Source organism: Ranitomeya imitator, chromosome 7 (assembly GCF_032444005.1).
Source record: "Ranitomeya imitator isolate aRanImi1 chromosome 7, aRanImi1.pri, whole genome shotgun sequence".
Classification (NCBI taxonomy): domain Eukaryota; kingdom Metazoa; phylum Chordata; class Amphibia; order Anura; family Dendrobatidae; genus Ranitomeya; species Ranitomeya imitator.
In genome coordinates this window covers 7,468,099-7,756,456 of record NC_091288.1, presented here as the reverse complement: position 1 = coordinate 7,756,456, position 288,358 = coordinate 7,468,099, and the positions used below count along the sequence as shown (strand labels likewise).

At 50.9% G+C, this 288,358-nt stretch overlaps 2 protein-coding genes and 1 non-coding gene across 8 annotated transcripts; 1 reads left to right on the top strand and 2 right to left on the bottom strand.

Annotated features, from left to right (window-relative positions):
- Nucleotides 1-29,308: 29,308 nt before the first annotated feature.
- TFCP2L1 (transcription factor CP2 like 1) lies at nt 29,309-60,418 on the bottom strand. 2 transcript variants are annotated; one of them, XM_069732639.1, is made up of 16 exons: nt 60,086-60,418; nt 48,825-49,021; nt 43,814-43,890; nt 43,630-43,735; nt 43,374-43,480; nt 40,684-40,836; nt 39,463-39,573; nt 38,488-38,579; nt 38,208-38,256; nt 36,753-36,806; nt 36,578-36,671; nt 35,374-35,464; nt 35,190-35,287; nt 33,481-33,623; nt 31,642-31,693; nt 29,309-31,558 (listed from the first exon to the last, which is right to left on the bottom strand). In XM_069732639.1, exons 1-16 carry the CDS (start codon nt 60,145-60,147, stop codon nt 31,521-31,523), a joined length of 1,524 nt encoding a protein of 507 aa, XP_069588740.1. In that variant the 5' UTR covers nt 60,148-60,418; the 3' UTR covers nt 29,309-31,520. The 2 variants fall into 2 exon arrangements, with proteins under 2 accessions (XP_069588740.1, XP_069588741.1); XM_069732640.1 differs by having other exon boundaries at nt 48,825-48,982; nt 60,086-60,405.
- Nucleotides 60,419-85,747: 25,329 nt separating this feature from the next.
- CLASP1 (cytoplasmic linker associated protein 1) lies at nt 85,748-283,049 on the bottom strand. 5 transcript variants are annotated; one of them, XM_069732633.1, is made up of 39 exons: nt 282,894-283,049; nt 270,812-271,285; nt 243,999-244,077; nt 243,172-243,275; nt 242,805-242,896; nt 242,654-242,729; nt 238,453-238,550; nt 227,597-227,664; nt 180,993-181,148; nt 178,136-178,209; nt 177,406-177,498; nt 177,066-177,211; nt 175,642-175,777; nt 175,467-175,537; nt 174,736-174,795; nt 172,133-172,210; nt 168,409-168,576; nt 167,190-167,239; nt 166,939-167,109; nt 163,804-163,911; nt 162,977-163,138; nt 153,739-153,846; nt 152,517-152,579; nt 150,414-150,517; nt 149,936-149,959; nt 147,290-147,534; nt 147,095-147,158; nt 135,520-135,683; nt 134,796-134,874; nt 134,576-134,719; nt 116,713-116,856; nt 113,126-113,232; nt 111,687-111,837; nt 111,247-111,493; nt 110,979-111,169; nt 110,569-110,697; nt 92,004-92,210; nt 91,740-91,856; nt 85,748-88,481 (listed from the first exon to the last, which is right to left on the bottom strand). In XM_069732633.1, exons 2-39 carry the CDS (start codon nt 271,004-271,006, stop codon nt 88,395-88,397), a joined length of 4,560 nt encoding a protein of 1,519 aa, XP_069588734.1. In that variant the 5' UTR covers nt 271,007-271,285; nt 282,894-283,049; the 3' UTR covers nt 85,748-88,394. The 5 variants fall into 5 exon arrangements, with proteins under 5 accessions (XP_069588734.1, XP_069588735.1, XP_069588736.1 ...); XM_069732634.1 differs by lacking the exon at nt 149,936-149,959; XM_069732635.1 differs by lacking the exon at nt 152,517-152,579.
- LOC138646264 (U4atac minor spliceosomal RNA) lies at nt 244,444-244,569 on the top strand. Its single transcript, XR_011314837.1, has one exon. It is a non-coding gene; the product is annotated as a U4atac minor spliceosomal RNA (small nuclear RNA).
- Nucleotides 283,050-288,358: the final 5,309 nt, after the last annotated feature.

The following is a 288,358-nucleotide window of genomic DNA, read 5'->3' as shown; positions in this document are numbered from 1 at the left end:
TGAATATAAGAGCCGTGTGCTCCAGAGGATAAGAGTCGTGTGCTCCAGAGGATAAGAGCCGTGTGCTCCAGAGGATAAGAGCCGTGTGCTCCAGAGGATAAGAGCCGTGTGCTCCAGAGGATAAGAGCCGTGTGCTCCAGAGGATAAGAGCCGTGTGCTCCTGAATATAAGAGCCGTGTGCTCCAGAGGATAAGAGTCACGTGCTACAGAGGATAAGAGCCGTGTGCTCCTGAGGATAAGAGCCGTGTGCTCCTGAGGATAAGAGCCGTGTGCTCCTGATGATAAGAGCCGTGTGCTCCTGAGGATAAGAGCCGTGTGCTCCAGAGGATAAGAGCCGTGTGCTCCAGAGGATAAGAGCCGTGTGCTCCAGAGGATAAGAGCCGTGTGCTCCAGAGAATAAGAGCCGTGTGCTCCAGAGGATAAGAGCCGTGTGCTCCAGAGGATAAGAGCCGTGTGCTCCAGAGGATAAGAGCCGTGTGCTCCAGAGGATAAGAGCCGTGTGCTCCTGAGGATGAGTCGTGTGCTCCAGAGGATAAGAGCCGTGTGCTCCAGAGGATAAGAGCCGTGTGCTCCTGAGGATGAGTCATGTGCTCCAGAGGATAAGAGCCGTGTGCTCCTGAATATAAGAGCCATGTGCTCCAGAGGATAAGAGTCATGTGCTCCAGAGGATAAGAGCCGTGTGCTCCAGAGGATAAGAGCCGTGTGCTCCAGAGGATAAGAGTCGTGTGCTCCAGAGGATAAGAGCCGTGTGCTCCTGAATATAAAAGCCATGTGCTCCAGAGGATAAGAGTCATGTGCTACAGAGGATAAGAGCCGTGTGCTCCTGAGGATAAGAGCCGTGTGCTCCTGAGGATAAGAGCTGTGTGCTCCTGAGGATAAGAGCCGTGTGCTCCTGAGGATAAGAGCCATGTCCTCCAGAGGATAAGAGCCGTGTGCTCCAGAGGATAAGAGCCGTGTGCTCCAGAGGATAAGAGTCGTGTGCTCCAGAGGATAAGAGCCGTGTGCTCCTGAATATAAAAGCCATGTGCTCCAGAGGATAAGAGTCATGTGCTACAGAGGATAAGAGCCGTGTGCTCCTGAGGATAAGAGCCGTGTGCTCCTGAGGATAAGAGCTGTGTGCTCCTGAGGATAAGAGCTGTGTGCTCCTGAATATAAGAGCCTTGTGCTCCAGAGGATAAGAGCCGTGTACTCCAGAGGATAAGAGCCGTGTGCTCCAGAGGATAAGAGCCGTGTGCTCCAGAGGATAAGAGCCGTGTGCTTCAGAGGATAAGAGCCATGTGCTCCTGAATACAAGAGCCGTGTGCTCCAGAGGATAAGAGCCGTGTGCTCCTGAGCATAAGAGCCGTGTGCTCCAGAAGATAAGAGCCGTGTGCTCCAGAGGATAAGAGCTGTGTGCTCCTGAGGATAAGAATCGTGTGCTCCTGAGGATAAGAGCCGTGTGCTCCAGAGGATAAGAGCCGTGTGCTCCAGAGGATAAGAGCTGTGTGCTCCAGAGGATAAGAGCCGTGTGCTTCAGAGGATAAGAGCCATGTGCTTCAGAGGATAAGAGCCATGTGCTCCTGAATACAAGAGCCGTGTGCTCCAGAGGATAAGAGCCGTGTGCTCCTGAGCATAAGTGCCGTGTGCTCCAGAGGATAAGAGCCGTGTGCTCCAGAGGATAAGAGCCGTGTGCTCCTGAGGATAAGAGCCGTGTGCTCCAGAGGATAAGAGCCATGTGCTCCTGAGGATAAGAGCCGTGTGCTCCTGAGGATAAGAGCTGTGTGCTCCAGAGGATAAGAGCCGTGTGTTCCAGAGGATAAGAGCCGTGTGCTCCAGAGAATAAGAGCCGTGTGCTCCAGAGGATAAGAGCCGTGTGCTCCAGAGGATAAGAGCCGTGTGCTCCAGAGGATAAGAGCCGTGTGCTCCAGAGGATAAGAGCCGTGTGCTCCTGAATATAAAAGCCGTGTGCTCCAGAGGATAAGAGTCCTGTGCTACAGAGGATAAGAGCCGTGTGCTCCTGAGGATAAGAGCCGTGTGCTCCTGAGGATAAGAGCTGTGTGCTCCTGAGGATAAGAGCCGTGTGCTCCTGAGGATAAGAGCCGTGTGCTCCTGAATATAAGAGCCTTGTGCTCCAGAGGATAAGAGCCGTGTGCTCCAGAGGATAAGAGCCGTGTGCTCCAGAGGATAAGAGCCATGTGCTCCAGAGGATAAGAGCCGTGTCCTCCAGAGGATAAGAGCTGTGTGCTCCTGAATATAAGAGCCTTGTGCTCCAGAGGATAAGAGCCGTGTGCTCCAGAGGATAAGAGCCGTGTGCTCCAGAGGATAAGAGCCATGTGCTCCAGAGGATAAGAGCCGTGTGCTCCTGAATATAAGAGTCGTGTGCTCCAGAGGATAAGAGCCGTGTGCTCCAGAGGATAAGAGCCGTGTGCTCCAGAGGATAAGAGCCGTGTGCTTCAGAGGATAAGAGCCATGTGCTCCTGAATACAAGAGCCGTGTGCTCCAGAGGATAAGAGCCGTGTGCTCCTGAGCATAAGAGCCGTGTGCTCCAGAGGATAAGAGCCGTGTGCTCCAGAGGATAAGAGCTGTGTGCTCCTGAGGATAAGAATCGTGTGCTCCTGAGGATAAGAGCCATGTGCTCCAGAGGATAAGAGCCGTGTGCTCCAGAGGATAAGAGCCGTGTGCTCCAGAGGATAAGAATCGTGTGCTCCAGAGGATAAGAGCCGTGTGCTTCAGAGGATAAGAGCCATGTGCTCCTGAATACAAGAGCCGTGTGCTCCAGAGGATAAGAGCCGTGTGCTCCTGAGCATAAGAGCCGTGTGCTCCAGAGGATAAGAGCCGTGTGCTCCAGAGGATAAGAGCCGTGTGCTCCAGAGGATAAGAGCCGTGTGCTCCTGAGGATAAGAGCCGTGTGCTCCAGAGGATAAGAGCCGTGTGCTCCTGAGGATAAGAGCCGTGTGCTCCTGAGGATAAGAGCCTTGTGCTCCAGAGGATAAGAGCCGTGTGCTCCAGAGGATAAGAGCCGTGTGCTCCAGAGAATAAGAGCCGTGTGCTCCAGAGGATAAGAGCCGTGTGCTCCAGAGGATAAGAGCCGTGTGCTCCAGAGGATAAGAGCCGTGTGCTCCAGAGGATAAGAGCCATGTGCTCCAGAGGATAAGAGCCGTGTGCTCCTGAGGATGAGTCGTGTGCTCCAGAGGATAAGAGCCGTGTGCTGCTGAATATAAGAGCCGTGTGCTCCAGAGGATAAGAGTCATGTGCTCCAGAGGATAAGAGCCGTGTGCTCCAGAGGATAAGAGCCTTGTGCTCCAGAGGATAAGAGCCGTGTGCTCCAGAGGATAAGAGCCGTGTGCTCCTGAATATAAGAGCCGTGTGCTCCAGAGGATAAGAGTCTTGTGCTACAGAGGATAAGAGCCGTGTGCTCCTGAGGATAAGAGCCGTGTGCTCCTGAGGATAAGAGCTGTGTGCTCCTGAGGATAAGAGCCATGTGCTCCTGAGGATAAGAGCCGTGTGCTACAGAGGATAAGAGCCGTGTGCTCCTGAGGATAAGAGCCGTGTGCTCCTGAATATAAGAGCCGTGTGCTCCTGAATATAAGAGCCGTGTGCTCCTGAGGATAAGAGCCGTGTGCTCCAGAGGATAAGAGTCGTGTGCTCCAGAGGATAAGAGCCGTGTGCTCCTGAGGATAAGAGCCGTGTGCTCCTGAGGATAAGAGCCGTGTGCTCCTGAGGATAAGAGCGATGTGCTCCAGAGGATAAGAGCGGTGTGCTCCAGAGGATAAGAGCTGTGTGCTCCTGAGGATAAGAGCCGTGTGCTCCAGAGGATAAGAGCCGTGTGCTCCTGAGGATAAGAGCCGTGTGCTCCAGAGGATAAGAGCTGTGTGCTCCTGAATATAAGAGCCGTGTGCTCCAGAGGATAAGAGCCGTGTGCTCCAGAGGAAAAGAGCCGTGTGCCCCTGAATATAAGAGCCGTGTGCTCCTGAGGATAAGAGCCGTGTGCTCCAGAGGATAAGAGCCGTGTGCTCCAGAGGATAAGAGCCGTGTGCTCCAGAGGATAAGAGCCGTGTGCCCCTGAATATAAGAGCCGTGTGCTCCTGAGGATAAGAGCCGTGTGCTCCAGAGGATAAGAGCCGTGTGCTCCAGAGGATAAGAGCCGTGTGCCCCTGAATAGAAGAGCCGTGTGCTCCTGAGGATAAGAGCCGTGTGCTCCTGAGGATAAGAGCCGTGTGCTCCAGAGGATAAGAGCCGTGTGCTCCTGAGGATAAGAGCCGTGTGCTCCAGAGGATAAGAGCCGTGTGCTCCTGAATATAAGAGCCATGTGCTCCAGAGGATAAGAGCTGTGTGCTCCAGAGGAAAAGAGCCGTGTGCCCCTGAATATAAGAGCCGTGTGCTCCTGAGGATAAGAGCCGTGTGCTCCAGAGGATAAGAGCCGTGTGCTCCAGAGGATAAGAGCCGTGTGCTCCAGAGGATAAGAGCCGTGTGCTCCAGAGGAAAAGAGCCGTGTGCCCCTGAATATAAGAGCCGTGTGCTCCTGAGGATAAGAGCCGTGTGCTCCAGAGGATGAGAGCCGTGTGCTCCAGAGGATAAGAGCCGTGTGCTCCTGAATATAAGAGCCGTGTGCTCCAGAGGATAAGAGCCGTGTGCTCCAGAGGATAAGAGCCGTGTGCTCCTGAATATAAGAGCCGTGTGCCCCTGAATATAAGAGCCGTGTGCTCCTGAGGATAAGAGCCGTGTGCTCCAGAGGATAAGAGCCGTGTGCTCCAGAGGATAAGAGCCGTGTGCTCCTGAATATAAGAGCCGTGTGCCCCTGAATATAAGAGCCGTGTGCTCCTGAGGATAAGAGCCGTGTGCTCCAGAGGATAAGAGCCGTGTGCTCCAGAGGATAAGAGCCGTGTGCTCCAGAGGATAAGAGCCGTGTGCTCCAGAGGATAAGAGTGGTCTGCTGCATTTCTGAGGTGGAGTCACGACAATTGGTGCGGATTTCACGTTATTATTTTCTTGTGCTGTTTAAGAAGGAAAACCCATCTACAGTTGAAACCAGAAGTTTCCTTGCACTATACATAAAGACACATCTTCATATTTTTCTCAACAATAAACCTTTCCCGTTTTAGGACAATTAAGATTACTATATTTGCCAGATGCCAGAATAATGAGAGAGAGAGAATATTTAAGGCATTTGTATTACTTACTGCAAAGTCAAAAGTTTTCCCATACATTTCATTATTATTTGGTACCATTGCCCTTACACTGAGTGACTTGGGTCAGACATTTGGAATATCCTTCCACGATCTTCTCACAATAGTTGGTCAGAATTTGGGCCAATTCCTCTTGACAAAACTGGTGTAACTGCTCCAGGTCTGTAGATCCCTTGCTCGCTCCGGCCTTTTCAGCTTTGCCCATAAATTTTCCATAGGATTGAGGTCAGGGCTTTGTAATGGCCTCTCCAAAACATTGACTTTATCCTTAAGCCACTTTGTTACCATTTTTGCAGTATGCTTCAGGTCATTGTCCATGTGGAAGACCCATTTCCACCCAAGCTTTAACTCCCTGGCTGATGTCTTGAGATGTTGCTTCAGTATTTCCACATAATCTTCCTTTCTCATGATACCATTTATTTTGTGAAGTGCCCCAGTCCTTTCTACAGCAAAACAAACCCACAACATGCTGCTGCTACTCCCATGTTTCACATTTGGGATGGTGTTCTTAGGCTTCCAAATTTCTCTCTTTTTCCTCCAAATGTGTCGATTGTCATTATGCCCAAAAAGCACAATTTTAGTTTCATCAGACCACAGGACTTCTCCAAAAATTAAGGTCTTTGTTGATGTGTGCATTAGCACACATTAATCGGTCTTTTTTATGTTTCTTTTGGAGTAATGGCTTCTTCCTGGCAGAGTGGCCTTTCAGTCCATGTTGATACAGTACTCATTTCATTGTGGATATAGACACAATCTTACGAGCTTCTGCCATCAACTTTACAAGGTCTTTTGCTTTTGTCCTTGGGTTGATATGCACATGTCGAACCAAAGCACGTTAATCTCTGGGACACAGAACCCATCTCCTTCCTGAGCGGTATGATGGCTGGACATTCCCGTCTTGTTTGTACTTGCATATAATTGTTTGCACAGATGAAGAGGCATCTTCTGGTATCTTGAAATTGTACCCAAGGATGAGCCAGACTTGTGCAAGTCCACCATTCTCTTCCTGATATCTTGGCTGATTTCTTGAGACTTTCCCATGATGCTACACAAAGAAGCAGTGTGTTACAGGTGTGCATTAAAACACATCCACAGGTGTGTCTCTAATTGACTCAGATGTTGCCAAAAAAATCAGAAGCTTCCAAACACAGGACCTCATCATATGGGCAGTCCAGAATTGTTTATATGCATAGTGATCGTATTGTATGGAAACTTTTGACTTTGCAGTAAGTAATAAAAACGCTTTAAAACATCCTCTTTCTCTCATTATTCTGGCGCTTGGCTAATATTAATTATTATGATAATCCTAATTGTCCTAAAACGGGAAAGGTTCATTCTGATTTCATGTCAGATATTGAGAGAAACCTGCAGATGTGTCTTTATATACAGTGGATGGAAACTTCTGGTTTCAACTGTAGAACCACAATATGACTTCAGATAGAGTGGAGATGGTCCATGGACGTAAATCCGGAATTCATCAAAGACTGATATTCGCATCCTGAGTTGTGACTAATTAAACCAAAGGTCAGAACAATGAAGATGTAATTAGCGTCTTCAAGGTTTCTCGCCAGACACGGAAGAACATCTGTTACTTTTTAACTCCGGCTTATGACTTCTGAAGTGGAAGGTTTGATACAAAAGTTATTCCCAACACCTATAACCGGCAGCACGTGGAGTCGGCATTACTAGGTGTTGATTTGGTGTAACAGATAAGATAACAAATGGTAAATTGTTCTAAAGCTGAGATTCGCTGTTGACTTGGACCTGACTTGCAGTAATTATAGAGATCGGAGAGTAGAGGTGGACGATTTAATTCTGCTAATCGGTGGAGACTGATACGACCGCCTCAATAAAGATGTAAGGCTCATAAACCTGGATGCTTCATAGCAATGAGGAAAACTTGGTTACATGATGTTCCAGACTTAGATTGGAGCTGTCACGAGAGCATCCACATTTGACCAACTCCACGGCTGATCTTCTGACCTGCAGATGTGTATCTCTAACTTCACCACTATCTCATCACATTTTGGACCTAAACTTCCTATAACAACTTGATTCCTAGAGCCTGAGCGGAAAGATGGGGAGATGAGCTGTGCGTTGGGTTAAGGCCGCGTTCACACGTTCAGTATTGGGCCACTATTTCACATCAGTATTTGTAGCCAAAACCAGGAGAGGAGACGTCTATAGAGACAGGTCACCACTTCTGTATTTATCAGCCACTCCTGGTATTTGCTGCCCATTACATAAAAACTGACAGCATGTGGACCAATGTTATTCAATAAAACTGCTCAGATGACGGATTTATGTTTCCACAGACTAAATGTGACAAATTGCAGCCCGCTCTAATGTCCCCCATATCCGAGATGAGACTCACTCACTGAAGTCTGTGGGTGAGCAAAAAATAACCCAAAATTAGATCCCATGCGAACCATGTAGCACTGGATTTTTACATGCACTGCAATTCTCTAACACCAATGTTGTACATTGTATTCACAGCTGATGTATACACCATGTTCCAAATTATTATGCAAATTATATTTTTCTCGGATTTTCCTAAATGGTCGATGCAAATGACAGTCAGTCTAATAAAAGTCATCACCCGTTAGATTATACATCGAACGTTTCTGCTTTTTAGACCATGGAAGAAAGTTGTCAGTCAGAAGATCCAAGCGCTGACTGTGTATAATATGGAGGACAAACACGGACCAATGTGTTCGTTCACATGAAGGTTTTTCCACATGGATTGCGTGAAAAAATAAGGATATGATGACGGGGCCCCTACACATGACGGCGGTATGTGGCAGGTGTCCTGGCGTCACTGCCAGCTCAGTGGGGGGAGGGGCGATGGTGCTATTTGATAATTTCAATGTACACCCCTGTAACATAGTAACATAGTAACATAGTTAGTAAGGCCGAAAAAAGACATTTGTCCATCCAGTTCAGCCTATATGTCCATCATAATAAATCCCCAGATCTACGTCCTTCTACAGAACCTAATAATTGTATGATACAATATTGTTCTGCTCCAGGAAGACATCCAGGCCTCTCTTGAACCCCTCGACTGAGTTCGCCATCACCACCTCCTCAGGCAAGCAATTCCAGATTCTCACTGCCCTAACAGTAAAGAATCCTCTTCTATGTTGGTGGAAAAACCTTCTCTCCTCCAGACGCAAAGAATGCCCCCTTGTGCCCGTCACCTTCCTTGGTATAAACAGATCCTCAGCGAGATATTTGTATTGTCCCCTTATACAGTGGGGCAAAAAAGTATTTAGTCAGTCAGCAATAGTGCAAGTTCCACCACTTAAAAAGATGAGAGGCGTCTGTAATTTACATCATAGGTAGACCTCAACCATGGGAGACAAACTGAGAAAAAAAAATCCAGAAAATCACATTGTCTGTTTTTTTAACATTTTATTTGCATATTATGGTGGAAAATAAGTATTTGGTCAGAAACAAAATTTCATCTCAATACTTTGTAATATATCCTTTGTTGGCAATGACAGAGGTCAAACGTTTTCTGTTAGTCTTCACAAGGTTGCCACACACTGTTGTTGGTATTTTGGCCCATTCCTCCATGCAGATCTCCTCTAGAGCAGTGATGTTTTTGGCTTTTCGCTTGGCAATACGGACTTTCAACTCCCTCCAAAGGTTTTCTATAGGGTTGAGATCTGGAGACTGGCTAGGCCACTCCAGGACCTTGAAATGCTTCTTACGAAGCCACTCCTTCGTTGCCCTGGCGGTGTGCTTTGGATCATTGTCATGTTGAAAGACCCAGCCACGTTTCATCTTCAATGCCCTTGCTGATGGAAGGAGGTTTGCACTCAAAATCTCACGATACATGGCCCCATTCATTCTTTCATGTACCCGGATCAGTCGTCCTGGCCCCTTTGCAGAGAAACAGCCCCAAAGCATGATGTTTCCACCACCATGCTTTACAGTAGGTATGGTGTTTGATGGATGCAACTCAGTATTCTTTTTCCTCCAAACACGACAAGTTGTGTTTCTACCAAACAGTTCCAGTTTGGTTTCATCAGACCATAGGACATTCTCCCAAAACTCCTCTGGATCATCCAAATGCTTTCTAGCAAACTTCAGACGGGCCCGGACATGTACTGGCATAAGCAGTGGGACACGTCTGGCACTGCAGGATCTGAGTCCATGGTGGCATAGTGTGTTACTTATGGTAGGCTTTGTTACATTGGTCCCAGCTCTCTGCAGTTCATTCACTAGGTCCCCCCGCGTGGTTCTGGGATTTTTGCTCACCGTTCTTGTGTTCATTCTGACCCCACGGGGTGGGATTTTGCGTGGAGCCCCAGATCGAGGGAGATTATCAGTGGTCTTGTATGTCTTCCATTTTCTAATTATTGCTCCCACTGTTGATTTCTTCACTCCAAGCTGGTTGGCTATTGCAGATTCAGTCTTCCCAGCCTGGCGCAGGGCTACAATTTTGTTTCTGGTGTCCTTTGACAGCTCTTTGGTCTTCACCATAGTGGAGTTTGGAGTCAGACTGTTTGAGGGTGTGCACAGGTGTCTTTTTATACTGATAACAAGTTTAAACAGGTGCCATTACTACAGGTAATGAGTGGAGGAAAGAGGAGACTCTTAAAGAAGAAGTTACAGGTCTGTGAGCGCCAGAAATCTTGATTGTTTGTTTCTGACCAAATACTTATTTTCCACCATAATATGCAAAAAAAATGGTAAAAAAACAGACAATGTGATTTTCTGGATTTTTTTTTCTCAGTTTGTCTCCCATAGTTGAGGTCTACCTATGATGTAAATTACAGACGCCTCTCATCTTTTTAAGTGGTGGAACTTGCACTATTGCTGACTGACTAAATACTTTTTTGCCCCACTGTATACTTATACATGGTTATTAGATCGCCCCTCAGTCGTCTTTTTTCTAGACTAAATAATCCTAATTTCGCTAATCTATCTGGGTATTGTAGTTCTCCCATCCCCTTTATTAATTTTGTTGCCCTCCTTTGTACTCTCTCTAGTTCCATTATATCCTTCCTGAGCACCGGTGCCCAAAACTGGACACAGTACTCCATGTGCGGTCTAACTAGGGATTTGTACAGAGGCAGTATAATGCTCTCATCATGTGTATCCAGACCTCTTTTAATGCACCCCATGATCCTGTTTGCCTTGGCAGCTGCTGCCTGGCACTGGCTGCTCCAGGTAAGTTTAGGATCCCCAAGTCCTTCTCCCTGTCAGATTTACCCAGTGGTTTCCCGTTCAGTGTGTGATGGTGACATTGATTCCTTCTTCCCATGTGTATAACCTTACATTTATCATTGTTAAACCTCATCTGCCACCTTTCAGCCCAAGTTTCCAACTTATCCAGATCCATCTGTAGCAGAATACTATCTTCTCTTTTATTAACTGCTTTACATAGTTTTGTATCATCTGCAAATATCGATATTTTACTGTGTAAACCTTCTACCAGATCATTAATGAATATGTTGAAGAGAACAGGTCCCAATACTGACCCCTGCGGTACCCCACTGGTCACAGCGACCCAGTTAGAGACTATACCATTTATAACCACCCTCTGCTTTCTATCACTAAGCCAGTTACTAACCCATTTACACACATTTTCCCCCAGACCAAGCATTCTCATTTTGTGTACCAACCTCTTGTGCGGCACGGTATCAAACGCTTTGGAAAAATCGAGATATACCACGTCCAATGACTCACCGTGGTCCAGCCTATAGCTTACCTCTTCATAAAAACTGATTAGATTGGTTTGACAGGAGCGATTTCTCATAAACCCATGCTGATATGGAGTTAAACAGTTATTCTCATTGAGATAATCCAGAATAACATCCCTCAGAAACCCTTCAAATATTTTACCAACAATAGAGGTTAGACTTACTGGCCTATAATTTCCAGGTTCACTTTTAGAGCCCTTTTTGAATATTGGCACCACATTTGCTATGCGCCAGTCCTGCGGAACAGACCCTGTCGCTATAGAGTCACTAAAAATAAGAAATAATGGTTTATCTATTACATTACTTAGTTCTCTTAGTACTCGTGGGTGTATGCCATCCGGACCCGGAGATTTATCTATTTTAATCTTATTTAGCCGGTTTCGCACCTCTTCTTGGGTTAGATTGGTGACCCTTAATATAGGGTTTTCATTGTTTCTTGGGATTTCACCTAGCATTTCATTTTCCACCGTGAATACCGTGGAGAAGAAGGTGTTTAATATGTTAGCTTTTTCCTCGTCATCTACAACCATTCTTCTGTATTCTGTAGTATCGGTAGACACCCATTACTAGACCCTCGTTACTACTCAGCAGGCAAATACTCCATGAATGGTTCCCATGGCCCTGGTGTCCTGGAGGGGCCTGTACCAGTGGTCCTATAGATCGGACTCTTGTGTTTCCCTACGGGAGAACCGACACATTCTACACAAGATGAACACGTTATAATCATTAGATGGAAACTTTTGATCGTGACCTTCTATTTCATCCCAGAACTTTGGCTACAGGATAGAAAAGGTCATTGGAAGCGCTCGGCTCTGCTGGAGACACGTTTCCTTCTAAAGATAGAAATCCCACATGTGCGTAAGTTGGTGAGCGCTGCTCTGGGGGGACGTGTGTGGCTCTGGGGGGACGTGTGCTGCTCTGGGGGGACGTGTGCTGCTCTGGGGGGACGTGTGCGGCTCTGGGGGGACGTGTGCTGCTCTGGGGGGACGTGTGCGGCACTGGGGGGACGTCTGCGGCTCTGGGGGGGACGTCTAAGGCTCTTGAGGGACATGTGCGGCACTGGAACCCCAGTCATTACCAAGAGCTGGACTTATTATTAATGGCTCCTCGATGTCACATATATTGACCACACAGGATACATTCACACAGACTTTCCGCAGATCTGCAGCAAAACTACATGAAAATCTGCGTCAGATCCACAGGCAAATTTCTAAGGACTTTGATGTCATTGTGCCATGGATTGCAAAAGGTAAAAATCACAGTGAAAATCCGCAGCACCTACTGTCCCTCTGCAGACTCGGCAGCACACCTCAATTTCCACTGATCACTATTTACACGTAGTTTGTGAATAAGATTTGACAAATTCCTATCCCCTTCAGGCTCTGTGCACACGTTGCAGATTTGGCTGCGGATTCGCACCAGTTTTCCATGCATCGTACAGTACCATGTAAACCTATGGAAAACAAAATCCGCAGTGCACATGGTGCGGAAAATACAGTGCGGAAACGCAGCGGTTTATTTTCTGCAGCATGTCAATTCTTTGTGCGGATTCCGCAGTGGTTTATGGAGCGCCCCCCAGGGGCTGTGGGGTACTCGGTACCGGGCCCTTCTGTTCTCAGTGGGGATGTCACAGTGGCTGACCCGGTCCGTGGCCCTCGGGACGTCCGTTGAAAAATTTGGGGAAAGGTCTTTAAAGGGATAATGTTCGTGACGCCACCTGTGGTATTTGGTCAGGGTGACCGACGCTGCTTAGGGGTCCGCTGGGGTGATGTTATGGCAGCTGGATGGTATACCTTCCCACAGGTGAAGTGTGTCCCAGTAGTGTAGATGGTGATGGTGAGAGGTGCAGTGAAGAACGAGGACACAAGGTTGCAGTCTCTTTCCCTTTACTGAAGACTTCAACATCCACAGTCCAGGACACCAGATCACAGGGTAGGCAGAGTCCAGCCGGTCTGAAGGCAAATCCAGAGTCCTCTTATCCAGGTGGAATTCAATAGCCTTCCTCTAGCGCCTGAGCGTTGTAGTCCCCCCCTTCTGAGCAACTCGGTAAGGTCCTCACAACTATTGTAGGTGTTAAATCTCTTCCTCTCTGTCCCCCTGACGGATGGACAAACCCGTATGAATTGTGGCCTGAGGCTTTTTATAGGGACCCTAGAGACGCCCCGGCCCCCACAAGTTGCCACCCTGCCTCCTGGGTATATGGTCGGGCAGCCAACATGGGATCAACTCTCCTGTCAGTCTCTGAAGTAATGGCATAGAGATCCTTACTCCCTCGGTGTTCTGGCTACCAATTCTGCGCTTCAGAAGGAGGCAGCCTGCTTCTAGCTGGTCTCCCTCTGATATTCCTCTCCTTTTGCTATGACTTCGTTTCTCACTCATTGCAACACAATTGCTTTTGTGTCCTTTCTTGGGATGCTGCCGCATGAGATGCAGGCGCAGCTCCGTGTACCCTCGCCTTCCGCAGGCCGCAGTCTGGAGCTGGCTCGAACCCACTCCAACCAGCCTCTGCCAAACTCGGTCGGGACTCACTGACTATCTCCTACTCCCTCCAGTCAGCTTCTGTCTCACTTCCTAACCAACCCACCAGTTTTACCTAAGTGTGAGGAGTGCCCTAATAGATAGAACCCTTAGCTCCCCCTGGTGGACTGGAGTGTGAAGTGTGCTTTGTGGTTGTGATACCTGGACAGAAGATCTCCTTCATTGCCTTCAGACGTAACATCACTGCCCCTTGTGGAAGAATAACATTACTGCAATGACCAGGACTCTGGGGCGCTGCAATTTACACCTGTTCCTGTACAGGAATCCGCAGGTGTAAAACCGCAGGTGAAATCTGCACAAAATCTGCACAAAATCCGCAGGGAATCCGCAACATGTGCACATACCCTTATAATGAGGTGCAGATTTGCAGAATGTACATGTAGAGCCCTCAGCCTTTCTTGTGGTGCGTTTTCGGGTCGGTACTGCTGCACATGGTGCCCTCGGGGCCACTACCTACAGGTGAGAGCTGTGGAGCCAGAAGGGACCGCTGGGGCCGATGAATTGGGATTTATTAGTAGAGGTAACCGGGGCACTCATCATAGCTGCCAGCTGGGGAGGATGTTGGGGGCCATAAACCTGCAGCAGCACAATGTTTTCATGCCGTCGCTATGGATAACACAGGTGCAATGTGCGGCACCTCCTCAGGTACAGACGCCGCTGATGAAACTTTATTCCAAGAACATTTTAATTGTCAGGAGTGGCACCGAGAACACGGAGCAAGACACGAGAAATGCCCAACCACCCACCACACGGGAACACGGCTGATGCCAAGTCTGCGATCTGCGCCCAGAAAGGCCACAAACTATTAACTGTCCCCAACAGCTTTCCACACAGTCACCATCATGTGCCCAGGTCTCATCATCAGACGTCATAGACCCCCGAGACTGAAGCAGTTCCCAGGAAAGTGGGCTGCTGAGCCGTGTATCTAATCCTCTCCTGTGTGATACTGTCTGCTGAGCTGTGTATCTAATCCTATCCTGTGTGATACCCTCTGCTGAGCTGTGTATCTAATCCTCTCCTGTGTGATACTGTCTGCTGAGCCGTGTATCTAATCCTCTCCTGTGTGATACCCTCTGCTGAGCCGTGTATCTAATCCTATCCTGTGTGATACTGACTGCTGAGCTGTGTATCTAATCCTCTCCTGTGTGAAACTGACTGCTGAGCCATGTATCTAATCCTCTCCTGTGTGATACTGTCTGCTGAGCCGTGTATCTAATCCTCTCCTGTGTGATACCCTCTGCTGAGCCGTGTATCTAATCCTATCCTGTGTGATACTGACTGCTGAGCTGTGTATCTAATCCTCTCCTGTGTGATACTGTCTGCTGAGCCATGTATCTAATCCTCTCCTGTGTGATACTGTCTGCTGAGCCATGTATCTAATCCTCTCCTGTGTGATACCTTCTGCTGAGCCATGTATCTAATCCTCTCCTGTGTGATACCTTCTGCTGAGCCGTGTATCTAATCCTCTCCTGTGTGATACTGTCTGCTGAGCTGTGTATCTAATCCTCTCCTGTGTGATACTATCTGCTGAGCTGTGTATCTAATCCTCTCCTGTGTGATACTGTCGACTGAGCTGTGTATCTAATCCTATCCTGTGTGATACTGTCTGCTGAGCTGTGTATCTAATCCCATCCTGTGTGATACTGTCTGCTGAGCCGTGTATCTAATCCTCTTCTGTGTGATACCTTCTGCTGAGCCGTGTATCTAATCCTCTCCTGTGTGATACTGTCTGCTGAGCTGTGTATCTAATCCTATCCTGTGTGATACCCTCTGCTGAGCTGTGTATCTAATCCTCTCCTGTATGATACTGTCTGCTGAGCCGTGTATCTAATCCTCTCCTGTGTGATACCCTCTGCTGAGCCGTGTATCTAATCCTATCCTGTGTGATACTGACTGCTGAGCTGTGTATCTAATCCTCTCCTGTGTGAAACTGACTGCTGAGCCATGTATCTAATCCTCTCCTGTGTGATACCTTCTGCTGAGCCGTGTATCTAATCCTCTCCTGTGTGATACTGTCTGCTGAGCTGTGTATCTAATCCTCTCCTGTGTGATACTGTCTGCTGAGCTGTGTATCTAATCCTCTCCTGTGTGATACTGTCGACTGAGCTGTGTATCTAATCCTATCCTGTGTGATACTGTCTGCTAAGCCGTGTATCTAATCCTATCCTGTGTGATACTGTCTGCTGAGCCGTGTATCTAATCCTCTTCTGTGTGATACTGTCTGCTGAGCCGTGTATCTAATCCTATCCTGTGTGATACTGTCTGCTAAGCCGTGTATCTAATCCTATCCTGTGTGATACTGTCTGCTGAGCCGTGTATCTAATCCTCTCCTGTGTGATACTGTCTGCTGAGCCATGTATCTAATCATCTCCTGTGTGATACTGTCTGCTGAGCTGTGTATCTAATCCCATCCTGTGTGATACTGTCTGCTGAGCGTGTATCTAATCCTCTCCTGTGTGATACCCTCTGCTGAGCTGTGTATCTAATCCTATCCTGTGTGATACTGTCTGCTGAGCTGTGTTTCTCATCCTCACTGTGTGATACTGTCTGCTGAGCTGTGTATCTAATCCTATACTGTGTGATACTGACTGCTGAGCTGTGTATCTAATCCTATACTGTGTGATATCCTCTGCTGAGCCGTGTATCTAATCCTATCCTGTGTGATACTGTCTGCTGAGCCGTGTATCTAATCCTCTCCTGTGTGATACTGTCTGCTGAGCCGTGTATCTAATCCTATCCTGTGTGATACTGTCTGCTGAGCCGTGTATCTCATCCTCACTGTGTGATACTGTCTGCTGAGCTGTGTATCTAATCCTATACTGTGTGATATCCTCTGCTGAGCCGTGTATCTCATCCTCACTGTGTGATACTGTCTGCTGAGCCGTGTATCTAATCCTATCCTGTGTGATACTGTCTGCTGAGCCGTGTATCTAATCCTCTCCTGTGTGATACTGTCTGCTGAGCCGTGTATCTAATCCTATCCTGTGTGATACTGTCTGCTGAGCCGTGTATCTAATCCTCTCCTGTGTGATACCCTCTGCTGAGCTGTGTATCTAATCCTATCCTGTGTGATACTGTCTGCTGAGCTGTGTATCTAATCCCATCCTGTGTGATACTGTCTGCTGAGCCGTGTTTCTAATCCTCTCCTGTGTGATACCCTCTGATGAGCTGTGTATCTAATCCTGTGTGATACCCTGTGCTGAGCTGTGTATCTAATCCTGCGTGATACCCTCTGCTGAGCCGTGTATCTAATCCTGTGTGATACCCTCTGCTGAGCCATGTATCTAATCCTGTGTGATACTGTCTGCTGAGCCGTGTATCTAATCCTCTCCTGTGTGATACCCTCTGATGAGCCATGTATCTAATCCTGTGTGATACTGTCTGCTGAGCCGTGTATCTAATCCTCTCCTGTGTGATACCCTCTGATGAGCTGTGTATCTAATCCTGTGTGATACCCTCTGCTGAGCTGTGTATCTAATCCTGCGTGATACCCTCTGCTGAGCCGTGTATCTAATCCTCACTGTGTGATACTCTCTCTGGGACCTGCGTGCTGCGGAGATGATGTATCTCAGCCAAGAGATGATTGTGTAACACTGAAATACTGTTCAGCCAAATATGTGGAAATCGGAACAATTGGGACCTTTCACTCTTTGTAATGTGATCTGATGGAGGCGCAGCCTCTACGTGTTGATGTCAGGTCACACATGTGTTGCAGATTTTAGCAGAATCATCAGCAGTCGGACATTGTGCAAAAATGACCAGATTTACTTGAAAGATATTTAGAATTTAGAGTCCTCAGTGGTTGATACCTTTGTTACCTTTGTTATCTACTGGCTAACAAGGTACCAAGATATATTTCTTCCCAGATTTACTTGGGACTTCTGGAAACTGTCATCATCATCGCAGCATGGATGATGTGGTGAGACGGAGCGAACACACAGCACAGGGCTGGTAACTCCACGGCTCTGTTCACACCTTGTGTTTTTTTGCTGGGCTTTTTCTCTGCAGCAAAACCTGCTCTTTTGGCAGCTAAGAAGCTACTTACAATTTTTTTATGCAATTTTGTTTCAGATCACGTGTCATTTGCCTATAGTATATGTTTAATAAAATGAATTGTATTCACCAAAAACACAGCAAAAAATGGAGAGCTCTGCTTTTTCCAGCAAATGTGTGCATGAGATTTCTGAAATCGCATAGTTTTTGCTGATATTGTAAAAAACAGCTTTTAATTTGCATAAACAAGCAGCAAAAACACAACATGTGAACATAGTCTAACAATGAACACAGCGCCACCTGCTGCCTGCTCATCACAGCCCCTACAGTGTGAGCCTGCAGCTGTTGCATACTCGGTTCCTGAACACTAGAAATGTTGGTCTGGTACAAGTAAGAAAAGAAGATCCAATAGTCTGCAGAGGCCCAGTGGAGGCTAGTCTATGAGGGTCAGGCATCGCCTTCCCAGTCCCCAGGCCTGACACCGTGGTCCAGCGACACAGGGGGGGCACACCAGGACTTCTATCCCTGCAGCAGGATGCAGCCCTGACATTATACAGAGACCAGAGCCCACAACTAGATGGAACCGGCCTGTGTTTAGATTAGCTTAAATTCCTGAAATAAGTCTAGCAGCTGGACTCAGCCACCGAAGACTGGTTTACTAAGAAAATCTCAATATTACACTTCCAAGTACAGTATATAAAAGGCAGCAGACTCATGTTACATCATAGAATAAGGAGGGGGGAACTCACTGCAGAGTAAAGAAAGCAATAAATAAGAACCAAAAATAATGGAACACTTAAAGTACAGTAGTAATAATATATTACATAAAATCATATATTATTATACATTATATGACAATGCAAAATAGCAAAACTAACAGTAATTATAATAAAAAATACTATTATACATAGATGATATAACAATAATACATTTATTTCACATAATAAAAAAAATAGTTCAAGAATGTCTGCAAAATAAATAGTAAAATAATAAGAGTACATTATACATAAATAATACAATGCATAATGATAATACAAAATAACGACCAAAACATCATCATCCAGAATCAGGAAAAGAAAACAACCAGCATGTGGGACTAAACTCCCGGCATTGTAATGATATATATAAAAATAACCGACATTTGGGACTGCTTCCAGCATGAGCAAATTACAGCAAAACTAAGGCGTGCCCCATCATATCGTCCAGAACACTGGTGTAAGGTGAGCGAGGAATTTCCCCAGAGACTCGTCCTATTTTGTAATCTACCTCTTCGCTTTGGTTTCAAAAACTGCACGAAAAACCTAAACATGAAAACCTACACTCAGGGCGAGAGCGCACGATGGCCCCGCTGGGGAGACGTGCTGGAGTCGTTACTCAGGAGCACGGGGGGATCAGTGGCGTCCTCCCCAGTGTGCGCCCACCACAAGTCCTCCGCGCGTTTCAGAACGTGTATTCTACCCCTGACGAAGGAAGAATACACGTTCCGAAACGCGCGTCGGGTAGCGCGAACACTGGCAGAACCACCTCAGGTATATAGCGATTACAATTGTGGCACCATTTATTTAAAATTCTTTGATCATGGGTACTTTGTTAGGCTAATTATCATTTGCACAGGTGCACCTTATCTCTACTATTATCATCAGTCACTATTATCGTCAGTCACTACCACAATTACTCCAGTTGGAGTCTTTTCCACCTACATAATTCTCCTTGTTAGTTTATTCATAAACCCTTGGTATTGATACAGATTTATTTTAGTTGGAGTGGCGGTATCTAATTATATATATTTTTTATTCTGGCTCCCCCTCCCTATTTTTTTCGTTTTGCACTTTGTCACTTTAGTTGGCACATTTGCACATTGGATTGTGTGACATATATTTAATAATTTTGCTTTTTATTATTATTTTTTTTACTTTTGCTCACTCCAATATTGTTTTTATAGTCTGTGGGACATTATAGCGAGATTGATACTAGCCAGTAATTTGATTAAATTATTCAAAACTCCTTTTTGCACCTGTCACTTTATTCAGTATTATTGCACAGGAATTTAGTTGTATAAACAACGTTTTTGTTCAGAGATCAATATACAGAGTGCTATTGATGCAAGCCATAAATCTGATTGAGTACTCTTCTTCTACCTCTCCCTGTTGCACCAGCCACTTTATTTAGCAATTTTTATAATTCAGGTGTGTGTATAATTTTTAACACCACCCCCCCCCCCCCCCTGTAGATTCTTAGTACTATATATAATACTTTGTCCAATTTTTCCTTTTTATTTTTTCTCCTTTTATATTTTTGGTGCAGCTATATAAAATATTTATGTAATCTTTTAAGACATATATTATATCCTGTTGGTTGGTTCTATTGCTAAAAAGATACACATATAGCCCCTTTTTTATATATAATCTGTCAGTGTTCGTATCTTATTATTTATTAATTAACAAATTTTTTGTTTGTATTTTTTTTTATATTTATTATACAAAGTTTGATTGATATGTAATCATTGGCACCCTGTCAATAAAGCCATAATTTTCCATATCCCTTGCCTTGGTATAAATTTTGTATACTTTGTTTCATGGTACATTACGTTGGTTGTTAGTTATATATACACACATACATACACATATACGGGAATTCTAGAATATGTATGTCCACGTAGTATATTGCCCAGCCACGTATGTAACAGGTTAAAAAATAAAAAATAAACATATACTCACCTTCCGAGGGCCCCTTGTAGTCCTGGCGCCTGTGTGCGGTGCAGGCGGCAGCTTCTGGTTCCAGGGTTGGTATGAGCGCAGGACCTGTGATGACGTCGTGGTCACATGACCGTGACATCATGGCAGGTCCTTCTCGCATAGCATCCTTAGCACCGGAACCTGCCGCTTGCACTGCCGAGGACAGCGGGCGACGTCGGAGGGTGAGAATAACCTTTTTTTTAAATTATTATTATTTTTAACATTAGATCGTTTTACTATTGATGCTGCATACGTAGCATCAATAGTAAAAAGTTGGTCACACAGGGTTAATAGCTGCGGTAACGGAGTGCGTTACACTGCTGTCCGGTAATGCTGCCATTAACCCTCCATTAACTGCGGGGAGTATGGAGTGGGCACTGACTGCGGGGAGGAAAGAGCGGCCATGTTGCCGCCGGACTGTGGCCGTTGCTGATTGGTCGTGGTAATGGTCGTGGGCGTTTTGCCACGACCAATCAGTTACTTGGATTCCATGACAGACAGAGGCCGCGACCAATGAATATCCAGGACAGACAAAAAGACGGAAGTGACCCTTAGACAATTATATAGTAGATATATACACACACACGCACAATTGTGTATATATATATATATATATATATATACACAGTACATACACAGTACATACACATAGTGGCTAGAATGTTCCAACCATGGTCGCTATGCTCTATAGCAGTGTTCCCCAAGTCCGGTCCTCAAGAGCCACCAACAGGTCATGTTTTCAGGATTTCCTTAGTATTGCACAGGTGATGATTGCATCACCTTCACAGGCAATAATTCCATCACCTGTGCAATACTAAGGAAATCCTGAAAACATGACCTGTTGGTGGCTCTTGAGGACCGGAGTTGGGGAACACTGCTCTATAGTATAGGGTGACTCATAGCAACCAAGCTCAGCTTTCATTTTAGCAAAGCAGCCAATGAGAGCTCAGCTTTAGTTCTACTACTGCAGAGCAGCCAATCACAGCTTTGCTTTCATGTTACCTCAGCAGTGTGAGAGGTGACTGGGGCCGCCGTCTTTACCCTGATTTCTCTGTGGAGACCAGTCGTGTTGTGTGTGCGTCCTACATGGCGGAAGGTGAAAATGGAGGACGATGTACACAAGGGATCAGTCACAGATGCGGAGCATGGATGTGACAGAGGATGACCGATGCAGAGCGTGAATGTGACAGAAGACGGCCGGTGAGGAACGTGGATGTGACAGAGGACGGCCGGTGCAGAGCATTGAAGTGATGGAGGACGGCCGATGCGGAGCGTGGATGTGACAGAGGACGGCCCGTGCAGAGCATTGAAGTGATGGAGGACGGCCCGTGCAGAGCGTGGATGTGACAGAGGACGGCCCGTGCAGAGCATTGAAGTGATGGAGGACGGCCGATGCGGAGCGTGGATGTGACAGAGGACGGCCCGTGCAGAGCATTGAAGTGATGGAGGACGGCCGATGCGGAGCGTGGATGTGACAGAGGACGGCCGGTGTGGAGCGTGGATGTGACGGAGGACGGCCCGTGTGGAGCGTGGATGTGACGGAGGACGGCCGGTGTGGAGCGTGGATGTGACAGAGGACGGCCGGTGTGGAGCATTGAAGTGATGGAGGACGGCCGATGCGGAGCGTGGATGTGACAGAGGACGGCCGGTGTGGAGCGTGGATGTGACGGAGGACGGCCCGTGTGGAGCGTGGATGTGACGGAGGACGGCCGGTGTGGAGCGTGGATGTGACAGAGGACGGCCGGTGTGGAGCGTGGATGTGACGGAGGACGGCCGGTGTGGAGCGTGGATGTGACAGAGGACGGCCGGCGTGGAGCGTGGATGTGACGGAAGACGGCCGGTGTGGAGTGCGGATGTGACGGAGGACGGCCGGTGTGGAGCGTGGATGTGACGGAGGACGGCCCGTGCAGAGCGTGGATGTGACAGAGGACGGCCGGTGTGGAGCGTGGATGTGACGGAGGACGGCTGGTGTGGAGCGTGGATGTGACAGAGGACTGCTGGCGTGGAGCGTGGATGTGACGGAGGACGGCCCGTGCAGAGCATGGATGTGACGGAGGACGGCCCGTGCAGAGCGTGGATGTGACGGAGGACGGCCGGTGTGGAGCGTGGATGTGATGGAGGACGGCCCGTGCAGAGCGTGGATGTGACGGAGGACGGCCCGTGCAGAGCGTGGATGTGACAGAGGACGGCCGGTGTGGAGCGTGGATGTGATGGAGGACGGCCCGTGCAGAGCGTGGATGTGACAGAGGACGGCCGGTGTGGAGCGTGAATGTGATGGAGGACGGCCCGTGCAGAGCGTGGATGTGACGGAGGACGGCCCGTGCAGAGCGTGGATGTGAGAGGACGGCCGGTGTGGAGCGTGGATGTGATGGAGGACGGCCCGTGCAGAGCGTGGATGTGACAGAGGACGGCCGGTGTGGAGCGTGGATGTGATGGAGGACGGCCCGTGCAGAGCGTGGATGTGACAGAGGACGGCCGGTGTGGAGCGTGGATGTGATGGAGGACGGCCCGTGCAGAGCGTGGATGTGACAGAGGACGGCCGGTGTGGAGCGTGGATGTGATGGAGGACGGCCCGTGCAGAGCGTGGATGTGACGGAGGACGGCCGGTGTGGAGCGTGGATGTGATGGAGGACGGCCCGTGCAGAGCGTGGATGTGACGGAGGACGGCCCGTGCAGAGCGTGGATGTGACGGAGGACGGCCGGTGTGGAGCGTGGATGTGATGGAGGACGGCCGTTGTGGAGCGTGGATGTGATGGAGGACGGCCGGTGTGGAGCGTGGATGTGATGGAGGACGGCCGGTGTGGAGCGTGGATGTGATGGAGGACGGCCGGTGTGGAGCGTGGATGTGACGGAGGACGGCCGGTGTGGAGCGTGGATGTGATGGAGGACGGCCGGTGTGGAGCGTGGATGTGATGGAGGACGGCCCGTGCAGAGCGTGGATGTGACAGAGGACGGCCGGTGTGGAGTGTGGATGTGATGGAGGACGGCCGGTGTGGAGCGTGGATGTGACGGAGGACGGCCGGTGTGGAGCGTGGATGTGACGGAGGACGGCCCGTGCAGAGCGTGGATGTGACAGAGGACGGCCGGTGTGGAGCGTGGATGTGACGGAGGACGGCCCGTGCAGAGCGTGGATGTGACGGAGGACGGCCCGTGCAGAGCGTGGATGTGACGGAGGACGGCCGGTGTGGAGCGTGGATGTGATGGAGGACGGCCCGTGCAGAGCGTGGATGTGACGGAGGACGGCCGGTGTGGAGCGTGGATGTGACGGAGGACGGCCCGTGCAGAGCGTGGATGTGACAGAGGACGGCCGGTGTGGAGCGTGGATGTGACGGAGGACGGCCCGTGCAGAGCGTGGATGTGACGGAGGACGGCCTTTGTGGAGCGTGGATGTGACGGAGGACGGCCCGTGCAGAGCGTGGATGTGACGGAGGACGGCCTTTGTGGACCACATGCGGACCGTGGCCAGGACGGAGAACAGCTGGTGTGGACGTCCCACGTCTTATACCAGGTCAGTATACCATTATTTTTCAGGTTTATAGTCAGTGAATGGCACCAGGCCGCTTTTTCCCTTCAGATTGTAACATCCAAAGGTTGTACTATTAGTTATGGTGGGAGTGTGTGTAGAACATGCTGGGAGTTGTAGTACCCCAGTGGTAGTGGGCTCCACAGTGCAATCATGTATTGGGGTAAGTGTGAGCAGCGCCGTACATGTGATAATGACAAGGTTACCTGCACCGTCCTAAAAACCAAGCACACGGGTTTTCCAGGAACGTCCTCCTTTGGGGGAGTTTTTTCCTGGAGCTTTTTTGCAGCCTTCTGCAGAGCCGGCCCATCATACTTTGTGCAATAGAAGTAACCGGAACTATTTTTTTCCCACATCAGAAAATTTTCAAACCTAAAGTGAAAAAGAAAAGCTCAAAAATAGTCAACATCTGACCAGCAAATCGGTTTTACAATAGAAATTAATAGGAACAGTCTTTCAAGCATTTTTTAAGCAATTTTTCAGCAGCTCTTTTAAAGCAAAACAACTCCAACCCCCCCTAAAACCTCAGCGCCCACGGACCCTGATAATAGCAGCCGTGAGAACCTTTAGTAATCGCTTTCTGGGATTTTTGGTTCTGCCATGTGTTAAACATTAAAGATGGATGGAAACTGGAATGGATCACGCTGACCAGAGGGAAAGGGATGACCCGGAGGCAGGCGGTACACGGCTGTTAATATATAACCTTCCGATTAATGCACAACTCCAGGAAAAAGATATTATCATTAGCTCTTAATAATGGTCCATGAAAGTGGAACATGAGAGGCAGGGACCCCTGAGGGGACAACAGGAGGGGGATATAGACATTCCATGCTGGGCCTCATACCCACCAAAGGTCATTGCCCCCAAATATCAGGGCGCTCCTGAAATACTCTGCGGCTTGGTGTCTCTATTCCTTCCACTACTGACACTCCCAAGGTCAAAACACAACATCTGAAACCCTCTGTGCTGCTGCAGACTATTCCTGCCACTATGTAAACTGGAAAGTCCCCCACATCAGCAGGCTTCTCTGCGGAGATATATACAGACATATCGTGATGTCTAGTGAACGAGCAAATCCACTGGATCCATTATTAGATACACCGTATGCAATAATGGATCCAGCAGATCCCCGTCATCTGATAATGTAACCAGCAGATCCATTGCATCTGATAATGGATCCAGCAGATCCCCGTTATCTGATAATGGATCCAGCAGATCCCCGTTATCTCATAATGGATCCAGCAGATTCATTGCATCTGATAATGGAACCAGCTGTTCCATTGCATCTGATAATGGATCCAGCAGATCCCCATCATCTGATAATGGATCCAGCAGATCCCCATAATCTGATAATGGATCCAGCAGATCCACATCATCTGATAATGGATCCAGCAGATCCCGTCATCTGATAATGGATCCAGCAGTTCCCCGTCATCTGATAATGGATCCAGCAGATCCCCGTCATCTGATAATGGATCCAGCAGATCCCCATCATCTGATAATGGATCCAGCAGATTCACATAATCTGATAATGGATCCAGCAGATCCCCGTCATCTGATAATGGATCCAGGAGATCCCCGTCATCTGATAATGGATCCAGCAGATCCCCGTCATCTGATAATGGATTCAGCAGATCCCCATAATCTGATAATGGATCCAGCAGATCCCCGTCATCTGATAATGGATCCAGCAGATCCCCGTCATCTGATAATGGATCCAGCAGATCCCCGTAATCTGATAATGGATCCAGCAGATCCCCATCATCTGATAATGGATCCAGCAGATTCACATAATCTGATAATGGATCCAGCAGATCCCCGTCATCTGATAATGGATCCAGCAGATCCCCGTCATCTGATAATGGATCCAGCAGATCCCCAGTCATCTGATAATGGATCCAGCAGATCCCCATCATCTGATAATGGATTCAGCAGATCCCCATAATCTGATAATGGATCCAGCAGATCCCCGTCATCTGATAATGGATCCAGCAGATCCCCGTCATCTGATAATGGATCCAGCAGATCCCCGTCATCTGATAATGGATCCAGCAGATCCCCGTCATCTGATAATTGATCCAGCAGATCCCCATCATCTGATAATGGATCCAGCAGATCCACATCATCTGATAATGGATCCAGCAGATCCACATCATCTGATAATGGATCCAGCAGATTCACATCATCTGATAATGGATCCAGCAGATTCACGTAATCTGATAATGGATCCAGCAGATCCCCATCATCTGATAATGGATTCAGCAGATCCCCATCATCTGATAATGGATCCAGCAGATCCCCGTCATCTGATAATGGATCCAGCAGATCCCCGTCATCTGATAATGGATCCAGCAGATCCCCGTCATCTGATAATGGATCCAGCAGATCCCCGTCATCTGATAATGGATCCAGCAGATCCCCATCATCTGATAATGGATCCAGCAGATTCACATCATCTGATAATGGATCCAGCAGATCCCCGTCATCTGATAATGGATTCAGCAGATCCCCGTCATCTGATAATGGATCCAGCAGATTCACATCATCTGATAATGGATCCAGCAGATCCCCGCCATCTGATAATGGATCCAGCAGATCCCCGCCATCTGATAATGGATCCAGCAGATCCCCGCCATCTGATAATGGATCCAGCAGATCCCCGCCATCTGATAATGGATCCAGCAGATCCCCGCCATCTGATAATGGATCCAGCAGATCCCCACCATCTCTTTCCTGCAGGCAGCGTTGCACCCAGCACCTGGTCAGCAGAACAGCACACTCTTCCAAGGACTGGAAAGAACCAACCCACTGATGTCAGCACCTCCGCCCCAGCAGCTATTCTTAGCCCTGTTACTCCTAGCACTGGGACGCTCTGTCCTGGGTTTTATAAAGTCATTTCCTGGACCATTAACCATCCCATCTGCACAGCAATAATCCAACATTCACTGCTCATTAACATTGGCTTCAGGACTCTGCTCATTAAAAGGTTAAAATGCTACCTGAATGTTCTACCGCAACTAATTGATTTTAGGTTGGATCTCGCCCCAATCAGCCAAATTGGGTGAAAGTGGGTTCAGTGCAGTTCACTCGGGGGGAAGAGGCAGCATTTAGAATATTACAGTCAAACTCCACGGTGATATCAGAACTAAGAACAAGGGTAATCTCGTTACAATGTGACACTTGCATCCTACCATTAATGGGCGGCTATCAGGACATATTGATGACCCGTATGTAGGACAGGTCTGCAATAAAACATCAGTGTCGGGGATCTGGGGTCCGGTGCTCAGCACTATTTATGCCACAAACCCTCCTGGTGGTAATGCTTTCTGTTCTTTGTAAGATGCACCCTGTCCGTGTATACGAGGCCATGACCTTCATTGTGCACAGTGCCCCCAGACCCCAAGATATGGCATATTACAGTCTGTGGGACATCACTCCCGCCAGAACTTCCCGCACGGCTTCTAATGGATAAACATTTATGCTTCAATAGAAAGTTTTCAGGGGCATCTTTAGAAGACTACGGCTTACAAGGAACCACATTGTATGCCTCCAACAACCACCAAAATGTTGCGATCAAGCGCCATCCTTTTTGCCATCATTTGCTAGGGCAGCAGTGTGCGAGTAGCTGACGCTAATAAGCGCGGCTGGTGGCTCCATCTGGACTCTTCTGTGGAGGTATTGGAGGATAGAATTCAGAAGTGTGGGGCTATAATGATCAATAATGCACCCACTATAAGAGCACATGGAGCAGCCGTCTAGTCCTACTAAGGTGCAAGAAGGAGAAATTCAGGAAATGGTTTGTGCCCACTGCTGGGGATATATAACAATGGCCTGTGGCTGGAGCACTGATGGCAATGATCAGAGACTGAACTACCTACATTCACCCAAATGTGTGTGATGTAATGTGGTCAGTCGTGTGCAGGATCTGTGTCTGGTAATTACTGGATGTAATACTATTTCTAACGCTGCTGTAATACCATCATTTCCCTCGGGATCAATACAGTGTATCGTTATATGTGAAGGTAGTAAACCAGACTTAATGCAATCCACATTGTGACAGGAATTCAGTTCTCAGTTTGGTAATTGTTGGAACAGATACCTGCAAATCAGAGGTGGGGGTGATGGCGTGCGCTGATCACACTATGCCTGGAGAGGCTGATGGCTATGTGCACACGTATTCTGGTCTACTGAGGATTTTTCCGCAGCAGATTTCATAAATCTGTAGTGGAAAACCGCTGCAGATTTACCGTGGTTTTTCTGCGGATTTCACTGCGGTTTTACAACTGCGGTTTTCCATAGGGGCAGTTGTAAAACTGCTGCGGAATTTGCAGAAGAAAGTGACATGCTGCGGAATGTAAACCGCTGCGTTTCCGCACGTTTTTTTCCGCAGCATGTGCGCGTTTTGTTTCCAATAGGTTTACATTGTACTGTAAACTCATGGGAAACGCTGTGGATCCGCAGCAAAATCCGCATCGTATGCACAAACCTTAAAAAGGGCTGTTCTCTGTTCAGATACGTTAGCCGGTATCTAGCCAACAAATCTCCCGCAGGTTTTCCTTTGATACAACACTGGGGTCACAAGAACCACCAGCTCTTATCATGGGCTAATGGTCATTGTTCCTCCGAGGTAGAAGAATACTATATTGTACAAAAGAAGCAGTGTATTATTAGAGGGGAACCTGAGGCATTTATTTAGACATCGGTCCTCCGGGGCGGTCCGCTCTTGGCTGTGCGTCTCCAGTGTAAGTGGTGGCTCTATGTCCGTGGCTTGTAGCAGCTGATATTGGAGCCACCCAGTTATAAGATTATTCATTTTTGTAGGTAATTAGTGGTTTTCTTCTATCTAGCAGTATATTGGATATTACTACTCTTTCAATCACTTACATGCTGGAACTAGAATATGCCGCTTACACTTGTTGGTGATGGCACTGGTTCAGCTTCTGAAACCATAGCTTAACGTACAGCGGGTTGTGCCAAGAAAGCATGTCAATCTTACACAGCCCAGAAGCTACGTTCAGACTCACGGTCATCATTCATGATCAGCCACAGCACTATCTGACAATTACCGGTATTTAAAAAGAAAAAAAGTCTAATTTGCAGCCCTGCTTTAAAGTGCGATAATCTTTGTGAAGTAAAATGCAACAAAACCAGCACGAGTCTGGACTAAAACGTAAAAGGGGTAGTATACAGCACCATTAAAAAAAATAAAAATAAAGATAGTAGATGTGGCCATAACAGCAAAGGCATCTAAAAGAACAAACTAGGTACTAAATGTTTGCATTCAATGAAAGCCCGAGAGCCAATTTATAAATGTAAAATCTGGTAATAACCACAGCAACAAAGGAGAGCTACTCGTATAGAAACCCAGTTTTATGGGTCGTCTTCAAAGTCCCTGCTCCTTGCTCTGAAAGTTGTATATGAAGTTTTACCACCGGCCACGGACTCAGGATGGTGCTTGTCACTTCAGATTTTACAGGAAAATTAATTTACAACCGTCATGAAGAGGCACTGAGCACTTATTCTTTTGTGGGGCATTTAGACTTGACAATGAAGCCACCAACCATGGAAATATGGGCACTGCAGCCTTCAGCAGCCATTGAAGATTTGAGCAGTCATTTCTGCGTAATTAACATTCAAAGTCTCTTGTTTTGTACAAAGAGGTTTATTTGCATTTAATACAGATTCCAGTTTTAGAATGTTCTCGTACAATATCAGTAGCCAGTGCAAAATATGCTTCACCCAATACATGTACAAAAGAAACACGGGGAAAAAAAACAACATAGGATTACGAATGGCAGTAAGGGTTCAGTCATCTGTCCATCCAGCAGGTCGATCACTCCAATCGGTTTGCATAGAAACTTCTGATTTAATGCACAGGAAACGTCTACGCAGATAATAAAAGGCACAGTAATACAAAGCATATGTCGGTAGGAAATACAGATAGAAAACAAAAATCAATCACAACAACATTCAATCACCTTCACCTCTAGAATTTACCACAGAAAAAGCAGATTGGAAAAAAAAAAAAAAAGGGGCCGCCGACCATCAGGAGATAAACCAAACTACCCCCATTCCTTATGCAAATGCTCAGACCAGCTGAGGTCCTCCCCACACCCCAAAAGGAGAAATTGGAGACAAAAAACGTAGGACCCCGACACTTATTTAGAAGTTACATTCCTGGGATTAGATTTTGCCCGTTCTTTCATACAATTCTCTTTTGCAGCAGATTTGTTGATTTTTTTTTTCTCCTCTTTGGATACAAAGCACCATATTTAAATCATCGATCAGTCGTCCTCCCAGCTCTTGTCTGATCTAATGATTAAAGGAACGGACTCACTGGTACCATGACGTTAAATGCTACATTGTTAGCTCACAATATTCGAGCAGCAGGAATGATATGTTCCTCCCATTGAAGGCATCGCTATCTTGTAAGCCCGGACATCTCCAGGTGCTGCTGGATCAGCATCTTGCTCCAAGGCACAGAATAGGAACTTCCTGGGACACATCCAATATCAGGGGACCACTACCACATCATACAAAACTCTCGGAAGAGGATTCATACAGGGAGAATAAAAAAAAAAAAAAAAACTAAAAGAAAGTGTTGTGGAAGTTTCCATTCTAGGCACAATATGTTCTGTACTGATGAGCATATTCCATAATATTACCAGTACTTATGATGCCCGGTGAGGCCACATCACCAGCACCTTGCTTGCTCCAGTAGCTAGCCGGTGGCTAACGATCTGGAGCCAGTCCTGATGGTTACAGACATCCTGTTGTATAGCCATTCTGTGAAGTGCTGGTAGAAGCGAACCTTACCACCAAAACCCTCACGTATCTAAGTATAGTGACTCTAATATTATACCTCTTACATACCGGCATCATCAGGGTGTTTATAGGACGCAGCATCTGGGGGTCTTTGCACCTGGCCCCGCATAAATTGGTCTATCGCACGTCACCAGCTTTAGTAAGCAGCAAATGGGAAAGTGTGTAGGGGGTGAAGAGAGCGGCTCATTTTGCAAGACAAAGTTCCACAGCCACAATTCCGCAGAAATATATTTTACTGGGTGGTGGCAGGAACACTTCTCCAGTCAATTTAATCAAGAACAGAGCAGTGAGAGGCAGGAGACTCAAGTTTAAGAAATGCCAGTGTCCTACATCATATTATATAGTGTAAATCAATGGCCACAGTGAGCTACAAGGACCCCGAGCTGTGTAGTGCCCAGTACCACGAGGAATAACTGCGATAGGTTCCACACTGTGCAAAGTGGCTACAGAAATGCAAATAATTGCACAACATCATGGGGGAGCAATGAAATAATTCCCATGTCCTGTATAGATAGCATTGGCATGAACATTACATTCATTTGTGGTCTTTACAATCACGTGTTCATAGTAGATATATATATTATTGGCGTCATCCTGGCTGCACCGCACATACAGCACCACCGGCACACTGATACCAGTGGACACAACCTGGATGGTCCCATAAATTCTATAACGTAAAGTTCCTTCTGTCAGCAGGGGGTCCTGAGTGTTTATCATGGCAGAGCCAGATCCACAGACATGGCTCCAGTGTTCGGAAAGCTTCAGGTATGTCCATCACAGGTCAGAGGACGATGCAAGAAGAGCGGTTCACATATTTACATCTGTACAATTCACAGTGCAGCCACGAGGGGTCCACAAGACACCCCCCAGGGACTGGACCTAGAAAACTAAACATTTCTCTATACAAATTCTGCATTGCTGTGCTATGTTGCTACACACCAACTAGGACACTGGGAGTTTGTGCACTGGCCATTTAATGCTCCCATCAGATGGCAAAGGCTCCGTCTTCATTCTGACAGTTTGTGGGGTTTCACTTTAAGATGAAGTCATAACCAGCACTATTCTCTGCTGCAAAACAGAAAGCACAGCCGTTAATAGAGGCGACTAGGGAGGACCCACAAGGACCATCACCCAAGGCTCAGAGGACCTACCTTTCAGAGTGCTGAGGATGAAGCAGGATTCATCCGGGAAGTTCTGCACCATCTGAGGAGGAGAAGTAGGAGAACAATTACAATTCCCATTTTCAAAAAGGCGAGACCAACAAAACCCTGGAGCTACAAATAATCTAGAATGAAACTTCACACCCACGAAGAGGGACCAGGTCTTATGTACAAAGTTCTTCCATGTATTATAGAAACCTATAAGGAAACTTTCCAAATAATTTGCATATCATATCAGAGCGCCCCAATGAGAATCCCTTAGGATGGGCTGATCTCAGCAGTCCCTGCACGTTCAGCGTAGGCCATGGTGGTTGATGGCAGAAGTGGAGCAAGAGTGTGGATGTGCAACATTAATGCCACCATGTAAACTGCTCACAACACAATCTCAGACTGTAAACCTCTTGGAACACTTGGACATAAATTGTACATTTGTGCGGGAGTCTTCATGGGTGGAGCAGGCTCACGAGCGATGTTATCTGCTGACACCTGTCTAACAGCAACCACCAGAGCTGGCTTCGAATACTGCTGTCAATCATTAACAAGAGTCCTTTACAAGAAACAAATCGATAATGCGCACTAGCTCGCATCGTGACCCCCACCCTCTACAATCAAGGGGTGCGATGATTTACTATGGCATCCAGGGGTCCATCATTACACTACATACTGCAAGGCAGCGTATAACAAGCAATCAAAGGATCACAACTCAAGTGCTTTAAAAAGGTACTAAAACATTAAGGAAAAAATAAAAAGTACTTAATATAAAAATATATATATATATATATATATATATATATATATATATATATATATATATATATATATATTCAACCACAGCCATTTTTCTACTTTTTATCTCTTTAAAACATATTTGGTATTGCCACATCTGTAAAATTCAATTAAAATATATAAGGAATCGAATATCGTACCGATTAGAATGATGAAACGGTTGAGAGATTCAATCTCATGTGATCTCCTTGGATTCATTTATGGAAACTCCTGAATATCCAAGAACCTCGTTTCCGGGGTCGTTCATTTTCCCTTCCTCTTCATGTCCCAATACCTATACTTATCCTTTCCCCTCCTGTCTATTGTCAGTCTTGTAGGTCTCACCTCCTTTTCAGATTGGTCGATATATAAGAACTTTGATTATCATAATTTACTGCATACTATTAAGTATTCAGTTTCATATGTTTTTCATTGTAATCTGATTCTATATACCAGTAAGTCTTTATTTTTCTGTCTCTTTCTTTCAAGTCTACATCTTGTAAAACAAGAAAGTCTTACAAAAATATAGAAATATTTATCCCTGCAGTAAAATATGTAATCAGGAGAAATAAAAAAAAAGCAATAAATAGTGATCAAAACGTGGAAAGAAAGGAAAAAAACCATACAGGTGTGGCATTGCCTTAATCATTGTGGCTACACAGAGAAAAAATAAAATTAAAACATAAATAAGTAGTCAAAGCGCCTGGAAGAAGAGGGGGACAAAAAAGAAAACACAAACTACAAATTGCCTTTTTCCTTAAGGCGTTAAAGTCAAATGAACTTTGTATTTTGAGTTCCTAATGGACGTGTACATCATATCATATCTCCGACAACCGCGCCTCGAGCCCTGCAGCGCTACTCTCACGGTCACCCACTGCGTCCATTATGGTGTCATTCGTCATATGAACTTGATGCTTCTGACCGTGGGGAACATTCCTGATCTACTGTCACAAGTCACAAGTAGAAGTCTCATTAGATTTTTAAAGCTGAATTCACCTTTAGCCACCATTTTCTAATTTATATAAGCTGGATGAAAGAAATCCAATGAAGATCTCAAGTGCTCACCTCTGTGCTTACAATCACATGGATTCCAGTTGGTCCCTGTTTATAAAGCTGATTGATTTGCTGTGGGGAGATTGCATACAAGTTTGCAATCTTCTCCAATAATTCCACGGCTGTCGCTTCGTCTAAGAACAATGCATGGTACACTGCAGAGAGAGCGCAAGGTTAGCGGGGATTGTTCGCACACACAAGCACGGAAACCGGCATATGTGCTTAAAAAAAAAAATTGTGACTTCAGAAAAAAACAAAAATTAAACACTTTATTGTAAATAACCAATTGTGTAGACAGGAGCCTGAAACTGCAGATACAAGACTTTTTGGGGGAATTATGCGCGTGCTACATGGTGAAACAGGTTTAACAGGAAATACAGACCCTGAAGCAACACCCCTAGAAACAGGAGACAAAATGTCTGATTAACTCGTTCTACATTCCCCCAGGTGACACAGATCAGTCACTAGGTGCAAGGTCAGATGTAGTTTCAACATGAGCAGCACAGGGCCGGACACTATTCAGACCGCGGGAAAAGCCAGATCAATCCCATATAGCTATTAGCAGGTCGTGCATCTGGAATCATTGCACCTCAGGTTTTTATTGGTTGTGAACATAAGACGCACCTAGGTATTAGAGGAGGAGAGTGGAAAACAAAATTTGAAGCAAAAAATATGGGGGGGGGGGGGGAAGAGTGGTGCTGACAGTTATATAGGGGAAATGTCCCCCAATCTTGTACTAATGTCCCACACTCTGATATATATAATCCCCGTCCTGGTATACATGGTCCCCTCTTCCCCATCCTGGTATACATGGTCCCCTCTTCCCCATCCTGGTATACATGGTCCCCTCTTCCCCATCCTGGTATACATGGTCCCCTCTTCCCCATCCTGGTATACATGGGCCCCTCATCCCCATCCTGGTATACATGGGCCCCTCATCCCCATCCTGGTATACATGGGCCCCTCATCCCCATCCTGGTATACATGGGCCCCTCATCCCCATCCTAGTATACATGGTCCCCTCTTCCTACTTACCTTCCCTCCCTCACAGCATCCTGTGCTGATGCCAGCTGCTGATTTTAGAGTGCGACAGCGCATTTCGTCACTGCCAGACACACACACACACACACACAGAGGTCAGCTGTCAGAATATTCACTGCTCCCCATGCCAATAATTTCTCCCACTTCTATGCACTGAAGCTGGCGCCAAGAAGTGGGAGGGACTATGGGAGTGGAGAGCAGTGAATATTCATCTTCTTTAGGTAGCTGGCACACGGTTAGCCGCAACCGCTGGCTTCCTGAAGTGGCTGGGCGATCACGTGTGCCCGCTATTAAAGAGAATGAATATTCACTGCTCTCCACTCCCATAGTCCCTCCCACTTCTTGGCGCCAGCTTCAGTGCATAGAGGTGGGAGGAACTATATGGGCATGGGGAGCAGTGAATTTTCATTTTCTTTAATAGCTGCAGTTGCCGGCTCCTGCTTCCCTTCTTCTGTCGCTGCTGCCCCCCACCCACAGCCGAACTAAGGTACATCCAGACAGACACCATCCTCCACTTTCCTCAAATTTTGGAGAAAAACAGTCTTCTAGTTTGGAAAATACGGTAAGTTTAGGGAAAAAAAAAACCTGAAACCAAAAGCATGGGGGAAAAAAAAATGCTAAGATGTTATTTTTTTCAAAAAGCCTCTTCAATAAGAAGTGAACATGAAGCAGCCACCTACCACACAGAGAGTCGCTGGAGTCTCGTTTGTGCTGCAGGACAGTTCTGTTCTGCTCAGATTCATGGCAGACATATAAGGTTAGCCTGGGCCTCACATGCCTGCAGAAACACACATGATATTCATCACCTGCAGCTATAAATCTTGCTGATCACTGAATTCCAGGCTGCAGGAGACTTGTACCAACCTTCCCTTCACAGCATTAAAAAGCCGGATGCCATCAGCCGCACCACAGACTTGCATGAAATCTTCTTTGGTCATCTTTAATAAATCAGCACCTGGAGATTATAGGTAAAATGCCAGATATGTAACCGGATCATGTAATCCACTAATAGATGGAAATCTAATCCCTGGGAGATCTTTACTAGAATGTATGGAAGGTGCGGTCCTGACTCCTCTCCAGCAGTCTGGTTCTACCTGTCTACCCAAATGTTGAGGAACCTGAACCACCAACACAAGCGAGTTCTTGGAGGCTCCTCTAGATGCCAGCAATGTTCTGCCAGGAACACTCCTAGGCCTAACAGCTAATAACAATCACTTCTGAAGAAATTAAAATATTTTCAGCAACTGGAATATCATGCGGCAGACACTCATCACGTAGATGCCATGTGATTGGCGGGGTTGGGCTGCTCCTCACATCTTTTATTTACACGCAACATCCATCATCACTGACCCAAAGAAACAGCATGAATTAGGGTATGTGCACACGTCCGGATTTTTTGCGTTTTTTGCGGAATTTCGCAATAAAAACGCTATAAATCCGGTAAAAACTTTCGCCAAAAAAAAACGCATTCAGCAAAAAGAATGGACATGCTCATTTTTTGCGGATTCCATATCAAAAAGGACATTCCTGAAAAAACCCCCCCCCCCCAAAAAAAAAACGCAAAAAATCCGCGCAAAAAACGCGCAAATTCCGCAAGAAATCAGCGCGAAAAAAGATGCGGATTTCTGGCAGAATTCTCAGGATTTTGTCAGGGAAAAAACCTGACGTGTGCACATACCCTTAGGCTTAAAGGCAGAATCTGAATGTATTACCTTTAAACAATCTTAAGCATAAGGAGTCATAAAAAGGATCCATAGTTGGCAATACAGCTGCTAAAAGCCCAAGTTCACCTCTTGCCACCAATGTACAAACCGTATATTGTACAATAACCATGAATCCAGGGCTGTAGTCACAAGTCAGATGGTTGTCGGAAACCGTCAGCAAGCTGGCAGACAGGCCTCCCTGCACCTATACATGAACTGACTCTTCGCTTAGTTTTTTCTTTTTTTTTTTTGGGGGGGGGGGGAATTGCTGAAAAGCAGGAGAAACACCCCAGGGAACTTCAAAAAGTGGATACCCCATATACAAAAAAAAAACAAAAAAACATCTCAGCGGAGACTGCACCTACCAGAGAAACTGGACAGCAGCCTGCAGTACTGAGGGAATCTGTTGCGCTGAAGCCACTGCTGCACGTCTTGGATGTTTGCCGAAGGCACAAGATGCTGTTAGGAGGAGTATGAGCAATAAGTGAGGTTTCCGCAGAAATATAAACGCCACAGAAACAAACAGAGCTTGAAAATTACCTTTGCTTTTTCTTCTGGATTCCAGGTCTCATTATGAAATCCAGGAATTGGTTTCTACAGATAAGAAACATTGTTAAAAAGGTAAAAATGTAACAAAAGCACCTGACTAAGCAGTCAGACCAGAACAACTAGTCTATAAAACAGGCAGCACTATATTACAGAGGATGTCCACAGTATACGGACCACCATATCCCCTCTGCACACTACAGACCGTTAACTACCCTCATCCATTGGATAAATGTGGTGTACATCAGACGTACATCTATGAAAAGGTACTCAAGAATCCACTTACAGGACCCGACATCGGAGGAATAATGGCTATAATTATTCCTGCTGTTCCCAAGTATTTAATTTTATTAAAGGGATTTTCCCCACGAACAAAGTAACATTTTAATCAAAACTATGAACAACAACAATTTCCATAACTGGATTCCTTTAAAAAATAAAATAATGTTCCTGTTCCGAGATAATCTTATAAATGTGCCCCAGCTGTGTAATAGCTGTGTCTGTCCGTGCAGGAGCCTGGTCGGATCATACTGCAGCTCCTGGCCAGGGGAGGACACAGACAGGGCAGAATCGGGTCACAGCTACGTATTTCTCTGAGGCAAAACACTGCTGAAAACCAGGTAGTGAAAGGTTTCGCCTCACATTATCAGCTGTGATTCCGCGCGGTAATGGCTGTTTACTCTCTTACTTCCTCCTCTGCCCAGGAGATGAGGGACGGTCAGACACAGCCATTACACATCATCACCTACCCTGCACCTCACATGAGGAGGTTACCTTTATAATGGACGCTGGAGCAATTGTTAGATTTTTGTAGCATTTTTTTGGTGCTCACATTTCACTTTCTAATTGCTGCTCTGTCCTTGCACAATATTTACATTTAGATTAACCCTGCTTGTATACATTCCCACTCCGCTCCTGCAGTTTGTGGTGCAGCTCTTACTTTTCCTTTACTTAACTTTCATTTTTGTACTCTGGGCTATACATTTATATTACCACCCCATATATTTTCTTGCCTTGATAGCGATATTCTGGCACTTTTTAATGTGCATTTATGTTAATAAATTTAATTTTATGATTGAATATACTCTTTGAACCCTTCTTGCTTTAATTATGCTGAGTGGAGCCTTTTGTGTTCGTACAACCATTACACAGCAGGGGCACAAATTTATTATATATATATATATATATATATATATATATATATATATATATATATATATATATATTTCTCAATTGTCGAGCTAATTTATATTTCAAGTCATTGTTACATTATATTTCAAGTAATATATTGCAGTAATATTGCACTTTTAATATCACACGAAAACTGCGGTCAATATTAAATTGAGCCTATGCTCTACCAAGAAGTATCCAAATCAGCAACAAGCCGGGATCCAGGGTGATATACGGGTTTTTCCTACATTAGAGGTTACACATTTTTTACGTACTTACATCATTACGCAGTGTAGGAGTTTCCACCTGAGGTGTTGGAGAACAGTTGCTAAAAAAGGCAAAAAAGCACAAGTAAAACACAAGTAAGCAGATAAATGCTGCTGTCCACAGGAGCAGTGCTGAAAATCTGCTGAGTCAGCTGGAGACCAACACCTGCAGACAAGCTCATGCGGAAGCAAAACATCGGGCGACACTTCCTACTGACTGCAGTGAAAGCAGCGAATAACCACAACAGATATTATACTGATCCACACACACTAAAAGCAACAAAAGAACATACCCGTCTCCGATGGTGAAGCTGTTCGGGGAGCTGTTGTATCCGGGAGAAGAGGAGCTGTTGGACTGATAAGGCAGATCCGGCCAAGGCGAACACTAAGAATAATAATAATAATAATAATAATAATAATAATTTTTATATAGTTCTAACATTCTGCAGCGCTTTACAGTTTGCACACATTATCATCGCTGTCCCCGATGGGGATCACAATCTAAATTCCCTATCAGTATGTCTTTGGAATGTGGGAGGAAACCGGAGTGCCCGGAGGAAACCCACACAAACACGGGAAGAATATACAAACTCCCTGCAGAGAACGAATGTTCAGAGAACGAAGTTACTGAACATTACAAACTCTTCTCCCAAGAGGCTGCTGCAATATTTGGTGTAATATTTCGGCAACTTTACAAAAGGACTGTTAAGATCACAAAGTCCTCTGCCAACAGCGAATGGAAAATATACAAAAGTCTTGACCCAGTCCTGCCGACACAGCGACAATCTGAGACGCAACCACGCGTCTCACCAGACTGATCTTCTAGAAGAATAAATTGCTTCGAGTTCACAGTTTAATGTGAGTGAAATCAGTTTCATCAGGCAGAGCACATCCTACATCAGATAATTTGGCCATATACCATAATACTGGTCTAACCGGACAGAAGTTGGTCAATTTCAGCTATCCACCTGGAATCCCGAACAGAACATAGTGCTGCTGTGCTTAGTTCACTTGGAACTGGACACAAACATTGTTACAAGATTCATATCTGAGAAATGGGACACCTTTTTAATTCAGCCTATGAATGATAAAATGTTTCTATTCTGATTACTTTTTCCTCTAGTCAAATCTAAAGACAAACAATTCTCCCAAATCTAGTTCTTATCACCAGGAATTTGCAAATTAGCGACTGCAGCTTTGGATGCGAACAGAGTAGAACACAAGATGTAATTTGATGGCAAAGCTTTGTGTGTTGTGTGACTTCTCACCTCAGTCAAAATGGTGGTATCAAAGGACGACTGGTACTTCTCCCTCTCCAGCGCGGTCCGTTTTTCGATTTTCTCTCGATCAGTTTTCTGTTTCCGGTCTGCTCCTTTGGGCTATTAAAAAACAATAGCATTTACTTAACAATCGTTTAGGTTTCATTGCATATCACAACACCGGATGATTACGGTAAGGGTACCGTCACACAGTGGCATTTTGATCGCTACGATGGCACGATCCGTGACGTTCCAGCGATATATCCATGACGTTCCAGCGATATCGCAGTGTCTGACACGCTCCTGCGATCAGGGACCCCGCTGAGAATCGTACGTCGTAGCAGATTGTTTGAAACTTTCTTTCGTCATCTAGTGTCCCGCTGGGGCGGCATGATCGCATGGTGTAACAAAGGTGTGCACGATATTGTATACGATGTGCGCATAGTAACCAATGGCTTCTACATCACACATACGTCATGAAATTATCGCTCCAGCGTCGTACATTGCAAAGTGTGACAGCAGTCTACGACGCTGGAGCGATATTGTTACAATGCTGGAGCGTCACGGATCGTGCCGTCGTAGCGATCAAAATGCCACTGTGTGACGGTACCCTAACACTTTCTGCCAAATATTTTTTACATACAATAATAAGGATCATAACCGCATACATTGCTTAATATCTGTGTGTGTGTGTATATATATATATATATATATATATATATATATATATATATATATATATATATATATATATATATATATATATATATATATATATTCATTCTATTAGGCATGACACACACCTATCTTTTTAGGAGTTAAAGGGTAGCACAGACCGTCTTTCCTTTGAGCATCAAATCTATGATTAAATAATTGCCATCAGCATCCATGGACACAATGCACAGGAAAGTGAACATAATGTTACATTGCCTATTGTGGGCAGGTAATTGTGTCTTTGAAGACCAGGGTGAACGTCGCACTTTATAGGATGGAAATCACCAGAAGGTTGTCCACAGAACACTGAACAAGCAGAGGTTTCAATTTAGAAGCCGGCAGAATTGTGGCCGCAGTTTTGGATGTCAATTTAAAAGAACGCAACCATCAAAGCTACTGAACAGTTTCTATTTAATGCCATTCTAAAGGGGAATTAAATTTATATTTGCAGAGTATCTGCCAGGCGAATGATAAAGACATGATTTATCACTTCAGACAGTGCATTCTAGCAATTACCTTGAAGACCTTGATCTGGCAGCTGGCAGAGTGTAAATGTTCAGTGTGCTCTCCATTCTCGTTCTGTTTAAACGTGTCAATCTGGATCCTAAATGGAACGCCCTTCTCTCCTCCATGTTTTCTAGGTGTGAACTCTGTGCTAATGCAATGCACCTTAATACAAAAGAGCAAATCTGTAATCCAAGGATCTAACTGAATCATTCACTTAGCTTTATAAATCTATAGTATAGGGTAAAAAACAAAAACACAGGCCTTTGAATTCCCCACACAAGTCACTGTGTACATTACATTACTTATCCTGTACTGATCCTGAGTTACATCCTGTATTATACCCCAGAGCTGCACTCACCATTCTGCTGGTGTAGTCACTGTGTACATACATTACTGATCCTGAGTTACATCCTGTATTATACTCCAGAGCTGCACTCACTGTGTACATACATTACTGATCCGGAGTTACCTCCTGTATTATACTCCAGAGCTGCACTCACTATTCTGCTGGTGCAGTCACTGTGTACATACATTACATTACTGATCCTGAGTTACCTCCTATATTATACTCCAGAGCTGCACTCACTATTCTGCTGGTGCAGTCACTGTATACATACATTACATTACTGATCCGGAGTTACATCCTGTATTATACTCCAGAGCTGCACTCACTATTCTGCTGGTGCAGTCACTGTGTACATACATTACTGATCCGGAGTTACATCCTGTATTATACTCCAGAGCTGCACTCACTATTCTACTGGTGCAGTCACTGTGTACATACATTACATTACTGATCCTGAGTTACCTCCTATATTATACTCCAGAGCTGCACTCACTATTCTGCTGGTGCAATCACTGTGTACATACATTACATTACTGATCCCGAGTTACCTCCTGTATTATACCCCAGAGCTGTACTCACTATTCTGCTGGTGCAGTCACTGTGTACATACATTAGTGATCCTGAGTTACCTCCTGTATTATACCCCAGAGCTGTACTCCCTATTTTGCTGGTGTAGTCACTGTGTACATACATTACATTACTGATCCCAAGTTACATCCTGTATTATACTCCAGAGCTGCACTCACTATTCTGCTGGTGCAGTCACTGTGTACATACATTACTGATCCTGAGTTACATCCTGTATTATACTCCAGAGCTGCGCTCACTATTCTGCTGGTGGTCTCACTGTGTACATACATTACTGATCCGGAGTTACATCCTGTATTATACCCCAGAGCTGCACTCACTATTCTGCTGGTGCAGTCACTGTGTACATACATTACTGATCCGGAGTTACATCCTGTATTATACTCCAGAGCTGCACTCACTATTCTGCTGGTGCAGTCACTGTGTACATACATTACTGATCCTGAGTTACCTCCTGTATTATACCCCAGAGCTGTACTCCCTATTCTGCTGGTGTAGTCACTGTGTACATACATTACATTACTGATCCCAAGTTACATCCTGTATTATACTCCAGAGCTGCACTCACTATTCTGCTGGTGCAGTCACTGTGTACATACATTACATTACTGATCCTGAGTTACATCCTGTATTATACCCCAGAGCTGCACTCACTATTCTGCTGGGGCAGTCACTGTGCACATACATTACATTACTGATCCTGAGTTACATCCTGTATTATACTCCAGAGCTGCACTCACTATTCTGCTGGTGCAGTCACTGTGTACCTACATTACTGATCCTGAGTTACATCCTGTATTATACCCCAGAGCTGCACTCACTATTCTGCTGGTGCAGTCACTGTGTACCTACATTACTGATCCTGAGTTACCTCCTGTATTATACCCCAGAGCTGCACTCACTATTCTGCTGGGGCAGTCACTGTGCACATACATTACATTACTGATCCTGAGTTACATCCTGTATTATACTCCAGAGCTGCACTCACTATTCTGCTGGTGCAGTCACTGTGTACCTACATTACTGATCCTGAGTTACATCCTGTATTATACCCCAGAGCTGCACTCACTATTCTGCTGGTGCAGTCACTGTGTACCTACATTACTGATCCTGAGTTACCTCCTGTATTATACCCCAGAGCTGCACTCACTATTCTGCTGGGGCAGTCACTGTGCACATACATTACATTACTGATCCTGAGTTACATCCTGTATTATACTCCAGAGCTGCACTCACTATTCTGCTGGGGCAGTCACTGTGCACATACATTACATTACTGATCCTGAGTTACATCCTGTATTACACTCCAGAGCTGCGCTCACTATTCTGCTGGTGGAGTCACTGTGTACCTACATTACTGATCCTGAGTTACATCCTGTATTATACCCCAGAGCTGCACTCACTATTCTGCTGGTGCAGTCACTGTGTACCTACATTACTGATCCTGAGTTACCTCCTGTATTATACCCCAGAGCTGCACTCACTATTCTGCTGGGGCAGTCACTGTGCACATACATTACATTACTGATCCTGAGTTACATCCTGTATTATACTCCAGAGCTGCGCTCACTATTCTGCTGGTGGAGTCACTGTGTACATACATTACATTACTGATCCTGAGTTACATCCTGTATTATACTCCAGAGCTGCACTCACTATTCTGCTGATGGAGAGATACTTTATATAGATTCTTTATACAAACAAAGAGCAGAGGTCCATGTACAATTTTACACAATTCTAGGACCTAAATAGCAAGTCTGTCTACCTGAATGAATGCAGAGGCTGGCTTGCTGGGATCCCACAAGAATTCCACAGTATTCAGCTGTGTTGGGCTCACTCTGGGATCCAATATACCAATAGACATTGGGATATCTGTGCAGGGAACAGAATAATAATTATGTAAATATAGTAAAGCGTTTCATGCAGAGTAGGAAGAGTGGTCTGGAGCAAGACTGACTGGCAATCAGGGAAACTGCCCAGAATGGACACTGTATGGGGAGATAATCCAGAATTGTACTGACCTAGATTAAGAATGCGATCGCCAGGTCTGCTCCATTTCCAGCCCTCGAGCTGCTGATGCTCCGTATATTGCAGCCGCCGATCATGGAAAACTACTCGTATAATGCTCTAAATACGAGAAATAGGAATCGGTCATCTGGGTACGGGACGCACAGAACCACAGAACAATCACCCCCACCCTTCTACCTTGATATTTTTACTACTCGGCTCTTGGTATTCTCCCAATTTTCTATTGTCCAGGAGGCGAATTTCGTAAGACTGTCCTGGAACAAATGAGACAAAACCTGGTTCAGCCTTCATCAGAAATGCAGTTACTGATTTACAAGACAGGTTTGCTAGGTCACATTCCCTGAAATGTCACAGCTGCTTCTACAATGTATCAAGAGAATATAAAATATGGATATTAATGACATGCTGTCTCGATACGCAAGATTCACAGGATTCAACCGATGTAGCACGCAACCACAGAAGCATACAGAAAACAGATCAGCAGTCCATGGACCTCAAGAGCTGGCAGCAAAAATCAGATGGCAAATGCCGAGATTCTGCCCACCAGTTCATGGACAATACAAGTGTGCGCCATTCATCAGGTCAGACATGAAACCAGGAGACCGCCACAAACTCATATCCATGATGGGCACTAAATGAATGGATAAGTGTCTTACATAGGGCTGCATGGGCCACAGAAGGTTGAAAAATATTTTTGCAGACTGATGCTCTATACACGGCTCATACTGAGTGGTAACAAATCACATCCAACCAAAAAGAAAAAAGAAAAAAAAAAAAGTTTTCCATTTCGAAAAGGATAAAGCCATAAAATAAACACAGGGCGCTAGTCAGATCTACACATAGCGGGAGCTGCCTGGGCAAGGACACGTGTGATCCTTCATCACTCAGTAGTAAATCGCCTACGGATCAGAGTGTTCCAGGTAACAGGCTATTCCGCCCATCAGCGACAAAGCAGTTGGCTATAAAAACGCTCAATGCCTAGTAATTAAACTAGTACTGTGCAATTACTGTGTTTCCAGATCAGCAGGCACGTCTTTTGCCAAATGTTGCAATCAAGACAAGATGGCAATAGCGTAGTACTAGTACCTGCTTGGTAACACCTCGCGAGCCAGTAAGGTGGCACAGGACAGACAGGAGATTCTCAGAAGTACCGGGCAATCTGAGAATTTCCACCTAAATTTAGACAGCGACCCCAGATGGGGACTGGTACCGGAGGCTTCGTATCTGCCATCCAGAGAGGGAACAGTCCGCTCCGGGCACAGTCTACAGCCGAGTCCTGTCTAACAATCTGACTGCTGGGAATATATTGCAACAATCCGTTCCCAGGTAGCAAATACATAGAAACTGTAGCTTTATCTATATGGATACAGAAAGTTCTATAGGGCTGGACTGTAATTACATGACAGAGCCAGGAATTACACAGCAAAACCAATCACATCAGGATTTAGTCACATGTCAATCACTCTAATCAGGCGGCACTAGAAAGCCCACCTCCCCGGACTGGAGACTCCCTTATGGCCAGCGATCCAACTAACACTCATCTCACACGCATGTCACACGCATGCTACACCCATGATTCTCCAATCAGCTCAACATGCAACACATTAAAGAAAAAAAATAAAGCGTTACTGAAGTCTACTCATGATCTATTCTCATAGGGCGGGGGTATCATAGCTCTGGATCCCTACGAGCTGGTACATGAGAATGGACCCTCCTCCGGTAAATGTCTCAATGCAAATAGAGGGAGAAAAGCAAAATAGATACCTGTGAGAAGGGAGTAATTTTAGCATCACCTCCACATGTTGTACATCAGGGCTTTCTCTACCCACCCACCTACACAAAGGTAGCAGGGTGCAGGTTTCTGAGTATCACTCAAGCAGGCCAATTCTTTCAAGTATAAGCTTTTCTCCACAGGGAAACAGGTGAAAGAAAACAGGTCAGAACTGGGAAAACAAAAGACTCCCTCAGATATGCGAACACAACTGGACACAAATCATAAAGAGCGGACGATGGAGGACGGTCCTGCAGAGAGACGGGGTGAGGTCATACACATTATACGGATCCCCAGGAATGACTGCATTCTATCAATTTCAAGTCTCTGGAAGTCTAATCCCCAGGAAAGGCCACATGTCCGTTTCTTCAGAGCCCACTGAAGGCCAAACATTCAGGGCACTAGTCTCCTCTGACACGCCAGGAGCCGCAGGTAGAGGAGGGTCAACTCATTTTAGATTCTGCCATTTCTGGGCTTTTTGGTTAGGTTGTTTTGGAGCCAGCCATATCCTGACATGAATATTATTGTATCTGGTCAAATACAAAAATTGAAAATCTGTTACTTAGAACCCTGAAGAAACTCTGGTTTAGATAAATATACTTTGAGGGGAACAATGGTGGGTAAAAGCTTCTCATCCTCCATAGCAGCTGACCGCCTGTGGCTCTCCACCACTTCTGGAGCTACAAGTCATAACATTTACAGCTCCGCAAGCCAAGGGAAAGTCAAAGGCTTCATGATCCCACTGAGACAGTCATTGCTGGGGAATCTGATTACTTGTGACCGACAGGCGCGGTACAACCAGGAATGCCGGAATGGGAGATTACAACTTGGCCTTGAGATGGAATCTCCTGCATGAAAAACTCACGCAGGAAGCAACAAGGATTCTCTTCACCTCATCACCAAGTAGCACACATCCCTTCCATCTTACACTGCAGGTAGTGGACCAAGGAGACGGCCCTGGACTCCTTGACCCGATCATAAAGATACAGACTGCATGGGCAAGCTGCGGGCACCGGAATCTGCAATGCGGAACTAACTGAAACTGTCATATTACAAGTTATGGCTACTAGATTTCTGAGGATGGCACGCTGGTCTAGGGAGTTACAACAATTGGCATATATTGAGTCAGGCAGGATTTTTCCCCCTAATATGGGAAATTAGCATCTTTTCAGTCTCTAGCAATACACTAGGATTATAGGTTGATATGATGGACATGCCTTTTCTTCAGCCATGTGAACCATGTACGCCAAGTGTACACAGTCATAATGGCTTCATTCAGCCAGAACTACAACAGCCCATTGGTGACGTGGATGACGTGGATGCAGAGGCTTCCACTGGATACTGGAGAGCAAGATGGCCGCGAGTTTCCGAGCAGCTTGATCATGAGGCCAGAGGTAGAATTCTAAGCAGCCATAGATGACAAGAGTTCTCAATACGTCAAAGGAAAACCCCATTCAGCGACAAAACTTGGACCCATATTATTGAATGCAGTGCGCATGCAAGGTTTTTTTTTTTTTTTTCACTGATAACCAATCCATATAAAAAAAAAAAAATAAATCGCAGCATGCTGCAATGTGTCTCTGACATCTGAAGGCTGCAAGAAAATAAATAATCGGATGCCTTATGGAGTCACACTATAGCATACGATTTTTACAGATGCATTACAATTCTGTAAAATAGGAAACTGTACATGGTTTTGTAACTGATTAATAGTTGCTGAGTAAAAAATGGATTGCATGTGGACAACAAGAAAAAATTCATACTACTTTTCTGGATGAAAATCATACAATTTTTTTTTTTTAATACTCTGGTGTGATACTAGCTTTATACAGAGTCCTGAAGACTGTAAACTATATATTCCGCAAGTATTTCTCAGGCGCCATCCCTACATGATGTAGCATGTGGACCTGTAGAGAGCTCTATGCCGGATAATGTGACAATTAGGATCTGCACAAAAGTAGAAACTCTTCATCTTGAGATAGAACTTAGGAAAGAGGCAGCGTCCGACAGGGAGGCCCTCATTGTGCGATGACCACAGTTCTGCCGCAATGCTCACTGTTTAGCTTCAGCCTAGAACTGTGCCACCGACGGAGTCCACATTGTGGGACATTTAGTGCAGGAGGTTTAGGATGAAGTTTGCCACGAGCTTCAGTCCTTACAAGTTATCTTACGTTGATATTGGCTAAAGGTTAAGACATGACACGTGAACAATGAAGATGTAATCTGTCAGTGGCAGCTTCCAGCGCTGAAAGATCCCACAGAACTTCATTGACTTGTGGCTTAGGACCAGCTCTGCTGCGGCAGCTTCACGAGTCTGACGATGGAGCATCAGACGAGCAGCTGGAGGGGCGACAGGTCAACACTCATACAAAGTGAAGACACGACTCCATGAAAGTGGTTTATAAAGCAGAGCAATGAGGGACAGTGAAGCACTGGCACACAATGCAGAAAGCAGCACCCAGACATCACATTAGGAGAAGGTCTTGGCACATTATAACACAAGAATGGATAATATTACAGCCCTGATGTTCTGCTGAGCAGATTAAATATTGCATCTTACAAGAACTGGAAAAAAAGAGGCTTGTGAATCTGGTCATCAACGCTATGTACCTAGCAAATGACGTGAATGTGTGTGCAAATCAGGCTGGACACGTGGTTCAATATATCAAATAAGTCAGATCATTAAATGGGGCCAATATCTGGGTAATATCCGTTTATATCTCCTTATATTGGATGCACTCAATGACACAATGATAATCCCATTTCGGGAAATGTTGCACTATGTCTGCATGATTGTAGGTGTAGAAATATCTATAGGTGGCACTACATGGAAGTATGGTAATTGTAAAACATTAGAGAACTATCAAGGTTAAAATGGCTCAAGCCGACTAAAAGTTTAATCAAGACAGAATTCCAAAAATTCACTTTTTAATTGCGACACTTTTTTTTTTTGCAAGAGCCACCTAAACGAGATGCATTTGTAACATAAGAACTACAGGAAGATGAGGAGAGATGAACCCAGTATACAAACCACAGACATTGCCTTACATTTGTGGCATGAGCGTACGACAAAAAAACTACAGTCTAGAGGAAAGGACTAGGACATTTCAATTCTCAACACAACAAATGAGCGCATGATGTGATGAGATGACACCGTGGGCTGGTGGACCCCCATAAAATAAACACTACTGTGATAAGGGGGACGCTGAGAGATTAATTCAGGATGGTCGGCTTCTGTCCCATCCACCCTAAAGGGTGTGAGCATTCATTTCCTTCAATAATTTGTTCATAAAAAAAGCTTAAATCCTGCAGGGGTGTAATGAAAAATATTAATTTCAAACAATCAAGAGAATTCATGATATGTGGTGAACACTCCTACTGCATGCCCGTACGGCAGGGGACGCTGCGGGCACTTACCTTGGTTGAGATAGGTCAAAGTCTCTTCGTGCAGCTTAACAGCTGGGGAAGTGGCTGCACATAAGACATACTGGAAGGGGGGCGGCTTTGCATCTATGCCAGGGGAGAGGTGAGAATGATGTTCCTCTTGCTTAAAAATTGGTATAGCCAAGACGTCACTGGAATGAAGAGCAGCATCAAATCTCTGTTCTCTTACACTAAACACAAATACAAGGGGAGAATTTCACATTAAGTACAAAGTGATTAAAGCAGAAAAAAGAAGCACAATGTTGCAAAGAAATAGCAGCCCAAAACATTAAGATGGGGAAAAAAAAAGCTTCTTCTCAGACCTAAAACTCATTACATGCAGATTTAAGTGTGTCACCGCTCAGCCCAAATTCCCAAAATGCCATTTTGCTGCTCTGGAGCCAGGACCTTACTCAGCAAGAAGCCTGGCAGCAAGCGCCTTAATCCACTTAATTATGCAGATCCAAGGCTACAAGTAACATTGGCCGCATTAATCCCCCTGCTGGAACCAACTTTATAAAATCCCAGCTTTACTTTTCTGATTCTCCCCGTTAACTCGCCAAGGCCTGCGACATTAACAGAAAGTTGACTTTCCGCATAGCTTGTATAATCCAGAACATTGTGAAGATTGATGTTGGCTGCCCATGTATAAATGAAACATTTCACAAAATGTGACTCGCTCGTCAGGAACGATCTGGTTTAAACTAGAGCTGAAAATGAATATATATTACGCAGAATACAGGCAGGCATGCACTCCCTGACTCTGGGCGTGATCACAGACATCAGCGCTGATCCTCACACAAGTCTGGAACACGCAACATAACGTTAGGAGGCGAAGAAGAGCAGAAAATGGAAAGGTTGCATTAAACATAGGTACTGACTATAGTACCTGTCCCATAGAGGGAATGCTACAAGATCAGCTTCAAACAAACTAGAACAAGGGTCCTAAAATACAGCAAGCCCCCACAACTGAGGCCATAACCCTCCACAACCAGTGGGGTCAAGAGCAGCCGCCATTCTTTATACGCCCCAGCCACACGGACCTGTCCAGTGACGCGCCCAGACTACGGTCACATTTACACCATTTGTCTAATGTCATCGCACGTGCAAAGCGCTACAATTCTTGAAGGTTTCACACAATTCTCTCATGAGCTACAAGCTATAGTCACACGTTGCTTTATTTATGCAAATGTCAAGCTGTGTGTCATAGTACCAGCAAAGGCTATGAGATTTAAAAAAAAAAAAAAATCTCACTCACACCTTTTTCCTGACAGATTTGAAAAACTGCTGCGTTTTTGCAGACTGCAGCATGTCACTTTACAACATTTTTTTTTTTTTCACCAACAGAAAGCAATGAGTAAATGCAAAACCGCAGCAAAAACCACAGGTATCAGCTTTTGGTGCAAAAAGTCGCATCATGAAGTCGCATCATGATTGTTCTTTTTTTTTTTTTTTTTTGGGGGGGGGTGGGGGGGTGGGGGGGGGGCACTAAACGTTATCAGCATGCACAAGAGAATTAAAAAGGCAGCAAGACCGGCTTTTTGTAAGCAGCTTCTTTGTGTAGATTTTGCCTGCAGAAAAAAGTTGCAAAAACGCTAATGTGTGAACATAGCCTTATGTGGATTTTAAAGGTGATCCCCGTGGAAAATCACCCCGAAATAAAACAAAGCTCGCACATTGTGCTAAAACAACAAGAAAAATTACACAATACTTCACATGGTTTGCATTAGTAATTTGTGTTGCCCTCCACACGTTATCAATGAGGTGTCCGTGTGATTCTACACAGACTACAATGGATAGCCACATACAGTGGAGCTGTATTCAACAGCAATACATATTTAATGTCATCATTTTACTAAACATTCCAGGAATATTCTTTCCTGGAAATATCCTTAGGTCCATAGATGCACAGGATGGATGATAGCTTGTCACCCAGGACTGCTGAGACCCCAGCGAATATAAGAACAGTTCTTTGATGGCCCAGTGTGCCCATTATTGCTCCATTCATTATTATTATTATTTACTTATATAGCACCATTGGTTCCATGGTGCTGTACATGAGAAGGGGTTACATACAAGTTACAGATATCACTTACAGTAAACTAACAATGACGGACTGATACAGAGGGGCGAGGACCCTGCCCTTGCGGGCTTACATTCTACAGGATTATGGGGAAGGAGACAGTAGGTTGAGGGTTGTAGGAGCTCCGGTAGTGGTGAGGCGGTAGCTCCGGTAGTGGTGAGGCGGTAGCTCCGGTAGTGGTGAGGCGGTAGCTCCGGTGGTGGTGAGGCGGTAGCTCCGGTGGTGGTGAGGCGGTAGTTCCGGTGGTGGTGAGGCGGTAGCTCCGGTGGTGGTGAGGCGGTAGCTCCGGTGGTGGTGAGGCGGTAGCTCCGGTGGTGGTGAGGCGGTAGCTCCGGTGGTGGTGAGGCGGTAGCTCCGGTAGTGGTGAGGCGGTAGCTCCGGTAGTGGTGAGGCGGTAGCTCCGGTAGTGGTGAGGCGGTAGTGGTGAGGCGGTAGCTGCGGTAGTGGTGAGGCGGTAGCTGCGGTAGTGGTGAGGCGGTAGCTGCGGTAGTGGTGAGGCGGTAGCTGCGGTAGTGGTGAGGCGGTAGCTGCGGTAGTGGTGAGGCGGTAGCTCCGGTAGTGGTGAGGCGGTAGCTCCGGTAGTGGTGAGGCGGTAGCTCCGGTAGTGGTGAGGCGGTAGCTCCGGTAGTGGTGAGGCGGTAGCTCCGGTAGTGGTGAGGCGGTAGCTCCGGTAGTGGTGAGGCGGTAGCTCCGGTAGTGGTGAGGCGGTAGCTCCGGTAGTGGTGAGGCGGTAGCTCCGGTAGTGGTGAGGCGGTAGCTCCGGTAGTGGTGAGGCGGTAGCTCCGGTGTTGGTGAGGCGGTAGCTTCGATAGTGATGAGGCAGCAGCGGGGTCAGTGCAGGCTGTAGCTTTCCTGAAGAGATGAGTTTTCAGGTTCCGTCTGAAGGATCCGACTGTGGTTGATAGTCGGACATGTTGGGGCAGAGAATTCCAGAGGATTCATGGATATGCATTTGAAAACAAAAGCTACTTAAGTTTTTGGGATCTAAACTTGCAGCTTCTCCGCTTAGCCGATGACCCCCAGAGTTCTCTGTTTGCAGGGCTGTTGAGGTGACCGCCATCTACAACACACGAGTGCTACATGCAGTCCCGGAGCCCAGTGTTTGCCAATAGGGGCCCTATACCCAGAGAGTCAACAGGCAAATAATGCTGACTTATTTTTAACCATTACATCTGTGGCACAATTGTGTGAAAATGGAAAGCGCCTTTAAACCCCCCCCCCCCCAAAAAAAAAAAAAAAAAGTGCGTACGTGGGATTTTGCTACCCACATGACATGATATTAATGTGACCTAAGATTCTGGGGTCCCTGCACCCACAGATGTGGAATAGTCATCCCCCCCACCCGGATATTATCACATGACAGCAGCCGGCTTTCAACGAGCTCATCAACACAATGTTCTATTAATTCCCGTCATGTCAGGAACATTAGTAAGAGCCATTACACGGTGACAGGGTGACGAGCACAGGGCGGTTATCACACAGATCTTCCTCTGTTGGAGCCAGATTTCATCTGTGGGACACGAGGTGACAGGAGGTCACCATGCAGTTCAGCTCATGCTAGATCAGGACAGACATTGGCAGCACACAGAACCCTGGCAACAAGGCTCCTCAGCCTCAATGGAGGATGAAGGACAGAAATAGATCTGGCAATAGGCATGGAAAAGTCAAGCTTCAGCTGCATTGGCCCATTACCCTGCCAATAACCAGGAGAAATCAGCGGCGACCAGCACTAGTTTCAGGACATGACTACAGAGCGTAGTACAAGGATTATACGTGATAAAGACTTTTACCCTGAAAACTAGCAGAGATCAGGAGCATAGGACACGGTGAAGAGGTTGTGGAACCCAGGCCTTGACACAAAGCAGTAGTGTTCTACACGGCTCACGTTGGCGATTGATTTTGTATAGGGGACCTCACATTACACTTCTGAGACTCTATCTGGACCCCACTACCCATCAGGTCTGTTCAGACTGCATATACACTACTCACAAATATAAAGGGAACACTAAAATCCCACATCCTAGATATCACTGAATGAAAGATTCCTGTTCCAAACCTTTATTCATTATATAGTAGAATGTGTTGAGAACAATCATAAAAATGATCAATGCAAATCTCAATATCCCACGGAGGTCTGCATTTGGAATGATGCTCAAAATCAAAGTGGAAAATCGAATTACAGGCGGATCCAACTTCAGTGAAAATGCATCAAGACAAGGAAATGATGCTCAGTAGTGTGTGTGGCCTCCACGTGCCTGTATGACCTCCCTACAATGCCTGTGCATGCTCCTGATGAGGCGGCGGATGGTCTCCTGAGGGATCTCCTCCCAGACCTGGACGAATGCATCCGCCAACTCCTGGACAGTCTGTGGTGCAACGTTGGTTGGAAGGAATGAGACATGATGTCCCAGATGTGCTCGATTGGATTCAGGTCTGGGGAACGGGCGGCCAGTCCATAACATCAATGTCCTCATCACGCAGGAACTACACACTCCAGCCACATGAGGTCTGCCATTGTCCTGCATCAGAAAGAACCCAGGGACCAAAGCATCTGCATATGGTCTCACAAGGGGTCTGAGGATCTCATCCAAGTAACTAATGGCAGTCAGGCTACCTCTGGCGAGCACATGGAGGGCTGTGCTGACAGACACAGATAGCCTTATTGCCACAGCTCGCATTAATGTGCCATCCTGGATGAGCTGCACTACCTGAGCAACTTCTGCCTCATGCTACTGTACCTCTAGGGGTGAGAGCAATTACAAAAAGTGACCAAAACAGACAAAAAGGATGAGAACAGAGAAATGGTCTGTGGTCACCTCCTGCAGAACCAGTCCTTTATGAGGGTTTTCTTGCTAATTTCTACCTGTTGTCTGTTCCATTTGCACAATAGCAGTAGAAACTGATTCACAGTCTGATGCTTTATAGCTGGACAGGTTGATTTACAGAAGTGTCATTGACTTGGAGTTACACTGTGTTTAAGTGGTTCTTTAATTTTTTTTGAGCAGTGTAGTATATAAATCTCATCACCATCTAGTACTACTCCCAGTAGATAATCAATCACAGGTGCAGCACTGAAACAAATATACTGGATTGTTCATAGGGAAATCCTCCATCCAGCTAATCAAAAGAGCACCAGATGCCGGGAGGTGGCCATCGGGACCCAAGACCAGTGGCCACAGATAATTAAAGGGAACTTGTCACCAGAAAAAGTGCTATTAACCTGCAGATATGGGGTTAATCGCGTTACTAAGCTGCCCAGCACCCGCACTTAGCTGAACGCTGCGGATAGAAAGTTACATTTTGTTCCCCCCAGCAGTGTTCAGGTTTCTGTCATGGGGTTCAGACAACGCTGAGTATAGTGAGCGCCGGCGGTAACAGCACGCCTGCTCCTGACTGACAGCCAGATCTCATGTGAGCGAGTGTCAGTCAGGGCCGGTTAGTCGCCATTCAGTACACTCAAAGCATTGACTGAGACCCGAACACTGCCAGGGGGAAATAAAGGTAATCTTTCTCCCGGTAACATTTGGCTATGTGCAGTCACTGGGCAGGTTAGGAACACTATTAACCTACAGACTAACCCTATATCTGCAGGTTAATAGCATTTTTTTCTTGTGACAGGTTCCCTTTAACATGGCTCATGGGCAAGGTTCTGTGAAACGAGTCACATTCAGTGAGGCCTCATTCAGACATCAGTGTTTTGTCAATGTCAGTTTTTGCCAACACTGAATTTCAAGTATTGATAAATTACAAATCTTCCATTCACAGCGATGTTTATCATGGACAGCGCATGATGGTATATTGATGCCATCCGAGTGCTGGTCGGGATGTTCTTAGACCTATAGTTGTATATGGGTAGTTTCGATATGGGAAAGTTCCAGATTTTTTGCGGACTATTCAGCCTACGAAAATAAGCACAATCATGTGAACGCCCCATAGACTACCATATTTTTCAGACTGCCCTGGTATATATTGCCCCCCTCATCCCTACCCCGTATACATGCCCCCCCCAGTCCCCTATCCTGGTATACATGGCCCCCCCCCTCATCCCCATCCTGCTATGCACGGCCCCCCTTCGTCCCCATCCTGCTATGCATGGTCCCCCCATCCTGCTATGCATGGCCTCCCATCCCCATCCTGCTATGCATGGCCCCTCATCCCCATCCTGCTCTGCATTTCCCCCCTCATCCCTATCCTGGTATGCACGGCCCCCTCATCCCTACTCTGCTATGCATGGCCCCCCTCATCCCTACCCTGCTATGCATGGCCCCCCCATCACTATTCTGGTATGCATGGCCCCCCCTCATCCCCATCCTGGTACGCACGGCCCCCCTCATCCCTATCCTGGTATGCACGGCCCCCCTCATCCCCATTCTGCTCTGCATTTCCCCCCTCATCCCTATCCTGCTATGCATGGCCCCCCCATCCCTACCCTGCTATGCATGACTCCCCTCATCCCTATCCTTGTATGCACGGCCCCCCTCATCCCTAGCCTTGTATGCACGGCCCCCCTCATCCCTATCCTGGTATGCACGGCCCCCCTCATCCATATCCTGGTATGCACGGCCCCCTCATCCCTACCCTGCTATGCATGACTCCCCTCATCCCTATCCTTGCATGCATGGCCCCCCCCCTCATCCCTATCCGGCTATGCACGGCCCCCCTCATCCCTATCCTGGTATGCACGACCCCCCTCATCCCCATCCTGGTATGCACGGCCCCCCCTCATCCCCATCCTGGTATGCACGGCCCCCCTCATCCCTATCCTTGTATGCATGACCCCCCTCATCCCCATCCTGGTATGCACGGCCCCCCTCATCCCTATCCTTGTATGCATGACCCCCCTCATCCCCATCCTGGTATGCACGGCCCCCCTCATCCCTATCCTTGTATGCACGGCCCCCCTCATCCCTATCCTTGTATGCACGGCCCCCCTCATCCCTACCCTGGTATGCAGAGCCCCTCATCCCTATCCGGCTATGCACGGCCCCCTTCGTCCCCATCCTGCTATGCATGGCCCCCTCATCCCCATCCTGCTATGCATTGTGGAAGACAATGCAGAGTTTGTAAAAATAATATCACCCCCCCCCCCCCCCCCTACAAAAACAAACAAAAACCACAACAGAACAAACGACACAAGAGATATCTGGCAGGACACAATCAAAACTTCAAACTGCAAATTCACAATTATTGCAGATTCAGCACAAAGAGGGAGAAGAGCTGCTCCATGTAGCCGAGCAGCGGCGCTCAATGTCAGGCAGCCGCTGTAGAGGGAGACACAATTGTAGGGTGGATAGAGAACATCCTGTGATCCTAACGTATTATTACCTCTCGATAAATCTCCTGTAAGGCCACATCTTGAATATGGGATCCAGCTTTAGGCTCTACATTTTAAAAAGGATATTTGGAAGTTAGAGTCTGTGCAAAGGGATGGCGGCCCCCTATATGAGGAGAGGTTGGGGCAGTCGGGCTCGTTTAGCTTAGAATAAAGAGGTCTCAGATGAGATCTCATTTATATGTATAATACATGTGTGGTCAGTGCAGAGGACGGCACCAGACATTACAATTCACTGCCAATGAAGGCAATGCTGGCTGCTAAACAGGAAGGATTCTTTACAGTTAGAGCAGTCAGTGTGGAATGTCGACCACAAGAGACAATGGCCGATACTACAGTATAGCAGCATTAAAAAAAAAGACAAAAAAAACATTTGGATGCTTCTCACTAATGGCATTGTTGGCTATAAATGATCTAGCAGTAGTGAATGTGGAACCAGTGGAGAAAGCAGTAAGTGTATGTGCAGACGATCAGTCCACGCTGTGGGTTGGATGCGGCGCACGCACTTCTGCAGTGTCCAGATGTTACGGCATGCCCACTATGTGTCCAGAGACGCCCGCGGTCCACCCGTGGAGACGGACATGCGGCTCTTTTTTTTTTTTTATACAGACAGCAGCATGTCAATTTCTTTTGCGGAGCCACGAGCCTCCACAAGAGAAGGATCACTCACAATGTATTTGTGAATCCACGCGGTTCAGTGAACACAGGAGTCGCCTGCGGTCAATAGACGGCAGCACTTTGGACCCTTAATAAAGCGGAGTGTTTCCTGAACCTATTTATATAGGACCCAGCGCAGACCATGTAACAAGACCAGAGAATGCAGAACATCAATTACGGCTACGTTCACATTAGCGTTGCGCGCCGCTGCGTCGGCGACGCAACGCACAAAAAAAGCGCACAAAAACGCTGCGTTTTGCGACGCGTGCGTCGTTTTTTGACGAAAATCGGACGCACGAAAAATGCAACTTGTTGCATTTTCTTGCGTCCGACGCTAGCGTCGGAAACGACGCACGTGTCGGAAAACGCAACAAAAAAAATGCACGCGTCCCCCATGTTAAACATAGGGGCGCGTCGCCGACGCAACAGCGACACACATTAGCGGAACGCTAACGTAATTGATGTTCTGCATACCCCAAACTAAAAGTAATCATCGCAGCCCCAGGACTGTCCAGGACCGGCTTCTAGTTGTGGGATCCTGGATGTCAGAACTGGCCGCTCCTTCGCTTCTCTGACTTTTCGGACTGTTTTCTGGTGACGGCCAATCATGTGAAGAGGCATGGTGGAGTTCAGTGATCACCCCAATTCACCTGCTGCAGCCCCCCAGGAGCAATGTTCACGGCGTAATCTATGGACTCCATGTTTGCTGGACAAATGTGCCCTATTGACCCCTGAACATCTGTGCCTGATTAGCCACCGCGTTATGTATTTGCTTAGCAGGTCAGGGTCCCTATTTCTAGAAGACAGTCCTCACGATCAAGATAAAACACGGCTATGTAATGGGCTTCAGCCCGATCTGGAGCGATGGCGGCTTGATGACCGATCTGTGAGACAAGGGGACCGGAAGGTTACATGGTGACAATGACTGCGGCCCCCACAGGACCGGCCCCCACAGGACCGGCCATCGAGGGCCACATCACGTCCAGGTCGGGCTGCAACTTTCCATCCCAGAGACTTGGTAGTTTTGGGACCAAAGCGGTGATGACTTTAATCAGTGCAAAGAAAACGATGAATCCGAGCATCACCTAGGCGACGGGCGACTAATCCCAGTGGGGGCTTCCAAGTCATGTAAAGGCAAACATGGCGGCTGTGAGCGAATGGTCCCAACGGTGGAAGCCCACAGAGCAGTGCGGCCACCAGCCGGGGCCCCTCCACCCTGTACATGTGAGGCCAGTCACTGACCGGGCAGTATACTCGGTGCTTTCCTCCTCTGCTTCAGTGACTAGCACCATTCTTCACTGACACACTGTAACGCACCCTCAGCTGTGAAGCCAGTCACTAACCGGGCAGTATATGCGGTGCTTTCCTCCTCTGCTCCAGTCAGTGACTAGTACCATTCTTCACTGACACACTGTAACGCGCCCTCAGCTGTGAGGCCAGTCACTGACCGGGCAGTATACTCGGTGCTTTCCTCCTCTGCTTCAGTGACTAGTACCATTCTTCACTGACACACTGTAACGCGCCCTCAGCTGTGAGGCCAGTCACTGACCGGGCAGTGTACGCGGTGCTTTCCTCCTCTGCTCCAGTCAGTGACTAGTACCATTCTTCACTGACACACTGTAACGCGCCCTCAGCTGCGAGGCCAGTCACTGACCGGGCAGTATACTCGGTGCTTTCCTCCTCTGCTTCAGTGACTAGCACCATTCTTCACTGACACACTGTAACGCGCCCTCAGCTGTGAGGCCAGTCACTGACCGGGCAGTATACGCGGTGCTTTCCTCCTCTGCTCCAGTCAGTGACTAGTACCATTCTTCACTGACACACTGTAACGCGCCCTCAGCTGTGAGGCCAGTCACTGACCGGGCAGTATACTCGGTGCTTTCCTCCTCTGCTTCAGTGACTAGCACCATTCTTCACTGACACACTGTAACGCGCCCTCAGCTGTGAGGCCAGTCACTGACCGGGCAGTATACTCGGTGCTTTCCTCCTCTGCTTCAGTGACTAGCACCATTCTTCACTGACACACTGTAACGCGCCCTCAGCTGTGAGGCCAGTCACTGACCGGGCAGTATACGCGGTGCTTTCCTCCTCTGCTTCAGTGACTAGCACCATTCTTCACTGACACACTGTAACGCGCCCTCAGCTGTGAGGCCAGTCACTGACCGGGCAGTATACTCGGTGCTTTCCTCCTCTGCTCCAGTCAGTGACTAGCACCATTCTTCACTGACACACTGTAACGCGCCCTCAGCTGTGAGGCCAGTCACTGACCGGCCAGTATACTCGGTGCTTTCCTCCTCTGCTTCAGTCAGTGACTAGCACCATTCTTCACTGACACACTGTAACGCGCCCTCAGCTGTGAGGCCAGTCACTGACCGGGCAGTATACTCGGTGCTTTCCTCCTCTGCTTCAGTCAGTGACTAGTACCATTCTTCACTGACACACTGTAACGCACCCTCAGCTGTGAGGCCAGTCACTGACCGGGCAGTATACTCGGTGCTTTCCTCCTCTGCTCCAGTCAGTGACTAGCATCATTCTTCACTGACACACTGTAACGCCCTCTCAGCTGTGAGGCCAGTCACTGACCGGCCAGTATACTCGGTGCTTTCCTCCTCTGCTTCAGTGACTAGCACCATTCTTCACTGACACACTGTAACGCACCCTCAGCTGTGAGGCCAGTCACTGACCGGGCAGTATACTCGGTGCTTTCCTCCTCTGCTCCAGTCAGTGACTAGCACCATTCTTCACTGACACACTGTAACGCGCCCTCAGCTGTGAGGCCAGTCACTGACCGGGCAGTATACTCGGTGCTTTCCTCCTCTGCTCCAGTCAGTGACTAGCATCATTCTTCACTGACACACTGTAACGCCCTCTCAGCTGTGAGGCCAGTCACTGACCGGCCAGTATACTCGGTGCTTTCCTCCTCTGCTTCAGTGACTAGCACCATTCTTCACTGACACACTGTAACGCACCCTCAGCTGTGAGGCCAGTCACTGACCGGGCAGTATACTCGGTGCTTTCCTCCTCTGCTTCAGTCAGTGACTAGCACCATTCTTCACTGACACACTGTAACGCACCCTCAGCTGTGAGAAATACTGGGGTCACTACAGGTTTTTACCTTATAACAAGAAGCTCCACAGCTTTCTATGTGCGACCCCCGAGCCCCCCAGCCCCGGCCGCACTCACCGCAGGAAGCTTCCGCCCGAGTGCTGGTTGTAGTGTTCAGGCTGCGAGTGCCAGAAGAGCATTTTCAGCAGCCGCTGGAGGAGCTACAGATCCCGGCACAGGACACACCGGAGCCCCCGGCCGCAGCAGCTGCACAGAGCCTCTAACAGCAGCGGACACCCCGCAGCATGCCGCCTGCCCCCGGAGGAAAGTCCTACGGCAGCGCCTCTCCTGTCATACCGAGGACACCACCGCGGACCCTGCACCCCGACCCCGCAGAGCTCTGCAGCCGGTGGACACCGCAAGCACCTACAGCCCGGCCACTGAGCGACTGCGCTCCTCCAGCGGTGCACCGTGCTTATATAGTGGCCCGCCCATCAGGCGCTGATTGGCTCACTGTGCAACGTCAATCATACAACTCCTGCCCACAAATAAGACGTAAGATGTGCGGGACGGCGTTACCACGGCAACCAGAGGAGAGTGCGGAGCGCGGACAGGTACAGTCCTGATATAGAGGGGCCCCCGCCTGTACCGTGTCCTGATATAGAGGGGCCCCCGCCTGTACCGTGTCCTGATATAGAGGGGCCCCCCGCCTGTACCGTGTCCTGATATAGAGGGGCCCCACCTGTACCGTGTCCTGATATAGAGGGGCCCCCGCCTGTACCGTGTCCTGATATAGAGGGCCCCCCCGCCTGTACCGTGTCCTGATATAGAGGGGCCCCCGCCTGTACCGTGTCCTGATATAGAGGGGCCCCCGCCTGTACCGTGTCCTGATATAGAGGGGCCCCCGCCTGTACCGTGTCCTGATATAGAGGGGCCCCCGCCTGTACCGTGTCCTGATATAGAGGGGCCCCCGCCTGTACCGTGTCCTGATATAGAGGGGCCCCCGCCTGTACCGTGTCCTGATATAGAGGGGCCCCCGCCTGTACCGTGTCCTGATATAGAGGGGCCCCCGCCTGTACCGTGTCCTGATATAGAGGGGCCCCCGCCTGTACCGTGTCCTGATATAGAGGGGCCCCCGCCTGTACCGTGTCCTGATATAGAGGGGCCCCCGCCTGTACCGTGTCCTGATATAGAGGGGCCCCCGCCTGTACCGTGTCCTGATATAGAGGGGCCCCGCCTGTACCGTGTCCTGATATAGAGGGGCCCCGCCTGTACCGTGTCCTGATATAGAGGGGCCCCCGCCTGTACCGTGTCCTGATATAGAGGGGCCCCCGCCTGTACCGTGTCCTGATATAGAGGGGCCCCCGCCTGTACCGTGTCCTGATATAGAGGGCCCCCGCCTGTACCGTGTCCTGATATAGAGGGGCCCCCGCCTGTACCGTGTCCTGATATAGAGGGGCCCCCGCCTGTACCGTGTCCTGATATAGAGGGGCCCCCCGCCTGTACCGTGTCCTGATATAGAGGGGCCCCACCTGTACCGTGTCCTGATATAGAGGGGCCCCCGCCTGTACCGTGTCCTGATATAGAGGGGCCCCCCCGCCTGTACCGTGTCCTGATATAGAGGGGCCCCCGCCTGTACCGTGTCCTGATATAGAGGGGCCCCCGCCTGTACCGTGTCCTGATATAGAGGGGCCCCCGCCTGTACCGTGTCCTGATATAGAGGGGCCCCCGCCTGTACCGTGTCCTGATATAGAGGGGCCCCCGCCTGTACCGTGTCCTGATATAGAGGGGCCCCCGCCTGTACCGTGTCCTGATATAGAGGGGCCCCCGCCTGTACCGTGTCCTGATATAGAGGGGCCCCCGCCTGTACCGTGTCCTGATATAGAGGGGCCCCCGCCTGTACCGTGTCCTGATATAGAGGGGCCCCCGCCTGTACCGTGTCCTGATATAGAGGGGCCCCCGCCTGTACCGTGTCCTGATATAGAGGGGCCCCCGCCTGTACCGTGTCCTGATATAGAGGGGCCCCCGCCTGTACCGTGTCCTGATATAGAGGGGCCCCCGCCTGTACCGTGTCCTGATATAGAGGGGCCCCCGCCTGTACCGTGTCCTGATATAGAGGGGCCCCCGCCTGTACCGTGTCCTGATATAGAGGGGCCCCCGCCTGTACCGTGTCCTGATATAGAGGGGCCCCCGCCTGTACCGTGTCCTGATATAGAGGGGCCCCGCCTGTACCGTGTCCTGATATAGAGGGGCCCCCGCCTGTACCGTGTCCTGATATAGAGGGGCCCCGCCTGTACCGTGTCCTGATATAGAGGGGCCCCGCCTGTACCGTGTCCTGATATAGAGGGGCCCCCGCCTGTACCGTGTCCTGATATAGAGGGGCCCCCGCCTGTACCGTGTCCTGATATAGAGGGGCCCCCGCCTGTACCGTGTCCTGATATAGAGGGGCCCCCGCCTGTACCGTGTCCTGATATAGAGGGGCCCCCCGCCTGTACCGTGTCCTGATATAGAGGGGCCCCCGCCTGTACCGTGTCCTGATATAGAGGGGCCCCCGCCTGTACCGTGTCCTGATATAGAGGGGCCCCCGCCTGTACCGTGTCCTGATATAGAGGGGCCCCCGCCTGTACCGTGTCCTGATATAGAGGGGCCCCCGCCTGTACCGTGTCCTGATATAGAGGGGCCCCCGCCTGTACCGTGTCCTGATATAGAGGGGCCCCCGCCTGTACCGTGTCCTGATATAGAGGGGCCCCCGCCTGTACCGTGTCCTGATATAGAGGGGCCCCCGCCTGTACCGTGTCCTGATATAGAGGGGCCCCCGCCTGTACCGTGTCCTGATATAGAGGGGCCCCGCCTGTACCGTGTCCTGATATAGAGGGGCCCCGCCTGTACCGTGTCCTGATATAGAGGGGCCCCCGCCTGTACCGTGTCCTGATATAGAGGGGCCCCCGCCTGTACCGTGTCCTGATATAGAGGGGCCCCCGCCTGTACCGTGTCCTGATATAGAGGGGCCCCCGCCTGTACCGTGTCCTGATATAGAGGGGCCCCCGCCTGTACCGTGTCCTGATATAGAGGGGCCCCCGCCTGTACCGTGTCCTGATATAGAGGGGCCCCCGCCTGTACCGTGTCCTGATATAGAGGGGCCCCCGCCTGTACCGTGTCCTGATATAGAGGGGCCCCCGCCTGTACCGTGTCCTGATATAGAGGGGCCCCCGCCTGTACCGTGTCCTGATATAGAGGGGCCCCCGCCTGTACCGTGTCCTGATATAGAGGGGCCCCCGCCTGTACCGTGTCCTGATATAGAGGGGCCCCCGCCTGTACCGTGTCCTGATATAGAGGGGCCCCCGCCTGTACCGTGTCCTGATATAGAGGGGCCCCCGCCTGTACCGTGTCCTGATATAGAGGGGCCCCGCCTGTACCGTGTCCTGATATAGAGGGGCCCCGCCTGTACCGTGTCCTGATATAGAGGGGCCCCCGCCTGTACCGTGTCCTGATATAGAGGGGCCCCCGCCTGTACCGTGTCCTGATATAGAGGGGCCCCCGCCTGTAACGTGTCCTGATATAGAGGGGCCCCCGCCTGTACCGTGTCCTGATATAGAGGGGCCCCGCCTGTACCGTGTCCTGATATAGAGGGCCCCCGCCTGTACCGTGTCCTGATATAGAGGGGCCCCCGCCTGTACCGTGTCCTGATATAGAGGGGCCCCCGCCTGTACCGTGTCCTGATATAGAGGGGCCCCCGCCTGTACCGTGTCCTGATATAGAGGGGCCCCGCCTGTACCGTGTCCTGATATAGAGGGGCCCCGCCTGTACCGTGTCCTGATATAGAGGGCCCCCGCCTGTACCGTGTCCTGATATAGAGGGGCCCCCGCCTGTACCGTGTCCTGATATAGAGGGGCCCCCGCCTGTACCGTGTCCTGATATAGAGGGGCCCCCGCCTGTACCGTGTCCTGATATGGAGGGGCCCCGCCTGTACCGTGTCCTGATATGGAGGGGCCCCGCCTGTACCGTGTCCTGATATGGAGGGGCCCCCGCCTGTACCGTGTCCTGATATAGAGGGGCCCCCGCCTGTACCGTGTCCTGATATAGAGGGGCCCCCGCCTGTACCGTGTCCTGATATAGAGGGGCCCCCGCCTGTACCGTGTCCTGATATAGAGGGGCCCCCGCCTGTACCGTGTCCTGATATAGAGGGGCCCCCGCCTGTACCGTGTCCTGATATAGAGGGGCCCCCGCCTGTACCGTGTCCTGATATAGAGGGGCCCCCGCCTGTACCGTGTCCTGATATAGAGGGGCCCCGCCTGTACCGTGTCCTGATATAGAGGGCCCCCCGCCTGTACCGTGTCCTGATATAGAGGGGCCCCCGCCTGTACCGTGTCCTGATATAGAGGGGCCCCCGCCTGTACCGTGTCCTGATATAGAGGGGCCCCCGCCTGTACCGTGTCCTGATATAGAGGGGCCCCCGCCTGTACCGTGTCCTGATATAGAGGGGCCCCCGCCTGTACCGTGTCCTGATATAGAGGGGCCCCCGCCTGTACCGTGTCCTGATATAGAGGGGCCCCCGCCTGTACCGTGTCCTGATATAGAGGGGCCCCCGCCTGTACCGTGTCCTGATATAGAGGGGCCCCCGCCTGTACCGTGTCCTGATATAGAGGGGCCCCCGCCTGTACCGTGTCCTGATATAGAGGGGCCCCCGCCTGTACCGTGTCCTGATATAGAGGGGCCCCCGCCTGTACCGTGTCCTGATATAGAGGGGCCCCCGCCTGTACCGTGTCCTGATATAGAGGGGCCCCGCCTGTACCGTGTCCTGATATAGAGGGGCCCCCGCCTGTACCGTATCCTGATATAGAGGGGCCCCCGCCTGTACCGTGTCCTGATATAGAGGGGCCCCCGCCTGTACCGTGTCCTGATATAGAGGGGCCCCCGCCTGTACCGTGTCCTGATATAGAGGGGCCCCCGCCTGTACCGTGTCCTGATATGGAGGGGCCCCCGCCTGTACCGTGTCCTGATATGGAGGGGCCCCGCCTGTACCGTGTCCTGATATGGAGGGGCCCCGCCTGTACCGTGTCCTGATATGGAGGGGCCCCCGCCTGTACCGTGTCCTGATATAGAGGGGCCCCCGCCTGTACCGTGTCCTGATATAGAGGGGCCCCCGCCTGTACCGTGTCCTGATATAGAGGGGCCCCCGCCTGTACCGTGTCCTGATATAGAGGGGCCCCGCCTGTACCGTGTCCTGATATAGAGGGGCCCCCGCCTGTAACATGTCCTGATATATAAGGTATGGCGTGTCTCCTGGTGGGGGGTGCTAGTTTGGGGATTGGGTGCATATTTTGGGCGCCAGATTAATCATTCAGCCTGAGATACCAGGAGAGGTTTTTGTCATTTTCACACTTGTCAGAGATGACCGGGAGCGGCGGCCATTTATATGGCAGCCGGTCTTTAGCCGAATATTGGGTGCAGGACATTAGTCGTCTGTCTTCTCCTCTTCTAGCAGACACAAGTGTATGTCAGCACCATGAACCTGTCCCTGAATTCCTTTGCCCCCTGAGGACCACTGAAGAATAGAACACCCCCAGTGCGGGGGGCATCAGCCTTGTTGGCCTCAGCGATGTGACCCTCGTAGCAGGTGCTATACTGATCCAACATGCCAGGGCTGGAGATGGCCATCCATTACTAAGGCATGTGACCCCAGGAGCTGACAGTCTCGTCTCCCCGCCACCTGTGTCTTCGCTGGAGTCCAGGCTATAGATGGCCAGCTGACGCCATGTTTAGGTATCGTATGTATGAGACCCACGTACGCCTGGAAACGTACCGCCTCAACATGAGGGAGGGAATATCCACAGAGCGGCTCCGGGTGCGGAGGAGGAGGTCTTCCCTGGAGACACTTTTTCTGTAGGGTTGTACTCTGGGGAACTTGTTCTATTGTAACATCTGCCCTAAGGGCCTGACTGACCGTCCTGCTAGTCTCTAAGTGCTCGGGCTTCCGGAGCACGAGGAGGCCATCTTCATCATTTCCAACATCTGATGCTGTAGAAGAAACTGCTATGATTGCTGCTCAAACGCAATGAGCTGAAATAGAAACCTAATGTCCTGGAGGAGCGGAACAGAGAGGCCTGGAAGAGCAGGTGACCGTGGTTTCTGGAGAAGACCAAAGAGGTCTGGAAGAGCGGGTGACCATGGTTTCTGGAGAAGACCAGAGAGGTCTGGAAGAGCAGGTGACCGTGGTTTCTGAAGAAAACCAGAGAGGTCTGGAAGAGCGAGGTGACCGTGGTTTCTGGAGAAGACCAGAGAGGTCTGGAGGAGCGAGGTGACCGTGGTTTCTGGAGAAGACCAGAGAGGTCTGGAAGAGCGAGGTGACCGTGGTTTCTGGAGAAGACCAGAGAGGTCTGGAAGAGCAAGGTGACCGTGGTTTCTGGAGAAGACCAGAGAGGTCTGGAAGAGCAGGTGACCGTGGTTTCTGAAGAAAACCAGAGAGGTCTGGAAGAGCGAGGTGACCGTGGTTTCTGGAGAAGACCAGAGAGGTCTGGAGGAGCGAGGTGACCGTGGTTTCTGGAGAAGACCAGAGAGGTCTGGAAGAGCGAGGTGACCGTGGTTTCTGGAGAAGACCAGAGAGGTCTGGAGGAGCGAGGTGACCGTGGTTTCTGGAGAAGACCAGAGAGTTCTGGAAGAGCGGGGTGACCGTGGTGTCTGGAGAAGACCAGAGGTCTGGAGGAGACACAGAGGAGTCCAGAAAGGGGTAAAGTGTCTGATGTCTGGCATAGAGAACACATGCACACTTGGCTGAGGGGAGCATGAATTTGCTGGGGCTGAATGCTCTGATGTGTAGGATCGCTATGTAATCCCAGCCTGAGACTTGAGATGGACTTGTCAGTTGTCTTTGTACTGCAGCAGATAAATCATTGACCCCAGGGGTCTCCAGATGGGGTCATCTATTCCAGGTGATTGTCTGGGGCTTTGTCAGACTCTTTATTTGCTGTACTGATAATTCCCCTTTTACTGCTTTTCTTTTTCTGCTCTTTGATCCTCAGTAATTGATGAATTGAGGGTTAACAATGGGCGGCTTATGACCTTGTGGATAAGGAGGCTTCTCCTGGGTCCTCGCTCCCCTCCACCTTGTCAGTCACAGCTGTTGTATCTGATATGAGCTGACCATGGGGGCCTCTTAAACACATCAGGTTTTTGCCATCAGGCACAATCCGGCGAATGTTGAAAAAAACGGATCCGTTGCAGATTGTGAAAAACTGATGCAACAGATCCATTTTTTCAACGTATTCGACTAGCTGATCCAGCTAATTGGATCCTAAAAAAAAATCTGAGCATGCGCAGTTAAAAAAAACAGAATCCGGCGCCGGAATCTGTCATTTGACAGATTTGCCACCTTACGGCGCCCATAGGCTTCCATTCTAGAAAAAAGACGGAAACGCCGAACAAACACTTTTTGCGAGATCCGGCGAAAGATGGACGAACCATGAGGCCATCCGGCGATAATACAAGTCTATGAGAAAAAGACGGATCCGTGTTTTTCAAAATTTGCTGGATTGAGCCTGACGGCGAAACACTAATGTGTGAAAGGGACGTTACCTGCCCAGTGCAATGATTCCATCCTTCATGTTGGGGGCATCTGCTACTGCTGACCAACAGAAGATGTGCAAACTCTTATTTTAAAGGTCATGGGTCTTCTTATCCCCGTAAATCCTTCATTTTACTTAACATCCCAACAGCATGCATGGCATATGACCACAGCTGCATAATGTCTAACAGCATGCAATGGAGTCGGGTTCAACCCCCATGAAACGATGAGCTACATAATGAAGCATGGAATCTCACAGCTTTGCTAACTAATACAAGTGGTTTGGAAGCTTTGGGATGGATGTTTGGTTCAGAGATTGTTGACGATGTGGTCATGAAGGGTACGGTGGTTCTCAAGGTTTGGGTTGGGTAGACGTTCTTCTTCCTTCTGTGTCAGACCTATAAAGCGGTCACGTCAGTGTTGGCTCCACTCTTTGTTGAAGGTAGTTTGCATGACTTGTGATATGCAATGAATTCCACTACCCAATGATTTGTATTTCTACTTTGTAACTTTATATTGAAAAATGTAATAAATAGTCATTTAAAAAAAGACACAGAAAAAGTTCCTCGAACCTGATTCCAGAATTGTAGAGCAAAACTTCTCTTGCTTGGATTGTCAGATGTCCGGTCAGTCTGTGGCCCCCATTGTGTCGCAGGGCGGTGCACAGGGTTTTCTTATTTGTCGAGTAACAGTAGGGAATTGATTTGATCATATTTGTGCCTTACAGATTTGGATGTTTACTTATCATAAGAAGCCATGTAAAGCTTCCATTATATAGAAAAAGCAAAATCTTTACAATAATTAGAGGATTAAAATGAACTGAAACAGGAAACCGTCATACTGAAGAGCTGCTGACTGGCACTAATAATAAAAACTATAATAATTATATTTCTAAAGCACCAACATATTCTGCAGCACTGTACAATTAAGCGGGGCATGTACAGACAATAAAGAAATTGCAAAGTAGTACAGTTCAATAGTTGGTAAGGGTCGTGCTATTAGGAAATAGGGGACACAATAGGTAAAATATGCTGTCATGTACCGTCCAGCCATCATTGTAATAAATAGGTTTTTTTTTATACAGTTAGATCCATAAATATTTGGACAGTGACACAGGCTTTGGCATTTTAGCTGTTTACCAAAAACGTATTCAAGGTACAGTTTAAGTACCAATACCTGGTGTAGAAATAACAGTATCACTGGGCTTGATTGTCAGCAAACTCGCCTGACCTTAACCCTATAGAGAATCTATGGAGTATTGTGAAGAGGAAGATGAGACACCACACCCAACAATGCAGACGAGCTGAAGGCTGCTATCAAAGCAACCTGGGCTTCCATAACCCCTCAGCAGCCACAGGCTGATCGCCTCCATGCCACGCCGCATTGATGCAGTAATTGATGCCAAAAGCGCCGTGACCAAGTATTGAGTGCATTTACTGATCAGACATTTCAGTAGGACAACATTTCTAATATTAAAATCATTTTTTCAAGCTGGTGTTATAAAGTATTCTAATTTACTGAGATAATGACTTTTGGGTTTTCATTAGCTGTCAGCCATAATCATCAACATTAACAGAAATAAACACGTGACATAGATCACTCTGTGTGTAATGACTCTATAGAATATAGGAGATTCACTTTTTGTATTGAAGAACTGATATAAATTCACTTTTTGATGATATTCTGATTTTGTGAAATGCCCCTGTATGAGATGTTTTGGTTGTAACTGATCGTCCCCGTTCTCTCCCTGCAGAATGGAAACACAGGATTTACTCCAGAAGATCCCCGGTGATCGCAGTGTGCGGTGACTGCTGGCACCTGGGCTCCTTGATTCCTTCAGACATCGTGAATGTACGAAGAGTTAATGCTGCAGTTGCACAGAATTGTCCGGCGCCTGTGTCCTGTCTGCAGGGATAGTTTCTACCAGTTTAAGGGGCCTTGAATCCCATCATTTAGCATTGAGAGCATAAGACAAGGTCAGGCCCATGAGAGGATCACAAAAATCCAGCAACAACCCAGAATCTGTGACTTCCAAAGTGAAAGAACCTGAATATTTCCTCCCCCTGCCGTTGTTATAGCTATAGAATCTATGGGATGTGATGTTCGGCCTCCGCTGACATCGCGCTTCTGCTCCGGGATTTCCCGCTGCAGTAGAGGCCGACCCTCCTAATTACAGGAGACCAGTCCCATGGATCCCACCTCTGCGATAGACCTGGACCCTTACCGGCTAGTGACCTGCTGACCAAAGGGTGGTCTCTAGTGAAGTTGGGGGTCTATCAGACTGGAGCAGTCAAATGGAAATTATTGCTGCTGGATGGATAGTGAACACATAGATGATAGCAGCCAAGCATGGCGTGTGCGTGGATGTGGGCGGCTGACCACATGGGGGACGTATGTGATTTCTTTGACTCCTGCTGCCCAGCGATGACAGTCACGGCTCGGGCTGATAGAATAGTCACGGGGTCGGTGTTTTGCGGGTTATGTGCAATCATAAAATTGTAACGTTTTTGTTCCCTTGTGTCCGTGCTGCAGTTTGGTTTCCACATTTCTTTCATTTCTAGTGAGCCGGATTACAGAATTGTGTCACAACTAATCTCTGCCCGGGGCAAAGAAACAACCTGCATCATGGGACATAACTGACATAAGGCTGCATACATCGCCACGGTCTGGAGATCGAGTACCTCTGATGTCCACAGGGGCCGCTACGACCAATGTAATGTGCGTAGAGAACGCGGGCGACTGTTCTCTGCTGCACCCGGAGAACGCTCTGTACTGTCAGCGGGATGATACAGACCTCGGCGTGCGGCTCAGTCCTCATTCTTCAGGCTGCGATGGCTTCAAGGCATCAACCTCATTCGCTGTCAACATCTTATTCATCCTATGGACACGTGTGAAGGTGGAGAGGCGGCAAGTGTCTCCCGGAAGATGAAGCGAGAGCCTGAAGAAGAGCCATGAAGGGAACGGTGACTCCACAAGTCTGCAGGAAAACAGCAAGAAGAAATGACATAAGGAACAATTTACAAACCACAGGAACAGTGATGCTGACAACCAGCGTGAATATGCTGTGTGAGGTTGTCAGCCCCGTCCCCTGCTGATAACATCACTGATATAATGACAGCTCATCTATTCCTGCTGACAACCTGCCTGAATATGCTGTGTGAGGTTGTCACATATTATGTTATCCGTTATTCTTACAGCAGATTGTTCCCTCCTTTCCTTTATTAATCCCTGGAGTGCTGCGCCCAGTGTTATCCCCTCCCCCGCCTGTTGCTGTGAGCCATTCTGATGGATATATATCTTGCCGTTCTCGCCGCCTTTGCCGCTGCTTCCTCTTGCTGTGCCGCTGCCTTGGCTGCTGCTTCCTCTCGCTGTGCTGCTGTCTTGGCTGCTGCTTCCTCTCGCTGCGCCGCTGCCTTGGCCGCTGATTCCTCTCGCTGCGCCGCTGCCTTGGCCGCTGCTTCCTCTCCCTGCGCTGCTGCCTTGGCCACTGCTTTTTCTCCCTGCGTCGCTGCCTTGGTCGCTGCTTCCTCTCCCTGCACTGCTGCCTTGGCCGCTGCTTCCTCTCGCTGTGCCGCTGACTTGGCTGCTGCTTCCTCTCGCTGTGCTGCTGCCTTGGCCGCTGTTTCCTTTCGCTGTGCCGCTGTCTTGGCTGCTGTCTCTTCTCGCTGTGCCGCTGCCTTGGCCGCTGCTTCCTCTCGCTGTGCTGCTGCCTTGGCCGCTTCCTCTCGCTGTGCCCCTGCCTTGGCCGCTGCTTCCTCTTGCTGTGCTGCTGCCTTGGCTGCTGCTTCCTCTCGCTGTGTCGCTACCTTGGTCGCTGCTTCCTCTCCCTGTGCCACTGCCTTGGCCACTGCTTCCTCTCCCTGTGCCGCTGCCTTAGCCACTTCTGTTATGTTTGCTAATGACAGGTGTTATGAAGGCAATCCAGAAACACAGTGTGCTTAGCGATCAGAGCGCACACAGTGATCTGACAAATACCCAAAAATACAAGAACGAGCTCTGAGACGTGGAAACTCTGTAGACTGCACACCTGATCCTATCCTAAACACAACTAAAAGCGGCTGTGGATTGCGCCTAACAACTACCTAGGCAACTCGGCACAGCCTAAGAAACTAGCTAGCCTGAAGATAGAAAAATAGGCCTGACTTGCCCCAGAGAAATTCCCCAAAGGAAAAGGCAGCCCCCCACATATAATGACTGTGAGTAAGATGAAAAGACAAAACGTAGGGATGAAATAGATTCAGCAAAGTGGGGCCCGATATTCTAGGACAGAGCGAGGACAGTAAAGCGAACTTTGCAGTCTACAAAAAACCCTAAAGCAAAACCACGCAAAGGGGGCAAAAAAAACCCACCGTGCCGAACTAACGGCATGGCGGTACACCCTTTGCGTCTCAGAGCTTCCAGCAAAACAAAAGACAAGCTGGACAGAAAAAAAGCAACAAAAAAGCAAAAGGCACTTAGCTATACAGAGCAGCAGGTCACAGGAACAATCAGGAGAAGCTCAGATCCAACACTGAAAAATTGACAAGGAGCAAGGATAGCAGCATCAGGCGGAGTTAAGTAATGAAGCAGTTAACGAGCTCACCAGAACACCTGAGGGAGGAAGCTCAGAAGCTGCAGTACCACTTGTGACCACAAAAGTGAATTCAGCCACAGAATTCACAACAGTACCCCCCCCTTGAGGAGGGGTCACCGAACCCTCACCAGAGCCCCCAGGCCGACCAGGATGAGCCGCATGAAAGGCACGAACAAGATCGGAAGCATGAACATCAGAGGCAAAAACCCAGGAATTATCTTCCTGAGCATAACCCTTCCATTTAACCAGATACTGGAGTTTCCGTCTAGAAACACGAGAATCCAAAATCTTCTCCACAATATACTCCAATTCCCCCTCCACCAAAACCGGGGCAGGAGGCTCAACAGATGGAACCATAGGTGCCACGTATCTCCGCAACAACGACCTATGGAATACATTATGTATGGAAAAGGAGTCTGGGAGGGTCAAACGAAAAGACACAGGATTGAGAACCTCAGAAATCCTATACGGACCAATAAAACGAGGTTTAAATTTAGGAGAGGAAACCTTCATAGGAATATGACGAGAAGATAACCAAACCAGATCCCCAACACGAAGTCGGGGACCCACACGGCGTCTGCGATTAGCGAAAAGTTGAGCTTTCTCCTGGGACAAGATCAAATTGTCCACTACCTGAGTCCAGATCTGCTGCAACCTATCCACCACAGAATCCACACCAGGACAGTCCGAAGACTCAACCTGTCCTGAAGAGAAACGAGGATGGAACCCAGAATTGCAAAAAAATGGAGAAACCAAGGTAGCCGAGCTGGCCCGATTATTAAGGGCGAACTCAGCCAACGGCAAAAAGGACACCCAATCATCCTGGTCTGCAGAAACAAAACATCTCCGATATGTTTCCAAGGTCTGATTGGTTCGTTCGGTCTGGCCATTAGTCTGAGGATGGAAAGCCGAGGAAAAGGATAGGTCAATGCCCATCCTACCACAAAAGGCTCGCCAAAACCTTGAAACAAACTGGGAACCTCTGTCAGAAACAATATTCTCAGGAATGCCATGCAACCGAACCACATGCTGAAAGAACAAAGGTACCAAATCAGAGGAGGAAGGCAATTTAGCCAAGGGCACCAGATGGACCATTTTAGAAAAGAGATCACAGACCACCCAAATGACTGACATCTTTTGAGAAACGGGAAGGTCAGAAATGAAATCCATCGAAATATGTGTCCAAGGCCTCTTTGGGACCGGCAAGGGCAAAAGCAACCCACTGGCACGAGAACAGCAGGGCTTAGCCCTAGCACAAATCCCACAGGACTGCACAAAAGTACGTACATCCCGTGACAGAGATGGCCACCAGAAGGATCTAGCCACTAACTCTCTGGTACCAAAGATTCCAGGATGACCAGCCAACACCGAACAATGAAGTTCAGAGATAAGTTTATTAGTCCACCTATCAGGGACGAACAGTTTCTCTGCTGGACAACGATCAGGTTTATTCGCCTGAAATTTTTGCAGCACCCGCCGCAAATCAGGGGAGATGGCAGACACAATGACTCCTTCCTTGAGGATACCCGCTGGCTCAGATAAACCCGGAGAGTCGGGCACAAAACTCCTAGACAGAGCATCCGCCTTCACATTTTTAGAGCCCGGAAGGTACGAAATCACAAAGTCGAAGCGGGCAAAAAATAACGACCAACGGGCCTGTCTAGGATTCAAGCGCTTGGCAGACTCGAGATAAGTCAAGTTCTTATGATCAGTCAATACCACCACGCGATGCTTAGCTCCTTCAAGCCAATGACGCCACTCCTCGAATGCCCACTTCATGGCCAGCAACTCTCGATTGCCCACATCATAATTACGCTCAGCGGCCGAAAACTTCCTGGAAAAGAAAGCACATGGTTTCATCACTGAGCAATCAGAACCTCTCTGTGACAAAACCGCCCCTGCTCCAATCTCAGAAGCATCAACCTCGACCTGGAACGGAAGAGAAACATCTGGCTGACACAACACAGGGGCAGAACAAAAACGACGCTTCAACTCCTGAAAAGCTTCCACAGCAGCAGAAGACCAATTAACCAAATCAGCACCCTTCTTGGTCAAATCGGTCAATGGTTTGGCAATGCTAGAAAAATTACAGATGAAGCGACGATAAAAATTAGCAAAGCCCAGGAACTTTTGCAGACTTTTCAGAGATGTCGGCTGAATCCAATCCTGGATGGCTTGGACCTTAACTGGATCCATCTCGATAGTAGAAGGGGTAAAGATGAACCCTAAAAATGAAACTTTCTGCACACCGAAGAGACACTTTGATCCCTTCACAAACAAAGAGTTAGCAAGCAGGACCTGAAAAACCATTCTGACCTGCTTCACATGAGACTCCCAATCATCTGAGAAGATCAAAATGTCATCCAAGTAAACAATCAGGAATTTATCCAGATACTCACGGAAGATGTCATGCATAAAAGACTGAAACACAGATGGAGCATTGGCAAGTCCGAACGGCATCACTAGATACTCAAAATGACCCTCGGGCGTATTGAATGCAGTTTTCCATTCATCTCCTTGCCTGATTCTCACCAGATTATACGCACCACGAAGATCTATCTTAGTGAACCAACTAGCCCCCTTAATCCGAGCAAACAAGTCAGATAACAATGGCAAGGGATACTGAAATTTAACAGTGATCTTATTAAGAAGGCGGTAATCAATACACGGTCTCAGCGAACCATCCTTCTTGGCTACAAAGAAGAACCCTGCTCCCAGTGGTGATGACGATGGGCGAATATGTCCCTTCTCCAGGGATTCCTTCACATAACTGCGCATAGCGGCGTGTTCGGGCACGGATAAATTAAATAATCGACCTTTAGGGAATTTACTACCAGGAATCAAATTGATAGCACAATCACAATCCCTATGCGGAGGTAGAGCATCGGACTTGGGCTCTTCAAATACATCCTCAACCTCAGAAGGGGTGGATGACGAAATTGACAAAAATGGAACATCACCATGTACCCCCTGACAACCCCAGCTGGATACCGACATGGAATTCCAATCCAATACTGGATTATGGGTTTGTAGCCATGGCAACCCCAACACGACCACATCATGCAGATTATGCAACACCAGAAAGCGAATAACTTCCTGATGTGCAGGAGCCATGCACATGGTCAGCTGTGCCCAGTATTGAGGTTTATTCTTGGCCAAAGGTGTAGCATCAATTCCTCTCAATGGAATAGGACACCGCAAAGGCTCCAAGAAAAACCCACAACGTTTAGCATAATCCAAATCCATCAGATTCAGGGCAGCGCCCGAATCCACAAACGCCATGACAGAAAACGACGACAAAGAGCATATCAAGGTAATGGACAGAAGGAATTTGGACTGTACAGTACCAATGACGGCAGACCTAGCGGACCGCTTAGTGCGCTTAGGACAATCAGAAATAGCATGAGTGGAATCACCACAGTAGAAACACAGACCATTCAGACGTCTGTATTCCTGCCGTTCAACTCTAGTCATAGTCCTATCGCACTGCATAGGCTCAGGTTTAACCTCAGGCAGTACCACCAAATGGTGCACAGATTTACGCTCGCGCAAGCGTCGACCGATCTGAATGGCCAAAGACAAAGACTCATTCAAACCAGCAGGCATAGGAAATCCCACCATGACATCCTTAAGAGCCTCGGAGAGACCCTTTCTGAACAAAGCTGCCAGCGCAGATTCATTCCACTGAGTGAGTACTGACCATTTCCTAAATTTCTGACAATATACTTCTATATCATCCTGACCCTGGCACAAAGCCAGCAATTTTTTCTCAGCCTGATCCACTGAATTAGGCTCATCGTACAGCAATCCGAGCGCCAGGAAAAACGCATCGACACTACTCAATGCAGGGTCTCCTGGCGCAAGAGAAAATGCCCAGTCTTGAGGGTCGCCGCGCAAAAAAGAAATAATAATCAAAACCTGTTGAATAGGATTACCAGAAGAATGAGGTTTCAAGGCCAGAAATAGCTTACAATTATTTTTGAAACTTAGAAACTTAGTTCTATCTCCAAAAAACAAATCAGGAATAGGAATTCTTGGTTCTAACATAGATTTCTGATCAATAGTATCTTGAATTTTTTGTACATTTATAACGAGATTATCCATTGAAGAGCACAGACCCTGAATATCCATGTCCACACCTGTGTCCAGAATCACCCAAATGTCTAGGGGAAAAAAAAAAAAATGAACACAGAGCAGAAAAAAAAAAAAAAAAAAATGATGTCAGAACTTTTTCTTTCCCTCTATTGAGAATCATTAGTTTGGCTCCTTGTACTGTTATGTTTGCTAATGACAGGTGTTGTGAAGGCAATCCAGAAACACAGTGTGCTTAGCGATCAGAGCGCACACAGTGATCTGACAAATACCCAAAAATACAAGAACGAGCTCTGAGACGTGGAAACTCTGTAGACTGCACACCTGATCCTATCCTAAACACAACTAAAAGCGGCTGTGGATTGCGCCTAACAACTACCTAGGCAACTCGGCACAGCCTAAGAAACTAGCTAGCCTGAAGATAGAAAAATAGGCCTGACTTGCCCCAGAGAAATTCCCCAAAGGAAAAGGCAGCCCCCCACATATAATGACTGTGAGTAAGATGAAAAGACAAATCGTAGGGATGAAATAGATTCAGCAAAGTGGGGCCCGATATTCTAGGACAGAGCGAGGACAGTAAAGCGAACTTTGCAGTCTACAAAAAACCCTAAAGCAAAACCACGCAAAGGGGGCAAAAAAAACCCACCGTGCCGAACTAACGGCACGGCGGTACACCCTTTGCGTCTCAGAGCTTCCAGCAAAACAAAAGACAAGCTGGACAGAAAAAAAGCAACAAAAAAGCAAAAGGCACTTAGCTATACTGAGCAGCAGGTCACAGGAACAATCAGGAGAAGCTCAGATCCAACACTGAAAAATTGACAAGGAGCAAGGATAGCAGCATCAGGCGGAGTTAAGTAATGAAGCAGTTAACGAGCTCACCAGAACACCTGAGGGAGGAAGCTCAGAAGCTGCAGTACCACTTGTGACCACAGCAGTGAATTCAGCCACAGAATTCACAACACACTTCCTCTTGCTGTGCCACTGCCTTGGCCGCTGCTTCCTCTTGCTGTGCTGCTGCCTTGGCCGCTGCTTCTTCTCCCTGCGCCACTGCCTTGTCCGCTGCTTCCTTTCGCTGTGCCGCTGCCTTGGCCGCTGCTTCCTCTCGCTGTGTCGATACCTTGGCCGCTGCTTCCTCTCCCTGCACCACTGCCTTGGCTGCTGCTTCCTCTCGCTGTGCCGCTGCCTTGGCCGCTGCTTCCTCTTGCTGTGCCGCTGCCTTGGCCACTTCCTCTCCCTGCACCACTGCCTTGGCCGCTGCTTCCTCTCGCTGTGCCGCTGCCTTGGCCGCTGCTTCCTCTCGCTGTGCCTCTGTTTTGGCCGCTGCTTTCTTTCCCTGCACCGCTGCATTGGCCACTGCTTCCTCTCCCTGTGCCACTGCCTTGGCCGCTGCTTCCTCTCGCTGTGCCTCTGTTTTGGCCACTGCTTTCTTTCCCTGCACCGCTGCCTTGGCCGCTGCTTCCTCTCACTGTGCCGCTGCCTTGGCCGCTGCTTCCTCTTGCTGTGCCTCTGCTTACTTTCCCTGCACCGCTGCCTTGGCCACTGTATTGGCTGCTGCTGCTTCCTCTCCCTGCGCCGCTGCCTTGGCTGCCGCTTCCTCTCGCTGTGCCGCTGCCTTGGCCGCTGCTTCCTCTCGCTGTGCCACTGTATTGGCCGCTGCTTCCTCTCCCTGCGCCGCTGCCTTGGTCGCCGCTTCCTCTCGCTCCGCACTGTTTGCACAGGGGTTAATTAGAGCGGGTCTATGATGTGGGATATGGTGGAGATCACAGGGCAATATCGGCAGAGGACGGACACGATGCCCCGGACGGGGGAACTTTCCCTTTTACTGTTTTGCACACATGTTGTGTCCATTGTGTGCACACAGAAAATACTAAAACCCTATGTGTCATATTTGTCTATACCTATGGTAGATTTTTTTAGTCATATTTGTCTGTGCACACTGCGAGGCTCCTAGTTCTGGACACTTCTCATTTACCAGGTGTCAGTAAATTGTTAGAAAAGTCGCTTCACTTTATCCAGTCCTAAAAATGTACAAATCTCACAGCTCTGCAGCCAGGTACCTGGACGAAGAGACATCACAGCAAGGCCATCTCCGTACAGTGTCAGAGCGCAGAGCTGCAGGGGCCCTGCGCCTTCTGTACCTCGCCAGACCCCTCTGGATGCCGCTGTCCCCCACTGGTCGGGCAGGGTCGTGTCTGGAGACTCCTATATATTCCATGTTGGGAGGCTGCGGATGACTCGGGAGCTGCAGCCGGTAGCGCTTCGTGCCCGGTTTACGTGGCTGAACATCAGGCTCTGCTCAGAGGAGTGCGGTCTCCTGTTCCCTGGTGCTGAATTACTGCTCAGAGCCGTCACTGATGGCCCATGTCCTTCTATACATAGAGCGGCTACATAGTGCACCGCCAGTGAACCCGAGGGAATGTGGAGGAACGTGGCGCCTTGGCATCCCACACTTGGTGTGTCTGGGGGTGACACAAATGAACAAGGCTTCAATACAATGTCACTCTGGTTATTTGGGGATATACTACCTGGACAAACACGTGCCCTCCACCTCCGCCTATAGGAGCTTTTCTCACCTCCCATTCTGCATCCATAGACCTTAGTGTGCACCTCTGCAGACATAACAGCTCCCGATCCTCTGGGAAGGATTTTGGAGACGTCTGCAGAATTTAATTTTTTGACCCTTCATTCAGAAGAGCATTTGTGGGGTCAGACCCTGATGTTGGGGGGAGGCTGAGCTCACAATGTCCAGTAATGGTTTTGCATGGGGCTGAGGTCCGGGCTCTGTGCAGATGCTCATGTTCTTCTCCTCCATGTCTGTGTGGACTTTGTGCACTGGGCACAATCATGGGGGGCAGTCTAAGGGTCTTCCCCAAACTTCCCACAAAGCTGAAGCTACAATTGTCCACAATGTCCTGTGCTGAAAATTAAGATTTCCCAACACTGGAGCTGAGGGTCCGCGGCCCCCCTGATAACAGCACATAGTATTCTCCTCCACCATCAGTACAGGGGGCACAGCGCAGTCAGGGGGTAACATCCTCCTGGAATCACCAAACCCAGACTCCTCCATCAGACGCAGATAGAGAAGTGCGATCCGTCACTGCACAGAACACGTCTCCTCCAGAGTCCAGTGATGGCGGCTTTACACCGCTCCATCCGACGCTCGGCATTGTGCTTGGTGATGTACGGCTGCATGCAGCTGTTCGGCCATGAAGCTGCCGGCAGGGTTTGTGCTGATACCAGTGGAGATCTGGACACTGCATTTATGGGGTCAGCAGAGCGGTGATGACTTATCTGCACTCTGCTCCTCGTGGATGGACGTGTTACCCCGATTGCTCCTATTACAGGACTGTGCTGGTATCAGGGATCTCTGCACCACCGACCGTTCTGACACGTTACTAAAGGCAAATGGCATGGCGGGGGGCTGGAAGTTATACATCAGAGACATTGGGACTAAGGAGCAAAACAAAGTTCAGTGAATAAGATGGTTAATTATTATGCTTACTTATGTAGTGCCATTCATTCCACAGTGCTTTAAAGACCCCATTGGGGCCTACTATCTAGATTCCCTGTCAGTATGTCTTTGGAGTGTGGACGAAACCGGAGAAAACCCACACAACCATGGGGAGAACATACATACTGTACAGATGTCCTTGGTGGGATTTGACCCCAAAACACGAATGCTGCAAAGCAACAGTGCTAACCACTGAGCCAAACCTACAGATGTTGTCCTTGGGATTTGAACTAAGGACCCCAACGCCGCAATGCTAACCCCTGAGCCCATGGTTTAGTCATGTACTGATGATTATTTTGGTTCTGTAATCATGTACTTTAAATGGTGCTATAATTATTGAAGATGATTGTTCTAGTGATGTATTAATGTGCGAACGGTTGTTCTGTATGTAATGATAGTTCTGGGGCTGCATTCATGTCATGACGGACTGGGTGCTGCATTAATTTACTGTTGGTGATTTTGGATTCATGTACTGATGGTTGTCCTGGTGCTGTAGTTATATACTGGTGGTGGTTCTGGTGCTCTATTCATGTACTATTCTGGTGCTTTATTTTTGTACTGATGATGGTTCTGGTGATGTATTTTTGCACTGATGGTTTTGGTGCAGCATTCATGTACTGATTTTGGTTCTGTTGCTGCATTAATCTATTGATTGTGGTTCTGTTATATTCATCTACTCGTTTCTGGTGCTGCATTTATGTACAGATAAAGGTTTTTATGCTGCATTCATGTACTTATGATGGTTCTGTATTAATTTACTGATAGTTCTGGATGATGGTTTTCACACTGATGGTTCTATATGTAATGAAGAATGTTCTGTTGCTGTATTTATGTGTTGATGATGGTCCTGGTGTTCCATTCATGTACTGCTGAGGGTTGTGCTGTATTCATATGATTGTTTTGCTTCTGTATTCATGTAGAGATGGTTGTCCTGGTGCTATATTTATGTACTGGTGGAGGGTCTGGTGCTGCATTATTGTATTGATGGTTATTCTGTAGTTATGTAATGATGGCTCTGTTGATGCATTCATGTACTGGTTATGGTGATGTATTCATGTACTAAAGATTGTAATGGTGCTGTATTTCTGTACTAATGGATCTGATCCTGCATTAATGTACTTATGGTGGTCCAGGAGATTGCATACATGTACTGATAGTGTTTTGGTTCTGCATTTCTGTACTGTTGGTGGTTCTGGTGCTGCATTCATGTACAGATGTTGTTTTTGGTGATATATATATATATATGCTTCTGTATTTATGTAATTATGGTTTGGTTGCTGCATTCATGTACTGATGATGGTTCAGGCACTATATTCATCTAATGATGTGTGTTCTGTTGCTGTATTCATGTACTGAAGATGGTTCTGATGCTCTATTTCTATACTGATCTTGGTTTATTCCTGTTTTGAAGGTGGTGCTGGCATTGTATCAACCAGTGTTTGGGAGGAAGGTCTTTTTGTTAAAATATTGATATAAGAATGAAGTTTTTGGTCCTATTTTGTATTGCACAATACAATATTCAAGTTTTCATTGATATTTTGATCACCAAGTTCTTTTCCATTCTGGTGCTGTATTCATGTACTATTGGCGGTTTGAGTGCTGTATTTATATACTGTTTTTGTATTCATGTACTGTTATTGGTTCTGATCCCTTACTTAGTATTCCATAATTTGTAAGATGACACGCTCCATGGCTATGTCAATAAAGCAGTGTGCTGTGAGAAGTTATGGATTTATGTTAAAACCTAATGTAGTAGGTGTTATACAAGTGTTTCTTCTGGCATTACATAAGCCTGCAGGAAAATGTCATTTTAATTTTGGGTACCAGTAGTTTTGTGGGTGAGGGAGGGGGGAACTGAGTGTGGCCATCAGAACGGGGTGTGATCTTAAAATGGGGTGTTGGTTTCACTCACGTTAACAGGGAACCCGCTTTTTCTCTCGTGTACATACTGGTTATGCTGGGGTATAATGGTTTTATAGACATAAGCTTAGTTACGTGAAGGCGTTATGGCTCTATTGGGGTGTACTGGAGGTGCGAGGGTTTAGGGGTTTTCGGCTTAGAGAAGTATCACAGCTTCTTTCTTTGCAGATGATTGTAATGTCAATTAATAATATCCATTCACCACAAGACATGGTGAGCAGAACTCAGGCCATCCTCGCCCAGCCTGCTCCTAGTCCTATTATAATCATTGATGCAGGACATGTTGGGACCTGCTGGCCACACGCTGGGGGGTCTTGTAGAAGTGAGGTTGTGGCTGGTTGCACAGGGTTCTCCGACCTCCCACCATATTGGAGGCTTAAGTAACAGTGAACATAGCGTTATCGCCGACATATGAAATGTTCATCTTCAGCCTCAATGGCCACGGTTTATCCCCAGCACCTGACAGTCGAGTGTGGATTTTGCATTAATTGTGGCTGTTTCCTGCCATCCAATTATCTTGTGTCAGTCTCCATGGAGATTTACTGCAGCCAGACCAGCGACGAACGCCGGGATCTCGGCACATTGCTCCTCGTCTCTATGGAGCAGGAATACAAAATACTGGGAAGATAGTCATTTGTTGCTTTTAAGATTGGCCATTGCTCAAATAATCCTCCTATTAAGAGAGAGCGGCCCTGATCCACAAGCTGCAATCGATAGCGTTTAATAAAAGCAACGTGAAAAGCCGCGGGATCTTCTCGTTAGATTAATGGACCTGTTGCCTTCTTTGTTTTGGGGGAGATGTTCCCTGCATTCATTTTACCCTCTGTTGCTACAAACCCTCCAGGATCAGGATGCACTTGTCACTGTGCCAAAAATTATTATTAAAGGGGTTGTCCAGTCAAAACCACTAAGTCTGCAGTGTCTCTGTGTGACTGCACGCATACATCCCCCAGAGTGCACTGTGGAGAGTTGCTGGTTCAGCCCCGGGATCGGAGGGTACGTATGGGTTATACATACTCCCGGCCAGTGGGTGTGGCCTCTCTCCATACACTTGTATGGAGTGAAGACTCCGCCCTCTATTAGGACACGCCCCCTCCTCATCTAGTGACACATCCAGCCAGTGGGCGTGTCTGACTAGAGGGCGGAGTCTTCGCACAAGTGTATGGAGAGAGGCCACACCCACTGGCCGGGAGTATGTATAACCCATACGTGCCCTCCGGTCCTGAACCCAGCGAATCTCCACAGTGCGCGCTGGGGATACAGAAGTCTGCAGTCACACAGCTCTGCCTCAGGGCTTTTCTATGAAATTATGGTTGTGTATTGCCTTATACAGCGCACATAGCCCGCTTATCCTATATAGCTCAGTGTCCCATTGATTTTACACATGGATATTCAGGCAAATGTTTTCACCTAAACTGGAAAAAAACTCTTGCAACCTCCTTACAGATGTTGTCCATAGCATGTTATTAACCAAGGACACCAGAGCTGCAAATAGTGCTAACCACTGAGCCACCGTAGATACAGTGCTGACCACTGAGCCAAGTTGCCCTATATACAGTGCTAACCACTGAGCCACCATGCTGCCCTATATACAATTCTAACCATTGAGCCACCATGCTGCCCTATATACAATTCTAACCATTGAGCCACCATGCTATGCTATATAAAGTGCTAACCACTGAGCCACCATGCTACTCTATATAAAGTGCTAACCACTGAGCCGCCATGCTGCCTTCTAAAATGTTAGTTTTTGCATGGATATGCAAATGATCTAGTCAGTAAGGACTTGGAAGCTGCGATCCTACAATTCAGTATCAACCCTTTAACGAGTCGTGCAATATGACTTAGGATAAAAGCCAAATCAGAATCTCAGTTTGCAGACACGGTGTTTCGGGCTGTTGCCCCTCGTCAGTGCGAAGTGTGAGCTCTGATCTGTCTGGGCGAGAGGCTCTGGCCTGAGGTCTAGGAGGGAACGTTTCTCCTTGTGGAGAGTGACACACCGGCTCTGGCTTGTCAGTGAGGATTATTCATTGTGCAATGGTCCTCTGGGAAATGTAATATGCAAATTGTCTCTTCAGCGAGGAAAAAGGACTTGAACTCCACCCGTTGGCGTTTTACACCATCTTCACCAATATGTTGAAAAGTGGGCAGGGCCGGCACATGGTCACCGAGACCATGCATGTAGTCAACTACGAGGTCCAGTCTCTGTGAGCTTCCCCCTCTGTGCTCCTTACATAACGCTGGGCCCATCACCCTAAATGTCATTTATTCCCAGCAACGTTCTTCATCTTTCTCCTGTTCACTAAAGTCTGACAGTCGTATAAAAAAAAAAATCACATCCAGAAGACGAAGTCGGGACAGACGAAGATTTACAACCACTTTGGTGAAGTGAAGATTAATCACCTTGTGGATGGGCTGAGAGTAAAGTGTCCGTCCGATTCTTATTCTTCACGGACGACGCCAAACTATGTAGGATATAAAATCTGACCCCGACATCACAATATTACAGAACGATGTGGAGGAGACGTCGGATGGGCAAACAATCGGCAATAGAGGATTAATGTAGAGTAATGCACAGAGTGATCCTATAGCTGCATATACATTAGATGGGAGAATACTCAGGACCACAGAACAGGAGGAGGACGGGAGACTCGGGATACAAGTAAGCCGAGCAGCAGCCGCAAGAGCAAGCAAGATTTTGGGTGTATAAAAAGAGAGAGAAAATCCTATCGTATTGTTAACCCTTTGTAAATCACTGGCGAGGCCGCATCTAGAATATGGGATCCAGTCTTGGGCTCCACATTTTAATAAATGACATTCAGAAATTAGAGAGAGTTCAAAGGCAACAACTGGGTTATTACACGGGACGGGGGGCGCCTCGGCTGCAACACACGGGACGGTGGGGGGGCTCGGCTGCATCACACGGGACGGTGGGGGGGCTCGGCTGCATCACACGGGACGGTGGGGGGGCTCGGCTGCAACACACGGGACGGTGGGGGGGGCTCGGCTGCAACACACGGGACGGTGGGGGGGGGCACGGCTGCATCACACGGGACGGTGGGGGGGCTCGGCTGCAACACACGGGACGGTGGGGGGGCTCGGCTGCAACACACGGGACGGTGGGGGGGCACGGCTGCATCACACGGGACGGTGGGGGGGCTCGGCTGCATCACACGGGACGGTGGGGGGGCTCGGCTGCAACACACGGGACGGTGGGGGGGGCTCGGCTGCAACACACGGGACGGTGGGGGGGCACGGCTGCATCACACGGGACGGTGGGGGGGCTCGGCTGCAACACACGGGACGGTGGGGGGGCTCGGCTGCAACACACGGGACGGTGGGGGGGCACGGCTGCATCACACGGGACGGTGGGGGGGCTCGGCTGCATCACACGGGACGGTGGGGGGGCTCGGCTGCAACACACGGGACGGTGGGGGGGGCTCAGCTGCAACACACGGGACGGTGGGGGGGCACGGCTGCATCACACGGGACGGTGGGGGGGCTCGGCTGCAACACACGGGACGGTGGGGGGCTCGGCTGCATCACACGGGACGGTGGGGGGGCTCGGCTGCAACACACGGGGCGGGGGGGGGGGTGACCTCGGCTGCGTCACACGGGACGGGGGGCCTCGGCCGTATGACGAGAGGTTGGAGCAGTTGGACATGTTTAGCTTCTTCGATACACAGAACATTATGGGTTATAGTAAATCTAGTGACAAACAATTATGGAGGGATGTTGCCCCTCACAGACCGGGGTCGGCTTCCAACCTATGGAACTACACTCAGCCCCGAGAAGCTTTTGTCCCAATTTGCTCCAAACACTGTACAGCACGTTACTGACCAAGCACCGTAGGATGAAGGAGGTTTTTTTTTACCACCATGATTGCAGTGTATCGTGTTCACACACTGCTGAATCTGCTCCATTTTTGTGTATTTTTTTTTTATTTGCAGAAATCGATATAAATTTACCAAACATGCCCAAACCTTTGGGTGGATGATGAGACGGCGGCCATATTGATAGCTTGCTTTGTGAACTCATCAGTTTGCTGTGGCCTTTATTATGTAATGTTGGGTATAAAACTACAACAAATCTGCTCACAAGAAATATTCATTACAGGATCTGGTGAAAGAACAACTCCACACAAACATAAATTTAATTTATTCTAAAGCAAACTCAAGATTTTTTTTTTCTTCTCATTTTCTTTTATAGCAAATTCTATCACATACAGGTTAATGCAACAAAAGAAAGAAACAAAAAATCTGTACAATTGTCATGATAGACGGGGAAGGTGAACAATCCAGATATAAATACAGATATAATCCATGCACATTACCCCTTGTACTCCGCTGTATACTGTGGTGCTGGGGTCTCCCCCACACGGTGCAATGATGACCCCCGCCAGACTGTGTGCCTCGGACGTGTAGGAGCTCTGTACAGAATACACAGGGTGTGATGGAGACAAGTGATAAAAAGACAACTGCGCTGAGATCAGACAGGCTGTTAGTAGGCAACATCCAGAGCGCCACTGACCAGGAGCCGGGACACATGCCGCCGCCACTCCGAGACTACAGGACGGCAGGGACACATGCTGCCGCCACTCCGAGACTACAGGACGGCAGGGACACATGCCGCCGCCGCCACTCCGAGACTACAGGACGGCAGGGACACATGCCGCCGCCACTCCGAGACTACAGGACGGCAGGGACACATGCCGCCGCCACTCCGAGACTACAGGACGGCAAGGAGGGGTTTGGTATTAAAGCTGCTTCTTTATAAATTTCCGTTAGTGATAAAGCGCTGCAGCTCCCGCCACCCAGACCTGCAGCCGACACAGACGGCCGGAGCAACACAAGCTGCTAGTTACATAATGTGACGCTGGATGACCACGCGAGGCCACGAAAGAAGAAATCCTTACAGTATTAGTTCATTAGCGCGACAGCTGAGGGACCCGGCCGCCACCAGTACACCGAACAGGCAATAGGGATCAAGCATAGCACTCCAAATGTGAGGCCCGAGCCGCACTCCTTCTGCGCTATACAATAGGACTCGCAGACCACCCGCCGCAGTAGGGTCTGCACCTTCCATTAGAGCAGTGTTCCCCAAGTCCGGTCCTCAAGAGCCACCAACAGGTCATTTTTTCAGGAATTCCTTAATATTGCACAGGTGATGGAATTATCAAGGAAATCCTGAAAACATGACCTGTTGGTGGCTCTTGAGGACCGGACTTGGGGAACACTGCATTAGAGCATCGTCCACACAGGACAATGGGGGCTTTCTATTTACACATGCAAATTGCCTCTTCTGCGAAAAAGAGGACTTACTCTATAGCGCCACCTGTTGGAAGTAGCGATCCTACAAGTCACAACCAACCCTTTAACGAGTCGTGTAATATGACTTAGGATAAAAGCCAAATCAGTATCTCTGCTCGCAGACTCGGTGTTTCGGGCTGTTGGCCCTCGTCAGTGCAAAGCATGAGAACTGATTTGGAGAGGTGAGAGGCTCTGGACTGGGGTCTAAGGGTATCGTTTCTCCTTATGGAGAGTGACATACCAGCTGGCTTGGTAAGGTAAGGAGACTTATTCGCCGTGCAATGCTCCTCTGGGAAATTAAATATGCAAATTGCCTCTTCTGAGAAAAAGAGGACTTAACCTCTATAGCGCCACCTGTATTCTATTTACACGGTGACTAAATATCTTATAAATTAAGTGACAGACAAATCCCCTCCATATGGAAAACAATGCAGAAAACCAGAAGCGAGACCACCAGACTGCAGGAGAGCGAGCGTCTGTGCCCGGAGGAGAGCGAGCCTCATGGCAACACGTGGCTGCCATGCCAACATTTTACCCGGGAGACCACTAAATGTGGCCGCCATCACGTGAGAACCAGATTATGCAGGAGTAACCTCGGCCCCATGGGCGTATACTGAAGACTTGGACTAAAGGTAAAAACCACTTAACCCTTCACTGGAAAAAGCCCAACTGTCCTTCATCTTTTCTCACAGCTGAAGGTCTACACTGTAAAACTGTCCTGATGGCGCAAATCTTCTCGCAAATTAGTTTTAAAAAAAAAAGAAGAAAAAAAAAATAAGTTTTAAAAGAATCCTCAGTGGTCGCCCGGCCCCAGACGCTGCCCCCCGCCACTGCAGACTCGTGCTGAGGGTTGTGGGAAGGAGAACGGGCGTTTAAATAAGGTCTCGTCCACTCGCAGAATGTGAAATAGTTTTAATGTGTCTTGTTAACCACGGTGTAACCGGCTCCCTCCGCGGACGGCACCGGCTGCAGTAAAACGAGCTCGCTGAATATTTACAAAATAAAACAGCAAAACAGGTAAGAAAAAGAACCAGAAGCTGCAAAGCAGCGGCGGCTGCGACGTGGAAAGCAGATGCTGAGCGGAAGTCGCCTCCTCACCGGCTCACAAATCTACATTCAGTTCAAGAAAAAGAGAATTTGAGAATTCACATACATTTTAGTTAAATAAAATACTGATTGCAACAACTCGAGAGGCGGCTCGTGGCGTCTTCTCTGCCGCTCGGGACTGGGGCAGTTATTGTCTTTATTTTTTTTTACATTTTAGGAAAATTCTTTAAATGGAGAAGAGAAATGCCATTTTCTGGACTAATAAATCCCCTTCAGCGCTGGAGCCCTGGACCCTCGCTGGCCGCTCCACCGGTAAAGTTGTGAGTTCTATTAGTGTTAATCGCAGCCGTCACCGGACACGTCCTGCGCACGGGAGCTGCTGGCGCATTCTCTGCCACCACTTTCTAGAAGCCGCCCAGGACAGAGCGATGCCACTAACTATGTGTGGAGACGTCGGAGGACGAGCTGCTGTTGCTGTTCGTAGTTTGCGCTCTTTTAATGTACAAGTTTAAAAGTTTCATCTGAAAAAGAAGAAATGCATGAAGTCGTTACCAACAGGCATCTGAGCCCTAAAGAAACGGACACCAGCAGAGGGGTCACCCGGCCTCCATCTTACATAATCCTATAGTATCGCCACCAGAAGGAGGCGGTGAGAACGGGGGAGCCGGTGCTGTGACTGACGACTGGAGGACAGGGGGGGGTATAGCCGGGGCTGTGACCGACGACTGGAGGATGGGGGGAGCCGGGGCTGTGACCGACGACTGGGGGAGCCGGGGCTGTGACCGACGACTGGAGGATGGGGGGAGCCGGGGCTGTGACCGACGACTGGGGGACGGGGGGAGCCGAGGCTGTGACCGACGACTGGAGGATGGGGGGAGCCGGGGCTGTGACCGACGACTGGGGGACGGGGGGAGCCGGGGCTGTGACCGACGACTGGGGGACGGGGGGAGCCGGGGTTGTGACCGACGACTGGAGGACGGGGGGGGGGTATAGCCGGGGCTGTGACCGACGACTGGGGGACGGGGGGGGTATAGCCGGGGCTGTGACCGACGACTGGAGGACGGGGGGAGCCGGGGCTGTGACTGACGACTGGAGGACGGGGGGAGCCGGGGCTGTGACCGACGACTGGAGGACGGGGGGGTATAGCCGGGGCTGTGACCGACGACTGGAGGACGGGGGGAGCCGGGGCTGTGACCGACGACTGGGGGACGGGGGGAGCTGGGGCTGTGACTGACGACTGGAGGACGGGGGGAGCCGGGGCTGTGACCGACGACTGGAGGACGGGGGGGTATAGCCGGGGCTGTGACCGACGACTGGAGGACGGGGGGAGCCGGGGCTGTGACCGACGACTGGAGGACGGGGGGGTATAGCCGGGGCTGTGACCGACGACTGGAGGACGGGGGGAGCCGGGGCTGTGACCGACGACTGGGGGACGGAGGGAGCCGGGGCTGCACCCGACAACTGGGGGACGGGGGGAGCCGGGGCTGCACCCGACAACTGGAGGACTTGGGGTTTATGGAGCCGGGGCTGCAACCGACGACTGGAGGACAGGGGGGTCCGGAGCAGAGCTGTGACTGACGACTTGAGGACGGGGGAGTCAGGACTGTGACTGAAGGACGGGGGGGGGGGGGGGGGGGAATAGGAGGCTATAGGACGGGACTGCGCCCAGGACAGGGAAATCCTTCATATACAGTGGGTACGGAAAGTATTCAGACCCCTTTAAATTTTTCAGTCTGTTTCTTTGCAGCCATTTGGTGAATTCAAAGAAGTTCATTTTTTTCTCATTAATGTGCACTCTGCACCCCATCTTCACTGAAAAAAAAAAACAAATGTAATTTTTTCAAATTTAAGAAAAACAAATATCCCATGGTCATAAGTCTTCAGACCCTTTGCTCAGACTCTCATGTAAGTCACATGCTGTCCATTTCCTTGTGATCCTCCTTGAGATGGTTCTGCTCCTTCATTGGAGTCCAGCTGTGTAATTACACTAATAGGACTTGATTTGGAGCTGCGCACACCTGTCTATATCAGACCTCACAGCTCACAGTGCATGTCAGACCAAATGAGAATCATGAGGTCAAAGGAACTGGCCAAGGAGCTCAGAGACAGAATTGTGGCAAGGCACAGATCTGGCCAAGGTTACAACAGAATTTCTGCAGTACTCAAGGTTCCTAAGAGCACAGTGGCCTCCATAACCCTTAATGGAAGAAGTTTGGGACCTCCAGAAATCTTCCTAGTCCAATAGTAGAAAAAACACACATCCGCACTGCTCAAAGGTCAAACTCAATGACCGTATTATATTATAGGTCTAGCACCACAGAAAGTGATACTGGCTGTATGAATCCTTTACACCTGAATCAACGGGGTGCTGCTGCCAGAAAAAATGTATACAGAATCCAATGGCAAAATAGAAAAAGTAGGCGCGCATTTACCCTGTTGCAGTGAATATCACTTTATTAGGACATATAAACAAACGGATAGCAGGGAGGGATAGAGTCAGCCACGGACAACGATCGTTTCGTGCTCTACGGCACTTCAACGGGACCCGTTGAAGTGCCGTAGAGCACGAAACGATCGTTGTCCGTGGCTGACTCTATCCCTCCCTGCTATCCGTTTGTTTATATGTCCTAATAAAGTGATATTCACTGCAACAGGGTAAATGCGCGCCTACTTTTTCTATTTTGCCATTAGAAGTCTTCCTAGACCTGGCCGTCCAGCCAAACTGAGCAATCGTGGGAGAAGAGTCTTGGTGAGAAGGTAAAGAAGGACCCCAAGATCACTGTGGCTGAGCTCCAGAGATGCAGTAGGGAGATGGGAGAAAGTTCCACAAAGTTAACTATCACTGCAGCCTCCACCAGTCGAGCCTTTATAGCAGAGTGGCCCGTCAGAAGCCTCTCCTCAGTGCAAGACATATGAAAGCCGCATAGAGTTTGCTAAAAAAAACACATGAAGGACTCCCAGACTATGAGAACTAAGATTCTCAGGTCTGATGAGATGAAGATAGAGCTTTCTGGTGATAATTCTAAGCGGTATGTGTGGAGAAAACCAGGCACTGCTCATCACCTGCCCAATACCATCCCAACAGTGAAGCATGGTGGTGGCAGCATCATGCTATGGGGGTGTTTTTTAGCTCCAGGGACAGGACGACTGGTTGCCATTGAAGGAAACATGAATGCGGCCAAGTACAGAGATATCCGGGATGAAAACCTCTTCCAGAGTGCTCTGGACCTCAGACTTGGCCGAAGGTTCACCTTCCAACAAGACAATGACCCTAAGCACGCAACAAAGGAGCAGCTTCAGAACAACTCTGTGACCATTCCTGACCGGCCCAGCCAGAGCCCTGACCTAAACCCAATGGAGCATCTCTGGAGAGACCTGAAAATGGCGTCCACCAACGTTCACCATCCAACCTGACGGAACTGGAGAGGAACTGCAAGGAAGAATGGCAGAGGATCCCCAAATCCAGGGGTGAAAAACTTGCGGCATCATTCCCAAGAAGCTCAAAAGGTGTTTCTACTCAATACTGAGCAAAGGGTCTGAATACTTATGACCATGTGATAATTCCGGTTTTCTTTTTTAATAGATTTGCAAAAATTTCTACATTTGTTTTTTTGGAGTGCAGAGTGCACATTAATGAGGGAAAAATGAACTTTATTGAATTTACCTAATGGCTGCAATGAAACAGAGTGAAAAATGTAAAGGGGTGTGAATACTTTCCGTACCCGCCGTACCACTTAAGGCTGTATTTTCGCCCCAATGACGTGGGCCGCCCGTCTTACCTTACTGCCGGTCAGCTGCGCCAGATACGGTTTCAGTTCTTCTCCGATCACAGAATAAATGGCTACGAGACAGAAGACGCTCGCTTTACGGACGCTGCTCTCCGTATTGTCGTAGCCCTGCAGGGAGAATAGAAACCTGGGTCAGTGGCCTCGTTACCGGCGGTTTATAGTGAAGCCCCTGTGATGCATAATGGGAGACCCCAGATAATGTGACAGAAGCTGAATATGGCGATGCTCCGTATACCGTACATGACGGCGTCACACCTGTAATAAGCCGGGGATGATGTCCTGCAGGATCTGATGCAGCGACTCCTTAGAAATGCGCTCAATCACTTTAGTCTGCATTTTGATGGCGGCGAGGTTGATGGGGTAGTCGGCCGTCTGGATGATGGGACACAGGACCTTGATGCACTGCTCCGGGTGTATGGAGCTGGCAAGGGTGGAGGCGGCTTCTTCAGCTGCTCGCACAACCTGAAACACACAACAGTCAGCGTCACAACCAGGGTCCTGATACCAGAGAACAATAACACCTGAAGATACAGAACTCGTCCATGTGGCCCTGTATAAGGACTTCCCGGAACCGAGTCATCATACGCACGGACGCAGCGGCCCGATCTGCAGGAGCTCACTAGGATAAATCCGTCCTCAGCAGAATAGGACGGCATCCAACTGAGCGAACGAGAACAATCTTCTGGGAAGAAGTATCCCCTCCCCCATCCTGACAACTCCGCACACAACACCGAGTAACTCCCTGCACGGCGTATGGATGACAGTGCAAAGTGAAAGACACTGGTGTATACATTACAGCAACCGAAGACATGTAACGTGACCCGCACTGTGTGTCCTCCATATCAGATGTGTGCGGAGTTGTCAGGATGGGGGAGGGGATACTTCTTCCCATTGCTGTCACTAGTAATGCTACGTGAATCTGCTGTTTGCACTATGGTGCTGCGCTTCATAAGGACTGGGACTGTCGAAACGTTGCTCTGTATATGGCAGAATGAAAAGAGTTTGGATGCCGTCCTCCTATTCCACCGAGGACAGAACTCCTCCATATCACCTCGCATCTGAAGGGGGATTCCAGGCCCATGTCCCCCCGTACATCAGACAAAGGTTGGCGAAATGCCGTTCATCGGTCGTAATAACTGTATCAGACGACATCGACCGCATTGGATTATCTTTATGGTTGATAACAGAGCGACAGCTTATGATCCTCCAAGAAAAAAAATCCAGTGTGCCCGATCCGACCCAGCGCGCCCGGTCCGACCCAGCGCGCCCGCTCCCACCCAGCGCATCCGATCCGACCCAGCGCGCCCGATCCCGACCCAGCGCGCCCGATCCCGACCCAGCGCGCCCGATCCCGACCCAGCGCGCCCGGTCCCGACCCAGCGCGCCCGGTCCCGACCCAGCGCGCCCGGTCCCGACCCAGCGCGCCCGGTCCCGACCCAGCGCGCCCGGTCCCGACCCAGCGCGCCCGGTCCCGACCCAGCGCGCCCGGTCCCGACCCAGCGCGCCCGGTCCCGACCCAGCGCGCCCGGTCCCGACCCAGCGCGCCCGACCCGACCCAGCGCGCCCGATCCACCGTCTGGGTGGTCACCAGTCAAAACTAACAAAAGTGAATTTGGCCAACGCGGCAGACAATCTTTCCCAATGGTCAAAATCAGTCTTTTCTCTGGGGCTTTATATAAATGAAGATCCACTTTCTAACAGACCGAACACTCATCACAGCAGAGGGTCGGTTACTATCTATCAGTGTTTGTCCATACATTACGTTTTTCCTGCAAAAACTGCAGCATTTTAAGGTCCCAGCAAAGTGAATTTCTGAAATCCGGACTCGCTATGTATGTTTACTGTGCAGATTTGAAGCCATTCAGGAGTTGTCAGGTTACTGCAGCGTTCTTCAATGACTGGGGAAAAAAACGCATCAAAAGCACAAAAACATATGTATTCTACACAGCAGTCTCCTGCCCTGAAGGTAATACTATTGTGCAGACTGGATGCAACTGTACCAAACCCTCAGTGGCGAGTCCTCTCAGCTGGATACAGGGCTGTGAACGTCTGCAGACGGAGTGGCGAAGCCTCTGCCACAGGGGTGTCAAACTGCATTCCTCGAGGGCCGCAAACCATGCGTGTTTTCAAGATTTCCTTAGCATTGCACAAGGTGCTGCAATCATTATGTGTGTAGGTGATTAAATTATCACCTGTGCAGTACAAGGAAATCCTGAAAACATGACCTGGTTGCAGCCCTCGAGGAATGGAGTTTGACACTCCTGCTCTGCCAGACTCAGATTTCTGACCAATTTCTAAAATACGCACAATGTAATATAAGAGGCCGTATTGAGGCGTCGTCCTGTGGAGGGTCCCGGATCTGTTCCCACCCAGCAGTGCGCTCGGCCATCTCCTGCGGAGGGTCCCTGGATCTGTTCCCACCCAGCAGTGCGCTCGGCCATCTCCTGCAGAGGGTCCCTGGATCTGTTCCCACCCAGCAGTGCGCTCGGCCATCTCCTGCAGAGGGTCCCGGATCTGTTCCCACCCAGCAGTGCGCTCGGCCATCTCCTGCGGAGGGTCCCTGGATCTGTTCCCACCCAGCAGTGCGCTCGGCCATCTCATGCGGAGGGTCCCTGGATCTGTTCCCACCCAGCTGTGCGCTCGGCCATCTCCTGCAGAGGGTCCCGGATCTGTTCCCACCCAGCTGTGCGCTCGGCCATCTCCTGCAGAGGGTCCCGGATCTGTTCCCACGCAGCTGTGCGCTCGGCCATCTCCTGCAGAGGGTCCCGGATCTGTTCCCACGCAGCTGTGCCCTCGGCCATCTCCTGCGGAGGGTCCCGGATCTGTTCCCACGCAGCTGTGCCCTCGGCCATCTCCTGCGGAGGGTCCCGGATCTGTTCCCACCCAGCTGTGCGCCCAGTCATCTCCTGCGGACGGTCCCCGGATCGGTTCCCACCCAGCTGTGCGCTCGGCCATCTCCTGCGGAGGGTCCTGGATCTGTTCCCACCCAGCTGTGCGCTCGGTCATCTCTTGCGGAGGGTCCCCGGATCAGTTCCCACCCAGCTGTGCGCTCAGCCATCTCCTGCAGAGGGTCCCGGATCTGTTCCCACGCAGCTGTGCCCTCGGCCATCTCCTGCGGAGGGTCCCGGATCTGTTCCCATCCAGCTGTGCGCTCGGCTATCTCCTGCAGAGGGTCTCCGGATCTGTTCCCACGCAGCTGTGCCCTCGGCCATCTCCTGCGGAGGGTCCCGGATCTGTTCCCATCCAGCTGTGCGCTCAGTCATCTCCTGCAGAGCGTCTCCGGATCGGTTCCCACCCAGCTGTGCGCTCAGTCATCTCCTGCAGAGCGTCTCCGGATCGGTTCCCACCCAGCTGTGCGCTCGGCCATCTCCTGCGGAGGGTCCCGGATCGGTTCCCACCCAGCTGTGCGCTCGGCCATCTCCTGCGGAGCGTCTCCGGATCGGTTCCCACCCAGCTGTGCGCTCGGCCATCTCCTGCGGAGGGTCCCGGATCTGTTCCCACGCAGCTGTGCCCTCGGCCATCTCCTGCAGAGGGTCCCCGCATCTGTTCCCACCCAGCTGTGCGCTCGGCCATCTCCTGCAGAGGGTCTCCGGATCTGTTCCCACCCAGCTGTGCACTCGGCCATCTCCTGCGGAGGGTCCCTGGATCTGTTCCCACCCAGCTGTGCGCTCGGCCATCTCCTGCGGAGGGTCCCGGATCGGTTCCCGCCCAGCTGTGCGCTCGGCCATCTCCTGCGGAGGGTCCCGGATCGGTTCCCACCCAGCTGTGCGCTCGGTCATCTCCTGCGGAGGGTCCCGGATCGGTTCCCACCCAGCTGTGCGCTCGGCCATCTCCTGCGGAGGGTCCCGGATCGGTTCCCACCCAGCTGTGCGCTCGGTCATCTCCTGCGGAGGGTCCCGGATCGGTTCCCACCCAGCTGTGCGCTCGGTCATCTCCTGCGGAGGGTCCCGGATCGGTTCCCACCCAGCTGTGCGCTCGGCCATCTCCTGCGGAGGGTCCCGGATCGGTTCCCACCCAGCTGTGCGCTCAGCCATCTCCTGCGGAGGGTCCCGGATCTGTTCCCACCCAGCTGTGCGCTCAGCCATCTCCTGCGGAGGGTCCCGGATCTGTTCCCACCCAGCTGTGCGCTCAGCCATCCGCTCAGGTAAACAGCCCATAAACCTTTACATGAAGCAATTAGGGCCCGGAGGGAGATTTACAGCAGCTTTCATGGCGCAGAGTACACAGAGTAAAAGCCACTTAGACGGGATCCTGCGCTCCGCTCTGCTACCGCCAATAAAACTAAACCTTTTAGCTCAGGATTTTACCAGATTCAGGGGAGACTGAAGTGTGACGATGGTTTCAGGAGTTCAGCGTCAGAGGTGACATTCATGTGTGACAAAACCCAAGCAGCTGTCCGGTCGTGGCAATATATGGGGTGTAGATCCTGCGCCCAGAAACCAAGCAACGTGGGCACTTGGCGCTATGTATGATTATGGAGGATGACCGTTACTGATGCATGATCGATTCTTGGGTCTCCGGTGCTGTGGTCAGGTCACTAGTCTGTGGCCGCTGGACGGGGGGGCACACAAATCCCTTACACTTCCCAACTGATCAACCACGGCAGACGCACGGTCATCTGTTACTCTGCAATGACGATCGTGCAGCAGCCCTGGCTGATCAAAAGCTGCGATGGAGATACCAAAAGGTAAGGAATCTCCTCCTCCTCCTCCTGCCGACGCAACAGCGGCGCAACGCTAATGTGAACTTAGCCTTAGAGGGGTCTCAGGTCGCCCCAGACAGAACCGAATTCACATCATTCTTTGTATGATGGATGGCGTTATGCACCACACTGGCTCCTGTTGCATTGCTGCACCCGGAGGACCTGGGATGGGTGAGTGCACCGCGGCTGCAGCACAAGGGTCACAGTAAACTAGCAAAAGCTTTCGGAGGCTAAAATCACAAGTGACGAGATCCGGGGGCTGCAATTTACATCGGCTGACACCAACAGCTGACCAGACTTCTGCCGCCTCATGTGGTCCTCGTTTCTGGCAGCCGCTTATCTCCAGGCAGGAGGATCACTCATGTAGTATTGGGGGAGAGATGGGAGGCTCCAGACTTACAAAAACACCTGAGGGGCCGCAATCTCACCTGGCCTCTGAGGTGGGACGATCACCCCGCCTGCAGCTGGAGGGCAACGTATTCTGGAGCTGCTCTCACTCAGTCATGGCAGCTGCGTGCGGGAAAATGTACCTGCAAATATCAGCCTGCACATAAAGCGTCCCCCCGACACCGCCGCTCAGACTCTGCTCATAGGTACAGGGACAAAAAAAAAAAAAAGCAGGAGTGATCCGATCAGAGGAAAAGCCACTGCAGCCATAAGATGCAGCACTGCTTGAATCGAATGGTATTATATACACACACACAGTATAAGGAGATTATATATATATATATATATATATATATATATATATATATATATATATATATATATATATATATATATATATATATATACACATACACACACATAGTTCGAACAAAGAAAGGGAACACATCCCACATCATAGATATCACTGAATTCCAGTTGTAAATCTTTATTCATTACATAGTGGAATGTGTTGAGAACAATAAAACCTACAAATCATCAACGTAAATCACAACTAATATCCCACAGAGGTCTGGATTTGTAATGATACTCAAAATCAAAGTGGAAACAAATTGCTGGTGCAACTTCAGTGGAAATGCCTCAAGACAAGGAAATGATGCTCAGTAGTGTGTGTGGCCTCCACGTGCCGGTATGACCTCCCTACAACACCTGGGCATGCTCTTAATGAGCCGGCAGATGGTCTCCTGAGGGATCTCCTCCCAGACCTGGACTAAAGCATCCGCCAACTCCTGGACAGTCTGTGGTGCAACGTGACGTTGGTGGATGGTGCGAGACATGATGTCCAGATGTGCTCAAACGGATTCAGGTCTGGGGAACGGGCGGCCAGTCCATAGCTTCAATGCCTTCATCTTGCAGGAACTGCTGACACTCCAGCCACATGAGGTCTGGCATTGTCCTGCATTAGGAGGAACCCAGGGCCAACTGCACCAGAATATGGTCTCACAAGGGGTCTGAGGATCTCATCTCGGTACCTAATGGCAGACAGGCTACCTCTGGCGAGCACATGGAGGGCTGTGCGGCCCTACAAAGAAATGCCACCCCACACCATTACTGACCCACTGCCAAACCGGTCATGCTGAAGGATGTTGCAGGCAGCAGATCGCTCTCCACGGCGTCTCCAGACTCTGTCACGTCTGTCACATGTGCTCAGTGTGAACCTGCTTTCATCTGCGAGTTTGCCAATCTTGGTGTTCTGTGGCAAATGCTAAGCGTCCTGAACGGTATTGGGCTGTGAGCACAACCCCCATCCGTGGACGTCAGACACTCATACCATCCTCATGGACTCTAACCGTTTGTGCAGACACATGCACATTTGCGGCCTGCTGGAGGTCACTTTGCAGGGCTCTGGCAGTGCTCCTCCTGTTCCTCCTTGCACAAAAGCTGAGGTAGCGGTCCTGCTGCTGGGTTGTTGCCCTCCTACGGCCCCCTCCACGTCTCCTGGTGTACTGGCCTGTCTCCTGGTATCACCTCCAGCCTCTGGACACTACGCTGACAGACACAACAAACCTTCTTGCCACAGCTCGCATTGATGTGCCATCCTGGATGAGCTGCACTACCTGAGCCACTTGTGTGGGTTGTAGAGTCCGTCTCATGCTACCACGAGTGTGAAAGCACAACCAACATTCAGAAGTGACCAAAACATCAGCCAGAAAGCATTGGTACTGAGATGTGGTCTGTGGCCCTCACCTGCAGTATTGCAGAACCGCTCCTTTATTGAGGCGTCTTGATTGCCAATAATTTCCATCTGATATATATATATATATATATATATATATATATATATATATATATATTGTGCATGTATGTGTGTATATATGAATAGTGTGTGTGTGTAGATATATGTATAATGTGTGTGTATGTACACCATGTTCCAAATTATTATGCAAAATGACATTTTTCTCAGATTTTCCTAAATGGTCGGTGCAAATGACAGTCAGTCTAATAAAAGTCATCACCCGTAAGAGTATAGTATATTTAGTGAGACGTACCTGTACATACACACACTACCCCGGTCACATCCCGGTATTATATACACATGCAGTTGTGCTCAAAAGTTTACATACCCCGGCAGAATTTTTGCATTTTTGGCCTTTTCTCAGCGAATATGAATGATAACACCAAAACTTTTCCTTCACTCATGGTTAATGGTTGGCTGAAGCCATTTATTGTCAAACTACTGTGTTTCATATTCTCTAAAAAAAAAAAAAAAAAAGGCAAAGAAAGCAAAAATTCTGCGGAGATATGTAAACTTTTGAGCACAACTGTACACACACCCCTGTATTATATACGGGAGGGGGGCGCTGGAGGTGGATACAGTGTAAATAGAATTTAAGTCGCAATTTTCTTGACTACACAGAACCTTCCCAATGACTAAGTCCGTCTGGGAGACGTTTGGTGACTGTTGCGGCCCCTCCCCGTATATACACACACCAGACATACATCACATGTAGTGGGTGCTGCGCTCTGCGGAGCACGAATCCACTATAACGAACAATGCAGCTAATGATTCAGGTTTCATTAGTTTTCTCCTGCATAAAAACTTGGGCACAATGTTAATGAGTAAACTCTGCTCACTACATCGCGAGGAGGCGCCGCAGTTCATCACAACGTTCAGCGAGACCGAGCCACAACCCGATGGAGAAGCTGCCGCACCTCATCACAACGTTCAGCGAGACCGAGCCACAACCCGAAGGAGAAGCTGCTGCACCTCATCACAACATTCTGCGAGACTGCGCCACAACCCGTTGGAGGAGCTGCCGCACCTCATCACAACGTTCAGCCAGACCGAGCCACAACCTGAAGGAGAAGCTGCTGCACCTCATCACAACATTCTGCGAGACTGCGCCACAACCCGATGGAGGAGCTGCCGCACCTCATCACAACGTTCAGCGAGACCGAGCCACAACCCGATGGAGAAGCTGCCGCACCTCATCACAACCCGAAGGAGAAGCAGCCGCACCTCATCACAACGTTCAGCGAGACCAAGCCACAACCCGAAGGAGAAGCTGCTGCACCTCATCACAACATTCTGCGACACTGCGCCACAACCCGATGGAGGAGCTTGTTATGTTTGCTAATGACAGGTGTTATGAAGGCAATCCAGAAACACAGTGTGCTTAGCGATCAGAGCGCACACAGTGATCTGACAAATACCCAAAAATACAAGAACGAGCTCTGAGACGTGGAAACTCTGTAGACTGCACACCTGATCCTATCCTAAACACAACTAAAAGCGGCTGTGGATTGCGCCTAACAACTACCTAGGCAACTCGGCACAGCCTAAGAAACTAGCTAGCCTGAAGATAGAAAAATAGGCCTGACTTGCCCCAGAGAAATTCCCCAAAGGAAAAGGCAGCCCCCCACATATAATGACTGAGTAAGATGAAAAGACAAAACGTAGGGATGAAATAGATTCAGCAAAGTGGGGCCCGATATTCTAGGACAGAGCGAGGACAGTAAAGCGAACTTTGCAGTCTACAAAAAACCCTAAAGCAAAACCACGCAAAGGGGGCAAAAAAAAAACCACCGTGCCGAACTAACGGCACGGCGGTACACCCTTTGCGTCTCAGAGCTTCCAGCAAAACAAAAGACAAGCTGGACAGAAAAAAAGCAACAAAAAAGCAAAAAGCACTTAGCTATACAGAGCAGCAGGTCACAGGAACAATCAGGAGAAGCTCAGATCCAACACTGAAACATTGACAAGGAGCAAGGATAGCAGCATCAGGCGGAGTTAAGTAATGAAGCAGTTAACGAGCTCACCAGAACACCTGAGGGAGGAAGCTCAGAAGCTGCAGTACCACATGTGACCACAGGAGTGAATTCAGCCACAGAATTCACAACAGTACCCCCCCCCTTGAGGAGGGGTCACCGAACCCTCACCAGAGCCCCCAGGCCGACCAGGATGAGCCGCATGAAAGGCACGAACAAGATCGGAAGCATGAACATCAGAGGCAAAAACCCAGGAATTATCTTCCTGAGCATAACCCTTCCATTTAACCAGATACTGGAGTTTCCGTCTAGAAACACGAGAATCCAAAATCTTCTACACAATATACTCCAATTCCCCCTCCACCAAAACCGGGGCAGGAGGCTCAACAGATGGAACCATAGGTGCCACGTATCTCCGCAACAACGACCTATGGAATACATTATGTATGGAAAAGGAGTCTGGGAGGGTCAAACGAAAAGACACAGGATTGAGAACCTCAGAAATCCTATACGGACCAATAAAACGAGGTTTAAATTTAGGAGAGGAAACCTTCATAGGAATATGACGAGAAGACAACCAAACCAGATCCCCAACATGAAGTCGGGGACCCACACGGCGTCTGCGATTAGCGAAAAGTTGAGCTTTCTCCTGGGACAAGATCAAATTGTCCACTACCTGAGTCCAGATCTGCTGCAACCTATCCACCACAGAATCCACACCAGGACAGTCCGAAGACTCAACCTGTCCTGAAGAGAAACGAGGATGGAACCCAGAATTGCAAAAAAATGGAGAAACCAAGGTAGCCGAGCTGGCCCGATTATTAAGGGCGAACTCAGCCAACGGCAAAAAGGACACCCAATCATCCTGGTCTGCAGAAACAAAACATCTCAGATATGTTTCCAAGGTCTGATTGGTTCGTTCGGTCTGGCCATTAGTCTGAGGATGGAAAGCCGAGGAAAAGGATAGGTCAATGCCCATCCTACCACAAAAGGCTCGCCAAAACCTTGAAACAAACTGGGAACCTCTGTCAGAAACAATATTCTCAGGAATGCCATGCAACCGAACCACATGCTGAAAGAACAAAGGTACCAAATCAGAGGAGGAAGGCAATTTAGCCAAGGGCACCAGATGGACCATTTTAGAAAAGCGATCACAGACCACCCAAATGACTGACATCTTTTGAGAAACGGGAAGGTCAGAAATGAAATCCATCGAAATATGTGTCCAAGGCCTCTTTGGGACCGGCAAGGGCAAAAGCAACCCACTGGCACGAGAACAGCAGGGATAAGCCCTAGCACAAATCCCACAGGACTGCACAAAAGTACGTACATCCCGTGACAGAGATGGCCACCAGAAGGATCTAGCCACTAACTCTCTGGTACCAAAGATTCCAGGATGACCAGCCAACACCGAACAATGAAGTTCAGAGATAAGTTTATTAGTCCACCTATCAGGGACGAACAGTTTCTCTGCTGGACAACGATCAGGTTTATTCGCCTGAAATTTTTGCAGCACCCGCCGCAAATCAGGGGAGATGGCAGACACAATGACTCCTTCCTTGAGGATACCCGCTGGCTCAGATAAACCCGGAGAGTCGGGCACAAAACTCCTAGACAGAGCATCCGCCTTCACATTTTTAGAGCCCGGAAGGTACGAAATCACAAAGTCGAAGCGGGCAAAAAATAACGACCAACGGGCCTGTCTAGGATTCAAGCGCTTGGCAGACTCGAGATAAGTAAGGTTCTTATGATCAGTCAATACCACCACGCGATGCTTAGCTCCTTCAAGCCAATGACGCCACTCCTCGAATGCCCACTTCATGGCCAGCAACTCTCGATTGCCCACATCATAATTACGCTCAGCGGCCGAAAACTTCCTGGAAAAGAAAGCACATGGTTTCATCACTGAGCAATCAGAACCTCTCTGTGACAAAACCGCCCCTGCTCCAATCTCAGAAGCATCAACCTCGACCTGGAACGGAAGAGAAACATCTGGCTGACACAACACAGGGGCAGAACAAAAACGACGCTTCAACTCCTGAAAAGCTTCCACAGCAGCAGAAGACCAATTAACCAAATCAGCACCCTTCTTGGTCAAATCGGTCAATGGTTTGGCAATGCTAGAAAAATTACAGATGAAGCGACGATAAAAATTAGCAAAGCCCAGGAACTTTTGCAGACTTTTCAGAGATGTCGGCTGAATCCAATCCTGGATGGCTTGGACCTTAACTGGATCCATCTCGATAGTAGAAGGGGTAAAGATGAACCCCAAAAATGAAACTTTCTGCACACCGAAGAGACACTTTGATCCCTTCACAAACAAAGAGTTAGCACGCAGGACCTGAAAAACCATTCTGACCTGCTTCACATGAGACTCCCAATCATCTGAGAAGATCAAAATGTCATCCAAGTAAACAATCAGGAATTTATCCAGATACTCACGGAAGATGTCATGCATAAAAGACTGAAACACAGATGGAGCATTGGCAAGTCCGAACGGCATCACTAGATACTCAAAATGACCCTCGGGTGTATTGAATGCAGTTTTCCATTCATCTCCTTGCCTGATTCTCACCAGATTATACGCACCACGAAGATCTATCTTGGTGAACCAACTAGCCCCCTTAATCCGAGCAAACAAGTCAGATAACAATGGCAAGGGATACTGAAATTTAACAGTGATCTTATTAAGAAGGCGGTAATCAATACACGGTCTCAGCGAACCATCCTTCTTGGCTACAAAGAAGAACCCTGCTCCCAGTGGTGATGACGATGGGCGAATATGTCCCTTCTCCAGGGATTCCTTCACATAACTGCGCATAGCGGCGTGTTCGGGCACGGATAAATTAAATAATCGACCTTTAGGGAATTTACTACCAGGAATCAAATTGATAGCACAATCACAATCCCTATGCGGAGGTAGAGCATCGGACTTGGGCTCTTCAAATACATCCTGATAATCAGACAAGAACTCTGGGACCTCAGAAGGGGTGGATGACGAAATCGACAAAAATGGAACATCACCATGTACCCCCTGACAACCCCAGCTGGATACCGACATGGAATTCCAATCCAATACTGGATTATGGGTTTGTAGCCATGGCAACCCCAACACGACCACATCATGCAGATTATGCAACACCAGAAAGCGAATAACTTCCTGATGTGCAGGAGCCATGCACATGGTCAGCTGGGCCCAGTACTGAGGTTTATTCTTGGCCAAAGGTGTAGCATCAATTCCTCTCAATGGAATAGGACACCGCAAAGGCTCCAAGAAAAACCCACAACGTTTAGCATAATCCAAATCCATCAGATTCAGGGCAGCGCCTGAATCCACAAACGCCATGACAGAAAACGACGACAAAGAGCATATCAAGGTAATGGACAGAAGGAATTTGGACTGTACAGTACCAATGACGGCAGACCTAGCGGACCGCTTAGTGAGCTTAGGACAATCAGAAATAGCATGAGTGGAATCACCACAGTAGAAACACAGACCATTCAGACGTCTGTATTCCTGCCGTTCAACTCTAGTCATAGTCCTGTCGCACTGCATAGGCTCAGGTTTAACCTCAGGCAGTACCGCCAAATGGTGCACAGATTTACGCTCGCGCAAGCGTCGACCGATCTGAATGGCCAAAGACAAAGACTCATTCAAACCAGCAGGCATAGGAAATCCCACCATGACATCCTTAAGAGCCTCAGAGAGACCCTTTCTGAACAAAGCTGCCAGCGCAGATTCATTCCACTGAGTGAGTACTGACCATTTCCTAAATTTCTGACAATATACTTCTATATCATCCTGACCCTGGCACAAAGCCAGCAAATTTTTCTCAGCCTGATCCACTGAATTAGGCTCATCGTACAGCAATCCGAGCGCCAGGAAAAACGCATCGACACTACTCAATGCAGGGTCTCCAGGCGCAAGAGAAAATGCCCAGTCTTGAGGGTCGCCGCGCAAAAAAGAAATAATAATCAAAACCTGTTGAATAGGATTACCAGAAGAATGAGGTTTCAAGGCCAGAAATAGCTTACAATTATTTTTGAAACTTAGAAACTTAGTTCTATCTCCAAAAAACAAATCAGGAATAGGAATTCTTGGTTCTAACATAGATTTCTGATCAATAGTATCTTGAATTTTTTGTACATTTATAACGAGATTATCCATTGAAGAGCACAGACCCTGAATATCCATGTCCACACCTGTGTCCAGAATCACCCAAATGTCTAGGGGAAAAAAAAAAGTGAACACAGAGCAGAAAAAAAAAAAAAATGATGTCAGAACTTTTTCTTTCCCTCTATTGAGAATCATTAGTGGGCTCCTTGTACTGTTATGTTTGCTAATGACAGGTGTTATGAAGGCAATCCAGAAACACAGTGTGCTTAGCGATCAGAGCGCACACAGTGATCTGACAAATACCCAAAAATACAAGAACGAGCTCTGAGACGTGGAAACTCTGTAGACTGCACACCTGATCCTATCCTAAACACAACTAAAAGCGGCTGTGGATTGCGCCTAACAACTACCTAGGCAACTCGGCACAGCCTAAGAAACTAGCTAGCCTGAAGATAGAAAAATAGGCCTGACTTGCCCCAGAGAAATTCCCCAAAGGAAAAGGCAGCCCCCCACATATAATGACTGAGTAAGATGAAAAGACAAAACGTAGGGATGAAATAGATTCAGCAAAGTGGGGCCCGATATTCTAGGACAGAGCGAGGACAGTAAAGCGAACTTTGCAGTCTACAAAAAACCCTAAAGCAAAACCACGCAAAGGGGGCAAAAAAAAAACCACCGTGCCGAACTAACGGCACGGCGGTACACCCTTTGCGTCTCAGAGCTTCCAGCAAAACAAAAGACAAGCTGGACAGAAAAAAAGCAACAAAAAAGCAAAAAGCACTTAGCTATACAGAGCAGCAGGTCACAGGAACAATCAGGAGAAGCTCAGATCCAACACTGAAACATTGACAAGGAGCAAGGATAGCAGCATCAGGCGGAGTTAAGTAATGAAGCAGTTAACGAGCTCACCAGAACACCTGAGGGAGGAAGCTCAGAAGCTGCAGTACCACTTGTGACCACAGGAGTGAATTCAGCCACAGAATTCACAACAGGAGCTGCCGCACCTCATCACAACATTCTGCGAGACTGCGCCACAACCCGAAGGAGAAGCAGCCGCACCTCATCACAACGTTCAGCGAGACCGAGCCACAACCCGAAGGAGAAGCTGCTGCACCTCATCACAACATTCTGCGAGACTGCGCCACAACCCGATGGAGGAGCTGCCGCACCTCATCACAACGTTCAGCGAGACCGAGCCACAACCCGATGGAGAAGCTGCCGCACCTCATCACAACATTCTGCGAGACTGCGCCACAACCCGAAGGAGAAGCAGCCGCACCTCATCACAACGTTCAGCGAGACCGAGCCACAACCCGAAGGAGAAGCTGCTGCACCTCATCACAACATTCTGCGAGACTGCGCCACAACCCGATGGAGGAGCTGCCGCACCTCATCACAACGTTCAGCGAGACCGAGCCACAACCCGATGGAGAAGCTGCCGCACCTCATCACAACATTCTGCGAGACTGCGCCAGAACCCGAAGGAGAAGCAGCCGCACCTCATCACAACGTTCAACGAGACCGAGCCACAACCCGAAGGAGAAGCTGCTGCACCTCATCACAACATTCTGCGAGACTGCGCCACAACCCGAAGGAGAAGCAGCCGCACCTCATCACAACGTTCAGCGAGACCAAGCCACAACCCGAAGGAGAAGCTGCTGCACCTCATCACAACATTCTGCGAGACTGCGCCACAACCCGATGGAGGAGCTGCCACACCTCATCACAACGTTCAGCGATACCGAGCCACATCCCGATGGAGGAGCTGCCGCACCTCATCACAACATTCTGCGAGACTGCGCCACAACCCGATGGAGGAGCTGCCGCACCTCATCACAACATTCTGCGAGACCGAGCCACAACCCGATGGAGAAGCAGCCGCACCTCATCACAACGTTCAGCAAGAAACCCGATGGAGAAGCAGCTGCACCTCATCACAACATTCTGCGAGACTGCGCCACAACCCGATGGAGGAGCTGCCGCACCTCATCACAACGTTCAGCAAGACCGAGGCACAACCCGATGGAGGAGCTGCCGCACCTCATCACAACGTTCAGCAAGACCGAGGCACAACCCGATGGATGAGCAGCCGCACCTCATCACAATGTTCAGCGAGACCGAGCCACAACCCGATGGAGGAGCTGCCGCATCTCATCACAACGTTCAGCAAGACCGAGGCACAACCCGATGGAGGAGCAGCCGCACCTCATCACAATGTTCAGCGAGACCGAGCCACAACCTGATGGAGGAGCAGCCGCACCTCATCACAACATTCTGCGAGACCGAGCCACAACCCGATGGAGAAGCAGCCGCACCTCATCACAACATTCTGCGAGACCGAGCCACAACCCGATGGAGAAGCAGCCGCACCTCATCACAACATTCTGCGAGACCGAGCCACAACCCGATGGAGAAGCAGCTGCAGTTCATCACAACATTCAGCAAGACCGAGCCACATCTTGATGAAGAAGAAGCCACACCTCATCACCACAACCCGATGGAGGAGCTGCCGCACCTCATCACAACGTTCAGCAAGACCGAGCCACAACCCGATGGAGAAGCTGCCGCACCTCATCACAACATTCTGCGAGACTGCGCCACAACCCGAAGGAGAAGCAGCCGCACCTCATCACAACGTTCAGCGAGACCGAGCCACAACCCGAAGGAGAAGCTGCTGCACCTCATCACAACGTTCAGCGAGACCGAGCCACAACCCGATGGACCGGGAAGAATCAAAAAAACAAGCAGAAGACGAGGACACAATACATCTGACACAACAGGATACCTCTCCATTCTCAGAGCTGCCGCCCTCATGTCTTGATAACTAGTGAAGCAGCTGTTTGTGGGATTGTCACGGATCCCTTCTCCGTGGTGTCACTTATTCGTCACGTGCCTGCTCTCGCACGTGACTTGGGGTTGTGCCTGCAAGGGTTAATCTATCTCCCCACTCTCAGTCCAGCATTCAACCTCTGTCCTATGCAGTGATAGGAGCATAAATCACCCAGGCCACGGACCCTATCATACACGCTGCCACCACTCACCGAATACATGGGCGATGGGTCCCAGAACTAATAATACTAAATGTCTATCACTCATAAGGCTCACACACCTTAGGCTATGGATTCTTTTAGAACATTCAAGGTTCAACTTGTTAAAGTTTTATACTTTAATAGCAAAAGGTTCAATGCTTACAATAAGAAAAAGGTATAAAAATATGATAAAAAGACATACAACTTATGCAAAACGGTGTCAAAATAAAGAGGAGAAACTTACAGAAATTATCTAACTGGTAGTTGCTTCTGCTGAGGGTAGGACGAATGTAGATTGGATCACACCAGCTTCTCAGGCTGCCCCCATCATGTGAACACAATTCTCTGTCTGCAGCCTAAATGTATAACTTTGGTCTGGAGGTCAGGTTTCTAGATCGGCCCCTCAGGTTAATATCATAATCGCTGGCTTTCTGATTGGCCACGGCCGCGCTACTAATGAATATATTATTTTTCTCTTGAGACACTTGTGAAAAGGTTCTCAGGAATAGATACCCTCAGGCCACAATTAACATCTCCCCTCCAAGACCTAGGAGGTGCCAAATGTTACCTTTATCTTGGCCTTAAGCTAGACCTCCTGGTGAGATATTGAGACAATTTCTACTAGTCCCAAGGAAGTACCTATTAACACCTTGGTGCGACTTGCCTTCAGGACAGATATTACATTATCACATATTTCACCACAGGGATCATTATCCTTCAGGATGGGTGCAGGATCATGGGGTCTGTGGTACAGGATGGGTGCAGGATCATGGGGTCTGTGGTACAGGATGGATGCAGGATCATGGGGTCTGTGGTACAGGATGGGTGCAGGATCATGGGGTCTGTGGTACAGGATGGATGCAGGATCATGGGGTCTGTGGTACAGGATGAGTGCAGGATCATGGGGTCTGTGGTACAGGATGGATGCAGGATCATGGGGTCTGTGGTACAGGATGGGTGCAGGATCATGGGGTCTGTGGTAAAGGATGGGTGCAGGATCATGGGGTCTGTGGTACCTGACACTGTGAATTTTCACTTTATTAATGGCTTGGGCCTCAGATGTAAAGTGATAAAGTACGACGGCCGGGGCAGTGAAGGAGACGAGCGAGCCGCCCACATACTCGTGTCTGCGCAGCTTCAGCCCAGGATGGCACAGAGTCAGGAAAGCAGCGCTGGCGCGGAGTCAGATCGTCAGAGGAGCGAACGCCAGAACATAGTGTCTCCTGGAATCTTATCAGCAAATATAACAAACCCGCGACTGTTCACCTGCATCGCTCCGTGCACAACCTGAGAGAGCGACCCGAGCCGCAGAGAATAGAGCTGCAGGGACAGATGGGGAATCCGTGGCAAAAATCCATAACCGCCGGCACCAAAGAGCTCGAGGTTTAGCTGCAGACACCGGGCCGCTCCGCTCAGTAACATAAGGGGCAGCTCTGCAGACACCGGGGCGCTCCGCTCAGTAACATAAGGGGCAGCGCTGCAGACACCGGGCGCTCCACTCAGTAACATAAGGGGCAGCGCTGCAGACACCGGGCCGCTCCGCTCAGTAACATAAGGGGCAGCTCTGCAGACACCGGGGCGCTCCGCTCAGTAACAGAAGGGGCAGCACTGCAGACAATGGGGTGCTCCGTTCAGTAACAGAAGGGGCAGCTCTGCAGACACTGGGCAGCTCCGCTCAGTAACATAAGGGGCAGCTCTGCAGACACTGGGGCGCTCCGCTCAGTAACATAAGGGGCAGCGCTGCAGACACCGGGGCGCTCCGCTCAGTAACACAAGGGGCAGCTCCGCTCAGTAACAGAAGGGGCAGCTCTGCAGACACCAGGGCAGCTCCGCTCAGTAACACAAGGGGCAGCTCCGCTCAGTAACAGAAGGGGCAGCTCTGCAGACACCGGGCAGCTCAGCTCAGTAACATAAGGGGCAGCACTGCAGACACCAGACGCTCCGCTCAGTAACAGAAGGGGCAGCACTGCAGACACTGGGGCGCTCCGCTCAGTAACATAAGGGGCAGCTCTGCAGACACTGGGGCGCTCCGCTCAGTAACACAAGGGGCAGCTCCGCTCAGTAACACAAGGGGCAGCTCCGCTCAGTAACAGAAGGGGCAGCTCTGCAGACACCAGGGCAGCTCCGCTCAGTAACACAAGGGGCAGCTCCGCTCAGTAACATAAGGGGCAGCACTGCAGACACCAGACGCTCCGCTCAGTAACAGAAGGGGCAGCTCTGCAGACACTGGGGCGCTCCGCTCAGTAACATAAGGGGCAGCTCTGCAGACACTGGGGCGCTCCGCTCAGTAACATAAGGGGCAGCGCTGCAGACACCGGGGCGCTCCGCTCAGTAACAGAAGGGGCAGCTCTGCAGACACCAGGGCAGCTCCGCTCAGTAACACAAGGGGCAGCTCCGCTCAGTAACAGAAGGGGCAGCTCTGCAGACACCGGGCAACTCAGCTCAGTAACATAAGGGGCAGCACTGCAGACACCAGACGCTCCGCTCAGTAACATAAGGGGCAGCTCTGCAGACACTGGGGCGCTCCGCTCAGTAACATAAGGGGCAGCGCTGCAGACACCGGGGCGCTCCGCTCAGTAACAGAAGGGGCAATTTGTTTAATCCTAGAGGCTGAAAACCTGTTTTTCCTACCCGAGCTCACTGCTGATGAAGCTGTTGCAGTGTGTCAGTGCAGGTAAATGCTGGGAGCCAGGAGTTATATGATGCGAGGTGGGTGAGGTCAGACATTCAGCCTCCGGATAAGATTAATGGAGGTTTTCATTCATTGGCAGCAAGAAGACTGAGAAAAGGAGATGAAGTGAAATGCATAAAGGTTACCTCCTTGTGCGAATCCTTGTGCGCCTCCAGCGTCTTCATGATCGTCAGCTCCGCGTAGTTTTTAAACCTCGCTGGTTGGTTTCTCAGGATTTCCCGGAGAACTTTCAGCGCCAATGCCCGAATCGCGTGCTGAAAAAAAGAAAGAATTCTAAGAAGAGGAAGAAGCAGCAGAAAGTCATAACCCGACCAGTGCATGTGAGCAGACTGCAGGACCACTGCTTGCCATCAGTGAATGGAAACATGCATTGTCCTGGTGCTGATCACCCAGGCCCGGAAACCTTCCATTCAATGACAAAGGTAAAACGGAGTTATTGAAAGCTGCAGAACTCTTCAGCTGCCCCTTTATGAGGTTGGATAATGTCCTCCTCGTTCCCTCTCCGCCCCTGCACTTCGCTAATCCCGGCTCTTACATCTTTGTCTCCCAGGGTCTCCAGGAGGAGGAGGAGGATGGTTTTGAAGTGCTCTTCCCAGACGCCGAGGTTGTCCTCCCGTGTGATCTTCAGCAGCTCGCACAGCGCTCCTTTCCGCTCCTCCACTCGCTCATTGTGGTTGGACAGCTCCTTTAATAGGTCGGCAACCAGGTCTGAGTGGTCAATGGGAACTGCAGGGACAGACGGGAACATATCAGTGAGAAAATCCGACAAACCCGGCGAATCGTCCGACAATGGAGCCACAAACCATCGCGCAGCTGGTCCATGTCATCATCGAACACGGCTTCCTTCAGGGCGGTCTTGTCGTAACTGTTGATGGAGTCGGAGTAAGGATAGGGGCTGTACTCACGGCCACGCGGCCCACTAAAGGCTCGCGGCGGCTGCGTGTTCAGCAAGGACGTCTTGTTATCAAGCGCCATCCGACCACCTTCCACTATGTCTGATCCACCACGATGGTCACCTACAGGAGATGCCATGCCAGCCTCGCGGGAGACCTAGGAGGACGGGAAACATCCGGATCAGGACAATTCAAGGTCTGGTCACCGATGAGGGGGATAACGAGGGATGAGCTCTCACATTACATTACAATACATTGTGCCCCATTCCATGCACCTTATCACTGGATTCGGATTATAATCTACCCCATCTATAGACACATCACATTCAGCTCATTTACACCGATCCTACCAGATCCCCGTCCTTCCTCAGATCCCTCTTCACAGGCTCATTAAGATCTTCTTGGCTGCGGAAGCTGAATTTCTCTATGGCTTCAGTGACTCCGCGGAGAGAGCTGTAGATTTCATCAGAATTTAGGTTCTCGGTGTCATAATCAAGCAAACTGCAAAGAAAAACCAGGACCTTAGTGGAGGTGCAGACACATCTGACGGAAAATGGGCAGGAGACCAGGCAGAGTAAAGCGCTCAGCCCCATAACTTCCCGCTATCAAAACCTCGTGGGTGAGCAGACGACACATGAACGGCAGTCATCAATAGCCTCAATGGGTAGATTCCAGAGGAACAGCGAGACTGATGATGTCAATCAGTGAATCCGATCCCGCCGACATGGCAGCCGCCATACTGAGCATGCACATGCTTCTTCCAGTAAAGATGGCAGATGTCACGTGGCCGACATAGCGGATACCAGGAGCACCCCGCTGTGCTGTGGGCAGCCGGACGATGCACCAGGCACAGGAGGAACGAACGGCCCAATATTCCCCCAAAGAACCGGACTCCAGCAGAGAGGATCCAACAACGCAACACGAGGGCAGTAACAGGCCCGGCGATGCCAGCGCCACAGGATGGACCCCAACATTCATGATAGACGAACGGGGGTCACAATATTACTGCATCTGACGGCGCTGGTCCGGAGGACACCCCACCCTACTGTAGACTATGGGGTCATGATAGAAATGCAGCCACATCCTGCTCCCATGTAAAAGGGCCACAGTGCATATAATGCCGCTGTATGCAAGGAAACATGGCGCCGCCGTGATGAGGATACATGGAGCATGAGATGGCGCCACACGTGAGCATTGCTGATGGAGGCTGAGGGTTCAGCAGCACTGAGTACGGAGGTAGGAATTCCCCGCAATGGGTAATATGGCGACACTGCGCAGGCTGCAGAGCGGCAGAGTCACCTCGGAGAGGGCAGGGGCCAGAACGACTTGTGAGACGGCACAGGGGGGAGATGGACCAGGGAGAGGGTCCATCAGTGCTCCAACCCCACAGCCGGCTGCAGCACGAGGATCAAGGGGAGGACGAGGGGGAGAGAAAGGGAGGAAATATGCTACAGGGTCATGCATCATGGCGACATCACATATCGGTCAGATTCACAAGACCCCAAAAATCTACACAGGGTGGGCTGCCAAGTCTACTGCAGCTACGGGTCATATAGAAGAAGGCATGAAGAGCACGAGCAATCTGGGCACAGTATATACAGGGTTAATAGAGAGTGGAGCCCCCCTGCTGATCATTACTGCAAATTAATCAACTGGAACCCACTAAAAAGAGTATCTGCCAACAGCGATGACCCCTCAACGCCCACCACCCAGGAGCAAAATGGTTAAATAATCCAAAACCTCAGATGGTAAGAAACGGATCTCAGAAATAAGGACAGAGCTTTGTTACCTCGGGGAGAGACCACCGTGAGAACAATTCGTGGGAGATGTCAAAGGACTTGACCGGCTGCTTGAATGTCGAGAGGGGGTCCGGCCCATGGTGTTACTCGGGGAGCCCTAAATACAGAAGCAGAAGATTACGGTGCACAAGTGTGAGCAAAGCATTACAAATACCAGTCCACCCAGCAACCCAGAAACATAGGCCAGGGGATGACACAAGGAACCATGTACAGCAGCAGGGGAGGCACGGGGTGTGATATACTACAGGAGAAGCTCGAGGCGTCATATACCGCAGCAGGGGAGGCGTGAGGCATCATATACCGCAGCAGGGGAGGCGTGAGGCGTCATATACCGCAGCAGGGGAGGCATGAGGCGTCATATACAGCAGCAGGAGAAGCTCGAGGCGTCATATACCGCAGCAGGAGAAGCTCGAGGCGTCATATACCGCAGCAGGGGAGGCGTGAGGCGTCATATACAGCAGCAGGAGAAGCTCGAGGCGTCATATACCGCAGCAGGAGAAGCTCGAGGCGTCATATACCGCAGCAGGGGAGGCGTGAGGCGTCATATACAGCAGCAGGAGAAGCTCGAGGCGTCATATACAGCAGCAGGAGAAGCTCGAGGCGTCATATACCGCAGCAGGAGAAGCTCGAGGCGTCATATACCGCAGCAGGGGAGGCGTGAGGCGTCATATACAGCAGCAGGAGAAGCTCGAGGCGTCATATACCGCAGCAGGGGAGGCGTGAGGCGTCATATACCGCAGCAGGGGAGGCGTGAGGCGTCATATACCGCAGCAGGGGAGGCGTGAGGCGTCGTATACAGCAGCAGGAGAAGCTCGAGGCGTCATATACCGCAGCAGGGGAGGCGTGAGGCGTCATATACCGCAGCAGGGGAGGCGTGAGGCGTCATATACCGCAGCAGGGGAGGCGTGAGGCGTCATATACCGCAGCAGGGGAGGCGTGAGGCGTCATATACAGCAGCAGGGGAGGTGTGAGGCGTCATATACCGCAGCAGGGGAGGCGCAGGGTGTCATACCGCAGGAGAAGCTGGAGGCGTCATATACGGCAGCAGGGGAGGTGTGAGGCGTCATATACAGCAGCAGGAGAAGCTCGAAGCGTCATATACCGCAGCAGGGGAGGCGCAGGGTGTCATACCGCAGGAGAAGCTGGAGGCGTCATATACGGCAGCAGGGGAGGTGTGAGGCATCATATACAGCAGCAGGAGAAGCTCGAGGCGTCATATACCGCAGCAGGGGAGGCGTGAGGCGTCATATACAGCAGCAGAAGCTCGAGGCGTCATATACCGCAGCAGGGGAGGCGTGAGGCGTCATATACCGCAGCAGGGGAGGCGTGAGGCATCATATGCCGCATTAGGGGAGGCGCGATGCATCATATACAGCAGCAGGGGAGGCGTGAGGCATCATAAACCGCAGCAGGGGAGGCGTGAGGCGTCATATGCCGCAGTAGGGGAGGAGTCATACACCGCAGCAGGGGAGGTGCTAGGAGTCATACACCGCAGCAGGGGAGGTAGTAGGATTCATATACCGCAACAGGGGATTCGCGGGGAGCCATATACCGCAGCAGGAGAGATGCGGAGTTCCATATACAGCAGCAGGGGAGGCGCGATGAGTCATATACTGCAGCAGGGGAAGCACGAGGCATCATATACCGCAGAAGGAGAAGCTCGAGGCGTCATATACCGCAGCAGGAGAAGCTGGAGGCGTCATATACCGCAGCAGGAGAAGCTGGAGGCGTCATATACCGTAGCAGGGGAGGAGCGAGGCGTCATATACTGCGCAGCAGGGGAGGCGCGAGGCGTCATACCGCAGCAGAAGCTTGAGGCGTCATATACCGCAGCAGGAGAGGGGTCATACACCGCAGCAGGAGAGGTGCTAGGAGTCATATACCACAGCAGGGGAGGTGGTAGGAGTCATATACCGCAACAGGGGATTCGCGGGGAGTCATATACCGCAGCAGGAGAGATGTGGAGTTCAATATACAGCAGCAGGGGAGGCGCGATGAGTCATATACTGCAGCAGGGGAGGCGCGGGGTGCCATATACCACAGCAGGGGAGACGCTGGGCGCCATTATACAGGCAGCAGGGGAGGCACGGGGCATCATATAGCAGCAGGAGATGTAGGGAGCCATATACCACAGCAGGAGAGACGCTGGGCGCCATATACCACAGCAGGAGAGACGCTGGGCACCATATACCACAGCAGGAGAGACGCTGGGCGCCATATACCACAGCAGGAGAGACGCTGGGCACCATATACCACAGCAGGAGAGACGCTGGGCGCCATACACAGCAGCAGGGGAGACGCTGGACGCCATATACCACAGCAGGAGAGACGCTGGGCGCCATATACCACAGCAGGAGAGACGCTGGGCGCCATATACCACAGCAGGAGAGACGCTGGGCACCATATACCACAGCAGGAGAGACGCTGGGCGCCATACACAGCAGCAGGGGAGACGCTGGACGCCATATACCACAGCAGGAGAGACGCTGGGCGCCATATACCACAGCAGGAGAGACGCTGGGCGCCATATACCACAGCAGGAGAGACGCTGGGCGCCATATACCACAGCAGGAGAGACGCTGGGCGCCATATACCACAGCAGGAGAGACGCTGGGCGCCATATACCACAGCAGGAGAGACGCTGGGCGCCATATACCACAGCAGGAGAGACGCTGGGCGCCATATACCACAGCAGGAGAGACGCTGGGCGCCATATACCACAGCAGGAGAGACGCTGGGCGCCATACACAGCAGCAGGAGAGACGCGGGGCGCCATATACCACAGCAGGAGAGACGCTGGGCACCATATACCACAGCAGGAGAGACGCTGGGCGCCATACACAGCAGCAGGGAAGACGCTGGACGCCATATACCACAGCAGGAGAGACGCTGGGCGCCATATACCACAGCAGGGGAGACGCGGGGAGCCATATACCGCAGAAGGGGAGGCGCGGGGCGCCATATACCACAGCAGGAGAGACGCTGGGCGCCATATACCACAGCAGGAGAGACGCTGGGCACCATATACCACAGCAGGAGAGACGCTGGGCACCATATACCACAGCAGGAGAGACGCTGGACGCCATATACCACAGCAGGAGAGACGCTGGGCGCCATATACCACAGCAGGAGAGACGTTGGGCGCCATATACCACAGCAGGAGAGACGCTGGGCGCCATATACCACAGCAGGAGAGACGCTGGGCGCCATATACCACAGCAGGAGAGACGCTGGGCGCCATATACCACAGCAGGAGAGACGCTGGGCGCCATATACCACAGCAGGAGAGACGCTGGGCGCCATATACCACAGCAGGAGAGACGCTGGGCGCCATATACCACAGCAGGAGAGACGCTGGGCGCCATACACAGCAGCAGGAGAGACGCGGGGCGCCATATACCACAGCAGGAGAGACGCTAGGTGCCATACACAGCAGCGGGGAAGACGCTGGACGCCATATACCACAGCAGGAGAGACGCTGGGCGCCATATACCACAGCAGGGGAGACGCGGGGAGCCATATACCGCAGAAGGGGAGGCGCGGGGAGCCATATACCGCAGGAGAAGCTGTATATTACCATGCTGCTGTTGCTGGAGTTCTTCAGATGGTTGTGCAGTAGTTTTGTTGCGCCGTCCTGGAAAGTTTTCGGCAAAGCTCCCAGTAACATGGTGAACTCCGGGGTGTTCAGCTCAAACAGAGAGATCAGGACGATCTGCGCCGCCTGAAATGATGAGAAAGTAGATAAAGAAGCAAATATCAGCCGGGACCCTCCAAGACTATTAGGGGACACGTCCACATCACATTCTCTGCTGCATTACTGGCAGGAAGTGGCGCATACGAGGGAAGCAGAAACGTGGAGCACAGCGAGCCGCCGATGTGTGCGCAATGGTGCAGCGTTCACATTCATGTACCAGGTTGGTGCCGCAGTTCTGGCGTCCATTTATTTCATTGCCCAATGCACCCAATATACAAAGTCATTACCCAGCACACCACAAATAGAAGAACTGCATAATAAATGTGAAGACAAACTGATGACTGATACCTGCACACATCTGCAGCCACAACCACGTCCTCGTTCCTGTGATACCCGCACACATCTGCAGCCACAACCACGTCCTCATTCCTGTGATACCCGCACCCATCTGCAGCCACCACTACGTCCTAGTTCCTGTGATACCCGCACACATCTGCAGCCACCACCACGTCCTCGTTCCTGTGATACCCGCACCCATCTGCAGCCACCACTACGTCCTAGTTCCTGTGATACCCGCACACATCTGCAGCCACCACCACGTCCTCGTTCCTGTGATACCCGCACACATCTGCAGCCACTACCACGTCCTCGTTCCTGTGATACCCGCACACATCTGCAGCCACAACCACATTTTCGTTCCTGTGATACCTGCACACATCTGCAGCCACAACCACGTCCTCGTTCCTGTGATACCCGCACACATCTGCAGCCACAACCACATTTTCGTTCCTGTGATACCTGCACACATCTGCAGCCACCACCACGTCCTCGTTCCTGTGATACCTGCACACATCTGCAGCCACCACCACGTCCTCATTCCTGTGATACCCGCACACATCTGCAGCCACCACCACGTCCTAGTTCCTGTGATACCCGCACACATCTGCAGCCACAAACACATCCTCGTTCCTGTGATACCTGCACACATCTGCAGCCACCACCACGTCCTCGTTCCTGTGATACCCGCACACATCTGCAGCCACAACCACGTCCTAGTTCCTGTGATACCCGCACACATCTGCAGCCACAACCACATTTTCGTTCCTGTGATACCTGCACACATCTGCAGCCACCACCACGTCCTCGTTCCTGTGATACCCGCACACATCTACAGACACCACTAAGTCCTCATCCCTGGTGATACCGGCACATATCTACCGACACACCACATCCTCGTTCCTGTGATACCTGCACACATCTGCAGCCACCACTACGTCCCCATCCTGGTGATACCGGCACACATCTGCAGCCACCACCACGTCCTCGTTCCTGTGATACCCGCACACATCTGCAGCCACCACCACATCCTCGTTCCTGTGATACCCGCAGACATCTGCAGCCATCACCACGTCCCCATCCTGGGAATACCTGCACACATCCGCAGCCACCACCACGTCCCCATCCTGGGAATACCTGCACACATCCGCAGCCACCAATATGGACGCTCTGCCTTAACAACCTCATACTGATGATATCCGCGTACATTTGCAGCAGAAGCCCCGCCAATGCACCCTTGCTCCTGTGATACCGGCACACATCACATCTCTCTGGGGTTCACTTTGCAGCTTGAACCCATATTAAGCTGCCAATTATTGCTCAGGTCCAGTAAATGATCTGCTGCGGGTAGATACGGACATATACCACCACTCTGTCACTTTATGGTTTCTAATTTTAGTATTTCCCATTAATCATTATCCGGTGACTGATGGAGGAAACCTGAAGCTCTGCAGCTTCCCTGGTAACCAGCAGTAACATATAGGGGAAGGCACAGAACTGACGGAGGGGAGGACACCGACAGCAGCCATCATTCACTGCGTAAACCTGTGCACTGAACATACCCAGAGAGACTGACTAATCACTACTACCACCATTATCCGGATACCTGCTCAGCAAGCAAGGATGATGGATGGGGAGGGCTGTGCTGTGAGGACTGATGGCACCTGACACTACATGACGTCCGTGCCGGCGGTGTGACTGGAGGAGGGATCGTGCCCTGTCAGATCAGGGGATTGCACACGTATACAGTGCAGTCTCGTGCTCTGTGCAGAAGTCTCTACCTTTTTACACGCATCGTCCAGACAGGACTCAGGCCGGGGGGACACTGCGCTGTGTCTGGCTGTAAGGTCATCACACGGCCAGTTATACAGAGCCCGGGCTTCACGACACTGCCGCGCAGAGCGACGTTCATGGGAGAGAAATGGAAAGTTGTAATTTCTGCTGCAGGAATGACAGCGATTACAGGGAAGATCACAGAGACAGCACGACATCAGAAGAGACCCCCAGTGAATGTCCAACACCCCTGTGGTGAAGTGTGTGTGTGTATATATATATGCATGCATGTATGTATGTATGTATGTATGTATGTATGCATGCATGCATGCATGCATGCATGCATGCATATATATATATATATATATATATATATATATATATATAGTGACATATGTCTAGGGTTATATGTGTGACTAGTGATAATGTAACACCTGTCCTGAAGGCAAGTCGCACCTAGGTGTTAATAGGTACTTCCTTGGGACTAGTAGAAATTCTGTCTCCATATCTCACCAGGAGGTCTAGTTAGGGCCAAGAAGAAAGGTAACATTTGGCACCTCCTAGGTCTTGGAGGGGAGATGTTAATTGCGGCCTGAAGGTATCTATTCCTCAGAACCTTTTCACAAGTGTCTCAAGAGAAAAATAATATATTCATTAGTAGCGCGGCCGTGGCCAATCAGAAAGCCAGCAATTATGATATTAACCTGAGGGGCCGGTCTAGAAACCTGACCTCCAGACCAAAGTTGTAAATTTAGGCTGCAGACAGAGAATTGTGTTCACATGATGGGGGCAGCCTGAGAAGCTGGTGTGATCCAATCTACATTCGTCCTACCCTCAGGGAGCAGAAGCAACTACCAGTAAGATAACTTCTGTAAGTTTCTCCTCTTTATTTTATACTGTTTTGCATAAGTTGTATGTCTTTTTATTATCATATTTTGTACCTTTTTCTTATTGTAAGCATTGAACCTTTTGCTATTAAAGTATAAAACTTTAACAAGTTGAACCTTGAATATTCTAAAAGAATCCATAGCCTAAGGTGTGTGAGCCTTATGAGTAATAGACATATTTTTATTTGTATTATTAGTTCCGGGACTCATCGCCCGAGTATTCGGGGAGTGGTGGCAGCGTGTATGAGCGGATGTGTGGCCTGGGTCGGTGTGTGATTTATGCTCCCATTACAGCATAGTACAGAGGTTGAATGCTGGACTGAGAGTGGGGAGATAGATTAACCCTTGCAGGCACAACCTCAAGTCATGTGTGAGAGCAGGCACGTGACGAATAAGTGACACCACGGAGAAGGGATCCGTGAAAACCCCCCCTCCCCGACTGTACTCCTAGGAGGAAGGGCCTTTTACTAATCCATGTCTAGCAATACATGTCTGCATATTGATAGGAGACAACGAGGGGGAAGGAGACAACGAGGGGGAAGGAGACAACGAGGGGGAAGGAGACAACGAGGGGGAAGGAGACAACGAGGGGGAAGGAGACAACGAGGGGGAAGGAGACAACGAGGGGGAAGGAGACAACGAGGGGGAAGGAGACAACGAGGGGGAAGGAGACAACGAGGGGGAAGGAGACAACGAGGGGGAAGGAGACAACGAGGGGGAAGGAGACAACGAGGGGGAAGGAGACAACGAGGGGGAAGGAGACAACGAGGGGGAAGGAGACAACGAGGGGGAAGGAGACAACGAGGGGGAAGGAGACAACGAGGGGGAAGGAGAGCGGCCTCCAGCTGGGTGCAAGTCGCTTGACGGATCGGCTCCTCTGCTTCTGTTTAGCATTGGAATAACATGTCCTGCTATGACATAACATTTTACCTGGACAGCCATAAATAGACCTGTCAACAGCAGTCTGCCTACCTGCTGATGGTTTCCAGTCACTTCCTTGATGCTCTGTAAAATGAAGCTAAAACTGAACATAAATCAGAACACAGATCAGATGACTACAGAAGAAGACGCCGGCGGGAGCTACACCAGGAACCAGAGGCACTAACAAGCCCGCACCAGAAACCAGAGGCACCGACAAGCCCCGCACCAGGAGCCAGAGGCGCCGACAAGCCCCGCACCAGAAACCAGAGGCACCGACAAGCCCCGCACCAGGAGCCAGAGGCACAGACAAGCCCCGCACCAGGAGCCAGAGGCACCGACAAGCCCCGCACCAGGAGCCAGAGGCACCGACAAGCCCCGCACCAGGAACCAGAGGCGGCAGTGAGAGCTGCACCAGGAGCCAGAGGCACCGACAAGCCCCGCACCAGGAGCCAGAGGCACCGACAATCCCCGCACCAGGAGCCAGAGGCACCGACAAGCGCCGAACGAGGAGCCAGAGGCACCGACAAGCCCCGAACGAGGAGCCAGAGGCACCGACAAGCCCCGCACCAGGAGCCAGAGGCACCGACAAGCCCCGCACCAGGAGCCAGAGGCACCGACAAGCCCCGCACCAGGAGCCAGAGGCACCGACAAGCCCCGCACCAGGAGCCAGAGGCACCGACAAGCGCCGAACGAGGAGCCAGAGGCACAGACAAGCCCCGAACGAGGAGCCAGAGGCACCGACAAGCCCCGCACCAGGAGCCAGAGGCGGCAGCGAGAGCTGCACCAGGAGCCAGAGGCACCGACAAGCTCAGCACCAGGAGCCAGAGGCACCGACAAGCCCCGCACCAGGAGCCAGAGGCACCAACAAGCCCCGCACCAGGAACCAGAGGCGGCAGTGAGAGCTGCACCAGGAGCCAGAGGCACCGACAAGCCCCGCACCAGGAGCCAGAGGCACCGACAAGCTCAGCACCAGGCACCGACAAGCCCGACACCAGGAGCCAGAGGCACCAACAAGCCCAACACAGGGCAATAGAGGCACCGACAAGCCCCGCACAAGGAGCCAAAGGCACCGACAAGCCCCACACAAGGAGCCAGAGGCACCGACAAGCCCCACACAAGGAGCCAGAGGCACCGACAAGCCCCACACAAGGAGCCAGAGGCACCGACAAGCCCCGCACCAGGAGCCAGAGGCACCGACAAGCCCCGCACCAGGAGCCAGAGGCACCGACAAGCCCCGCACCAGGAGCCAGAGGCACCGACAAGCCCCGCACCAGGAGCCAGAGGCACCGACAAGCCCTGCACCAGGAGCCAGAGGCACCGACAAGCCCCGCACCAGGAGCCAGAGGCACCGACAAGCCCTGCACCAGGAGCCAGAGGCACCGACAAGCCCCGCACCAGGAGCCAGAGGCACAGGTGGCCCCATACTAGAAATCCCAAGGCTCCGTGAGGCCTCGTACTGAAATCTGATATTCTGGATTATTTTCAGCATCTGACGGTGTCAGGCTCAGCGTGGTGTCCACCATGGCACATGCCACCTCGGGGGACATCACACCTCATCGGGTGGAGCACGAACATTAAGGCTCATTGTTTTTATCAGACTGAGGAGCATTATTGCAGGTTCACATAAAGCCTCCATTATCACCCTCACAACAAACACAAGTATTTTGGAAATAAAGTGAAGAACGCCAGGATCATTCTGTTCTGATGGCGACAACCCAAGAAAATGAGGTCACAGATACCAGGAACTGATTAGCATAAGGAGATGAAGATCGGGAGCCAAGGGAACTCCCAAAATCCCTGATGGCTGCGATGTTCATAGCTCTGGTTTGTGGACACATAAAACACAGCAGGGTCGGCACGAGATGTGACAAGACGCTGCGCACGGTACCAGGACCTTCAAGAAGGATTAAAGGGACAATCTGTGTCAATCAGAAGGATTCATAGGTGTAAGAAGCGGAGCAGTGCGCGCAGCTCCAGCTCTGCTACATATGAACCTGTGTAATAAATGCCGACACGCGTAGTTCTGAAACATAAGACCACTTTAGAGCTGCGGCTTCTCAGAAATGAGCCGGTGAAGCTGCTGGCTGGGCGCGCTGCGTGTCCGTGGCTCCGGTCCGTGGCCTCCTCCGGTCCCCAGCTCCAGCGCTGATTTATTATATACCTAGTGCGACTAGTGGAGCGCTCCCCGCCCGGGGCCACGACCGGCATTACGGCTCACAAGCCTCTAATGTGCACGGAAACCAATCCCAGATAACGAGGTAGAAGCTCGTTACAGGTCAGCGACGGCCATTACCGGCTCCACAATAAGACGACCATCAGCTGCCAGCGATTTCTCAATGGAGGTCGGGTCTTTTGCTGAATTTGTTCTAGTTTTAGAGATAATTCATCCGTGATAATAATGACGGCGACGTGATGTGATCACAGACACAATGGAGTTTAGTGTTCTGACTATTCGTGTCGGTAATAAAATATCCTAAAAACCGGAAATTATTTATTATTAATGACAGAAAAGCCGGAAATACTGTAATTAACTTAAATATCTGAGAAACCACCGCGGTACTCTATCAGCACCAAAACCCCAAAATAAAACGGTTCAGACATGAACGGCACCAAAATCCTTGTATACCAGTGTTATATATACACCCCCGTATACGAGTGTTCTATATACACCCCCCGTATACGAGTGTTCTATATACACCCCCTGTATACCAGTGTTCTATATACACCCCCCGTATACCGGTGTTCTATATACGCCCCCTGTATACCGGTGTTCTATATACGCCCCCTGTATACCGGTGTTATATATACACACCCCCCGTATACCGGTGTTCTATATACACCCCCCGTATACCGGTGTTCTATATACACCCCCCGTATACCGGTGTTATATATATACACCCCCCGTATACCAGTGTTCTATATACACCCCCCGTATACCAGTGTTCTATATACACCCCCTGTATACCGGTGTTATATATATACACCCCCCGTATACCAGTGTTCTATATACACCCCCCGTATACCGGTGTTATATATATACACCCCCCGTATACCAGTGTTCTATATACACCCCCCGTATACCAGTGTTCTATATACACCCCCTGTATACCGGTGTTCTATATACACCCCCTGTATACCGGTGTTATATATACACACCCCCCGTATACCGGTGTTATATATATATACACCCCCCATATACCAGTGTTCTATATACACCCCCTGTATACCGGTGTTCTATATACACCCCCTGTATACCGGTGTTATATATACGCCCCCTGTATACCGGTGTTATATATACACCCCCTGTATACCGGTGTTATATATACGCCCCCTGTATACCGGTGTTCTATATACACCCCCTGTATACCGGTGTTCTATATACGCCCCCTGTATACCGGTGTTTTATATACACCCCCTGTATACCGGTGTTCTATATACACCCCCTGTATACCGGTGTTCTATATACACCCCCTGTATACCGGTGTTATATATACGCCCCCTGTATACCGGTGTTATATATACGCCCCCTGTATACCGGTGTTATATATACGCCCCCTGTATATCGGTGTTATATATACGCCCCCTGTATACCGGTGTTCTATATACACCCCCTGTATACCGGTGTTCTATATACACCCCCTGTATACCGGTGTTCTATATACACCCCCTGTATACCGGTGTTATATATACACACCCCCCGTATACCGGTGTTATATATATATACACCCCCCATATACCAGTGTTCTATATACACCCCCTGTATACCGGTGTTCTATATACACCCCCCGTATACCGGTGTTATATATATATACACCCCCCATATACCAGTGTTCTATATACACCCCCTGTATACCGGTGTTATATATACGCCCCCTGTATACCGGTGTTATATATACACCCCCTGTATACCGGTGTTATATATACGCCCCCTGTATACCGGTGTTCTATATACACCCCCTGTATACCGGTGTTCTATATACGCCCCCTGTATACCGGTGTTATATATACACACCCCCCGTATACCGGTGTTATATATATATACACCCCCCATATACCAGTGTTCTATATACACCCCCTGTATACCGGTGTTCTATATACACCCCCTGTATACCGGTGTTCTATATACACCCCCTGTATACCGGTGTTATATATACACACCCCCCGTATACCGGTGTTATATATATATACACCCCCCATATACCAGTGTTCTATATACACCCCCTGTATACCGGTGTTCTATATACACCCCCTGTATACCGGTGTTATATATACGCCCCCTGTATACCGGTGTTATATATACACCCCCTGTATACCGGTGTTATATATACGCCCCCTGTATACCGGTGTTCTATATACACCCCCTGTATACCGGTGTTATATATACGCCCCCTGTATACCGGTGTTCTATATACACCCCCTGTATACTGGTGTTCTATATACGCCCCCTGTATACCGGTGTTCTATATACACCCCCTGTATACCGGTGTTCTATATACACCCCCCGTATACCAGTGTTCTATATACACCCCCCGTATACCGGTGTTATATATACACCCCCCGTATACCGGTGTTCTATATACACCCCCTGTATACCGGTGTTATATATACACCCCCTGTATACCGGTGTTCTATATACACCCCCTGTATACCGGTGTTCTATATACGCCCCCTGTATACCGGTGTTTTATATACACCCCCTGTATACCGGTGTTCTATATACGCCCCCTGTATATCAGTATTACAGTTGTGGCCAAAAGTATTGACACCCCTGCAATTCTGTCAGATAATACTCCTTTTCTTCCTGAAAATGATTGCAATCACAAATTCTTTGTTATTATTATCTTCATTTAATTTGTCTTAAATTAAAAAACACAAAAGAGAATGAAGCAAAAAGCAAAACATTGATCATTTCACACAAAACTCCAAAAATGGGCCAGATAAAAGTATTGGCACCCTCAGCCTAATACTTGGTTGCACAACCTTTAGGCTATGTGCACACGTTCAGGATTTCTCGCAGAAAATTCCTGAGAAAAAACGGACATTTTATGCAAGAAATCCACAACTCTGCATGCGGTTTTGCCGCGTTTTTTTCCGGACACTTACCAAAGCATTTTGTAGTGGGAAATCCGCAAAAAAAAAACCCACAAAGTTAATGAACATGCGGCGGTTTTTACCGCGATTCGTTTTTTTCGCGGAAAAAAAACGCATCATGTGCACAAAACATGCGGAATTCATTCTAAATGATGGGATGCTTATTGTATGCGGGGTTTTTTTGCGGTTTTATAGCGTTTTTATCGGGAAAAACCGCGAAAAAACTGCAACGTGTGCACACAGCCTTAGCCAAAATAACTGCGACCAACCGCTTCCGGTGACCATCAATGAGTTTCTTACAATGCTCTGCTGGAATTTTAGACCATTCTTCTTTGGCAAACTGCTCCAGGTCCCTGATATTTGAAGGCGCCTTCTCCAAACTGCCATTTTTAGATCTCTCCACAGTTGTTCTATGGTATTCAGGTCTGGACTCATTGCTGGCCACCTTAGAAGTCTCCAGTGCTTTCTCTCAAACCATTTTCTAGTGCTTTTTGAAGTGTGTTTTGGGTCATTGACCTGCTGGAAGACCCATGACCTCTGAGGGAGACCCGGCTTTCTCACACTGGGCCCTACATTATGCTGCAAAATTTGTTGGTAGTCTTCAGACTTCATAATGCCATGCACACGGTCAAGCAGTCCAGTGCCAGAGGCAGCAAAGCAACCCCAAAACATCAGGGAACCTCCGCCATGTTTGACTGTAGGGACTGTGTTCTTTTCTTTGAATGCCTCTTTTTTTTCTCCTGTAAACTCTATGTTGATGCCTTTGCCCAAAAAGCTCTACTTTTGTCTCATCTGACCAGAGAACATTCTTCCAAAACGTTTAAGGCTTTTTCAGGTAAGTTTTGGCAAACTCCAGCCTGGCTTTTTTATGTCTCGGGGTAAGAAGTGGGGTCTTCCTGGGTCTCCTACCATACAGTCCCTTTTCATTCAGATGCTGACGGATAATACGGGTTGACACTGTTGTACCCTCGGACTGCAGGGCAGCTTGAACTTGTTTGGATGTTAGTCGAGGTTCTGTATCCAACATCCGAACAATCTTGCGTTGAAATCTCTTGTCAATTTTTCTTTTCCGTCCACATCTAGGGAGGTTAGCCACAGTGCCATGGGCTTTACACTTCTTGATGACACTGCGCACGGTAGACACAGGAACATTCAGGTCTTTGGAGATGGACTTGTAGCCTTGAGATTGCTCATGCTTCCTCACAATTTGGTTTCTCAAGTCCTCAGACAGTTCTCTGGTCTTCTTTCTTTTCTCCATGCTCAATGTGGTCACACAAGGACACAGGAAAGAGGTTGAGTCAACTTTAATCCATGTCAGCTGGCTGCAAGTGTGAATTAGTTATTGCCAACACCTGTTAGGTGCCACAGGTAAGTTCTTTTTGTGTTTTTTCATTTAAGACAAATTAAATGAAGATAATACCAAAGAATTTGTGTTTGCAATCATTTTCAGGAAGAAACTGAGTATTATCTGACAGAATTGCAGGGGTGTCAATACTTTTGGCCACAACTGTATATACACCCCCTCTGTATACCGGTGTTATATACACCCCCTCTGTATACCGGTGTTATATACACCCCCTCTGTATACCGGTGTTATATACACCCCCTCTGTATACCGGTGTTATATACACCCCCTCTGTATACCGGTGTTATATACACCCCCTCTGTATACCGGTGTTATATACACCCCCTCTGTATACCGGTGTTATATACACCCCCTCTGTATACTGGTGTTATATACACCCCCTGTGTATACTGGTGTTATATATACACCCACTGTGTATACTGGTGTTATATATACACCCACTGTGTATACTGGTGTTATATATACACCCCCTCTGTATACCGGTGTTATATACACCCCCTCTGTATACCGGTGTTATATACACCCCCTCTGTATACCGGTGTTATATACACCCCCTCTGTATACTGGTGTTATACATACACCCACTGTATACTGGTGTTATATATACACCCACTGTGTATACTGGTGTTATATATACACCCACTGTGTATAGTGGTGTTATATATACACCCACTGTGTATAGTGGTGTTATATATACACCCACTGTGTATACTGGTGTTATATACACCCCCTGTATACCGGTATTATATACACCCCCTCTGTATACCAGTGCTATGTGCAGATCTGAAGCCAAGGACTACACCCTCCGCCGGGGCAGTGAACGGTCCCAGGGTCGGAGTCTGCACCTGCCGGGGCTCACAGGACGCCACCTCCACCATGTAATAATGTAATATGTGCCAGAACCGCAGCATCAGCCGAGCACAGATCCAGAACCGGCGGTCGGACCGCCGCTGTGTGTCCAGTAGTCAGAACCTGTAAGAAGGAACACCCCGGGAATGCTATGAGCCTGCTGATCTATGGTTGACACCGCTGCAGGCCATCGCCCTCCTGGCCGCACTTGCTGCAACCACCTGACACCGTCATCTCTGAGGAACAAGTTCTGCTGCATTGCTGTGTCGGGTTCACGTTGCCATCAAAGCAACTATGTTTGGGGTAAAAGCACAAAGAAAAAGAACAACTGCAGTGTCAGACATGATGGCTCCATCCATTCCCTTTAACTCTTAACGTGGAGCAATGGATGGACTATAATGACCAGCAAGCCTTACCGGTTCCGTGGATATCACATGGTTTGGGATCATAGTTCTACTAACATGGAGAGAAGTGATGACCGTCAGCCGCCATCCCCCCACATGCTATAGACCCCTCACTGAGCCCCTTCATATCGAGCGAGGACGGACACAAGCCTATGCTCTGCCGCACAACGAGCGGATCAGTAAGTGCAGCGCCAAATATCCGACAAAAAATCCAGTATCAGAAGAAAACCGCTGCATCGAGACATCAAGTAAAGATGAAATTAGACGCTCGGACCGCGCATCGGGCCCCGCACGGCTGTGCTCTGTAGGACCGCGCATCGGGCACCGCACGGCTGTGCTCTGCAGGACCGCGCATCGGGCCCCGCACGGCTGTGCTCTGCAGGACCGCGCATCGGGCCCCGCACGGCTGTGCTCTGCAGGACCGCGCATCGGGCACCGCACGGACGGCTGTGCTCCACAGGACCGCGCATCGGGCCCCGCACGGCTGTGCTCTGCAGGACCACACATTGAGCACCGCACGGACGGCTGTGCTCCGCAGGACCGCGCATCGGGCACCGCACGGCTGTGCTCTGCAGGACCACACATTGAGCACCGCACGGACAGCTGTGCTCCGCAGGACCGCGAAGCGGGCACCGCACGGCTGTGCTCTACAGGACCGCACATCGGACATCTCACGGCTGTGCTCTGCAGGACCGCGCATCGGGCCCCGCACGGCTGTGCTCTGCAGGACCACACATTGAGCACCGCACGGACAGCTGTGCTCCGCAGGACCGCGAAGCGGGCACCGCACGGCTGTGCTCTGCAGGACCGCACATCGGACATCTCACGGCTGTGCTCTGCAGGACCGCACATCGAGCCCCGCACGGCTGTGCTCTGCAGGACCGCGCATCGGGCCCCGCACGGCTGTGCTCTGCAGGACCGCGCATCGGGCACCGCACGGACGGCTGTGCTCCGTAGGACCGCGCATCAGGCCCCGCACGGCTGTGCTCTGCAGGACCACACATTGAGCACCGCACGGACAGCTGTGCTCCGCAGGACCGCGAAGCGGGCACCGCACGGCTGTGCTCTACAGGACCGCACATCGGACATCTCACGGCTGTGCTCTGCAGGACCACGCATCGGGCACCGCACGGCTGTGCTCTGCAGGACCGCGCATCGGGCACCGCACGGACGGCTGTGCTCTGCAGGACCGCGCATCGGGCCCCACACGGCTGTGCTCTGCAGGACCACACATTGAGCACTGCACGAACGGCTGTGCTCCGCAGGACCGCGCATTGAGCACCGCACGGACAGCTGTGCTCCGCAGGACCGCGAAGCGGGCACCGCACGGCTGTGCTCTACAGGACCGCACATCGGACATCTCACGGCTGTGCTCTGCAGGACCGCGCATCGGGCACCGCATGGCTGTGCTCTGCAGGACCGTGCATCGGGCACCGCACGGCTGTGCTCTGCAGGACCGCGCATCGGACACCGCACGGCTGTGCTCTGCAGGACCGCGCATCGGGCCCCGCACGGCTGTGCTCTGCAGGACCGCGCATCGGGCCCCGCACGGCTGTGCTCTGCAGGACCGCGCATCGGGCGCCGCACGGCTGTGCTCTGCAGGACCGCGCATCGGGCACCGCACGGACGGCTGTGCTCCGCAGGACCGCGCATCGGGCACCGCATGGCTGTGCTCTGCAGGACCACACATTGAGCACCGCACGGACAGCTGTGCTCCGCAGGACCGCGAAGCGGGCACCGCACGGCTGTGCTCTACAGGACCGCACATCGGACATCTCACGGCTGTGCTCTGCAGGACCGCGCATCGGGCCCCGCACGGCTGTGCTCTGCAGGACCACACATTGAGCACCGCACGGACAGCTGTGCTCCGCAGGACCGCGAAGCGGGCACCGCACGGCTGTGCTCTGCAGGACCGCACATCGGACATCTCACGGCTGTGCTCTGCAGGACCGCGCATCGGGCACCGCACGGACGGCTGTGCTCCGCAGGACCGCGCATCAGGCCCCGCACGGCTGTGCTCTGCAGGACCACACATTGAGCACCGCACGGACAGCTGTGCTCCGCAGGACCGCGAAGCGGGCACCGCACGGCTGTGCTCTACAGGACCGGACATCGGACATCTCACGGCTGTGCTCTGCAGGACCACGCATCGGGCACCGCACGGCTGTGCTCTGCAGGACCGCGCATCGGGCACCGCACGGACGGCTGTGCTCCGCAGGACCGCGCATCGGGCCCCACACGGCTGTGCTCTGCAGGACCACACATTGAGCACTGCACGAACGGCTGTGCTCCACAGGACCGCGCATTGAGCACCGCACGGACAGCTGTGCTCCGCAGGACCGCGAAGCGGGCACCGCACGGCTGTGCTCTACAGGACCGCACATCGGACATCTCACGGCTGTGCTCTGCAGGACCGCGCATCGGGCACCGCACGGCTGTGCTCTGCAGGACCGTGCATCGGGCACCGCACGGCTGTACTCTGCAGGACCGCGCATCGGACACCGCACGGCTGTGCTCTGCAGGACCGCGCATCGGGCACCGCACGGCTGTGCTCTGCAGGACCGCGCATCGGGCACCGCACGGCTGTGCTCTGCAGGACCGCGCATCGGGCACCGCACGGCTGTGCTCTGCAGGACCACGCATCGGGCACCGCACGGCTATGCTCTGCAGGACCGCGCATCGGGCACCGCACGGCTGTGCTCTGCAGGACCGCGCATCGGGCACCGCACGGCTGTGCTCTGCAGGACCGCGCATCGGGCACCGCACGGCTGTGCTCTGCAGAGGGTAAGATGTGTCCGCCGTCAGTGCCGGGGGTGCAGGGACATCACACATCTGGAGTCACCATGTTACGGGATGTAGTGATGGTGTATCTGTGTGCCAGGAATGGTCGGGCAAATCTCAGCTCTGCAGCTCAGGTCCCCGCTCAGCTGTGAGTGCAGCAGTCACTGCAGGTAAAGTGCTCAGCACAAATCATCTCACACAGCGAGGACGCTACAAAGCAAGAAACACGACACAAGAACCCCAGAGTCACGTGTCCGGCCCGTCCCTCGCCACCTGAACCCGCAGAGAGGACAACGGCACAAAAATCTGCACTCAGAACAGCAGCTCCGGTGATAAATGCTCCAGCATCTCAGGTGTACGGGAGACTAACTGCCCCAATACAGGAGCCGAGCTACGCTGCTAGGAAAGTGTCTGACTGGTAATAACCAGCAGAATAGTGAGCGCAGCTCTGGAGTATAATACAGGATGTAACTCGGGATCAGTAATGTAATGTATGTACACAGTGACAGAACCAGCAGAATAGTGAGCGCAGCTCTGGAGCATAATACAGGATGTACCTCAGGATCAGTAATGTAATGTATGTACACAGTGACTGCACCAGCAGAATAGTGAGTGCAGCTCTGGAGTATAATACAGGCTGTAACTCAGGATCAGTAATGTAATGTATGTACACAGTGACTGCACCAGCAGAATAGTGAGCGCAGCTCTGGGGTATAATACAGGATGTAACTCAGGATCAGTAATGTAATGTATGTACACAGTGACTGCACCAGCAGAATAGTGAGTGCAGCTCTGGAGTATAATACAGGATGTAACTCAGGATCAGTAATGTAATGTATGTACACAGTGACTGCACCAGCAGAATAGTGAGTGCAGCTCTGGGGTATAATACAGGATGTAACTCAGTATCAGTAATGTAATGTATGTACACGGTGACTGCACCAGCAGAATAGTGAGCGCAGCTCTGGGGTATAATACAGGATGTAACTCAGGATCAGTAATGTAATGTATGTACACAGTGACTGCACCAGCAGAATAGTGAGTGCAGCTCTGGAGTATAATACAGGATGTAACTCAGGATCAGTAATGTAATGTATGTACACAGTGACTGCACCAGCAGAATAGTGAGTGCAGCTCTGGGGTATAATACAGGATGTAACTCAGTATCAGTAATGTAATGTATGTACACGGTGACTGCACCAGCAGAATAGTGAGCGCAGCTCTGGGGTATAATACAGGAGGTAACTCAGGATCAGTAATGTAATGTATGTACACAGTGACTGCACCAGCAGAATAGTGAGCGCAGCTCTGGAGTATAATACAGGATGTAACTCAGTATCAGTAATGTAATGTATGTACACAGTGACTGCACCAGCAGAATAGTGAGTGCAGCTCTGGAGTATAATACAGGATGTAACTCAGGATCAGTAATGTAATGTATGGACACAGTGACTGCACCAGCAGAATAGTGAGTGCAGCTCTGGAGTATAATACAGGATGTAACTCAGGATCAGTAATGTAATGTATGTACACAGTGACTGCACCAGCAGAATAGTGAGTGCAGCTCTGGAGTATAATACAGGATGTAACTCAGGATCAGTAATGTAATGTATGGACACAGTGACTGCACCAGCAGAATAGTGAGTGCAGCTCTGGAGTATAATACAGGTTAATTAATATCTGTACAGTGGCTGCTGGTGAAGTCCTGGAGATGCTGCTTATTGGCTTTCTACTTTGACTATAAAGCCTTTCATGTTTTGCACTTATAAAGGGAACACTAAAAAAAAAACAAAAAAGTTTCTTCAAATGAAAGTCAATGACAAACATATGCAGCAGTGTTCGATCACCATCAAAGGGATTTTCCGGTCTTAAAAGAATTGTCTGCAGTCACTCTGGACACCAGAATTGTGTGAGGAGTCTCGATCCTCCCGTCTTGCCCGGTCGCATCTCTCAGTTCTCTTCTATTGAGCGACTCCAGGTAATAACTTTTGTGACTGCAGGCAGAGATCTCACAGACACGAGGTCACATGGCCACGATCTCGATCACAGACAGTGACTGCACAACCAGCGCTATAGACCCTGCGCTGCAGGTAACAAGTACGATAGAATCAGACAATCGTAGCAGAACACGTCCCACTGACACAAGTTTCCCTGAAAGGGACACAATTAGGACTTCAGTATCATTTCAACAATAAGAAGTCAGTAAGGGGAAGCACCGCTCCCAGTCACCTACAGCCCCCGCCGCCGGCCTCCCAGTCACCTACAGCCCCCTCCGCTGCCGGCCTCCCAGCCACCTACAGTCTCCTACGCTGCCGGCCTCCCAGTCACCTACAGCCCCCTCCGCTGCCGGCCTCCCAGCCACCTACAGCCCCCTCCGCTGCCGGCCTCCCAGCCACCTACAGTCTCCTACGCTGCCGGCCTCCCAGTCACCTACAGCCCCCTCCGCTGCCGGCCTCCCAGCCACCTACAGTCCCTTCCGCTGCCGGCCTCCCAGCCACCTACAGTCCCCTCCGCTGCCGGCCTCCCAGCCACCTACAGTCCCCTCCGCTGCCGGCCTCCCAGCCACCTACAGCCCCCTCCGCTGCCGGCCTCCCAGCCACCTACAGTCCCCTCCGCTGCCGGCCTCCCAGTCACCTACAGCCCCCTCCGCTGCCGGCCTCCCAGCCACCTACAGTCCCCGCCGCCGCCCTCCCAGTCACCTACAGTCCCCGCTGGCCTACCAGTCACCTACAGTCGTCACCACCGCACTCCCGGTTACCTACAGTCGCCGCCGCCGCCCTCTCAGTCACCTACAGTCTTCACCGCTGGCCTCCCAGTCACCTACAGTCCCTGCAGTCATTACTGCCGCCCTCCCAGTCACCTTCAGTCTTCACCGCTGGCCTCCCAGTCACCTACAGTCACCTGCAGTCACCACCACCGCCCTCCCAGTCACCTACAGTTTTCTCCACCGGCTTCCCAATCACCTACAGTCCCTGACACCCATTTGGGAATGGTAGTAAGGCAAGATGGGGGTGGGTTAGGAGAGACCCAGACCAGGTAGAAATTGTCCTGGCCGTGACTACAACCCTTAATCACTAGTGCACATCCCTTTCCCACAGATCATTCACAAGCAGACTGACAAAGGGGTCAGTCCCAGGGGGCAACATCAGCAGGCTTATCCAGTGCCCACTGCCATACTTAGCAGGGATTTCAGCCCACCCTCAACCTCTAATGACAGAAGTTGTTCGCTCCTTACAGAGGAGAACTTAGATCACATGCGGCAGCTCGGAGAGAAGTCCCATCATCAGCCAGAGGACTCGGACGATTGGGTTATACCCCGGACGAGGCGTTACACTCACCTTCCTCACATCCGAGCTCTTTGGTTCTGTCGTCCATGTGATAATTCTGGAAACAGCGAGTCGCGTCTCACTGGAGTTTACAAAGTCTGTGGGGTCCATCTGCCGAGCGAGCGACTCTGTGTACTTCAGAATGGCAACTTTCACCTACGGGAAAAGGTCACTCAGAGGAGGAAGAATCCGGGGGACCCAGAACAGGATGAGGCGAGAGGACGGCACCAACCTTTAAATTTGGAGTCTGCGTCTGATCCACTATGAATCTCATTAGAATATTGAACTGTTGATCGAACGGGAAGGAATCCCTGCAAAGAGCAAAATAACTAGTGTTAAACTGTCCTAGATGGCAAGTTGTGCTCAGAAGCCACAAGCCAGGAGCATGGCGGCGGCTCCCCGAGACAGACCATTACCGACACTAGATCCTAGCCGCTGCACTCACATCACGAGGACACAATGGAGGACGAGCGCTGGTCATCTGTGCCCGTCGCTACAATGTGAACTATCAGCCAGTGTTAATGGTTCACGCGTCCTGTATGGTGATAGGATGTGCACCGTGCAGCACACAGCCGGCACCAGGGGCGCAGCGCAGGAGAAGATCTGCACAGCGAGTGCTAGGCCTGTCTATAGCCGGAACCTCGCACGGCTGCCATGTCTGCATGAAATTAACGACACATTATTCCTGCCGGGTATTTCAGCGACTGGACCCCGACTTCTGCTGGTCACCGCGCGTCGGGGTCATGACAGTGGAGATGTGGATACACACAGTGTGGCGGATGGCAGAGCCGCGCACAGGGCGAAATTCTGCCAGACGGCGCCGCGCCTCATCTACTTTATGGCACCAGAACGGCACCCGTGTTCTTGTGGTGAGGACGATCATTAGTGATCCGGTCAGGACAAGACGTCCTCAATACAAGGCAGGGACGGGCCTGAGCCCAGATCCTCCTCCTCACCTGGTCACATCCAAGGCCTTCTGCACCTTGGCCTGCACAGAGCCCAGCAGGTCAGCGCCCATTTTCTTCAGGAGCTGTGTGAGCAATATGAAGAGCCAGTCCTGGAGATCGTCCTTGTGGATGATGACGAAATCCACCAACGTTTCCAGGAACATGCTGAACACCTGACACGATAAAATAGCGGGTGTTACACAGGAGAAGAGAGAAATTGGCGAGAAGTGAGACTAAGCAGGGGGCTTAGTAGAGTCAGACACTGGGATCAGGAGTTCAGGTGATTACGGCCGACTTCACGTGATCCACAGATCTTCAGGGAGGTGAGAACGGCCCGATACGGAGAACGAGGGAAGATCACGTCACTGAGTAAGGGGCCAGGAAGATCTGAGGATCAGCCTCACAATCCGCCGACGTCACCTGAAGTCTGAATGCGCGACAGAGCCCACCGACCCCGACAGAGCCCGCCGACCCCGACAGAGCCCGCCACGACCCAGACAGAGCCCGCCGGCCCCGACAGAGCCCGCCACGACCCCGACAGAGCCCGCCACGACCCCGACAGAGCCCACCACGACCCCGACAGAGCCCACCACGACCCCGACAGAGCCCACCACGACCCCGACAGAGCCCGCCACGACCCCGACAGAGCCTGCCACGACCCCGACACAGAGCCCGCCACGACCCCGACAGAGCCCTCCACGACCCCGACAGAGCCCACCACGACCCCGACAGAGCCCGCCGGCCCCGATAGAGACCACCGCGACCCCGACAGAGCCCGCCGACCCGACTGTCCGCTCTTGGAGCCACTTTTACTGTAAATATAATGCATCATAGGAGAATTTCTGCAGATGTCAATTTACTGTAAACCAGAGCATGGACTATAATAAATATGTCTGGTGATTGCAGCAGACACACTATAGAGCCATCTATATGTACAGTGCCTACAAGTAGTATTCAACCCCCTGCAGATTTAGCAGGTTTAATAAGATGCAAATAAGTTAGAGCCTTCAAACTTCAAACAAGAGCAGGATTTATTAACAGATGCATAAATCTTACAAACCAAAAAGTTTTGTTGCTCAGTTAAATTTTTATAAATTTTAAACATAAAAGTGTGGGTCAATTATTATTCAACCCCTAGGTTTAATATTTTGTGGAATAACCTTTGTTTGCAATTACAGCTAATAATCGTCTTTTATAAGACCTGATCAGGCCGGCACAGGTCTCTGGAGTTATCTTGGCCCACTCCTCCATGCAGATCTTCTCCAAGTTATCTAGGTTCTTTGGGTGTCTCATGTGGACTTTAATCTTGAGCTCCTTCCACAAGTTTTCAATTGGGTTAAGGTCAGGAGACTGACTAGGCCACTGCAACACCTTGATTTTTTGCCTCTTGAACCAGGCCTTGGTTATCTTGGCTGTGTGCTTTGGGTCGTTGTCTTGTTGGAAGATGAAATGACGACCCATCTTAAAATCCTTGATGGAGGAGCGGAGGTTCTTGGCCAAAATCTCCAGGTAGGCCGTGCTATCCATCTTCCCATGGATGCGGACCAGATGGCCAGGCCCCTTGGCTGAGAAACAGCCCCACAGCATGATGCTGCCACCACCATGCTTGACTGTAGGGATGGTATTCTTGGGGTCGTATGCAGTGCCATCCAGTCTTCAAACGTCACGTGTGTGGTTGGCACCAAAGATCTCGATCTTGGTCTCATCAGACCAGAGAACCTTGAACCAGTCAGTCTGAGTCCTCCAAGTGATCATGAGCAAACTGTAGACGAGCCTTGACATGACGCTTTGAAAGTAAAAGGTACCTTACAGGCTCGTCTGGAACGGAGACCATTGCGGTGGAGTACGTTACTTATGGTATTGACTGAAACCAATGTCCCCACTGCCATGAGATCTTCCCGGAGCTCATTCCTTGTTGTCCTTGGGTTAGTCTTGACTCTTCGGACAAGCCTGGCCTCGGCACGGGAGGAAACATTCAAAGGCTGTCCAGGCCGTGGAAGGCTAACAGTAGTTCCATAAGCCTTCCACTTCCGGATGATGCTCCCAGCAGTGGAGACAGGTAGGCCCAACTCCTTGGAAAGGGTTTTGTACCCCTTGCCAGCCTTGTGACCCTCCACGATCTTGTCTCTGATGGCCTTGGAATGCTCCTTTGTCTTTCCCATGTTGACCATGTATGAGTGCTGTTCACAAGTTTGGGGAGGGTCTTAAATAGTCAGAAAAGGCTGGAAAAAGAGATAATTAATCCAAACATGTGAAGCTCATTGTTCTTTGTGCCTGAACTACTTCTTAATACTTTAGGGGAACCAAACAGAATTCTGGTGGGTTGAGGGGTTGAATAATAAATGACCCTCTGAAAAGACTTTTCACAATTTAAAAAAAAAAATAAACAAGGAAATAACATTCTTTTTTGCTGCAGTGCATTTCACACTTCCAGGCTGATCTACAGTCCAAATGTCACAATGCCAAGTTAATTCCAAATGTGTAAACCTGCTAAATCTGCAGGGGGTTGAATACTACTTGTAGGCACTGTACATCTCTCGCATATACAATGCTCAGAATAAATGAGTACACCCCAACAGATTGGTCAGAAAGCTTTTAGTTTCCTGTCAGACTGAATATTTTCTATGGGATACAGCACCACAAAACACTCCACGAATGTCGCCCATTGATTACAAACAAGAATTGTTAATTTGCACCCAAAAAGTAATTTTCCTAATTCATTCAAGACTTTGATGCAAAAATGAGTACACCCCAAGAAAAGTTTTAGGAGCAAAAGTTAAAGTTTAGACTACAAATTCTACTAAGAATTCCCCCCGGTCAGTGTAATGCTTCATTACACCGGGGTCCAGCAGACTGGCGACTAAGAGGCCGATATCTAACAGAGAAAACATCTGCCCATTTCATGATGTCAACAATGGCACCACATGGAAGAGAAATGTCACAAGACCCAGAAAGGTGTCGGCTACAATAAGAACAGCGAAGCCTTACTCAGTCAGATACTGGAGCAAAAGACAGAAAAATGTAAGAAAGATGGAGCTGCAGTATCTCACAGAGATGTCCAGGAACCACGGAGGTCACTACCTGAACAGGAGCATCTTATGAGAAGGGAAGAAAATCCACATGTAAGAGAAAACCGAACCGGGGGACACAATCCAGCACACAATGCAGGGGAGCAGCAGATGAGGGGCGTCCATGGAGGAAGCTGCTCCTAAAGCCCAGGCACAATAAAGCTACCCACAATGTGCCACGGCCCCGGCTGAGAAATCTAAAGATACCAGGTCTCTAGTGGATGTGACCAAGAGAAATGGCGTCACAAAGGTGTGGAGACAAAGAAAACTGTAGGGAGCCTCCAATGAGACCTAGTGGTGGCCACATCCTTATGGGGAGGCACATGAGCTGCCGGCGTCGTCTACCTATGGGGATTTTATCCTCTGCTCATGGTTAGTGGTTGGGTAAAGCCATTTATTGTCAAACATACCCCATTTCTTAATAGCGTGTATTGCCCCCTCGACCATCAATGACACCTTGAAGTCTTTTGTGGTAGCTGTTGATGATGATCTTTATTTTCTCAGATGGTAAAGCTGCCACTCTTATTGGCAAAAAGCCTCCAGTTTCTATAAATTCCTGGGCTGTCTAGCATGAACTGCGCGCTTGAGATCTCCCCAGAGTGGCTAAATGATATTGAGGTCAGGAGACTGAGATGGCCACTCCAGAACCTTCACTTTGTTCTGCTGTAGCCAATGACAGGTCGACTTGGCCTTGTGTTTTGTATCGTTATCATGTTGGAACGTCCAAGTACATCCCATGTGCAGCTTCCGGGCTGATGAGTGTAAATTTGCCTCCAGTATTTGCTGATAATATGCTGCATTCATCATTCCTTCAACTTTGACCAAGTTTCCTGTGCCTTTGTAGCTCACACATCCCCAAAACATCAGCGATCCTCCTCCATACTTTACAGTAGGAATGGTGTTCCATTCATCATAGGCCTTTTTGACCTCTCTCCAAATGTAACGTTTATGGTTGTGGCCAAAAAGTTTAATTTTGGTCTCATCACTCCAAATTACCTTGTTCCAGAAGTTTTGAGGCTTGTCTCTGTGCTGTTTTGCTATTGTAGGCGAGATACTTTGTGACATTTGTGTAGTAATGGCTTTCTTTTGGCGACTCGACCATGCAGCCCATTTTTCTTCAAGTGTCTCCTTATTGTGCATCTTGAAACAGCCACCCCGCTAGTTTTCAGAGAGTCATGCATTTCAGCTGATGTGATTTGTGGGTTTTTCTTTGCATCCTGAACAATTTTCCTGGCAGTTGTGGATGACATTTTTGTTGGTCTACCTGACCGTGGTTTTGTTTTTACAGAGCACCTGATTTTCCATTTTTTAATCACAGTTTGAACTGACTGGCATTATCAATTCCTTGGATATCTTTTTGTGTCCCTTTCCTGTTTTATACAGTTCAACTACCTTTTCCCGTAGATCCGTTGACAAATCTTTTGCTTTCCCCATGACTCACAATCCGGAAACGTCAGTGGCTGGATGAAAGATGCAAGAGCCTGTCTGGATCCCAGAAACTCACTCAGTTTTTATACACACACACACGGATTACAAGCAAATGGGTCACAAGTGAGGATGTTACCTTTAGTAGCCATTCACACCCATTTGTGTCAACTTCTGTGCATGTTATCAGGCCAAAATCACCAGGGTATGTGAACTTTTGATCAGGGTCATTTGGATGTTTTTGGTTGTCATTATGATTTAAAAAGAGAAAACACATTAGTCTGACAATAAATGGCTTCACCCAACCACTAACCATGAGAGGAGGAAAAGTTTTGGTGTGATCATTCATACTCTGAGAAAAGGCCAAGAAATCTTCTGCTGGGGTATGTAAACTTTTGAGCACAACCGCATATAATGTACTGATAATATAGGGGTGTACTTATTTACGCTTAGCACTATATTATAGAGGGTACTGATAATACAGGGGTGCACTCACTTATGTCGAGCACTATACAGATAATACAGATGGTGCACTGACTTCTGCTGAGCACTATTTATATAGTACTGCTAATACAGGGGGTGCACTCAATTCTGCTGAGCACTATATAGTACTGATAATACAGGGGTGCACTCGCTTATGTTGAGCATTATACTGATAATACAGGGGTGCACTCGCTTATGTTGAGCACTATACTGATGATACCGGGGGTGCACTGACTTCTGCTGAGCACTATTTATATAGTACAGGGGCGCACTCGCTTATGCTGAGCATTATACTGATAATACAGGGGGTGCACTCACTTCTGCTGAGCACTATTTATATAGTACTGATAATATAGGGGTGCACTCACTTATGTTGAGCACTATACTGATAATACAGGGGGTGTACTCACTTCTGCTGAGCACGATTTATACAGTACTGATAATACAGGGGCGCACTCGCTTATGCTGAGCATTATACTGATAATACAGGGGGTGCACTCACTTCTGCTGAGCACTATTTATATAGTACTGATAATATAGGGGTGCACTCACTTATGTTGAGCACTATACTGATAATACAGGGGGTGCACTCACTTCTGCTGAGCACGATTTATACAGTACTGATAATACAGGGGCGCACTCGCTTATGCTGAGCATTATACTGATAATACAGGGGGTGCACTCACTTCTGCTGAGCATGATTTATACAGTACTGATAATACAGGGGTGCACTCAATTCTGCTGAGCATTATAATGATAATACAGAGGGTGCACTGACTTCTGCTGAGCACTATTTATATACTACTGATATACAGGGGGTGCACTGACTTCTGCTGAGCACTATTTATATACTACTGATAATACAGGGGGTGCACTGACTTCTGCTGAGCACTATTTATATACTACTGATAATACAGGGGGTGCACTGACTTCTGCTGAGCACTGTTTATATACTACTGATAATATAGGGGTGCACTCACTTCTGCTGAGGGCTGTATCTAATATAACCAGTGTGTACAGTATTATGAGTGGCTTCTATACCGGCTCGCAGACGCCTACATTCCCCTATAGAATTACTCGACTGCTGCAGCTGAATATGGATTTTGGCGTTTGCAGCACACGGGTCACATGTATCTACATCAGCGTCCACCATCTTTGCGGCTGCAGTGATTCTGGGGCTCGCAGATTTGTCAGTGGTCTATAAACCTCGTGGTCTGCAGTAGTCAGGAGTCTCATCATCCCCGGTGCACCACCACATCCGGTCCACATACACGGTCCCAGGAATGGTGTAGTTCACCGGGGCTGAGCCCAGAGTAATCACGATTGCCCCCCACACTCGGCTCCATCACTTCCAGTTACACCCATGAATGCAGCGTATCTGCAAAGTGCACATATATCTGGATCTACAATGGGAGCCAATGTTTAGCCAAACTCCAGGAAACCCCCGCTCCAAATCTGCAAAGACAAAACACAAGTGTGGAGGATGATGGAGAAGAAGAAAGAAGGCGACACTTACTCTCTGGGGTGAGATCCACAGCACGGCAGAGCATGCAATAAAACAGAGCACACGTTAGTACACATCATGATACAGAGACACCCTCCCTGCCCCAACATGACTGGCGGACGCAGCACTATGGACCCCACCATGACTGGCGGACGCAGCACTATGGACCCCGCCATGACAGACACAGCACTATGGACCCCGCCATGACTGAGACACAGCACTATGGACCCCGTCATGACAGACACGGCACTATGGCACCACCCACGACTGGTGGACGCGCAGGGCTGTGGAGTCGGAGTTGTGGTTTCGGAGGCCATTTTGGTGGAGTCGGAATAAAGTGGACCGACTCCAAAAATATATAATGAATTGAGTACAATAGTTCAATGCAGTTTGCAGGGAACATTTTTTTCATAAAAATTTGTGAAAGTTATGAAATGTCTGTCCTATTCCTGATCTAAGGTCTAGACTTAGCTGAGATGAATCTGTGCTGCAGTTTATGTTCATGATAAGTAGTGAAGCTTCTCCTCTACCGATAAGGGGAAAAAAATAAAACACACGGGGAAGGAATGCCTGCATTCATCTCAGAACTTCTGGAGTGAACAGGAACATAGGATTAAGGCAAGTACTTCTTAGAGCATATCTAAACTTTCAATAAACTGTGCATAAATCAAAAGTCCAGTATATGTTGTCTCTGTATGCTTGATGTTTTAGCTTGTTTTTCCTCTTCTCATGTTTGGAGAATTTAGCTGCGTTGATGACTTATACACACTATGCATAGAATATAAGGGGAAAAAATATTTACCATCTCAAATTCGGAAATACAGAAGCAAGATCGAGTGTGTGTGTGTGTGTGTGTGTTCTGGAATGTGATTCTGCACAAACATGCTCCCTCCCCTCTTAATAGATTGCGAAGAAATATGATGTGAAGCATTTAGTGAGCTGTACACAGACAAGCCTGACACTGAAAGTTCAGCATAAAACTAGCTAACATATTTTACAAACTTTATACTTATCTGTCCTATTGATTTATTGAAAGATTGTTTTATTTCTATCCTAAATTATACAGTGCATGATTCCCTATTCTTGAAAGAATTACAATATACTTTTTTTTTTTTTCAACAGGACAAAATTAATTTGATAACGAATTAACAATTACAAAATATCTAAGAAGCATCTTATGAAGTCAGCTGTATTTAAGCATTTCATAGTGACTCAAGATAGTGTGTCAGTGTATAAGTGACCCAGATGAAAAGAAATGCTGTGATGCCAAAATCAGTGCATACTCAGGCAGTGATAAAAAGGCTCCTTCAAGAGCTTCCACTCTAAGACGACATACAATGCTGCCACCTATAAGTTTACAAAGCTGTGACTGAAAAAGATCACAGCAGCACCAAGAAACCAGAGACCAGCACTTCCTGCCAGGCAAAGGAGGAGGAAAGAGCATCTCATTCATCAGTTACAAGATATTTTGTGACAAAGTTACTGTAACAATGACAGCAGATGTGTTTAAAAGACAGCTCATCGAGCTTGTTGTGTAGGACAGTGTACCATTATCATTATTTGCACTAACAGCTCTTACAGCTCTTAATGGAGAAATGGCCTGCAAACCTGGTATTTCTCTGGAAAGAGAAATTATTAGAAAATTAGTGACTGAAGAAGCCCTTAACCAAAAGGAAGATTTTAAAAAGACTCATGAGACGCTTTGTGTTTCTTAAAATGTTTGCCTGCACACGTCACAGAGTGAATTATTTTGCTATCACGGTTCGATATGTTTGTGATAAACAAACAAATTGTTACTAAGACGCTGGCAGATACTAAAGCTCATCACAGCAGCCAGTTTCTCCAGACCTTCGTGGAAAAAGTTCTGCAAGATTATGAACTAAAAAAAACAAAAAAAAAAAACAGGTTCTTGCAATTGCAATTGATAATGCTGCAAACATGATAAGTACAATTAACCTGATGAATGAGAATAATGAAGGTGATCAGCAGCTAGAAAAACATTTCACATTCAGTATGTTGGAGATGGAAGGCCATAGCCCTGTTCCCATAACATAGGAACAAACAGATATTACCATAGAAGAACAGCAAAGTGATTCTTTACAATTAGATGATCTTGTTGAAGCTGCTTCACACCTCTTTCCTATTCATCACATGCGCTGTGTTGTGCACACGCTGCAGCTGGCAATAATAGATAGTCTGCAAGAGGGACATGCTGGAACTCTGATTAGCAAAGTGAGGAAATTGGCGATTACTGCCAGAACCCCTAAAATTGATTCCATCTTGAAGAAACGTACTGGAAAAGGGGCAATTGTGGATCAAGCCACTCGGTGGGGCATCACCTATTTAATGATTGAGCGATTGCTTGAGCTGAAACCCTTCCTTGTAGATATGGCCGACACTCAGGTAACACTACATGAAGGTCAATGGACACAGGTGGCTGAATTGAAGGAATTTCTTCATTACCCATTTACAGTGCAAAAAAGTTACAAGCTGAGGATTTAACTCCTGGCATTTTTATGAAGGAGTGGAAGAACTTGTTGTTTTGCCTGTCCGAAAGAGGTTTAATGGCAGATGGCATTGCTGCTTCAATGAAATGGAGACACTGCTGCTTCAATGAAATGGAGACACTGCTATTAAAAAATGAAATTCTTCTGGCAGCTGTTTATGTGGACCCGAGTCATTGTATATTGCTGGATGATCAACAGCTTAGTAAAGGAAAAGAATCTCTGATTGAGGCAACAGTTAGGATGAGCTACAGGACGGCCAAGAGCAAGAGGACTCGGGTCCTGCCAGTGCTGCTGCTGCCGTTTCTTCATCCTCATCAGATGAGGAGTTTGATTTCCACAAGTATTTGGACGACGGAGCAGGCAAAGCGTCGCCGCAGGGAAAAAGATTCCACTAGAAAACAGATTGACCATATTTCAGCAACATTTTTCACTTGCTCTCAGAGAAGTAGAAGAGTTCAATCGTTCATCAAAACTGACTGCAATTCCTTTATACCCTGAAATTGTGAGAGATGTCGACCATGTGGTCGCTGCTTTACCACCAACCCAAGTTAGTGTAGAGAGGTCGTTCTCCAGCCTTAAAATAATTAGGTCAGATGTGAGGTCATCCATGAAGGAGGATCTGATGGAGGCGATACTATTTCTCAGAACAAAGTCATAGACTGCACAAATGCTGTTCAGTGCGTTTTTGTTGAACACTGTTTTTTTGCACTTGTTGCAGAGTGTATAATAAGTTGTAAATATGCAAAGTTTTTTGTTCTAAAGTTGTATTCCAATAAATATATTGTATGTTCTATCTAAATGGCTTGATTATTGTATCATAATAAAGATTAAAAGCCTGATGTTACCATTTCACTACAGTAAATTTATCACTTAAAGTTAAACATGAGCCATGTATGAGTGGGTCGGAGTCGTGGAGTCGGTGTCATCGAAATTAAAGGGACCCTGTCAGCAGATTTTGCCACTAAAAGATGCGGCCACTGCCTTTCAGGGCTGATATACTGCATTCTATAATGCTGCAGATAAGCCCCCGGTCCAACCTGCAAGAGAAGAAAAATAAATTATATTATACTCACCCGGGGGGTGGTCCGGTCCGATGGGTGTCGCAGGTCCGGGGCCTCCCGTCTTCTTGTGATGCCGCCCTCCTGCTTTCATCATTGCTCCCCGGCGCAGGCGTACTTCTCGGTCCTGTTGAGGGCAGAGTAAAGTACTGCAGTGTCGGGGCAGGAAAGGTCAGAGAGGCCCAGCGCCTGCGCACTGCAGTACTTTCTCACCAGGGCAGAGAACTACGCATGCGCCGGAGCGCGATGCCGGGGAGCAATGATGAAAGCAGGAGGGCGGCATCACAAGAAGACGGGAGGCCACGGACCTGCGACACCCATCGGACCGGACCACCCCCTGCAGTGGCCTCATCTTATAGCGGCAAAATCTGCTGACAGGGTCGCTTAAAGGAGTCGGAGGTTTGGCTTACCGACTTCACAGCCCTGTGGACGGAGCACTATGGACCCAGCAAGCCTGACACAGACGGCGCTATGGACCCCACCATGACTAACAGTCACAGCACTATGGTGCCCCACCACAACTGGCGTCTCTTGACAGAAGGAAATGGCGACAGACGAGTAGAAATAACCAGCACAAAGTCTTAGAGTTATATTAGGGAGTAACGGACCCATGAGACCAAAGCCCCCTGGGTGTGCAGTCACATGATCCCTCACAGCCAATCAGCACCTATGCAAAGAAGCTCGCTGCCCAGCGTGGGAGTCATATTGTCCATTAATGGCCACTTTGATTAATGGGCAGATATTTTTGCAGATTAATTTGAAAACCCAGGAAAAAAAAAAAGGTTATTCTGCTCAGTTTTCAGGTGCAGCGTGGTCACGTGTGAACAAAGCCTTAGACCCAGACGGCCTCATGTGACCCCTTACAGGGTAATGACTGCAGGCCATGTGATATCGGGGGACCAGTATGTTTATGGTGATTTCTTCCCACCTCAATACGCAGCACAGTGATAACCTGCACTGCTGAACGCCATTACATATGGCAGCGCCATGCTTGAAGAGGGAAACGTCAGCGCGAGCGGTCAGTAAGGTGCAGGAGAAGCAGCAGCAGCAATGTGAGAGCGTGGCCCCGTGTGATTGACAGCAGCCGCCGGACTGCTCCATGCAGATCACACACAATGACTAAAGATGGGGAGCAGGTTAGAGTCCAGCAATCACCCCAGAACTGCCATCCCCCAAAGTGACCCTCCATGCACCCGCCATGCCGTGTCTCCCCGTGATTGCTCGGCCATCATTACACATAATCTGCAGTTCTTTCTATCCGCTCCGGCACTCATGCAGCCGGAGCGCCGCAGCTTTGATGCATGCAGAGATTACAGCCACACATATTCAGGCAAGACCCTCATCTCCCTTATGTTACAGCCTGGGTGCCCCCCAAGAGCTGCTCATACAATACACACAACAGGGACCACAGCAAGCAGCACAAACAAGCAGCAGCCGGAGGCAACAGTGAGATATGGGACTATACAGAGTGAATGTGTCGCCTCGTCCATCCCTGGTGACACCCAGAACCTCCCCTACGTGTGTATGTGGGGCACCAACCTTACTGTGGGGGTCTGCAAACATCCGAGTGAAGATTTCACAAAGCCTCTTCAGCTCCACCCGGCTGCAAAACAAAAACATTTGTGATAACAAAATCTGGATCCCCCAAAAAAATATCTGAGAAAACTCTGAGAATGACGATGAGTTGTAAAGCTGCAGCTTTTAGATGGGTGCACAGACCCGGGGATCACTCACCTGAGCGTCCGCTGACTTTTCAGCAGGTTCTGCAGGCCGATGAGCCCCTCTTTCCTCTCGGACCAGTTGGAGCTGGCGCAGTGGTTCAGGACCTCGGCCACATCCTCAGTTTGGCGCAGGTAGTGCGGGATCCCACCATTTCTTGAGCCATAAGACCTTTCTGAGCAGGCGCTGGAGGCATCACTGTTTGCATCGTCATCAGAGTACATCCCATACGGCTCGTAACGTCTCCTCACCGGCTTCTTCTGCAAGTAAAATCGCACATTAACTGGAGTCTGCACATCTCACCATGGTTACACTGGATGCAGAATACACGGGACGTGGAGGCACAGACCCGTCCGGGCTCAATCACCTGGAAGTCCAATATACAAACCCCAAACAGATCCCCCATCTCCAAAAATTCAAGATCCAGAACCCAAACCCATCACGTTCTGTGATCCTTCCCCCGCGTGGCGCTCCTAGCCCCCATACAAAGCCCAGGAAAGCAGATTGCAGTGCTGCGATGCTCTGCAGAGTATGGCAGAGGAGATGCTCTGCGGTGAGGGACGCCAATAAATACAGGGAAGTGGAGTCATATTTTACTCAATGGGGGCTGTGCACCCGGAGAAGGTGATGGGACCAGCGGGACCCATCCTTTACATGAAGTAATCGCCCCTCATCATTGGCCGCAGATGGATCCCTATTTATATCTTATATCTGGAGATTACTTGGCCGTCACTGGAAGATGCAGTCACTTCCACCAGCAACTGGGATGTGACGCCCCAGCGACAGGCCATCGTGCCCCCCTTGGGGCAGAGGACCCCCCCCTCACCCCTGCCTGGGGAGGGGATCAGAGAACCCCCACACGCACACCTGCCCTAGAGGGCAGAAACCACCCTTCCCCCCCCACACACACACCTGCCCCAGAGGGCAGAACACCCCCCCCCCCCCACACACACACCTGCCCCGGAGGGCAGGGCACCCCCCCACACACACTCACCTGCCCCAGAGGGCAGAACACCCCCACACACACACACACCTGCCCCAGAGGGCAGAACACCCCCCCACACACACTCACCTGCCCCAGAGGGCAGAACACCCCCACACACACACACCTGCCCCAGAGGGCAGAACCCCCCCCCCCACCTGCCTGGAGGGGGGAATCAGAACACCCCCCCCCACACACACGCACACACACCTGCCATGGAGGGCAGAAACTCCCCCCCCACACACACACACACACACACACCTGCCCCAGAGGGCAGAAACTCCCCCCCACACACACTCACCTGCCCCAGAGGGCAGAACCCCCCCCCCCCACACACACACACACACACACACACACCTGCCCCAGAGGGCAGAACACCCCCCCCCCCCCCCCCCACCTGCCTGGAGGGGGGAATCAGAACACCCCCCCCCACACACACACGCACACACACCTGCCCCGGAGGGCAGAAACTCCCCCCCACACACACTCACCTGCCCCAGAGGGCAGAACCCCCCCCCACACACACACACACACACACACCTGCCCCAGAGGGCAGAACACCCCCCCCCCCCCCCACCTGCCTGGAGGGGGGAATCAGAACACCCCCCCCCACACACACACGCACACACACCTGCCATGGAGGGCAGAGACCCCACCTCCCCTCACACCTGCCTGGAGGGGGGAATCAGAGCACCCACACACACACCTGCCCCGGAGGGCAGATCACCCCCTCACACACCTGCCTGGGGGGGGGGAGACAAGAGCACCCCCCCACACCTGCCTCAGGGGGCAGAGCTCCCACCTGCCTGGGGGGGGGAGGGGGGATCAGAGCACCCCCCACACCTGCCCCCTCCTCAGGCCGCTCTGTAGCAGACCACCCAAAGTGTACAGTCGTGGTCTCGGAGATCAGCTCTGCAGTTATTATACTAGAGGAGGCCGAATTTACAGAGCCTTCAATCACTGGGCCCTGGGGCCACACAGGGGCCACTAACATCTTAGGAGCAGGACACACAAGGTAACGACTGCAGTCCGCGGCTGTGACCATATCCCGCCTATCACATATTTACCGCTTATCTATCAGCGTTTCGGCACCTTCCTAATTTACTTGGTTTCTCAACTCTTCGCCATTAATAAGCTCTCCGCTCGCTGTTCACATCTGAAGGCTGAAAATCCATCATCAAACTCTGACAGCTGAACATCTACAGGTCTGAGGGTTTGTTACAGTGTGTACAGAGGCTGTGGGGCTGATGTAGCTCCCCATGGATTGATATAACGGTAGCAAACCCTCAGCTGTCAGACTACGGGGACTGTGGACCCTGCCGAGGCACTGACAAGCTCTGACGAGTCCTGTATGGGGCTGCGGAGCAGGTTCCCTCCTTACGTGGACGCCCCCTGTGTACGGACTATTGGGGGTGTCCCTGTGGCGGGAGAACCAGTGTATTGACCATCTGAAGGGACTTCTGGTCGTACGTCCCGTAGAGGAGTCTCGCCTCCGCTGCCAGCAGGACTGTACAGGACTTCAGGGGTCTAGTAGGAGACCTCCATAATAGACAATGACGAGGCCTCGTATACATAGGCGGACGCCCCGGATCAGAGCCTCCTGCTTCAGAAACAATCTCTGCACAGAAACGACACTCATCCCACATGGGCATGGCGGAACATAACAAAAATGGCCGTACCTTATTCCTGGGGTCTCCCAGCAGCTAAACAAGAAATTAAGAATGTTATTAGAAGGATGAAAATCAAGGGTTAAATGGAGAGGAGAAGACGAGACAACACGAGGTCACAGGCGCCAGATCCTCGGGGGAGGGTCACACAACACAGCGAGGAGCCGCGGCTCGTCTACGAGTCAACACGACGGGGCAGAAATCACAGACGCCACTGCAGGCAGCGGCAGCTCGGGGGTCTTATACGGAGGAGACCCTCACGCTGCAGCGGTAATGACCGGAGCAGGAAATCTCGGCATCATTTCCACCACCGCCTACATTTTTTCATGTTGTTCACGAGTTCTGCCCTTTGGGTTGACAAAAGATGACGGCTACGATCATGAACCAGAGAGGAGCTGCATGCTGCACATCTATAGACAGTGGGAGAGGACACGCCGGGGACACGGACACGCCGGGGACACGGACACGCCGGGGACACGTTTCACCTTACCAATGCATCGGCCACAGCGGCTTCCAGGTCCGTACTGGAGCTCAGCACCCTCATGGCGTTCACGGAGGACGGTATTCTGCCCGACTGGCCGATCCCATAGCGATCTTGTCAAAAGAAAGAGAAACAAAATGTTAAAATCTCTGCTCAGAGGCAGAATCCATGCAGCTAAAATCCTGGAGGCAACTGACGGGCAAAATGCTCCTCACTTGGGACACGGCCGGCCATAGCCTGAGCGTCTGACCACCATCCCCCGACCACGCAGAGCGGTCTGAGGGTTACATTATCCAGAGAACGGACGCGGGATCCCTGCGGATTCAGACGATTCCTGTGGGATCAGACGACAATCTCGTGTCCATATTAATGGTCTGGATCTCTCTCCGCTCAGACAGATCCCTGGTCTACCCATCTGTCTATAGATCAGCGGCGTCCGCGATGATCAGCGGCTGCCTATCGTCGGCTCAGACGACACTACCCGTCTGTGCGGTCAGGGAGATGGCGGACAATCGGCTGACATCACTGGGTCTCATCTATGGACCGAGGCGGTCATTACGGCGCCTTCATCTGAGGACGCCCGACAGACGCACATTTTACGTATTTTTCATGCACGAAATGGAATAAATTGCCCATCAGGAGCCAAGAAGACGAACTGCAGGAATTCAGCAGGAGAGAGTGGACGGGATAATGCTGACGGCACCACCTTAGAGAAAAGGACCCGGCAAAGCTGTGTCTCTACAGCTGTGACAGGAGCAAGGCATGCTGGGAGCTGTAGTTCGCCAGCTGTAGAGCCAGAGCTAGACTCGCACTAATGATGGCGCCACCTGCAGCAAAGGACAGACATGGCCTCCGCTACGCTCACACATTGCGGCCACATAGCAGCCACGGTGCGCCACATATCCGCTCACGTCACAGCAGCGGGCAGGACACGATAAATGGCGCTGCTGTTCTGCAGTGAAGCAGCACTTTACCATGCGACCACCGCAGCTGCGATGAGGCTGCAGCGTGTGAACAATGCCTGATAACACGCCTCTCACCTGTACGGAAGGAACGTGAGGAGGAACGGCAGAAAGGAAGGTTAGCGGTGATGGGATGAATAACTCTACATAAATGATTATATAAAGCTGCGGTACAGATGGGAGTCATCAGCCCGGGGATGACGGATGTACGAGCCCGGAGACCCCCGGACTGCAGGACGGAGGCGTCCGCTGATCTCTATACATCACCTATAGGACATGAGGGCTGAGCAGGGGCATAAAATGGCGGATAATCATAATACTAGAAATCTGGACTCTGACAACATCGACTATAACCACCATCATCACACCTGACGCAGGAGACCTGAGCGGTGACCTCAGCAATAATGCAACTGTAACAAACCTCCTCCTGTGCACAGCAGATCCCCCTAAACATGGCAATACCACCCAGAATGCACTGCAAGAATGATCCAGTCAACGTGGCATGGAGGAGTTCTGAAGAGGTACTATAACCACCATCATCCAGAGTGAAGCTACAATATAAGGGGGATCACCCCCCTAACCTCCCCGATGCCCCCCTCCGCTCTGCTGCCTGTAATAGAGCACCCCCATCAGTCATCGCTGACCCCAAGAGTCTCCCCATAGAGGCCCGGGGGAGTCTGACACTCGAGCAAGGAGAGCTACCTAGAAAGGGAACGATGGCCGTCAGCCCCCCGGGGGTCTCAATGCACAAGGAGCATTAATTACTGACACCATCGGTACAGTCTACATGATAACTAGACAAACTACTACTCTCATCATTACACCCCAAGGCTCCATGTACATGGGGGGGGAGAAGCAATCCCATCAGGTGAAGGGAGCGGACCCCCAAAATATAATATGTACACGCAAATCATAATGAATGAGCATGAGATATACAAAGATCAGACTGCAGCGGCACAAAGCAACATGTAATGGCGGATGTTATGGACATGCAGCAGCGACGTCAGCACATGGAGAATGATCGGGCATGGAGAATGATCGGGCATGGAGGATGATCGGGCATGGAGGATGATCGGGCATGGAGGATGATCGGGCATGGAGGATGATCGGGCATGGAGGATGATTGGGCATGCAGTTAGCGCCGGATCACCTGACTGCCCCACAGACTCGGAGGTGGAGAGCGCACTAGTGGACCTGGAATGACGTCGAGAGGCTGCAAGAAGAAGGAATGGCAAACACCCAAAGGGTTAACACGCAGAGAACAGGAGACAGAAGCAGGGTCCACATATGAGGGTCCCGGGGGTGGATGTGACACGAAGCAGAGTGTGAGCTGAATGGGACAGAGCGGAGCGTGTGGTCGCACAATCCTGCCATCACTCCGGCAGGAATCCCGCCACGTAGGACAAGACAGAGGCGCGAGGACACTACACAGAGACTACAGGTCACGGTACATGGACTATCCTGCCCCCTGCTGGTGGACACCGGGAACACACCAGGCCGAGCCACGGTGAGGTGCAAGCTACAAGGACACCCAGCCAGCCGGACCCCGCTCTGGCTATGAAGGAGATGATGAGATCTGTAGTCTAAAGTGACACCAATAAACATCACTTTTCAGATCCAATATTGGGGAACGACACAAAGGCCACCAGACAGGACGCAAGAATGAAAGGTCCATGCGACTGACAGAGGAGATGGGTCAGTGGAGTTTAGTAAGGGTTAAACTATCATGCATTGTAAGGAAGGAGACACCTGACCCCATTATCACACACCGGACCCCAATAATGGGGCAGAAGTGGAAGGCCAGAGTCTACAAAGTGCGGCCATATGGGAGCTGGCGGGCCGCACACTGGGCTCTGCTGGGTATAGCGGGCACATCGCAGGTAATGGCTTAGGTTAGGAGACTCGTGTCCTGGTGGTGGCACAGCCGGCTCCACCGTCCTGAACAGGCGGCAGAATCCAACCAGTACGGACAATGCGCGTGCCGGCCGCGGTCTGCTGCCCCAAACTCCACAGGCGAGTACGTCACTGTAGAGGCGGCAGGTCCATACATCAGGGGACACAATGTGTGAATGCGGCCTCCCACCTAGGGCAGCGCTCCCCGATACGTGGAGATTAGTGCTCCAGGGTCACACAAAGAAAAGGGATGGAAGTGACGATCCCTCACACAGCAGACCCCAGAACATCACGGCCGCCTATAGCCGGGTGCACGCTGAGCGGCTGGGGCACTACAGGTCACATATGTGGAATTAGTGATATAGTGTGCTAACGTCTGCGGGATCAGAAAGGAAGGACACGGACGGGTCCCGAGTGCTCAGGATTAGCGGAGGGAAGGAATGGGGAGGACAAAGGGATTTCAACGTGCCAATACTTACCAAGCGGTGCGAAGCCCCTGGCGGGACTCGTATCCCGGCTGCTCTCTCGGCTGGTGTCGCGGCTGCACCCCTGACTCATGCTGGGTCGGGGGATGCGGCTGCTCCGGGCTAGCATGCGATGTGGAAAAGCAGCACATTAATTTACAACACATAACAGGCAGAAAATTGAGAAAATCTTCAATGGAGCAAGTGGTTAATGCTGTTACATACATGACAAAACATCCTGAAGCGCACACACGAGGACGAGCGGCGCCAAAGTCATCGGACAACGCGGGCAAGAGGTCACGAAGAGAGGAAGCGACACTGAAGGAACGATCGGAAGAAACCCCCCGCTGCGTGCAATTATAGGAAGAAATGCATAACTGCACGATTCAGCCGCCTGCACGGACCCTCCAGTCACGGCCCCCAATCCTGAGCCTGTGCTATGTGCGGATGCAGGGAGACATGGACCCGGGGAGGGATCACATGGCTACACAAAAACCACAGAGCAGCGGCTAATCATCAACAGGAGGCAGTAAATCGATCACGAGACAATCCGCTATCAGTGACCAACGTGACGGAGGAGCGAGTGCGGATCAGACCCTCGGTCAGCTGTCAGGTTCCCACAAACATGGGTCGCAATGAGCTGAAATACTGAAGCCCCTTGTAGCCACTGACTGGTATGGCTGCCTGGGGTTCGAGCGGGTAATGCCAGCGAGGGCAGCACACAGTGCCCTAATGCTGGCAGAGGAAGATCAGTGCCACTAACCAAGCCCAACGTCCGTAAAAGAGCAGCGGACCAAGCTCCACATACAGCAGGCTCCCAGCACACCAGACCTCCCGAGTCTATGGCGGCCACCGGCTTTAGGTTTGTAATTAGGGGCATTCGGGCTCATTATGGACTTGTAACCGCTAGAAATTAGCAAAATAAAAATAGGACCCTGGTCTAAGATCAGTAGCCCGTGGCCACCGGACCAAAGTCCTGCGCACCGGCCCCCAACCGGCCAGATCCCCCTATGCCTCTTCTGATTAAGTCTGGAGCAAAGTAATCATTGCAATGTGATGGAGGGAGACGTCTGCCGGGCTCCAGCCTGGGGGCCACGGACTACTCACACGGCTCCTGTGAAGCACCATGTATGTACAGTCCCGCTCATCGTTATTGGCACCCTTCATCTCTTCATAGACTGTACAATATCTTCAGAAATAACTGGAAATGTACCAAAGTTCTATTCTCAGGACTTTGTAATTAGTGGTCCGCAGTAATACCACAATAAAACATTACATGCTGCCATTTCAAAGAAACAGAATAAGCAGCAGGTGCAGCAATAAAGACCCCTAACACTTAGCTGCCCACCCCTAGGCATTGATGACGGCCTCCAGACGATTCTTGTAGCCATCTAGAAGCTTCTTGCACTCCTCCACTGGTATTTTCTCACACTCTTCCTTTGCCGTTTGTTCAGGCTCTTGAATGTTCGCACGGTTCTTTTTTTCTAATGGCAAATTTCAGCTCACTCACCCCAAAGATTCACAGTGGAATTGAGGTCAGGACTCATTGCCGGCCATTTTAAAACCGTCCATTTTTTCCTTTTCATTCATTCCTGTGTACCTCTGGATGAGTGCTTTGGGTCATTGTCTTAATGGAGGAACCACGATCTTCAACTCAAATGAAGCCGTCTTACGCTGGGTAGGACATGTCGCTGTGGTCACGCTGGGTAGGACATGTCGCTGTGGTCACGCTGGGTAGGACATGTCGCTGTGGTCACGCTGGGTAGGACATGTCGCTGTGGTCACGCTGGGTAGGACATGTCGCTCTGGTCACGCTGGGTAGGACATGTCGCTCTGGTCACGCTGGGTAGGACATGTCGCTCTGGTCACGCTGGGTAGGACATGTCGCTCTGGTCACGCTGGGTAGGACATGTCGCTCTGGTCACGCTGGGTAGGACATGTCGCTCTGGTCACGCTGGGTAGGACATGTCGCTCTGGTCACGCTGGGTAGGACATGTCGCTCTGGTCGGGTGTTCTTTTCCTTGTAAGCTTCATTGTGCCGCCTGTACACAGTGCTGCTTTGCATTGCAAAAAAGCTTCCCATTTTGTTTTCATCTGTCCACAGAATATTTACCTAGAAGGGATTGTGGATTCTCAAGGTTCTCTTTGGTCAAGAGCAGTTGTTTCTTTTTCTGTCTTTTCTTCAGCAATGGTTTCCTCCTTGGCCTCCGCCCATAAAGCTTGGTTTACGGTACTAGGTGGAACCATGACCCTGGACTGCTCCAGGTTGGCCTCCAGGTCTTTGGATGTTTGGCGCGGTGTTTTTTCCACCATTCGCACCAAGCTTTGAAGACATCTCTTGGGATACCATGGTCTTTGGAGATGGCCTTATACCCTTTGGATGTCTCGTGGTTGCTTATAATAGCAGAGCTGATGTCCTCAGACAGCTCCATTGTAGTCACCATTGTTATAAAGGAACGGGGACGACCAGGTGGCTTATTAAAGACTGAAGTCATCATTCATTGGCCAATTCATGTCACATGTGCACCGATAATCACAGGTGATTCTCATGTGTGATTTACCACAGGCGAGTCACAATGTAATGTAACGGGGCCAGTACCAGGGTCACAGACGCAGATTTAGGGATTTTTCGCTTTCCCTCATTGTTTATCATTTGCTCTTTTGTATTTAACACGACGAGCGCTCGATACAAAAACGGTTACACTTCATTCCTTTTATTCCAGGAGATATTGCACATAATGCGCTTACACTCCATGGGGCCAATAACGATGAGCAGGACTGTATGTGGGGCCAATAACGAGGAGCAGGACTGTATGTGGGGGCCAATAACGAGGAGCAGGACTGTATGTGGGGGCCAATAACGAGGAGCAAGACTGTATATGGGGGCCAATAACGAGGAGCAGGACTGTATATGGAGGCCAATAACGAGGAGCAGGACTGTATATGGGGGCCAATAACGAGGAGCAGGACTGTATATGGAGGCCAATAACGAGGAGCAGGACTGTATGAGGGGCCAATAATGAGCAGGACTGTATGTGGGGCCAATAACGAGGAGCAGGACTGTATGTGGGGGCCAATAACGAGGAGCAGGACTGTATGTGGGGGCCAATAACGATGAGCAGGACTGTATGTGGGGGCCAATAACGATGAGCAGGACTGTATGTGGGGCCAATAACGAGGAGCAGGACTGTATGTGGGGGTCAATAACGAGGAGCAGGACTGTATGTGAGGGCCAATAACGATGAGCAGGACTGTATGTGGGGGCCAATAACGAGGAGCAGGACTGTATGTGGGGGTCAATAACGAGGAGCAGGACTGTATAAGGGGGCCAATAACGATGAGCAGGACTGTATGTGGGGGCCAATAACGAGGAGCAGGACTGTATGTGGGGGTCAATAACGAGGAGCAGGACTGTATAAGGGGGCCAATAACGATGAGCAGGACTGTATGTGGGGCCAATAACGAGGAGCTGGACTGTATGTGGAGGCCAATAACGAGGAGCAGGACTGTATGTGGGGGGCCAATAACGAGGAGCAGGACTGTATGTGGGGGTCAATAACGAGGAGCAAGACTGTATGTGGGGGTCAATAACGAGGAGCAGGACTGTATGTGGGGCCAATAACGAGGAGCAGGACTGTATGTGGGGGTCAATAACGAGGAGCAAGACTGTGTGGGGGTCAATAACGAGGAGCAGGACTGTATGTGGGGGCCAATAACGAGGAGCAAGACTGTATGTGGGGGCCAATAACGAGGAGCAGGACTGTATGAGGGGGCCAATAACGAGGAGCAGGACTGTATGAGGGGGCCAATAACGAGGAGCAGGACTGTATGTGGGGGCCAATAACGAGGAGCAGGACTGTATGTGGGGGTCAATAACGAGGAGCAAGACTGTATGTGGGGGTCAATAACGAGGAGCAGGACTGTATGTGGGGGCCAATAACGAGGAGCAGGACTGTATGAGGGGGCCAATAACGAGGAGCAGGACTGTATGTGGGGGCCAATAACGAGGAGCAGGACTGTATGTGGGGGTCAATAACGAGGAGCAAGACTGTATGTGGGGGCCAATAACGAGGAGCAGGACTGTATGTGGGGGTCAATAACGAGGAGCAGGACTGTATGAGGGGGCCAATAACGAGGAGCAGGACTGTATGAGGGGGCCAATAACGAGGAGCAGGACTGTATGTGGGGGCCAATAACGAGGAGCAGGACTGTATGTGGGGGTCAATAACGAGGAGCAAGACTGTATGTGGGGGTCAATAACGAGGAGCAGGACTGTATGTGGGGGCCAATAACGAGGAGCAGGACTGTATGAGGGGGCCAATAACGAGCAGAACTGTATGTGGGGGCCAATAACGAGGAGCAGGACTGTATGTGGGGGTCAATAACGAGGAGCAGGACTGTATGAGGGGGCCAATAACGAGGAGCAGGACTGTATGAGGGGTCAATAACGAGGAGCAGGACTGTATGTGGGGGCCAATAACGAGGAGCAGGACTGTATGTGGGGGCCAATAACGAGGAGCAGGACTGTATGAGGGGGCCAATAACGAGGAGCAGGACTGTATGAGGGGTCAATAACGAGGAGCAGGACTGTATGTGGGGGCCAATAACGAGGAGCAGGACTGTATGTGGGGGCCAATAACGAGGAGCAGGACTGTATGTGGGGGCCAATAACGAGGAGCAGGACTGTATGTGGGGGCCAATAACGAGGAGCAGGACTGTATGAGGGGTCAATAACGAGGAGCAGGACTGTATGTGGGGGTCAATAACGAGGAGCAGGACTGTATGTGGGGGCCAATAACGAGGAGCAGGACTGTATGTGGGGGCCAATAACGAGGAGCAGGACTGTATGTGGGGGCCAATAACGAGGAGCAGGACTGTATGAGGGGGCCAATAACGAGGAGCAGGACTGTATGAGGGGTCAATAACGAGGAGCAGGACTGTATGTGGGGGCCAATAACGAGGAGCAGGACTGTATGTGGGGGCCAATAACGAGGAGCAGGACTGTATGTGGGGGCCAATAACGAGGAGCAGGACTGTATGAGGGGGCCAATAACGAGGAGCAGGACTGTATGAGGGGTCAATAACGAAAAGCAGGACTGTATGTGGGGGCCAATAACGAGGAGCAGGACTGTATGTGGGGGCCAATAACGAGGAGCAGGACTGTATGTGGGGGCCAATAACGATGAGCAGGACTGTATGTTGGGACCAATAACGAGGAGCAGGACTGTATGTGGGGGCCAATAACAATGAGCAGGACTGTATGTGGGGGCCAATAACGAGGAGCAGGACTGTATGTGGGGGCCAATAACGAGGAGCAGGACTGTATGTGGGGGCCAATAACGAGGAGCAGGACTGTATGTGGGGGCCAATAACGAGGAGCAGGACTGCATGTGGGGGCCAATAACGAGGAGCAGGACTGTATGTGGGGGCCAATAACGAGGAGCAGGACTGTATGTGGGGGCCAATAACGAGGAGCAGGACTGTATGAGGGGGCCAATAACGAGGAGCAGGACTGTATGTGGGGCCAATAACGAGGAGCAGGACTGTATGTGGGGGCCAATAACGATGAGCAGGACTGTATGTGGGGGCCAATAACGAGGAGCAGGACTGTATGTGGGGGCCAATAACGAGGAGCAGGACTGTATGTGGGGGCCAATAACGAGGAGCAGGACTGTATGTGGGGGCCAATAACGAGGAGCAGGACTGTATGTGGGGCCAATAATGAGCAGGACTGTATGTGGGGCAAATAACGAGGAGCAGGACTGTATGAGGGGGCCAATAACGTGGAGCAGGACTATGTGGGGGCCAATAACGAGGAGCAGGACTGTATGAGGGGTCAATAACGAGGAGCAGGACTGTATGAGGGGCCAATAACGATGAGCAGGACTGTATGTGGGGGCCAATAACGAGGAGCAGGACTGTATGTGGGGGCCAATAACGAGGAGCAGGACTGTATGTGGGGGCCAATAACGAGGAGCAGGACTGTATGTGGGGGCCAATAACGAGGAGCAGGACTGTATGTGGGGCCAATAATGAGCAGGACTGTATGTGGGGCAAATAACGAGGAGCAGGACTGTATGAGGGGGCCAATAACGTGGAGCAGGACTATGTGGGGGCCAATAACGAGGAGCAGGACTGTATGTGGGGGCCAATAACGAGGAGCAGGACTGTATGAGGGGTCAATAACGAGGAGCAGGACTGTATGTGGGGGTCAATAACGAGGAGCAGGACTGTATGTGGGGGCCAATAACGAGGAGCAGGACTGTATGTGGGGGCCAATAACGAGGAGCAGGACTGTATGTGGGGGCCAATAACGAGGAGCAGGACTGTATGTGGGGGCCAATAACGAGGAGCAGGACTGTATGAGGGGTCAATAACGAGGAGCAGGACTGTATGTGGGGGTCAATAACGAGGAGCAGGACTGTATGTGGGGGCCAATAACGAGGAGCAGGACTGTATGTGGGGGCCAATAACGAGGAGCAGGACTGTATGTGGGGGCCAATAACGAGGAGCAGGACTGTATGAGGGGGCCAATAACGAGGAGCAGGACTGTATGAGGGGTCAATAACGAGGAGCAGGACTGTATGAGGGGTCCAATAACGAGGAGCAGGACTGTATGTGGGGGCCAATAACGAGGAGCAGGACTGTATGTGGGGGCCAATAACGAGGAGCAGGACTGTATGAGGGGGCCAATAACGAGGAGCAGGACTGTATGAGGGGTCAATAACGAGGAGCAGGACTGTATGTGGGGGCCAATAACGAGGAGCAGGACTGTATGTGGGGGCCAATAACGAGGAGCAGGACTGTATGAGGGGGCCAATAACGAGGAGCAGGACTGTATGAGGGGTCAATAACGAAAAGCAGGACTGTATGTGGGGGTCAATAACGAGGAGCAGGACTGTATGTGGGGGCCAATAACGAGGAGCAGGACTGTATGTGGGGGCCAATAACGAGGAGCAGGACTGTATGTGGGGGCCAATAACGAGGAGCAGGACTGTATGTGGGGGCCAATAACGAGGAGCAGGACTGTATGTGGGGGCCAATAACGATGAGCAGGACTGTATGTTGGGACCAATAACGAGGAGCAGGACTGTATGTGGGGGCCAATAACAATGAGCAGGACTGTATGTGGGGGCCAATAACGAGGAGCAGGACTGTATGTGGGGGCCAATAACGAGGAGCAGGACTGTATGTGGGGGCCAATAACGAGGAGCAGGACTGCATGTGGGGGCCAATAACGAGGAGCAGGACTGTATGTGGGGGCCAATAACGAGGAGCAGGACTGTATGTGGGGGCCAATAACGAGGAGCAGGACTGTATGAGGGGGCCAATAACGAGGAGCAGGACTGTATGTGGGGCCAATAACGAGGAGCAGGACTGTATGTGGGGGCCAATAACGATGAGCAGGACTGTATGTGGGGGCCAATAACGAGGAGCAGGACTGTATGTGGGGGCCAATAACGAGGAGCAGGACTGTATGTGGGGGCCAATAACGAGGAGCAGGACTGTATGTGGGGGCCAATAACGAGGAGCAGGACTGTATGTGGGGCCAATAATGAGCAGGACTGTATGTGGGGCAAATAACGAGGAGCAGGACTGTATGAGGGGGCCAATAACGTGGAGCAGGACTATGTGGGGGGCCAATAACGAGAAGCCGGACTGTATGTGGGGCCAATAACGAGGAGCAGGACTGTATGAGGGGGCCAATAACGAGGAGCAGGACTGTATGTGGGGCCAATAACGAGGAGCAGGACTGTATGTGGGGGCCAATAACGATGAGCAGGACTGTATGTGGGGGCCAATAACGAGGAGCAGGACTGTATGTGGGGGCCAATAACGAGGAGCAGGACTGTATGTGGGGGCCAATAACGATGAGCAGGACAGTATGTGGGGGTCAATAACGAGGAGCAGGACTGTATGTGGGGCCAATAACGAGGAGCAGGACTGTATGTGGGGGCCAATAACGAGGAGCAGGACTGCATGTGGGGGCCAATAACGATGAGCAGGACTGTATGTGGGGGCCAATAACGAGGAGCAGGACTGTATGTGGGGGCCAATAACGAGGAGTAGGACTGTATGTGGGGCCAATAATGAGCAGGACTGTATGTGGGGCAAATAACGAGGAGCAGGACTGTATGAGGGGGCCAATAACGTGGAGCAGGACTATGTGGGGGGCCAATAACGAGAAGCCGGACTGTATGTGGGGCCAATAACGAGGAGCAGGACTGTATGTGGGGCCAATAACGAGGAGCAGGACTGTATGTGGGGGCCAATAACGAGAAGCAGGACTGTATGTGGGGCCAATAACGAGGAGCAGGACTGTATGTGGGGGCCAATAACGAGGAGCAGGACTGTATGTGGGGGCCAATAACGAGGAGCAGGACTGTATGTGGGGATAATAATGAGCAGGACTGTATGTGGGGCCAATAACGAGGAGCAGGACTGTATGAGGGGGCCAATAACGTGGAGCAGGACTATGTGGGGGGCCAATAACGAGGAGCAGGACTGTATGAGGGGGCCAATAACGAGAAGCAGGACTGTATGTGGGGCCAATAACGAGGAGTAGGACTGTATGTGGGGGCCAATAACGAGGAGCAGGACTGTATGTGGGGCCAATAACGAGGAGCAGGACTGTATGTGGGGGCCAATAACGAGGAGCAGGACTGTATGTGGGGGCCAATAACGAGGAGCAGGACTGTATGTGGGGGCCAATAACGAGGAGCAGGACTGTATGTGGGGGCCAATAACGTGGAGCAGGACTATGTGGGGGGCCAATAACGAGGAGCAGGACTGTATGAGGGGGCCAATAACGTGGAGCAGGACTATGTGGGGGGCCAATAACGAGGAGCAGGACTGTATGAGGGGGCCAATAACGAGAAGCAGGACTGTATGTGGGGCCAATAACGAGGAGCAGGACTGTATGTGGGGCCAATAACGAGGAGCAGGACTGTATGTGGGGCCAATAACAAGGAGCCGGACTGTATGTGGGGGCCAATAACGAGGAGCCGGACTGTATGTGGGGGCCAATAACGAGGAGCAGGACTGTATGTGGGGGCCAATAACGAGGAGCAGGACTATATCTATAGGTGCTGGGGGACTTCCGCTCCTCTGCGCCGATTACGTGTATATACACAGTGGTGTATACAATGGCCGAACCTGTGCAGCAAGAGATTCAGCACCAAACAGCTGCATTAAAACGTTAAAAATATGCAACAAAGGGCAAAACCCCCCAAAGCGAGGCCCATGTCCTTACCCAGTCCCATCCTGCTTGGGCTGGTCTCACGGCTGCAGCCTTGACTGCGGGGGATCTTGCTTCTTTTCTCAGAGGTCGGGATTTGTGGGACCCTCTGGGCGCTGGTTGCTAGACCATATCCACTGCTCAACAATTTCCCAGGAGAACTGGAGCGGCTGCCGGCTGTACGGGGAGAACGCGGATGAGTGGACAGTCAGACATCAGTCATTGTGTATCTACATGGATGATGCTCAGCGATGCTATGGAGCACAATAACCTCACTAATGGCGACCACATCCCCACAAGGCAGCGCAGCGATGCCGTCCCTGGACACATCTATGCGGATGACGCGGCAGAGCCTTGCGTGACAAGGACAGTGTAAAATGGGGGTAGTAGTATTGAGGCATTGTGCAATTAGTCTCCAAGACAGAACAGGCTGTCCGATGCCTAGAAGAGCGAGGAGTGTGCAGCCAAATGCCTGCTGTGTCTGGCCCGCCGCCACCGCCACCTCTACAAGCTTCATTGTCCCAAATTTGTGAGAACTTGGCGCAAGAAGCCGTGGTCCCCACATTGCAGAGAGGTGCCAGGGAAGGCTGTCGTCAGCAAGTGCACAGCAGGTCGCCTACACTGATGACAGAGGAGATGACAGGAGGTGGTGAGGCCCCGGGCAGCGTCTTACCGCTGGCTGGATTCGCTGATCGGGATCCTTTAGCATGGAGGCAGGAGGAGGACAGTAAAGAGGATTTAGAAAAGGTCACACAATGTAGAAAGCACACATCTCATACAACAGGACAGCGGACAATCATGGAGCGCAGACACCATCTAGCACTCACGCCCCGGCTGCTTACGCTGGGACTGCGACACGATCTTGGCTCGGCTGCGGCCTCGGGTGTCCGGCTGAGCGGAGCTGGCGCTGCTGGTGCTTCCTGAGCTCTGCCTCCTGGTGCGGATCCGTCCTGTCCAAAAACACAAATTTAAGGTGATCACTAAGATCCCACAGACTGAGCGCCCTGAAAACAACGATCTCCAGTGTCTTCATAATGGAGAAACCAGGAGATCACCAAGGAGGAGCAGTGAACGAACCGAAGACGTCTGCAAAACCAAGGTCTAATCCTAGAGCGCAAGAGCGACTATAACTGCGCGAGTCTAATCCAGACACGGAGCACAACTACATGAACTTTTACAGAAGAGCAGAACCGCGGCCACGGCGTCAGTCCGTCACCGGCCACGGCGTCAGTCAGTCCACCCCGATCAGCAATCAACAGTTAAAGGAATCGCCGAAGTGCCATAACGCATCAGATGGTGCCCCGAATTACAGACAAGAATCAGGGCTCTAGCCGAGAGTGCTAGTCGGGACTGGAAACCGTCAGCAAGCTTGTGGATACAGCCCCTAATAGCTTAGCCGAGTCCCTGCAGGAGGACATGTAGTATTTTTATGGTACTGTTACAATCACTACAGAAAGCTACAAGGGCTTCTCACAAAATTAGAATATCAAAAAGTGAATTTATCTCAGTTCTTCAATACAAAAAGTGAATCTCAAATTAGGCTAGGTTCACATTGCGTTAGTGGGTGTCCGCTAACGGACTCCGTTACATGGCGCAATTGTCGCAATTAACGCTATGTAACGGATCCGTTAGCGCACCCATTGACTGCAATGTGCTACCAGATCGCTAACGCATTGCAAACGTATGCCATTTTTGGCATGCGTCTGCGATGTGCCGTTAGTTTCGGACGGACCTCAAACGCTGCATGCAATCCCTTTTTGGACATTGTGTTAGCGCAATCCGTTAGCGTATCCGCTAAAACGGATTGCACTAACGCAATGTGAGCCTAGCCTTATATAGAGTCATTACACAGAGTGATTTATTTCACGTGTTTATTTCTATTAATGTTGAGGATTATGGCTGACAGCCAATGAAAACTAAATAGTCATTATCTCAGTAAATTAGAATACTTTATAACATTTGCTTGAAAAATGATTGTAAAATCCAAAATGTTGGCCTCCTGAAATGTATGATCAGTAAATGCCCTCAATACTTGGTCGGGCTCCTTTTGCATCAATTACTGCATCAATGTGGCGTGGCATGGAGGCGATCAGCCTGTGGCTGTTGAGGGGCTATGGAAGCCCAGGTTGCTTTGATAGCAGCCTTCAGCTCGTCTGCATTGTTGGGTCTGGTGTCCCTCATCTTCCTCTTGACAATACTCCATAGATTCTCTATAGGGTTAAGGTCAGGAGAGTTTGCTGCCAATCAAGCCCAGTGTTACTGTTGTTTTTACACCAGGTATTGGTACTTTTGGCCGTGTGGACAGGGGCCAAGTCCTGCTGGAGAATGACATTTACATCTCCAAAAATCTTGTCGGCAGAGGGAAGCATGAAGAGCTCCATAATGTCCTGGTAGACGGCTGCGCTGACTTTGGTCCTGATAAAACACAGTGGACCTACACCAGCAGATGACATGGCCCCCAAACCATCACTGATTGTGGAGACTTCACACCTCCAGCAGCTCGGATTGTGGCCTCTCCACTCTTCCTCCAGACTCTGGGACCTTGGACCACTGATAACAGTCCGGTTCTTTTCCTCCTTGGCCCAGGTAAGACACTTCTGGCGTTGTCTATTGGTCATGAGCGGCCGGACACAAGGAATGTGACACTTGTAGTCCATGTCCTGGACACGTCTGTGTGTGGTGAAGCAATGACCCCAGCAGCGTCCGCTCCTTGTGAATCTCCTCCACATTACTGAATGGCCTTTTCTTAACAATCATTTCCAGGCTGCGGTTATCCCGGTGGCTTGTGCACCTTTTTCTACCACACTTTTTCCACTTTACATTAATATTCTTGGATACAGCACTGTGTGAACAGCCGGCTTCTTTACCGATGACCTTTTGTGGCTTCCCCTCCTTGTGGAGTGTGTCAGTGACGCCTTCTGGACATCTGTCAGGTCAGCAGTCTTCTCCATGATTGTGGAGCTACTGAAACAGACTAAGGGACTTTTATAAACGCTTAGGAGCCTTTGCAGGTGTTTATTGTTAATTATTCTCGTTTACTGAGATAATGACTTTTGGGTTTTCATTGGCTGTAAGCCATAATCATCAACATTAAAACACAGGACTTGAGTGATGTCCTGCAGCTGAAGATAAGCGGCAGCGGACGCGCCCCGAGCGGACAGACCTAAGTGGACAGATCCGAACAGTCGGACGGACAGACGGACCCAAGCGGACGGACCCGAGCAGTCGGATGGACGGACCCAAGTGGACAGACCCGAGCGGACGGACGCGCCCCGAGCAGTCGGACCCGTGCGGACTGACGTGCCCCGAGCAGTCGGACCCGAGCGTATGTACAACGACCGCAGCTGACATGAGGATCACAGCTAATGAATGAGGTGCAACAGTGTCTGATTGTAGGGATACGAAGCCACAATACATGACATTAGTCCATGTAATGAACAGGATGTCCCCTGAATGCAAGATGAAGCCGGCTAATAGGCCATGTGCAGTGAGATCCTGGAGGTGACGGTACAGTACACAGACACATGATGAAGAGACCAGCATGCAGATCACCAGGAGCACAGATGAGCACCATACACAACACCCCTCGGACACAGCTCTGTGGCACACTAAGCTTACCCTCGGATTTAGCAGTGGGACCATCTTTAGGGAAATTAAATAGAAAAAAATAAAAACAGGGAAAGGAAACAGTGGGAAGAATTAGTAAGATGACAACATTCAGCAATTCCTGATGTTAGTGCGTGATGCTTAACCCTTTCAGTCCAGAGTGTGCAGCTGCAGTGTGATCTGCACCCGGCTATGCCCACGAAGCTTGCAATGTCCCGAAGTCTGATATGAAATGCTAAACCCATCATCATATAAAGCATGAGAGGCGAGACCATGAAATAAGTGACACTACTGTGAGCTGGCTCTGCGGCCATGATGTAAAGTGCAGGGCACCTGTCCGTCACGTGGCTGCGGTGGAGGATTCATCTCACCTAGAGAAGCATAGGAGCCGGGGGGCAGCGCCGCGGCCGAGCTGAAGGGCGCAGCCGTGGTGGACGATGATACTTTGGACTTGGAGCTGGCTGCTGCATTCACATCAATGTCGCTGCGGGAGCGCTGCAGGGAGCCCGGGGTCGCCGCCGTCTTCACCGCCGCTGCAGAAACTGCAGAAGAAAAGAAAAATTACCGACCAGAAACCAGGCAGTTCAGGCTCGCCTTCCATCACACACAGGTGAACACTGACCTCTAGAAGCTGAACTTCCAGGGGGGCTTCTCTTAGCGGACAGGGGACGACTAAGAGGAGGGAAAAAAAATAGATTAGACAGGTAAAAAGTAAAAATATAAAACAGCAGAAGTGTAAAAGGTGTCTGACAAGCAAATCAGTGACGATGGTCAGGAAGCTCCGGGCCTTGTACATTACTGATCACCAACCAGGCGATTATATTCAGGAGCCGCACATAACAGCATGGCAAAGAGCAGTCACCGCCGCGGCAAAGAGCAGTCACCGCCGTGGCAAAGAGCAGTCACCGCCGCTGATCGGCACCACACCGGACCAGCACTCCCAGCAGCTGCACAGAGGAGACGACAGACGCCGGCATCATTGCCCTTTCCTTACAGACATTTCTGCAGAGAAGGAGTCCACCGATGCTGGTGCCGTCTCTACACCAAAGCGACAAAAAACCTGCCGAAGACTCGCGCCGCTCGCTTCAGGTTCTCCAGGGGGGCACACGCGCCACTCGCTTCAGGCTCTCCTGGGTGGCACACGCGCCACTCGCTTCAGGCTCTCCTGGGTGGCACACGCGCCACTCGCTTCAGGCTCTCCTGGGGGGGGGGGGGGGGGGGGGAGCACGCGCCACTGGCTTCAGGCTCTCCTGGGGGCGCTCACATCACTCGCTTCAGGCTCTCCTGGGGGCGCTCACATCACTCGCTTCAGGCTCTCCTGGGGGCGCTCACATCACTCGCTTCAGGCTCTCCTGGGGGCGCGCACATCACTCGCTTCAGGCTCTCCTGGGGGGGGGGGGAGCACGCGTCACTCAATTCGGGATCTCCTGGGCACACATCACTTGATTCAGGCCCTCCTGGGGGGCACACATCACACGCTTCAGGCTCTCCTGGGGGGGGAGCACGCGTCACTCGCTTCAGGCTCTCCTGGGGAACGCGCACAATCCTTGATTCAGGTTCTCCTGGGGAACGCACACATCACTTGATTCAGATTCTCCTGGGGGGCGCACGCACCACTCGCTTCAGGTTCTTCGGGGGGAGGGGGGGGGGGGGAGCACGCGTCACTTGCTTCAGGCTCTCCTGGGGGGCGCACACATCACTTGATTCAGGTTCTCCTGGGGGCGCACACGTCACTTGATTCAGGCTCTCCTGGGGAACGCACACGTCACTTGCTTCAGGCTCTCCTGGGGGGCGCACGCATCACTTGATTCAGATTCTCCTGGGGGGCACACGTCACTCACTTTAGGCTCTCCTGGGAGCTGGATGAGGAGCGGTCGGACTGAGGCAGGGAGACGATGCTGTCCGAGCTCTTCAGATGAGACTGCAGCGCCTTCTGATACGAGGACTCCAGGTTGTGGTATAAATGCTCGGCCTCTCGACTGAAATGACTGTGGAAACCCCAGTAACATCTGTAAGAGAGAAGGAAACAGTCAGCAAGGTGATAATAATATAATAAATAATAATAATTTTATTTATATAGCGCCAACATATTCCGCAGCGCTTTACAAATTATAGAGGGGACTTGTACAGACAATAAACATTACATCATAACAGAAATACAGTTCAAAACAGATACCAGGAGGAGTGAGGGCCCTGCTCGCAAGCTTACAAACTAGGTGATACCGCCAGACACAAAGATGTAGAAAAAAAAAAAGAAAAAAAAAGTAATTTCTACATATCCAAAACCTCAGCGTTGACCCTCCCCTCCGACTACGGACATCTCCATACAATGCCGACTGTCTCCTCTGACTATACACCTCTCTGTACATCGCTGCCTCCTCTGACTATACACCTCTCTGTACATCGCTGTCTCCTCTGACTATACACCTCCCTGTACATCGCTGCCTCCTCTGACTATACACCTCTCTGTACATCGCTGTCTCCTCTGACTATACACCTCTCTGTACATCGCTGTCTCCTCTGACTATACACCTCTCTGTACATCGCTGTCTCCTCTGACTATACACCTCTCTGTACATCGCTGTCTCCTCTGACTATACACCTCCCTGTACATCGCTGCCTCCTCTGACTATACACCTCTGTACATCGCTGTCTCCTCTGACTATACACCTCTCTGTACATCGCTGTCTCCTCTGACTATACACCTCTGTACATCGCTGTCTCCTCTGACTATACACCTCTCTGTACATCGCTGTCTCCTCTGACTATACACCTCTCTGTACATCGCTGCCTCCTCTGACTATACACCTCTCTGTACATCGCTGCCTCCTCTGACTATACACCTCTGTACATCGCTGTCTCCTCTGACTATACACCTCTCTGTACATCGCTATCTCCTCTGACTATACACCTCTCTGTACATCGCTGCCTCCTCTGACTATACACCTCTCTGTACATCGCTGTCTCCTCTGACTATACACCTCTCTGTACATCGCTGTCTCCTCTGACTATACACCTCTCTGTACATCGCTGTCTCCTCTGACTATACACCTCTGTACATCGCTGTCTCCTCTGACTATACACCTCTCTGTACATCGCTGCCTCCTCTGACTATACACCTCTCTGTACATCGCTGTCTCCTCTGACTATACACCTCCCTGTACATCGCTGCCTCCTCTGACTATACACCTCTCTGTACATCGCTGCCTCCTCTGACTATACACCTCCCTGTACATCGCTGCCTCCTCTGACTATACACCTCTCTGTACATCGCTGTCTCCTCTGACTATACACCTCTCTGTACATCGCTGCCTCCTCTGACTATACACCTCTCTGTACATCGCTGTCTCCTCTGACTATACACCTCCCTGTACATCGCTGTCTCCTCTGACTATACACCTCTCTGTACATCGCTGTCTCCTCTGACTATACACCTCCCTGTACATCGCTGTCTCCTCTGACTATACACCTCTCTGTACATCGCTGTCTCTTCTGACTATACACCTCTGTACATCGCTATCTCCTCTGACTATACGCCTCTCTGTACATCGCTGCCCCCTCTGACTATACGCCTCTCTGTACATCGCTGTCTCCTCTGACTATACACCTCTGTACATCGCTGTCTCCTCTGACTATACACCTCTGTACATCGCTGTCTCCTCTGACTATACACCTCTCTGTACATCGCTGTCTCCTCTGACTATACACCTCTCTGTACATCGCTGTCTCCTCTGACTATACACCTCTCTGTACATCGCTGTCTCCTCTGACTATACACCTCTGTACATCGCTGTCTCCTCTGACTATACACCTCTGTACATCACTGTCTCCTCTGACTATACACCTCTGTACATCGCTGTCTCCTCTGACTATACACCTCTGTACATCACTGTCTCCTCTGACTATACACCTCTGTACATCGCTGTCTCCTCTGACTATACACCTCTCTGTACATCGCTGTCTCCTCTGACTATACACCTCTGTACATCGCTGTCTCCTCTGACTATACACCTCTCTGTACATCGCTGTCTCCTCTGACTATACACCTCTCTGTACATCGCTGTCTCCTCTGACTATACACCTCTGTACATCGCTGTCTCCTCTGACTATACACCTCTCTGTACATCGCTGTCTCCTCTGACTATACACCTCTGTACATCGCTGCCTCCTCTGACTATACACCTCTCTGTACATCGCTGTCTCCTCTGACTATACACCTCTCTGTACATCGCTGTCTCCTCTGACTATACACCTCTCTGTACATCGCTGCCTCCTCTGACTATACACCTCTCTGTACATCGCTGCCTCCTCTGACTATACACCTCTCTGTACATCGCTGCCCCCTCTGACTATACACCTCTCTGTACATCGCTGTCTCCTCTGACTATACACCTCTCTGTACATCGCTGTCTCCTCTGACTATACACCTCTCTGTACATCGCTGTCTCCTCTGACTATACACCTCTCTGTACATCGCTGCCCCCTCTGACTATACACCTCTCTGTACATCGCTGTCTCCTCTGACTATACACCTCTGTACATCGCTGTCTCCTCTGACTATACACCTCTCTGTACATCGCTATCTCCTCTGACTATACACCTCTCTGTACATCGCTGTCTCCTCTGACTATACACCTCTGTACATCGCTGTCTCCTCTGACTATACACCTCTCTGTACATCGCTGTCTCCTCTGACTATACACCTCTCTGTACATCGCTGTCTCCTCTGACTATACACCTCTCTGTACATCGCTGTCTCCTCTGACTATACACCTCTCTGTACATCGCTGTCTCCTCTGACTATACACCTCTCTGTACATCGCTGTCTCCTCTGACTATACACCTCTCTGTACATCGCTGTCTCCTCTGACTATACACCTCTCTGTACATCGCTGCCTCCTCTGACTATACACCTCTCTGTACATCGCTATCTCCTCTGACTATACACCTCTCTGTACATCGCTGTCTCCTCTGACTATACACCTCCCTGTACATCGCTGTCTCCTCTGACTATACGCCTCCCTGTACATCGCTGTCTCCTCTGACTATACACCTCTGTACATCGCTGTCTCCTCTGACTATACACCTCTGTACATCGCTGCCTCCTCTGACTATACACCTCTCTGTACATCGCTGCCTCCTCTGACTATACACCTCTCTGTACATCGCTGTCTCCTCTGACTATACACCTCTCTGTACATCGCTGTCTCCTCTGACTATACACCTCTCTGTACATCGCTGTCTCCTCTGACTATACACCTCTCTGTACATCGCTGTCTCCTCTGACTACATACGTCACTTCTTGATGTAACATATTTCCCCTCCCGAACAGTAATTCACTATGAGGACATCGCAGACGCCGACACTGCGGATGAACTTACAGTTAGCAGCTGTCAATCCTCAGATACCAGCGCACCACCAGCATTACAAGGGCTTCACTACTTACTGGGGGAACATTCACTACTTACAGGGGAGGGGGGCTTCACTACTTACTGGGGGAACATTCACTACTTACGGGGGAGGGGGGCTTCACTACTTACGGGGGAGGGGGGCTTCACTACTTACTTTCGTGCTACTATTCTGGCTTCAGAGTCGGCATCGTGGATTCCCTTCTTGATGGTTTCCGCCAACACGGATATGTGCCTGGAGCGGAGAGAGCTCATATTAATAATTCTGTGGCTGCTGGAATTGACGAGCGACAATGTCCGTCCTGAGGAGCCAGCGACCCCAGCCTGCCAATCACAGCCCATCGCGTTTCATGCCATCATCAATTCCCTCATTTACATGTGCCGCGGCTCAGACCACATTCCTCAGCGTCGCCCTCTGGTTGTGATGGTGACAGCGAGGGTGGACAAGACGAGACTGACAATCAGTCCCCAGAGCAGCTATGTCTCTGCAATATGTGTCAGTCATGGCGGCCATAGAGCGACAGAGCACTGCCGCAGCCGAGGACAATAACCCCCATCATACACCGCACCGTGAATCCATGTATCTCTGGTCCCCATCTGCATCTGTCCGGCTGCAGTGTGTAAAACGCATGATCTGCTCTGACAGCAGCGCAGATGAAGGGCAGAGTCCACACAGACATGTCCCAACACTCACAGCACATCAATACAGATGGCAGAAAGAGCAAAGAAACAAGGAAAGGTCTAATGGTGAAATAGGAGGGAGGAGACGGGCACGAAGGGAGGAGGAGACGGGCACGAAGGGAGGAGGAGACGGCAAGAAGGGAGGAGGAGACGGGCATGAAGGGAGGAGGAGACGGGCATGAAGGGAGGAGGAGACGGGCATGAAGGGAGGAGGAGACGGCAAAAAGGGAGGAGGAGACGGGCATGAAGGGAGGAGGAGACGGCAAGGGAGGAGGAGACGGCAAGGGAGGAGGAGACAGCAAGGGAGGAGGAGACGGCAAGAAGGGAGGAGGAGACGGCAAGAAGGGAGGAGGAGACGGCAAGAAGGGAGGAGGAGACGGCAAGAAGGGAGGAGGAGACGGGCATGAAGGGAGGAGGAGACGGCAAGAAGGGAGGAGGAGACGGCAATAAGGGAGGAGGAGACGGCAAGGGAGGAGGAGACAGCAAGGGAGGAGGAGACGGCAAGAAGGGAGGAGGAGACGGCAAGAAGGGAGGAGGAGACGGCAAAAAGGGAGGAGGAGACGGCAAGAAGGGAGGAGGAGACGGCAAGAAGGGAGGAGGAGACGGCAAGAAGGGAGGAGGAGACGGCAAGGGAGGAGGAGACGGCAAGGGAGGAGGAGACGGCAAGGGAGGAGGAGACAGCAAGGGAGGAGGAGACGGGCACAACCAACATGGCCCGACACTGACGTCAGGACCATCACCTGTGCTACAGGGAAAACTGGCAAATGGACCGCAACCTAAGTGTCACCCCTCCATCTATAGCCATAGACATTAATATGGAGAAAGTATGTGCCCCCCACATCCACCTCCGGGGGCTTCTCTGTCCTCATCTACGTCCATAGACATTAATATGGAGAAAGTATGTGCCCCCCACATCCACCTCCGGGGGCTTCTCTGTCCTCATCTACGTCCATAGACATTAATATGGAGGAAAGTATGTGCCCCCCACATCCACCTCCGGGGGCTTCTCTGTCCTCATCTACGTCCATAGACATAAATATGGAGAAAGTATGTGCCCCCCACATCCACCTCCGGGGGCTTCTCTGTTCTCATCTACGTCCATAGACATTAATATGGAGAAAGTATGTGCCCCCCACATCCTCCTCCAGGGGCTTCTCTGTCCTCATTTACATCCACAGACATGTCTGTATGGACCTTGTGCACTGGACACAGTCATGGAGGCAGATAAGGGTCTTTCCCAAACTGTTCCCACAAAGCTGAAGCTACAAATGTCCACCATTTCTGTTGCAGAAGATTAAGATTTCCCATAGCTGGAGCTGAGGGTCCGCGTCCCCCCTGATAACAGCACATAGCATTATCTCCCTCTACCATCTGTACAGGGGGCACAATGTAGTCAGGGGGTAACATTGTCCTGGAATCACCAAACCCAGCCTCCTCCATCAGACGCGGATAGAGAAGTGCGATCTGTCACTGCACAGAACATGTCTCCTCCAGAGTCCAGTGGTGGCGGCTTTACACCGCTCCATCCGACGCTCGGCATTGTGCTTGGTGATGTACGGCTGCATGCAGCTGCTCGGCCATGAAGCTGCCGGCAGGGTCCAGGGTTTGTGCTGATACCAGTGGAGATCTGAACTATTGCTCCTCAGCACTCGGCCCCCCGCTCTGTAACATTATGGGGTCTCCACTTTGTGGCTGAGTTACTGTGGTTCCTTCCACTTCTCAGTAATGTCACTCATAAGTGATGGGGAAGATTCAGGAGGAAGAAATGTTATGGACGCATGTATTACCCCGATGGCTCCTATTACAGGACCGCGCTGGGATCAGGGAGCTGCGCACCACCGGCCGCTCTGCTACATGGTAGTAATGGCAGCATGGGGGGCCTGAGGTTATACACTGGGGGTAATGGTGGGTGTAGATGTTATTCACTGGGGGCGAGGGATGAGGGGCCAGATGTTATAACCCAAGAGGCAAAGTAACTGAAGGAAAAAGTAGAATTCATTGGGCTGAGTGGTTTCCCCACTTATTCTGGATATACACACTTTCTTACGGAGGCAGAAGCAGCGCTAATCATCTTCTTACCTTTCTAGTGAGTGTGTTTGCCATTCTTGTAGGAGAAGATCCAAAAATTCATAACAACGTCTGCACAGAAAAAACAAAGATTCAGCTGTAAATGACGGGGGCTGTTCCTCTGAGGTCACAGGCCAGGACACGGCTGTAATGATTATTTGTAAGGGTATGTGCACACGATGTGGAAAACGCTGCGGATCCGCAGCAGTTTCCCATGAGTTTACAGTACAATGTAAACCTGTGGGAAACAAAAAACGCTGCGCACATGCAGCGGAAAAAAACGCGCTTTACATTCCACAGCCTGTCACGTCTTTCTGCGGATTCCGCAGCGGTTTTACAGCTGCTCCTTACAAAACCGCAGTTGTAAAACCGCAGTTAAATCCGCAGAAATACCACGGTAAATCCGCGATAAATCTGAAGCAAAAATGCAGTGTTTCTGCTTTGCAGATTTATCAAATCCGCTGCGGAAAAATCCACTGTGGACCAGAATACGTGTGCACATAGCCTAAGTGTTTTGGGTTTTCTTATTACAGATATTACAGGTTACAGCATATGTAATAATCCGTGTAAAATGCAGCAGGACTGAGGAGAGTAAATCTATCAGAGGATGAGCTCTATAGGATGTAAATACCCGAGGCACATCCGTCCCGACAGCAGGCGCTGCCATAGTCGTCATCCCATGACACGGACGCACAGCAGAGATGAATAAAAGCACAGAAAAAAAAAAACAAGGGAGCACAAACCTTCGGACCGCCACAGACTTGGAGGTGCAGTTGCTTGTAATGATGGGTATTAGCCTCGGGACGTGTGTGTGCTGCCGAGAGAGAAAAGCAGCCACAGATATAGACTGGTGTGCGGTATATATTATACATACACAAGAAAGCAGACACCTCGGCCAGAGCAACCAAAGATACTTACACGTATAATTAATCGAATGGCCACCACACCGGAGGTCGCCATGATTTTGGCACTGTTAGGAACTAGGTTGAAAACCGTGGGCATAATTGCTTCAGCTCCATGGTCAAATTTGTTCCCCAGGACAGAAGAAAGGTGCCTGATGTAAAATAAAGTGAAATCCATAGTTAAGAAGTCAGGGTCGCAGCAGCCGCCCGGACCCCCCGTCCAGCAGCAGCCGCCCGGACCCCCCGTCCAGCAGCAGCCGCCCGGACCCCCCGTCCAGCAGCAGCCGCCCGGACCCCCCGTCCAGCAGCAGCCGCCCGGACCCCCCGTCCAGCAGCAGCCGCCCGGACCCCCCGTCCAGCAGCAGCCGCCCGGACCCCCTCCAGCAGCAGCCGCCCGGACCCCCCTCCAGCAGCAGCCGCCCGGACCCCCCTCCAGCAGCAGCCGCCCGGACCCCCCTCCAGCAGCAGCCGCCCGGACCCCCCTCCAGCAGCAGCCGCCCGGACCCCCCTCTAGCAGCAGCCGCCCGGACCCCCCTCCAGCAGCAGCCGCCCGGACCCCCCTCCAGCAGCAGCCGCCCGGACCCCCCGTCCAGCAGCAGCCGCCCGGACCCCCCTCCAGCAGCAGCCGCCCGGACCCCCCTCCAGCAGCAGCCGCCCGGACCCCCCCCCCCTCCAGCAGCAGCCGCCCGGACCCCCCCCCCCCCCTCCAGCAGCAGCCACCCGGACCCCCCTCCAGCAGCAGCCGCCCGGACCTCCCTCCAGCAGCAGCCGCCCGGACCCCCCTCCAGCAGCAGCCGCTCGGACCCCCCTCCAGCAGCAGCCGCCCGGACCCCCCTCCAGCAGCAGCCACCCGGACCCCCCTCCAGCAGCAGCCGCCCGGACCTCCCTCCAGCAGCAGCCGCCCGGACCCCCCTCCAGCAGCAGCCGCCCGGACCCCCCTCCAGCAGCAGCCGCCCGGACCCCCCCCCTCCAGCAGCAGCCGCCCGGACCCCCCCCCCCCTCCAGCAGCAGCCACCCGGACCCCCCTCCAGCAGCAGCCGCCCGGACCTCCCTCCAGCAGCAGCCGCCCGGACCTCCCTCCAGCAGCAGCCGCCCGGACCCCCCTCCAGCAGCAGCCGCCCGGACCCCCCTCCAGCAGCAGCCGCCCGGACCCCCCTCCAGCAGCAGCCGCCCGGACCCCCCTCCAGCAGCAGCCGCCCGGACCCCCCTCCAGCAGCAGCCGCCCGGACCCCCCTCCAGCAGCAGCCGCCCGGACCCCCCTCTAGCAGCAGCCGCCCGGACCCCCCGTCCAGCAGCAGCCGCCCGGACCCCCCTCCAGCAGCAGCCGCCCGGACCCCCCTCCAGCAGCCCACGTGTCAGTGGAAGTAATGCGGATGGTGTGAGCTCCTGCACTCAGCACATTCACCGGCAGGTTTGTCAGGACACGTCTGCTCCACTCACCCCAGGGTGATGCAGGCTTCTCGAACCACCTGGGAGCGCAGGTCCTTGGCGGAGAGCTTGAACGCTCCATCAAGCAGACGCAGGTGTTGGAAGAAGTTGTCGTATTCTGCTGCACCGGCCAAGAGCAGGGATCGGATCTTCTTAAGCTGAAAGCATTAGATCCAAACACAGGCCGTCAGGATATGTGCACAACATAATGCGGACACAGAAGGACGGCTGACGCAGTTTATTGTGGGGTGACCGTCACCATAGGGGGTCTCCCATCATCACCAATGGTGATATAATCCTCTACCCAAGGGTAACCCCCACATGATCCGCCCGGACCCCGCCATCTCCTTACCGCGGTGATCCTCTGCTCCCAGTCGTGCTTATCATCGGACAGGATTTCACGAATTTTATTGATTTGTTCCTCAAGGTCTCGGCTTGAGTAGATCTGGAAGAGGAGACAGCGCAGGGGATTGACAATCGTGGACACATGAAACCCCCTGCTTCCTGCGCTCTTTATCCATCACTGCGATAACACTAAATACAAGGCTGCCATGTTTGTGAGGGGTAAAAATCATCATTATTATTATTATTATTATTATTATAGCGCCATTTATTCCATGGCGCTTTACATGTGAGGAGGGGTATACATAAAAATCGCCCCAACACCCACGGGAAACACAAGCAGAGACCAGATGGTGGTTAGGACAGGGCTGCACAGACCGGCCCCCCAGCCAAGGGTACAAAAGGGGCCCCGGCCGTACACCCAGGTGCTAAAGTGGCCCTATGGTCTACAGGTGTAAACTATAGTGATCACTGATCTCCTGCGGAGAAGGAAATAGATCACTTATATAATCAGCACCTACTGGAGTCACGAGACCTGCGACTGCGGCCGGCGCACCCCCCTTCCCCCCCCCCCAACTGCGGCCGACGACCCCCCATCTGCAGCCGGTGACCCCCCCCCGAATACGGGTCCATGATCGCCCTTAATATGTCACGCATTTTATTCTCGACATGAAATACAGAAGAGGTAAAAATAAGTCATGGATGAGAGCGCGGACGCGGCAGCACTCGCCGAGCTTCACCTGCACAGACGGGACGTCCTCAAACCCTCGGATGAAGTCTTCCTCGTCTAAGGCTCCGGCACCTTCTTTCGTTCCTGAAACAAACAAATGTTTAGTTCCCCGACCTCCATTTCCTGTATTCACCTCAGACTAAGGCTGGTTTCACACTTGCGTTTTTGTCTGCTGCGTTTTTTTTCCCTATATTTAACATTGAAAACGCATGCTTTTTTTGTGTATGCGTTTGGTCGCGTTTTGCAACGCATGCGTTTTTTTACTGCATGCGTTTTTTTTCTAAAATGCTACTTGTAGTATTTTTAGAAGCGTTTTTTGGACCAAAAAAAAAACGCATGCGTTTTCATGCGTTTTTTTTTGTGTCAAAAAATGCATTGGAGTCAATGGGGACGCATGCGTTTTTTGGTGCATGCGTTTTTTGCGTTAAAAAACGCATGCGTTTTTTTATTAAAAACCCCTGAAAACACACTAATATGCCACCACCCAACGTAAAGGTGATAAAGGGATCCTAACCCTACCCCTACCCCTAACCCTAAGGGATCCTAACCCTACCCCTACCCCTAACCCTAAGGGATCCTAACCCTACCCCTAACCCCTTTATGGTTAGGGGTAGGGTTAGGATCCCTTAGGGTTAGGGGTAGGGTTAGGATCCCTTATGGTTATGGTTAGGGGTAGGGTTAGGATCCCTTAGGGGTAGGGTTAGGATCCCTTAGGGTTAGGGTTAGGATCCCTTAGGGTTAGGGGTAGGGTTAGGGGTAGGGTTAGGATCCCTTAGGGTTAGGGGTAGGGTTAGGGTTAGGATCCCTTTAGGGTTAGGGTTAGGGTTAGGATCCCTTTAGGGTTAGGGTTATGATCCCTACCCCTAACCCTACCCCTACCCCTAACCCTAACTATTTCTGTTTATAGTGGGGGTTTTACTTTTTTTTAATGATTGGCAGCTGTCACACATTTCTCAGCATGCGTTTAAAAAACGCAAACGCATGAAAAAACGCATGTAAACGCAGTAAAACGCAGCGTTTTTACACCACATGCAAAAACGCATGCGTAAAAAAAAACGCAGCGTTTGCATGCGTTTACATGCGTTTTTTCACCATGCGGATTTTTTGCGTTTTTTACCGCAAAAACGCACCCAAAAAAACGCAAATGTGAAACCAGCCTTACACAGTCGCTCAGGAGCGGCGGCTCCGCCATTCACCATAACCTGCGTCTGAAGCCAAGAAAGAGGAGGCTTCATGTCCGTCCGCTGATGATCGATCAGAGGCGACAGCCGCCATGACCATCACCAGAGAACTGAGAAGTCAAATGGAAATAAACAGTGATCAGGTGATGCAGCTCTTCTCCACCGCTGCAGCCGATGATGGACACAGATCAGGTGATGAAGCTCCTCTCCACCGCTGCAGACGATGATTGCTACAGATCAGGTGATGCAGCTCCTCTCCACCGCTGCAGCCGATGGACACAGATCAGGTGATGCAGCTCCTCTCCACCGCTGCAGCCGATGATGGATACAGATCAGGCGATGCAGCTCCTCTCCACCGCTGCAGACGATGATTGCTACAGATCAGGTGATGCAGCTCCTCTCCACCGCTGCAGCCGATGATGGATACAGATCAGGTGATGCAGCTCTTCTCCACCGCTGCAGCCAATGATGGACACAGATCAGGTGATGAAGCTCCTCTCCACCGCTGCAGACGATGATTGCTACAGATCAGGTGATGCAGCTCCTCTCCACCGCTGCAGCCGATGATGGACACAGATCAGGTGATGCAGCTCCTCTCCACCGCTGCAGCCAATGATTGCTACAGATCAGGTGATGCAGCTCCTTTCCACCGCTGCAGCAGATGATTGCTACAGATCAGGTGATGCAGCTCCTCTCCACCGCTGCAGCCGATGATGGATATAGATCAGGTGATGCAGCTCCTCTCCACCGCTGCAGCCGATGATGGATACAGATCAGGTGATGCAGCTCTTCTCCACCGCTGCAGCCAATGATGGACACAGATCAAGTGATGAAGCTCCTCTCCACCGCTGCAGACGATGATTGCTACAGATCAGGTGATGCAGCTCCTCTCCACCGCTGCAGCCGATGATGGACACAGATCAGGTGATGCAGCTCCTCTCCACCGCTGCAGCCAATGATTGCTACAGATCAGGTGATGCAGCTCCTCTCCACCGCTGCAGCCGATGATGGATATAGATCAGGTGATGCAGCTCCTCTCCACCGCTGCAGCCGATGATGGATACAGATCAGGTGATGCAGCTCCTCTCCACCGCTGCAGCCGATGATGGATACAGATCAGGTGATGCAGCTCCTCTCCACCGCTGCAGCCAATGATTGCTACAGATCAGGTGATGCAGCTCCTCTCCACCGCTGCAGCCGATGATACAGATCAGGTGATGCAGCTCCTCTCCACCGCTGCAGCCGATGATTGCTACAGATCAGGTGATGCAGCTCCTCTCCACCGCTGCAGCCGATGATGGATACAGATTAGATGATGCAGCTCCTCTCCACCGCTGCAGCCGATGATGGATACAGATCAGGTGATGCAGCTCCTTTCCACCGCTGCAGCCGATGATGGATACAGATCAGGCGATGCAGCTCCTCTCCACCTCTGCAGTGGATCCAAACAGCGCTGGCGTCACTGTCTCCACCTTCAAACTGAACATGAAGAGGCCGTGCGGGATCAGTTGATCTCTGGCTTCCTCTTTAAGTTTAGTTTGTTTGCAGAAGGGAAAGGTGAAACAAGTAATACCTGGAGACGACTTCCATCATCTCCGCCAGTGACCAGACAGGACGTGCAGGGATCTCGCTCCTCTGGGGCCGCTATGTACACACAATGGGGACCCTCAGCCTCTCGTAACTCACCTCCAGGTTTGGTGGCGACTGCAGTAGTCCCGGGCCTCCGAGCCGTCCCCATAGTCACCGGTTTGCGGGCAGGTGGTGGCACTTTGGAGGACGCGGTGGAGCTGGCGGATGACAGTCTGTTTCCATCAACAGAATCTTCATCATCAAAGTTTTTATCTGCAATAAATAAAGATAAGACTATAAACCTGTGATTACACCGTAGATCGCAGGTTATTATACACTAGATGGTGGCCCGATTCTAACGCATCGGGTATTATAGAATATTCTGACTGACAGAACGTGTTCAGTAAACGTGACTAAACTACGTGGCACTGTGACTGACCGAACTTGTTCAGTAAATGTGACTGAACTATGTCGCACTGTGACTGACGGAACTTGTTCAGTAAACGTGACTGAACTACGTCGCACTGTGACTGACAGAACTTGCTCAGTAAACGTGACCGAACTACCTGGCACTGTGACCGACAACTTGTTCAGTAAATGTGACTGAACTATGTCGCACTGTGACCGACAACTTGTTCAGTAAACGTGACTGAACTACGTCGCACTGTGACTGACAGAACTTGCACAGTAAATGTGACTGAACTACCTGGCACTGTGACCGACAACTTGTTCAGTAAATGTGACAACTATGTCGCACTGTGAATGACGGAACTTGTTCAGTAAATGTGACTGAACTATGTCGCACTGTGAATGACGGAACTTGTTCAGTAAATGTGACTGAACTACATCGCACTGTGACCGACAACTTGTTCAGTAAATGTGACTGAACTACATCGCACTGTGACTGACGGAACTTGCACAGTAAACGTGACCGAACTACCTGGCACTGTGACCGACAACTTGTTCAGTAAATGTGACTGAACTATGTCGCACTGTGAATGACGGAACTTGTTCAGTAAATGTGACTGAACTATGTCGCACTGTGACTGACGGAACTTGTTCAGTAAACGTGACTGAACTACGTCGCACTGTGACTGACAGAACTTGCTCAGTAAACGTGACCGAACTACCTGGCACTGTGACCGACAACTTGTTCAGTAAATGTGACTGAACTATGTCGCACTGTGAATGACGGAACTTGTTCAGTAAATGTGACTGAACTATGTCGCACTGTGACTGACGGAACTTGTTCAGTAAATGTGACTGAACTATGTCGCACTGTGACTGACGGAACTTGTTCAGTAAATGTGACTGAACTACATCGCACTGTGACCGACAACTTGTTCAGTAAATGTGACTGAACTACATCGCACTGTGACTGACGGAACTTGCACAGTAAACGTGACCGAACTACCTGGCACTGTGACCGACAACTTGTTCAGTAAATGTGACTGAACTATGTCGCACTGTGAATGACGGAACTTGTTCAGTAAATGTGACTGAACTATGTCGCACTGTGACTGACGGAACTTGTTCAGTAAATGTGACTGAACTATGTCGCACTGTGACTGACGGAACTTGTTCAGTAAATGTGACTGAACTACGTTGCACTGTGACTGATGGAACTTGTTCAGTAAATGTGACTGAACTACCTGGCACTGTGACTGACGGAACTTGTAAAGTAAACGTGACCGAACTACCTGGCACTGTGACCGACAACTTGTTCAGTAAATGTGACTGAAGTATGTCACACTGTGACTGATTGAATGTGTTCCGTAAATGTGACTGAACAACGTGGCACTCTCACTTACATAACTTGTTCAGTAAACGTGACTGAACTACGGCCGCACTGCGCCTGACGCTGATTGGTCGCGGGCGGCTGGCGCGACCAATCAGCGATGTGGGATTTCCATTACAGACAAACAGACAGAATTAGACGATTATATAGCAGATGAGAGCTGCGGCCCTGCAGCCACAATCGAGACCAGCGTTACTCCGAGCGTTCGTGGACGAGGCCGATTACTATCGGATGATGACGGCAGCCGACTCCACCGGGAACAATTAGTGGGACAGGGTTCATGACTTTGTGAAGAACGAACAAGCTCCAATAAGATGTTATCCGAGGGTGCTCGTGTGCTAGCAAAGTGCCTCCGGCGTGTTCAAAAAACATGTTCCGAGTTCCCGCGGCTCCATGTCCCGCGGCTCCATGTCCCGCGGCTGCGGGAACACAAACATTTTTCGAGCTCACTCGGATACCTTATCAGAGGACGTCAGCTCATCACTATACATAATGGGCAGACTGATGGGAAGTGGCAGCCACACAGATAACAGCCCGGTTACCTGCGGAGTGGCGGCTCAATCATGGATGACCCGCTCCATTATATCTTTCGGGTGACAGGGTGGTGCCAGCAATCTACAGGCGCATGATGGCATCTGCGTCACAACGGTGCCCCAGCATAGACTCCACTCCACAAAAGCAATGTACATAAATCTGGTCTATACAGCCACATATCAATCAATAGTGCCAACATCATTTCCATAATCAATTAACCCATTAATATCATCTACGTATCCCATGACAGGGGAAAAAGCGAAGGGAGCAGCAGTAGGTGTAACAGGGACATCACTGTGCCCCAAACACGACAGTCACCACAAAAGGTCTGTAGACATGAGAATGACTGTACGTCCCTATATACCATGTGCAGACACGTATACAACAGACAGCGCTGCTACCTAAGGCTATGTGCACATGTTGCGGATTGGGTGTGCGGATTTTTCCGCACCGTTTTTGCAAAATCCGCAGGTAATACGCACTGCGAATTACCCGCGGATTTACTGCCGTTCTTGTGTGGATTCCACCTGCGGTTTTACACCTGTGGATTCCTATTGTGGTGCAGATGTAAACTGCTGCAAAATCCGCACAAAGAATTGACATGCTGCGGAAAAAACACCGCTGCGTTTCCATGGGTTTTTTTCTGCAGCACGTTACTGCACAAAGCATGGAAAATAGCGGCAGATCCGCAGCGTCAAATCTGCAACGTGTGCACATAGCCTCAGTGCTGGAAAAAAAGTGCTGCACATTAAAAACGCCTCCAGTAATAAAAGGGTCAATAGTTAATTGATAAAAATAAAGGAAATACAAACGGAACAAAGCAAAAAGAAACGTAAATCCTATCGGTGTCTGGTGACCGCCCGTCACCTCCACCGCCAGTACCTGGGGACAGCCCTGTCACCTCCACCGCCAGTACCCGGGGACCGCCCGTCACCTCCACCGCCAGTACCCGGGGACCGCCTGTCACCTCCAGTACCTGGGGACAGCCCGTCACCTCCACCGCCAGTACCTGGGGACAGCCCTGTCACCTCCACCGCCAGTACCCGAGGACTGCCCGTCACCTCCACCGCCAGTACCTGGGGACAGCCCTGTCACCTCCACCGCCAGTACCCGGGGACCGCCCGTCACCTCCACCGCCAGTACCCGGGGACCGCCAGTACCCAGGGACCGCCCGTCACCTCCACCGCCAGTACCCGGGGACCGCCCGTCACCTCCAGTACCTGGGGACAGCCCGTCACCTCCACCGCCAGTACCCGGGGACAGCCCGTCACCTCCACCGCCAGTACCTGGGGACAGCCCTGTCACCTCCACCGCCAGTACCCGAGGACTGCCCGTCACCTCCACCGCCAGTACCCGGGGACCGCCAGTACCCGGGGACCGCCCGTCACCACCAGTACCCGGGGACCGCCCGTCACCGCCAGTACCTGGGGACAGCCCGTCACCTCCACCGCCAGTACCCGGGGACAGCCCGTCACCTCCACCGCCAGTACCCGGGGATCGCCCGTCACCTCCACCGCCAGTACCTGGGGACAGCCCGTCACCTCCACTGCCAGTACCTGGGGACAGCCCGTCACCTCCAGAGTCAGTATCTGGTGACCGCCCGTCACCTTCACCATCAGTATCTGGTGACCGCCCGTCTCCTCCATCACTTCCGCTCGTCGTACACAGGTTACAGAGGATCTCGGCAGGACGTTGCCCCAGACATGAAGACCTGATCCCGGATCTCCTGTGTACGAGGCTCGGTGGATCCTTCAGTCTCTTCTGTGATTCCGTATCAGTGCAATATACTCTGATATGTATATACGCATGTTACGTTGATGTGTGTATGTATTATATAATACACACCCCAGTATAACACACATATATAATACACACACCCAAGTATAACATACATATCAGGGCTGTGGAGTCGGAGTTAGTTTTGGTTGGAGTCGGAGTCGCTAGAAATGTACCGACTGCAGCTTTAAAAAAAAAAAAAAAAAGTATTAATATTTCATAATTGAACTTTCATATGAATTTTATAAATGTTACTCAAATATATATGTTCTATCAAACTATGAACAACAGTGATAAGCAGTTCTGCTGGAGACATTTCTTAAGGTACCGTCACATTAAGCGGCGCTGCAGCGATCTAGACAACTATGCCGATTGCTGCAGCGTCGCTGTGTGGTCGCTGGGGAGCTGTCACACAGACCGCTCTCCAGCGACCAACCATGCCGAGGTCCCCGGGTAACCAGGGTAAACATCGGGTTACTAAGCGCAGGGCCGGGCTTAGTAACCCGATGTTTACCCTGGTTACCAGTGTAAATGTAAAAAAAAAAAACACCAAACACTACATACTTACATTCCGGTGTCTGTCGCGTCCCCCGGCGTTCTGCTTCCCTGCACTGTCTAAGAGCCAGCCGTAAAGCAGAGCGGTGACATCACCACTGTAATCTGCTTTACGGCCGGCCAGCGCTGACAGTGCAGGGAAGCAGAACGCCGAGGGACGCGACAGACACCGGAATGTAAGTATGTAGTGTTTTTTTTTTTTTTTTACATTTACACTGGTAACCAGGGTAAATATCGGGTTACTAAGCGCAGCCCTGCGCTTAGTAACCCGATGTTTACCCTGGTTACCAGTGAAGACATCGCTGAATCGGCGTCACTCACGCCAATCCAGCGATGTCAGAGGGAGATCCAGCGACGAAATAAAGTTCTGGCCTTTCTGCTCCGACCAACGATCTCCCAGCAGGATCCAGATCACTGCTGTGTGTCAAACACAACGATATCGCTAGCCAGGACGCTGCAACATCACGGATCGCTACCGTTATCGTTCTAAAGTCGCTCAGTGTGACGGTACCTTTACTTCTTGTGTGTCACTGTTCTCCACTACCCTCATCTAACCTTATACCTGGTTAACCTCATGCTGCCCCAACCCTCCTACTTACAATGTATGAAACTGAAAATGTGTTGTAAATTCTTAATAGTAAAGCTCCTCCTCTAGACTAGATGTTTGGTGTGCGTCTTCCAAGCATCTCACAGCTGCTACTCAGAAGAGGAAGACTGTAAGAAGAATTATCCTTTCAACAAACTTTGCATCAGTTAACTGTTAGTACATGAGGAATGAGGCTATGTGCACACGTTCAGGTTTTTTCGCGGTAAACACACTATAAAAACTCATTAAAAACGCATACATTATGCATCCTATCATTTAGAATGCATTCTGCATGTTTTGTGCACATGATGCGTTTTTTTTCCGCAAAAAAACGCATCGCTGTAAAAAAAAAAAACAGCATGTTCATTAATTTTGTGGATTTTCTGCGTTTTTCCCGCTATTCTATGCATTTGGGAAAAAACGCACCAAAAAGGTGTCAAAAACGCATGAAAAAACGCATGCGGATTTCTGGGAGAAATGTCCGGTTTTTGTCAGGAAAATTTCTGCAAGAAATCCTGACGTGTGCACATACCCTAACAGTATTACTGACCACTATATCAGTTGTACGACCTGGCAATAATTTTGTACAATTGTTTTTAGGAAAAACAATTGTCATTTGGATTGTGAATGCAGAATTAAAAACCTGAGAATGTCAAAGAAGCGTCACATTAAATCAGCTGTATTTGAACATTTCACCATCATTCAAGATAGAAAACATTATGTCTTTCAGTGTATGACAAATGATCCAGACGAAAACAAATGCTGTGAAGCCAAGATCGGTGCATATTCAGGCAAAGATAAAAGTGCTCCTACCAGAGCTTCTAATCTAAAGAGACATTTACAGCGCTTTCATCCAGAAGTACTGAAAGCAGTGGATGAGAAAGACTGTATCCAAACCAATGAACCAGTGCCCAGCTCTTCCAGCCAAACAAAGGAGCAGAGAACTTTGCAGCCATCAGTTGCAAGACATTTTGTCAGTGACAAAGTTACTGTGACAATGACAGTAGATACATTTAAAAAACAGATCATAGAGCTTGTTGTAAAGGATAGTGTGCCTATTTCATTATTTTCACAACAAGCTTTTGTGTGTCTGAATGGGGAAATGGCCCGCAAGCTTGGTGTTTCTCTGGAGAGAGTAGTAGAAAATTAGTAATCGAAGAAGCTTTTAAACAAAAGGAAGAACTTAAAAACTCTGAAGGGACGCTTTCTGTTTCTTAAAATGGATGCCTGCACACGTCACAGAGGGAACTTTTTTGCCATCAATGTCCGATTTGTTTGTGACAAAAATGAAATAGTTATCAAGACATTGGCAGTAAGAGACACCAAAGCTCATCACACCAGTGAGTTTCTCCAGGTCTTGGTGGAAAAGGTTCTGCAAGGCTATGAACTTAAAAAAGAGCAAGTTCTTTCTGTCGTAACTGACAATGCTTCAAATATGATAAGTTCTATTAAGCTAATGAATGAGAGTAATGATGGTGACCAGCAGCAAGAAGAACATTCTGGGTCCACAGACACAGAGATGTCTGAAATAGAGGAACACAGTATTGTAACTGAGGAGCAAACTGAAGCTGCTTCAGATGAACAGCAACATGATAGTTTAGATGATCTTGTTGGAACTGTGTCAATACGTTCTTTCATTCATCACATGCGCCGTGTTGTGCATACGCTACAGCGGCTATAAGAGACAGTCTGCAAGAAGGACATGCTGCTGCCCTGATTGGCAAGGTGAGGACATTGTCTACTGTTGCCAGAACCCCTAAAGTTGACTCAATTTGGAAGAGACGTGCTGGAAAAGGGGCAATTATTGATCAAGCCACACGATGGGGCAGAACTTACTTACTGATTCAGCGCTTGGTTGAACTGAAAACCTTTCTTGTAGACATGGCTAACCCTCAACTGACGCTAAATGAAAGTCAGTGGAATCAGGCGACTGAGCTGGAAAAATTGCTACAGCACCCATTTACAGTGACTAAAAAATGACAAGCAGAGGACTTAACTCCAGGTGATTTCTTAGAGGAGTGGAAGATGTTTCGCCTGTCCCAAAGAGGAGGGTTAATTGCAAGTGGCATTGCTACATCAATGAAACGGAGAGAGGAGCTACTATTACAAAATAACATTCACTGGCCGCTGTTTATGTAGACCCAATGCATCGGATTCTTCTAGATGATCAACAGCTAACTAAAGGAAAAGAATAGCAGTAAGGATGAAAGGGTTACAGAACAGTCCGGAGGAACAAGAAGAATTTGGTCGTCCTGCCACATCTTCACCCTCATCAACTGATGAAGAATTTAATTTAGACAAATATTTGGATCACAAGGACCGTGCAAAGCGTTCCCACATAGAAGAGTCATCCCCGTAAAGAACACAGCCAGGACATTTCAGCAGGATTGTTCATGTGCACTAAAAGAAATTCAGAAATTTGACCGTTCATCAAAAATAACAGCGCAACAAGCGATTCCTCTGTATCCGGACATTGTCAGAGATGTTCCCGAGTGGTCACTGCTTTGCCACCAACACAAGTTACTGTAGAGAGGTCGTTCTCTGCTCTCAGAATGATTAGATCAGATTCGAGGGCATCCATGAAGGAGGATCTGACAGAGGCAATACTTTACCGGAGGACGAATTTATAGATTTCTTCTTATTAACTGCATAAGTGTTTATTGCATATTTACTTACAAGAGGTTAGAAAAGTTTATAAAAGTTATTTTCTATATTCTAACTGTATTCTAATAAATATAGTTTTTGCTCTAAGTGGTCTGATTACTTATATGATGGTGAGAAACTGAATAAGCACGATGTTAATATTTGACAACAGTAAATTTATTGTTACGAATTGGCCATTTATGAAGGAGTCGGAACCCGATAAAATCCAGGAGTCGGAGTCACAACTGTGGCTTACCGACTCCACAGCCCTGATACATATATAATACACACCCCAGTATACCATACATATATAATACACACAGCCCAGTATACCACACATATATAATACACACACCCCAGTATAACATAATATATCGCTGGGAGCGTCACTCTGTCCGAAGCCTTTATAGACTGCGCAGGCGCGACGCTCCTAGCGTTATATTATAGCCAGTGTCAGGAAAAAAAAAAATGGCGCCAGAAAGCGCGGACTGCTGGGAGCAAGGGGACATTTATGATCCGTAACCCGGACGTGGGGACACTGTGGACATGATTGTGCCCTGATGATACTGTAGCAGTTCATGTCACAGCAATTACTTACGCCACCTGATTCCTTTCAGCCGCCATTTTCTTGGTCCTGCTGCCGGAATCAGCACCTGCGCAGTCCGCGCTTTCCGGCGCCATTTTCTTGAAGACACTGTAGTCTTCAAGAAAATGGCAACGGAAAGGAATCAGGTAGCGTGTGCACAAGATCCGCACATGACAAAGGGGGTGCAGGATAGAAGCAGCACATGACAGGATGGGGACCATATACCAATATAAATGCTCGCCACCCGGGCGTAGAACGGGTTCAATAGCTAGTACATATACAGTACAGACCAAAAGTTTAGATACACCTTCTCATTTAAAGATTTTTCTGTATTTTCATGACTATGAAAATTGTACATTCACACTGAAGGCATCAAAACTATGAATTAACACATGTGGAATTATGTACTTAACAAAAAAGTGTGAAACAACTGAAATTATGTCTTATATTCTAGGTTCTTCAAAGTAGCCACCTTTTGCTTTGATGACTGCTTTGCACACTCTTGGCATTCTCTTGATGAGCTTCTAGAGGTAGTCACCGGGAATGGTCTTCCAACAATCTTGAAGGAGTTCCCAGAGATGCTTAGCACTTGTTGGCCCTTTTGCCTTCACTCTGCGGTCCAGCTCACCCCAAACCATCTCGATTGGGTTCAGGTCTGGTGACTGTGGAGGCCAGGTCATCTGGCGTAGCACCCATCACTCTCCTTCTTGGTCAAATAGCCCTTACACAGCCTGGAGGTGTTTGGGGTCATTGTCCTGTTGAAAAATAAATGATGGTCCAACTAAACGCAAACCGGATGGAATAGCATGCCGCTGCAAGATGCTGTGGTAGCCATGCTGGTTCAGTATGCCTTCAGTTTTGAATAAATCCCCAACAGTGTCACCAGCAAAGCCCCCCCACACCATCACACCTCCTGGGAACCAGGCATGTAGAGTCCATCCGTTCACCTTTTCTGCGTCGCACAAAGACACGGTGGTTGGAACCAAAGATCTCAAATTTGGACTCATCAGACCAAAGCACAGATTTCCACTGGTCTAATGTCCATTCCTTGTGTTTTTTAGCCCAAACAAGTCTCTTCTGCTTGTTGCCTGTCCTTAGCAGTGGTTTCCTAGCAGCTATTTTACCATGAAGGCCGGCTGCACAAAGTCTCCTCTTAACAGTTGTTGTAGAGATGTGTCTGCTGCTAGAACTCTGTGTGACATTGACCTGGTCTCTAATCTGAGCTGCTGTTAACCTGCGATTTCTGAGGCTGGTGACTCGGATAAACTTATGCTCAGAAGCAGAGGTGACTCTTGGTCTTCCTTTCCTGGGGCGGTCCTCATGTGAGCCAGTTTCTTTGTAGCGCTTGATGGTTTTTGCCACTGCACTTGGGGACACTTTCAAAGTTTTCACAATTTTTCGGACAGACTGACCTTCATTTCTTAAAGTAATGATGGCCACTCGTTTTTCTTTTCTTAGCTGCTTTTTTCTTGTCATAATACAAATTCTAACAGTCTATTCAGTAGGACTATCAGCTGTGTATCCACCAGACTTCTGCACAACACAACTGATGGTCCCAACACCATTTATAAGGCAAGAAATCCCACTTATTAAACCGGACAGGGCACACCTGTGAAGTGAAAACCATTCCCGGTGACTACCTCTTGAAGCTCATCAAGAGAATGCCAAGAGTGTGCAAAGCAGTCATCAAAGCAAAAGGTGGCTACTTTGAAGAACCTTGAATATAAGACAATTTCAGTTGATTCACACTCTTTTGTTAAGTATATAATTCCACATGTGTTAATTCATAGTTTTGATGCCTTCAGTGTGAATGTACAATTTTCATAGTCATGAAAATACAGAAAAATCTTTAAATGAGAAGGTGTGTCCAAACTTTTGGTCTGTACTGTATAATACACACACCCCAGTATAACATACATATATAATACACACACACCCCAGCATAACATACATATATAATACACACACCCAAGTATAACACACATATATAATACACACCCCAGTATTATATACATATAAAATACTCACACACACCCCAGCATAACATACATATATAATACATACACACACCCTAGTGTAACATACATATATAATACACACACCCCAGTGTAACATCCATATATAATACATACACACACCCCAGTGTAACATCCATATATAATACATACACACACCCCAGTGTAACATCCATATATAATACATACACACACCCCAGTGTAACATCCATATATAATACATACACACACCCCAGTGTAACATACATATATAATACATACACACATCCCAGTGTAACATACATATATAATACATACACACACCCCAGTGTAACATACATATATAATACATACACACACCCCAGTGTAACATACATATATAATACATACACACACCCCAGTGTAACATACATATATAATACATACACACACCCCAGTGTAACATACATATATAATACACACACCCCAGTGTAACATACATATATAATACACACACCCCAGTGTTACATATACACCATGTTCCAAATTGTGCAGATGACATTTTTCTCGGATTCTCCTAAATGGTCGGTGCAAATGACAGTCAGTCTAATAAAAGTCATCACCCGTTAGATTATACATCAAATTTTATTGAAGAAACCTCCCAATGATAACAGTATAATCTCCAAAATAAATAAAACTCCACAATGCACTGCTCCAAATTATTAGGCACAGTAGAATTTCTATACATTTGATGTTTTAAAGAACTGAAAAGTCTCATTTGTGGAATTTGCAGCATTAGGAGGTCACATTCACTGAGCAAAAAAGCTATTTAACCCCAAAACAACCAAGTTAGGCTATGTTCACATTTGCATTGTGCGCCGGCGACGCAACGCACATAAAAACGCACCAAAACGCACGCTAAAACGCTGCGTTTTGCGACGCATGCGTCCTTTTTTGCCGAAATTTCGACACAACTTGTTGCATTTTCTGCGCCCAACGCTTGCGGCAAAAAAACCGCATGCGTCGCACAACGCAGCACAACGCATGTCCATGCGCCCCCCATGTTAAATATAGGGGCGCATGATGCATGCGTCGCCGCTGCGGCGCTCGACGCAAACACGCAAAACGCTAATGTGAACGTAGCCTTACATGTTACATAGGAGCCTTCTTTGCTGTCACCTTCACAATTCTTGCCTCCATTGAGCTTGTGAGTTTTCGGAGAGTTTCTGCTTGTATTTCTCTCCCCCCCCCCCCCCCCAGAGCTGCTGTTTTGATGTGATCGGCCTCCCACCCTCATAGATCTTGTGCTGGATGATCCTCCAAAGGTTCTCTATAGGGTTGAGGTCAGGGGAAGATGGCGGCCGCACCATGAGTTTATCTCCTTTTATGCCCATAGCAGCCAATGACTCAGATTCTTTGCAGCATGAGATGGAGCATTGTCAGCATGAAGATGATTTTGCTCCTGGCTTCTGCTTTTTAGACCATGGAAGAAAGTTGTCAGAAACTCTATACTTTACAGAGGTCATTTTCACACCTTCAGGAACCTTAAAGCGTCCTACCAGCTGTTTCCCCATGATTCTGGACCAAAACGTGACTCCTCCACCTCCTTGTTGACGTCGCAGCCTTGTTGGGACATTGTGGCCTCCACCAACCATCCACTACTCCATCCATCTGGACCATCCAGGGTTGCTCGACACTCATCAGTAAACAAGACTATTTGGAAATTAGTCTTCATGTATGTCTGGGCCCACTGCAACCGTTTCTGCTCATGAACACTGTTTAGGGGTGGCCAATTGAAGGTTTATGCACCACAGCAAGACTGTGAAGGATCATACACCTTGAGGTTCGAGGGACTTCAGAGGCACCAGCAGCTTCAAATAACTGCTGCTTTGTAATGGTATTTTGGCAGCTGCTCTCTTAATCCAATGAATTTATCTGGCAGAAACCTTCCTCATTATGCCTTTATCTGCATGAACTCTGTCTGTGCTCTGTTTCAGTCACAAATCTCTTCACAGTATGATGATCACAAAGTTATTGTGAAGTATCTAATTTTTTCATACCTTGTCCAAGGCATTGCACTATTTAACACTTTTCAGCAGCAGAGAGATCCTTTTTATTTCTTATATTGCTTGAAACCTGTGTCCTGCTTAATAATGTGGAACATAATCTTTAAGTAGTTTTCCTTTAATTAGAATCACCTGGAAAACTAATTATCACATGTGTTTAAGATTGATTTCAGTTATCTATTGAGCCCTGAGACACAATACCATCCACCAGTTTATTTGAAAAACAAAACAATTAAATCTTTATGAAACTTAAATCCAATTTGCATAATAATTGTGTATAATACACACACACACCAGTGTAACATCTACTATATAATTGTCCAAGGGTCACTTCCGTCTGTCTGTCTTTCTGTCACGGATATTCATTGGTCACGGCCTCTGTCTGTCATGGAATCCAAGTCGCTGACTGGTCATGGCAAAACGCCCACGACCAATCAGCGACGGGCGCAGTCCGGCGGCAACACGGCTGCTCCTTCCTCCCCGCAGTCAGTGCCCACTCCGTACTCCCCTCCAGTCAGCGCTCACACAGGGTTAATGGCAGCGTTGACCGCGGTGTGACGCACTCCATTAACGCTGCTATTAACCCTGTGTGACCAACTTTTTAACTATTGATGCTGCCTATGCAGCCTCAATAGTAAAAAGATCTAATATTAAAAATAATAAAAAATCATCCTATACTCACCCTCCGGTGCCTTTCCCGCTCCTCGCGACGCTCCGGTGACCACTCCATGCAAGCGGCAGGTTCCGGTGGCAAGGATGCTATGCGACAAGGACCTTCCATGACGTCACAGTCATGTGACCGCGACGCCATCACAGGTCTTGCACTACAACCCTGAGACCGGAAGCTGCCGCGTGCACCGCACACAGGCGCCAGGACTTCAAGGGCTCCCTCGGAAGGTGAGTATATGTTTATTTTTTATGTTAAGTCTTTTTTTAACCTGTTGCATACATGGCTGTGCAATATACTACGCGGCTGGGCGACATACTACGCGGCTGGGCAATATACTACGCGGCTGGGCAACATACTACTTGGCTGTGCATTATACTACGTGGCTGGGCAATATACTACGTGGCTGGGCAATATACTACGTGGCTGGGCAATATACTACGTGGCTGGGCAATATACTACGTGACTTGGCAATATACTACGTGGCTGGGCAATATACTACGTGGCTGGGCAATATACTACGCGGCTGGGCAACATACTACTTGGCTGTGCATTATACTACGTGGCTGGGCAATATACTACGTGGCTGGGCAATATACTACGTGGCTGGGCAATATACTACGCGGCTGGGCAATATACTACGCGGCTGGGCAATATACTACGCGGCTGGGCAATATACTACGTGACTTGGCAATATACTACGTGGCTGGGCAATATACTACGTGGCTGGGCAATATACTACGTGGCTGGGCAATATACTACGTGACTTGGCAATATACTACGTGGCTGGGCAATATACTACGTGACTTGGCAATATACTACGCTGGCTGGGCAATATACTACGTGACTTGGCAATATACTACGTGACTGGGCAATATACTACGCTGGCTGGGCAATATACTACGTCGCTGGGCAACATACTACGTGGACATGCATATTCTAGAATACCCGAAGCGTTAGAATCAGGCAACCATCTAGTACATGTATAATACATACACACGCACACCCCAGTATAACATACATATACAATACACACACCCCCCAGTATAACATACATATATAACACCCCCCCAGTATAACATATATAATACATACACACACCCCAGTATAACATGTATAATACATACACCCCCCCAGTAGAACACATATATAATACACACACACCCCAGTATAACATACATATATAATACATACACACAAACATACATATATAATACATGCACCCCAGTATAACATACATATATAATACATACACACACCCCAGTATAACACACATATAATACATATACACCTCAGCATAACATACATATATAATACATACATACACCCCAGTATAACATACATATCACACCTCAGTATCATACAGGGACACCACACACACACCCCAGTATAACATACATATCACACCTCAGTATCACACAGGACACCACACATACACCCCAGCATAACATACATACAGTATATAATAACATAGTAACATAGTAACATAGTTAGTAAGGCCGAAAAAAGACATTTGTCCATCCAGTTCAGCCTATATTCCATCATAATAAATACCCAGATCTACGTCCTTCTACAGAACCTAATAATTGTATGATACAATATTGTTCTGCTCCAGGAAGACATCCAGGCCTCTCTTGAACCCCTCGACTGAGTTCGCCATCACCACCTCCTCAGGCAAGCAATTCCAGATTCTCACTGCCCTAACAGTAAAGAATCCTCTTCTATGTTGGTGGAAAAACCTTCTCTCCTCCAGACGCAAAGAATGCCCCCTTGTGCCCGTCACCTTCCTTGGTATAAACAGATCCTCAGCGAGATATTTGTATTGTCCCCTTATATACTTATACATGGTTATTAGATCGCCCCTCAGTCGTCTTTTTTCTAGACTAAATAATCCTAATTTCGCTAATCTATCTGGGTATTGTAGTTCTCCCATCCCCTTTATTAATTTTGTTGCCCTCCTTTGTACTCTCTCTAGTTCCATTATATCCTTCCTGAGCACCGGTGCCCAAAACTGGACACAGTACTCCATGTGCGGTCTAACTAGGGATTTGTACAGAGGCAGTATAATGCTCTCATCATGTGTATCCAGACCTCTTTTAATGCACCCCATGATCCTGTTTGCCTTGGCAGCTGCTGCCTGGCACTGGCTGCTCCAGGTAAGTTTATCATTAACTAGGATCCCCAAGTCCTTCTCCCTGTCAGATTTACCCAGTGGTTTCCCGTTCAGTGTGTAATGGTGATATTGATTCCCTCTTCCCATGTGTATAACCTTACATTTATCATTGTTAAACCTCATCTGCCACCTTTCAGCCCAAGTTTCCAACTTATCCAGATCCATCTGTAGCAGAATACTATCTTCTCTTGTATTAACTGCTTTACATAGTTTTGTATCATCTGCAAATATCGATATTTTACTGTGTAAACCTTCTACCAGATCATTAATGAATATGTTGAAGAGAACAGGTCCCAATACTGACCCCTGCGGTACCCCACTGGTCACAGCGACCCAGTTAGAGACTATACCATTTATAACCACCCTCTGCTTTCTATCACTAAGCCAGTTACTAACCCATTTACACACATTTTCCCCCAGACCAAGCATTCTCATTTTGTGTACCAACCTCTTGTGCGGCACGGTATCAAACGCTTTGGAAAAATCGAGATATACCACGTCCAATGACTCACCGTGGTCCAGTCTATAGCTTACCTCTTCATAAAAACTGATTAGATTGGTTTGACAGGAGCGATTTCTCATAAACCCATGCTGATATGGAGTTAAACAGTTATTCTCATTGAGATAATCCAGAATAACATCCCTCAGAAACCCTTCAAATATTTTACCAACAATAGAGGTTAGACTTACTGGCCTATAATTTCCAGGTTCACTTTTAGAGCCCTTTTTGAATATTGGCACCACATTTGCTATGCGCCAATCCTGCGGAACAGACCCTGTCGCTATAGAGTCACTAAAAATAAGAAATAATGGTTTATCTATTACATTACTTAGTTCTCTTAGTACTCGTGGGTGTATGCCATCCGGACCCGGAGATTTATCTATTTTAATCTTATTTAGCCGGTTTCGCACCTCTTCTTGGGTTAGATTGGTGACCCTTAATATAGGGTTTTCATTGTTTCTTGGGATTTCACCTAGCATTTCATTTTCCACCGTGAATACCGTGGAGAAGAAGGTGTTTAATATGTTAGCTTTTTCCTCGTCATCTACAACCATTCTTTCCTCACTATTTTTTAAGGGGCCTACATTTTCAGTTTTTATTCTTTTACTATTGATATAGTTGAAGAACAGTTTGGGATTAGTTTTACTCTCCTTAGCAATGTGCTTCTCTGTTTCCTTTTTGGCAGCTTTAATTAGTTTTTTAGATAAAGTATTTTTCTCCCTATAGTTTTTTAGAGCTTCAATGGTGCCATCCTGCTTTAGTAGTGCAAATGCTTTCTTTTTACTGTTAATTGCCTGTCTTACTTCTTTGTTTAGCCACATTGGGTTTTTCCTATTTCTAGTCCTTTTATTCCCACAAGGTATAAACCGCTTACACTGCCTATTTAGGATGTTCTTAAACATTTCCCATTTATTATCTGTATTCTCATTTCTGAGGATATTGTCCCAGTCTACCAGATTAAGGGCATCTCTAAGCTGGTCAAACTTTGCCTTCCTAAAGTTCAGTGTTTTTGTGACTCCCTGACAAGTCCCCCTAGTGAAAGACAGGTGAAACTGCACAATATTGTGGTCGCTATTTCCTAGATGCCCGACCACCTGCAGATTTGTTATTCTGTCAGGTCTATTAGATAGTATTAGGTCTAAAAGTGCTGCTCCTCTGGTTGGATTCTGCACCAATTGTGAAAGATAATTTTTCTTGGTTATTAGCAGAAACCTGTTGCCTTTATGGGTTTCACAGGTTTCTGTTTCCCAGTTAATACATACATACACCCCAGTATAACATCCATACATATCACACAGGACACCACACATACACCCCAGTGTAACATGCATACATATCACACAGGACACCACACATACACCCCAGTATAACATACATATCACACCTCAGTATCACACAGGACACCACACATACACCCCAGTATAACATACATACATATTACACAGGACACCACACATACACCCCAGTATAACATACATACATATCACACAGGACACCACACATACACCCCAGTATAACATACATACATATTACACAGGACACCACACATACACCCCAGTATAACATACATACATATCACACAGGACACCACACATACACCCCAGTATAACATACATACATACATATCACACAGGACACCACACATACACCCCAGTATAACATACATATCACATCACACAGGACACCACACATACACCCCAGTATAACATACATACATACATATCACACAGGACACCACACATACACCCCAGTATAACATACATACAGTATATAATACATACATACACCCCAGTATAACATACATATCACACCTCAGTATCACACAGGACACCACACATACACCCCAGTATAACATACATACATATCACACAGGACACCACACATACACCCCAGTGTAACATCCATACATATCACACATACACCCCAGTGTAACATCCATACATATCACACAGGACACCACACATACACCCCAGTATAACATACATACATATCACACAGGACACCACACATACACCCCAGTGTAACATCCATACATATCACACAGGACACCACACATACACCCCAGTATAACATACATACATACATATCACACAGGACACCACACATACACCCCAGTGTAACATCCATACATATCACACAGGACACCACACATACACCTCAGTATAACATACATACATATCACACAGGACACCACACATACACCCCAGTGTAACATCCATACATATCACACAGGACACCACACATACACCCCAGTATAACATACATACATATCACACAGGACACCACACATACACCCCAGGATAACATACATACATATCACACAGGACACCACACATACACCCCAGGATAACATACATACATACATATCACACAGGACACCACACATACACCCCAGGATAACATACATACATACATATCATACAGGACACCACACATACACCCCAGGATAACATACATACATACATATCACACAGGACACCACACATACACCCCAGGATAACATACATACATACATACATATCACACAGGACACCACACATACACCCCAGGATAACATACATACATATCACACAGGACACCACACATACACCCCAGGATAACATACATACATACATATCACACAGGACACCACACATACACCCCAGGATAACATACATACATATCACACAGGACACCACACATACACCCCAGGATAACATACATACATACATATCACACAGGACACCACACATACACCCCAGGATAACATACATACATATCACACAGGACACCACACATACACCCCAGGATAACATACATACATACATATCACACAGGACACCACACATACACCCCAGGATAACATACATACATACATACATACATATCACACAGGACACCACACATACACGCTGAGGTCTCTGCTGCTGTTGTGCCATGTCTCCTCCATTACAAACAGCAAGACAAAAGAAAATGCCGGGTGTGAAGCCGTCACCAGGGAGGCAGGAGTGCACCGCCCGCAGCCGCTCATCTGCAGAGGATTACTGTGCTGCTGTAATGATGGCGACGGCGGAGACAGCAGGACCGGGACCTCCCAGGACCCCCATCGACACAATGGGGAGACCACCAAGCAGAACGCTGCTGATCTTACTGGTACATATTCTTTGGCAGATGAGCTTCCTCAGCATCCCTCCGCTCTCCTCCCACACCGGGTCCACATTGGAAGGCGGTCCGCACTGAATGCTCAGCTGTCTGCACACACTGGGGGGCCGCGGACATGCTGGGAAATCAGATCCTTGCTGTTCAGGCTGCACCTTCCCACGATGTGAGGTGTGGTGTGAAGAAATGAAGCCCCCTCCACCGGCTGGCTGAGGTCTGGGGAGCCCACGCTGATCCCGAAGGAGCGTCCGCAGCTGCTCTCTGGCCACGACTGATAGATGCGCCCCCCAGGGAACGAGCCCTCGCAGGCTGGAGACCACGCCGAATGAATGGATGCGATGACACCAACACAAGCAGGTACTGACAGGACGGAGAGAAAATGGAGGGCTGGAAGAGACGAGAGGCCGGGCTGAGCGCCACACACCTTACATGTCAGCTGTCTCTGCAGCACAGGAACATGGTGATGTCATGGAGGGTGGTGAGCAGCACAGCAGCATCCCACGGGGGCCACAGGAGGATCCCACGGGGGCCACAGGAGGATCCCACGGGGGCCACAGGAGGATCCCACGGGGGCCACAGGAGGATCCCACGGGGGCCACAGGAGGATCCCACGGGGGCCACAGGAGGATCCCACGGGGGCCACAGGAGGATCCCACGGGGGCCACAGGAGGATCCCACGGGGGCCACACGAGCTCCCTGCTATTAAAGAGTCATCACCAAGTGACATGACAAACTGCAGAGGAGCACATGGCGTGAAATGAGGACCCCAAAGTCATTTGTCGCTACCAACAAAAACCACACCTGGACAGAGGGGACCCCCGACATCAAAACATCATTACTGACAATTCCTGACAACAAGGAAAAAGATTAGGACCCTCCAACATCAAAACGTCATTACAAAGGGAACTACAAACCCTGACACCAAGGCAGAGAAGAGCACGCAGTGAGATCAGGACCCCCCAATATCACAGTCTCCGTAAGAGTGTGTCATATACACCCGGAAGTCACAATAAGCCCCTTATACCGCGCACATCATTATCACTGAGCGCCTCAAAAAGGAATGACCTCACTCTGCTCAGATACAATGTATCCACAGCCGGAGAAGGGGACTATTGCCTAGCAACCAGGCTGTCAGACAGGACGGTGACAAAGCACAGGAGCCAGCAACAGAGACATTAACAGATACATGCAAATACATGGGCAGACAAAAAACTACTCGTGTGCTCAACTACTCCCTGTTATCAGCCATTACTGGGGGAGGAGACTGTAGGACAGGAGACCACAATCTATTACTCCCTGTTATCAGCCATTACTGGGGGGAGGAGACTACAGTCTATTACTCCCTGTTATCAGCCATTACTGGGGGAGGAGACTGCAATCTATTACTCCCTGTTATCAGCCATTACTGGGGAGGAGACTACAATCTATTACTCCCTGTTATCAGCCATTACTGGGGGAGGAGACTGTAGGACAGGAGACCACAATCTATTACTCCCTGTTATCAGCCATTACTGGGGGAGGAGACTGTAGGACAGGAGACCACAATCTATTACTCCCTGTTATCAGCCATTACTGGGGGAGGAGACTGCAATCTATTACTCCCTGTTATCAGCCATTACTGGGGGAGGAGACTGCAATCTATTACTCCCTGTTATCAGCCATTACTGGGGAGGAGACTACAATCTATTACTCCCTGTTATCAGCCATTACTGGGGGAGGAGACTACAATCTATAGGCCCCTTCACATTTAGCGACGCTGCAGCGATACCGACAACGATCCGGATCGCTGCAGCGTCGCTGTTTGGTCGCTGGAGAGCTGTCACACAGACCGCTCTCCAGCGACCAACGATGCCGGTAACCAGGGTAAACATCGGGTAACTAAGCGCAGGGCCGCGCTTAGTAACCCGATGTTTACCCTGGTTACCATCCTAAAAGTAAAAAAAACAAACACTACATACTTACCTACAGCTGTCTGTCCTCCAGCGCTGCGCTCTGCTTCTCTGCTCTCCTCCTGTACTGTCTGGGAGCCGGAAAGCAGAGCGGTGACGTCACCGCTCTGCTTTCCGACTCACAGACAGTACAGGAGGAGTGCAGAGCGCAGCGCTGGAGGACAGACAGCGGTAGGTAAGTATGTAGTGTTTGTTTTTTTTACTTTTAGGATGGTAACCAGGGTAAACATCGGGTTACTAAGCGCGGCCCTGCGCTTAGTTACCCGATGTTTACCCTGGTTACCAGTGAAGACATCGCTGGATCGGTGTCACACACGCCGATCCAGCGATGTCTCCAGGGAGTCCAGCGACCAAATAAAGTTCTGGACTTTATTCAGCGACCAACGATCTCCCAGCAGGGGCCTGATCGTTGGTCGCTGTCACACATAACGATTTCATTAACGATATCGTTGCTACGTCACAAATAGCAACGATATCGTTAACAATATCGTTATGTGTGAAGGTACCTTATTACTCCCTGTTATCAGCCATTACTGGGGGAGGAGACTGCAATCTATTACTCCCTGTTATCAGCCATTACTGGGGGAGGAGACTGCAATCTATTACTCCCTGTTATCAGCCATTACTGGGGGAGGAGACTGCAATCTATTACTCCCTGTTATCAGCCATTACTGGGGGAGGAGACTGCAATCTATTACTCCCTGTTATCAGCCATTACTGGGGAGGAGACTACAATCTATTACTCCCTGTTATCAGCCATTACTGGGGGAGGAGACTGCAATCTATTACTCCCTGTTATCAGCCATTACTGGGGAGGAGACTACAATCTATTACTCCCTGTTATCAGCCATTACTGGGGGAGGAGACTACAGTCTATTACTCTCTGTTATCAGCCATTACTAGGGGAGGTGACTACGTTCTATTACTCCCTGTTATCAGCCATTACTGGGGGAGGAGACTACAGTCTATTACTCCCTGTTATCAGCCATTACTGGGGAGGAGACTACAGTCTATTACTCCCTGTTATCAGCCATTACTGGGGAGGAGACTACAAGCTATTACTTCCTGTTATCAGCCATTACTGGGGAGGAGACTACAGTCTATTACTCCCTGTTATCAGCCATTACTGGGGGGGGAGACTACAATCTATTACTCCCTGTTATCAGCCATTACTGGGGAGGAGACTGCAATCTATTACTCCTGTTATCAGCCATTACTGGGGGAGGAGACTACAATCTATTACTCCTGTTATCAGCCATTACTGGGGGAGGAGACTACAATCTATTACTCCCTGTTATCAGCCATTACTGGGGAGGAGACTACAATCTATTACTCCCTGTTATCAGCCATTACTGGGGGAGGAGACTACAATCTATTACTCCCTGTTATCAGCCATTACTGGGGAGGAGACTACAATCTATTACTCCCTGTTATCAGCCATTACTGGGGAGGAGACTGCAATCTATTACTCCCTGTTATCAACCATTACTGGGGGAGGAGACTGCAATCTATTACTCCCTGTTATCAGCCATTACTGGGGGAGGAGACTACAATCTATTACTCCTGTTATCAGCCATTACTGGGGGAGGAGACTACAATCTATTACTCCCTGTTATCAGCCATTACTGGGGGAGGAGACTACAATCTATTACTCCCTGCTATCAGCCATTACTGGGGAGGAGACTACAATCTATTACTCCCTGTTATCAACCATTACTGGGGGAGGAGACTGCAATCTATTACTCCCTGTTATCAACCATTACTGGAGGAGGAGACTACAATCTATTACTCCCTGTTATCAGCCATTACTGGGGGAGGAGACTACAATCTATTACTCCCTGTTATCAACCATTACTGGAGGAGGAGACTACAATCTATTACTCCCTGTTATCAGCCATTACTGGGGGAGGAGACTACAATCTATTACTCCCTGTTATCAGCCATTACTGGGGAGGAGACTGCAATCTATTACTCCCTGTTATCAACCATTACTGGGGGAGGAGACTACAATCTATTACTCCCTGTTATCAGCCATTACTGGGGGAGGAGACTACAATCTATTACTCCCTGTTATCAGCCATTACTGGGGAGGAGACTACAATCTATTACTCCCTGTTATCAGCCATTACTGGGGGGAGACTACAATCTATTACTCCCTGTTATCAGCCATTACTGGGGAGGAGACTGCAATCTATTACTCCCTGTTATCAACCATTACTGGGGGAGGAGACTACAATCTATTACTCCCTGTTATCAGCCATTACTGGGGGAGGAGACTACAATCTATTACTCCCTGTTATCAGCCATTACTGGGGAGGAGACTGCAATCTATTACTCCCTGTTATCAGCCATTACTGGGGGGAGACTACAATCTATTACTCCCTGTTATCAGCCATTACTGGGGAGGAGACTACAATCTATTACTCCCTGTTATCAGCCATTACTGGGGAGGAGACTACAATCTATTACTCCCTGCTATCAGCCATTACTGGGGAGGAGACTGCAATCTATTACTCCCTGTTATCAGCCATTACTGGGGAGGAGACTACAATCTATTACTCCCTGCTATCAGCCATTACTGGGGAGGAGACTGCAATCTATTACTCCCTGTTATCAGCCATTACTGGGGAGGAGACTACAATCTATTACTCCCTGTTATCAGCCATTACTGGGGAGGAGACTATAATCTATTACTCCCTGTTATCAGCCATTACTGGGGGAGGAGACTACAATCTATTACTCCCTGTTATCAGCCATTACTGGGGAGGAGACTATAATCTATTACTCCCTGTTATCAGCCATTACTGGGGGAGGAGACTACAATCTATTACTCCTGTTATCAGCCATTACTGGGGGAGGAGACTACAATCTATTACTCCCTGTTATCAGCCATTACTGGGGAGGAGACTGCAATCTATTACTCCCTGTTATCAGCCATTACTGGGGGAGGAGACTACAATCTATTACTCCCTGTTATCAGCCATTACTGGGGGAGGAGACTACAATCTATTACTCCCTGCTATCAGCCATTACTGGGGGAGGAGACTACAATCTATTACTCCCTGTTATCAGCCATTACTGGGGAGGAGACTACAATCTATTACTCCCTGTTATCAGCCATTACTGGGGAGGAGACTACAATCTATTACTCCCTGTTATCAGCCATTACTGGGGGGAGGAGACTACAATCTATTACTCCCTGTTATCAGCCATTACTGGGGGAGGAGACTACAATCTATTACTCCTGTTATCAGCCATTACTGGGGAGGAGACTACAGTCTATTACTCCCTGTTATCAGCCATTACTGGGGGGAAAAGACAGTCTATTACTCCCTGTTATCAGCCATTACTGGGGAGGAGACTACAATCTATTACTCCCTGTTATCAGCCATTACTGGGGAGGAGACTACAGTCTATTACTCCCTGTTATCAGCCATTACTGGGGAGGAGACTACAATCTATTACTCCCTGTTATCAGCCATTACTGGGGAGGAGACTACAATCTATTACTCCCTGTTATCAGCCATTACTGGGGGGAGGAGACTACAATCTATTACTCCCTGTTATCAGCCATTACTGGGGGAGGAGACTACAATCTATTACTCCTGTTATCAGCCATTACTGGGGAGGAGACTACAGTCTATTACTCCCTGTTATCAGCCATTACTGGGGGGGAGACTACAATCTATTACTCCCTGTTATCAGCCATTACTGGGGGAGGAGACTACAAGCTATTACTCCTGTTATCAGCCATTACTGGGGAGGAGACTACAATCTATTACTCCCTGTTATCAGCCATTACCGGGGGAGGAGACTACAATCTATTACTCCCTGTTATCAGCCATTACTGGGTGAGGAGACTACAATCTATTACTCCCTGTTATCAGCCATTACTGGGGAGGAGACTACAGTCTATTACTCCCTGTTATCAGCCATTACTGGGGGGGAGACTACAATCTATTACTCCCTGTTATCAGCCATTACTGGGGAGGAGACTACAATCTATTACTCCCTGTTATCAGCCATTACTGGGGAGGAGACTACAGTCTATTACTCCCTGTTATCAGCCATTACTGGGGGGAGACTACAGTCTATTACTCCCTGTTATCAGCCATTACTGGGGAGGAGACTACAATCTATTACTCCCTGTTATCAGCCATTACTGGGGAGGAGACTACAGTCTATTACTCCCTGTTATCAGCCATTACTGGGGAGGAGACTACAATCTATTACTCCCTGTTATCAGCCATTACTGGGGAGGAGACTACAATCTATTACTCCCTGTTATCAGCCATTACTGGGGGGAGGAGACTACAATCTATTACTCCCTGTTATCAGCCATTACTGGGGGAGGAGACTACAATCTATTACTCCTGTTATCAGCCATTACTGGGGAGGAGACTGCAATCTATTACTCCCTGTTATCAGCCATTACTGGGGAGGAGACTACAATCTATTACTCCCTGTTATCAGCCATTACTGGGGGGAGGAGACTACAATCTATTACTCCCTGTTATCAGCCATTACTGGGGGAGGAGACTACAATCTATTACTCCTGTTATCAGCCATTACTGGGGAGGAGACTACAATCTATTACTCCCTGTTATCAGCCATTACTGGGGGGAGGAGACTACAATCTATTACTCCCTGTTATCAGCCATTACTGGGGGAGGAGACTACAGTCTATTACTCCCTGTTATCAGCCATTACTGGGGAGGAGACTACAGTCTATTACTCCCTGTTATCAGCCATTACTGGGGGGAGACTACAATCTATTACTCCTGTTATCAGCCATTACTGGGGAGGAGACTACAATCTATTACTCCCTGTTATCAGCCATTACTGGGGAGGAGACTACAGTCTATTACTCCCTGTTATCAGCCATTACTGGGGGAGGAGACTACAATCTATTACTCCCTGTTATCAGCCATTACTGGGGGAGGAGACTACAATCTATTACTCCCTGTTATCAGCCATTACTGGGGGAGGAGACTACAATCTATTACTCCTGTTATCAGCCATTACTGGGGAGGAGACTACAATCTATTACTCCCTGTTATCAGCCATTACTGGGGAGGAGACTACAATCTATTACTCCCTGTTATCAGCCATTACTGGGGAGGAGCCTACAATCTATTACTCCCTGTTATCAGCCATTACTGGGGAGGAGACTACAATCTATTACTCCCTGTTATCAGCCATTACTGGGGGGAGGAGACTACAATCTATTACTCCCTGTTATCAGCCATTACTGGGGGAAGAGACTACAGTCTATTACTCCCTGTTATCAGCCATTACTGGGGAGGAGACTACAGTCTATTACTCCCTGTTATCAGCCATTACTGGGGGGAGACTACAATCTATTACTCCTGTTATCAGCCATTACTGGGGAGGAGACTACAATCTATTACTCCCTGTTATCAGCCATTACTGGGGAGGAGACTACAGTCTATTACTCCCTGTTATCAGCCATTACTGGGGGGAGGAGACTACAATCTATTACTCCCTGTTATCAGCCATTACTGGGGGGAGGAGACTACAATCTATTACTCCCTGTTATCAGCCATTACTGGGGAGGAGACTACAATCTATTACTCCCTGTTATCAGCCATTACTGGGGAGGAGACTACAATCTATTACTCCCTGTTATCAGCCATTACTGGGGGAGGAGACTACAATCTATTACTCCCTGTTATCAGCCATTACTGGGGGAGGAGACTACAATCTATTACTCCCTGTTATCAGCCATTACTGGGGGAGGAGACTACAATCTATTACTCCCTGTTATCAGCCATTACTGGGGGAGGAGACTACAATCTATTACTCCCTGTTATCAGCCATTACTGGGGGAGGAGACTACAATCTATTACTCTCTGTTATCAGCCATTACTGGGGGAGGAGACTACAATCTATTACTCCCTGTTATCAGCCATTACTGGGGGGAGGAGACTACAATCTATTACTCCCTGTTATCAGCCATTACTGGGGAGGAGACTACAATCTATTACTCCCTGTTATCAGCCATTACTGGGGAGGAGACTACAATCTATTACTCCCTGTTATCAGCCATTACTGGGGGAGGAGACTACAATCTATTACTCCCTGTTATCAGCCATTACTGGGGGAGGAGACTACAGTCTATTACTCCCTGTTATCAGCCATTACTGGGGGAGGAGACTACAATCTATTACTCCCTGTTATCAGCCATTACTGGGGAGGAGACTACAATCTATTACTCCCTGTTATCAGCCATTACTGGGGGAGGAGACTACAATCTATTACTCCCTGTTATCAGCCATTACTGGGGGAGGAGACTACAATCTATTACTCCCTGTTATCAGCCATTACTGGGGGAGGAGACTACAATCTATTACTCCCTGTTATCAGCCATTACTGGGGGAGGAGACTACAATCTATTACTCCCTGTTATCAGCCATTACTGGGGGGAGGAGACTACAATCTATTACTCCCTGTTATCAGCCATTACTGGGGGAGGAGACTACAATCTATTACTCCCTGTTATCAGCCATTACTGGGGAGGAGACTACAATCTATTACTCCCTGTTATCAGCCATTACTGGGGGAGGAGACTACAATCTATTACTCCCTGTTATCAGCCATTACCGGGGTTGGAGACTACGTTCTATTACTCCCTGTTATCAGCCATTACTGGGGGAGGAGACTACAATCTATTACTCCTGTTATCAGCCATTACTGGGGAGGAGACTACAATCTATTACTCCTGTTATCAGCCATTACTGGGGAGGAGACTACAATCTATTACTCCCTGTTATCAGCCATTACTGGGGGAGGAGACTACAGTCTATTACTCCCTGTTATCAGCCATTACTGGGGAGGAGACTACAATCTATTACTCCCTGTTATCAGCCATTACTGGGGAGGAGACTACAATCTATTACTCCCTGTTATCAGCCATTACTGGGGGAGGAGACTACAAGCTATTACTCCCTGTTATCAGCCATTACTGGGGGAGGAGACTACAATCTATTACTCCCTGTTATCAGCCATTACTGGGGGAGGAGACTACAAGCTATTACTCCCTGTTATCAGCCATTACTGGGGGAGGAGACTACAAGCTATTACTCCCTGTTATCAGCCATTACTGGGGGGAGACTACAGTCTATTACTCCCTGTTATCAGCCATTATAAGGTGGAGGTGGCTACAATCTTCTGCTCCCTGGTATCAGCCCTTACCTACATGTGTCTGGCAGTTTGCGGCTGTGCAGGCAGGAGCCGACCCTGGGAAGCTTTGGGTATGAGGACATGATCTGTGGGGGTCCGCTGTGGTGGGGGTCCGCTGTGGTGTTATTACTATGTAACTCTACAGAATGTCAGGGTCGCTGCATACGCCTCGTCCTTGTATTTTACAGCAGAAATGCTGACAACAAGAATAACAGGCGACAGAGAAGTTGGATATAAAAGTATAAAATGAGACAAGTCTGGTTTTGTTCACATCTAGATCACGGTTCTAGTTATGGGGGAACAATGTGCTGCATAGGGGGCACATCCGTGTTGGGGCCGGTGTCACAGACCCGCCCAAAAATCCTAAACAATGGCAGACACCTTTAGGGTATGTGCACACGATCAGGTTTTTTCGCGTTTTTTTCGCGGTAAAACCGCAGACATAGGCATCCTATCATTTAGAATGCATTCTGCAATTTTTGTGCACATGATGCGTTTTTTTCCGCGAAAAATCGCATCATTGGTATAAAAAAAAAAAAAAAAAAAAAGCAGGTTCATTAATTTTGCGGATTTTCTGCGTTTTTCCCACTATTCTATGCATTTGGTAAAAAACGCGTTAAAAATGCATGAAAAAATGATTAACAAAACGCATGCGGATTTCTGGCAGAAACGTCCGGTTTTTGTCAGGAAAATTTCTGCCAGAAATCCTGACGTGTACACATAGCCTTATAATCAATGGGGTTAATCAGGTGCCCGACATACAGGGGGTCCGTCACTTCTAGATTAGTATTTTGGTTCCTAAGACAAACGAATGCATCTGAGAGCCCCAATGACCTGTAATGGGGTCTGTACAGGGCGATATACAGCGCAGATGTCCTGTTCCTAATAACAAGGCCCGACATGGAGAACCGATCATAGCTGTGTAATACAAGGAATCCCCCCAGACAGCGGCACCCCCCGGGTGGCCATATCCAGCAGGAAACCATTATCACCATTATTAGGTCATGTCAATGCTGAACTGCAGAGGATCAATACTCCCCCCACCAGGGGCAACACAGAGGCCCCCGAGCCATGAAGGACCACAGCAAAATAAGTATTGGATACACGGACGATTTCTCCTACAGAGAATGGAGAGGGCTGTCATTCTTATCGTAGGTACACTTCACCTGTGAGAGAAAGAATCTAAAAATAAAAATCAGAAAATCACATTGTAGGATCGTTACATAATTAATTTGCATTTTGTTGCATCAAATAAATATTTGATCACCGACCGACCAGCGAGAATTCTGCTCTCACAGACCTGATAGTTTTTCTGTAAGAAGCCTCCTACTCTGCACTCATTACCTGGATTAATTGCTCCTGTTTGACCTCGTGTCCTGTATAAAACCCACCTCTCCACACACAATCACACCCCAACCTCTCCACCATGGCCAAGACCAAAGAGCTGTCTAAGGACAATAGGGACACAATTGTAGAGCTGCACAAGGCTGGGATGGGCTGCAAGACAAGAAGAAACACACGATGACTGTCAATCTTCCTCGGTCTGGGTCTCCATGTTAGATCTCGCATTGTGGGATAAGGATGATTCTGAGAAAGGTCAGGAATCAGCCCAGGACTACACAGGAGGACCTGGTCAATTACCTGAAGAGAGCAGGGACCACAGTCTCAAGCATTACGCCATCATGGATTACAATCCTCCAGGGCACACAAGGTCCTCCTGCTCACACCAGCACATGTCCAGGCCAGTTTGAAGTTCACCAATGACCATGTGGATGATCCAGAGGAGACATGGGAGAAGGTCATGTAGTCAGATAAGACCAAAATATAACTTTTTGTTATGAACTCCACTCGCTGTGTTTGGAGGAGGAAGGATGAGTACAACCCCAAGAACACCGTCCCAACCGTGAAGCATGGTGGGGGAAACATCATACTTTGGGGATGCTTTTCTGCAAAGGGGACAGAACGACTGCACCGTATTAAAGGGAGGATGGATGGGGTCACGTATCGTGAGATTTAGGCCAACAACCTTTTTTCCCCTCAGTAAGACCATTGAAGATGTGTTGTGGAGGTGTCTTCCACCATGACAATGACCAAAAACACACAGCTCCGTAAGAAGCATTTGAAAGTCATGGAGTGGCCCAGCCGATCTCCAGACTTGAACCTAATAGAGAATGTTTGGAGGAGCTGAAACTGAATGATGCCCAGTGACATCCCCGAACCCTGAAAGATCTGGAGAAGATCTGCAATCTGTATGGAGGAGGGGGCCAGAATCCCTGCCGCAGTCTGTGCAAACCTGGTCAAGAACCACAGGAAACGGCTGACCTCTAAATACAAACAAAGGTTTCTGCACCAAATATGAAGTTTTGTTTTTCTATTGTATCAAATACTTATTTGATGCAATAAAATGGAAATTAATCATGTGAAAATCATACAATGTAATTTTCTGGAATTTATTTTTAGATTGTCTCTATACTGTGTGACTTCAGGAAAAGCAGGGGAACGGGGTGCTGAGGACGGGGTGCTGGGCAAGAAAAGCAGGGGGATGGGGTGCTCAGGACGGGGTGCTGGGCAAGAAAAGCAGGAGGACGGGGTGCTGAGGACAGGGTGCTGGGCAAGAAAAGCAGGGGGATGGGGTGCTGAGGACGGGGTGCTGGGCAAGTAAAGCAGGGGGATGGGGTGCTGAGGACGGGGTGCTGGGCAAGAAAAGCAGGGGGATGGGGTGCTGAGGACGGGGTGCTGGGCAAGAAAAGCAGGGGGGATGGGGTGCTGAGGACGGGGTGCTGGGCAAGAAAAGCAGGGGATGGGGTGCTGGGCAAGTAAAGCAGGAGGACGGGGTGCTGAGGACGGGGTGCTGAGCAAGAAAAGCAGGAGGACGGGGTGCTGGGCAAGTAAAGCAGGAGGACGGGGTGCTGGGCAAGTAAAGCAGGAGGACGGGGTGCTGGGCAAGTAAAGCAGGAGGACGGGGTGCTGGGATAAGTAAAGCAGGAGGACGGGGTGCTGGGCAAGTAAAGCAGGGGGACGGGTGCTGAGGACGGGGTGCTGGGCAAGTAAAGCAGGGGGATGGGGTGCTGAGGACGGGGTGCTGAGGACGGGGTGCTGGGCAGGTAATACAGTCCTTACTTAACACACAAGCCCAAACATGAACCCACCAATCTCTTGATATAGGGAGAATCATGGATAGAATCAAGATGGTCAAATAGTGGCCATAGAGTAGTGCTATCAGAGCAGGTCCCTGAAAACCCCCCCAAGATATACCTAGATCGGCAGTGAAAATCACAGGGAGAAGGAACAGAAATGCAGGGAAATCAATAAGTGTGGAGAGGTGGGGGGCCGCCCGGGAACCGACCCACCATATCACAGAGCACTACTCTATGGCAATATATGAATACAGATTGGTGGGTTCATGTTTGGGCTACACCTATGCATGTGCCCCTCTTATTATTTTGTAGAGCAATTGGATCCTCATTAGAAATTATTTTTGCTGTGAATAGGATCATTCCGGTGCTTCTAATTGCTCAGGTTTAGCTTATACAGTGGGGCAAAAAAGAATTTAGTCAGTCAGCAATAGTGCAAGTTCCACCACTTAAAAAGATGAGAGGCGTCTGTAATTTACATCATAGGTAGACCTCAACTATGGGAGACAAACTGAGAAAAAAAAATCCAGAAAATCACATTGTCTGTTTTTTTTACAATTCATTTGCATATTATGGTGGAAAATAATTATTTGGTCAGAAACAAATAATCAAGATTTCTGGCTCTCACAGACCTGTAACTTCTTCTTTAAGAGGCTCCTCTTTCCTCCACTCATTACCTGTAGTAATGGCACCTGTTTAAACTTGTTATCAGTATAAAAAGACACCTGTGCACACCCTCAAACAGTCTGACTCCAAACTCCACTATGGTGAAGACCAAAGAGCTGTCAAAGGACACCAGAAACAAAATTGTAGCCCTGCACCAGGCTGGGAAGACTGAATCTGCAATAGCCAACCAGCTTGGAGTGAAGAAATCAACAGTGGGAGCAATAATTAGAAAATGGAAGACATACAAGACCACTGATAAACTCTCCCTCGATCTGGGGCTCCACACAAAATCCCACCCCGTGGGGTCAGAATGATCACAAGAACGGTGAGCAAAAATCCCAGAACCACGCGGGGGGACCTAGTGAATGAACTGCAGAGAGCTGGGACCAATGTAACAAGGCCTACCATAAGTAACACACTACGCCACCATGGACTCAGATCCTGCAGTGCCAGACGTGTCCCACTGCTTAAGCCAGTACATGTCCGGGCCCGTCTGAAGTTTGCTAGTGAGCATTTGGATGATCCAGAGGAGTTTTGGGAGAATGTCCTATGGTCTGATGAAACCAAACTGGAACTGTTTGGTAGAAACACAACTTGTCATGTTTGGAGGAAAAAGAATACTGAGTTGCATCCATCAAACACCATACCTACTGTAAAGCATGGTGGTGGAAACATCATGCTTTGGGGCTGTTTCTCTGCAAAGGGGCCAGGACGACTGATCTGGGTACATGAAAGAATGAATGGGGCCATGTATCGTGAGATTTTGAGTGCAAACCTCCTTCCATCAGCAAGGGCATTGAAGATGAAACGTGGCTGGGTCTTTCAACATGACAATGATCCAAAGCACACCGCCAGGGCAACGAAGGAGTGGCTTCGTAAGAAGCATTTCAAGGTCCTGGAGTGGCCTAGCCAGTCTCCAGATCTCAACCCTATAGAAAACCTTTGGAGGGAGTTGAAAGTCCGTGTTGCCAAGCGAAAAGCCAAAAACATCACTGCTCTAGAGGAGATCTGCATGGAGGAATGGGCCAACATACCAACAACAGTGTGTGGCAACCTTGTGAAGACTTACAGAAAACGTTTGACCTCTGTCATTGCCAACAAAGGATATATTACAAAGTATTGAGATGAAATTTTGTTTCTGACCAAATACTTATTTTCCACCATAATATGCAAATAAATTGTTAAAAAAACAGACAATGTGATTTTCTGGATTTTTTTTTCTCAGTTTAAGTCTCCCATAGTTGAGGTTTACCTATGATGTAAATTACAGACGCCTCTCATCTTTTTAAGTGGTGGAACTTGCACTATTGCTGACTGACTAAATACTTTTTTGCCCCACTGTATGTTCATGCTTGTGGGGATTTTCTGTATTTACTACAGGGGTGCAGTGTGGTGTGCGTCTCTGATCACTGATCTATACATATATTATTGCCATTTTTCTGGATGAGTTTGATCATGTATTGCACATTATCATAAGGACCAATTAAATAAAATCAGTCTACATATAACGGTTTTCGGGTGTTTGGCCTGAGAACCCCGATTGTATCATTTTAATTGTTTTTAATAAATGTTTTGCTTGTTTCTTTGTTATATATATTCACATATTGTGGGTGTGCACTTGCTTACAGGCAGCCTATTTCCTTTTCTCTGGTCATGCAGATGTAACTTTGTCTGGGGACCCCAGTGCGGTCGGTGTAATGGGCCTGTGCTTAGGGCAATGTATTGACGTCTCAGCACACAGGAGAACGCTAGTAAAGCATGGAGCCACGCGAGTCCGAGGACTCCAGACCCCAATGAATCACTTACTAGTTCCTCTTATTGGAGAGATCCATCGCTCCTCATAATATTCTGCCATTTTGAGTCAGTGTCTCCTCTTTTATAAACTCAGCTCCGATCACCCACTGGATGCACAACACTTAGCACAGCAGCAGCCGATCTGAATTTACTGGGCAGAACGACGACGATACCCCAAGTATCCAGAAATCACGCTCATCTTCTCCGCTGTTAACATTGCTGGTCACCAACTAAATCGCAAGTGTCTTTATCCAAGAGCAAAGTAACCCTTCACCCAAAAGTCGTCGGAGGAATAGGCTGCAGCCACGCAGATGTCGGCCTCCGGGGCTAAACCACAAGCTCCACAAGATCCTTGTGTCTCATCATTCTCGGGGACTGAAGACAATGTTCGTGGACTTGCAAGGAAGATTCTTTCCCTTTCTTGTGGTATCAGTATCTGTTAATCTCACCAAAAAGGAAGACATCTTCTGGGAACCAGCACAGAACCGGAGCTCCTCTTTGTGTCTTCTAGGTCCTCTCTCGCACACAGGGTGCGGCACACGACCGTGCACCAGATGGCACTTACAATTACATGTCCCATGGATTCCTGCATCATCCAACGACATGTACAGACTATTCAGGTGCCGCAGCGGCAGGAGGAACGTGACCATGCAGCAGCCGCAACCATGGATGGAAAATGGTAGAGGCATCAGCTGATACATAGTTGGGCATGAGCAGGCGCTGCCAGGATGGCGGGAGCCAGTGATTCCTAGCACACATTTGGTATTGCGGCGCCCACAACGACTGGCACTGCAAAACCAACCACCCGTCCACAACGACCGGCACTGCAACACCAACCACAACGACCGGCACTGCAACACCAACCACAACGACCGGCACTGCAACACCAACCACAACGACCGGCACTGCAACACCAACCACAACGACCGGCACTGCAACACCAACCACCCGTCCACAAGGACCGGCACTGCAACACCAACCACCCGTCCACAACGACCGGCACTGCAACACCAACCACCCGTCCACAACGACCGACACTGCAACACCAACCACCCGTCCACAAGGACCGACACTGCAACACCAACCACCCGTCCACAACGACCGGCACTGCAACACCAACCACCCGTCCACAAGGACCGACACTGCAACACCAACCACCCATCCACAACGACCGGCACTGCAACACCAACCACCCATCCACAACGACCGACACTGCAACACCAACCACCCGTCCACAACGACCGGCACTGCAACACCAACCACCCGTCCACAACGACCGGCACTGCAACACCAACCACCCATCCACAACGACCGACACTGCAACACCAACCACCCGTCCACAAGGACCGACACTGCAACACCAACCACCCGTCCACAAGGACCGGCACTGCAACACCAACCACCCGTCCACAAGGACCGACACTGCAACACCAACCACCCGTCCACAACGACCGGCACTGCAACACCAACCACCCATCCACAACGACCGACACTGCAACACCAACCACCCGTCCACAAGGACCGACACTGCAACACCAACCACCCATCCACAACGACCGGCACTGCAACACCAACCACCCGTCCCCAACGACCGGCACTGCAACACCAACCACCTGTCCACAACGACCGACACTGCAACACTAACCACCCGTCCACAAGGACCGGCACTGCAACACCAACCACCCGTCCACAACGACCTACACTGCAACACTAACCACCCGTCCACAAGGACCGGCACTGCAACACCAACCACCGTACACAACGACCGACACTGCAACAACGACCGGCACTGTAGCACCAACCACAACGACCGGCACTGCAACACCAACCACTGCTGCATGACGGCCGGCACTGCAACACCAACCACTCATCCACAATGACCGGCACTAACACCAACCACCGGTCCACAACAACTGGCACTGCAACACCAACCACTCATCCACAATGACCGGCACTAACACCAACCACCGGTCCACAACAACTGGCACTGTAACACCAACCATCCGTCCACAACGACCGACACTACAACACCAACCACCTGTCAGAGACAACACTTTAGTTGTGCAGGACCTAAAAAAGTGACATGTAAAAAAGGATCATGGGGTGCATTAAAAGAGGTCTGGATACACATGATGAGAGCATTATACTGCCTCTGTACAAATCCCTAGTTAGACCGCACATGGAGTACTGTGTCCAGTTTTGGGCATCGGTGCTCATGAAGGATATAATGGAACTAGAGAGAGTATAAAGGAGGGCAACAAAATTAATAAAGGGGATGGGAGAACTACAATACCCAGATAGATTAGCGAAATTAGGATTATTTAGTCTAGAAAAAAAAGACGACTGAGGGGCGATCTAATAACCATGTATAAGTATATAAGGGGACAATACAAATATCTCGCTGAGGATCTGTTTATACCAAGGAAGGTGATGGGCACAAGGGGGCATTTTTCCACCAACATAGAAGAGGATTCTTTACTGTTAGGGCAGTGAGAATCTGGAATTGCTTGCCTGAGGAGGTGGTGATGGCGAACTCAGTCGAGGGGTTCAAGAGAGGCCTGGATGTCTTCCTGGAGCAGAACAATATTGTATCATACAATTATTAGGTTCTGTAGAAGGACGTAGATCTGGGGATTTATTATGATGGAATATAGGCTGAACTGGATGGACAAATGTCTTTTTTCGGCCTTACTAACTATGTTACTATGTTACTACTGGCTTTTATTTCTTCCCATAAAGAGTTAATAGAAGTTTGGTGCCACCGACAAATACCGCAAAACCCTGCTGCTTTATGCAATATTATCTACATGTTAAAAAAAAAGGACTCTGGAATGAATTAACAAAAGAATTGCTTATTAAAGTCATTAACCCCTTCATGACCCAGCCTATTTTGACCTTAAAGACCTTGCCGTTTTTTGCAATTCTGACCAGTGTCCCTTTATGAGGTAATAACTCAGGAACGCTTCAATGGATCCTAGCGGTTCTGAGATTGTTTTTTCGTGACATATTGGGCTTCATGTTAGTGGTAAATTTAGGTCAATAAATTCTGTGTTTATTTGTGATAAAAACGGAAATTTGGCGAAAATTTTGAAAATTTCGCAATTTTCACATTTTGAATTTTTATTCTGTTAAACCAGAGAGTTATGTGACACAAAATAGTTAATAAATAACATTTCCCACACGTCTACTTTACATCAGCACAATTTTGGAAACAAAATTTTTTTTTGCTAGGAAGTTATAAGGGTTAAAATTTGACCAGCGATTTCTCATTTTTACAACGAAATTTACAAAACCATTTTTTTTAGGGACCACCTCACATTTGAAGTCAGTTTGAGGGGTCTATATGGCTGAAAATACCCAAAAGTGACACCATTCTAAAAACTGCACCCCTCAAGGTGCACAAAACCACATTCCAGAAGTTTATTAACCCTTCAGGTGCTTCACAGCAGCAGAAGCAACATGGAAGGAAAAAATGAACATTTAACTTTTTAGTCACAAAAATGATTTTTCAGCAACAATTTTTGTATTTTCCCAATGGTAAAAGGAGAAACTGAACCACGAAAGTTGTTGTCCAATTTGTCCTGAGTACGCTGATACCACATATGTGGGGGTAAACCACTGTTTGGGCGCACGGCAGGGCTTGGAAGGGAGGGAGCGCCATTTGACTTTTTGAATGAAAAATTGGCTGCACTCTTTAGCGGACACCATGTCAAGTTTGGAGAGCCCCCGTGTGCCTAAAAATTGGAGCTCCCCCACAAGTGACCCCATTTTGGAAACTAGACGCCCCAAGGAACTTATCTAGATGCATAGTGAGCCCTTTAAACCCCCAGGTGCTTCACAAATTGATCCGTAAAAATGAAAAAGTACTATTTTTTCACAAAAAAAATTATTTTAGCCTCAATTTTTTCATTTTCACATGGACAACAGGATAAAATGGATCCTAAAATTTGTTGGGCAATTTCTCCTGAGTACACCGATACCTCACATGTGGGGGTAAACCACTGTTTGGGCACATGGTAAGGCTCGGAAGGGAAGGTGCGCCATTTGACTTTTTGAATGAAAAATTATCTCCATCGTTAGCGGACACCATGTCGCGTTTGGAGAGACCCTGTGTGCTTAAACATTGGAGCTCCCCAACAAGTGACCCCATTTTGGAAACTGGACCCCCCAAGGAACTTATCTAGATGCCTAGTGAGCACTTTAAACCCTCAGGTGCTTCACAAATTGATCCGTAAAAATGAAAAAGTACTTTTTTTTTCACAAAAAATTTCTTTTCGCCTCAATTTTTTCATTTTCACATGGGCAATAGGATAAAATGGATCCTAAAATTTGTTGAGCAATTTCTCCCGAGTACGCAGATACCTCATATGTGGGGGTAAACCACTGTTTGGGCACACGGCAGGGCTCAGAAGGGAAGGCGCGCCTTTTGACTTTTTGAATGGAAAATTAGCTCCATTTGTTAGCGGACACCATGTCGCGTTTGGAGAGCCCCTGTGTGCCTATGCATTGGAGCTCCCCCACAAGTGACCCCATTTTGGAAACTAGACCCCCCAAGGAACTTGTCTAGATGCATACTGAGCACTTTAAACCCCCAGGTGCTTCACAAAAGTTTATAATGCAGGGCCATGAAAATAAAAAATAATTTTTCTTTTCTCAAAAATGATTTTTTAGCCTGGAATTTTCTATTTTGCCAATGGTAATAGGAGAAATTGGACCATAAATGTGGTTGTCCAGTTTGTCCTGAGTACGCAGATACCCCATATGTGGGGGTAAACCACTGTTTGGGCGCACGGCAGGGCTCGGAAGGGAAGGCACGCCATTTGGCTTTTTAAATGGAAAATTAGCTCCAATCATTAGCGGACACCATGTCGCGTTTGGAGAGCCCCTGTGTGCCTAAACATTAGAGATCCCCCACAAATGACCCCATTTTGGAAACTAGACCCCCAAAGGAACTAATCTAGATGTGTGGTGAGCACTTTGAACCCTCAAGTGCTTCACAGAAGTTTATAACGCAGAGCCATGAAAATAAAAAAAAAAAGTTCTTTTCTCAAAAATGATTTTTTAGCCCGCAATTTTTTATTTTCCCAAGGGTAACAGGAGAAATTTGACCCCAAAAGTTGTATGTGGGGGTAAACCACTGTTTGGGCACATGTCGGGGCTCGGAAGTGAAGTAGTGACGTTTTGAAATGCAGACTTTGATGGAATGCTCTGCGGGCGTCACGTTGCGTTTGCAGAGCCCCTGATGTGGCTAAACAGTAGAAACCCACCACAAGTGACCCCATTTTGGAAACTAGACCCCCAAAGGAACTTATCTAGATATGTGGTGAGCACTTTCAACCCCCAAGTGCTTTACAGAAGTTTATAACACAGAGCCGTGAAAATAATAAATACGTTTTCTTTCCTCAAAAATAATTTTTTAGCCCAGAATTTTTTATTTTCCCAAGGGTTACAGGAGAAATTGGACCACAAATGTTGTTGTCCAGTTTCTCCTGAGTACGCTGATACCCCATATGTGGGGGTAAACCACTGTTTGGGCACACGTCGGGGGCTCAGAAGGGAAGTAGTGACTTTGGAAATGCAGACTTTGATGGAATGCTCTGTGGGCGTCATGTTGCGTTTTCAGAGCCCCTGGTGTGCCTAAACAGTAGAAACCCCCCACAAGTGACCCCATTTTGGAAACTAGACCCCCCAAGGAACTTATCTAGATATGTGGTGAGCACTTTGAACCCCCAAGTGCTTCACAGACGTTTACAACGCAGAGCCGTGAAAATAAAAAATCATTTTTCTTTCCTCAAAAATGATGTTTTAGCAAGCAATTTTTTATTTTCTCAAGGGTAACAGGAGAAATTGGACCCCAATAATTGTTGCGCAGTTTGTCCTGAGTATGCTGGTACCCCATATGTGGGGGTAAACCACTGTTTGGGCACACGTCGGGGCTCGGAAGTGAGGGAGCACCATTTGACTTTTTGAATACAAGATTGGCTGGAATCAATGGTGGCGCCATGTTGCGTTTGGAGACCCCATGATGTGCCTAAACAGTGGTAACCCCTCAATTCTAACTCCAACACTAACCCCAACACACCCCTAACCCTAATCCCAATTGTAGCCATAACCCTAATCACAACCCTAACCGCAACACACCCCTAACCACAACCCTAATTCCAATCCTAACCCTAAGGCTATGTGCCCACGTTGCGGATTCGTGTGAGATATTTCCGCACCATTTTTGAAAAATCCACGGGTAAAAGGCACTGCGTTTTACCTGTGGATTTACCGCGGATTTCCAGTGTTTTTTGTCCGGATTTCACCTGCGGATTCCTATTGAGGAACAGGTGTAAAACGCTGCGGAATCCGCACAAAGAATTGACATGCTGCGGAAAATACAACGCAGCGTTCCCGCGCGGTATTTTCCGCACCATGGGCACAGCGGATTTGGTTTTCCATATGTTTACATGGTACTGTAAACCTGATGGAACACTGCTGCGGATCCGCAGCGGCCAATCCGCACCGTGTGCACATAGCCTAATTCTAAAGGTATGTGCACACGCTGCGGAAAACGCTGCGGATCCGCAGCAGTTTCCCATGAGTTTACAGTTCAATGCAAACCTATGGGAAACAAAAATCGCTGTACACATGCTGCGGAAAAACTGCACGGAAACGCAGCGGTTTACATTCCACAGCATGTCACTTCTTTCTGCGGATTCCGCAGCGGTTTTACAACTGCTCAAATAGAAAATCGCTGTTGTAAAACCGCATTGAAATGCGCAGAAAAAATGCGGTAAATCCGCCATAAATCCGCAGCGGTTTAGCACTGCGGATTTATCAAATCCGCAGCGGAAAAATCCGCAGAGGACCAGAATACGTGTGCACATACCGAAACCCTAACCCTAACCCTAACCCTAACCCTAACCCTACCCCTAGTTCTTACCCCAACCTTAGTGGGAAAAAAAAAATATATATTTTTTTTATTGTCCCTACCTATGGGGGTGACAAAGGGGGGGGGGGGGGGGGTCATTTACTTTTTTTTATTTTGATTACTGAGATATAACCTATCTCAGTGATCAAAATTCACTCTGGAACGAATCTGCCGGCCGGCAGATTCGGCGGGCGCACTGCACATGCGCCCGCCATTTTGGAAGATGGCGGCGCCCAGGAAAGAAGACGGACGGACCCCGGGAGGCCGGGTAAGTATAAGGGGGGGGAGATCAGGGCACGGGGGGGGGGTTGGTGGGCGTCGGAGCACGGGGGAGTGGATCGGAACACGGGGGGGGGGGTGGATTGGAGCACGGAGTGGGGGATCGTTGTGCGGGCGGGTGGATCGGAGCACGGGGGGGATCGCTGTGCGGGGGGGGATCGGAGTGCGGGGGGGTTTGATTGGAGCACGGGGGGTGTGATTGGAGCACGGAGGGAGCGGGCAGGAGGACGGGGGAGCGGAGCACAGGACGGAGGGGAGCGGAGATCGGTGGGGTGGGTGCACATTAGTGTGTCCAGCCATGGCCGATGATATTGCAGCATCGGCCATGGCTGGATTGTAATATTTCACCATTTTTTTAGGTGAAATATTACAAATCGCTCTGATTGGCAGTTTCACTTTCAACAGCCAATCAGAGCGATCGTAGCCACGAGGGGGTGAAGCCACCCCCCCTGGGCTAAACTACCACTCCCCCTGTCCCTGCAGATCGGGTGAAATGGGAGTTAACCCTTTCACCCGATCTGCAGGGACGCGATCTTTCCATGACGCATATGCTGTGTCATGGGTCGGAATGGCACCGACTTTCATGACGCAGCGTATGCGTCAAAGGTTGGGAAGGGGTTAAAGAGTTTGTTTGGTCATTTGCTACTGAAGACTTATCCAAAAAAAGCCGTGGAAAACAAAACATGCGTGGTCCTAAACGAAAACAAAACATGCGTGGTCCTAAACGGTTAAAGAACCCACACTGACCGGCAGAGGGGCCCTTATGTGCATTACAATGGGGCCACAGTGCATACGCCCAACTGCTGCAACATTCATTCACTATGGGGCAGCGGGAAACAGCGGAGCGCAACTCTGGGCAGCCCCATAGGGTGGAACGGAGCGGCGGTCGGGCGTGTGCACTGCGGCCCCATTGTAATAGGAGGAAAAAAGTTCTACATATCAGTGCGAGTCCCAGCGGTAATAAGTTATAACTAGAGATGGGCGAACTCAAACAGTAAAGTTCGGCGTCCGTATCAAACACCTACTATTTGGGCACCAGGAAGTCTGTGTTAGGCTGTGTGCACACGTTGCGTTTTTTTTCACGTTTTTCGCTATAAAAAAGCGATAAAAAGACATAAAAAACACATACATATGCATTCCATCAATTATAATGCATTCTGCAATTTTTGTGGACATGATGCGATTCTTTCCGCAAAAAAAAAAAAACTTATCGCGGTAAAAAACGAATCATGTTCATTAATTTTGCGGATTTTTCACGTTTTTCCCGCTATTTAATGCATTGGAAAGCTCTGGAAAAAAAAACGCACAAAAAACGCATGTGGATTTCTTGCAGACAATGTCCGGTTTTCTTCAGGAATTTTCTGCAAGAAATCTTGACGTGTGCACATACCCTTACTGTTCGGGTTCGGCTGCCCAAACACCGCTTCTGATCGGCAGTGAAATCCTCCCCGCCGGTCCGCGGTTCCCAAACTGTCAGATGACAGCGTGAGCTGCGATCAGAGGTATAACGTTTACCTCGGGTCACTGGTGTCAGCTGATGAGACTACTGCTCCCATCATCCAGCGCCTGCTGCCGCTAATAACAGTGAGAGAAGGAGCGGCTGATGGAAGCAGCAGTCAGTGCCCGCGCTGTAAATAACTTAAAAAAAAAAAACAGGTGTGGGTTCCCCTGTGTTTTTGATAACCAGCCAGGCAAAACTCGCAGCTGGGTGCCGCAACCCTCAGCTGTTAGCTTCAGCAAGGCTGGTTATCAAGAACACTACCCCCTCCCATGCATGTCAGTAATGGGCTACAAAATCCTGCGCCTGTGCCCTGCACTCCCTCAGTAATACGTCTTCCTCCCTTCTGGGGGCGCTGCACTCCGGGATCTTCTGCGCAGGTCGAGTCACTGTGACCTCTGGTGTGCGCCCTGATAATATGCTCTCCCGACTTCCTCCATGTACAATTATCGCTAGGAACCATATGCACACAGCGATGACTATGCAGGGAGAAGTGGGGAGAGAACCTTATCGGCGCGCACGCCGGAGGTCACTGGAGCGTAAGTTTCCTGCGCAGAAGATCTCTGAACGTAGCGTCCATAGAAGGGAGGATGATGTGTGTAATCCTGAGGGAGTGCAGGGCGCGGGATTCCTTCTAGACACCGCACGCCCCGGAGCCTGGAAGAAATCATTAACAAAGGCAGAATATAACATTTCTCAGCAACAAGACCATTAATATGAGGCAGACAGTTAGGACCAGTGTAATATTTCTATTACCTGTATGCCCATAATAGGTTATATACATCCCGGTTATATATGTCCCGGGGAGACAGGTTCCCTTTAAGCCCTTCACATCCAAGGACAGGCAGTGTCCGTCATTGGACGCCTCCCCCTGATCAGCTGACATGTGCAACCAACAGCAGCGGGTGGAATCGAGATCTACCCGTGGCTGTTAACATGTTAAATGCAGTTGTCAAACTGACAGCGGCATTTAGCCTGCGTGCACAGGAAGCGCGTCATTACCTCCTCCCATCGGTGCCTGTGTCACATGATTGCGATATATTGTAGATTGTAAGCTCTCACGAGCAGGGTCGTCTTATTTTGCTTTAATTATTGTATTGTTAACGTTGTTACTTATGACTTTTGTGTTTGAAACTGTTAAACTGTAAAGCGCTGTGGAATATGTTGGCGCTATATAAATAAAGATTATTATTATTATTATTATTATTGCGGGTCACCGATGGGTTGGCATGACAACCCGGGGTCAGCAGAGACCCCTGTGGCTGTCAAAGACGGAAAGAGAGAGTGGGAAAAAAAAACCCCAAAAGCTTCTTGATAAAGAACAACCGTGCTCGAAACTCATCGCTTGCTCCTGTTCACTTTTTCTTTTCCCCTTTATTGTCAGCATGGTCCCCTTTTTTTCCTTCATCTGGCATACATTAGAAGTTGTGGAAAAAATTCGGGAATGTGCTCTAGATGTGGAGCTCTAGATAAGTGTGTTATTTTCTGCAGATATGATTCCTGGCTGGAAGTAGTGATAGCGGTCTCTGCTGGATGAAGATGAAGGACTTCAACTAGCGATGTCACGGGTGAGTCACTGTGTTACCTGTACACTGACAATACATGATACGTGATCACTGTATAACCTGAACACTGTGTACTATGTACTGTGTATAATGTCACTGATGATCACTGTATTACTTGTACACTATATACAAAGCGCTCCTGTGTATAATGTCACCAGTGATCCCTGTTTTACCTGTCCACAATACACTATATACAGAGCTCCTATGTATAATGTCACTGGTGATCCCTGTTTTACCTGTACACTGACATAATACACAGAGCTCCCAGGTATGCCATCGGTGATCACTGTATTAACTGTACACTGTGTACTACATACAGAGCTCCCGTGTGAAAGGTCACTGGTGATCCCTGTATTACCTGTACACTGACACTATATACACTGTATACTATATACTAAGCTCCTGTGTATATTATCACTGGTGATCACTGTATTATCTGTACACTATACACAGAGCTCCTGTGTACGTCACTTGTGATCCCTGTTTTACCTGTACACTGACACTATATACAGAACTCCCAGTTATGTCACCGGTGATCACTATTAACTGTACACTGTGTACTACATAGAGAGCTCCTGTGTGTAATGTCACCGGTGATCACTGTATTATTTCTACACTATACACTAAGCTCCTGTGTGTATTGTCACTGGTGATTACCATTATCAGTACATTATACACTATATACAGAGCTCCTGTGTGTAAGGTCACTGGTGATCACCGTATTACCTGTACACTATACACTACATACAGAGCTCCTGTGTATAATGTCACTGGTGATCAGTGTATTACCTATACACTTGCACTATACAATGTACTATGTACAGAACTCCTGTGAATAATGGCAGTTATGGTAATTTTTTTATTTTATTTTTTTATTAATGATCAGTATTGTAGTATTCGGTCATTATGTGGTGGTAATATGTGGTCTGGTCACAGTGTGGTGATATTTGTGCCCTGTATGCGGTATTATTCGGTCACTATGTGGCAGTAATATGTGGTCTGATCATGGCGTGACGGTATTTATCCCTTGCATGTGGAATTATTTCGTATTTATGTGGTATTTATGTGGTGGTAATGTGTGGCCTGGTCATGGTGTGATGGCATTTGTCCCTTGTATATATTTTTGTTCATTTTAAAAAATGATTGTGACATTCTCTTAAAGAAACAAATAAAAATTTACAAAAAGGAGTACAGAGTATTTTAACAAATGTTTAGAAAAATAAGTTCTCTTATAAGACAAGGGGAAAACCATTTACAGCCAAGAATTCGCTGTGTAATGGGATATTATCAGCGCCTCATCCAGTTGCAGGACTAAGCGGTCTCTTCCTGGACAGACACGGACATGACGGGGCGCCGGGGCCGCACACAGCCCTGCCTCCATTATCAGCCTCTTTCCATGCCGGTCACATCTAATCATCTCCATGAAGAAACGTAAAATCCTATTCACTCATCTGCACATTGGGGTCTCCAGCCGCATAGACGAGATGCCGGGGGCTGTGGCAGTCCGTGTTAACCGTCGGGTTTCTGGACCATTTCCCCGCTCACTGTTTTTGTTCCATCAAACATTAAATCTTTAGAAGAGAAAGTAAATGATCCTGGATCACGAGGGCACAACTGTCAGCACGGACACGGCACAAATGCAGGGCTCGGACCTTCTCCAGGGGTCATCATGTCCAGCACCCGTGTGCGCTGCAGGGGGAGCAGCAAACAGCAGAAGAACTTGGAGGCGGCTCGGCTCCTCCCGCAGGTCCGCCTGCACCCCACACTGACAGATCAGCCGTCCCCTGCCCCGGTTCGTGTGAGCAGCGACATTCAGGGAAGGAAATACTTGCAGTAAAAGCAGGAATTAGTTTCACGAGATAATCCCTTTCATTGCCCAAGAGGCTTATATTCCTGGTCACTGACTGCGCCATATGGTGAGCGCGAAACAAAAAAGCCCGGGCACCACGGAAATCACCCGACACCCGAGTGGCTCATCACGAGACCTGGACATGGGGATCAGCAATTGTTACACAGAAACAAAGAAAAACCCACTAATAATATCCATGAAGAGAATATAATACACCTGCGAGCCGACCACAAGACGGAGCCACGTAATGAACGCCGGCTCCACCGGACACGTCCAGGCTCAGGACACCGGCCCAGTATCCAACTGCAGCTTTCTGGGCAATCAGGAGTTAAAAAGAAAGAACTGGAAGATACAATGAAGAAACCCTGGAGATCACAATCCATCAATGCTGCACCACAAAGCTCATCATGGCGGCTCATCAGCCCCTATGGATGACCGTCAGGCCGTGAACTTGCGGGGGCCGATGCTCGAAGCCCCACTGGCGATCCAGTGACCTGGTTTTGTGCAGACCCTGAGTGGAGCAATGCAGTGCCAGCCGCCACCATCCTCGCCCCTGGCACAGGATACGGCCATTGATGCCTGTGCGACGCTCCGTGCCCACACCGCAGCCCATCAGTGCAAGGCCGGAGCGCAGACCCCCATCATCACACGGAGTCGCCGACAAATGCAGAATCTCACACACATAACCAGAGGTTCACAAAATGCACAGAAATAACGGCGCCCCTCCTCCGTCGGGGTCTGCTAATTAATGCACTGGGGGGAGAGAGTCCTTGGGGTAACCTAGCAACATGGAGAGATTAGATCTCACGGGCCGGGAACCATGTCAGATCACAACTCTGCAGACAGATCAGGGATCCGCTCTATTACTCACCCAGCGACGACTGGATCATGTTCCCCGATTTCTGGACTTCGTCGAATTTGGTGAAAATCACATTCAGCCTGTAAATATAAGGAGAAGCATCAGACGGGGAGCGGGGGACGAGGACGACATGAACGCAGCGCACAGCTCCCTCTAGCATCGATACAGCCGAGCTCTGCGAGCGCACACAAGACCTGGCCTGGATTCCGGGAGCAGCGGAGCGCACGGTCCTGGAGGATCCCCACGACACCGCTGCCGCCACCGCTGCAGACGATCGCTCACCATTCAGGGCAAAATGTCAGAAGGTTATAGACAAAGATCTGATGCTGGAGCAGAGATCAGCGTCACACAGCGAGTCCGACAACCAGAACTAAAGGGGAAGTCACACCGACAGGGACCATCATCTTTGTAACCCTTTACATAGCGCCAGCATATTCCACAGCGCAGAGAATCTAAAGGCCGCTCTGCAGTACACGCGGATCTGTACGCTGCAGGATGAGCAAGACCGAGGCACGACAGACCTGCAGGATCTATAGTATATACACGAGGAGAACTACATGCCGAGAGTCCTGCCGATCTACAGCCCTATGACAACACCTACTGCTGCGTCCTGCCACTTCAGAGGGGTCATAGGAGCACTGACAGGCGCACACGGCGGCCTCTGCTCTCATGGAGCGGTCATACGAGCACGGACGGGCGCACACGGCGGCCTCTGCTCTCATGGAGCGGTCATACGAGCACGGACGGGCGCACACGGCGGCCTCTGCTCTCATGGAGCGGTCATACGAGCACGGACGGGTGCACACGGTGGCCTCTGCTCTCATGGAGCGGTCATACGAGCACGGACGGGCGCACACGGCGGCCTCTGCTCTCATGGAGCGGTCATACGAGCACGGACGGGCGCACACGGCGGCCTCTGCTCTCATGGAGCGGTCATACGAGCACGGACGGGCGCACACGGCGGCCTCTGCTCTCATGGAGCGGTCATACGAGCACGGACGGGTGCACACAGCGGCCTCTGCTCTCATGGAGCGGTCATACGAGCACTGACAGGCGCACACGGCGGCCTCTGCTCTCATGGAGCGGTCATACGAGCACTGACAGGCGCACACGGCGGCCTCTGCTCTCATGGAGCGGTCATACGAGCACTGACAGGCGCACACGGCGGCCTCTGCTCTCATGGAGCGGTCATACGAGCACTGACAGGCGCACACGGCGGCCTCTGCTGTCATATGAGCACTGACAGGCGCACACGGCGGCCTCTGCTCTCATGGAGCGGTCATACGAGCACGGACGGGCGCACACGGCGGCCTCTGCTCTCATGGAGCGGTCATACGAGCACTGTCAGGCGCACACGGCGGCCTCTGCTCTCATGGAGCGGTCATACGAGCACGGACGGGTGCACACAGCGGCCTCTGCTCTCATGGAGCGGTCATACGAGCACTGACAGGAGCACACGGCGGCCTCTGCTCTCATGGAGCGGTCATACGAGCACTGACAGGCGCACACGGCGGCCTCTGCTCTCATGGAGCGGTCATACGAGCACGGACGGGCGCACACGGCGGCCTCTGCTCTCATGGAGCGGTCATACGAGCACTGTCAGGCGCACACGGCGGCCTCTGCTCTCATGGAGCGGTCATACGAGCACTGACAGGCGCACACGGCGGCCTCTGCTCTCATGGAGCGGTCATACGAGCACGGACGGGCGCACACGGCGGCCTCTGCTCTCATGGAGCGGTCATACGAGCACTGTCAGGCGCACACGGCGGCCTCTGCTCTCATGGAGCGGTCATACGAGCACGGACGGGTGCACACAGCGGCCTCTGCTCTCATGGAGCGGTCATACGAGCACTGACAGGAGCACACGGCGGCCTCTGCTCTCATGGAGCGGTCATACGAGCACTGACAGGCGCACACGGCGGCCTCTGCTCTCATGGAGCGGTCATACGAGCACTGACAGGCGCACACGGCGGCCTCTGCTCTCATGGAGCGGTCATACGAGCACTGACAGGCGCACACGGCGGCCTCTGCTCTCATGGAGCGGTCATACGAGCACTGACAGGCGCACACGGCGGCCTCTGCTGTCATATGAGCACTGACAGGCGCACACGGCGGCCTCTGCTCTCATGGAGCGGTCATACGAGCACGGACGGGCGCACACGGCGGCCTCTGCTCTCATGGAGCGGTCATACGAGCACTGTCAGGCGCACACGGCGGCCTCTGCTCTCATGGAGCGGTCATACGAGCACTGACGGGCGCACACGGCGGCCTCTGCTCTCATGGAGCGGTCATACGAGCACGGACGGGCGCACACGGCGGCCTCTGCTCTCATGGAGCGGTCATACGAGCACGGACGGGTGCACACGGCGGCCTCTGCTCTCATGGAGCGGTCATACGAGCACGGACGGGCGCACACGGCGGCCTCTGCTCTCATGGAGCGGTCATACGAGCACTGACAGGAGCACACGGCGGCCTCTGCTCTCATGGAGCGGTCATACGAGCACTGACAGGCGCACACGGCGGCCTCTGCTCTCATGGAGCGGTCATACGAGCACGGACGGGCGCACACGGCGGCCTCTGCTCTCATGGAGCGGTCATACGAGCACTGACAGGAGCACACGGCGGCCTCTGCTCTCATGGAGCGGTCATACGAGCACTGACAGGCGCACACGGCGGCCTCTGCTCTCATGGAGCGGTCATACGAGCACTGACAGGAGCACACGGCGGCCTCTGCTCTCATGGAGCGGTCATACGAGCACTGACAGGCGCACACGGCGGCCTCTGCTCTCATGGAGCGGTCATACGAGCACTGACAGGCGCACACGGCGGCCTCTGCTCTCATGGAGCGGTCATACGAGCACTGACAGGCGGACACGGCAGCCTCTGCTCTCATGGAGCGGTCATACGAGCACTGACAGGCGCACACGGCGGCCTCTGCTCTCATGGAGCGGTCATACGAGCACTGACAGGAGCACACGGCGGCCTCTGCTCTCATGGAGCGGTCATACGAGCACTGTCAGGCGCACACGGCGGCCTCTGCTCTCATGGAGCGGTCATACGAGCACTGACAGGCGCACACGGCGGCCTCTGCTCTCATGGAGCGGTCATACGAGCACTGACAGGCGGACACGGCAGCCTCTGCTCTCATGGAGCGGTCATACGAGCACGGACGGGCGCACACGGCGGCCTCTGCTCTCATGGAGCGGTCATACGAGCACGGACGGGCGCACACGGCGGCCTCTGCTCTCATGGAGCGGTCATACGAGCACGGACAGGTGCACACGGCGGTCTCTGCTCTCATGGAGCGGTCATACGAGCGCGGACGGGTGCACACGGCGGCCTCTGCTCTCATGGAGCGGTCATACGAGCACTGACAGGCGGACACGGCAGCCTCTGCTCTCATGGAGCGGTCATACGAGCACTGACAGGCGCACACGGCGGCCTCTGCTCTCATGGAGCGGTCATACGAGCACGGACGGGCGCACACGGCGGCCTCTGCTCTCATGGAGCGGTCATACGAGCACGGACGGGCGCACACGGCGGCCTCTGCTCTCATGGAGCGGTCATACGAGCACGGACGGGCGCACACGGCGGCCTCTGCTCTCATGGAGCGGTCATACGAGCACTGACAGGCGCACACGGCGGCCTCTGCTCTCATGGAGCGGTCATACGAGCACGGACGGGCGCACACGGCGGCCTCTGCTCTCATGGAGCGGTCATACGAGCACGGACGGGCGCACACGGCGGCCTCTGCTCTCATGGAGCGGTCATACGAGCACGGACGGGCGCACACGGCGGCCTCTGCTCTCATGGAGCGGTCATACGAGCACGGACGGGTGCACACGGCGGCCTCTGCTCTCATCAGCTCGCATAGAAATACAAAAAAGAAAAAAAAAAAGAAATAAAAACAACAATGTCCCCAAGTTAAAGAGATCACCCACCATGGGACAGACAGCGCTTTTAAAAAAAAAAGTAATCCTCTTGTAAGAGAAGAAAAGCATGTACTCACCTCTCGTTGTACCACTGCTCCAACAATGCCGGGCCTCCTGTGTCAGGTGAGCGCTGCAGCCAATCAGTGGATGTTATTAGGCTGCAGCGCTCACAAGACATCATGTCAGAGGAGGCCAGGACCGACATCACTGGAACAGCACCAGAATAGGGGGCTACGATCGGTTACTATTATTTTAGAAGGTGGACTACTTGATTTCAAAAGAGGCTGTCCAGGTAGTGGGACGAGCCATTTACATTGTGAGGCAGCAGAACATAACGCAGGAAGTGTTGTCATAGGCACAACAGAGCGGAGGAAGCTACAGCATTAAGCATGTTAATAAAACAGGCAATGATGAGAGTTTTCACACGATACACAAGAACAGAACGTCCAATATTTGTAACTATGAGGCTGGAGCAAGATGGGGACTTGGGAAACAACAGGTCGCACCACCAAAAATCGCTGTGTGCCACTGCTACATGCCAGCGTAGCGCAGGTGAATGGGGCCACATTACCAGCCCCGGGCGCCACGGCGAGCGAGGCAGAATGTCAGAACCAGTTAACGACAAGCGCGCCCCTCAGTTCACAATGTGACCCCATAACCAGCACGATGCCGTCATGTGGCAGCGGCACACAGTCATTTTTGGCTGCCGACCTGCTATCTGGTCCCAGACGTATAATGACACGAGTACGTGATGAGCGGGTGTAGTCGTCACTCGCGTTCTGGTGGTCTCCGAGTATTTGCTAGTGCTCGGAGATTTAGTTTCTGTCTCTGTAGCTGCATGATTTGTGGCTGCTAGACAGCCTGAATACATGTGGGGGTTGCCTGTTTTGTTAGGTGAGGTGGAGCCAATCGGGGCGTGTGTAGTGCGCCCACTGTCACGATTTCTCTGTATTCGCAGTGCTAGATGTCATCACATGACCCAGGCGTGATTTGCATATTCTAGGTCATGTGACCGCCCGAAGCGTTGGGGATACACAGGAATCAGGACAGTGAGTGCACTACACACCAGCACGATTTACAAGTCCCCGAGTGACCGCAGAAAACGTATCCTGTGTTCACACTCGTGGTGCTCGATTCACCATATTTGTTGGGAGCAATAAGCGCAGCGTGCCACACTATTGCCGTTAGAATGACGGCCCCCAAAACTAAACCGACTCCATTATATTTAAGGGGTATTCCGAATCCTAGTTTTGGGGGCCGCCATTCTAACGGCAATAGTGTGGCACGCTGCGCTTATTGCTCCCAACAAATATGGTGAATCGAGCACCACGAGTGTGAATGAGGGTAACTTTTTACATTTTGCTTTTGTTCTGAGTCTTTTGTCAGACTGGAAGTCGCATCTCGCTACAGAGTCCAGGACTGAGGGTCCCATTCACGTGCTGGATTTCGCCCCTACGGCCTATCCGTGTAAATGTTCTCTCCACGACCTGCAGATTTTGGCTGCACAATGGAACAAAAAAAATCTGCAGTGTAAAATAAAAGAGCAGGAGATCTCCCGGCAGAAGTAAAAAAAAAAAAGCTTCTGCAATAACTGCGTGAAGCCAAGGATGGGAATATGGTTCATCACTTCGCCAGCGGCTTCATCTTCCCTCTAGTAGACTAGATCGGTTTTAGTTCATTATGTGCAAATGTGGGGTAGACAAAGCCCTGAGATCAAGAGGCGCTGGTGACGAGCGAGGTGACCCCCGCACCCCTATAAAATTAGGTGGCTACAGAGACCGATTCCTGCGATTCCATTATTATGTGACCTCACGTCCTCGCGGTCTGAAAAACCACCCATCCTCTATTGTACCCCACTTCTAGAGACTGCAGACCGCTCTCCTCTACTGCACCCCATCTCTGGTGTAACCGCCCCTCCTCTACTGCACCCCACCGCTGGTGTGACCGCAGACTGCCCATCCTCTACTGTACCCCACCGCTGGTGTGACCGCAGACTGCCCATCCTCTACTGTACCCCACCGCTGGTGTGACCACAGACTGCCCATCCTCTACTGTACCCCACCGCGGGTGTGATCACAGACTGCCCATCCTCTACTGTACCCCACCACTGGTGTAATCACAGACTGCCCATCCTCTACTGTACCCCACCGCAGGTGTGACCACAGACTGCCCATCCTCTACTGTACCCCACCACTGGTGTAATCACAGACTGCCCATCCTCTACTGTACCCCACCGCTGGTGTGACCACAGACTGCCCATCCTCGACTGTACCCCACCCCTGGTGTGACCACAGACTGCCCATCCTCTACTGTACCCCACCGCTGGTGTGACCACAGACTGCCCATCCTCTACTGTACCCCACCACTGGTGTAATCACAGACTGCCCATCCTCTACTGTACCCCACCACTGGTGTGACCACAGACTGCCCATCCTCTACTGTACCCCACCGCGGGTGTGACCACAGACTGCCCATCCTCTACTGTACCCCACCGCAGGTGTGACCACAGACTGCCCATCCTCTACTGTACCCCACCGCAGGTGTGACCACAGACTGCCCATCCTCTACTGTACCCCACCACTGGTGTAATCACAGACTGCCCATCCTCTACTGTACCCCACCGCAGGTGTGACCACAGACTGCCCATCCTCTACTGTACCCCACCGCAGGTGTGACCACAGACTGCCCATCCTCTACTGTACCCCACCACTGGTGTAATCACAGACTGCCCATCCTCTACTGTACCCCACCACTGGTGTGACCGCAGACCGCTCCTCTACTGCACCCCACCGCTGGTGTGACTGCAGACTGCCCATCCTCTACTGCACCCCACCCCTGGTGTAACCACAGACTGCTCATCCTCTACTGTACCCCACCGCTGGTGTGATCACAGACCGCCCCTCCTCTACTGCACCCCACCACTGGTGTGATCACAGACTGCTCATCCTCTACTGTACCCCACCGCTGGTGTGATCACAGACTGCCCATCCTCTACTGCACCCCACCCCTGGTGTAACCACAGACTGCTCATCCTCTACTGTACCCCACCGCTGGTGTGATCACAGACCGCCCCTCCTCTACTGCACCCCACCACTGGTGTGATCACAGACCGCCCCTCCTCTACTGCACCCCACCACTGGTGTGATCACAGACTGCCCATCCTCGACTGTACCCCACCCCTGGTGTGACCGCAGACTGCCCATCCTCGACTGTACCCCACCCCTGGTGTGACCGCAGACTGCCCATCCTCGACTGTACCCCACCCCTGGTGTGACCGCAGACTGCCCATCCTCGACTGTACCCCACCCCTGGTGTGATCACAGACTGCCCCTCCTCTACTGTACCCCACCCCTGGTGTGACCACAGACTGCCCATCCTCGACTGTACCCCACCCCTGGTGTGACCACAGACTGCCCATCCTCTACTGTACCCCACCGCTGGTGTGACCACAGACTGCCCATCCTCTACTGTACCCCACCACTGGTGTAATCACAGACTGCCCATCCTCTACTGTACCCCACCACTGGTGTGACCACAGACTGCCCATCCTCTACTGTACCCCACCGCGGGTGTGACCACAGACTGCCCATCCTCTACTGTACCCCACCGCAGGTGTGACCACAGACTGCCCATCCTCTACTGTACCCCACCGCAGGTGTGACCACAGACTGCCCATCCTCTACTGTACCCCACCACTGGTGTAATCACAGACTGCCCATCCTCTACTGTACCCCACCGCAGGTGTGACCACAGACTGCCCATCCTCTACTGTACCCCACCGCAGGTGTGACCACAGACTGCCCATCCTCTACTGTACCCCACCACTGGTGTAATCACAGACTGCCCATCCTCTACTGTACCCCACCACTGGTGTGACCGCAGACCGCTCCTCTACTGCACCCCACCGCTGGTGTGACTGCAGACTGCCCATCCTCTACTGCACCCCACCCCTGGTGTAACCACAGACTGCTCATCCTCTACTGTACCCCACCGCTGGTGTGATCACAGACCGCCCCTCCTCTACTGCACCCCACCACTGGTGTGATCACAGACTGCTCATCCTCTACTGTACCCCACCGCTGGTGTGATCACAGACTGCCCATCCTCTACTGCACCCCACCCCTGGTGTAACCACAGACTGCTCATCCTCTACTGTACCCCACCGCTGGTGTGATCACAGACCGCCCCTCCTCTACTGCACCCCACCACTGGTGTGATCACAGACCGCCCCTCCTCTACTGCACCCCACCACTGGTGTGATCACAGACTGCCCATCCTCGACTGTACCCCACCCCTGGTGTGACCGCAGACTGCCCATCCTCGACTGTACCCCACCCCTGGTGTGACCGCAGACTGCCCATCCTCGACTGTACCCCACCCCTGGTGTGATCACAGACTGCCCCTCCTCTACTGTACCCCACCCCTGGTGTGACCGCAGACTGCCCATCCTCGACTGTACCCCACCCCTGGTGTGACCACAGACTGCCCATCCTCGACTGTACCCCACCCCTGGTGTGACCGCAGACTGCCCATCCTCGACTGTACCCCACCCCTGGTGTGACCGCAGACTGCCCATCCTCGACTGTACCCCACCCCTGGTGTGACCACAGACTGCCCATCCTCTACTGTACCCCACCACTGGTGTGACCACAGACTGCCCATCCTCTACTGCACCCCACCGCTGGTGTAATCACAGACTGCCCATCCTCTACTGTACCCCACCCCTGGTGTGACTGCAGACTGCCCATCCTCTACTGTACCCCACCGCTGATGTGATCAATGACTGCCCATCCTCTACTGTACCCCACCACTGGTGTGACCGCAGACTGCCCATCCTCTACTGCACCCCACCGCTGGTGTAATCACAGACTGCCCATCCTCTACTGTACCCCACCCCTGGTGTGACTGCAGACTGCCCATCCTCTACTGTACCCCACCGCTGATGTGATCAATGACTGCCCCTCCTCTACTGCACCCCACCACTGGTGTGATCAATGACTGCCCATCCTCTACTGTACCCCACCACTGGTGTGACCACAGACTGCCCATCCTCTACTGTACCCCACCACTGGTGTGACCGCAGACTGCCCCTCCTCTACTGCACCCCACCACTGGTGTGACGGCAGACTGCCCATCCTCAACTGTACCCCACCACTGGTGTGACCGCAGACTGCCCATCCTCGACTGCACCCCACCACTGGTGTGACCACAGACTGCCCATCCTCTACTGTACCCCACCGCTGGTGTAATCACAGACTGCCCATCCTGTACTGTACCCCACCGCTGGTGTAACTGGCCCTCCTCTACTGCACCCCACCGCTGGTGTGACTGCAGACTGCCCGTCCTCTACTGTACCCCACCCCTGGTGTGATCAAAGACTGCCCATTCTCTACTGTACCCCACCGCTGGTGTGACTGCAGACTGCCCATCCTCTACTGTACCCCACCGCTGGTGTGACTGCAGACTGCCCATCCTCTACTGTACCCCACCGCTGGTGTGACCGCAGACTGCTCATCCTCTACTGTACCCCCCGCTGGTGTGACCGCAGACTGCCCCTCCTCTACTACACCCCACCGCTGGTGTGACTGCAGACTGCCCATCCTCTACTGTACCCCACCGCTGGTGTGATCAATGACTGCCCATCCTCTACTGTACCCCCCGCTGGTGTGACTGCAGACTGCCCATCCTCTACTGTACCCCACCGCTTGTGTAACTGCAGACTGCCCATCCTCTACTACACCCCACCGCTGGTGTAACTGCAGACTGCCCATCCTCTACTGTACCCCCCGCTGGTGTGACCGCAGACTGCCCATCCTCTACTGTACCCCACCGCTGGTGTGACCGCAGAGTGCCCCTCCTCTACTGCACCCCACCTCTGGTGTGACCGCAGACTGCCCATCGTCTACTGCATCCCACCCCTGGTGTGACCGCAGACTGCTCATCCTCTACTGTACCCCACCACTGGTGTGACCGCCAACTGCCCATCCTCTACTGTACCCCCCCGCTGGTGTGACTGCAGACTGCCCATCCTCTACTGTACCCCACCACTGGTGTAACTGCAGACTGCCCATCCTCCACTGTACCCCCCGCTGGTGTGACCGCAGACTGCCCATCCTCCACTGTACCCCACCCCTTGTGTGACTGCAGACTGCCCCTCCTCTACTGTACCCCCCGCTGGTGTGACCGCCAACTGCCCATCCTCTACTGTGCACTAGGAGTGGGTTCAGGGGGACAGGCCAGCATTAGGTGTCCGGGATTCTGTGCTTTGGCATATAAAATGATTAACAAATAATGAAGGCTTCTTGCAAAGAGAAAAGTGGCTGTGGAGGAGCATGATGCTGCTGCAACAAGAGTCCTGGCGGGGCTCGCTGTGCGGCCGTCTGTCAGCTGCTTTTTATGGATCTTGTTGGGATGTGATTAGAGGATTTTACTTCACTGCATTGCTCCTGTCTATGGATTTTACAGACACATCTTATCTCCATCGCTGAGCCATACCAAGCACTGGGTTTAATGGTATCCAGCAGATAACACTTCCAGTTGTGATTGGTCCCGAGGACCAGGAATTGTCCAGCTCTTTCCAAGATCTTAATCTGCCGCTAAGTAACGAGAAACCACCAGAACATTGAGCTGTAATTCCATCTGTAGCCATAAATCCAGGAGGTCCGATAATATCCTACTCATCGGCAGCATTAATGCAATCATCGGCAACCATTACTACACGTCCACATCTCTGACCGATGGGCTCGTGACCAGCACGTCTCTGAATATTGCACACCATCTAACCGGCTCATGGACGGGAATTATCAGCAAAGTGTGAGGATATAAGCAACCGTCCAATGCACACACAGGAAGTACAAGGTGCAGCAGATAAATGGGGCCTGCCCTGAGCACCCATCACCTGTGTACATATAGGATAAAGAAACTGCAACCACTCACCGAGACTGGGGAAGGCCTTTTTTGCTGAGGTCAGCGCGCACGCGTTCACCTACGTGTCTGTAGATCTCAACCAGGCAATTTATTGCTGCATCTCGGACCTGCAAAGCAAAGAAGGCGGCCATTACTACAAGACGTGCGGAAGGATGGGCAGACAGGGCTGCACACAGCTCCCTCTATACAAAGTTACTAGGATCCAACATGATACAGAGAAGCAGAAGCCTGCAGAGAGGTGGTGACGGCGAGGGGCAAAGCTGCGGGAGGAGGAGGCGAGGGGCAAAGCTGCGGGAGGAGGAGGCGAGGGGCAAAGCTGCGGGAGGAGGAGGCGAGGGGCAAAGCTGCGGGAGGAGGAGGCGAGGGGCAAAGCTGCGGGAGGAGGCGGCGAGGGGCAAAGCTGCGGGAGGAGGAGGCGAGGGGCAAAGCTGCGGGAGGAGGCGGCGAGGGGCAAAGCTGCGGGAGGAGGCGAGGGGCAAAGCTGCGGGAGGAGACGGCGAGGGGCAAAGCTGCGGGAGGAGGAGGCGAGGGGCAAAGCTGCGGGAGGAGGAGGCGAGGGGCAAAGCTGCGGGAGGAGGAGGCGAGGGGCAAAGCTGCGGGAGGAGGAGGCGAGGGGCAAAGCTGCGGGAGGAGGCGGCGAGGGGCAAAGCTGCGGGAGGAGGCGAGGGGCAAAGCTGCGGGAGGAGGAGGCGAGGGGCAAAGCTGCGGGAGGAGGAGGCGAGGGGCAAAGCTGCGGGAGGAGGCGGCGAGGGGCAAAGCTGCGGGAGGAGGAGGCGAGGGGCAAAGCTGCGGGAGGAGGAGGTGGTAAGGGGCAAAGCTGTGGAAGGAGGAGGCAGAGAGAGGCAAAGCTGCGGGAGGAGGCGGCGAGGGGCAAAGCTGCGGGAGGAGGCGGCGAGGGGCAAAGCTGCAGGAGGAGGAGGCGAGAGGCAAAGCTGCGGGAGGAGGAGGCGAGGGGCAAAGCTGCAAGAGGAGGAGGTGAGGGGCAAAGCTGCGGGAGGAGGCGGCGAGGGGCAAAGCTGCAGGAGGAGGAGGCGAGGGGCAAAGCTGCGGGAGGAGGAGGCGAGGGGCAAGACTGCGGGAGGAGGCGGCGAGGGGCAAAGCTGCAGGAGGAGGAGGCGAGGGGCAAAGCTGCGAGAGGAGGCGAGGGGCAAGACTGCGGGAGGAGGCAGCGAGGGGCAAAGCTGCAGGAGGAGGAGGCGAGGGGCAAAGCTGCGAGAGGAGGAGGCGAGGGAAAAAGCTGCGAGAGGAGGAGGCGAGGGGCAAAGCTGCGAGAGGAGGAGGCGAGGGGCAAAGCTGCGAGAGGAGGAGGCGAGGGACAAAGCTGCGGGAGGAGGAGAGGGACAAAGCTGCGGGAGGAGGCGAGGGACAAAGCTGCGGGAGGAGGAGGCGAGGGGCAAAGCTGCGGGAGGAGGCGAGGGACAAAGCTGCGGGAGGAGGAGGCGAGGGGCAAAGCTGCGGAAGGAGGAGGCGAGGGGCAAAGCTGCGAGAGGAGGAGGCGAGGGGCAAAGCTGCAGAATGAGGAGGCGAGGGGCAAAACTGCGGAAGGAGGAGGCGAGGGGCAAAGCTGCGAGAGGAGGAAGAAGCAAGGGGCAAAGCTGCAGAATGAGGAGGCGAGGGGCAAAGCTGCGGGAGGAGGCGGAAAGGGGCAAAGCTGTGGAAGAAGGAGGCGAGGGGCAAAGTTGTGGAAGGAGGAGGCGGTAAGGGGCAAAGCTGTGGAAGGAGGAGGCAGAGAGGCAAAGCTGTGGAAGGAGGAGGCGGCGGCAGCGGCAAGGGGCAAAGCGGCACAAAGGAGGCAGGTCAAAGCGGCACAAAGGAGGCAGGTCAAAGCGGCACAAAGGAGGCAGGTCAAAGCGGCACAAAGGAGGTGTTGACGCGAGGCAAAGCTGCAGAAAGACAACGTGTAGAAAAACTGCGGAAGGAGGAGGCGCAAAGCTAAATAAGAAAGAGGATTTGTTGGGTAGCCCATAAAGCTAAAGAGACGAAGCTACAGGAGGAGGTGGCAGCGGTACCAGGGGAGGTGGCAGCAGTACCAGGGGAGGTGGCAGCGGTATCAGGAGAGGTGGCAGCGGTACCAGGGGAGGTGGCAGCGGTACCAGGGGAGGTGGCAGCGGTAACAGGGGAGGTGGCAGCGGTACCAGGGGAGGTGGCAGCGGTACCAGGGGAGGTGGCAGGGGTACCAGGGGAGGTGGCAGCGGTACCAGGAGAGGTGGCAGCGGTACCAGGGGAGGTGGCAGCGGTACCAGGGGAGGTGGCAGCGGTACCAGGGGAGGTGGCAGCGATACCAGGGGAGGTGGCAGCGGTACCAGGGGAGGTGGCAGCGGTACCAGGGGAGGTGGCAGCGGTACCAGGGGAGGTGGCAGTGGACAATGTACCGTGCCAAGTTTTATAAGGCGGAATCAGTCCGCAAAGTGTAGTGGAGGAAGGCTTGTAATGCACCCAGAGATACAGAGGAGAATGTGCCATATAAATGAACAGAGGTATGACAGGCGCAAAGATACAGAGCGATGGATGCAGCATAATGAACACTACAGGAAAGCACAGCAATGATTGCGGCAGGAGCGGGACCTCGTCCACTGCAGCGTCTGCGTGTAGCCGGATGGCGCTCCGTGCTGCCATAGCTACTGCTGGAAGCAAATCCCGTCTCTCTGTGAGATATAACCTTACATAGAGGCGCTCTCTCTGCTAATGTGGTTTTCTGCCTCTTCTTGCCCCCACTTTTAGTGAAGACGTTGTGTGTCTCTAAGGGTCTCCAGGATCGGACTGTGGCGCAGATGAGGGGTCCTGCTAGATATGGCAGAGCTGTGGTCACGGCCCTAGAAACGGTCTGTGCCCAGAACCGCGGAGAATGTGTCATCTGTGCAGAACCCGCAAGTGTCGGGACAAGAGACTCATTCACATGGACACAATGGAAGATGTGAGACTGAAGTCAAGGGAACCCGAGTCCAGTGATTATAACGCACAGTGACGGGGATCTGCAGCAAACACGGGCCACACCTGCTCCATACCGCCCCTGATGTACCACGGCCGTCCATACAGCACAATCAATGGACGCCGCTCTGAACACGTACAAACAGGGGCGTTCCAAGGTGTCAATAAGGCTGCCAGATCTGCAGTCCTATGTAAATATATAAAATGCATGTATCCTGCATAAGAACTGCATAAAAGTAGCAAACACCCTAAGAGGGACCGGTTTTAACCACTGCTGGGTTTACATTGTATTGTAGACCATTTCCAGCATCCACTCACACATATACAAAAATCTGCAGAAAACGGCAATGTGCCAAAACCACCTTTCACCACTGGAGGGAGCCACTGACCACAGATCACCACATGGAGGTTTATTCCCATCATTATGGAGCAGCGTAGGACACGTCCCCGTGGCTCTGGACACTCGGCCATTTCTCTCTATTTAGGCTACTTTCACACTTGCGTCGGTACGGGGCCGTTGCAAACCGTCGGCCCAACGTACCGACGGACAGTGTGTTAAACGTAGCACAACGTGTGCAGCGGATGCAGTTTTACAACACATTCGATGCCCATTGCGATGAGCGGGGAGCAGAGTATCTGCCGCGCATGCGTGGTCGAAAATGGCGGTCACGATGCACAAAAAACGTTACATTGAACTTTTTTTGTGCGTCGCATCCGCCAAAAACACGATGCATCCATCACATGACGGATGCGATGTGTGGCGATACGTCACAATGCAAGTCAATGGAGAAAAAAACGCATCCTGCGGGCAACTTTGCAGGATGCATTTTTTCTCCAAAATGACGCATTGCGACGTACGTCAAACGATGGTAGTGTGAAAGTAGCCTTACCCCAATGTGTAAGATCCAGACCCTGAGGATCGGTCTGCAGTGCAGGAACAGCACATGCACGGTGCCCCGATGTGGGCCGGTCCTGCAGGAGGGAAAAGAGCAGGCAGGAGGGAAAAGGGCAGGCAGGAGGGAAAAGGTAGGAGTGATAACCTGTGTTCTTATGTGCCCCAGTGAGGGTTGCACCACAGGTGCCAACCTAATCTAACATGAACCAGAGGTGCCAGTCTATAACATGGGCACCAGCCTAATCTACCATGAACCACAGATTGCTGACGGATTCTAGCGTCTTCTGCTGACATGTAAGCACCACAAGTGCAGGCCTTCTCTCTGTGTCCGCACTATGAGGGGTAAGGGTGGCTTTCCCCGGCGGCTGGATGGCAGAGCGGCCTCACCTGACTGTTCGGGTCCCCAAGCAGGTTACATATATGAGGTACAATCTTGCTCAGCGTCAGGCTGTTTGCTCCGTATCTGAAAAAGAAAACAATAAAAATAACGTATCAGCTACAGGGTCCCAGGAGGGGAGTGGGCGTCTGTGATACTTACACGTTAAGTGTCGCTATAAGGCAGAGGCAGACACCTTCCCGAGTGCGGAAATTCTTGTGTTTAAAGCCTCCAAGCATCCGATCCCAGACGTACTGGAGAGACAGGAGAGGAAGAGTCAGCCGTGCAGTACATGGCTACACCTGATAACTGAAAAGTGCAGAGACAGAAGCAACCCGCCAACGGGCAGCCACCAACCGCACCGCCAGCCACCAGCAGCGCCCCACCGTCAGCCACCAGCAGCGCCCCACCGCCAGCCACCAACCCCACCGCCAGCCACCAGCAGCGCCCCAGTAGTGCTTTTATAGTCCGCATCTGTCAACGTCACAGCAGTGACTGGACGATGAGCGCTGCTCCGGGGCACACTCACCTGCGGGCTGGTCGACTGCTCCATTATCTTTACAAGTAACGTCTGATCTTGATCTCGGACCGAGTCTTTCGCATCACCCAAGCGATCGATCAAACTGGGCAGAACTAGGAGAGACAAGAGAGCGAAAAATCATCACTGCTAATTCACAGGAGCCGCCGCTGCCCGGACCGAGAGGCCACGAGCACCAAGGGATATATATATAATTTTTTTTCTCCCTAAACCCGTCTCTGCTGACCCGTCACGCCCCCCGTCCATCCTCGCTGACCCATTTTCCCCCCCCCCCCCCCGCCCGTCTCCACTGACCAGTCGTGCCGCCTACCCAGCCTCAATGACCCATTTTGAACCCCTGCCCATCTTTGCTGACCCAACGTGCCCCCTGCCCATCTTCACTGACCCATTTTGTCGTCCCCCCACCCGTCTTTGCTGCCCCATCGTGCCCCCTGCTCCGCCTCACTGACCCATGGTATCCCCCTGCTGCCCATCTTTGCTGACCCATCGTGCCCCCTACCCTCACTGACCCATTTTGACCCCCTGCCCATCTTTGCTGACCCAACGTGCCACGTGCCCATCCTCACTGACCCATTTTGTCATCCCCCCCCGCCAGTCTTTGCTAACCCATCGTGCCTCCCGCCCAGCCTCACTGACCCATGGTATCCCCCTGCTGCCCATCTTTGCTGACCCATCGTGCCCTCCGCCCAGCCTCACTGACCCATTTTGTCCCCCCTGCCTGTCTTTGCTGACCCGACGTGCCCCCCGCCCAGCCTCACTGTTCCACCCATTGGGATGTGTCCATTATAATATGTTGCACAGAATATATTCCAGGCTACCTGTTCCTATCTGTGATCTGAAGCGATCCTGCAGACGTGTGACTAAAGCCGATAAGATGTCCATTCCTAGGAGAGCGACCTGCCGACAGAAAACAGTAAAAATATAAAATATAATATAAATATAATAATATAGTGAAAAGAAACAACTTGATTTTTCAACCAAATCCAAAAATTTTTTTTATACATCTACAGATAGAGAAAATAAGTCAGTTTTCAACAATATGCAAATTAGTAGCTGCAATGCACTATGGGTAAAAAACATTTCTTGTAAAAAATATGGCTTGTATTCTGTTTTTAGAGAGTAAGAAAACGATAAAACCTGGATACTGAACCGCACTCCAGCCCGTAACAATCCAGTAGTCCTGTACAAAAAATAGTAACAAGTCTCCACAAGGTAAAAGACAAGGGAGATTTCCCCAGCAAATGTGAGATCATCCTAATATTAACCATCCTGGTCTTGGGGTGAGCGACTGACCAATGAACGCATAGTGAGGGCAGTACTGCTGACACCACTGACAACACATCAGCGCCACCGGTGTGCAAACATCGGCACGGTGCAATTTTTGGAACCTCCCTCCATGATTGTAAATAAGGTAGAGAGCGATATAATGTAATCCACTAGATGGCAGTGAAGAGGCTCAGCAGTGTGATTGATGCTTAATCCACTAGATGGCAGTGAAGAGGCTCCGCAGTGTGATTGATGCTTAATCCACCAGATGGCAGTGAAGAGGCTCAGCAGTGTGATTGATGCTTAATCCACTAGATGGCAGTGAAGAGGCTCCGCAGTGTGATTGATGCATAATCCACTAGATGGCAGTGAAGAGGCTCCGCAGTGTGATTGATGCTTGTAGTGCGGCTCCCAGGACAGGAATATGAGGATCAGTGCAAGATATGAGCGCTCTGATGACAGCACGGACCCTCTGTTTGGTTTTTGCTTTTTAGAACCACTGGCCACCATGGACTCATCTTTAAAAATGCTTTAATATTTGAGGATTTCATCCAGAATTACTACAGACAAGTAGCTTTCCCCCTAATCACCTTCTATCCAACAATCCAGAACGCCTGTCACTTTCCACCCCCTCCTCAGTATAAAGTGCCTGCACCGATCACAGAGCTCAGCGCTGACGAACCGCAACAATAAGGCTATGTGCACAAGTCAGGATTTCTTGCAGAATTTTTCCTGACAAAAACCGGACATTTCTGCCAGAAATCCGCATGCGTTTCTTTTCCGCGTTTTTTCATGCGTTTTTGTGCGTTTTTCCCCAAATGTATAGAATAGCGGGAAAAACGCAGAAAATCTGCAAAATTAATGAACATGCTGCTTTTTTTGCCACAATGCGTTTTTGTCGCGGAAAATACGCATTATGTGCACAAAACTAAATGATCGGGTGCATAATGAATGCGTTTTTAATGAGTTTTTATAGAGTTTTTATCATGAAAAAAAAAAATGCGAAAAAACCTGAACGTGTGCACATACCCTAAAAATTCACAACATCCGGCAGGACATTGTCTCCCAATATGGCGGCTGCTCGTAGCTCCCACACATCCACAGGAGCAGATTGTTACCCGGCTCCTCATCCCACTCACCTCCAGTCCACAGGAGCAGAGGTTACCCGGCTCCTCATCCCACTCACTTCCACTCTACAGGATCAGAGGTTACCCGGCTCCTCGTCCCTCTCACCTCCACAGGAGCAGAGGTCACCCGGCTCCTCGTCCCTCTCACCTCCACAGGAGCAGAGGTCACCCGGCTCCTCGTCCCTCTCACCTCCACAGGAGCAGAGGTCACCCGGCTCCTCGTCCCTCTCACCTCCACTCTACAGGATCAGAGGTTACCCGGCTCCTCGTCCCTCTCACCTCCACAGGAGCAGAGGTTACCCGGCTCCTCGTCCCTCTCACCTCCACAGGAGCAGAGGTTACCCGGCTCCTCGTCCCTCTCACCTCCACAGGAGCAGAGGTCACCCGGCTCCTCGTCCCTCTCACCTCCACAGGAGCAGAGGTCACCCGGCTCCTCGTCCCTCTCACCTCCACTCTACAGGATCAGAGGTTACCCGGCTCCTCGTCCCTCTCACCTCCACAGGAGCAGAGGTTACCCGGCTCCTCGTCCCTCTCACCTCCACAGGAGCAGAGGTTACCCGGCTCCTCGTCCCTCTCACCTCCGCAGGAGCAGAAGTTACCCGGCTCCTCGTCCCGCTCACCTCCACTCTACAGGATCAGAGGTTACCCGGCTCCTCGTCCCTCTCACCTCCACAGGAGCAGAGGTTACCCGGCTCCTCGTCCCTCTCACCTCCACAGGAGCAGAGGTTACCCAGCTCCTCGTCCCTCTCACCTCCGCAGGAGCAGAAGTTACCCGGCTCCTCGTCCCGCTCACCTCCACTCTACAGGATCAGAGGTTACCCGGCTCCTCGTCCCTCTCACCTCCACAGGAGCAGAGGTTACCCGGCTCCTCGTCCCTCTCACCTCCACAGGAGCAGAGGTTACCCAGCTCCTCGTCCCTCTCACCTCCGCAGGAGCAGATGTTACCCGGCTCCTCGTCCCGCTCACCTCCACTCTACAGGAGCAGAGGATACCCAGCTCCTCGTCCCTCACCTCCACTCCACAGGAGCAGAGGTTACCCGGCTCCTCGTCCCTCTCACCTCCACTCCACAGGAGCAGAGGTTACCCGGCTCCTCGTCCCTCTCACCTCCACAGGAGCAGAAGTTACCCGGCTCCTCGTCCCTCTCACCTCCACAGGAGCAGAAGTTACCCGGCTCCTCGTCCCTCTCACCTCCACAGGAGCAGAGGATACCCAGCTCCTCGTCCCTCTCACCTCCACTCTACAGGATCAGAGGTTACCCGGCTCCTCGTCCCTCTCACCTCCATTCCACAGGAGCAGAGGTTACCCGGCTCCTCGTCCCTCTCACCTCGAGTCCACAGGAGCAGAGGATACCCGACTCTTCGTCCCACTCACCTCGACTCCACAGGAGCAGAGGATACCCAGCTCCTCGTCCCTCTCACCTCCACTCTACAGGATCAGAGGTTACCCGGCTCCTCGTCCCTCTCACCTCCATTCCACAGGAGCAGAGGTTATCCGGCTCCTCGTCCCTCTCACCTCGAGTCCACAGGAGCAGAGGATACCCGACTCTTCGTCCCACTCACCTCGACTCCACAGGAGCGGAGGTTACCCGGCTCCTCGTCCCACTCACCTCCACAGGAGCAGAGGTTACCCGGCTCCTCGTCCCTCTCACCTCCACAGGAGCAGAGGTTACCCGGCTCCTCGTCCCTCTCACCTCCACAGGAGCAGAGGTTACCCGGCTCCTCGTCCCTCTCACCTCCGCCATCATCACACATCAGACCTGCGCTGCTGACTACACACCGCTCTCATCTCCCCTCATCTCGGTCGGTTCCCGTCTACCCGCCATCTCTCAGATAACTCTCTTCTTCACCCTTTACAATCTTGTTTCCGCTTCTTATACTCTCCAGCAGGGGTGGGAACCTCAGGCTCGCGGGACCATCGATGACCTTTTATCTGGCCCCCAGGCAAATTACCGGGCACATTAGTGCTTGGGCCGGCAACTGTATTTTGACACCAGCCCATTACATTTTTCTTGCTCTGTGAGCATGCAGCGCTCACTACTGGATGCGGACGCGCGTGCAATAGAATATTACGTCCGGACAGCGTTAGGCTGCTTTCACACATCAGTTTTGGAAAAACGGATCCGTTTTTTCGCCGGAACCAAGGATGTGGAGAGAAAGAGAAACGGATGAAACGCGAGGCCATCCGTCACAATCCGGAGCTAATACATGTCTGAGAAAAAAAATGGATCCGGTGGCAACTTTTGAAGGATCATGCCTGACGGCAAAAACCTTATGTGTGAAAGCAGCCTTAGCGTCACAATGTACTTTGTGGGCGAAGTTAGCGCACAATTTGTACGACCCCCAAAAGCTTGGTATAAATATTTAAATGGCCCTTAGCAGAATAAAAAAAAAAAAAAAAAAAAAAAAGATTTCCCACCGCTGCTCTACAGAATCTGCCCTCACTAAAGAGTCCAATGATCTAACAGCAACATCCAATGGTCCCTGCTGATCTCCTGGATCCCTGCAGCATCTGACACTGTGGATCACCAGCTCCTCCTCACCATGCTCCTCTCCATCGGCCTCATGGACACGGCGCTCTCCTGGTTCTCCTCCTATCTCTCTGACCGCTCCTTCAATATCTGCCGGCTTTTCTTCCTCTAATCTTCCCCTTACTGTCAGTCAGGGTTCCAACAAGAGCAGGAGACCTAGGAATGAACCCCGAGGAGCCCCAACAGTAAGAAGAGGGGACCTAGGACTGAGCCCTGAGGAACCCTGACCATAAGAGGTTGAGAACTAGGACTGATCCGGAGGAACCCCCTACAGTAAGAGGAGGAGACCTAGGACTGAGCCCTGAGAAACCTCGACAGTAAGAGGAGGGGACCTGGGACTGAGCCCTGAGAAACCTCGACAGTAAGAGGAGGGGACCAAGGACTTGGCCCTGAGAAACCCCGACAGTAAGAAGAGGGGACCAAGGACTTGGCCCTGAGAAACCCCGACAGTAAGAAGAGGGGACCTGGACTGAGCCCTGAGAAACCTCGACAGTAAGAGGAGGGGACCAAGGACTGAGCCCTGAGAAACCTCGACAGTAAGAGGAGGGGACCAAGGACTGAGCCCTGAGAAACCTCGACAGTAAGAGGAAGGGACCAAGGACTGAGCCCTGAGAAACCCCGACAGTAAGAAGAGGGGACCTGGACTGAGCCCTGAGAAACCTCGACAGTAAGAGGAGGGGACCAAGGACTGAGCCCTGAGAAACCTCGACAGTAAGAGGAGGGGACCAAGGACTTGGCCCTGAGAAACCCCGACAGTAAGAAGAGGGGACCTGGACTGAGCCCTGAGAAACCTCGACAGTAAGAGGAGGGGACCAAGGACTGAGCCCTGAGAAACCTCGACAGTAAGAGGAAGGGACCAAGGACTGAGCCCTGAGAAACCCCGACAGTAAGAAGAGGGGACCTAGGACTGACCCTGACAAACCTCGACAGTAAGAGGAGGGGACCTGGACTGAGCCCTGAGAAACCTCGACAGTAAGAGGAAGGGACCTGGACTGAGCCCTGAGAAACCCCGACAGTAAGAGGAGGGGACCTAGGACTGACCCTGACAAACCTCGACAGTAAGAGGAGGGGACCTGGACTGAGCCCTGAGAAACCTCGACAGTAAGAGGAGGGGACCTAGGACTGACCCTGACAAACCTCGACAGTAAGAGGAGGGGACCTAGGACTGACCCTGACAAACCTCGACAGTAAGAGGAGGGGACCAAGGACTGAGCCCTGAGAAACCTCGACAGTAAGAGGAGGGGACCAAGGACTGAGCCCTGAGAAACCTCGACAGTAAGAGGAGGGGACCAAGGACTGAGCCCTGAGAAACCTCGACAGTAAGAGGAGGGGACCAAGGACTGAGCCCTGAGGAACCTCGACAGTAAGAGGAGGGGACCAAGGACTTGGCCCTGAGAAACCCCGACAGTAAGAAGAGGGGACTTGGACTGAGCCCTGAGAAACCTCGACAGTAAGAGGAAGGGACCTGGACTGAGCCCTGAGAAACCCCGACAGTAAAAGGAGGGGACCTAGGACTGAGCCCTGAGAAACCCCGACAGTAAGAGGAGGGGACCAAGGACTGAGCCCTGAGAAACCCCAACAGTAAGAGGAAGGGACCTAGGCCTGAGCCCTGAGAAACCCCAACAGTAAGAGGAAGGGACCAAGGACTGAGCCCTGAGAAACCCCAACAGTAAGAGGAAGGGACCTATGCCTGAGCCCTGAGGAACCATAACAGTAAGAGGAAGGGACCAAGGACTGAGCCCTGAGAAACCCCAACAGTAAGATGAGGGGACCTATGCCTGAGCCCTGAGGAACCATAACAGTAAGAGGAGGGGACCAAGGACTGAGCCCTGAGGAACCATAACAGTAAGAGGAGGGGACCAAGGACTGAGCCCTGAGGGACCATAACAGTAAGAGGGCATCTGGGGATGTCGAGAACGCAGCACCAGGATCTCCCAGGTCAGTACAATCGGTTGGGCCCCTGAAATATAGATGAAAGACACTGAACTGTCTGAACAACTGGTACCAAAAGCCACAGACATTACATCACAGGGCAAGAAGCGAACAGGACTATGAACATCTAGAAAGTATTGAATCCAATGTTCAGACCTGGAAGGACAGACTCCCTCTCATCCACTGATTACACAAGGAGTCAGAAGCTGCAACCACCAACACCAGTGCTACCAGTGTACGACAGTACTGGAGGGCAGGCCACCTCTGGATCTTTCCGCCTGTGTGTATATAACCATAACAGCCGGTTACCAAGAGAATTATTGACTGAGTTAATAGGTTTCTCGCCTCGTGGCTCCGGTCACTGCAGGTTCTCTATTGACAAAGATGTCTGGACAAGAAACACATGAAAATACATGAGAGCGGAGGAGGACGAGGCCGGACACTGGCACACGGGTAACACGTCGAGATGTACGCAGCTCTCCTCCACCATCCTCAGATGTCCAGGACTACGAATATCATCAGCAAGATTTCACAGAGACCAATCAGATCACGGCCTAGAGATTATAAATGAAATCAGGAAAGTGATTGGCTGTTGGCGGTCTCAATCACATTATAGAGCGTCCGATCTTTATCTTTTATCACAGCTTTCTAATCGAGATCATTATTCTATTCACCAAGGAGCAGAAGCTATCAGAGCCCCAGACAAGACATGTGAAGGCGGGCCCGGGAGGAGAGAGTGCGGCACTGGACGACGGGCGGGCCCGGGAGGAGAGGGCGCGGCAGCAGACGACGGGCGGGCTCGGGAGGAGAGAGAGTGCGGCAGCAGACGACGGGCGGGCCCGGGAGGAGAGAGAGTGCGGCACCGGACGACGGGCGGGCCCGGGAGGAGAGAGAGCGCGGCACCGGACGACGGGCGGGCCCGGGAGGAGAGAGTGCGGCACTGGACGACGGGCGGGCCCGGGAGGAGAGAGTGCGGCACTGGACGACGGGCGGGCCCGGGAGGAGAGGGCGCGGCAGCAGACGACGGGCGGGCTCGGGAGGAGAGAGCGCAGCAGCGGACGACGGGCGGGTCGGGGAGGAGAGAGCGCGGCAGCAGACGACGGGCGGGCCCGGGAGGAGAGAGAGTGCGGCACCGGACGACGGGCGGGCCCGGGAGGAGAGAGCAGCACCGGACGACGGGCGGGCCCGGGAGGAGAGAGCAGCACTGGACGACGGGCGGGCCCCGGGAGGAGAGAGAGAGCGCGGCACCGGACGACGGGCGGGCCCGGGAGGAGAGAGAGTGCGGCACCGGACGACGGGCGGGCCCGGGAGGAGAGAGAGCGCGGCACCGGACGACGGGCGGGCTCGGGAGAGAGAGAGAGCGCGCGGCACCGGATGACGGGCGGGCCCAGGAGGAGAGAGAGCGCGGCACTGGTCGACGGGCGGGCCCGGGGAGGAGAGAGCGCGGCAGCAGACGATGGGCAGGCCCAGGAGGAGAGAGAGCGGCACCGGACGACGGGCGGGCCCGGGAGGAGAGAGCAGCACCGGACGACGGGCGGGCCCGGGAGGAGAGAGCAGCACTGGACGACGGGCGGGCCCCGGGAGGAGAGAGAGAGCGCGGCACCGGACGACGGGCGGGCCCGGGAGGAGAGAGAGTGCGGCACCGGACGACGGGCGGGCCCGGGAGGAGAGAGAGCGCGGCACCGGACGACGGGCGGGCTCGGGAGAGAGAGAGAGCGCGCGGCACCGGATGACGGGCGGGCCCAGGAGGAGAGAGAGCGCGGCACTGGTCGACGGGCGGGCCCGGGGAGGAGAGAGCGCGGCAGCAGACGATGGGCAGGCCCAGGAGGAGAGAGAGCGGCAGCGGACGACGGGCGGGCTCGGGAGGAGAGCGCGCGGCACTGGATGTCGGGCGGGCCCGGGAGAGAGGTCAGGGTGACGAGAGGATGGAGACTGAGAATAAACCTCTACCAACTATCCGAGCTCAGGACTTTACACCTCATTCGTCGTCCCGCAGACAGAACATCGGTTGCAGAGCATCGCAGCTCATGTGATCAGTGCAGACTTCCAGCGCTCATCTCGTAGTAGGACGTTAAATATAATGATTAACCACACAAGTAATGAGTGGCTAATTACTGATCCTGCAATGTCACAGGAGTCCATCACCCGAATGTCATCTCAACCTTCCCATCCCATCACAACCTCCATCAGATAATGATCCGCAGTCCCACAGATCCCTCGTCATCCTGAGGATACAGCGAAGGCTGGCGCAGTCCCTAATGACGCTCTCAGGGCCATCATTGGCTTAATGGACGTGTATATGGTGCCGGTCAGGAGCTTTCCCTGGAGTATTCATGGGGGCAAGGCCGAGTTAGTGACCGTGCACATCATACCCTGAAGAGGGAGACGTGGACAGAGGAGTGCTGGAAGTTGTAGTTCCATACACTCACCAACAGAACACATGGAGATGTCTCGAGCTCTACAGACGAGGTGGTGCTGAATATCGAGGCGAATCCGCAATGGCGGCAGAGATCAAGAGCTCTGTACGGGGCTAAACATTGAGGGGGGCAACACATTTCCTGAATTAAAGAGACGTTGGTGCTCCAGGAGGGAAGAGCAGTTGAGGAGGAGACAGAACATAAGACATCCAAGCGAGAGTGAGAAAACAAAGCCAGCTCCACCAGCGCATGATAAAATATTCATGCCTCACGCAGCGATCATTTGTCAGGAGCACAATCTGGAGAAAGTGACTAAAATGAAAGGAGCGGCGAGCCAAGAGGCACGAGAGGAGGCACGAAAGGAGGCGCTGCGGCCGGGAGATCAGGTTCATGTGCTGACGGAGCAGACGGGATGCGGAGCGGAGACATTACAAGCACATGTGCCCGTCCCCCGCCAGACCGAAATAGAAGTGTGGAAAGTCACCTCCATACACGCCGCTGATAGCGTGGAGGCCGCAGGTCACCTACACGCTGCTGTGTGCAGCTGAGGGTGTCACTCACTGCACGGACACAGTAACGCTGCCGAATACTGCACCTCTGAGCACACGGCTCGCACACACGGCTACCGCCGCACACGGGGCATAGCCACATGTCTACACACCGCCACATGTATATACATATATACACACGAGGGCACCGCTGTACATACGCATTCATGCACACGAGGGCACCGCCACACACGCACATACACACAGACACGTATACACATAAACACATGGGACACCGCAGCTCATGTCCATTCATACACACGAGGGCACCGCCACACACGCACATACACACAGACACGTGTATACACATAAACACATGGGACATCGCAGCTCATGTCCATTCATACACACGAGGGCACCGCCACACACGCACATACACACAGACACGTATATACATAAACACATGGGACACCGCAGCTCATGTCCATTCATACACACGAGGGCACCGCCACACACGCACAGACACACAGACACGTGTATATACATAAACACATGGGACACCGCAGCTCATGTCCATTCATACACACGAGGGCACCGCTGCGCGCGCACACACACGGGGAACCCCTGCACACAGCCATACACATCCGCGCACGCACACCAAAACACACTGGGGCACTGACACACATTAGGGGGGAACAACTCTGCACGTACATTCATATTTGCACACACGGGCACAGCCGCGCACACTTCTGTTATACACAGGTAACACTGCTCTCCTAAGTTAATGATTACATGCTCAGCTGCACGGCCATAATAAACCTTCACATGACCACACACCGTATACAGGAGATCGTTAGGAGAAGTCAGATTAGTCAAATTAAACCTTTAGTGGGCCCCAGACACCAGGCACACCCTGGCTAAAATGCTCTTCTTTGGGTCTTACACATTCACATTTCTGCAGCTGGTGCAAAGCAGAGGGCACAGGCACCGGCAGAGGGCACAGGCACCGGCAGAGGGCACAGGCACCGGCAGAGGGCACAGGCACCGGCAGAGGGCACAGGCACCGGCAGAGGGCACAGGCACCGGCAGAGGGCACAGGCACCGGCAGAGGGCACAGGCAGAAGCAGAAGCACAGGCACCAGCAGAGGGCACAGGCACCGGCAGAGGGCACAGGCAGAAGCACAGGCACCGGCAGAGGGAACAAGCAGAGGCACCGGCAGAGGGCACAGGCACCGGCAGAGGGCACAGGCAGAAGCAGAAGCACAGGCACCGGCAGAGGGAACAAGCACAGGCACCGGCAGAGGGAACAAGCAGAGGCACCGGCAGAGGGCACAGGCACCGGCAGAGGGCACAGGCACCGGCAGAGGGCACAGGCACCGGCAGAGGGCACAGGCACCGGCAGAGGGCACAGGCACCGGCAGAGGGCACAGGCACCGGCAGAGGGCACAGGCACCGGCAGAGGGCACAGGCACCGGCAGAGGGCACAGGCACCGGCAGAGGGCACAGGCAGAAGCAGAAGCACAGGCACCAGCAGAGGGCACAGGCAGAAGCACAGGCACCGGCAGAGGGAACAAGCAGAGGCACCGGCAGAGGGCACAGGCACCGGCAGAGGGCACAGGCACCGGCAGAGGGCACAGGCACCGGCAGAGGGCACAGGCACCGGCAGAGGGCACAGGCACCGGCAGAGGGCACAGGCACCGGCAGAGGGCACAGGCACCGGCAGAGGGCACAGGCAGAAGCAGAAGCACAGGCACCAGCAGAGGGCACAGGCACCGGCAGAGGGCACAGGCAGAAGCACAGGCACCGGCAGAGGGAACAAGCAGAGGCACCGGCAGAGGGCACAGGCACCGGCAGAGGGCACAGGCAGAAGCAGAAGCACAGGCACCGGCAGAGGGAACAAGCAGAGGCACCGGCAGAGGGCACAGGCACCGGCAGAGGGCACAGGCACCGGCAGAGGGCACAGGCACCGGCAGAGGGCACAGGCACCGGCAGAGGGCACAGGCACCGGCAGAGGGCACAGGCACCGGCAGAGGGCACAAGCAGAGGCACAGGCACCGGCACAGGGCACAGGCACCGGCACAGGGCACAGGCACAGGGCACAGGCACGTCTCTGTGGCGGAGTTCGGCTCAGGAGCCGAGGTTTATACACGGACAGGCTATTCCGGCCCAATGAATAGTCCTACAATTTTCCCAATATCCTCCTGTATCCCTTCCTTTGGATCTCTGCTTGCTGTCATGTGGACCGCACTGCGCTCCTCTGCATGTTTTGATCTAGACCCCCGATCCTCAGGACCCAGACCCCTGACATGGATGGACCCTCACTATATCGGTGGGCCGTCACATCAGCCGATGTTGGATGGAGGAGTTATGTAACGCGGTGTTGGCGTGGATTTTGGGGAGCTGCCAGGGGACGTCACACTGACAGTATTGTGGCTGCCGCTCTAACAATGCAGCATTGAGGCGCTGGGACGAGCTGGGAAGGTTACGGAGGCTGTAAGACGCAGGTTGTGAACGCCTCGTCTCCTGTCCACGCCTCGAGAGACACAAGGACGAGCAGATGAGCGAGGCCGGGACGTCTACGCAACCAGCTAGTCCTGAAGGGCGATACCCGGGCAATCCTCTGCCACCTTCTGTGCACTCACATCAGAGATTAGAAAACAAGAAGGATTTGTGCAGAGACCCGGGCAGGGCAGCGCAGTTTTACACACAGAGGCAGTGGCTGTATACCCTAATAATAATAGACACGTCCCTGTAGAGATCCAATGTGCCAGTAATGACAGATGCAGCAGGGAAATCATTTGCAAATCAGGCGGAAAGTGCACTGGGGCGGATGCACTTGGATGGCTTCTTCCATGTGCAATGACACGCCTCCAGTGCACTTCTACGCTGATTTGCATATGGCTTCTCTGCTAGATTGCATTATGATGGCCACAAACAACACACATAAAAACCGGCTATCAGTGTAAATATTTAAGGGCCGGCATCCGGTGATCTGTACGTTCTGCAGCTTACTGCAATCATTGCTCAGATCTGATGCTGCAGGGCATTTCACACGTGGCTGCGCTCACCAGACAGGCGGTGGCCCCGCCGCACAGGAACACGCCTGTAACTGTGGACTCCACGACCTGTCTGCACTATATAGTGTGCGGCTGAGGCCTGCCATCCGGTCCTAGTGCCTCCACCACGGCCACCAGAGGGGCACAGGACACCGCAGATCTTCACACCCCAGGATGAAGGAGGACCCTGTGAGTTCGCCCCTCTACCACCGCTCCGTGCCGATGATTTCATCCATAGGAATGTCATGGTGATATCATCGGGCTCCCAGTTAGGAAGCAATGGAACAATTTGGGCTTGGATATGTGGGGGAAACAAGTCCCAACAATCGCGGTTCTGTCACAATCCGCGCGGTCTTCTGGCAGCTGCAGCACAACACGGTCCTCAGCAGTACGGGTTATGCAGCTTTATGCCAGAAGACAAAAATAAAGGAAACCGCACGAGCCTGCACATGAACACACTGCAATACATGGACCCGAGCACTGCAGCACCGAGCCTGGTCTGTGGCATCAGCCGTGGGCACCACGGAGCAAACTTCCCCCATTACACCTGAGCGCCCGTCTTACATAGTCCTGGACTGAAGGGGCCGTAACATCTGTAAGAGGTGCAGACACCAAGGCCCAAGGGTGGAAATGATCGCCACCCTGCAATTACAACAGGAGCAGCTGTCCTCCCGCATGAGCCCGACGGCCGCTCCAGCAATAAACCGTGGCGCGGGGCTTTATAAGGCAGGAGGTGGCACCCGAAAAACAAAACGCATCTACAGGAGCGACAGGAACCGCCGCAAGTGCCCAAAAACAAGCCACAGCCTCCCCGGGACCTCAAACGGCTCCCCAACCAGTTACACCAGGAGATAACAGCTGGTCCATACAGGGACCCCACAAACCTTACCAGTGACACTTGGGAACACTCCTGTCCATAATCACCAGAACACGGGAAATAGACGGAAACATCCGGGCAAACATGAAATACAGGCGTCCGAGAGAAACAAAGACGCAGACGTTACTATACCCGAGTGGTAAGGGGGCACAACCCCCGGAGTCGCTCTGCAGCCCACAGACAGCTCGGGCAGCCCACAGACAGCTCGGGCAGCCCACAGACAGCTCGGGCAGCCCACAGACAGCTCGGGCAGCCCACAGACAGCTCGGGCAGCCCACAGACAGCTCGGGCAGCCCACAGACAGCTCGGGCAGCCCACAGACAGCTCGGGCAGCCCACAGACAGCTCGGGCAGCCCACAGACAGCTCGGGCAGCCCACAGACAGCTCGGGCAGCCCACAGACAGCTCGGGCAGCCCACAGACAGCTCGGGCAGCCCACAGACAGCTCGGGCAGCCCACAGACAGCTCGGGCAGCCCACAGACAGCTCGGGCAGCCCACAGACAGCTCGGGCAGCCCACAGACAGCTCGGGCAGCCCACAGACAGCTCGGGCAGCCCACAGACAGCTCGGGCAGCCTTCTTGGGGGCTCCTCTCTTAAAACCTTTGTTGTTGGCCTAGGGATCAGTATAATCTAACAAAATGGTCCTCGAACCAAACAAAGAAGTTGTGATAGGAACCTTAAGACACAGGAGTACAGATCAGAACCACCAGATCCTCAGTCAGTAGAAAACCACGCTGTATCCTCACCCTGCACACTTCACTGCAGATCTGAAATTAATATTACACTGAAATAAGGAAAAAACAGAAGTGAAAATCTGCAGCTAAAATCTTCATGGAAAATGGCGCGGCGTTCAGATTTGTTACACGGTCGGTTTACCTGCCCAAATCCTCAGGTAAAAGCCCCATCTGCTGTGTGTGACTGCACAGTTACCGCACACAGACACCAGCGATCAGTCACCAGAGCGGCCGCATTAAAGTCACATCTCACATTCATCACAATGAATCTTCCATCAGATTCCAGCAGAAAACGGCAATTCTAATAATAAATAATAATAAGCAAATAGTCTCCAGACCCAGGGCGCCTGGAGGATGGGGAGGTGACGATCCTACAGAAAAAGGCGCAGGGATCTAGGCCGCAGAAATGGAGGGAGTTGGGGGGCATGACCCGAAGGGTCTAAGGTGGAGCGGCCCTCCATGGTCACTACTGGGATACTAGGAGCTGAGGCCAGCGAGATACACCGTATACCTTGTGTCTGCTGAATACAGGATGATGGAGGTTATGGATCACACACCGGACTATCACGTTCTGGTGGCTGCACTGTATGGACGGAAGAGACGAGCACAGAGGCGAGGGCCACGCAGCGACCTGCAATTGGACTGTTGAAAGAAATTAAAAATAATCCAGATCTGTTGCATTTTTAGTCTCAGGTCCCCATAGTCTTTAAGTCTACAATTTGGCTGTAATTTTACACATGTTCTGTAGGTGGCGCGGCCACGGTGCCATCCTAGGAGCCCGGGGAGTCACATTGTGCTGCCAGGTACCGGTGTCTGGGAAAGTCCTCACAACATATCACAGCTTGTTATAGATCTGCCATCAATGCCGTGGACACATTGTCCACATTACAGGGGTCACTGAGCTGAGAACACACGTTCATGATATGACCCATAAGAATCCAAAACATGAGGCCTGGTGAAGAACAAGGGCCCACTGTCATGAATACTTGGGGGGCTTCAGGTATGCAGCTGCAGAAACCCTGCCCAGGACGAGGCCAGTGGTGAGATTTACCCGGCCACGGAAGAGTCAACAGCAGCAACACACAAGTGCATTCATCAGAGGAGCCGCTGCTGCACGGCAGGAAACCCGTGTCCTGGTGCTGCCCCTATAGAAGGTCGGGGGTCTGCCGTCTGCACAGCGGATAATGCCGGGCTGAGCCGGAGCTGCAACCCTATATTCACGTCATGAAGCTACAAAGCCCCTCAGATTCTCACCCACCCACCCTGGTAGGAACATGAACTGATCCCAGTATTACAGCCTCAGTCGTGCAGAGATAGAAGACTCCAACCAGGAAAACAGCGTGACACGACCCGTCCACATTACATGGACGAACCACACGACCCAGCCGCATTACATGGACGAACCACACGACCCGTCCACATTACATGGACGAACCACACGACCCGTCCACATTACATGAACGAGCCACACGACCCAGCCGCATTACATGGACGAACCACACGACCCGTCCACATTACATGGACGAACCACACGACCCAGCCCATTACATGGACGAACCACACGACCCAGCCGCATTACATGGACGAACCACACGGCCCGGCCACATTACATGAACGAGCCACACGACCCAGCCGCATTACATGGACGAACCACACGACCCAGCCACATTACATGAACGAGCCACACGACCCAGCCGCATTACATGGACGAACCACACGACCCGTCCACATTACATGGACGAACCACACGACCCAGCCCATTACATGGACGAACCACACGACCCAGCCACATTACATGAACGAGCCACACGACCCAGCCACATTACATGAACGAGCCACACGACCCGTCCACATTACATGGACGAACCACACGACCCAGCCCATTACATGGACGAACCACACGACCCAGCCGCATTACATGGACGAACCACACAACCCGGCCACATTACATGGACGAACCACACGACCCAGCCACATTACATGAACGAGCCACACGACCCAGCCGCATTACATGGACGAACCACACGACCCGTCCACATTACATGGACGAACCACACGACCCAGCCCATTACATGGACGAACCACACGACCCAGCCGCATTACATGGACGAACCACACGGCCCGGCCACATTACATGAACGAGCCACACGACCCAGCCGCATTACATGGACGAACCACACGACCCAGCCACATTACATGAACGAGCCACACGACCCAGCCGCATTACATGGACGAACCACACGACCCGTCCACATTACATGGACGAACCACACGACCCGGCCGCATTACATGGACGAACCACACGACCCGGCCGCATTACATGAACGAGCCACACGACCCGTCCACATTACATGGACGAACCACACGACCCAGCCGCATTACATGGACGAACCACACGACCCGTCCACATTACATGGACGAACCACACGGCCCGGCCGCATTACATGAACGAGCCACACGACCCAGCCGCATTACATGGACGAACCACACGACCCGTCCACATTACATGGACGAACCACACGACCCAGCCGCATTACATGGACGAACCACACGACCCGTCCACATTACATGAACGAGCCACACGACCCAGCCGCATTACATGGACGAACCACACGACCCAGCCACATTACATGAACGAGCCACACGACCCAGCCGCATTACATGGACGAACCACACGACCCGTCCACATTACATGGACGAACCACACGACCCAGCCACATTACATGGACGAACCACACGACCCGTCCACATTACATGGACGAACCACACGACCCAGCCGCATTACATGGACGAACCACACGACCCGTCCACATTACATGGACGAACCACACGGCCCGGCCACATTACATGAACGAGCCACACGACCCAGCCGCATTACATGAACGAGCCACACGACCCGTCCACATTACATGGACGAACCACACGACCCAGCCGCATTACATGGACGAACCACACGACCCAGCCGCATTACATGGACGAACCACACGACCCAGCCGCATTACATGGACGAACCACACGACCCGTCCACATTACATGGACGAACCACACGACCCAGCCACATTACATGAACGAGCCACACGACCCAGCCGCATTACATGGACGAACCACACGACCCGTCCACATTACATGGACGAACCACACGGCCCGTCCACATTACATGGACGAACCACACGGCCCGGCCACATTACATGAACGAGCCACACGACCCGTCCACATTACATGGACAAGCCACACGACCCAGCCGCATTACATGGACGAACCACACGGCCCGTCCACATTACATGGACGAACCACACGGCCCGGCCACATTACATGAACGAGCCACACGACCCAGCCACATTACATGAACGAGCCACACGACCCAGCCGCATTACATGGACGAACCACACGACCCGTCCACATTACATGGACGAACCACACGGCCCGTCCACATTACATGGACGAACCACTCGGCCCGGCCACATTACATGAACGAGCCACACGACCCGGCCACATTACATGGACAAGCCACACGACCCAGCCACATTACATGAACGAGCCACACGACCCAGCCGCATTACATGGACGAACCACACGACCCGTCCACATTACATGGACGAACCACACGGCCCGGCCACATTACATGAACGAGCCACACGACCCAGCCGCATTACATGAACGAGCCACACGACCCGTCCACATTACATGGACGAACCACACGACCCAGCCGCATTACATGGACGAACCACACGACCCAGCCGCATTACATGGACGAACCACACGACCCAGCCGCATTACATGGACGAACCACACGACCCGTCCACATTACATGGACGAACCACACGACCCAGCCGCATTACATGGACGAACCACACGACCCAGCCGCATTACATGGACGAACCACACGACCCGTCCACATTACATGGACGAACCACACGACCCAGCCGCATTACATGGACGAACCACACGACCCAGCCGCATTACATGGACGAACCACACGACCCGTCCACATTACATGGACGAACCACACGACCCGGCCGCATTACATGGACGAACCACACGACCCAGCCGCATTACATGGACGAACCACACGACCCAGCCGCATTACATGGACGAACCACACGACCCGGCCGCATTAGATGGACGAACCACACGACCCGGCCGCATTACATGGACGAACCACACGACCCGGCCGCATTACATGGACGAACCACACGACCCAGCCGCATTACATGGACGAACCACACGACCCGGCCGCATTACATGGACAAGCCACACGACCCAGCCGCATTACATGGACGAACCACACGACCCAGCCGCATTACATGGACGAGCCACACGACCCGGCCGCATTACATGGACGAGCCACACGACCCAGCCACATTACATGGACGAACCACACGACCCGGCCGCATTACATGGACAAGCCACACGACCCAGCCACATTACATGGACGAACCACACAACCCGGCCGCTTTACATGGACAAGCCACACGACCCAGCCACATTACATGGACGAACCACACGACCCGTCCACATTACATGGACAAGCCACACGACCCAGCCACATTACATGGACAAGCCACACGACCCAGCCGCATTACATGGACGAACCACACGACCCGTCCACATTACATGGACGAACCACACGACCCGTCCACATTACATGGACGAACCACACGACCCGGCCGCATTACATGGACGAACCACACGACCCAGCCACATTACATGGACGAACCACACGACCCAGCCGCATTACATGGACGAACCACACGACCCAGCCGCATTACATGGACGAACCACACGACCCAGCCGCATTACATGGACGAACCACACGACCCGGCCACATTACATGGACGAACCACACGACCCGTCCACATTACATGGACGAACCACACGACCCAGCCGCATTACATGGACGAACCACACGACCCGTCCACATTACATGGACGAGCCACACGACCCAGCCGCATTACATGGACGAGCCACACGACCCAGCCGCATTACATGGACGAACCACACGACCCGGCCGCATTACATGGACGAACCACACGACCCGTCCACATTACATGGACGAACCACACGACCCAGCCGCATTACATGGACGAGCCACACGACCCGGCCGCATTACATGGACGAACCACACGACCCGTCCACATTACATGGACGAACCACACGACCCGGCCGCATTACATGGACGAACCACACGACCCGGCCACATTACATGGACGAACCACACGACCCGTCCACATTACATGGACGAACCACACGACCCGTCCACATTACATGGACGAACCACACGACCCAGCCGCATTACATGAACGAGCCACACGACCCAGCCGCATTACATGGACGAACCACACGACCCAGCCGCATTACATGGACGAACCACACGACCCAGCCGCATTACATGGACGAACCACACGACCCAGCCGCATTACATGGACGAACCACACGACCCGGCCGCATTACATGGACGAACCACACGACCCAGCCGCATTACATGGACGAACCACACGACCCGTCCACATTACATGGACGAACCACACGACCCGGCCGCATTACATGGACGAACCACACGACCCAGCCGCATTACATGGACGAACCACACGACCCGGCCGCATTACATGGACAAGCCACACGACCCAGCCGCATTACATGGACGAGCCACACGACCCAGCCACATTACATGGACGAACCACACGACCCGGCCGCATTACATGGACGAACCACACGACCCAGCCGCATTACATGGACAAGCCACACGACCCGGCCGCATTACATGGACGAACCACACGACCCAGCCGCATTACATGGACGAACCACACGACCCAGCCGCATTACATGGACGAACCACACGACCCAGCCGCATTACATGGACGAACCACACGACCCGTCCACATTACATGGACGAACCACACGACCCGGCCGCATTACATGGACGAACCACACGACCCAGCCGCATTACATGGACGAACCACACGACCCGGCCGCATTACATGGACAAGCTACACGACCCAGCCGCATTACATGGACGAGCCACACGACCCGGCCGCATTACATGGACAAGCCACACGACCCGTCCACATTACATGGACGAACCACACGACCCGGCCGCATTACATGGACAAGCCACACGACCCAGCCACATTACATGGACGAACCACACCACCCGGCCGCTTTACATGGACAAGCCACACGACCCAGCCACATTACATGGACGAGCCACACGACCCGGCCGCATTACATGGACGAACCACACGACCCAGCCGCATTACATGGACGAGCCACACGACCCAGCCGCATTACATGGACGAACCACACGACCCAGCCGCATTACATGGACGAACCACACGACCCAGCCGCATTACATGGACGAGCCACACGACCCGGCCGCATTACATGGACGAACCACACGACCCAGCTGCATTACATGGACGAACCACACGACGACGGCACAAGAGGACACGACCTAGCCTCCTTACACCGCGTGCAAGCCACAACGATGACAAGAGACGACGACAAGACCAGCGACTAATGAAGGCTATGGACAGATGGCATTTTTGAAGAGCATGTCCTAAATCCAGCTCAAAAATTGCTTCCAAACCACTTGGAATATTCTACAATCTATTTCTATGGGGAAACCCATTTTTTCTCTGTATTTTTCAAAACTTCATAAGGAAAAGCCGTGAGAATATTGAACTCCACAACAGGCAAGATGGGCAGTGCCAGCTGAAAAGGCTGCAAAATCCTGCTGGAAAAAAAAAAAATATATATCCTCTTAAAATGAACATTTCCCGAGGAGATTTCTGCTGGAAACACTTGTATTTGAACGGTTAAAAAAAACCCCTCTGTCTGAACACGGCCTTAGGCTCCACTCATCTGCACTGGAGCAGCCCCCAGATCGCCCTGACTGCACTCCACGGCGCCGCTGACTATAGTGAGGAAGCACCACAACGCCACCTGGCAGCGCCCCGGCGTGGTGATGTGCCGCGCTGGTTTGTCAGGTCATCATTCCCATGTTATTTGTGTGCAGTGCATTTGGCCTTGGATTTTAGCCATTAAGCCGACGGTACGGCCCATTTCACATCATGCCTAGATCCTGCAGCAGCTCTGTCACAAACTGAAGTCACAAGTTGCAGAATTTATTGCAAGCATTTCTGCAACCGAAAATCTAGTTAATTCATCACAATGGGATTTCTCTAGATGAACTGGAACAGCTGCAGATCGTTCCTCTACAAAATCTGCAGCAAATAATCAACGTGTGAACACAGCCCTATATTGTGATCCAAAGGGTGAAACCTGCAGTGGAAAAATAGTCCGCCTGTATTCACACAAGCATTTTTGTCAAAGCTTTATTGGTTTTTTTTTGCCGAAATCCTTACTGAAGGGCTGGCCACATGCTTGTTGTGTCACATGACTGCTGCAGTCAGCAACCTCCTTGACAAAATAACAAAGGCTGCAGACGATCAATGGAAGTTGATCGTGTCACGTGACCGCGGCTTCCAACGTCATGAGATCTGTCGGGATCAGAATCACCAACAGCGCGGCTGCAGGAGGCGAGCACCCACTGTGTGTGGTCTACGGAGCCCTCACGGGATGAAGCAGCGGTCGCCCACGGGTGAACAAGACATGGAGAACTGCAGCTAAATAGAGGAGGACGGATGAAGGGTCCTGATGGAAGAAGACAGGCGAGATGTCACTGCATCTTCCACCAGGGTCCCACACCTTCGGCCGCGTCACCACGTGGTCAGTCCCTGCAGGCAGGACTAGGTTTGCTTTCTTCCTGACTCCGCTCCTCGCACATTTCACACTTCACTCCCATCTTGCAGGACAGTGCAATATGCAAGCATCGCCCCCAACCCTGGCACCACCCGGACCCTGCCAGCCCATCAACGGCTGTGACAAGCCATGTGTGCACAAGGCACGGTCACAACTACCAGCCGAGGGAACGACAACCACCACCGACAGGCGACATCCGGCCGTCCTTACGTGTCACCGGTAGCTGCACCCTTCACACCACACGTTATAATTAGCAGCCGCCCTGCAATTAATACAAGCAGCACAATCCCGGTACAGACGGAAGCGCAGGGACGGGAGGAGCACGAATCACCGCCGGCTATAAAGGCACAGTATGGAGGACGACTGAGGGTCTGGGCACACAAAATCTCTGCACCAATTCTGTTTCTCTTCTGAGGATTAACACTGCATAAAATGGACGCTTTTGGCCGCTTGCGATTTTATTGCAGATTTGCCCCACTCATTAGGGTGAAATCTGCAGCAAAAATGCTGAAAGAATTGACATGCTGCAGATTTAAAGGGGTTGTCCGCCACTAGGCTGTCCCTTCTTGATCAAAATGTTTGGCCCCCATAAAATAAAGCTTGTACTCACCTCCCGCGTGGTGTTGTGACATGTGACGTCGGCGCCCAATCAGGGCTGGTGTCACTGGCCCTGCCTTCAGACAAATCGAACATGAAGCGGAAGTCCGGGCTGCAGACGATCTCAGACTTCTTCTTACTGATCAATTCGACAGGAGGCGGAGACAGCGCTGATTGGGCGCCAGCGTTACACCAACCGCACGAGAGCCGACACCGCGGGCACGGCGCCAGCACGAGGGTACGAGAAGGGGTCCAAGTAGTGCACAACTTATTCACATCTGCGAGGGGAAAAGCTGTGCGGATGACACTTCAGGATTCTCAGTCACTTGCACTAGGAAAACAAATCTGCATATGCACAGACCGTAATAATCCTGGAGACAAAAGCAGCCCATACAGATCCCCCTACACACAGCCAGGACGATGGTCTCACAGGGGGGTCTACGGTCAGCTCTGACCATCACACCCCGACACCAGCAAAGCTCCGATCGCATTTACCTGTAAATGATCAAATCAATGTGAACCAGTAAAACTATTTCCTCCAAGGCTGCGTTTACCCCATCACTCGGGAACGGTTCCTTGGAGCCCTCATTTCTCTATGATCGGTCAGTAAAAACAGGCAGCAATCACTGTTATCGCCAGCACATCATCCTGTGTAACCTGTATGTGCTGCCGAGAACAATGGCAGCCTGTGGGCGTTGTATTAACAGTCTCCCTGCGCACATGGAAGAGCGGTCAGTCTCTAAACCGGCCAGTAAACAAGTGCCATCAGCAAACAGCCATCAGCAGTCATTTAATGGCTCTATTGGCTAGAGGAAACCCACCCTAAAGCCCACCATACACGCTGATGGCTGTCGGACGTCTGTCCCATACACTGGAGCGCTTGTTTGGCTGAATCTGGAGGCTGCTTATCTCGGGGAGACAGACATGCCGGATCGATATCTCCCCCTACAATAAATGGTCAGGAGCCGTACACATTACACAGTCAGCAGAACCTGCTGATATCGGCTGACTCGGGTCTGGTGTGAATGGAAGCAGCAACTACTGACAGCCCCCGAATACAAAGCATACTGAAAACGAGAGCCCACCATTGGGTCCAATGTACCGCAAGTCTCATAATCCAGGGCAAAAAGCCTGTGGCACAAAAGCGGATCACAGGCGATCAGCAGGGGCCCGGCTGATTATTTGGAAATAAATCAGAACATTAATGGCATTAGAAAATACGGCAACCGCCATCACCAGGATCCTGTGATCGGTGCAATTCCATACAAAGATAAGAAAGCAGAGAAAATAATGCAAAACAAAGGGTAAAAAGAAATGACATCACACTGCAAACATCTGTTCCCATCAGCAACCAAAACCCAGGTGACCTGCGATCCGATCCGCACAGGCTTTTTGGACTAAAGAAGGAAGTGAATGTAAGGCCATAAAGCCTAGGGCCCCATTCACACACTAACATTTACACACAGCGTTTTCCACAGCCATTTGTGACCAGATGTTACATTCAAAGTCTCCATTCACAGTGTTTGGGTTTATGGCATTTTGGGGTCAATGGTCTTTTTCTCAGGTTTGTCCTTAGGCTTCTCTAAAGGACAAGAAATAACCATAAAAAATGTACAAGAAAAACCACAAGAAAAACAACAATTAAGAAAATAAAACGCCATGAAATAATAAATCAGCCAATTCCCTGCGTCCTGAAACGGGGAGAACCTGGACATCACAGGGGAAAGCTTCACCTCTCATCGAGAAACGAGGCAGTGACACAGGCCGGGTGTAAAGCTACGGGGACGGCGCCATTAATAAGGTCTCAATCACAAGCCGGGTGTAAAGCTACGGGGACGGCGCCATTAATAAGGGCTCAATCACAGGCCGGGTGTAAAGCTACGGGGACAGCGCCATTAATAAGGTCTCAATCACAGGCCGGGTGTAAAGCTACGGGGACGGCACCATTAATAAGGGCTCAATCACAGGCCGGGTGTAAAGCTACGGGGACAGCGCCATTAATAAGGTCTCAATCACAAGCCGGGTGTAAAGCTACGGGGACGGCGCCATTAATAAGGGCTCAATCACAGGCCGGGTGTAAAGCTACGGGGACAGCGCCATTAATAAGGTCTCAATCACAGGCCGGGTGTAAAGCTACGGGGAAGGCGCCATTTATAAGGGCTCAATCACAGGCCGGGTGTAAAGCTACGGGGACGGCACCATTAATAAAGGCTCAATCACAGGCCGGGTGTAAAGCTACGGGGACAGCGCCATTAATAAGGGCTCAATCACAAGCCGGGTGTAAAGCTACGGGGACGGCACCATTAATAAGGGCTCAATCACAGGCCGGGTGTAAAGCTACGGGGACAGCGCCATCAATAAGGGCTCAATCACAGGCCGGGTGTAAAGCTACGGGGACGGCGCAATTAATAAGGTCTCAATCACAGGCCGGGTGTAAAGCTACGGGGACAGCGCCATCAATAAGGGCTCAATCACAGGCCGGGTGTAAAGCTACGGGACGGCGCCATTAATAAGGGCTCAATCACAGGCCGGGTGTAAAGCTACGGGACGGCACCATTAATAAGGGCTCAATCACAGGCCGGGTGTAAAGCTACGGGACGGCACCATTAATAAGGGCTCAATCACAGGCCGGGTGTAAAGCTACGGGACAGCGCCATCAATAAGGGCTCAATCACAGGCCGGGTGTAAAGCTACGGGGACAGCGCCATCAATAAGGGCTCAATCACAGGCCGGGTGTAAAGCTACGGGGACGGCGCAATTAATAAGGTCTCAATCACAGGCCGGGTGTAAAGCTACGGGGACAGCGCCATCAATAAGGGCTCAATCACAGGCCGGGTGTAAAGCTACGGGACGGCGCCATTAATAAGGGCTCAATCACAGGCCGGGTGTAATGCTACGGGACGGCGCCATTAATAAGGGCTCAATCACAGGCCGGGTGTAAAGCTACGGGACGGCACCATTAATAAGGGCTCAATCACAGGCCAAGTGTAAAGCTACGGGACAGCGCCATCAATAAGGGCTCAATCACAGGCCGGGTGTAAAGCTACGGGGACAGCGCCATCAATAAGGGCTCAATCACAGGCCGGGTGTAAAGCTACGGGACGGCGCCATTAATAAGGGCTCAATCACAGGCCGGGTGTAAAGCTACGGGACGGCACCATTAATAAGGGCTCAATCACAGGCCGGGTGTAAAGCTACGGGACGGCACCATTAATAAGGGCTCAATCACAGGCCGGGTGTAAAGCTACGGGGACAGCGCCATCAATAAGGGCTCAATCACAGGCCGGGTGTAAAGCTACGGGACGGCGCCATTAATATGGGCTCAATCACAGGCCGGGTGTAATGCTACGGGACGGCGCCATTAATAAGGGCTCAATCACAGGCCGGGTGTAAAGCTACGGGACGGCACCATTAATAAAGGCTCAATCACAGGCCAAGTGTAAAGCTACAGGGACGGCACCATTAATAAGGGCTCAATTACAGGCCGGGTGTAAAGCTACGGGAACGGCACCATTAATAAGGGCTCAATCACAGGCCGGGTGTAAAGCTACGGGACGGCACCATTAATAAGGGCTCAATCACAGGCCGGGTGTAAAGCTACGGGGACGGCACCATTAATAAGGGCTCAATCACAGGCCGGGTGTAAAGCTACGGGGACGGCACCATTAATAAGGGCTCATTCACAGGCCGAGTGTAAAGCTACGGGGACGGCGCCATTAATAAGGGCTCAATCACAGGCCGGGTGTAAAGCTACGGGACGGCACCATTAATAAGGGCTCAATATTCTTAGACTCTGTTTTAGCAGGGGTGGTGCCCCAGGATTGGAGGAGGCGGATGTGGTACCGATATACAAGAAAGGTAAGATGGTGGATCCAATAAGTATGACATCAATAGTGCGCAAAATGTGAGGGCATTATAAGAGATGACCTGGAGAGATACCATATATTGCAGGGAATAATATAATAACTGACCACCAGCACATAATCATGAAAGTCGTGTCTAACATGTTGGGTTTCTATGAGGAGGCGAGTGCACATCTGGATGTTGGTAATGCGGCTGATGGCAATTATCTGGACTTTGTAAAAGCAAGTGATCCTGTAGCACATAACAGCCTTATACTGAAACTGCATACACAGACTGGGGGAAACTATATGCAGATGGGTAAGGAATTGGCTAAATGACAGGAAACAAAGTTGTCATAAATGGTACATTCTCTAAATGGGATATTGGGAGCGGTGGGGACCGCAGGGATCTGTACTGGGAGCGGTGGGGAGCGCAGGGATCTGTACTGGGAGCGGTGGGGGTCTGATCGCTCCTTTCTTCACTGGGACCACTTCATCCACCTCTACACGCTATGGCCCTTAATGGCCCCGCATGTGGGCGTTGCTGTGCTGCAGGTTCCTGACATCCAGGATCCACGGTGCCAGAAAACATAGTAAGGGCATGAGCCCACGGGGATAATATACAGCAGATTTTCCAGACAGAAGAAAAAAAAAAAAGACTATTACAGTAGTGGTGTGCATACGACGCCAAGAAAATCTCAGCAGCGTAGATTGACCAGCACTGTACATAATAAATCTGCATTATGTCAGTTCAAGCTGCAAAGTCACCACCGATGTCACCGACTGCAGTGAGTGCAGGTTACCAGCACCATTTACACAACCCCATACACATTAGCATTTACCACTGACTTCTCCAGAGCTTGGACTGCTCAGAAACTATTGGAGTGGCCTCACCTTGCTGCAATACTGAGCAGCGGACATCTGCTATAAGAACCCATTGGGTGCATGTCAATCAGGACAAGACTGTCTGAAACTTGGGCACAGAGAGGGCGACATTTATTCATACCTTATAATTGCTGGAGTTCACCCAGGACGTGGCGAGTCCATCAACCATCCTATCTAGCAGAGTCTGGTCCTGCTCCAGGTCCACAGATTTCTGCCTATCTGAAAAGTAATCTATCATGTCTGGTCCTACTTGGAGCCTTTTATTAACATCCTTCTGTTGTATCTGGACCACCCAGTAATCCATTCCTTGCTCCATAGCTAGGGGGCGCTGGAGCACAACTAGGGGGAAGAGGCAAACTAGAGGCCGGGAGTCACAGTTCCGGCAGGGATTAGATCCTCGGGGTCGTCTCTTCTGGGAGAAATGCTGGCGAGGGCTTGGCCGTCAAAGATGCAATCCTGGGAATGACAGCAATTCACCATGTGTCCGGCGAGCAGCTGCCGGGATATTAAAAGTCTAATTTAAATATGCAGCAACCAGGGGAGAGGCACCGAGACGTGAAGCCACTGGTCCAGAGGTACATAGTTCTGCCGAATCCTGCAAGAGAGAAAGTCACAGTCAAAAATAGAAACTTCTTTGTTTTCTGTGTTATTAATAACGGAGCGTAATACGGTCACTGATTATATATATATATATATATATATATATATATATATATATATATATATATATATATATATATATACTGTATACAGCCCGTAAGACCCTGCAGCACGGCAGACGTAAAGCTCCGGTGAAATACTGACCAAGTCATTCGTTTGGGAAGTCCGCAATCGCCCAATAATTCACTGAATCGCTCGCCCTTCCCCCACTAATACAGGTCCTTCTCAAAAAATTAGCATATAGTGTTAAATTTCATTATTTACCATAATGTAATGATTACAATTAAACTTTCATATATTATAGATTCATTATCCACCAACTGAAATTTGTCAGGTCTTTTATTGTTTTAATACTGATGATTTTGGCATACAACTCCTGATAACCCAAAAAACCTGTCTCAATAAATTAGCATATCAAGAAAAGGTTCTCTAAACGACCTATTACCCTAATCTTCTGAATCAACTAATTAACTCTAAACACATGCAAAAGATACCTGAGGCTTATATAAACTCCCTGCCTGGTTCATTACTCAAAACCCCCATCATGGGTAAGACTAGCGACCTGACAGATGTCAAGAAGGCCATCATTGACACCCTCAAGCAAGAGGGTAAGACCCAGAAAGAAATTTCTCAACAAATAGGCTGTTCCCAGAGTGCTGTATCAAGGCACCTCAATGGTAAGTCTGTTGGAAGGAAACAATGTGGCAGAAAACGCTGTACAACGAGAAGAGGAGACCGGACCCTGAGGAAGATTGTGGAGAAGGACCGATTCCAGACCTTGGGGAACCTGAGGAAGCAGTGGACTGAGTCTGGTGTGGAAACATCCAGAGCCACCGTGCACAGGCGTGTGCAGGAAATGGGCTACAGGTGCCGCATTCCCCAGGTAAAGCCACTTTTGAACCATAAACAGCGGCAGAGGCGCCTGACCTGGGCTACAGAGAAGCAGCACTGGACTGTTGCTAAGTGGTCCCAAGTACTTTTTTCTGATGAAAGCAAATTTTGCATGTCATTCGGAAATCAAGGTGCCAGAGTCTGGAGGAAGACTGGGGAGAAGGAAATGCCAAAATGCCTGAAGTCCAGTGTCAAGTACCCACAGTCAGTGATGGTGTGGGGTGCCATGTCAGCTGCTGGTGTTGGTCCACTGTGTTTCATCAAGGGCAGGGTCAATGCTTTATGGTGATGAAGATTTCATTTTTTCAGCACGACCTGGGACCTGCTCACAGTGCCAAAACCACTGGTAAATGGTTTACTGACCATGGTATTACTGTGCTCAATTGGCCTGCCAACTCTCCTGACCTGAACCCCATAGAGAATCTGTGGGATATTGTGAAGAGAAAGTTGAGAGACGCAAGACCCAACACTCTGGATGAGCTTAAGGCCGCTATTGAAGCATCCTGGGCCTCCATAACATCTCAGCAGTGTCACAGGCTGATTGCCTCCATGCCACACCGCATTGAAGCAGTCATTTCTGCCAAAGGATTTCCGACCAAGTATTGAGTGCATAACTGAACATTATTATTTGATGGTTTTTTTGTTTGTTATTAAAAAACACTTTTATTTGATTGGATGGGTGAAATATGCTAATTTATTGAGACAGGTTTTTTGGGTTATCAGGAGTTGTATGCCAAAATCATCAGTATTAAAACAATAAAAGACCTGACAAATTTCAGTTGGTGGATAATGAATCTATAATATATGAAAGTTTAATTGTAATCATTACATTATGGTAAATAATGAAATTTAACACTATATGCTAATTTTTTGAGAAGGACCTGTAAGTCTTCGGAAGGCTCAGCACCGCCATCGCGTCCGCCACTTCTCGTCCATGCAGATCGGAGGGCGAGATGTTCTGGATATAACCTGCACTTCCATTGTTGTCACTGGCATCATTAGCAGACACAGCGCCGGCTGTCAGTACCTGCCTGATCGTGAGCACCGCCAGCACCAGGGGCCGAGAGACGCTGCACACGGAACAGTGGAATCCTTCTCGTTTATTAAACACGTGATGGGGAACATTTTTTAGAGTATAATTACTCATTACATAAGGCAGACACGGTCTGTGCAGGCACCTGAATTCCTGCACCGAAACTGCACTGTGCTGCGTATTAATAAACAAAACGACGTGTCCGGCCCCGCTGCCGCTCACTGACAGGAACACGTCACCTCTACTGATACAGTGTAACAAAAAGCCTGCGGACAAGCACGGCTCTGCGGCCAGTGTCCCTGACTGATCAATTATGTGCCCAAACTAGTGAAAAAAGCGACCAAAGCACAAGGGGCCACGAGCGCAAAACCAACTCTGCTACAAAAACACCATACAGAACTATGACTACAACACTACTACCGCCACCGTACAGCACTACTACCGCCACCGTACAGCACTACTACCACCACCGTACAGCACTACTACCACCACCGTACAGCACTACTACCACCACCGTAAAGCACTACTACCACCCACCACTACTACCACCACCATACAGTATTACTACCCACTACTACTATATTACTACAGTATTACTATCTACCACTAGGGTTAAGCAATTTTTTCAAAAATTGGTTCCAATTACAATCGTCGGCAAATATTGGTTTTGCAATATTCGCTGAAAGTCATTGGTGCCAATGGGAGTAGAAATTTCACAATATATTCGGAACCGATCAAACATAAATTTGGCACAAATAGGGCAGCAATATGGCACAAATATGGCAAATTCATATTCGGTGACCAAATCCGAACATATTTGCTCAACTCACTACTACTACTATCAATGTACAGCATCAATACTACGACTATAACCACCACCATCACCCACCATACAACACTATGACAAGGGTCGCTGTGCACTAACATTACCGTACAGAACTACTACCAACACAATACAACTGTACAACTATCAGCACTGCATAATACCACCACACATTAGTATTAATGCTTCCTAATGTTACTACCACCAATCTACTATCACTGTACCATCACCTTCTCTAGAGTACTGGACAGTATAGTACTACCATAAACTCCGGTGTAAAGTAGTACTACCACCCACAACGTAGAGTATCTCTCAGAATGTATTACTACCGGCACCCCCAGCCAGCACACGGCGCCACCAGCCAGCACACGGCGCCACCAGCATACGGCACCCCCACCCAGCACACGGCACCCCCACCCGCCAGCACACGGCAACCCCAGCACGCACACGGCAACCCCAGCCAGCACACGGCAACCCCAGCACGCACACGGCAACCCCAGCACGCACACGGCAACCCCAGCACGCACACGGCAACCCCAGCACGCACACGGCAACCCCAGCACGCACACGGCAACCCCAGCACCCCTGTGTATAGCACCACCTCATCACCGATAGGCCGCATGCTCCACACACATCTGTCATAGAAAACAAAGCAACAAACAGGAACTTGCAATGTAGAAACAGCAGTGTGTGACCGCCCTGCAGCGAGCCGGAGAATGACAGCATTCCTGCCTTTTATTACCTGTGCCACATACAGAAAGCTGCCATACTTGTCTAATGAGAGATTATCACTGAAATGAGTCTCCTGCTGCCGCCACAACAGCCTGGAACAATGCACAATATCCTGAGAGGCAGGCGAGCAGACCTCGGTGCAACATGTCACAGAGCATGAAACTGCAATACAGGCAGTGATGGAGCGCGCCGTCTGTGCCACCACCACCCTGCAGCCAGCGGACACCACAGATCGGGGAGAAGCCCACCAGAGATCTGCAGACTCAGCCCCGAGGAAAATCAGTGCGAGACTCTGAAGTCATCTCCGCTCACATGGGAGGATCCCAACTACTGAATTTAGTTATAAAGAACAAAGACGCTGAAAATCGCACTCAATGAAGACAGATGGAGAGCAGCAGAGACGCCCGACACCCCAGCCGCACACCCCAACATGACGGTAAGAAAAAGCAATAACCTGCAACACAAGAAGCTCATGCAATGTGACCAGCACCAGCCGCCAACTACTACTCCTCCCAGCCACAACAGCAATGGGATCTACAGTAATTCAGAGAGATCCCAAATTATCCCCAAACACCCAAGATAAAAACTAAAACAGCTGACGAATCAACCAAAACCATGAACCCACCTGTCAGAAAACTGGCACAAAGACACAAGGGATGGGCACAACGCAAAAACAAAGGTGGCGTCGCCATTGGCTACTACATCACCACTAGAGAAACCACAGTGTGAGGATGGAAAAGGGTTAATCATTACAGGCTGCTGCTATTACTCCTCTTGGCAGCAGGATTATTGGGCTGTGTTCATACAGAGCAGTGCTGCTGCAGGTACCAGGGGCAAGAGGGAAAAGGAAGAAAAGATTCCACTAACTTTCTGCTTCTTCCGGTCTCAGTACCACGCTGCAGAATATGTGGGAGCTGTCCATGAACTGGGTATAAATACAACGTGATCCCCAGCTTCTGGCAGAGCGGAGGGGGGACACAAAGTTATAGTCTCACCTTCACCCTGTGCAAATATATCTGTAAGCAAAAGGACGTCTGCGTCACTAAGGTTCAGCATCGCCCTGAAAACAGGTAGAGGATCCAGCACGCACAGCCACTGGATCCAGCACACAGCCACTGGATTCACTGAACCGCTGCCAGAGGATCCAGCGCACACAGCCACTGGATTCACTGCACCACTGCCAGATGATCCAGCGCACCCAGCCACTGGATTCACTGCACCGCTGCCAGAGGATCCAGCGCACACAGCCACTGGATTCACTGCACCGCTGCCAGAGGATCCAGCGCACACAGCCACTGGATTCACTGCACCGCTGCCAGAGGATCCAGCGCACACAGCCACTGGATTCACTGCACCGCTGCCAGAGGATCCAGCGCACACAGCCACTGGATTCACTGCACCGCTGCCAGAGGATCCAGCGCACACAGCCACTGGATTCACTGCATTGCTGCCAGAAGATCCAGCGCACATTATTCAGGACTCATTACACCGGCACAGGATTCAGCACACAGACAGCGCCTGTGGACTCATCCCACCACCACTGTCATGACCAGGGATGTGGAGTCAGTAAGCCAAACCTTCGACTCCTCAATTTCCATGACACTGACTGCACCAAAATGGGCTCCGGCTCCACAGCCCTGGTCATGACGGGTATCTGACACCTAGGCAGGAGTACGGCCCAACCAGGCACGGTTCTTTAACCATCCACAAGACATAAATGTCCTAACCCAACCTAATAATGAGATCTAATGCAGGAGAGGCATCGGCTCAGCAACGCCACTGTCGCTACAGCCCGATTGACGCATGCGGGTCATGAGCCATTATTTCACTTTTCCCAAGGGGAAAATAAGTGGCAGCCATCATGGCTCCTCCGCAGGGGGGCATCTATTTATGCCAGACTCTCAAATCTGTAATCTGCTGAGGAATAAAGGAGCACAGACCAACAGAAATCACCAAGCAAATATAGAAGGCTGCGGTATAATCATCTGCCGCAGACTACGTTACATTTGATGGAATAGACGGTGCTGCACGGAGCGCTACCTACTCCAATAAAGGGACGGAAGCTGTCAGACCCGTACATAGGGGTCTGCGGGGCTCCGCTGGTGTCAGTCGTGTGACACATCCGTCCCAGCCTATGATAGACAGAAAGACGCACACAAGTGTGAATGCAGGCGTCTGGTGACAGCAGCGGCAGCCGCTACAATGGCTGCCACATCCGGCTGTTACTGAGAAAACAGAAGAAAGGAAAACCTAAGAACCAAATTCTGTCATCTTCAGGAAAAAACGTGAGGGTTAATTTACTAGTTACTGAATGTAGGTGGAGAGTCCCTTTAAATCTCAGAGATGGGGGTGTGTAGCCTCCAGAATGACTCCCATCAGGCCAGGTCTGGGGTGGGTTATATTCCAGGGTAATCTGTGGTGTAGGGTGCAGTGGCCGCAGATGAGACCCCGTGTTTAGACTTCAGCTTCTGTTCTCTGGTTTCAGGAGATTGCAGCACTGAATGACATCATCCCGGATAATCAATAAGACTCTTGGCAGCAGATTCGCCTGCACTTTATAAAGGATGAACCTTCAAGGCTCCTTCTGCAAAACCAGCAGCGATTTCCCATCATCATGCTGGGGCCTAATCCCGGGCCGAGCCACGTCCTGCCCAAAACTCAGCATAAACCCCGACCACACGTGCGGCACAAAGGCGACATCCCCTGTAATCTCACCTACAGCGGCCAAACCCGAGCATGTACTCTGCATTAATCCCCCATGATGGGAGCGCTGTCATCTGTAATGCTGCATCACAGGAGACATCACAGGAGCGACGCCTCATTACAGGAGCGCCCACCTACGCCTGTCCCAGGAAACACCCACATTTAGAAAATCAAGTGTTCCTGCAAGGTCCCCATCACTGGAAAATCATACAAAGATAGGCAAACACCTGCTACAGCCATGGGCCGTACAGAAGAAAGCACCCAGAGCACATGGCCTCGTCACTGCCGGAGACAAGACCACCCCGGAGATTATAATCAGATAATGGTGTAATGTACAGCAGTGGAGATTATAATCCCCAGCTATAATCAGATAATGGTGTAATGTACAGTAGTGGAGATTATAATCCCCAGCTATAATCAGAGAATATTGTGGTGTTCGCCCCGAGTGTACATATATATTTACATGGGGCCCTCCCTGGCAACATAGAAATAAAAAGATAGATATAGATATATATGTTTATATCAGGCCGGGGCAGAGAGGACCCCCTATATCAGGGGTGGGGGGGGTTCTGCCCTTTGTGTGTATATGGGGCTGCTCTGAGCCGTTATATCTGGGGGTCCTGCCCTGTGCGGTTATATCTGGGGGTCCTGCCCTGTGCGGTTATATCTGGGGGTCCTGCCCTGTGCGGTTATATCTGGGGGTCCTGCCCTGTGCGGTTATATCTGGGGGTCCTGCCCTGTGCGGTTATATCTGGGGGTCCTGCCCTGTGCGGTTATATCTGGGGGTCCTGCCCTGTGCGGTTATATCTGGGGGTCCTGCCCTGTGCGGTTATATCTGGGGGTCCTGCCCTGTGCGGTTATATCTGGGGGTCCTGCCCTGTGCGGTTATATCTGGGGGTCCTGCCCTGTGCGGTTATATCTGGGGGTCCTGCCCTGTGCGGTTATATCTGGGGGTCCTGCCCTGTGCGGTTATATCTGGGGGTCCTGCCCTGTGCGGTTATATCTGGGGGTCCTGCCCTGTGCGGTTATATCTGGGGGTCCTGCCCTGTGCGGTTATATCTGGGGGTCCTGCCCTGTGCGGTTATATCTGGGGGTCCTGCCCTGTGCGGTTATATCTGGGGGTCCTGCCCTGTGCGGTTATATCTGGGGGTCCTGCCCTGTGCGGTTATATCTGGGGGTCCTGCCCTGTGCGGTTATATCTGGGGGTCCTGCCCTGTGCAGTTATATCTGGGGGTCCTGCCCTGTGCAGTTATATCTGGGGGTCCTGCCCTGTGCAGTTATATCTGGGGGTCCTGCCCTGTGCAGTTATATCTGGGGGTCCTGCCCTGTGCAGTTATATCTGGGGGTCCTGCCCTGTGCAGTTATATCTGGGGGTCCTGCCCTGTGCAGTTATATCTGGGGGTCCTGCCCTGTGCAGTTATATCTGGGGGTCCTGCCCTGTGCAGTTATATCTGGGGGTCCTGCCCTGTGCAGTTATATCTGGGGGTCCTGCCCTGTGCAGTTATATCTGGGGGTCCTGCCCTGTGCAGTTATATCTGGGGGTCCTGCCCTGTGCAGTTATATCTGGGGGTCCTGCCCTGTGTATATGAGGCCGCTCTGAGCAGTTATATCTGGGGGTCCTGCCCTGAGCAGTTATATCTGGGGGTCCTGCCCTGTGCAGTTATATCTGGGGGTCCTGCCCTGTGCAGTTATATCTGGGGGTCCTGCCCTGTGCAGTTATATCTGGGGGTCCTGCCCTGTGCAGTTATATCTGGGGGTCCTGCCCTGTGCAGTTATATCTGGGGGTCCTGCCCTGTGCAGTTATATCTGGGGGTCCTGCCCTGTGCAGTTATATCTGGGGGTCCTGCCCTGTGCAGTTATATCTGGGGGTCCTGCCCTGTGCAGTTATATCTGGGGGTCCTGCCCTGTGCAGTTATATCTGGGGGTCCTGCCCTGTGCAGTTATATCTGGGGGTCCTGCCCTGTGCAGTTATATCTGGGGGTCCTGCCCTGTGCAGTTATATCTGGGGGTCCTGCCCTGTGCAGTTATATCTGGGGGTCCTGCCCTGTGCAGTTATATCTGGGGGTCCTGCCCTGTGCAGTTATATCTGGGGGTCCTGCCCTGTGCAGTTATATCTGGGGGTCCTGCCCTGTGCAGTTATATCTGGGGGTCCTGCCCTGTGCAGTTATATCTGGGGGTCCTGCCCTGTGCAGTTATATCTGGGGGTCCTGCCCTGTGCAGTTATATCTGGGGGTCCTGCCCTGTGCAGTTATATCTGGGGGTCCTGCCCTGTGCAGTTATATCTGGGGGTCCTGCCCTGTGCAGTTATATCTGGGGGTCCTGCCCTGTGCAGTTATATCTGGGGGTCCTGCCCTGTGCAGTTATATCTGGGGGTCCTGCCCTGTGCAGTTATATCTGGGGGTCCTGCCCTGTGCAGTTATATCTGGGGGTCCTGCCCTGTGCAGTTATATCTGGGGGTCCTGCCCTGTGCAGTTATATCTGGGGGTCCTGCCCTGTGCAGTTATATCTGGGGGTCCTGCCCTGTGCAGTTATATCTGGGGGTCCTGCCCTGTGCAGTTATATCTGGGGGTCCTGCCCTGTGCAGTTATATCTGGGGGTCCTGCCCTGTGCAGTTATATCTGGGGGTCCTGCCCTGTGCAGTTATATCTGGGGGTCCTGCCCTGTGCAGTTATATCTGGGGGTCCTGCCCTGTGCAGTTATATCTGGGGGTCCTGCCCTGTGCAGTTATATCTGGGGGTCCTGCCCTGTGCAGTTATATCTGGGGGTCCTGCCCTGTGCAGTTATATCTGGGGGTCCTGCCCTGTGCAGTTATATCTGGGGGTCCTGCCCTGTGCAGTTATATCTGGGGGTCCTGCCCTGTGCAGTTATATCTGGGGGTCCTGCCCTGTGCAGTTATATCTGGGGGTCCTGCCCTGTGCAGTTATATCTGGGGGTCCTGCCCTGTGCAGTTATATCTGGGGGTCCTGCCCTGTGCAGTTATATCTGGGGGTCCTGCCCTGTGCAGTTATATCTGGGGGTCCTGCCCTGTGCAGTTATATCTGGGGGTCCTGCCCTGTGCAGTTATATCTGGGGGTCCTGCCCTGTGCAGTTATATCTGGGGGTCCTGCCCTGTGCAGTTATATCTGGGGGTCCTGCCCTGTGCAGTTATATCTGGGGGTCCTGCCCTGTGCAGTTATATCTGGGGGTCCTGCCCTGTGCAGTTATATCTGGGGGTCCTGCCCTGTGCAGTTATATCTGGGGGTCCTGCCCTGTGCAGTTATATCTGGGGGTCCTGCCCTGTGCAGTTATATCTGGGGGTCCTGCCCTGTGCAGTTATATCTGGGGGTCCTGCCCTGTGCAGTTATATCTGGGGGTCCTGCCCTGTGCAGTTATATCTGGGGGTCCTGCCCTGTGCAGTTATATCTGGGGGTCCTGCCCTGTGCAGTTATATCTGGGGGTCCTGCCCTGTGCAGTTATATCTGGGGGTCCTGCCCTGTGCAGTTATATCTGGGGGTCCTGCCCTGTGCAGTTATATCTGGGGGTCCTGCCCTGTGCAGTTATATCTGGGGGTCCTGCCCTGTGCAGTTATATCTGGGGGTCCTGCCCTGTGCAGTTATATCTGGGGGTCCTGCCCTGTGCAGTTATATCTGGGGGTCCTGCCCTGTGCAGTTATATCTGGGGGTCCTGCCCTGTGCAGTTATATCTGGGGGTCCTGCCCTGTGCAGTTATATCTGGGGGTCCTGCCCTGTGCAGTTATATCTGGGGGTCCTGCCCTGTGCAGTTATATCTGGGGGTCCTGCCCTGTGCAGTTATATCTGGGGGTCCTGCCCTGTGCAGTTATATCTGGGGGTCCTGCCCTGTGCAGTTATATCTGGGGGTCCTGCCCTGTGCAGTTATATCTGGGGGTCCTGCCCTGTGCAGTTATATCTGGGGGTCCTGCCCTGTGCAGTTATATCTGGGGGTCCTGCCCTGTGCAGTTATATCTGGGGGTCCTGCCCTGTGCAGTTATATCTGGGGGTCCTGCCCTGTGCAGTTATATCTGGGGGTCCTGCCCTGTGCAGTTATATCTGGGGGTCCTGCCCTGTGCAGTTATATCTGGGGGTCCTGCCCTGTGCAGTTATATCTGGGGGTCCTGCCCTGTGCAGTTATATCTGGGGGTCCTGCCCTGTGCAGTTATATCTGGGGGTCCTGCCCTGTGTATATGGGGCTGTTCTGAGCCGTTATATCTGGGGGTCCTGCCCTGTGTGGTTATATCTGGGGGTCCTGCCCTGTGTATATGGGGCCGCTTTGAGCGGTTATATCTGGGGGTCCTGCCCTGTGCGGTGATATCTGGGGGTCCTGCCCTGTGTATATGGGGCCGCTCTGAGCGGTTATATCTGGGGGTCCTGCCCTGTGCGGTTATATCTGGGGGTCCTGCCCTGTGCGGTTATATCTGGGGGTCCTGCCCTGTGCGGTTATATCTGGGGGTCCTGCCCTGTGCGGTTATATCTGGGGGTCCTGCCCTGTGCGGTTATATCTGGGGGTCCTGCCCTGTGCGGTTATATCTGGGGGTCCTGCCCTGTGCGGTTATATCTGGGGGTCCTGCCCTGTGCGGTTATATCTGGGGGTCCTGCCCTGTGCGGTTATATCTGGGGGTCCTGCCCTGTGCGGTTATATCTGGGGGTCCTGCCCTGTGCGGTTATATCTGGGGGTCCTGCCCTGTGCGGTTATATCTGGGGGTCCTGCCCTGTGCGGTTATATCTGGGGGTCCTGCCCTGTGCGGTTATATCTGGGGGTCCTGCCCTGTGCGGTTATATCTGGGGGTCCTGCCCTGTGCGGTTATATCTGGGGGTCCTGCCCTGTGCGGTTATATCTGGGGGTCCTGCCCTGTGCGGTTATATCTGGGGGTCCTGCCCTGTGCGGTTATATCTGGGGGTCCTGCCCTGTGCGGTTATATCTGGGGGTCCTGCCCTGTGCGGTTATATCTGGGGGTCCTGCCCTGTGCGGTTATATCTGGGGGTCCTGCCCTGTGCGGTTATATCTGGGGGTCCTGCCCTGTGCGGTTATATCTGGGGGTCCTGCCCTGTGCGGTTATATCTGGGGGTCCTGCCCTGTGCGGTTATATCTGGGGGTCCTGCCCTGTGCGGTTATATCTGGGGGTCCTGCCCTGTGCGGTTATATCTGGGGGTCCTGCCCTGTGCGGTTATATCTGGGGGTCCTGCCCTGTGTATATGGGGCCGCTCTGAGCGGTTATATCTGGGGGTCCTGCCCTGTGCGGTTATATCTGGGGGTCCTGCCCTGTGCGGGTATATCTGGGGGTCCTCTCTGCCCCAGGCCCGGGCGCCGCTGTCAGTCCGGGGGTCGCAGGCCCCGCAGCCTCCCGCCCGCTCCACCTGACGTTACCTGAAGGCAGGTGCCGGGGAGGCCGCTCGCTCACTACAGCCGCCGCCGCTCTTGGCCCCGCCGCCTCATCGCTCCACTCTCTCCCCGCTCGTCTGCGTCCGTCTCCCCGCCCCGGCTGCTGAAAGGAACAATTACTGCGCAAGCGCAGCCTCCCACACCATAGAGAAAAGTGGAGCAAGACCGGCTATTACCGGGGCAGCCAGCGCCATCTTGTGCAGGTCACTGGAGGTCGCGGCCGCCATCTTCACTGTGGGCAGCAGTTGTATTGTCAGCGCTAATAACAATGAGTGAGGTGTTGTCAGCAGTGGTCAGTGGTCAGTGGTCAGTGGTCAGTGGTCAGTGGTGGCCCCGGTGGTGGGAGCAGCTGAGGCCTCGGCTCTTCTCCCGGTGCAGTCCGGGCCTGTGTGCCGGGAACATGAGGTGATGTGAGCGCAGCAACAGGAAAATCAGTGTCCAGCGGCCTCAATGGGAAAAACCGCACTGAAATCCAAGCAGCCAATCACGGCAGCGTTCCGGGATCGGCGTCCAGCGGTTCACAGTAAAAAGTCCTCAGCGCCGCGGTGATCGACTGATCGGTCCAAGGAATGACGGACAACAACGTCACGGGGGCAGAGACGTCACACGGGGGGGCAGAGACGTCACACGGAGGCAGAGACGTCACACGGAGGGGCAGAGACGTCACACGGAGGGACAGAGACGTCACACGGAGGCAGAGACGTCACACGGGGGGGCAGAGACGTCACACGGGGGGGCAGAGACGTCACACGGGGGGACAGAGACGTCACACGGGGGGACAGAGACGTCACACGGGGGGGGCAGAGACGTCACACGGAGGCAGAGACGTCACACGGAGGCAGAGACGTCACACGGAGGGACAGAGACGTCACACGGGGGGGCAGAGACGTCACACGGGGGGCAGAGACGTCACACGGAGGGGCAGAGACGTCACACGGAGGGGGCAGAGACGTCACACGGGGGGGCAGAGACGTCACACGGGGGGACAGAGACGTCACACGGGGGGGGCAGAGACGTCACACGGAGGCAGAGACGTCACACGGAGGCAGAGACGTCACACGGAGGGGAAGAGACGTCACACGGAGGGACAGAGACGTCACACGGAGGCAGAGACGTCACACGGAGGGGCAGAGACGTCACACGGAGGGGGCAGAGACGTCACACGGGGGGGCAGAGACGTCACACGGGGGGACAGAGACGTCACACGGGGGGGCAGAGACGTCACACGGAGGCAGAGACGTCACACGGAGGCAGAGACGTCACACGGAGGCAGAGACGTCACACGGAGGGACAGACGTCACACGGAGGGGAAGAGACGTCACACGGAGGGACAGAGACGTCACACGGGGGGGCAGAGACGTCACACGGAGGCAGAGACGTCACACGGAGGCAGAGACGTCACACGGAGGGGCAGAGACGTCACACGGAGGGGGCAGAGACGTCACACGGAGGGACAGAGACGTCACACGGGGGGGCAGAGACGTCACACGGAGGGACAGAGACGTCACACGGAGGGACAGAGACGTCACACGGGGGGGCAGAGACGTCACACGGAGGCAGAGACGTCACACGGAGGCAGAGACGTCACACGGAGGGGCAGAGACGTCACACGGAGGCAGAGACGTCACACGGAGGCAGAGACGTCACACGGAGGGGCAGAGACGTCACACGGAGGGGGCAGAGACGTCACACGGGGGGGCAGAGACGTCACACGGGGGGGCAGAGACGTCACACGGGGGGGCAGAGACGTCACACGGAGGGACAGACGTCACACGGGGGGGCAGAGACGTCACACGGAGGCAGAGACGTCACACGGAGGCAGAGACGTCACACGGAGGCAGAGACGTCACACGGAGGGACAGACGTCACACGGAGGGGAAGAGACGTCACACGGGGGGGCAGAGACGTCACACGGAGGGACAGAGACGTCACACGGGGGGGCAGAGACGTCACACGGAGGCAGAGACGTCACACGGAGGCAGAGACGTCACACGGAGGGGCAGAGACGTCACACGGAGGGGGCAGAGACGTCACACGGGGGGACAGAGACGTCACACGGGGGGGCAGAGACGTCACACGGAGGGACAGAGACGTCACACGGAGGGGGCAGAGACGTCACACGGAGGCAGAGACGTCACACGGAGGCAGAGACGTCACACGGAGGGGGCAGAAACGTCACGGAGGAGGCAGAGACGTCACACGGAGGGGGCAGAGACGTCACACGGAGGGGGCAGAGACGTCACACGGAGGGGCAGAGACGTCACACGGAGGGGGCAGAGACGTCACACGGAGGGGGCAGAGACGTCACACGGAGGAGCAGAGACGTCACACGGAGGGGCAGAGACGTCACACGGAGGAGGCAGAGACGTCACACGGAGGCAGAGACGTCACACGGAGGGGGCAGAAACGTCACACGGAGGAGGCAGAGACGTCACACGGAGGGGGCAGAGACGTCACACGGAGGGGGCAGAGACGTCACACGGAGGGGGCAGAGACGTCACACGGAGGGGGCAGAGACGTCACACGGAGGAGCAGAGACGTCACACGGAGGGGCAGAGACGTCACACGGAGGGGGCAGAGACGTCACACGGAGGGGTAGGGACGTCACACGGAGGGGCAGAGACGTCACATGGAGGGGCAGAGACGTCACACGGAGGGACAGACGTCACACGGGGGGGCAGAGACGTCACACGGAGGGGCAGAGACGTCACACGAAGGGGCAGAGACGTCACACGGAGGCAGAGACGTCACACGGAGGCAGAGAGACGTCACACGGAGGCAGAGACGTCACACGGAGGGGGCAGAAACGTCACACGGAGGAGGCAGAGACGTCACACGGAGGGGGCAGAGACGTCACAAGGAGGGGGCAGAGACGTCACACGGAGGGGCAGAGACGTCACACGGAGGGGGCAGAGACGTCACACGGAGGGGGCAGAGACGTCACACGGAGGAGTAGGGACGTCACACGGAGGGGCAGAGACGTCACATGGAGGGGCAGAGATGTCACACGGAGGGACAGACGTCACACGGGGGGGGCAGAGACGTCACACGGAGGGGCAGAGACGTCACACGGAGGGGCAGAGACGTCACACGGAGGGGGCAGAGACGTCACACGGAGGGACAGAGACGTCACACGGAGGGGCAGAGACGTCACACGAAGGGGCAGAGAGGTCACACGGAGGGGGCAGAGACGTCACACGGAGGGGCAGAGATGTCACACGGAGGGGCAGAGACGTCACACGAAGGGGTAGAGACGTCACACGGAGGGGCAGAGACGTCACACGGAGGGGCAGAGACGTCACACAGAGGGGGCAGAGACGTCACACGGAGGGGCAGAGACGTCACACGGAGGGGTAGAGACGTCACACGGAGGGGCAGAGACGTCACACGGAGGGGTAGAGACGTCACACGGAGGGGCAGAGACGTCACACGGAGGGGTAGAGACGTCACACGGAGGGGCAGAGACGTCACACGGAGGGGGCAGAGACGTCACACAGAGGGATAGGGACGTCACACGGAGGGGGCAGATGTCACACGGAGGGACAGAGACGTCACATGGGGCAGACATCACACGGAGGGACAGAGACGTCACACGGAGGGGGCAGACATCACACGGGGGGACAGAGACGTCACACGGAGGGGCAGAGACGTCACGGAGGGACAGAGACGTCACGGAGGGACAGAGACGTCACACGGACGGGCAGAGACGTCACACAGAGGGACAGACGTCACACGGAGGGACAGGCGTCACGGAGGGACAGAGACGTCACACAGAGGGGCAGAGACGTCACACGGAGGGGCAGAGACGTCACACGGTGGGGGCAGAGACGTCACGGAGGGGCAGAGACGTCACGGAGGGACAGAGACGTCACACGGAGGGGCAGAGACGTCACACGGTGGGGGGAGAGACGTCACATGGAGGGGCAGAGACGTCACACGGTGGGGGGAGAGACGTCACATGGAGGGGCAGAGACATCACACGGAGGGGGCAGACGTCACACGTGTTTATTTCTGTTAATGTTGATGATTATGGCTTACAACCAATGAAAACCCAAAAGTCAATATCTCAGAAAATTAGAATTAACAAAAACCACTTGCAAAGGCTCCTAAGTGTTTATAAAAGTCCCTTAGTCTGTTTCAGTAGCTCCACAATCATGGAGAAGACTGCTGACCTGACAGATGTCCAGAAGGCGTCACTGACACACTCCACAAGGAGGGGAAGCCACAAAAGGTCATCGGTAAAGAAGCCGCTGTTCACACAGTGCTGTATCCAAGAATATTAATGGAGTGTGGTAGAAAAAGGTGCACAAGCAACCGGGATAACCGCATCCTGGAAAGGATTGTTAAGAAAAGATCATTCAGTAATGTGGGGGAGATTCACAAGGAGCGGACGCTGCTGGAGTCATTGCTTCACCACACACAGACGTGTCCAGGACATGGGCTACAAGTGTCACATTCCTTGTGTCCGGCCGCTCATGACCAATAGACAACACCAGAAGTGTCTTACCTGGGCCAAGGAGGAAAAGAACCGGACTGTTGTCAGTGGTCCAAGGTCCCAGAGTCTGGAGGAAGAGTGGAGAGGCCACAATCCAAGCTGCTGGAGGTCTAGTGTGAAGTCTCCACAATCAGTGATGGTTTGGGGGCCATGTCATCTGCTGGTGTAGGTCCACTGTGTTTTATCAAGACTAAAGTCAGCGCAGCCGTCTACCAGGACATTGTAGAGCTCTTCATGCTTCCCTCTGCCGACAAGCTTTTTGGAGATGTAAATGTCATTCTCCAGCAGGACTTGGCACCTGTCCACACGACCAAAAGTACCAACACCTGGTGTAAAAACAACAGTATCACTTGGCTTGATTATCAGCAAACTCACCTGACCTTAACGCCATAGAGAATCTATGGAGTATTGTGAAGAGAAAGATGAGAGACACCAGACCCAACAATGCAGACGAGCTGAAGGCTGCTATCAAAGCAACCTGGGCTTCCATAACCCCTCAGCAGTGCACAGGCTGATCTCCTCCATGCCACGCCACATTGATGCAGGAATTGATGCCAAAGGAGCCCGACCAAGTATTGAGTGCATTTACTGATCATACATTTCAGATTTTAAAATAATTTTTCCAGCTGGTGTTATCAAGTATTCTAATTTACTGAGAATGACTTTTGGGTTTTCATTGGCTGTAAGCCATAATCATCAACATTAACAGAAATAAACCCGTGACATAGATCACTCTGTGTGTAATAACTCTATATGAATTTCACTTTTTGTATTAACCCCTTTCTGCCATTGGACTTACTATTCCGTCCATGTGGGGTAGGCCCTAATTCCCAAGGTCGGGATAGTACGTCCAGAGCGATCAGCCACGCCCACGGGGGAGTGCGGCCGAGTGTCAGCTGACTATCGCAGCTAACATCCGGCACTATGTGCCAAGAGCGGTCAACCACCGCCCCCG

Bases quoted from the DNA above. Each gene is read 5' to 3' on its own strand.
- CLASP1 (XM_069732633.1), bottom strand. From the start codon at position 271,006: ATGGAGCAAGGAATGGATTACTGGGTGGTCCAGATACAACAGAAGGAT. The intron at 167,110-167,189 runs GTCAGTGTTCAC...TTTCTTCTGCAG, and splicing joins TGGAAGTTCAGCTTCTAGAG to TTTCTGCAGCGGCGGTGAAG. The intron at 111,838-113,125 runs GTAACAAAGCTC...TTTTCTTTGCAG, and splicing joins CACGGTGGTCTCTCCCCGAG to TTTGCTTGATTATGACACCG.
- TFCP2L1 (XM_069732639.1), bottom strand. From the start codon at position 60,147: ATGCTCTTCTGGCACTCGCAGCCTGAACACTACAACCAGCACTCGGGC. The intron at 40,837-43,373 runs GTAGACAGACTT...TTTTGTATTAAG, and splicing joins CAGCCTCTGCATTCATTCAG to GTGCATTGCATTAGCACAGA. The intron at 31,559-31,641 runs GTAGGTCCTCTG...TCTGTTTTGCAG, and splicing joins CATCCTCAGCACTCTGAAAG to CAGAGAATAGTGCTGGTTAT.